Raw genomic sequence first — 243793 nt, 5'->3', positions numbered from 1 at the left:
GTGAAAAACACTGTAGAGACGACGCCTGTATAGCTCAATGGGTTAAGCAGGTGAACCGTGCATAATGGCTGGTCTCTGATGCAGTGGCCCGGGTTCGACTCCTGCTCATGGCACTTTGCTGCATGTCCGAACCCCACTCATTTCCTGTCTCTCCAATCATGAAGACACTGTAGAGCAGTTTTCTTTGACAAAACCAACATCACAAATTTTGTCCAATAAAAACATCATAGTATAGTATGTCGAAAAAAATGACATTTTTTTAAACATGTCGTAAAAACATGCCATATGATGAAATAATGTAAAGCAGTCCGTGAAAAACGCGATAGAGCAGTTTTCTTTGAAAAAATCAACATCACGAATTTTGTCCAAAAAAACGTCATAGTATACTATGTAGAAAAAAAATGACATTTTTTCAACATGTCATAAAAACATGCCATATGATGAAATGATGTAAAGTAGGCCGTGAAACACGCTATAGAGCAGTTTTCTTTGAAAATAAAAACATCATGAATTTTGTCAAAAAAAAAGTCATAGTATACTATGTCGAAAAAAATGACATTTTTTTAAACATGTCGTAAAAACATGCCATATAATGAAATAATGTAAAGCAGGCCGTGAAAAATGCTATAGAGCAGTTTTCTTTGAAAAATAACAACATCATGAATTTTGTCCAAAAAAAACTTCATAGTATACTATGTCGAAAAAAATGACATTTTTTCAACATGTTGTCAAAACATGCCATATGATGAAATAATGTAAAGCAAGCCGTGAAAAACACTGTAGAGCAGTTTTCTTTGGGAAAAAAAATCATCATGAATTTTGTCCAAAAAAAAGTCATAGTATACTATGTCGAAAAAAATGACATTTTTTCAACATATCGTATAAACATACCATATGATGAAATAATGTAAAGTAGGCCATGAAAAACACTGTAGAGCAGTTTTCTTTGAAAAAACCAACATCAGGAATTTTGTCCCAACAAACGTCATAGTATACTATGTCGAAAAAAAAAGACATTTTTTCAACATGTTGTAAAAACATGGCATATGATGAAATAATGTAAAGCAGGTCGTGAAAAACACTGTAGAGACGACGCCTGTATAGCTCAATGGGTTAGGCAGGTGAACCGTGCATAATGGCTGGTCTCTGATGCAGTGGCCCGGGTTCGACTCCTGCTCATGGCACTTTGCTGCATGTCCGAACCCCACTCATTTCCTGTCTCTCCTATCATGAAGACACTATAGAGCAGTTTTCTTTGACAAAACCAACATCACAAATTTTGTCCAATAAAAACATCATAGTATAGTATGTCGAAAAAAATGACATTTTTTTAAACATGTCGTAAAAACATGCCATATGATGAAATAATGTAAAGCAGTCCGTGAAAAACGCTATAGAGCAGTTTTCTTTGAAAAAATCAACATCACGAATTTTGTCCAAAAAAAACGTCATAGTATACTATGTAGAAAAAAAATGACATTTTTTCAACATGTCATAAAAACATGCCATATGATGAAATGATGTAAAGTAGGCCGTGAAACACGCTATAGAGCAGTTTTCTTTGAAAATAAAAACATCATGAATTTTGTCAAAAAAAAACGTCATAGTATACTATGTCGAAAAAAATGACATTTTTTTAAACATGTCGTAAAAACATGCCATATGATGAAATAATGTAAAGCAGTCCGTGAAAAACGCTATAGAGCAGTTTTCTTTGAAAAAACCAACATCACGAATTTTGTCCAAAAAAAACGTCATAGTATACTATGTAGAAAAAAAATGACATTTTTTCAATATGTCGTAAAAACATGCCATATGATGAAATAATGTAAAGCAGGTCGTGAAAAAAACTGTAGAGGCGACGCCTGTATAGCTCAATGGGTTAAGCAGGTGAACCGTGCATAATGGCTGGTCTCTGATGCAGTGGCCTGGGTTCGACTCCTGCTCATGGCACTTTGCTGCATGTCTTAACCCCACTAATTTCCTGTCTCTCCTATCATGAAGACACTATCGGGCAGATTTCTTTGACAAAACCAACATTACAAATTTTGTCCAAAAAAAACGTCACAGTATACTATGTCGAAAAAAATGACATTTTTTCAGCATGTCATAAAAACATGCCATATGATGAAATAATGTAAAGCAGGCCGTGAAAAACACGATAGAGCAGTTTTCTTTGGAAAAGAAATCATCATGAATTTTGTCCAAAAAAAAGTCATAGTATACTATGTTGAAAAAAATGACATTTTTTCAACATGTCGTATAAACATGCCATATGATGAAATAATGTAAAGTAGGCCATGAAAAACACTGTAGAGCAGTTTTCTTTGAAAAAACCAACATCATGAATTTTGTCCCAACAAACGTCATAGTATACTATGTCGAAAAAAATGACATTTTTTCAACATGTTGTAAAAACATGGCATATGATGAAATAATGTAAAGCAGGTCGTGAAAAACACTGTAGAGACGACGCCTGTATAGCTCAATGGGTTAAGCAGGTGAACCGTGCATAATGGCTGGTCTCTGATGCAGTGGCCCGGGTTCGACTCCTGCTCATGGCACTTTGCTGCATGTCCGAACCCCACTCATTTCCTGTCTCTCCTATCATGAAGACACTATAGAGCAGTTTTCTTTGACAAAACCAACATCACAAATTTTGTCCAATAAAAACATCATAGTATAGTTTGTCGAAAAAAATGACATTTTTTTAAACATGTCGTAAAAACATGCCATATAATGAAATAATGTAAAGCAGTCCGTGAAAAACGCTACAGAGCAGTTTTCTTTGAAAAAATCAACATCACGAATTTTGTCCAAAAAAAACGTCATAGTATACTATGTAGAAAAAAATGACATTTTTTCAACATGTCATAAAAACATGCCATATGATGAAATGATGTAAAGTAGGCCGTGAAACACGCTATAGAGCAGTTTTCTTTGAAAATAAAAACATCATGAATTTTGTCAAAAAAAAACATCATAGTATACTATGTCGAAAAAAATGACATTTTTTAAACATGTCGTAAAAACATGCCATATGATGAAATAATGTAAAGCAGTCCGTGAAAAACGCTATAGAGCAGTTTTCTTTGAAAAAACCAACATCACGAATTTTGTCCAAAAAAAACGTCATAGTATACTATGTCGAAAAAAATGACATTTTTTCAATGTCGTAAAAACATGCCATATGATGAAATAATGTAAAGCAGGTCGTGAAAAAAACTGTAGAGGCGACGCCTGTATAGCTCAATGGGTTAAGCAGGTGAACCGTGCATAATGGCTGGTCTCTGATGCAGTGGCCTGGGTTCGACTCCTGCTCGTGGCCCTTTCCTGCATGTCTTAACCCCACTCATTTCCTGTCTCTCCTATCATGAAGACACTATAGGGCAGATTTCTTTGACAAAACCAACATTACGAATTTTGTCCAAAAAAAACGTCACAGTATACTATGTCGAAAAAAATGACATTTTTTCAGCATGTCATAAAAACATGCCATATGATGAAATAATGTAAAGCAGGCCGTGAAAAACACGATAGAGCAGTTTTCTTTGGAAAAGAAATCATCATGAATTTTGTCCAAAAAAAAGTCATAGTATACTATGTCGAAAAAAATGACATTTTTTCAGCATGTCATAAAAACATGCCATATGATGAAATAATGTAAAGCAGGCCGTGAAAAACACGATAGAGCAGTTTTCTTTGGAAAAAAAATCATCATGAATTTTGTCCAAAAAAACGTCATAGTATACTATGTCGAAAAAAATGACATTTTTTCAACATGTCGTAAAAACATGCCATATGATGAAATAATGTAAAGCAAGCCGTGAAAAACACTGTAGAGCAGTTTTCTTTGGAAAAAAAAATCATCATGAATTTTGTCCAAAAAAAAGTCATAGTATACTATGTCGAAAAAAAATGACATTTTTTCAACATGTCGTAAAAACATGCCATATGATGAAATAATGTAAAGCAGGCCGTGAAAAACACTGTAGAGCAGTTTTCTTTGAAAGAAAAAAACATCATAGTTTTGTATGTCGTCCAAAAATGGACAAAAAAAGTCACATTTTAGTCTGTCGTCCGAAAATGGACAAAAAACGCTATAGTTCAGTATGTCGTCCGAAAAAGGACAAAAAAATCGTCATAGTTCGGTATGTCATCCGAAAATGGACAAAAAACGTTATTTTTTGTCTGAAAATGGACATAAAACACCATTGTTGTCCAAAAATGGACAAAAAGGAGGAACTATAACTGATTTAATGAGCTATTTGCATTTTCACTGTACCAGCCATGTGACTTAGACTTACATGGCATAAACTTTGAGGCAACCATATGCTCCTGGCAGGATCAACCAGGTAGCCCAGACGGGACGCCCGAGTGTAGAGCTGCGTGGCGGCACCCGGTCGGGAAAAAAATCATCATGAATTTTGTCCAAAAATATCCCCATAGTATAGTATTTCGGAAAAAAATGACATTTTTCAACATGTCGTAAAAATACGCCGTATGATGAAATAATGTAAAGTAGGATGTTTGAAACACTATAGAGCAGTTTTCTTTGAAAAAAAATCATAACGAATTTTGGAATGTCGCCCAACAACGGACAAAAAACATCATAGTTTGTTATGTCGTCCGAAAATGGACAAAAAAACGTAATTTGTTGTCCAAAACTGGACAAAAACAACATAGTTTAGTACGTCGTCCGACAATGGAAAAAAGATCTCATTTTTGTCTGAAAATAGACAAAAACATCATAGTTCAATATGGTGTCCACAAATGGATAAAAAACGTCATAGTTTCGTTTGTCGTCCAAACTGTTTTCTTAAAGGTTTTATTAAAGGTTCTTATTTTGGAAATCAACTCCTTTTACTTTATTTCAAACAGATGGTGTCTCCTGTGATTTTTATGTGTAATATTCCTGATATGTGTCCGTCTGAAAAGAATTTTGAGACTTACTCTCTCACATTGGGATCTCCAAAGATGAACTGGAAAGTCAGCGGGAAGAAGGACGTCTGGAAAACTATCCTTCAACCGTCATGAGGGATCAATCATATCAAGGTTCCTGGAATAAACCAATCACAGTCTCAGGAAAAAAAGTTTAATCAAACCACAGTGCAGATGAGAAACAGTCTCACCTCAGAGTGGAGCACCAGCAGTTCTGGAGCTTTTGATCCCAGCACATGATCTTCCTCATGTGGCAGGAACTTTAGTTTTCTGAGTACTTTGAGGGTCTCTCATCCACCTTGGTTCAAAGTCTGTTTAAACTGCAAGCAGCAAATTTCCAGAAACACAAACACATCTGTCCTCAAAAATAAAAAGTAGCGCAGAAAGTTCCTGTCAGTGCATATCTATGGATGGATCCAGGTCTACATGTTCGTGTTCATTGAGGTCTGGATGTTCATAGAGGTCCAGATGTTCATTGAGGTCTGGATGTTCATAGAGGTCTAGATGTTCATTGAGGTCTGGATGTTCATAGAGGTCTGGATGTTCATTGAGGTCTGGATGTTCATTGAGGTCTGGATGTTCATAGAGGTCTGGATGTTCATAGAGGTCTGGATGTTCATAGAGGTCTAGATGTTCATAGAGGTCTGGATGTTCATAGAGGTCTAGATGTTCATTGAGGTCTGGATGTTCATAGAGGTCTGGATGTTCATAGAGGTCCGGATGTTCATTGAGGTCCAGATGTTCATTGAGGTCCGGATGTTCATAGAGGTCTGGATGTTCATAGAGGTCTAGATGTTCATTGAGGTCTGGATGTTCATAGAGGTCTGGATGTTCATAGAGGTCCGGATGTTCATTGAGGTCCAGATGTTCATTGAGGTCCGGATGTTCATAGAGGTCTGGATGTTCATAGAGGTCTAGATGTTCATTGAGGTCTGGATGTTCATAGAGGTCTAGATGTTCATTGAGGTCTGGATGTTCATAGAGGTCTGGATGTTCATAGAGGTCTGGATGTTCATAGAGATCAAGCTGTGAAGGTGAAAATACAAAAATTTCCAGGTCTGAAAACGTAAGAGAATTTCAAAAATCTGATCAATTAGTTAACCCTGTAAAGCCTGCCCCATCAAAAAAGTAGCCAGAAAATTCTAATTTTTTGGAATTGACATGTTTATCACTCCTTTTAACAAAATAAAAAATATATGTTTATGTGGATGATATATTGTTTGCATCATATGTGATAATCAGGCTTTTGAGGTAACTTTTTGCTCATAACAATCTACAGTAAAACTCCTCTTGCTCCAGTCTATTATTAGCAGTGAGTGAGCTGGAACACTTCATAACAAAAAAATACTATAATAATAGATAAAATAAAAAGAAAGAACAAAACAACAAACTTCAGGAAGCTTTTTCTCCATCTCCCAGTAGATTCTCACATTGAACATATGTACTAATCCCCTATGTATTTCCATGCCTAGACCCTGCTCTATCCCCTCCTCATCCTCATTTTCCACTAACTGCTCCGTGACACTTGTGTTTCCATCCAGTAGCTCCTTGATGACATTTTCAGTGTACTTTATTTTTCTCTCTTCTTTGTCTAGTCATTTTGACATCTAAAAATTGGTCAATATAGTTTAGCAATTATGATTTCAGAGGAATTGTTATTGTACAAATACTCACAATGCATTTGAAGATGGCATTTTGTTCATTGATTAAGTGAATTAAGTAACCAAAGTAGTGTGTTGATTACATTTGCACTGTAATTTCTTTTTCTCTGTTCTTCCTCTAGTCTTTTTGACATACAAAAATAAGTCAATAAAATACAGCAATTATGATTTCACAGGAACTGTTATTGTAAAAATACTCACAAGGCATTTGAAGATGGCATTTCGTTCCTTCATTAAATTAATTCAATAATTAAAATAGTATGTGCTTGTAGTTTTACAGGTATAATGTAGATTACATTACAAAAATGGTATATGACAATTCAGGGAAACAAGTACGCTATAATCCTGTTGTATCATATATGATACAGACAATTTGACATGGTTTAACTGAAACATAAACAATGGATTACTTGGTAAATATGTATTATTTCAATGCAGAAACTACTTATTTTAAAAAAATTAGTAACAATTTAGATGTTATTGTTCCCTTTACTTTTTGAAAATTCGCAATGATTTTCCTGAAAAACGTGCATGGACGATTTCATGAAAGTAGCCATTTTGAAAAGGGGCAAAATACGACTTCAGCTGCCAATAATGGAATGATAATTCCCAAAGGGGCAGAAAACATGCATCAGGTTACATACAAAAGGTTTTTAAGGAAGCTACTTATGTTGATGAGATAGAGGTCTCAGAATCTCATGTATCATATGTGATACAAACGGCTTTACAGGTTACAAGTTTTGGGTCCCAAATAACCAATAAATCAACTCCATGAAATATTTATGGAAGCAGATCAGCAAAAACTAAGTCTGTCCAGAACGTCTCCATCAGGAGCATCTGTTCAAAGACGGTTTGAAAATGTTATTCAGTGTCACGCTCATTAATCGCAACTCAAATACGCATTAATGCTGCTGTTTATTGGATTACTGACAAATTTATTTTCATGTGAAGAGAACGCCGAGCTTTTCACACACAGAAACAATTTCTGTTGAGTTTTCAGCTGAATTAGAGGAAATAAAAACAAACCTCAGCGTGAACACGAACGAGCTGTGAAGTGAAGCGGATCTGTCGTCGGAGCAGCAGGTTAAATAAAGTTCACTCTGAATTTTTACAGCAAACACGGCGGACTAAGGGCTGAATTTCCCACAATTTCCTTGTGAAACTCAGAGATGGATTACCTCATTCCAAGTGTAACCCATCAGGTGAACACAGACGTTAAATTCAAGCAGAAAGAAATGTGTAATGATGGCAAAATGATTTTCTTGTAAAACTGATGTTAAATTCTAATTTCATGAAGCTGTGAATCACCGATAGATGGAAACACTGTCAAATAAATTCATTTCATCACAACATAAGAGAAGTTCTGCAGAAAATGACTCCTATCAGGTCAACAGCAGACGGAGTTTCTCACAGTGAAACTTTCCCACTTCTCTCCTCCAACGTGTTTCCAATTAAAAGTGAAAAAACAATACTCCTCAGCTTCGTGTCTAATTGGTTTTGAGAGTACGACCTCTCGTCTGCTTAATATTTTCCCCCTGACAGGAAATTCCACCAAAAGCAAACCATTACAACCATTACAGCCATTTAACCCAGCTTCAGTGATAGAGCGTCACTGCTTTCTAGTTTGTTTATCTTTTGTAGTCCAGTCAGTTCACAGGTGTTTGTTTTGTTGTTGAGAGTTTCTATTTTTATTGACCTTCATTTCAGAAGAAAAGTTGTGCATTTTAGGTTTTTTATTACCACTAAAATGGTAAAATTGTGGCTTTTGTTAGATAAGTCTTCAGATTTGATGCAGATGTTCAAGGTTTTTGAAATAAAGTCACCTTTTTGGTGGAAGTAGTGCTCTTTTCGTAAAATAAAAGATTAAAACCACACTGTAGAAATGTTCTGTTACAAGGTAAAGTCATGCAAAATATAAACTGTACGCATCAGAAATAGAAACCTGCACAGGAGAAGTTTCTTCAGAGGACAGATAATAGGAACGCATCATTGGCATGTCAGCTGTGTTTGTGTAATTACTCTCACTACCACAAGGGGGAGACAAAACTAGTAAACTTAACCCTTTAGGTGCCAGAGTTTTTTTCAATAAAATATTCAGTTTTGATATCATTTTTCAAAAGGTTGTAACTTGAAAATGGTTAGAGATAAAAGCAAACTGTAAATGAGAAAACTCATCAGTATGACCCAAAGTTTATGATAGGTGTAAATTCACTCATCTAATTTGCATATTATGACGTCACCAGGCGGCGGACATATGGATTACATAACTTTATTGATGTTTAACAATCAAAATGGCATTGTTTGGCCAACAGGCTTATCAAAATGTCTGATCCACTTGTGAAACTCTTCCTCATCTGTCAAGCAAACCCAGCCATCATCATCCTCATTTACGACGGGGCCGTGAACGCCACTGCAGCCTCCATCAGTGCATTTTCTCCTGCGTCTGTTGCTACTTCTGCGTTTTTTTCCAACCCCCGCTATCCCCCTCATCATTAGCGGTGTTTTGACCACTCCAGCTACACCCACCACGTCACCTCCTGCCACCCCGAAGCAAAGCATCGGCTCCACTATGTGCTGCTCGTGGACTGTCATGGCGCACCGACCCGCTGCCGTTACGCACAGACACAGCGGCACTTTCTGTCTCAGTGGACGACTGAACATCTTCATCAGAGGGTGAATATTCCTCTTCAGAATCAGAGTAAGCCATTACTTGACAAAGTACTTTGTCAGCGTTGAGCAGACCTCTCGGTACGGTGAGTTTTCTCACTCTAAAATGTGCCGTCGGTTTTCAAACTCTGTAAACTCCAAAACTTTGAATTGAAACACGCCCACAAATGATGCTCAGATTGAAGTTCCAGATGTCCGCCATCTCCTGGTGTAAAGTAGGAACTACATGAGGCAGTATATTTGAAGCTATGGCTTGTTATGTTCAGCAATGTTTCTTGTCGCAATATTATGACTTTGGCGCTTAAAGGGTTAACTGTAAATAAAACTTTTTTAAAAAAAGAAAAACAGGGAAAATCTGGCGCAAATAGAAACATGCCAAATTTCTTCTATTTTTGAAAGACAAGGTTCCAGTTTGCCAACATTTTTAACTCAAACTGCCAAAAATCAGTCCACCTGCCACTTTGACCAGATTTTCTGGGTCAGTTTGGACCATTTTGAACAAATTTTAAGTAATTTTAGACAAATTTTAAGTAATTTTGGACCAACTTCTTTGATTGATTTCTGAATAATTTGATTCATTTGATAATTTCTGGGTCACTTTGTGACAATTTTTAAGTTGTTTTGGACACAGACCAAAATGATTGTTTTAATTACTGGTCCTTGAAAATTAAAGAAAGTGGAATATTTTCAACTAAGGGCGGTGTTGCGACCTCAGAACGTTCCTGTAAGTGCATATGCATGGATGGACCCATGTTTGTACTAAAGTACAGTCCTGGTTGACATTTCACCAACTTTTATGAGACGTTTTGGACTTTTTTTTAGCTTCAGCAGAGGACGATTCAATTGTTGCCCTTTCAAAATGAAAAAAAAAATCTACATTTTTAAACCAGGCTGGTATTTCGGCCCTATAAAGTTCCCGTAAGTGTACATATATATGGATTAATCAAAATTTCCTACTAAAAATATCATCTTTGGTCAACATTTCACCAACTTTTGGACATTTTTTTTTTAGCTTCAGGAGAGGACAACTTAATTCTTGGACTTTCAAAACAGAAAAAAGTTCAAAATTTTCAAACAAAGATGGTAATGTGTCCCCAGAAAGCTCCTATAAGTGTATATATATGAGTTTTTCTATAACTCCTACTAAAAATGTAGTCTTTGGCCAACGTTTCACCTACTTTTATGAGAATTTCTGGACTTTTTTTTAGCTTCAGCAGAGGACCCTTTAATTATTGACCTTTAAAATGGAGAGAAGTCCAACATTTTTAAACTGGGCTGGTACGTATGCCTCTAAACTCGACAGAATGATCCTTTAATCTGAATTTATTTCTCAAGAGAATTAAAGTTGGACTTACAATCATCAGGCGGGACTCCAGTGTCACCATAATACCTAAACAGTAATAAAATATTAGCATTTGTCACTTAAAACAACATATAAGCACACCAAACACTATTTTCTGGGTAAACTTTCCTCCAAACTGCTTGTGTAATTCTAGAAACCATCTCAGGTTCAAACTTTAATTACTTCTACTTGTCTATCATCAGTTATTTCACTTTTTTCTGCTTCAACCCACTTTCTAAATGACCAATTACTCTAATTATTGTGTAATTTGTTATTCCTAATGCATCTGCCTTGCTGCTGTTTTTCTTTCTTACATAATCTGGACGTATCTTTCACATGTTTTATATTATTTAGGTAGAGGTCATAAATCAACCTTTCCTGTTTTTTTCTCCACTTTTCGCTCCTTTAATGTCTTTTCTTTTCTTTTTTCCCACCTTGTCCAAACAAACGGAGCTCAAACGGTTTTCCTCCTCAGTCAGCAGGTTTCTCTCCGTTTGTTTTTCTTCTTTCACACTAATTAAAACTATCGCTGCCGTAATCTCATTACACGTAATCTAATCTGGACTCGTTCGCATGTTTGTCGGACATTTGGAACGGCAGGAAAAAGGAAAAAAAGAGGAGAAAAAGTCATGAAAAACTCCTGTTTGTGAGCTCATTTGCTTGGCCTCGGGGTTCGGATCCGGTTCCCACGGTGAGAAAACAGCCATGATTGATGTGCGAGAGCTCCGGCCATGTTTGTTTTGGTGAATTTGTCGAATCCTCACGGGAATAATCTTCGAAATCAGACTGGAAAAGTGGAAAATCCAGTTAGCGGTCCGACGTAGCAGAGGTCAAGGCGGGGCTGCGAGTGCTACAGATTATTAGCGGTAAGTAGAGGCAGCTGGGACAAACCTCCTGTGTGGCAGCTGGTAAAAAAAAACACAACAAAACCCTCAGAGGACAAATTTCAGCCACAATTAGAGCAGAAAAATATGCAGAGGTCGAGTAGGACGCTAAATTTACCTCCTAAATATGTCCTGATATCCTAAATGCTCTAATCACAACGCTGAAATGAGGATGTTGAAGATAATTGACAAAAACGTTTCGACATTTTGAGGATTGTTTGTTTAGCTAAACTTAGCATAGCTTAGCTTAAGACTGGAAACAGCTAGCTGAGCTCAAACGTACGCTGTGTGTTGAATTGAAAAACTGATGTTGATGTTTAACCCTCTTGTTGTCTTCATTTACGGGCACCAAAAAATTTTTGCTTCCTTGTCTGAAAAAAATCTAAAAATACAGCCAAAAATTTCAAGAATTCTTTAAGAACATTCACCAAAAAAAAAAAAAAAAAATCAACCAAAATCCAGTGAAATTGGCTGGATTTTGGTTGATTTTTTTGTGTGAACGTTTTCAAAGAAACTATTAGAAGTTTTACTGATATGTATGTAGCCACTTCAGATTTTTTTTGAAAATATTTACAAGAATTTTCTTGCCAAATTTTTTGAAAAGATTTCAAAAATTCTGCCAAAAATTCACCAAATTTGTTAAGATTTGCAAAACCATCAGGGAGAAAATTCCAATATTTCCCTAAAAGTTTCCCTTAAAAGGTTTGAGGAAAAATTAAAAATTTGGCAAGAAAATTCTTGTAAAAATGTAAAAAAAAAAAAAATGAGTACAAATCTTTAAAAAAAAAATCCTAAAAATATCTAAAGTGACTACATACACAATAAAACTTCTAATATTTTCTTTAAGAGCATTCATACCAAAAAAATATACCAAAATCTAGTGAATTTAGCTGGATTTTGGTAGATTTTTTTGTGTGAATGCTCTAAAGAAACTTTTTTTTAACCTTTTTTTTGTTCAAAAATTCCCAAAAATGTTGACCATGTGGGGAAGTTTCACTGTGAAAATATTTTTTTTCCGACATTTTCAAACTTTAAAATGGGTCAGTTTGACCCACAGGACAACATGAGGGTTAAAGGAAACGTTTTGACATTTTGAGGACTGTTATGTAAAGCTTAGGCTAGCTTAGCACAAAGACTGGAAACAGCTAGCCTAGCTCAACCCAAACTAGGCTAGCTGTTCATTCAAAAACCGGCCCTCTTAAATTTATTATTAAACAAAATTATGTTTTTAAAATGTGGTAAAATAATTTATCTTTACATTAATTGCTTGTTTGGTGGTTCGTTGCTTGGTTCTGTGTGTTCGTTTGGTAAAAGCAACTACAACTGCCAATTATTACTCATCAACTATTTCTATTTAATATTTGCTGAATTATTTTAGATAAAGTTAAAAAAAATGGAAAAGAAACCACAAATCTTAAAATAATGTCCGAGAACAAGTAGGATGAAGTTTAATTTGACATTTTCTCTCGTTTGAAGGTGGAAATTTGACCATTTCTTGACTTGGTTACCTACAGAAACAACAAGTTGAAGTTTTCATCAAGAAATAATCCAACACAGAAGCCCACATGAAGCCGTTATTTGTAGTTTCAACTCTTTGGTTTTGGTACCGATTACACAAAAAGAGTTTAGAGGTAGATTTGTTTCATCATGAGGCCAGACTGGCTGTTCACCCCTTTTAAAACTCACTGTACAGACATGAAGCTGGTTTCAATCTGCTTAATAAAAAGCATTTTTACAGCTAAACACATGAAAAAAGACAAACATGTTGAATGTGTTTCGATGCGGGACAATAAAAATCAGAGAGCGTCAGTGGTAAGAATCAAAACTGGATTTCAGCTTTATTTCCTACGGAACAACGTCTTTTTGGTGTTTGATCTCACTTTGTCATTCGATAAAAAAAGAGGAAGGGGAGTCGGGGAAATCATGCAAACAAGGGTCGAGTCAGAACAGATTCTTTAGAGTCCTTCTGTTTGACACCAGATTCTGTCTCATCACAGAGGAAATGATTATCATCGACAGAAGAACCGAGTACGACTCACTTCCTGTTCAGATGATCCGTGAGGCAGGTTTAAAACGGGAAAAAAATGAATTTAGCTTCTTTACCTGCAGGAAACAGCTGATAAAATTCTAATTCAATGTTCATAAAACTACATATTTGGTTTGGAAACATTTGCTGCTGGTAATTTTAGGCGTGTTTTGCCTCCAAAATGTGTTAAAAGTCCGCCTGGATCCCGAACAGGAGGTGGATTTACTCAGAGCTCTGGTTCTAATTCACATTTGTGTTCTGTCCAGATTATTTCACCTCAGTCCTGCTGACCCTTCATATAAAAAACATCCCATAGTTTGCATTTTTCTATGTACAGCACCGGATCAATCTGCCTTAAAAGCAAAGAGATGTTTCACACTGGAAAAAAAAGATTCACTTTTAGAATGTTCTTGAACAAAACGCAGCCACACCGACGACTTCTTTGGCATCAGTTAGTCTGGAGTTAAGATAAATACGTTAATTCTGGTGTGCTGCTGATGTAGAACTTTTCTCCTCAACAACCAGCCAAGCAGTCGGTGGTTGGAGGGGAGGACATCGAATAATCAGTCGACCTGGACACTACTGCTCTGATAAACTTTGCAAAAAAATTCAACGAAATTAGCAGGGCTGGGCACGATAACAACCTAATTTCTAAAAATTCACTTTTCTGTCTCAAATCTGGTGCTTCTGAAGACATTTAGTCCTTCTCTTGGAGTTCTTGAGGAGTCAGAGAAAGTAAAAGCATTTGTTCTGAAAGGCTGCACAAACATCAATACAGGCGTCTTCAACTTACGTTGGAATTCCGCAACTACGGTGTGACACAAGCCGATTTTCACCATAAGTTGGAACTAACACTCTCATACCAAGGTGCCGTACAACCGGCAAATGAAAACAAAGCCGTCCTCCTCTTATAGCGCCAAGTGACGATGTATTCGTCTGCTCCTCTCACCAAATAGTTCCACGTAACCAGTTCTGATGTAACGACGAAATCCCGTAGGTTGAGGACGTCGTCAAACGAGGACCTGCTGTATTATCATTTTTACTCCCTGAAACTGATATCGGCCCCTCAGAAAATTCATTTTCAGCTGAGCTCTAGTACGTTAGCATAATTCCTAGGTGACAAAGTTATTAGGACTGATCCTTGGGTTCTAAATGAAATTTTACGTAATTCTATCCAATAGTTGACGTAGTTTCCCCGTTAATGTGGCCAGTTCTAGAAATAAGTCACACAAGAAAGAAACAAGACGACGGATAATTCAGACACGATGTAGGATAAAAACAAAGACAGAAGCTAAACATTCATCTAAATCTGGGCTAAAAGCAGCTAAAGCTCAGTCCAGCTGCTAGAAACACAACACTGAATTCTACGTTTAATTACGCCACAACTTGGACGTGTTTTGTTCGCTGTGACCGGCAGATCTGAAGCTTATAATCCTGGTAAAGTGTCTTTGACAGAGTGATAAAAGTAAAATAGTTTTTTTTTCTCTTGGTGAAACATCTCTTTAGAGTTTTGGTTTGTCTGCAGATTTAAATCCACGAAGGTTCAACACTAGGTCGGTCTTTGGAAAGAGAAGTTACACTTTTCAAATCATCATCATTATTATTAAAGCTTTTTTAACTCTCAGGCACAAAAACCTATTTGGTGTTCATGTAATAACTGTGCTTTTACCCTCACTCCTTTAATACAAAGTGTTTCGTAACGACACAGGACTATTTACACATCTGAGATTGCTTGTGAATGGATACAACTTGCATCGCGTAGCAAATATACTCTATGAGACGACGTTTATCGTGGGTTAAAAAGATGAGAAAGTATCTTTAAAATGTAAAACATTCACCCTCTGTGGACTTCATGGTGTTTGTGCCTCTTTATGCTCGTCTGAAATTCTTAAAAAATGAAGAAAAATTCACGGTAAACCAAGAACATTTTGAAACACATGCTGAGCCGCCTCCGTATTTCACACTGCAGGATTATTTCTATAAGAAATCAGTTTTTCCTTCTTCCTCAGACATCTTTACATTTGAGCTGCAAAAATTAAATTATTAACATTTTAAAACAAAAGTGCTCTAAGCATGATATGAGCTAGAAGATAAATATATTTTCTGTCTCTTTTTTAAAACACTCTCTCCTCATCGCTGTGTTTTGTTCGCGTCGTCCTCGTTGTGCATTCTCAGTCTGGTTGCTTTGGTCGCGCCCTCCTTTGGCATCGCTGCTGCAAAAATAAAAAAACTAAACGATAAAAAACAGAAACCGAGAAGTAAAGCTACAGACAGACAACCGGTCTGAATTTTTTTGGCATTTCATTGTTTTTGTCCCGGTTTCAGGAAAAGAGTTTTCTTTGGAGGGAAACCCATCGGGATTCCCAAAAGTCTCCAATAAATATCCTCGTCCAAAAGTCCGTTAGTCCGACTCGTCCTTCTGAAAGTTCGGCTTCTCTGCTGGGAAAAAAAGGATCTTTGGTTTTTGGTGAATGAGGGTTCTCTCCAGCAGGATGAATGCGGCTTTAACGGTCAGACTGCATCCACACCAGGCCGGATAGAAAGGTTTATTAAAGGTCTCCGTCCACACTGAAGCTTCACGTATTAGTAGATAACATAATCTAATACTGAGCTGCTGTGACGGTGAACTTTACCCACCGTTAATAAAGTTTATCTTATCTGATGACAACAGATGTGAAATCTCTCCTCCGTCTTCTTTGGCGTTCGTCATCACTTCACATAAAACCATGAAGGTGTTCTTATTTTTTGGTATCTAGAAATCAACTTTAATAAACAGTACCCTGCTGGTTCTGTTCTCCTTAAGATCTGTGTGAAAGTTAAAACTTGTATTTTATCCCTCCTTTATTAGCAATAATCAGAGTACAAAATACTGGAGAAGCAGCTTCTTGTTGTAGCAGCATCATCACTTCTTTCTGATCACTGACACCGTATATCACTGACTTTAATATTTGGTTATTTATTTGTTTCTGTTTTGTTCATAAATGCATACAGAAGCAGCTATGGGAGTGATGCTTTGTCCTGCTCCTTTTCAGACATGTTGGGCTGTTTTACGTTTGTTTTGTTGTGTTTTCTTTTGTTTTGAATATTTTGATTTGTTTTTGTGGCTTTCCCCCGTCATGTTGGAAAATAAAAAACATTTTAATTAACTGGATGACTTAAATAAACCCTCACTGTTATTATGAGTTAGAAAAAGAACCACATTCTGACACTAAATACACACAAATCTTTCAAGTTTTCAGGTTTAACAATCTAAAAACAGAAACCTGTGGACATTTTGAAATGATTGAGAAATGCAGTGAAATAGACTCGTTTCTATTTTCTGATTTTGCCGTTTAATTTGATGCCTGCAAATGCACATAAAACTACACATTTAACCAACATTTAGTTAAATCTTAGCATCGGATTGGACAAATCAGAATAAATACTTCCCATTTACCTTCCTATGGAACGATTAAAAGCAGTTTTCCTGATCATGAAATCACCTGACAGGGTTAGAATAAACGCTAATAAATTAAAATGAGTTATTAAAGACTCTATTCAGTGCCACACATCTGTAAACAGAACAAAAGCACTTTTAAATCACTTTCATACTCTGAATTAGTCGCTCTCATAGATTTAATACTCTGAAAGTTGCTTTTTTTCCTCTGTGGCAGCTTTAGTGAAGCTAATTTCCAAACCATCTGCTGTCTGTAAGCTGTGAACTCATTAACTAAAGCGATTGATCAGAGGCTCTGGTCTGCAGCCTTTTACGGAGGAAAGGGGAATAAAAGCAGCAAATTAACCCTCGTGTCGTCCTGCGGGTCAAACTGACCTTTTAAAGTTTGAAAATGTGGGGGAAAAAAAAACATATTTTCACTGTGAAATTTCTGATGTCCACATTTTCAAAATTTTTGGGAAATGTTTGAACATTTTTTGGTAACAAAAAAATAGAAATGTTAAAAATGTTTCTTTAAGAATATTCACATAAAAATCACTGGATTTTGGTTGTTTTTATGTGAATGTTCTTAAAGAAAACATTAGAAGTCTTATTGATATATATGTAATCACTTTAGATGTTTTTAGGATTTTTTTTTGAAGATTTTTACTAATTTTTCGAAAATATTTACAAGAATTTTCTTGCCAAATTTGGATTTTTTAAAATAAAACTTTTAAGGAAAACTTCTAAATTTGCAAAAGTTTTCCTGAAGGTTTTGCAAATTTTCAGAAATTTGTAAAAAAAAAAAAAAATTGCTGAATTTTGGGATTTTTTCAGACATGGAAACAATATTTTCACAGTGGGACTTCAGATCTTTGAAATTTTTTGGTGGAAAAAGAAATGTTAAAAATGTTTCTTTACAAATATTCACAAAAAAATGACTTTTAAGTGAATGTTCTTAAAGAACATATTAGAAGCTCTACTGATATATATGGAATCACTTTTTTAAAAAATTAGAATTTTTTGGAAAATTTTTTTTCTAATTTTTTGAAAGTATTTACAAGAATTTTGTTGAAATAAAACTTAAGGGAAATTTTTAATGAATTATTGCAAAATTTGGGAAATTTTTTTGCTGAATTTTTGGATTTACAATACTTTTTTGGGTTCCCACAAGTGAAGACAGCAGGAGGATTAATTTTTTAGCTTTACTTTGTTCTGCTCATCGTGGAGAACGGAGCGAAAGAAAAATGGACGTTTTGGGACGGAAATCTGTGTGGACGGAGAGGAAAAAAGACGTCCGGTCTGATGCGGACGCAGCGCCGGTCGTAAACAGCCGGTGGAGCGTTAATCCACCTCGATGGACTCGCTGCTCTCGTTCACCGGTTTGCACTCGTTGGGGAGTCGCTGGTGGCGGCTGAGCTGAGTGGCCTGTGTGAAGCTGCGGTCGCATCGCTCGCATCTGATGCACAAAGGACAGATAAAAGACAAGAGGTTTGGGTCTGAGCAGGCAGAGGAGCTCAGGAAAACACAAAGGACGACACACACACACACACATTCCTGTACTTGCTCCATAGTGAGGACCGCGTGAAAAGGCCCACAAAGTGAGAACCACCATTTATTTCTGTTAGATGTAGAAACATAAAACTACTACTTCTGGCCACTATGTGGTGCCCGTGTGGTGCTTAGGACTTCTCCAAAACCAAAGTCGACTTGTTTCCAGCAGGCCTACTAAGATTTTGGTAGAGCATGACGGGTTTGTAGTGGGTGCAGTAATCAATTTCAACAGTAGGTGAAGTAGTGAGCAGAAAGTGAGTGAAATTCTGGCGAAAAATTCTCAACATTGTCCCAAACTGAGGTCTTTTTGTGAAAATCCCAGGGTAGCTTCTATATGGTCTTAGGAGCTGATTTAAAGCATGACAAAGTGAGGACCGGCCAAAATGTCCTCACTTTCCAAACATGTTCTCACTGTGTTGGTTAAAAACTCATGGCAGTCCTCACAACGTAGCAAGTACAAGAACACACACACACACACACACACACACACACACACACACACACACACACACACACACACACACACACACACACACACACACACACACACACACACACACACACACACACACACACACACACACACACACACACACACACACACACACACACACACACACGGCTGCATGTTCAGGCTAACACCCAGTGACAGTATAAAGTGTGTGTGAGGCCCAGCGGAGCAGCAAAGCTTTAATTGTGGCCCCTGATCTTCGCAACCTGACCGACAAATTACACACACAGCCGGCCCGTCAATAATCTATCTGGCGGGCTGAGGAGGGCATTCCCGTCTCACACACTTTAACACACACGCTCAGATACATCCAGGCCTGATAAGGCAGCGTCACTGTCACTTCCAATAGCAGCAGAGGGGAGAGGGAGCTTTTAGTGCAGCCGGAGGGGGTTGGAGGGGCATTTAAATGTGTAGAAGTGTGTGTGTGTGGAGGGTGTTCAAAGAGAGCGCTGAGCTGAGGTATTGGACTTAGCAGCCCTGAAACAAGACTAACATGCTGTTAGACAGATAGGAGGAGGTGGACAGAGGAGGTGAGACGTTTCTGTGGTGAAGCTCAGCATGGAGGAGGACCATAAAGTTAAACTGGAGGCTAATTACACCTCACAGACGGCACAATATTTACAGTTTGGAAATAATCTTTGCTTTTTGCACGACGTTCTCACTTTAGCTGTGGTCGTTTGTGAATGTCTCTCTGTAGTTATTTTTATTATTTGACTTTTTATTCCTACAGTGACACCAACAGCTAAAACCAAACTCCTTGTATGTCAGTTTTATTTCATTCCTTGACAAAAGAAAAAAACAAATAAAATGACTATAAAGTCTCACTCTTATCAGCTGCTTTTGATTAAATCTTATTTTAAATCTTATTTTATGGCAGTTATTTTAAACAGCCCTTGTTTTCTGGCTTCTGTTTTTGATCTTTTTTACTTTTCTGACCTTTTTTTAATGATTTTATAAATGTTTTCTTTTGTTTTTCTTTTAATAATTGTTGTCATCTTCTGTCTTCATGTCTTTGTGAAGCACTTTGAATCGCCTCGTTGTTGAAATGTGCTATAGAAATAAATCTGCCTTGCCTTTTCCCTGAAACTCTGACTTCATTTCTTTGCATTTTAATAATATTCTGGATTTAATCATGTTTTTAAATCTTGTGTGTGATTTAATTCTTTTGATTCTGTTCCATAAATTGACCCCGTTTACAGAAACAACTTATTAATTTCATCCTAAATCTTGGTTTTCTGAAGACATCTGCTCCTTTTATGTTACTTTCTCTTTTTGTAAATCTGGACACTGAACAGTAAAGTTCCTTTATGAGCTTTATACATAATCTGTGTGGTTAATTTCCTCAGTTTTAACCAAAGGAATAATTGGTTTGTTGGATCTCTACGTTGCCATTCTTGTGGCTCTTTTCTGTAAAATGAAAACTGACTGATGTTTTAATTTAACTTGTCTTTATTAGTACAGTATTAACAGACACTTCTTTGTTATACCTCCATCCTATGCCAAATTACAGCTGATATATGTTTAAAAAAAATCCGTTTCTGACCCACCAGTAGTCTAAACGTTGGTGCTGTCAGGAAGGCTGCTGCTGTGAATTTCACATAAAGCACACATTAACACTGATCAGCCATTTTAACGGCATGACCGCTCTTTTAGAAACTGAGAAAGCAGCAGTACGGATATAAAAACACCACTTTACGGTAGGGCTGGCCCGAATAGTGGTTTCCTGTCTCTGGATATTCGGGCCCTGTTAAAGACGAACATCCGAATTCGTTCCGAACGAATATTCGGATATTCAGATACTCGGGTCCAGCCCTACTTTACGGTAATATTCTATTTGTTGAGCAGCTGAAAAAGGTAAGAATCTGTGATTTGGAGCTATTTCAAGATGATGGAAGTTAAGCAGGCAGCTAAACTGAAGATAAAAGCAGCTCATTTAACTCCAGAACAAAGCAGAGCTCCAGGAGTTCGCAGTAAAAGCAACCAAGTTTGGATAAAGAAGAAAAAGAGAGAATCTGCTCCGTTGTCGATGTGATCAGATTTCGTTCCCATCTCGCTGCTCTGGAGCCCAAACATGAGCTGTCCAGACGTCACCACATCACAGACGGCCGGTTTGTGAATAATCTACCGCTGCAGATTGTTTGAGCCTTCAGCTTCTCCGCTGACACCTGGACGGACAGTTTGCTCGAGTGTCTCTCATCAGTGTGACTCTGAATGATGTGGATTTTACTCCCCAGAAAGTGGAAGCAGCCGGACTGAAAACACTTTTACAGCAGCTGTGATGTTTGCGGTGGAAACTGTCCTGTTCTGAAGCAGCTCTACTGGTGTCAGCCAGCAGAAAAATGAGCTAGTTTTTACTGTAAAAATGTGAAGAAGAACACACAGGAGCTAGTTTTTACTGTAAAAATGTGAAGAAAAACACACAGGAGCTAGTTTTTACTGTAAAAATGTGAAGAAAAACACACAGGAGCTAGTTTTTACTGTAAAAATGTGAAGAAGAACACACAGGAGCTAGTTTTTACTGTAAAAATGTGAAGAAAAACACACAGGAGCTAGTTTTTACTGTAAAAATGTGCCATATGGAAGCAAATATATGCTGCACCATAACTTCTACTCTCACTTTAGAACAACTGTGTGTGTTCTCAAAGTTAAATACAGGAGAAAAGAAAAGTTCAGGACCACATTCAGCCCAATCTGACCAGTAAAATCACTGAATAATCACCTTTAAATAACCACAACTCCTAATGTCTCCTTTGTTTTAGTGCAAAAAAGTGCATTCTGAAAATGTTCACATTTAATGATTTGTCTTTTTTCTAAAACATTATGAACAAACTGACATTTGTTCAGAAAAATGAGTTTAATTTGAACAACATTCAGCCTCAGTTTATCATTTACACGCTAAAACCTACAGATCAGAGCGTCTACAGAGGAACAACATTTAGTCATCTGGAAATGAACCATGGAGGATTTTACTTTAACATCAAAACCACGTGAAGACGTAGAAATTATTTTAAATTTACAATCACTTCCAAATCTGACACCACATTTTATAAACTAAAGCTGAAATATTAAGGAGGAAGTTTCAGTGTAAAAGTTTATCATTTATACATAAAAACTCATAAAAGTTGAGGCAGTGCAGTGGAGAAATGTAAAATATCAGTTACTTTTATTAAAAAACTGCAGTTAAAGTCACCTGAAGTCACGCTGACACGTCTGCTTTAATTAAGGCTTTAAGAATACCTGAAGGAAGTAAATAATAATAATCAGGAAGTTATTCATAATGTGTGTTAAAGAATATCTTATGAAATGAAAAGAGAGCAGATCAAGTCAGCAAAGTTAGAGTCCAAATATGAACTTAAAAACAAATTTAATTGAACAAACACGCTGGTTGTTCTCCACTAAAATGAGATTTCCCCGTTTTTCAGTAATTTAAATAAATCCAGAGCACATTTAAGTGTGAGAGAAAAAAGAAAAGCGAGTCCTGAGTGGCTTCCTGCTGTTGTTTGTCTGTAAAGCATCAAAGCTCCTGTGAAGCCTCTCATCCAGCAGGACGGTTCTGCTGCAGAACAAAGAGCTGCAGCCGGCCGGCCATCGACCAGCGGGGGAAAATAACGCTGAGCGGTTTGTCCTGACAAAATGACAGAGGCAGCTTTAATCACGTTCCCCTCAAGGATCAGTGAAGTTTCAGCTCACCTCTTCTCTTAATCTCTGCCGTACGGCGGCTCGCAGTAAACGAGCAGAGACTGTGTTCAGACCGATGGACCCTGAAGGCAGCAGGACGAGGCAGAGGCAAGAAGTTCACGGTAAAATTTACCTCTGATCAGGTTTTACTGCAGAACTCCACCCAGAATCTATCAGACTGAAGCTCGACTTTAAACCAGATTTTTTACTGCTAAAGACATTTTTGGCAAATATCTGCATTTAAACCAGCATCAGAATGATAAGAAATGAGATTATGTTTTGTAATTTTCTTTTTTTTCTTTTTTAATTTAATAAAACGTAATAATATCCTAATAAAATATTATAAAACAGAACAATCCACATGAAACAAAGTAAAAAAAGCTTTGGATCTGGTGGCTACATGTTTATATTTTTGTAGAGTCAGAACTCTAAATTAGTCTGTTTTCTACATAATTAATAATACTTCATATTTATATTAGCTAGGTTAAGTTCAATCATTTATAACATCACAGGGTCATATAGTATAAATATTACTATATTAGTTAGGAGGATTTCAGTCCTAATATCAAAGTAAATCAGTGTTTTATAAAGTTCTAATCTGTAAATAACACTACAGGATCTTAACCTGAATATTTAGACGGTGGGTTAGTTTGTAATGCCAATGAATCGTTTTTGGGTTTAAATGTGCTGTAAAAATAACTATTATAATTACAGTGACTATTTTAACTCGATTATATTACATGTTTGGGTCTTATTTGTTTGGATTTGTTCTTTCCATTCTTTAACTTATTGTCATACTTTTTACTGCTTTAATTTCTATCACATCATAAATACCACTACAGGACCTTAGCCCCAATATTTAAATGTTTTCAGCCAGAATCACTTTTACTGGAAGGGTGTGGTTTTAAATGTGCTCTGAATGTCGCCTTTGTAATTTTTACACTTTGAAAAGTCACGTTTGATACTCCTGATTTAATGAAGGCCTGGAAAATACCCAATAAAAGAAAATATAATCAGAGTACAAGCTTTGTTCTGCGATCATTTCAGGGCAAATTATAAACTACTTTCATTTCTATCACTGTACATGTAGAGATGTTAAAGTTATCTTTGTTAAGTGTCTAAAAGACTGAAAAGATGCAGAATAATTACCATAAAATAAAGTAAAAATAAAATATTGATAGGTGATCAAAGGAATTTCTGATCTGTTGGATTAATCAACCAAAACCAAACCAACCAAAACCAAACCAACCAAAACCAAACCAAACCAAACCAACCAAAATCAAATCAAACCAAACCAACCAAAATCAAACCAAACCAACCAAAATCAAACCAACCAAAATCAAACCAACTAAAACCAAACCAAACCAACCAAAATCAAACCAAACCAACCAAAACCAAACCAACCAAAATCAAACCAAACCAAACCAACCAAAACCAAACCAAACCAACCAAAATCAAACCAAACCAACCAAAATCCAGTGATTTTCACTGTAGTTTGGTTGATTTTTATGTCAATGTTCTTAACACTTTTAACATTTTTTTTTCTACTAAAAATGTTCAAAAATGTTGAAAATGTGGACATCAGAAGTTTCACTGTGGAAATATATTTCTTTTTCCACATTTTCAAACTCTAAAACGGGTCAGTTTGACAACACCAGGGTTAAAGGAGCGTCTCTGAGCAGGAGAACAATAAAAACCCTCCACAGCGCTGAGGAGCTGCCGACCACACACAACCCGGCCTCCGTCTCCTCAGCAGGAAAATAAAGTTGAGCGTTTTCCTCTTGACAAAGTGACAGTGGCAGCTTTAATCTATCCGCCGCGCCGTCCGAAAGGAGATAACTCCCCGAGGCCATCGATCCGCTAAAGATTTCTGACGCCCGTCCATGATTGTCTTTGTCCCGCTCCGCCTCCACTGAGACTCTGAAGTGCTGATGAAAAGGTTCGGGGGTTTCCTCTGATTGCTTATTAAGAACGCTGATTTGCTTTAAGCGGATTTCTTGTTTCACTTTTTACACTGTGATCTCTTGTTCCTCCCCGCCTTTCATTTTCTCAGCGCTTCGCTCCGCACGTCGATGTCGACTTCGGATTTCTCTGATTGCTTATTAAGGGCGTTAATTTGCTTCCCCCTCCTCAGCTTTCCCCTGGTAAAACTCTTCCAACATTTCCTTCATCCTAAACCCCTTATTTTGCTTTCTTCATGGCTCTAACTATCCGCCCTTTCCCCTCGGCCTGGATGCTGACCTCTCCGTCCACTGGGGGAATCCTTTTGTCCTCCACTGCTGATGGGATGACAGCATGACAACGGCAGCATCCACACACCCTTAATTGCGTTGCGGCTCACCCTCTAATTATACCAGTCCTTAAAAAAAATGGAAATGAGTGTAGATTCATTACCGGGCTGCTAACAGCTGTGATCGAGCTGCTCCTGTATTTACACCGGCCGTTTGGCTGATGCTCCCTGATTTACGACGAGCCAAACGAGAGAACCCGACGAGATTCTCCTCAACGGTCGCCGTCACCTGGAGCTGACAGTAAGAAGCTGAAAGGTCAGAGGTCGCAGCGAGGCCGACAGGAGACGCAACAAAATATTCCATCGAGGGATCATGAATAATGGAAAAGCTCCAGAGAGAGAAATAAGGTCCGAAAAAAAGGCTGCAAAGGGTTGTTGTCACCAATGGACCAAGACTTTGGAGGCCATGAGCAGTAATCTGTTCCATTAAAGGACAAACAGAAAACCGAAGCCACGAATTAAAGTTCTCACAAGACTTTCAAAATTTGCTGCCGATAATTTTATTTCCTTTCTTACAAGCTAACCGTGTTTCTGTTTGTGTAATAAAATGAATAAACCTAACAGGAGGAGGTGATGAAGTCGATCGATCACCTCGACAATGTAGAACTTTTGAATTATTTAATGGTTCAACCTAAAGTCACAGTGAACCAAATAATAACTATATGGACTTAAATCATACAGGGAACAAAAATAAAACGTAAAAAATCCACAGTGCAGTGAGCGACTATCTGCAGACTTATTAAATCTGAATCTAGATAAAACTAGTATTCCAGCGCATTAAATCGTTTAAACTGCTGCACAAATTCACGATTTCTGAAAATATCTTTTCTAGTGTTTCAGCAAAGGAATACTGAGAAACTGTTGAGCTGTGATAAACAAACTGCTGTTTGTAGAGTGTAAAATCGACCTTTTTTTGGCTTTACTCAGCAGGTTAAGTTGAGACAGGAAAGTATGGAGAAGAATGGAGGAAGACCTGCAGGACAAAGCCGTGAGCTGGAATCGAACCCAGGCCGCTGTGTCGGGAAATACGGCAACCGTTTATGGGTCGGCTGCTGAAACAGCTGAGCTACCTGGGGGTCCCCAAACTCGACTAAGGCTACGTTCAGACGGCAGGGCTTAATGCTCAATTCCGATTTTTTTGAGACTTCGTTCACATTTCCAATTAAATGCGACTTGTATGTGATCTCCTGTGTGAACCTCACACGACCCAAAAGTGTCCCGCTAGCGTAGAAGAGGACACAACAACGACACGCAGAGAGCGTGTTCAGTGTTTACAGAAGTAAACATGGACGCTAACATCATATTTATAACTTAATCGTTTTAAGGAGAAGATCAAGAAGGAAGAGAGCCAGGATTTTGGCCCTGGTGTTTTGTGGGGCAGTGGCAGCAACATCTGTCCAGAGAACTGTGTGGGTGTGGAGTCACAGCCAGGAGTGGTGGATAGTGATGTGAGAGGCTTCACAGATGCAGACTTCATTCAGAATTTTAGAATGATAAGGGCGACCTTTACCTACATATGTGAGCGCCTCTTTTTAACACTCTCACGGCAGGAAACACGTCTTCAGCAGCCTGAAGACGTGTTTTGCTTGAACGCAGAATAGTGACGTTTGTCGTGTACCGATGACGTATAGGTCGGATAAATGTGACCTGGCCGTTCAGACTGAAGTCGCATGGCAAAAGATCCGATACGTATCGGAATTAGGACCACATATCCAAGTGGACTGGGTCACATTTGAAAAAAATGGATCTGTGTCGTTCAGACTGTCATGAAAACATCAGATACAGGTCGCACTGGGGCAAAAAAAATTGGATTTGGGTCACTTTAGCCTGCAGTCTGAACGTAGCCTAAAGCAAATTGCAGAGACACAGACGACTTCTTTCAGACGGTGTCGGTTAGTTTGCGGTTCAGAAAACACAAGAGTCCAAGTAGAGGTCTAAATATCCAGCTGTGAACACGTACACTACATTCTGACTTTATACGGTTGTCAAATATCTCAAAGCAGATTTTAGCTACAGCTCATACAAATCAATTAACACCAAACCAGAAATATTTACTACACCGCATTATGTTGAAGCTGAAACAAAAAGGACCACTGCTACCTACGCTTGTATAATTTTCTCCATAAAATACCAAATAAATACGACGTTCTCGTTCCCCTGAGTCTGCTTTAGAAATAAAACTGAGCTGAAACATGCAGTTTTCATTCTTGCGCTGCCTCGTCTATTTACTGTATCCATGGAAACGCATCCCTACAAAGAAAAGAAAGAGTCTGTTTGCTTTTCTGATATGAGATGTCAGAGTTCACATGTAGTCTGTTCCTGCTGTCACCAAAAATAACCCAAGGCTGTTCAGCTTTTCTCCCTCTGAAGGAAACTCTGGATTTTTTTGGGTTTCTCTGCATAATATTGTACAGTTTTAACCTCACTGTTTACGTATCTTGAGATGATGTGTGTTTTATAAGTAAAGCTGAACTGAACTGAATATAATTGATTGTCTGACCGATAAGATTTTGGTTGGATGAGACCTGGACATTATAGACGCAGTTTATCCTTTAAATAAATAAAGAGCTGAATGACAGCGACATGAAATCATTAAACTGATCTGTATCAGGATCATATGGGAGAAACTGTCCTGTTAATTAAAACATGACTTTTATCAGCTTATTTAACAATTTACAGGCCGATGTGTTTAAATATTTGTATGCAGTTTTAGTTTATGGTGCATTTTTCTCTGATAAAACTCAGATTTTCTTTTGTCTGGCTGCAGTGGTCTTATTGAACCGCCACTGAGCTCCGATCCTTATTGATAATTATCAGTATTTCTGAGTCATTTAAAGTCAATAAGGTCAGCTAAAGCCACTCACATTAAAAAGAATCCATGCTGGCTTTGACCCTCAGAGCCGATCAATACGTCACAGAGCTTCGTCTACAGTTGATGTGTTTTAGCGTCTCCCCTCCAATAAGCAGAGATGATGATGTTTGGTGTCTTTACTTTCAAACATGATAGTCAGGAAGCAGCAGAGCGGTGAGCAGAAGCCGTCAGCGGTGTGTTATGTGGTCTGCAGCAGGCGGGCTGATGGAGGGGGTACTCACTGTTACTTACTTGAACGGCTTCTCTCCGGTGTGCGTACGGATGTGGTTGTTGAGCGTGGTGGCGCCGGCGAACGCCCGGCCGCAGTATCCGCATTTGAAGGGCCGGTCGCTGGAGTGCGTCACCACGTGGTTCCTCAGCTCTGAGGGCTGGGAGAAGGACTGGGAGCAGTGGCCACACTGGTAGGGTCTGAGGGGGACAGAGGGGGGACACAGAGGGGGACAGAGGGGGGACACAGAGGGGGACAGAGGGGGGACACAGAGGGGGACGGAGGGGGGGACAGAGGGGGGACACAGAGGGGGACAGAGGGGGACAGAGGGGGACGGAGGAGGGGACAGAGGGGGGACACAGAGGGGGACAGAGGGGGGACACAGAGGGGGACAGAGGGGGACGGAGGGGGACGGAGGGGGGGACGGAGGAGGGGACAGAGGGGGACAGAGGGGGACAGAGGGGGGACACAGAGGGGGACAGAGGGGGGACACAGAGGGGGACAGAGGGGGGACACAGAGGGGGACAGAGGGGGGACACAGGGGGACGGAGGGGGGACGGAGGGGGACGGAGGGGGGACACAGAGGGGGACAGAGGGGGGACGGAGGGGGGACGGAGGGGGACGGAGGGGGGGACAGAGGGGGACGGAGGGGGGGACAGAGGGGGACGGAGGAGGGGACAGAGGGGGACAGAGGGGGACGGAGGAGGGGACAGAGGGGGACGGAGGAGGGGACAGAGGGGGACAGAGGGGGACGGAGGAGGGGACAGAGGGGGACAGAGGGGGGAGACAGAGGGGGACGGAGGAGGGGACAGAGGGGGGACACAGGGGGACGGAGGGGGGGACAGAGGGGGACGGAGGGGGGGACGGAGGGGGGGACAGAGGGGGACGGAGGAGGGGACAGAGGGGGACAGAGGGGGACGGAGGAGGGGACAGAGGGGGGACACAGGGGACGGAGGGGGGGACGGAGGGGGGGACAGAGGGGGACGGAGGAGGGGACAGAGGGGGACAGAGGGGGACAGAGGGGGACAGAGGGGGGAGACAGAGGGGGACGGAGGAGGGACACAGAGGGGGACAGAGGGGGGACACAGAGGGGGACAGAGGGGGATGGAGGGGGGCGGAGGGGGCGGAGGGGGATGGAGGGGGACGGAGGGGGGCGGAGGGGGACGGAGGGGGACAAAGGGAGACAGGGGGAGACAGGGGGGACGGAGGGGGACAGAGGGGGACGGAGGGGGACGGAGGGGGACGAAGGGAGACAGGGGGAGACAGGGGGGGACGGAGGGGGACGGAGGGGGACAGAGGGGGACGGAGGGGGACGGAGGGGGACGGAGGGGGACGGAGGAGGGGACAGAGGGGGACAGAGGGGGACAGAGGGGGACAGAGGGGGACGGAGGGGGGGACGGAGGGGGGGACAGAGGGGGACGGAGGAGGGGACAGAGGGGGACAGAGGGGGACAGAGGGGGGAGACAGAGGGGGACGGAGGAGGGGACAGAGGGGGACAGAGGGGGACAGAGGGGGGACACAGAGGGGGACGGAGGGGGGCGGAGGGGGGACAGAGGGGGGCGGAGGGGGACGGAGGGGGGACAGACAGATGGAGACAGGGGGGACAGAGAGGAACAAAGGGAGACGGAGGTGGGATAGAGGGGGATGGAGGGGGCGGAGGGGGGACAGAGGGGGGGAGGGGGGGTGGAGGGGGACGGAGGGGAGACAGAGGGGGACGGAGGAGGGGACAGAGGGGGACAGAGGGGGGGGAGGGGGGCGGAGGTGGGATGAGGGGGACGGAGGGGGGCGGAGGGGGGACAGGTAGAGGGGGACAGAGGGAGATGGAGGGAGAAACTGGTCACGACACGAGTTGAAATTTAATTAACCTTCCTGTTGTCTTTGTTTACGGGCACAAAAAAATACATTTTCTTACATTTTTACAAACTGTAGTGCAATTTCGTGGAGTGCTTCATATAAATATATTTACACATATATATATATATATATATATATATATATATAAATAACCCTTATATCCCACATTCTAACCCTCATGTCATCCTGAGGGTCAAAATTGACTTCTTTTAAAGTTTGAAAATGTGGGAAAAAATACAGATTTTCACAGTGAAACTTCTGATGTCCACATTTTCAACATTTCTGGAAAACAATGAACATTTTTGGTGGAAACAAGAAATATTAAAAATGTTTCTTAAGAATAATCACATAAAAATTGAACAAAATCCAGCGAAATTCACTGGATTTTGGTTGTTTTTTTTGTGAAAGTTTTTAAAGAAAATATTAGAGCTTTATTGATATATGTGTAATCACTTTAGATATTTTAGGATTTTTTTTGGAAGATTTTTACACATTTTTTTTAAATATTCTCAGGAATTTCCATGCCAAATTTGGGGGATTTTTTTGAAATAAAACTTTTAAGGGAAACTTAAGGAATTACTGGAATTTTCTTCCTGGAGGTTTTGCAAAATTTTCAGAAATTTGTGAAATTTGTTTGCGGAATTTTTTGATTATTTTTCAGACAAGGAAGCAATATTTTTTGGTGCTGTAAATGAAGGAAGGAAGGTTAATCATCTGTTTTGTGTCTTAACTATTAAAATAAATTGCTTAAAAGCGAAATAAAACAAAAAACAAAAGAAAATCGCTCATAAATTGCATAGCTGTATCCCTCAATTTTGAAAGAAGTTGCACAATATCCTGTGATCTCTCATTATAAAGATTTTTATGTGCACTTTATTGTGTATTTTTACAAACCCATCAGCGCAACTAAAAAGCACTGAGACCTGGTGAATGTGTGAAATGTTAGATTTTATATCCAAAAAGAAAGCTGGATCTGTCTCAGTTTCAAATCTAACGAACATGCAATCACAGCACCGGGCTCTATGGGGTTAAGACAAAAAAAGGTGAATATCCTAAAATTGAAAGACGAACTTGAGACTTCGGGGCAGTAAGACGAAGAACCGACACACAACAGACACACTGTACGCACACTAAAGCACACATTCCACCCCGGCAGAGGCAGATAGAGGGATGAGGCAGTGTAAGGTCTGCAAACACCGATAGCCTGTACGTACAGGGGGCAGCAGGAGTCGGACTCTGCTCCGGTAACCATGGCAGCGTGACCCTCATCAACAATGCAGGCCTGGATCATGACTGGACCATCTATCACTGAGTGTGTGTGTGTGTGTGTGTGTGTTACCGAGGCCGAGATAGAGACAGCAGCAGCGCCACGGAACAACACAGATATGAAGAGATTGTGTGTGTGTGTGTTTTGGGCCCAAATGGGAGTTGGATGAGACTGAAACAAACAACCAAACAATAGCTGCGTGTCCGCTAATGGAGTGTCCTGCTTCCACACAGCAGCAGATCTAATCTCGCGCTCTTTCCATTTGTTGAGAGCAGCACGGGCTCCTGCTAACATTATCGAGTTGTTTGGTTTGAACTTCCAGCCTCTGCTCGTATCTCGCATCTCCTCTCTGGTTTCTATTATTTTCCGGCTCTCACCTCGTTTGCAGATATTACAGATATTGTTTTAATTTCAGCAGAAATGAAAAGTAAAGTGCTGCTTTTAGGCGTGCTTCTTGAAGGTTTCTACGAAGCCCAGAGTGCTGCTGTTCAGCCGGTGAACAAAAGGACAGAATGTTATCGAAGGATTCATACCAAAATAAAACACGATGACATTATTTAATTGGTGACGAAGGCAGGACCGAGTGGTTCTCCTGAAAGCAATGAAACCTGATTTGTTTCTCAAAATTGACCTGCCAGAGAATCCAACCCAGCCCATGGGACGGCTTTATAAAGTTTAAAGAGATGAAAATGAATCCTTACTGTGAAAATGAATTCTTAAAGGGGAACTTCGGTTTTTTCAACCTGGGGTCTGTTTCCATGTCATTTCATACATGTGAGTGATGGAGAAATGAATTTTCAACATAGCTCCAGTATTTAGCCAGGCAGGCAGCTTAGCAGCTCAGCTAGCAGCTTAGCTAGCGAAAAGTATGGGGCAGCTGGCCCCCCCGCGTCAAAGTCCGCCCTAACGTGCTTTTTGCCCCACACTGACCGGCTCAGATAGTCTCAATGAGTGTCCCACAACATACTAGAGATGAGAAGTGAACAAAAACCTCCACATTACCTGGTGATCACTCTTTGTTGTGGTCTGTATCCAAATCTCAGGACGCTAGAACGCAAATCTCGTTCCGAAATCGCGCAAGAGCTCGAAAAACACCGGTTTTGGCGCAACATCTCGCGCGATTTCAGAACGAGATTTGCGTTCTAGCCAGCCTCTTGCCCCATACTTTTCACTAGCTGAGCAGCTAAGCTGCCTGCCTGGCTAAATACTGGAGCTATGTGGAAAATTCATTTCTCCATCACTCACATGTATGAAATTACATATGGAAAGTCAGTCAGCTGCTTCAGTGTGACACAGTTTGTTGTGGTTGAACCCTATTTTATACATCATGTCTAATTTTAACATTTATAAGGCAGGAGAACAACTGGACCTTCCTCCTTAATGCTTTAGTTTGTATAATGTATTTACCACACAGATGTGGAAATGAATGTTTGGAATTTAAAATCATTTATAGATGCTCACTACTATATTGTTTGTTTTTCAGTTCTTTTTTAAAAAAACATTATGAAGAACCTGAAAATTTAACAATGAATCAGTTCATCATTTGTTTCACAATTTACAGATCACAGTGTCCTTACAAAAGGCCCAAAATATATATTTTTTTATTTTATGTTGTGTTTTTTCATTTTGTTTTTCTAATTTTGTGCCCTTTTTAGTAGCTTTGTGATTTATTTTTTTCATCCTTTGTCTCACTTTTCTAATTGTGTCTTGTTTTTGTCGTTTTGTGTCTCATTTGTGTAATTTTGCACATATAAACTTTAGACCTTACTTACATGCATACATTTAGAAACACACACTTTCCCACATCTCATGCACACTTTTTCCCCTCACATGCTTCTTGCTTGTTGACCTGTTTACTTTTGTTTCATGTTGTGTTTACATGTCTTTTTGTGGTTTAAATGATCATTTGTTCCTGTTTCTTGACCAGCTCATGTTTGCAAATAAGAACTGTTTCTCAGACATTTTTATCTGGTATAATTTTGGTCAAATCAAATCAAATAAATTAACTAAATGTGACCATTTTCAGAACGGACATTTTTTGCACTAAAACGTCGTGGTTATTTATCGGTTATTACTACACCGTTATGATCAAACTGGGCTGTGTCCCCCCCCCCTGCTGTAGAGGGCAAATTATTCCACATAAATCTAATATATCTGCAGCAACCTGTTTATGAATAAACACTGGTTTCATGTTGAGATAATCAGCATCAGACACAGATGTAAAAGTGAACTTCACTGTTAAAATCTCTACAGGTGTAAACAGAAATGCTGCTTCTCAGAGTCCCACAGTGTACAGTAAAAGAAATACAAACACACATTAACAATACAGAACCTGTTTCAGCTTTGAGCTGCTTCCTGTAGTCAGACTCTAAAAGAAAACCCCCATCGGTCAACCACTCATTCACACGTTGTTTTTTCTTGTTCTTTGCTCCTCTTTATCTGATAATGTTAACTCTAAATAAAGACTTCAGGAACAGCGTGTTTGTGTCAGAAATGTGAACCTTTCAGGACTCATAAACGGTCAGACTAAACCGCTGATCTCCCTGCAGCTGCTTCAGTTCATTAAAACATTTTAACAGAGAGCAAAGACGACGTGTAGTCTAACCGTTCAGACGTCAGATGCAGCGTGGGGCTGCGTGCTGTGGTTGTGTTGTGTTGTGTAGCGCTCAGCAGTGTGTATCGATGAGCAGACGGCACTGAGGTGATTACCTGCCGTCTGTCTTCTGTCGGTCACATTAAGGAGCTGATGAAGAGGTGAGCTCCCGTTATTAAAGCACCCAGGGCTAGCGTTAGCACCGTCTGAGCTAACAGCTGATTCCATCACCGTAACGTCCAGCCTCATGTTTACCAGCTGTTTACCTCCACCGTCATCAGTGTTCTGCCTAATTCAGGCTTTCTCTGCTCACAGTGACAAAGAGTCTGTGTGACCTCATTAGACACAACTCTGATCTATTCCTGACCAATTCATAAACAAAAAGTCTGAGTAAATAAAGCCCCATTTTTTTAAAAGGGTCAAAAATAATGTTATTGTAATCATCGCTATTTATTTATTACAAAGCAATAATTACTAACAGCAGAAGTAAAAGCTGATCGTATTAACTGATCAAGTAATTAAAACTCCAATGTTAATAACCATCCCTGACTTATGTCTGATCATCTGCTTCCTTATGAGGCTTCTGTACAGATTTTAAAGCTTTATGTTTAATTTTTGACACAAAACTATATAAACAAAACTGACTTTACACTCTGGATGAATTTCAAAGAGCCCACATTCTGCATATTCATAATTGTTTTTGGGGGTTCACGAACACATTAGTCTTTGTAAGCAGCACATTGTTTCAGCAGCAGCCGATTAAAACGCTGGTTAGTTAGCCCAGATCTGGGAGTAAAGGATGCTACGACATTCAAATGTGAGGCAGATGCTCATTCCTCGTTTGACGGTCAAACTAGCTGCTCACTAGGCGGGTGGTAACAGGTATCATACAAGCTGATGTGGAAAAGTAACAGAAGAAAAGCCCGGACTTCAAACGAGAGTTCAGGCAGGTAAGCTGGAGCGTTTTCTGTGGCAGAGAGTAAAGGTATCGTCTACGTGAAACACATCATTACACGAGGGTTGGATTGCGGCGCTTTTCAAGTTGTGTTGCAATACGTTTCAAGATGCATTTCGAGCTGCGTTGTGATTTGTGTTATGAGCTGCCCTGTGGTGCAATCTGAGCTGTGTTGCGACACAGTTCATCTGCATAAAGTAGTTTGATTTCTACTTTATGCAGATGAGGCGCAGGGAGCGGAGGTCCAACGCATCAAGAGACTTTCATTAACCCTTACAAGGCCATGTTATTTTATATAAAGTTCTGTTACACTTGCAAAATGCAAGCAAAATGAACACAAAGATTTTTTGGTGCAATAAGATCATTTTTTATTTTCCAAATATTTCAATATATGTGTTAATGATAATTTTAATCAGAAATGTGGCCACCCAAAAGTTTTATCTTATTGCACCAAAAAATATTTGTGTTCATTTTCGTGAATGTCTCAACAAGTGTAACAGAACTTTTGCAAAGCCCGGTATTTGCATTTACCGCCATGTTTCTGGAGAAGTACATACACTAAAACACATACTAAAACCACCAAATCCATTAAAATATCGATCAAGTCTTGCGAGGTCGCATTGTCGTAGACGTTCGCCATATTGAATTTCGGCCCCGATAAAAGCTTGGTAATTGCGGCTTCATTATAACGGCTGATACGGCTTTATCGTTTGAAATAAGCAGATTTGGGGCCAATGTTTATATCTTACCAAACGTACGGGTGTGTGCAGATTTTATGTTAATTAGCAATCATAAACAAGTCACACGTGTTGAGCCCAGAATGTTCGGTTTCGGCTGTGTGTACGAGAAAGTGGAATGGGTATACTCGGCCCCGGCTTTTTAAGGGTAAAATGTCTAAACTAGCTGCTGTTGAACTGAAGCAAAGACAGATTCAGCAGCTTATTTCTTGCCTCAAACGCTTTCAAAATGCTTTCCGTGGAACTATTTTCGTAATAAAAAGAGAAAATTTGCGACCAAGCCGCCATGTTGGTCCGACAATCCAGACTGAAGCTAAAGCAGCTGTCATGTGACCACCTCTACCAAGCGGCCAAAATTTGTGGACACGTACCATAACTCAATTCAGCACAGATTTTGGAAGTTTGCACAAAAAGCAGCGATACAAACGGACCAAATAAGAGAACACGGTCTCCTTAACACTCCATTTCTACCTGCAGCTCTAATCAACAAGCTCTACGCGCTGCAGAAATGTGCCGCTGTGTTTGTAAATCCCTCTGAGACTCCCTCTGTCTTCACTGCACCTTCTTATCCCTGCCTTCTGTATTACCGAGTTAGTTGTTAAAATGTCTGAGCGGCGGTGCGATCGGGACAAATCCCCCCGTGCTGCCTGAAAATAAAGCGATTCTTATTCTGAAACCAATAAGACAAAACTCTGACATCAGTGCCTTACAAATAGGTAAACACCCCAGAACTAGAGCAAAACAAATAGACCGACATCTTCAGCGCTCTAATAAATCACAAACACCTACAGTACCCTGAGAGCACGAGACACACACACACACACACACACACACACACACAGGAAAGTAATAAGAGTAAAATAGTGTAATATAAAATCGAAAAATTCTCACTTGCAGTTTTCCACATAAAAGGCGTCTCGCCGTGGGGGTGGGTTCATTTATCAGCCGGCTGGTCTATAAGTTCACGCCTCAGTGGGCCGCACCACTATTTATTAGGTGGGTTTTCTATGAAGAGCTGCATTGATTGTGAATAGTTTAAGTTGATGAATGTGTGGATATTATTTATTAAGGCAGCAGGCCGGGAGATTAATGCCCGGTTATTGTTTATTACAGCGCAGGGAGGGGGAGGAGGAGGTGAAGCATAAACACCTCCATCAAACACACACACACACACACAGGTATGTGCATATGCAACCAGAATATCTGCACACACAAGCACATGCTAATATGTTGCTCTGTGCATGCATTAGCACACACATGGTCTCTGCGTGTTCAGACTGGGAATCTCAGACAACCTGCAGCTCAGTTTGACTGAAAAAAAAACAGCTCTGAAGTTAGAAAACCAGGAAAAAAACACCCCAACAACACGGGCTTTAAACTATACGATAACACAGAGACATCATTCAGAGACAAACACACTTAGATCATGTTTAGACCAACATCAGCAGCGCGAGGAAACAGAATGCTGCATCGGTAGAGCAGGAATGGTGACACAGAGCCCACTTAAAGGCTGTCAGAGCACGCTGTGGCTCAGATTAAAGCTAATCCACCGTCACGGCTGCTTTACAATGTGAACCGCACAATTTAACAGCTTACTTGGTGATCAACACACAATGAAAACACCGAGTTCTCCAGAGACGTAAAATTATGTCTCAAAGTAGTAAATAAAAATGTTTCTGCACTCTCAAACCCATGAATCATGAAACTCAAACTCCTGGATCGCATTTTATCGTCTCACAGGGACCCGAAGCAGCACATGCAGAGCAGCACGGCTTCCTGGCTTTTTAGGATGACTTTAGATCTCTGGGTTCAGAACAAAGCCGTCGTTTGCTTCGTATTCAAACCTGATGTTTTTAGAACTGAAAGAAAAGACAAACACGGGTGACGTCATGGAGAGTTCAAACGTCTTCATTTACAGTCAAAATATTCTACAGAAATTTACTTCAGAAGCTCACTCTGAATCAAATCTGAGATGGTGGAGCAGCACAGCTATCTGATATGAAACTAACCAACCAGACATCAGAACTGGGTCAGGCGATGCAGAAATGAAGGTACTATGCAAGGAGCTGGTGGTTCAGATGTGTTTTAAACTGTGATGTATAAATGAGCTCCTATGACAAAGGACTGCACTCTACCACTCATCCTACTGCTCCTGTGCACTATTATTATTTTTATTTTATTTGTATATAGTGTGCTGTTTTCTGTTTATATTTATAGCTGGGAGTCACCAATCAAAACATCGCTGTGTGGAAACACAACAACAATAAAGATTCTTGAAAGAACCAGGTGTGCTTTACAACAAAGATCCTGTTTTTGGTCCGTAACTAGTTCATATTTGAACCATGCCAGAGTAGGGCAGGACCCGAATATCCCGAATATCTGAATATTCGTTCACTACGGCGGTATCCGGATATTAATTTTGGTATCCGAATATTCGCCCTCCCCCGATCGGACGTTGCCGGGCGGAACGAATATTCAGCGTTACCGTCTTCCCTTCGCCTTCGGCTATATCAGCTCATCTCGTCATGTGATCACATAAACATATACACATATGTCTATGTGATCACCCCCTCCTCCCCCCAGACAAAAATATTCGGAGTTCGTCTCTTCCCTTCGGCCCACATCGGCTCATCCCGTCGTGTTCGGCTCATCTCTGCTCCTCCATTCGTGTTTCTTACCACCACCCTAATGTCCGGGTTGCTGCTGACTCTGACGTCACGCTTCACTTCGTTGAATAAACACAAGACAAGATGCTGAAGACCTCCGCTGTTTGGGAATTCTTCAGTTTAACTGAAGAGAAAACGAAGGCAAAATTTGGACCCGGGAGACCAGACAAACGGATCTGAATATTCGGGCCGTCTCCGCCACAAGCGCCACAAGCTTCCCCCCACCCCCGTTGGATGTTACGGGGTGGAACGAATATCCGGATATTCGTCTTTAATAGGGCCCGAATATTCGGAGGCCAGAAACCACTATTCAGGCCAGCCCTACACCAGAGAATTTGTTTGGTGCATATCAAGGTTTGAAACCCCACTAACAGAGAAACTGCACCAGAATCTCATTCAGAGCTATTTTTTGTAGCAGAGCAATAACTTTACTTTAAAAACACGCAATCGCAAGTCCTCCAATCCAAGTTTTTCTTCACTTTACTCCACGTTCTTCTAAATAATAACACGGGTGATGAGAACGATTTGATGTTTTTGGTCTTTTTCGAGTCTGAAAGTAGAAAGTTACTAAATCCCTATAAAACTGATGCACACTGCAGAAACTCTAAGGCCAAACCTTTTAAATATAGACAATAAAATGTGCAAACTGGGCTGTCAGGGCACCAAGTGAATTTTCTAACTAATATTAAGGGGTGTAAAATCTTGAAAAAAAAAAAAAAAAATCTCATTAAAGCAACCTAGTTAATGCAAAATAAGTCTACAGACAAACATGCGCTTGTATCCAGAGTAGAAATAACTTTAAAAAAGAAACAAAAAGTTGCTCATGACGTCCATGCTACCTGAAGTGTGAGCACTAAACTATACATTTCTCCTGTACTTGGGTAACTGAGGCTGCATCTAATGAACATTATTACATTAAATACTTGAAATAATATAAAATATTAATTATAATTTATCAGAGGACCTTCAAAAATTCAAATATTTACTTTCACAATTACACAAAACAGAAAAACACAAAACTGAAACAGCTGGAAGAAGAAGTATTTTTGCTTGAAAAACGACTAATTTTACAATCGAGCTGACTCATCAGTCGAATAATTGATTTATCAACCAACAGCTGATGCTACAGTTTAACACCGCTATCATGAAATATCTGGAAAAATCATTTTTGTGTTTCTAAAGGTGTGGCTGCATCAGACAGACACAACTACAAATTATATATATTTTTGTTTATTGTTTACAAGAAAAACTAACAAAACTAAATTCCACCAAAGTGACCCAAAACTCAAAATTTTTGACATCTATGGAACCAATCAATTTTAAGTATTTAAAGGTTGTTTTTTTTAAGATTTTGTTTAGTATTTTGGCTGTGATTGCACCATAATAAATTACACTTGAAGATCTAAGAGTGATTCTTAGTGCAATATTAGAGCAGGCCTGAATGGAGGTTTCTGGTCTCCGGATATTCCGAATATTCGGATACCAAAATTAATATCCGGATACCGCCATAGTGATCCAGGTCCAGCCCTATGCAATATACATGCAAATGTGTGTGAAAACTTATTTCCACCACTGTATTAAACCCTCTCCATCTTCTCCAGCTAACATCCACAGCAAACAAACGTCCTCGTAGCTCCGTGAAGCTAACGGAGCAGCATCTCTCCGTTAGCATCAGTCCGACCGCGTTACAGCCTGCTGACAGCACAGACAGTCAAATATGTTCAGTCAACACCACGACAGGCTAACAAAAACACTAAACACATGCTTTGATTTGGTTCACAGACAAACTGAAAATACTTAGTTTGGAGCTTCGCCTGCATGCGCTGATGTGTGTGAGATCTATAAAATCAGTCATTTTCACCACATCTGTGAAACGCGGTTCGGGACGATAAACCCCGCGTCGCCTTTCAACGCGACGTGAGGCAACAACAACAGAGCCGGTGTCAACGTGTCGCTGATCCACGCCTTCAACACGAGCCGACGAAAGAGGCGGGAGGAGCGTGAGAGCGTGTTAGGACTGCATGGGAATGAAACGCCTCGGCTCACACGCGTGTTTTCATTTCATCGGAGGGAGGTCAGAGGTCAGCGAGGCGGGGTGTAACGCGCTGCACGCAGACTGTAGGAAAATCCGTTAACGGGACGGGAAAATGGAAGCACAAAGATGAAAGTTTTTTAGGCGGTTTTCATTACTTTGATTCTAAATTTACTGTTATGTTGCAGATTTTCTCTGGTTTGATAGATTACGCATAAATAATCTAGCACAATAACAGCAGAAAAACTTCATTTAATTATGATTAACCATTAAAATGAGCCATAGCTGAGGCTCTGGTGTACGGATCAGACGGTCGGAGGTTCAAACCCGAGCGCTGCCATCGCTGCCCTGAACCTAAAACCTTAATCCAGACGCACATTGTCAAGACTAACTTTCACTCTGACCACAACAGCAAAATGTTAAAAGAGAATTTCACAGTGCTGTAATGTATTTGTGAGAAATTAATGAATAAAATTAAAAAATAAGAAAAACATCTATATCAAAAAACCTGAAGTTCTCTAAAAGGTAATTCCAAAAATGTATTTATGGTGTATTTAAAAAAAATGTATTTATAAATAAAACAAAAACAGAAAGGCTGAAATGTACATAATTCTATTAAAATCTATATTTCACAAATTAGGGCAGAAACTAACACACACATCAATGCTGACAATCATAGTTGTTTTCTAATTGTCTTGTACACTCTAGTTCTGGTTTTTTTTTCAATTATCCAAAGTTTTCTTCTTCTTTTGTCCACTTGAATCAAACAGCAATACTTGAGGAGAGATTAAATAAACAGAGACAAAGAGACAATAATTTTAAAGACAATTAATTACAGTTAACAACAAAACTGCAGCAGAAATCAACTTGTTAGATGAACTTAATTTTGGTTTAACCCTCGTGTCGTCCTGCAGGTCAAATTGACCCGTTTTAAAGTTTGAGAATGTGGAAAAAATATGTATATTTTCACAGTGAAACTTCCTAGAATTTTTGGGAAATCTTTGAATAAAAAGATTTGGAAAAAAAGAAATGTTAAAAAAAAATTTCTTAAGAACATTCACATAAAAATCAACCAAAATCCAGCGAAATTTGCTGGATTTTGGTTGATGTTTATGTGAATGTTCTGAAATAAAATATTAGAAGTTTTACTGATACAAACATAATAATTTTAGATATTTTTGGGATTTTTTTTTTTTTGGAAGATTTTTACTTATTTTTTGAAAATATTTACAAGAATTTTCTTAAAATTAAACTTTTAAGGGAAACTTTTTAGAAATTATTGGAATTTTCTTCCTGAAGGTTTTTGCACATTTTCAGAAATTTGGGGATTTTTTTTTTTTTTTTTGCAGAATTTTTGGATTTTTTTCAGAGAAGGAAACAATATTTTTTGGTGCATTTTTTTGAGGACAACAGGAGGGTTAAGTTTCAAGACACTATCACGAAATTCTGGGAAATCTACATCCCATTATAGCCTGTATTATTATTTCTAGAATTTTAGAAATAGCATTTCCTGGAAGTCCACAGTGTTGTTGCTATAATCTGGAGCTGTGTGTTTCTCTAACAGCTAGAAAATGTAGGTTATCTCTAAGTGAAGAAGAAATAGTGCCTCCTTGTAGGTTTATTAAACCAACACTGGATCATTAATGAACTGTGTGTCTGGAGAGCTGAAATGAATCCCTGAAGTGATGTTTTGTGAGCGTTGAAGCTGATTTTGGACTCGACCTTTGCGACTTGCTGAAGGCTTGTGTGTCTGCGGTGATGCAGTGATGCGGTGTGAAGTGTGTCGATTGACCCGTATGGACCGGCTCTAATCCATACGGACTTATATCTGCGCTGTGAGGACATCTCCTCGTATGAAGACATTATTCTCCAGAGACCAGCGGCTATAAATCACTGCTCCCGCCTCGTCAATACGCAATCGATGGCTCTGAACACACAGATATACTGCACGTATGTGAGCGGACATGCGCACACGCCAGCGCAGATAAAATCGGTGGCAGACGGCCCTACGAACACACGAGTATTTTCCTTAATCCACTGTGTTTTCCAGCGGCGTCCGTCTCCGTTTGTTTCTCCCTATCAGGCCGTATTGACGGAGCTATTAAAGCAGAAAGCCCACATAATGCCGCCTCATCAGCCAGCTGGACTCATCAGAAACCAGAAAATGGCCGATATCATCACAGATAGAGCCTGAGGAGGTCTGAGGGGGGGCAGTGCATTATGGGTAGGATAGTTTAAAAGCCAAACACACCAAGGAGATGTTTTTGTACGTTTCCGAAGAACGCTGGACATTTTATTCTTGTTTAATGTGGCGTTCACATTAAATATTCTCCCACTGAATCGATCAGTTAGCCTAGCCATGCTAGACCCATGTTTCTGACGGCACAAGGGTCTAGGGAAGCTCGACAGGGAGGGAGGCGGGGTAAAAGGTTGTCTATCAAATCCCTCTGCAGCAATTGGGTAGGTATACAACCAATCAGTGCAACGAATAGGCTGATGTAGTTCCTAGAGCGCCGGCGGATTGTGGCTAAGTCCCATTAGCTTCCCAACCAGCGGAGCCAACTGGTATATTAAGGATTTGCCATATCCCGTCGGCATAAGTCCAAATACGTCTTTCTTCTCAATGAAACACTTCAGTGCCGTCCTTTGTTTATCTTTCAAGTTGAATTTTAGCTTCAAATCTTTAAGGGCTGTGGCCAAAGCCGAGTCAAAAGAAAACTGTTTATTGTGCGCCGGTTGTTTCTGTCAGAATCGTCACGCCTCTGTCGTCACTTAGTTACGCCCGCCTTCTGACTCTACACTTCATGGTGATTGGTCCGGCCAGTTTTAGGAGAATCCAGCCTCGAGCCTTATGGAGGGTAACTAGACCCACCCTGGCAGAGAATTAAATTCGTTGCCGTGGGTTGTCTAGCGCGGCTAGACTATCGATCAGTTGTTTGGTCTGTAAAATGTCAGAAAATGCCGAGCAATGATGTCCTCACATGCCTTCGTTTGTCCACAACCCAAAGATATTTAGTTTAGTCACAGAATATGAAGGAAAGCAGGAAATATTCACATTTGAAAAGCTTCAATCAAAGACTTCAGCTGTTTAAACGTTATTAAATAGTTGGCGATTAGTTTGTCTTTTGTAGTTTGTCCTTTATGTGATTACTGAGGAGGTTCTTGCAGTCACACAGGAGGCTCTTTGGGTCCTGTAGATGGCCCTTTTAAAGGTTTAGTACATGGTTCTAGGAGTTCTACAGGAGGTTTAGGGTTCTTCTAGGTAGTTTTGGAACGCAGTCAACAAATGAAGAATGATTTTTATTCCTCAGTGGAGTTCACAGACTTACAGAATATACAACAATGATAAACTTTCTTAGATTCTGTTGGTTTAATTTGGTTGATTTTTCCTTTATTCCTGCTTTTGGGATTCTAAAAAAGGCAGAAATGATGGCTGCAAATGTCTCAGGCCTCGGAGAACCGAACTCTGCGGACACTACACCAAGAAAGTAAGAAATACAAGAGATTATGGACATACATGTGCTGACACCTGATATCCAAGAGTTACTTCACAGGCATGTCTGAGTATGTGGACTGGAAAGTAGAAGTTAACAACAACTGACACTCGAAAGTCTAATATTTACTCCACACAGAGGTTTACTGGCATTAAACATGTTAAAATCCACTCACATGTGGATGCAACACCAAGTAGGTGTTTATCAAAATGGCAAACATGACAGATAAAAATAGACTTTGAAGAAATTTCTACAAGCCCGTCCATCACGCTGATGGATGGGGATCCTGCGGCTACACACTGAAAAGAGAAAAAAGCCGTTTTTCAACACATCTGTGTGTCCAGCAGGGACAGCACACATCTGTGTTAGTGTTAAATGCAAATATGTCTTCACCGCTGGGTGATAAATCTCCTAAATGTCAACTGTTTAGCAATGCAGAGAAACAGTCTTGTTTTAGCCTGGCATGCAAACATTTTGAGCTAATTGTGTTTTGAGAATTTTCTCAGCTCACAGAGCAGCGAGTGAGGCTGAAGACATGAAAGGAGCTGCGATTTAACACCCATCAATCATCTGTTCTTCAAATCCTGCAGAACATTCATGAGCATCGCCCGATCATCAGATGCACTGAAAGCAGCAGCTCATTTTAAACGTGTTCTGTCGGTATTTGATTTAACTCTGAGGACAGTTCAGTCAGAATGCATCGATGCTGCTGGTTACCCACAATGCTCCTCTCACCTCCAAACTCCCAGAGAGCTCAGCGGTTAGCCCAGCCGAGTAAAGTCCAGCTATAATCACTTAGCAGACCCTGAGAAAGAGGAGGACATGATGTAGTTAACTAACTACTTTAATTAGATCCAGTCACTTTGTTTGCTAACATCTAGATTGATTTAGTCAGTTAATCCATTTAGCTTTAGCCAACAGGTGATCCAGAGCACCTGCTGTCTAAACCACGTCTTCATTCATGTTCTCTGTGTAACAGCGGTGTGTGTGTGTGTGGATAAAGTTAAAGGTACCAAACCCAGACATACAATTAGATAATTAGATTTAGCTCATCTGACGGCAACAAGCTCGTTTCAGTGAAAACTGGGAGAACGTTGGCAGAAGACCAACCATCTCACGGTCAAACTCAGGTCAGTCTGCTTCAGCAAACAGCATCCGATCACATAGATATGATTAGTGAATGTTTAGAGGCTGATTAACACTAATTAGTAGCTGAGAAGATCTACTGCAAACATCCAGAAAGGTCAGCACTGAATACTCTCGTACTAATGATGTCCTGGAGAAACCCATGACTTCACGTATTCGTATCTAGTTTTAATTTCTACGAGATCAGGAATGCCAAGGATGTACATGTGTTTATTATTAGAAACACAGCTGTTAATCACCTTTTTTCCCCTCCAACAAACTGAGTCACATTTGGTCAGATTTGCTTCTAAACGCCCCCAAGAAACGCCTCAAAGTTGCGAGAACAACCTCATTTAACAATTTATTCCCCAACAGGATCCCATCATCCTTCTCAAATACACCTTCACAACCTCTGCATGTCCTGCAGAAATCACCAAAGAACCCCCTCAGCTACAAGTAGAACCCCTGAGAGAACCACAAGACCCTTCCATAGTCTACTAAATGTTCTGTAGAACACTCTCAGTGACCCAAAAGAACCACTGAAACCTGAACCTCTTTAGATTCTCAACACAAACAGGTGGAAATCCAAACAGAATGAAGGCAAATGTTATCTACATTTTAAATAGGTGAATTGTATATTTGTTTCAGTAACTTACACTGCATTTGTTCCCAGTAGATACCATTATTTATACTTCATTGTCCTGCATTCTTTGTAATGCACATCATGTCCTGACATTCTCTAAGGATGTAACTGATGATTATTTTATTATAAATTGCTGTTCAGTCTATAAAATATCAGAAAATGCCCATTAATGTTTGAAAAAGGAGACAAAAGGAGATTGCTTTGTCCACAACCCAACGATATTCAGTTTAGTGTCACAAAGGAGGACAGAAACCAGAAGACAGACTTGGTTTTTCCAAACAAAACGACTTGAACCAATTAGCTGCAGCTCCAGTATTCACTAGAAATCTGTTAAATCTGAATCAACACACTGCTCCTTATCTGTGTCTTGTCTCATGAATAAAAGCAAAACTAGAAGAATAAATTAAAAAGTCAAACCCATCCAAACCTCAATCAAGTGAGAACTAGGGCTGTCCCGAATAGTGGTTTCTGGCCTCCGAATATTCGGGCCCTATTAAAGACGAATATCCAAATCCGAATCCTCGGATCTGTTCGTCTGGTCTCCCGGGTCCAAATTTTGCCTTCGTTTTGTCTTCAGTTAAACTAAAGAATTCCCAAACAGCGGAGGTCTTCAGATACTCGGATACCAAAATTAATATCCGGATACCGCCGTAGCGAACGAATATTCGGATATTCGGGTCCAGCCCTCGTGAGAACATAAACAAAGAAAAACAATCTGACATCATTAATGTCTGGGAGAATGTCTCTCTCTGTCAGTTATCTCAGCTCACGGTTCTTCAGTTTTTCCACAGTTTAAACACGGACCATTACTTATGGCGAGATTAGCGCAGCCCGACTCACATGAGTAATAGAGAGCATTAAATGTTTAACTGTATCACTGGAAAAATGGAAGAAATATGTGCCGAGGCCAAACCGTCCAAAAACAAATGACAGGAATTAAGATTTAAATCCTCTAGAAAGTCAGCTTTGTGATGATGCACACGTTCAATCAGCCGTAAACTTTCTGTCCTCCGATATACAAGCGTGATTATAACCATATACAAATACATGCTGTGCTCATAAACAACACCAGCCACCAGAAGGAGACCTGAGCTGTGAACGCCGCAGATCAAAGAGCGTCTCAAAACGCCCCATTTTCCCTAAAAGCACTAATGACTCTTTTAAACACCAGCGCAGTAAACACATCAATCATAAAAGCAGTGGTTATTAATTTAGCTCATTGCTGCGGTTTATACTGTGTTGCTTTTGTAATATGTCAAGCCTATAAGGAGAAACACGGCCCATTTATGTTCTGATTTTTTTCTGATTCATCATTCGTCACTATCGCAAAACTTAAACAGTATCCTGCGTCCCGACACCGGTTCAAAACTGAATCGAAAGCACTTCCAAGGCCTCATTGACATAAACAAACTGCCCCTCTGATGATGGATTCTGTTGAAATGACACACGGAGGGAAAAAACGACACAGAAGAAGAAAAAGTTCAGAAAAAGAAACAGTCAGCAGAAAAAAACAGACCTGAAAGAGATGGAGCTGAGTGGAGGTGTGCGACAATTTTTTTTTTGAGGCTGATATAAAGAGCCATCAGTCTTCAGCTCCAAATGTTCCCATCAAGAAAACATCAATAAATATGTATGAAGGCAGAGAGGTGACCGGTGGACAAACCACTCTTTTATTCACAGATACCACTAAAGGAGAACGTCTGAAGACAGAAACCTGTCAAAGACAAACAGAAGGACGACTAAACAGAGTAGAACACATCATGAAATATAACACAGAAGGCTTCTGTAGCTTCTCAACTGTACCGATGAAACAGTTTGGAAAACATTCTGTGCTGTGACAGAAATATCTAACAAAAAACCTCAGAGAACTCCAAAACCTCCTCAAGAACAGATAGAACCATCTACAAAACTAAACTGCTGGAAAAAAAAATCTATATGACCCTAAGATCCCCCTCTGTGAACATAAGAACCACCAAGAGGACCTCTAAAACCTCCACAATAACCATAGCACCCATGTAAAGGGTAACAACCTCCTCAATAACAACATAAGCCACCTGAATGACAGCTACAACCACTTATAAGACAATAAGAACCTCCTAGTGATCAAGAACCACCTAGAAGACAACTGCTATCTCCCAAAAAAAACACAATAATAAATAATAAATAAACCTCATTGGTGGACAAAACAACCTCCTAAACCACAGCTACAACCATCTACAGGACAATGAAAACCACCCCAATGACCCTAAGAACCACGTAGAAGATTCTTAGAACCTCCTCATCTGCAAAAACCACGGAAAGAACTTTTAAAACCTCCTCAATATCCACAACACCCATGTAAAGGGCAACAACCTCCTCAAAAACAACAGAAACCTCTTGAATGACAGCGAGAACCATTCATGAGACAATAAGAACCTCCTTAATGATCAAGAACCACCTAAATGACAACTATAGTCTTGTCCAAAAAGCACAGTAACTCTTCCAGACCATAACAATGACGTCTAAACCTCATTAGTGGACAAAACAACCCCCTAAATCGCAGCTACAACCATCTACAGGGCAATAAGAACGGCCACAATGGTCCTAAGAACCACCTAGAAGAATCTTAGAAGCTCCTTAAGGACAGCAGCAACGTTAAAGGTCTTCGAAAAACCTCTTCGACAACCACAACAACATCTTAAAAGGCAGCTAGAACTATTATAAGACAGTAAGAACCGCCTACAGGACAACTACAATCTCCCCAAAGACCACTAACAGATATGACATAAAACTCAGTTCAGATCTCTTGTGGGTTAGACCACTCTCTGTTTAACCCCCTCAAACACACCAGGACTGGCTTTGAGGAGTTTTCGGAGTGGATCTTACGATTATTATTTGGAATGTGCAGTTTCCCACCCTTTTCACTACTTCTGCGACGATTAATTTTGGCTTTACGGCGTTCTGAGACAACACCAGACTTGTAATACATTGTAGACTGTCATGCTGTTGTCCTGTGGGGTTCTGTGCACGACGACGCAGCAGAGAAATTAAATCTGATGCTCCCTGACTGATGGTTTGAATCGTCTATGGTCGGGGGGCAACAGTAAACAACAACAAAAAATGGTGGCAGAACTTTAGCTTTTTGCTGGTCAGACTGGTCCAAGTCCAGTCCACATGGCAGAGCGTGGCCTTGGAGCGGTTCTGTTTGGCTTGTTCAGCTGAATTTTATCTGCTCCTCCGTCCCATAAAACCTTCCTATTGACAGGCAGCTCCACATCGACCCTCCCTCCCCCCTCCACATCCAGCCCACATTTTTCTTCCCTATGAGTATTAGTTTATTGAATAAGTGGCATCTGTTTTCCTGGCCCCGTCACCGTAAGGCGAGGTATTTCTCACTGACGCACAGCGCTGATTTATACGCCGCTCTGACTCTCCCCACAAAAAATAAAGCTAAGCAAAAAATTTCCAATACATCCTCCATCCCCTCAACACACACACACACATCAGCGCTGTATATAATTAACTTGGCAGATGTTATACACACTCAAACACTTTTACGCTCTCATCCACAAACTCCCACTTTCTGTCACACACAAATGGTGCAATGATGAGACAGCCACGCTCACAAATTACAACTCAAGCGTCCGATTCGCCGGCCTCCTACGAAAAACTGCTGCAACAGTTTGACAAACTCTGCTTAATGTTTCTGCTACACAAAGCGTTCCAGACTACATTAGGAAAGATACGAATGTTGGAGAAGTGGCTTTTCTGCTTCCCTACGTACGGAGGAAAAATCTGAGTTTACTCTCTTTTTCTCCATTGAGGCATCTTAGGACTGTAACACGGACTACCAGTGCTGATTACACTAGGGCTGGACCCGAATATCCGAATATTCGTATCCGGATATTAATTTTGGTATCCGAATATTCGAATAAACGAAGGCAAAATTTGGACCCGGGAGACCAGATGAACGGATCCGAATATTTGGGCCGTCTCCGCCACAAGCCCCGCCCCCCGTCAGACGTTACGAGGCGGAACAAATATTCGGATATTAGTCTTTAATCGGGCCCGAATATCCGGAGACCAGAAACCACTATTCGGGCCAGCCCTAGATTACACGTGTTCCATTTCTACATTATACTTTCTCTACAGTCAAAATATATTAATTTAAAGCCTGAAAATAAATTAATTGTCCTACAAGTTTCTCCTGAGCAACAGAGGCCAGATGTTCTTGCTCTCTAAATCTAAATCTCTCACGGCAGTAGTACGAGGACAATATTATTATTAATCAGTTTATTTAAAAAGGGACCATGTTCGACATTAAACATAAATGTTGCCATTGGGTGTATAGCTTTAACCCTCCTGTTGTCTTCATTTAAAGGCACTGAAAAATATTGTTTCCTTGTCTGAAAAAAAAAAAAAAATCAGCAAAAAAAAAATCCACAAAATTTACAAAAACCTTCAGGAAGAAAATTCCAGTAATTCCTTGAAAGTTTTCCTTAAAAGTTTTATTTCTAAAAAAAAAAATCCCAGAAATTTGGCAAGAAAATTCTTGTAAATATTTTCAAAAATGAGTAAAAATCTTCCGAAAAAATCCTGAAAGTATCTAAAGCGATTCCATACATATCAGTAAAAAATTTTAATATTTTCTTTAAGAACATTCACAAAAAATCCAGCAAAATTTGCTGGTTGATATTTTTGTGAATGTGTTTAAGAAACATTTTTAACATTTTTTTTTTTCCCCACCAAAAATGTTCAAAGATTTCCCAAAATGTTGAAATGTGGACATCAGAAGTTTCATTGTGAAAATCTGGGTTTTTTTCTCCACATTTAAGCTAATTTAGGGTTAAGCTAATTTCCATCTGCAGTCCGTTGGCAGGTCACAACGAAAACATCACAATGCTGAAATGAAAACAAAAATACCCACACATGCACAGGAGAACACGCAAACTTCATGCACAAAGATCCCAGGAAGGCCGGGATGCAAAAGTGCAAACCACCGAGACACTGTGCAGCCCAGCACTGATTCCATCTTCATTTTAAAAACAAACAATAAACGAAATCCAACTTAGTTCTTTTTCCGAATTGCTGCATAAAGCATTAAAGATATTCCTGAGCTCTCTCTCCTTCTACTCATGGCGGTGGTGTCTTCACAGAGGACTTCATGTTGCAGTAAAACAGGAGCTCAAAACCCTGCTTGGGATCCAGAGATGAACATGAAGATGAAACCTCTTAATGTACGCCGTCTTACCTGTCGGGGTTCTGCGGACAGACGTGCATCTGCAGCAGGATCCTCTGGGTGAAGGTCTTGAAGCACTGCCCACACTTCCACAGGTGCCAGTCGCTGAACTCGCTGCTCAGCTGGCTGGTGGAGGTCGGGCTCGCCAGGATGCGCTGGTTCTTCGCCCCCAGCTGGCCAAAACCGGAGTCCGACTGGACGCCGACGCCGACCTTATCCAGCAGGGAGAAGCTCCGGGAGCAGGGCGAGTGAGGGAAGACCATGGAGCGCATGAGGGCGGCGGAGGGGGAGGAGGAGGAGGACGACGAAGAGGACGAGGGTTTGCCGTTTTTGCTGAAGGACTGGAGGGACTCCTGTCTGGACATGGCCTCCACCACGGTGGCTGGGACGTTCACTGGAGGCAGAAACACACGGACACGATCCGGTTTAGAAGGTGGAGTGATCTGAAGAGCTCACTGTTAGCTCGATAGTTAAACTGTTCTGTCTTCAGCTGGAACAAGCCTGTTTGGAGAGGATTGCAAATCTGAGTTCACACATTTCCTTTTACTCGTGGCGTTTCAGTTAACGGAAAAACAGAACATTTCTTCATTGACCAGAACATTCAGGACAGAGGTGTCAAACTCATCTCAGCTCAGGGGCCACATTCAGCCCTGTTTACACTGGAAAAAATGGCCCTCTGAAAACAAGAAAAAAAATTAGTTTAAGGAACTTTTACCTCGAAATAAGTGAAAAAAAATCTGCCAATAGAACAAGTGAAAAACGGCTTGGTAAGATATTTTGAAATAACATATGATATTTAAAATATTGAGATCTTAAAATTAGCTGGAAAAACTTATTTTAAGCTCTATTTTACCAGGAGTGTCAAGATTAGGTGTTTTAAACCTCCGGTTATCCTCATTAACGGCACCAAAAAATATTGTTCCCTTGTCAGAAAAAAAAAATAAAAAAATTCAGCAAAAAATTCCCCAAATTTATAAAAATTTGCAATATCTTCAGGAAGAAAATTGCTTCAAAGTTTTATTTTTAAAAAATCCCCACATTTGGCAAGAAATAAAACTTAAAAAATAAAAAAATGAAATTGTAAATATTTTCAAAAAATGAATAATCCTAAAAATATCTAAAGTGATTCCATATTTATCAGTAAAACTTCTAATATTTTCATTAAGACCATTCAGAAAAAAATCAACCAAAATCCAGCGAAATTCACTGGTGTTTGATTTTTTTCTGAATGGTCTTAAACTTTTTTTTAGCATTTCTTTTTTTCCCACCAAAAAATGTTCAAATATTTCCCAAAAAAATTTGAAAATGTGGACATTTTCACTGTGAATATATACCCACAGATATATATATATATACATTAAATCAGGTGGGATGAGACACTTTGACTAAAAATAAGACAAACAGACTTGGTAAGATTTAGAGTTTTTGCAGTGTAACCATCATGTTGTCCTGCGGGTCAAAATCGACCCGATTAAAGTTTAAAAATGTGGAGGGAAAAAATATCTTCACAGTGAAACTTCTGACGTCCACACTTTCAACATTTTTGGGAAATCTTTAAGCATTCTTTGGTGGGAAAAAAAAGAAACGTTAAAAATGTTGAAGATGAACTTAATTTAAATGAAAATGCTAAAAATGAGGACGCCATTTAAAACATTTACATCTTGAGGTATTTCTTTAGAACGTCGATAAAGGAGGAACGTTTTAGGGAAAAAGGACGGTTAGTTTAGAGCTCTGGAGCAGCTGCCACCTCACCAACCAGCCTCCATCCACAGCAGACCTCCACAATCCCCCGTTAAACATCTGACCTGGAGCTGGAGGACTGAACCTACGCTGACATGAGCTGCTCAAACGGTCACAAACAATCCATCAAAAAGATATCTGACCTGCTGAATGAGTGACGCCAAACGGACAGATGGATGGATGAATTCACCCTCCCTTTGTTCAGAGCAGCCATTTATAATCAATCAATCAATCAAACTTTATGTGTACAGCACTTTTCAAACAAATCAAAGCAGTCCAAATGTGTTTCCCCAGCGACTGCGTTAGGAACGTTAAAGATGTCAGAAATAGACAAATACACTGAAAACAACCCAAATTAAAAGAGGGAAAAAAAACAACAATGCAAATAAATGATCAAGTATTAGACAAAGCAGTGGTAGACAGTTAAATGCTTTGTAAAATGCTCGACTAAAACGCAATAAAATGAGGAATGTTGATCGAATACAAAACACGACACAAATGCCAGACTGAATAGATTTGCATTTAAACTATTTTCATCTCTTCTCATCCTTCTCATATTAGAATTTTAAACCCAAAACAGAAACTAACACTGTGCATGTGTCAGTTTTATTAAGTGCTGCACTTTAGAAATTAACCCTCGTGTCGTCCTGCGGGTCAAACTGACCCGTTTTAAGGTTTTAAAATGTGGTAAAAAATATATATATTCACAGCGAAACTTCTGATGTCCACATTTTCCACATTATCGGGAAATCTTTGGACGTTTTTTGGTTGAAAAAAAGAAATTTTAAAAATGTTTCTTTAAGAACATTCACATAAAAATCAACCAAAATCCAGCGAATTTCGCTGGATTTTGGTTGATTTTTATGTGAATGTTCTTAAGGAAAATATTAGAAGTTTTACTGATATTTATGGAATCACTTTAGATGTTTTTCGGATTTTCTTGGAAGATTGTAACTCATTTTGTAAATATTTGCAAGAATTTTCTTGCCACATTTCGGTGGATTTTTTTTAAATAAAACTTTTCAGGAAATCTTTTTGGTGGGAATTTTCTTAAGAACAGTCACAAAAAAAAAATCACCCAAAATCCAGCCAAATCCACTGGATTTTGGTTGATTTTTATGTGAATGTTCTTAAAGAAAATATTAGAAGTTTCACTGATATATATGTGATCGCTTTAGATATTTTTAGGATTTTTTTTGGAAGATTTTTTTTTTTTAAATATTTGCAAGAATTTTCTTGCCACATTCGGTGGATCTTTTTTAAATAAAACTTTTAAGGGAATTTTTTCAGAAATTATTGGAATTTTCTTCCTGAAGGTTTTGCGAATTTTCTGAAATTTGTGGATTTTTTTTTGCTAATGTTTGGATTTTTTTCAGACAAGGAAACAGTATTTTTTGATGCCTGTAAATGAGGACAACAGGAGGGTTAAAGTAAGGATGATGCTGCTGCTGTGATTAAAAAAGAAAGTCGGGATCATGTCGTCCTAACTGAGACCAAGTCCAGTAAAAGGAGCTGTGGGTCTAGTCCTGCTGTCTGGAATCTGCTCGTTAGTGCAGTTATAGTAACACTCTGTTCCTGGTACTCATGAGTTTTAATTTACTTTTTGCTGTGGTATCTTACCAACTCTACATTTCTATAATTGTGTAATTTCATTTAGCTTTTATCCAAAGCGTCTGAGTCGATACAACACCAGCAAGGATCTAGTCAGGAGAAAACAGCCTGGATAGGAGCCATAAAGCAAGCTCAAGTGTGATACCACTACTTCTTTGACAGGTGTTATTACTAGAACTGTAACTGTTATGAGTACTACATCCACTACTTCAGCTGCTATTCAGGAGACTGACTCGATCTGTGCTTCCGTTTACGTGTTGTTTTATCATCTGTAGATGTTTTTAGCGCTTTGATAAGTGCTTTATAGGACAACATGTGGACATGGAAGCTGGCTAAATAAATACATCTGTTAGAAAAGACGAACAGTTTGAAGACGCTGAATAAAAACATGATGCTGAAGTGCGTAAACTGGATTTTGGGTGAACCAGCTGATGTCCTCATCTGACCCGGCAGTCAGCTGTGTTCTGTTCCGTGGTCTGACAGAAATGGACTCCAAACCCTTCATTATGTTTGAAACGACATTCAGAGGGCTTGTTTTACTTTGACTTACTGCGGACCGTTTTGTTTTTCGTCCTGTAAAACTGGTTTGTTTGGGAAAACTCGGCATGTGGACTGGCAGGTGGTCAAAGCGTTGCACTTTGACGCCGCAGACGGAGAGTTTGTTTCCTCCGCTCCGCAAACAGGAACAATGACAACCGTTCTTCCCAAACCCTAATCGAGTTACTTTACTTGCCTAAACTTCACCAGATGTCATCTGTCAGAACTGAGGAAGACACGATACCAGGAGTTTGGCCGGTCAGTACCGATACCACGGAAACTGTACGATTCTCATTTAAACACCACAGCAACCAGCGGAATATGCACGGTTCAACATCAACTCTGATTTAGAACAAACTCTGGATGGAGCCTCGACCAATAAAAAGACTTTACTGGCATTCAAAACGGGGATCTTCTGCTCCAATCTCAACCAGGGCTGATCATTTGTATAACTGATTGGTATCGGCGACACTGAGGACAAACCAAGCCTGATCTTTGTTTACCTCCACTGTCACACAGCTGGGTCATTCCATATCATTTCAACCAGTGGTCCCCACCTGACCCTCAGATTTTCCTACGTTTTTACATACATTTAGTACATTATATATGATGAGAAAATCCAAAATGTGAATGCTTTATTGTCATTAGTTTCAAAGTTATGGCCATTTGAAGTAGGTAGGGGGTACCCTATTATTGCAGCCAAAATTTAGACTTGAAATTTTCGACCATTTTCAGACTTCTATAACTTCTGAACAACAAAAGATAGAGATCTGAAATTTTTAGAATCATTTCACGGTGACCTATGGTCCTCAGAAATGTGAAAATATTTACTTTATATTTATAATTGCATGTTACAGAGAATGACAAAGTTGCGATTTTATCCATCACAAACTTCTAAACTGCTACATTTGGCCACCCATTACACAAAAACTAATCATCATATCCATTAGAGATTTTATGTGGTATAATTTGGCTATCTAAGGATTGGATCTGTGTAAAATGAAAGCGCTATGGTATGTAATGCATGAAATATGAACAGCTAAAAATCAAAAATATCTGTCCGACCTTCGGATTCAAAGGTCAACATTAAATATAGAAGGGTTTATAGAAGCAAGTTGTGCTTGGTGTCAAAATTTAGGGAAATTCCTGTAATTTCACTTATGTCTTATTTTTTGATGCCACCTATCCCACATGCTGATATTGACCTTTGAATCTGAAGGTTGGACAGAACGGTTGCTTCACCAGGAACATACACGATGTGAAATGCCTCCTGTGGCTGTCGCTGGTGCATTAAATCGTTGGGTTTACTGTTGACCAAATGCAACTCAAACACTCAGAATCAAGAACCGAGATCAAACTGAATCAGTAAAATAAAACAGATAGCAGCTCTACTTATCAGAAGATGCTTGAAGTTTTTGGAAGTTATTTGGTCAAAACAACAGACGACTTGGATCAGCTGTGAGGATCCATTTTCCATCTCTTGCACCAAACCAGTAAGACCATGTTGTGGTTTTCCTAATCATTTCTTCTCCACGTCTCTGCGTTTCCACCGTTTCACATCCCATAAATTCCCAGCCTCTGCAGTCGGCCCGTCATAACCGCCCCCCATCCTTCATCAGCTCACCTCTGCCATCAGGCCACCAGGCTCCATTGATCCTCTAATAACCTTATGAGGAGATAATTACACCATTTGTAAGTTGCCCGACGGCGCTATCGACGTCCGCGTTATGCGCCGCTCGCCCACACTTAATTCATTTCGCTACAAACGTCGCGTATACAAAAAACGCAAGTCGATACGGGCTGGGGTTGCGTATGAAATGCATCATCAAAAGGGGAAGATTATGCAGATGCAGCTGGCAGCGTCTGTGTTTTCTGTCTGTCTAAGGGGTGGGACGGGAATACAAACTGCCATCTCCGCCAAGAGTTCAAAGTTTGAAAAGCAACTTTTCAAGGCCGAAGGAGGCGAGTGTTTGATGCTGAGAGAATGTGGGAGGAGCATCAGCCTCCGTATCTCTGCATCGTTCTGCTGCTTCACCTCCTCTTCATTATGAGAACCACATGACAAGGATCGTCCTCACGTCTTCTCTGTTTGCATCCTTTTCTCTTTGACAGCATGTACATTACATCCATCAACACGCAGAAAAACAGTCAAACAGGTTCACAGAAAACATGAAATAGATCCACAGATCATTTTCAGGAATGAAACCGTGAACTACGGCGTCCTCCAAACCACGGGATTCATTTAAAACTGGAGAATAATTGAAACAACTAAAGGATTACTCTGTGCAGTAATTAGACAGAAATACTCCATGATGTTTGTCAACAAATCCCATGAAAAAAAAACATTCACTTTATTTTTAAGACATTTTGACTTCCCTACTCTGTGACTGAGTATTGCAGTTAAATACAATTTTAAGTTACTTTTATTTTCCTTGAGTATTTCCACTTCCTGTTACAGTTAACGTTGGACTTTTTAGTTCACGTTTGATCACTTCAGCAGATTTAGTTTAATAATAAAAAATATAATCAGCAAATAAAGTTAGATGTAAGAATATAGATTAATATAAAATATTACTGATCCACCAGCAGCAAATTTATCGATAATTAAAATCGAATAATATACATTGGATAGATCAAACTATTAATTTTGGTTCTTCAAGTGTATTTTGATGATAAAACCTTTGCACTTTTACTTAAATATTGATTAAAATGCAGAACTTTCACTTGAAACATTTCCACACTGAGTAGTACTGCTACCACCGGCTCAGAACTGTAAAAACATCTCACTGCTATATTTGTAGTTTTTCAATAAATGTTACTCAAACAGTCGGAAATTGTTTTATCTGTTGGCAACAGAATGACACGTGTGAGTAAAATAAAGTACAGTGTGTGCAGCATGGCGAGCCATTTTAACATTTCTTAGCCAAGTTTGACTAACTGGGACTAAATGATCTATACTCCAGATATCTAAATCATTCAGACACGTCAAATCAGCAGTTATAGATCTCAGTAATTCAGTTTGAACCCGTAAGAATAACAACCTTAAGATTAGTTTAAATAGCTGAGATGATGCTGCTCATGTGAGGCTTCCTACTGGAACAATGTGAGCAGAAGTAACAGCTGCTTCTGTGGTGGAGGATAAGATGGTGAGAAACTAAAGTAGAAAGTTGGAATAGTTTGTAGAGAACCAGAGCTCCGTTCATCAAAGGCTTTAGGTTGAAATCTACTAGAACTTTGTCCTCGGGCTGCTCTGACGTGGAGGTAAACCAGCTGTTGTATGCGGTTGCAGTTTTAAAACAATCCACCTTCCGCTTCCTGTAACTTCTGACATAAGTACAGATATCTGAAACTCTAAGTCAGGATATCTGCGGCTGCATTTTGGCTGGTCGTGTTTCCAGTTGGTGATGTCTACAGCATCATTCAGACAAATTCAAACCTATTTTTTAGATCTGAAAAGCTCAATTTAGAAAGGCTGAACTGAGGGAAACTAAAGATGTCTTGAAGTTGAATTGTAGATATCTGCAGTTACACTGTAAATACAGCAGGTCCTCAGTTTACGGCTTCCTCGATCAACGGCGTTTCATGGTTGCATGCACCTCCCATAAATTTAGTTAAAAAGTCTTGTTCCATAATTTCAACGTACTGCGTTAAAACTAATTTTGTGCGGGAACTAGCTGATGAGCAGAGAGGAAAATACATCGTCACACAAGGAAGACGGCTTTGTTTACATTTTTTGGTTGTACACCACATCGGATTGTGCTGCGTTCACTTTCTTTCTTTTGTGTTGTTTTTTTGGCCTTCATTATAATAACTAAGAATGCATTTTGTTTGCACCTTTCATTTAGGCAAAATCTCAAAGTGCAACATTAAAGATACAAAAGGATAAAAACAAAACAAAAAAGGTAAAATAAAAATAAATAAACATTTCAGGGACACGTCAAAATTACAAGCTTTGTTAAAAAGAAAGATTATGGCTCCCAAGCATCAGCCAGACTCTTCTGCTGGCAGTACCATGGTGGTTAGCACTGTTAGCGTAGGTGAGTGATGTACGTACTTATGGACTTATGGTAGTTCAAACTTGTGGCAAAAATCGAGCTACATCGTGCTGTAGGAACGGAATTTCGACGCAAGTCAAAATCCACCTGTATCTGGAAAAAGTGATGTGGTTTGTCTTGGAAAAAAAAAAATCATAATGCAGACATCTGAAATGCTCTTTCTGACTAAAACTTGACTAATTAAATAACTAAAATACATCCAGTCTAGCTGTTAGATGTCAAAACAGTCACCCAACAAAATCAGTCACGTTATCAATAAACTGTGGAAGGAGGCTTAAATGCAAACTTTACTTGCTGATGCTTTATTGTTAGCTTGGACACACATGGGATTACTAAGAACAGCACAAGTTAGTAGGCCTCACCTATTAAACATAGTATAAAATAATAAATGTACTGTTATAAACTCCTGCTTGGCCTTCCTCTCATTACTGGGATGAAGTACAGTTCAGACTATGTTGCCAAAGCTTTGCTAGTAATCGATAATCATAACGTTAGCCGCGATTATAAAGTCTTAAAAAGTCAATAGAGGCAATTAAAATACTGGTAATAATAGTATGTCAAATACAAGTACGGACGAGTTTACTGCAGAGATGAGAAAATACAAAACATCCTCCTTTCTTCTTTGTCTTTTTTAAATCTTCTTCTGCCTATTGTTGCCTTTTCGCCTCTTTCATTATCGTCTTTACATCTAAATCTAATAAAAACAAACTTCATCTGCAGGTCACTTCTGCTGCTTCACGCCAGAGAAAAAGAAAACCGAGGAAGACAGAAATGAACAGAGGAAAGAAGAAGAAAAGAGAATGAAGAGGAGGAGGAAAAGAGAAGGAAGAGAAGACATGTTGCTGTTAGGCGGCGGCCGGGCTGCTCAGCGTCAAACCGACAGGCCGTGATTGGATGGAACGTGCACGAGTAAACAAGCACAGGGTGTGTGTGTGTGTGCTTTGATAGCGTGTGTGTGTTTGCTGTGTGTCGCCGTGTGGTTTGGCTCTCCGTTCATGTGAGGGTACGACTTCTGATGGATGTGAATGTAAGAACATGTCAGGGGAAATGTGTGTTTAGCGTTACATGTGTAGTTAAATTAAAGAACCGGTACGCCACGTCCACACAGAAAACACTTCAGCCACGGCTTTCACTCGTCAGTCTCTCTTTTCTTGAACATTTATTCTCGTTTTATCAACAGCACTACAGCCGAAACACGTCAAGTTTATGTTCCTGTGCAAAACAAATAAAAACACAACAGTGGCTGGGCTGTGAATGTTACCAAAACACAAATAACCCGCAGCAAAAAATGCCCCTGAACGCATCTTGTGCAGAGCAGAGTGTGTATTTGGAGATTTAAAAACCCATATTCAGTTTTTTTAAGTGCATATAAAAGGTCAAAAAACTTACAGCGCTTAAAGTTAACATCAAAAGGAATTATTCTCTCAATTATCTTCATTTTTCCTTAAAAAAAACAAAAGCTTTAAGTCTTACATTAAAGGCTGAGAGGCTGGAAGAGAAGCTGCAACAAGAAACAGTATGAGGAAAAAATGTTTTTGAACGATAAAGCTTATTCTAGTACATCACAAAAATAAAATTATAAACTTGGAACTGAGCAAAATATGGGATCAATAAAAAAAATGCAACATTTCTTTTTTTTTTCTGTTAATTTGCTTAATTTAGATTTCCTTAAATTCAATGTTATCCAAGCAGATTGTTCACTTTTTAGTTGATTTGTTTTCTATAAGACAGTGTAAAGATTGTTTATGTTCATTTGTGGTTTTCTTATATTAGAGGAGCAATTTTTTTTGCCGACAGAGTTAGTGGGGGTGAATCAGAGGATGCTGAGGAAGACTGCAGATGGAGGTAAAAATCTCGCCCTTACTATGTTGGCAGAAACAGAACTGCTAATCTCAGACAGTGTAAAGGTTTCCCCCTGATTTTTAAAATGAAGGTTTCCTATAAATGCCTCTGCTCTGTAACCTACGAGTCTAAATGTAGAATTTAATTCATCTGAATATTTCTGATAACATTTTGGAGCTTTTGAGGATTTAATTTAAGATTTATTTGTCCAATAAAAAAGCCCAAACCTCACCTTTAAAGTTAAGCCCACTGAGTAGCTTCTGTAGTTAAATCGGTGGATTTAATGACCTCATCTTTGTGACTCTCTGGGTTTACTCTGATTACAGTCAGTCTGCTGTTTGGCCGGAGCCTGAACTCAGACTGGACCGGCGGAACGACACGACGACTCACCAAAAATTCCAACCACAAGATACTTCATCTCTTTGTATTTCCACTTCTTTCACCTTTAATGTGTCGCTGCATTCCATATTTGTTTCATAAAGAAGCCTAAAAATGTCTCATTAGTTTTTATTTAACATCATGACTGTCCTCTATTATGTTTGTTTTTCCTCACTGACGACGTATTTAAGCTTTGCAGAAGTCGTCACAAAACGGTTTAACTTTTCATTTTGCTGAATTCTCTGACAGATGTTCTGTGTCGGATCGAACACTTTTAAATTCTTCCATCACAGCGTAGGACCCAGATACAGCAGATAGATGCAAAGCTACAGGACACAGTGGTTTTAAGGTTTTCTGAACTAGTAAAGGTCAGAACTTTAAACTGTTCGGTCTCAGTCCTGGTGCACAGTTTGTTTGTTTGTTTGTTTGTTTTATTTCATTCATTCGTAAAATTAAAAAAAATGTTTCATGTAAATACAAACAGTCACCAAACACGAATGAAAGGGAGCAGAAAGAAGACAAGTCTTTTTATGTCTGCCCCTTTATCCCCAGAAATCAATTACAAAAAAGTGAACTTAAAAACAACAAAGTTCATCTTTTGTGGTCACAATCAGATCGCGATGCCACGGAAAACCCAGCGCAGTTAGCAGCACAATGTCTTTAATTTGGAGCAGAGCTGCCGTCCCTCAGTTTCTACACAAGAAGCATAATTTAATTTCACCTAATTGGGATGTGAACTCACTTTTTTCACTGCAGGGTGGAACAAAAGCAAATCCTCCGGTATTTGTTGTCCGTCTGCCAGTGTGTGTGTGTGTGTGTGTGTGTGTGTGTGTGTGTGTGTGTGTGTGTGTGTGTGTGTGTGTGTGTGTGTGTGTGTGTGTGTGTGTGTGTGTCGTACATCTCTACTGTCGACGACCAAATGCCTTCACATGAACAGACTATTGAATTTAAAACTGAGGACATTTTGGTGACTTTTGTTCTTTGTGAACTGAAGCTAGCTGACGTTCAGTGTTGGCTAAAATCATCCGTGTGTTTCACTGAGCCTGAATATTATCCTTTTCCTGAATGATTAATCAATCAAACATCCCATAAATAGCAGCCAGGCAGGGATTAACTGATGCATGTTTTCAGGACCAATGCTGACTGTCAGTAATTATGATCATGATGGTTTTATGTTGCCTCTAGACCAGGTAAAATAAAGGCTAAATAAAATAAAAAATAAATAAAACTAAAACATTTACAGTGAAAATTAAAGTTTTCGTGTCAAAGATTGGAATAACCCAAACTCCAACACAAAACTTTATAGAAATATCTTATTTATGCATATTTGACAGAAAGCTTTCCATCATTTATCCATCAGTGTTGATTGGCTATTGCTCCTGACATACAACCAATCAGATAGCGCTGTGGGCGGGACATTGCTCCACACCGATAACAGCTGCTTTATCTGCTTGAACTTTTCCAGAGCTGCTCTCATCCAAAATCTGTAAGGAACTCAGCTAATGTATTTTAAACTTTCTAAGAAGGAACCATCACTTCAATAGAATCGTCTTTTTTAAATATTCATTTCCTTCCTTTCTTTATATTTAATATTTCTTCACAGAGCTCTGTAATAAATCATAAGTATCTTTTATCTGATTACTTGATGGAATAATCAGTAGAATACTAATAGCTCCAGGGGAATAATTAGTTTTCTCCCATAAATTTGAGCATTTATGAGCTAATGAGTCTCTTCAACACTGTGTGCATCATTTCTGACTTTAGATCCATCTATGCTGGAATTCAGGAAGCTAAACAGAACGTGTGCAACGTTGGTTTTTTTTGTCAAAATAAATGTTCTCAGTTATCCAGACGTTGGCACGTTAGCGGCCACAGAAAACCCAACTACAGTATTTAAGTTTCTGCACTCAAACAGGAGGAAACGCGATGAGGAACTGTTGTACTAAAAGTTAACCTGAACATTTTTTTGCCACATCAGTACACCTGAGACCGACAGAAATCTGCAGCGTCTAAAGGATTCCTCCTCTGAGATGAATCCACTACATATTCTACCGGAAGCTAAATGTCGTCCTGATGGGTAGACGTGCAGCAGTAACGTATTAAAACCAGACTCAGAGTTCAGTTTTTGTGAGGACGACAGCTCTTTATAAATGTACAGATGTCCCGTCATCTCATGTAAAAGAGTCGTTCCATCTGTAAAACAAACCGCTCTGTGGCCAAACGTCTCTAATTTGCAATCAGCACGATCTCATCTCTGTGAAAGACAAGCTCCTAATTCAATTCATTTCAATTTAGATCCCGCAGATTAAGGCTCCTTCTTCGTGTTTTGTTTTTGCTTTTTTGCTTCATAATTGAGTAAGAAAAAAAAACGTCAAAGTTTGTTTTTCCCCTGCAGGGAGTTAGTTTGTCTGTCAAATCCACAGAAGAAGAAACGTTTGAACGGAAAAGATTGAAACAGGCTGACTGAGCAGAAAACTGGAGGAGACGTAAACAGAAACGAATTAGTGACAGAGAAAAAGAGAGGATGGATGGAGGAGAGGAAAGGAAGAGAAGGAAATAAAAAACGGTGGGCTGGAAAGTACGACGAGCCATTTTAACACTGAATATGTAGGGCAGATACTGAAGTTTTATTTTATTTGTCAAAAATAACATTTAAAATATGTGCATTACAGAGCCAAGTGACGAGCAGAGAAGTTTATCGTGACAAAATGTTTTGTTTCAGGCGATAGATAATCATTCAGAATTTTAAATGACCAGGAGAAAAACACTGGCATTGAATGACAGATATCTTTAACTGTGGTTTTGGGGAATCAGAAAGAAGTCACAAATACGTAGAATAAAAATACTGACTGTTAGCGTCCATAACTGTAATTCTGGGTAGTCAGACTGAGCTTAAAAGTGTTTCTAAAGGCTTGACAAGAAGAGAGAAAGGACAAATGAAAAAGACAGGGTGTTCTGGCTCCACTTATATTTCTTTTTTTGTGTTAAAATTTGTTCATAGGGACTTTATTTGTTGTGTTGTGATGGTTTGACACTGTCCGGTTTATTTTGGTGTGACACCGGAAGTGATGCTGCCGACCACTTCCTGTCTAACGGCAACAGACCACGGCTAAGCTTCTTTTGTACCTGCCACTCTGTTTTAAGCCAGCACAGTCTGTAAGTTACTGGAATGATGTGTTCTGCAAGCGTAAGCTTAGTACTAACTGCTAGGAGTTGTAGAAGATGTTTCATCCCAGTTATTTATCCAAATAATATGTTTTACGAGACGTTAGCATAGACGCTAATTAGCCGTTCGCTAGCGCTAGCATTAGCCTGTTAGCCTTTTTTAGATGTACTCTGCTGTGTATAGTAGTCAGGAGGCATTATGATTTATTCTTTACATATCAGCTTATTCACAATATTCTGTTTCTTGTTTACAGTTTTACCACATTCACTCGTTCATCAAAAATCCATGCCATGCATCCAGCAAATAAATAGGCGACAAAAGGAAGAACGGTGTGTTTTTTTTCTGAGGTGATGCTTATCTGCCTGCCTAGCAAAGTGTGAGGGCAGGACACAGGGTTAGAGAGAGAAACAAGAACAAAATAAAGTACTACACAGAAAAACTATTTTTTTAAAAATCAGAGTTGTGTGTTGAAGCCAAGAACATTACATCCGTGTTTGTCAAAAACATTTCAACCAGCTGAAGTCACGAAAATGTCAAATTTGAGGAATACTCATCCAAACACACTGACTGAAGGGTTCTGTAACAACTTACACCGATTATAATAATGTTTTAAGAGCATTTTATCAACAAAAACATAACAAAATGTACTGAATACAGTGAGAGACAAGCAGAGGAAGCATTATGACAGCACGGACTTCACTGAACAGAAAAACTCCATCTTATTATATGTTGATTGAAAATGAAGCTGAAGTCCTAAACAAAAAGCTTACGTGATTAATCAATTAGCTCTAAATGTAATATGTTTACTAAAAGATCAGCTGCACAGGCTAAATGTTTAAGGTTGCATCTACATTCTTCACTGTTTTCTGACATTTTCTAGATTAGTAATGTAAATAATATTTAGTTGTAGCTCTAGATATCAATATATTAAACATATACAGACAAAGAGGATTATTTAAGTCTAAAAATGTGCCATATTTTCATGAAAACCTGGAAATAATCCGACACATTTAAGACGTCTTGAAATATGACATGAAGAAATATTTCAGATTCTGTTCTGTTTGTGTCATTAAATAAAACTGATTAATTCCTTTGTAAAAAAACATCAGATTTAAGACCATTTCTAGATTCTTTGAGACAAATCTAAGACATAGGAATACTTTTACAGAGCTACACACATGCTGTGGTGTTTCTCTATTAAAAAAGATCAGACAACTTTTACAGAAACTACACAACCAGAAAGCCTCAATAAAGTTTAGGTATTCCTCCTTTCAGCCGTTGTTTAAACCATTTTGACAGGAGACTTTTTCAACCCTCTGCCAGGATATAATGCTCTTATTTAAAATGAGTCACTTCGTTTTGCAACATAACCTGAAAATTGTCGACCCAAACTGGAACCATGTGGAGCGAAGACACGAACGAGAAGATCAGAGCAGCGAAGGCTTCATTCTCTCCCTATCCCTCTTAAAGACGTATTTCTATGAACGGTTGACGTCTGCTTGTCTGCTAAGTCTCTTCAATAAATCTTTTTGATATAATTTTTGATCCCTGCTTATTATACTCCTCATTTGCAGCTTTTTTTGCTCAGTATTTTTTATTTTTCTCTGATAAAACTATATTTTGTAAGGGCTGTACAAACAAATCCTGTTTTTATGGAGCGCTGGCATATCCAAAAGAAACGTGGATATTTTCAGGTCCAGAAAAACAAGATGAGGATAAGTCTCGATGGATAGTTTGATTTCGCTGAAGGACAGAAGGATATAAAAAGGGAGAGGGGGGCATTGTGTCGACACTAAGCCACAACCACATTTTAGCAAATAAAAGACTTCTCTCTCGGCGGTGTTTTGGCTGGCTCGGCCGGTCAGACAAATAAATCAGATAGCACCGAGTTTGTAAAAAGAACCTGCGTTTGCATCGTTGTTTTTGTGGCGGGCCGATGGTTTCTTCCAGTCTAACGGTTTAAACGCTGTCGGTAAAACAATTTGAGCGACGTCCAAAGAAAAACTGCTGGCTTTGACGGAGGAGCGCAGAGGTCTGGCCAACACTGGGATGTTTCACCATTTAGATATTACAGTATCGCTTCAACACTCCATGACATTTCTGTCACTTTGAAAATATTTTCATAACTCTTCACTTAGCTGCTCAGATGCACTACAGCAGCCATCAGAGCTTTGGGAATAAGCCAGTAGAGGAGAAAATCAGTAAATGTGCCGCTAAGAGAAAGGCTGGCAGGGACAAAGGAAGACAGTAAGGACATATCAGCAATGATTTCTTACGGTTTTCGTCCTGAGCGACGCACTGCAGCGGGATGCCGAAGAAGGAGGTGTAGGAGTCGTTGTACCAGACGAGCAGCTCGGTTCCTCTGGGATGTCCATACACGCTCTGTAGAAGATACAGGACCTGCAGCACACAGAGGCATGCTTCATTTCAACACAGTTCAATCAGTTATCTCATAGAAGTCATGATGTCAACCAAGCACAGGATCCTGAGAACAGCTGAAGAGAAACTACATTATCCTGAAGATGTTTCAGGACTTATTAGGATCCAGTTGGGAGTCTGGATGTGATCTTTGGGTCATGTTAAGACAGAAAGCAACACTATTTTCATGGCTAGCAGGAATGTCATTCTACTTTCCATCATTAGAGCTGCTATGATTGCTCAAAATAGTTGTCAACTATTACGTAAATCAGCAGCTACACTCTTGAAACTAATTCAAAGGACCTGTCCCAACACTGAATTAAATGAAGGGTTTGGAAGCGGAGTGGTCTGACCCGCTTTCTGTAGTTTTGAGAAAAATTAGCTCAAAGTTTGTGTTTTGCAGAATGGTCTTATGGTGAGGTGGATCTCGGAGTGAAAGTGAAAGATCACATTAGCATGGACACACTGTATGAAAGGCTTGGCATCCCACGCATTGACTCTGTTACGCGTCAAAACCGTCTGTGCTGGGCAGGGCATGTTCATAGAAGTACATCTTGTATAAATAAATGTCAGCTGCTTCAAGTAGAGGGGAGCAAACCTAGAGGAAGGCCTAGGAAGTCATGGAAAGGGACCATCATGGAGGATCTGCGTGCCTAGAATCTCTCTCTGGACATGGCAGATAACAGGATGATTGGAGGAAGAGACTGCGAGATGCCAGAAGACCGTCCAACACCCTGGAAGGGGTCCAATGGACGTAAAATGCATGACGATGATGGTCCTAACATTCAAAGCAGCACTACAGCGCTATATTGGGTTGTGGATCGACCACTTCGCTACTAAAATGTAGACCATAAAATATTACAGTTGTGATTTTTTGTGGGTTTCAAACACTCTGCTTCTAACCCCTCAAACACAACTTCAAAGAGTTCCAACTTGCTGATTTAGATGAACCTTTTAAGTTTAGCTGATTTAAAGCAAAAGCTTCTATTTATGCTACCAGTCAGTAATTAAAATACATTTGACTGTGAAGAAAAACCAAACTCCCTTAACTCAATGCAGCTTATTGGTTCAACATAATCTCATTAAAACTTGAGTCAAATCAGAAAGACTGATGCAAACTGTCATTCCTTTTTAAGACAATCAACGGAGTTTGATAACTGATTTTAGGTAGATTTATAAGAAAAAATCTGATTTCAATTTCCTAAATGTGAACATTTCTCTCCTCCTGTATAACAGTAAACTGATTATCTTTGGGTTGTGGACAAAAGAAGAGATTTTTTGAGAGACCAAACAATAAACCATCAAAATAATTAGATAACCAGCCGTAGCCCTTCTACTCGTGTGAAGATTAGGAGATATAAAGACGTAGCAGCACTACGGCTTCATCTTGAAAATTCAGTTTTCTTGTCTAGAAAATGACCCAACAATGGAGGAAAAGAATCAGGAGTCAGTGAAATGATGAACACAATCAGACCTGAAGGTGTTTGGTGAACAAAAATGAGCAAAAATACAGAACAAACAAACAAAGCTTGACTCACTTTTACTCCTTTTTCATCTTATTTTACTTTCAGTCGTTTCGTTGATTCGTCTTGACTTAAAATTAACTACTACTTTTATTTTTGAAGGTTTTATTATTGTCTAAATATATTGATTTGTGCGTTTGCTCGGCTGTACTGTAAATGAGGCCTCTACCTATGAATACAGGTCATTAAGTCCCACCTCGACACGAGACGACGTGAGGGGGTTCACGACTCTGTCCAGGTCCGATTCTGATCTGATAACGGCTCGATTCCACATGCGACCGAGCCCAAATGATTTATGGGAAATATCTGGTGTCTCTCACTCTCTTCAGACCGACTAATGACCGCGCTGTTGTTCGAACATGCAGCCAGCGAGCCGACGGTTACCGGGTCACACCACCGCTAAAACAACACCTCGTCTGCCCAAAAACATCATTCTAACAACATGAGCGAAAACCACATTTTCATATCCAGCCCAGACTATTTTAGAACACTTTCCCACATGTTTTTCTCCCACCGGGGCGGCGGGGTGTCAGACGGAGCAGATCGTAACAGAGAGGTCACCGGTTCAACTCCCACACGACTCCCTTGTTTTTCTGCCAATGAGCCCTTGAGCCAGAAAACTAATTAGTCTTGAGACAACCACTCAAAGTAGAAAGAAATGATACTCAACCCAAGCCATAACTTCTTTTTTATGCTCAGATAATTCAAACCACATTGAGTTTCCTCGTGTGAGAAATATTCAGCTAATGAAGTTTGACTGAACGTCGCTAAAAATGCTTCTCGAGGCGATCAGAAGGCCGATTTAGCCATCAGACCGGTAAAAAATGCACGAAACTTTCAGGAGCCTGAAGAGTTTGAACGCAAAGCTGCTCAAACAGGAAAGCACAAATTAACCAAAACTCACCGATTAATTGTAAAAGTTAAGCAGGTTGACAGTGTTTGCGTTAATAAAGACTTGCTGCAGATATATAATCCATCACAGTCACAATTAGACAACTTTGTTTTTCTGCCAGAGAGACTCTCGAGGGAAGAGGGGAGAGCAAAACGACGAGACCGGGAGAACTCGAGGAGGATAAATATAAAGCAGAAAAAAGACAAATAGACAGAAAAATTAAAGACGACAAAAAGAAAAGCCAAAGAGGGCAGAGAGGGAGAGCGGGATGGTCGGCCGCGAGTGACACGATGCTTATTTAATTAAGTCAAGACACACCAAACTAAAACACAGAGTGGGAGGAAATGAGAGGAAAGGAAGGCAGAAAGAGTGAGACTAAGTGGAAAGCAGAATCACAGAAACTCTATAGGCACTACTGCAGCTAAATATTTAAAGCAGGAGGTGGACAAACTAACAGGGACACCTTACGGTCCATTTTTCCCGTCCCCGTTCTCACAGAAGCTGATTTTTCTGTAGGAGTGCTGGACTCATGCTGGACTCTGGGTGTGCCGCGTACCAATTTTACTATATATGGTTTTTAAACATTCTGATGGTAACGGCTGCTGTTATTGTCACTCATTACCACAAAGCTTGCATCACCCGACCACAACAATACGCCCACGACAATACTGCATTTTTGCACAGTAGTAACTCATAAAAGCGTGACCTTTCAACCCTCTGAACCCCGACACCAACCGATGAGTTTGTGAAAATCATTGAATTTTTTACTCTACAAATCTCCTTGAACATGTGTGATACGCAGCTATAAGAGGAGAAAATACCCTAATCTGAGTGTCTTATTATGAAATCACTTTATCCTACATGTCCTATAAAAAATGCCAAAAGAAAACTGTAAAAAGCTACGTCTTGTACGAAGATGTTTTACGTTCTTCATTACAATAAATTCTCCATGACGGACTGAACTGTGACAGAAATTCAGAGATATTTCTGATACAAGAGCTTGGAAACGAGATAGTAAGAGAAAAATAAAACATACTGGATAAAAAAATGAATGCAGCATGGTTAAAAAATGGTACGGAGGAGCAAGTTTTTGGGAGACACATTCAGCATGGTGTTGATGTTTTCCTCCACCAATGAACGCAGTTTAGATGAATCTGTGCAACATTACTTCAAAAATGGACTAACGGATTTGGATGAAATATTCAGGGAAGGTCAGACTTATCGGACTTATTTGTCGGAAATGATACAAGAAACAACTGATTAAGTTGTGGGGGTGTTTCTGAGTCCCATCAATTCCCGCCGTCTGCTACATATTTAGGTCAGAGGAATTCAGTATCCGTGCATAACACAAGCCTGAATATTTATTTATTGAGTATTTATTAATTATCTGTTTTTTTCCCCCAGTATTGGTAAGTTGGTAAGATTTGGATTGTGTTAGAAAGCGGGTCTGCTGGGTTCTTGCTAATTTAAAAATCTGTATATAAAAAAAATCACGAGAGATATTTAGCAAAAGTTTCCCCCGACATTATCTGCAGGGGACCCATCACTGCACAGTGGGCTCAGAGAAGCACAGAGCAGTCAAGCAAACCCAAGTGGTCATTTCCTTCCCAATTCATGTGTCGGTTCATTCTTTGGTTTTAACCGTTTCAAAATAAAATGAGAAAAAACAATCGTCTTTTTCCCCATTTAAAAATTAAAATTTGAGAAACAAAAAGTAGAGACAGAAAAAAGACTGCGTTTTACCTATTTTAAGGTTTAAGCTTCCAGGTGTCCTTAGACTGGACACCTGGAAGCCACCGGCGGTACCGGAAATCTAATCTTTCTAATTAAATTATTCTGCATGCAGAGCCTCCTGATGCTCGTTGTAGAGCAGTGAGGAGCTCCACGGTGACGCTAAGTGTCGCTGATTTCTGCGTGGGTTCTGCCACTCTCAAAGAGCTCGCGAATGAAATTGGAAGAGGGTTCAAGTACAACCATTCCTGATGTGTTCGCGGTCCAGATCACCTCAAAGCTGTTCTTCCTCACTGACTTTCGGCACTTCTGGTGTTGCAACAAATAAAAACAGAATCCGTATTTTGCATTTCAGGTTTACAAAGCTGGAGCAAAAATCCAACACCGTGGTCTTTTCGTTAGTTAAATGCATTTCTACATTTAGGTTTTAGAAACTGAAAAATAGGGCTGGACCCGAATATTCGTTTGCTACGGCGGTATCCGGATATTAATTTTGGTATCCGAATATTGTGACAGAGCGCTGAACAGAATGGTCTGACTTTGAAAACAGTGGATCTGAACTAATGCTTACCTCAAATAAAGTGCAAATAATCCAAAGCAAAAGCCTTGTGAAGAAATTTTACATTTCAGCGGGAAAAGAAACACTGCATGAGGGTTTATTAAAACTGATAAAACCAGCTAGACATGGACAGCGTTGGACACAATGACTGCAGTGTGAAATCTGGACTCCTCAGTCGGCTGGAATGATGCATTTTACAGTTATTAAGCGTACGATAAAGCACAGAGAGCCGTTGGTTCAGCTGGACAAGCCGAACTGAGCCTGCTGAAGGGCTGTGTGTGAATGTGTTTGTGTTTTATTAATTCTTTCCACACCGGGGGAGGGGTGAGGTGCTGTAGGACCATGTGAAACACAGCCAGGAGCGACCGGGCAATAAATCAAACGCAGCCAATGACCTCCCAGGATAAAAAGAGAGCGAGGGGCGCACAAACACGCTGCGGCTTGTATGTACTCGAGACAAACGTATGTGTTTAATACATGCACGCTGCTCCGTTCAGGCGGGGCTGCCTTATAAATCAAACACATCCAACAGGCTCTCAGGTATGAAAAATAAAGACCCCTGCTGCCGTACAGAGCGCCGCCGCCGGGTTCAAAACCGGCTGTCTGGGCCATCAGCGGGACGCCATCGTCAGCTGTCCGATCCTCCTTCTGTTCTCCGTTTTCACACAAAGCAAAAACAGCTTTATTATCAGCTTTTAAATAATATCTCACACGCTGGCTCATAGGAGCAGCGCGGGGTTATAAATCAGACAACATAAACACCATGCGAGGTGTAATAATGTGTCTCTGCTCGTATAAACACGATGATCTAAACCATTCAAGCATCTCAGAGGTTTGGTCGCCTGAGCTGCAGGGGCCAGTGGTTTTAACTTTTCACAAAGCCAGTCAGGATTTAGAGCTGGAAAAAAAAAGGCCCAAAGTAAGTCAGCAGAGGAGGAAATAAACCTTAAAGTGATGGTGCTACAGGAGAGGCTGCATTTTAAACTTGTTTACCTCGATGTTATAGTTTGTAACCTGAGAGACTAAAGATTCATCGGTGTGCAATTCAGCTCAAAGTCCATAAACAGGAAAGTCAACTAGTTTCCTGACACTGCTGGAGATTAAATTCTCTGTTCAGGGAACAAGACGCTTCAGTAACTAGTCTGCAGCTGTTTCTTTCCTGGTTTGGACGAGTTTAACCAGTTCTTCTGAGCAGCGATAAATCTGTCAGGAAACTCCAAGGTTACTGAGTGTTTTAGGTTTTTTTCCAACAGGAGTCACTGAAGTTTCAGCTCCGTCTTTACAGGAATCAAAGAGACTGACAGAAATACAGGACAATCCACCCAGCTGTTTAAATGATAACACAGCCAGACACCTGGTAAATGAAGATACTGCTCTGTATATCACTATCATCATCAAATCAAATCAACCTTTATTGTCATTTAGCTGTTCATTTAGCAACTACAGTGCTGGGAAGATCAGAGGGCGTTTCACTAGGCATCCAGTAAAAAAACGGACATAATTTAAAACACATCTCTGAGGTGTATTGAAGCTAAAATGAAATAGTAAAAGTGTAAAGTGGTGGTTCAAATCCCACAGCATAAGGTTTTAGTCATGATTATTCTGTTTCAACATCTAAACTCCCCTCAGCTGATCCCAGTCCGGTCCCTGTTGTTTATATGGTGAATTCAAATTAACAGTCCCTTAACCAAAGTGCTTGCCGATTAAAAATAAACAAATCTAATGTTAAAAAATTTACCCAATGCATATGAAGATCCTATGCTTTTAATGTTAATACAAACTTACTTGATGAACTTAAACTGAGGGGAAAACCCTACAATCAAATAAATCACACATAAGAAAAATATAATAAAAATGACCACATTAATATTTATACAAATGTATTTGACAAATTTAAATATTAAGATGTGACAATACTGTTAAATTTACAAGATTAATTCAAATATTAAAGTAAGAATCTACAGTATTCTTAATGAAACAAATGTTCCTGACTAATTCAAGGTTTAGACAAACATTAATATTGATTAAACTAATCTACCTGGCTAACCTAAATACAAAGGACAAGTCTTGGCAATATTATTTATGATCAAAGCTAACCTGACACTTAAGCGTTATGGCTAACATCCTAAACTATCATAAATAATGCAAATTTGTCTCAGTATTTTAAATATTAAGGCTTTGAATCTATAGTATGATTTCAACATTAGGATTAAAACACTGCATTGTTATATATTATATAAATCTACATGTCAAAGCTAAAACCCTTTGATATTATTCATTGTACTAATTTACCAGACTAACTAAAACATTAAGGTTAAGGCTCTGTGATGTTTTCAACACAGAAAACAGAGTGAATCCAAAGATTCCCTGTGAGCAGCAGATGATAGGACAAAGGAGAAGAAAAACTCTCTAAACAGAAAAACATCTCTGGTAGAACCAGGCTCAGGGAGGGTGAACATCTGCTTTGACCAGTTGGGTTGAGGGTGGGGGGTGGGGGTGGGAGGACGGTGAGGAGAAACAGACTGAAAACAAACCAGAAGACATACTATTGTGTAACAGCAACAGTCATAATGACGCATCAAACTTTAAAACGTCAAGTGATGAGCCGCCAAACGCTGGCAGGGAAGTTCCATAGCTGTCATACTTCTATTCCATTGTTCATCAGTCCACAGACTCCACCCATTCATAGCTCTTATAGCAGCAGCGACCAGAAAAGACCTGGACCTGCATTTTGAAGCCGCAACTTGATTTGTGACACGCTAAGGTTTATTTGGTGGGTAGAACTATCTTACAACAAAGGCAACACGTAAACAGAGATTAGATAAAACAGAATGTCTTTACATAGTCTGTAGTCGTAATTTGATTGGTTAAAGCAGCTCATATGTAATTTACAGGTGTGCACAGATTAGACCTGGTGACGGACGGAGCAGAGTATTTCACAGCTGGCTTTAAGAGGATGACAGACCAGGGATAAAAGACACAACAGCCCCAGGTAAGAGCAAATTTGATCATGTAAAGACAAAGCTGTGAAAACAAATGAAGGTTAGCAACCAGAAAGAAAGCAGTAATGTACATATATAATATAGTAGAGGGGTAATGTACATATATAGTATAGTAGAGGGGTAATGTACATATATAGTAGAGGGGTAATTTAAATATAGAGCATAGTAGAGGGGTAATGTACATATATAGTATAGCAGAGGGGTAATGTAAATATAGAGTATAGTAGAGAGGTAATGTACATATATAGTATAGTAGAGGGATAATGTACATATATAGTATAGTAGAGGGGTAATGTACATATATAGTATAGTAGAGGGGTAATGTACATATATAGTATAGTAGAGAGGTAATGTACATATATAGTATAGTAGAGGGATAATGTACATATATAGTATAGTAGAGGGGTAATGTACATATATAGTATAGTAGAGAGGTAATGTACATATATAGTAGAGGGGTAATGTACATATATAGTATAGCAGAGGGGTAATGTAAATATAGAGTATAGTAGAGGGGTAATGTACATATATAGTGTACTATAGGGAATTTTAACAAACTAAAAGCCATAGAAACTCAACATGTATTTTTTTGGTGATTAGAAATCACATAAATGTTTTTGTTTTTGCAGTTGAAACACAATTAAGAAAACGGATCATTTTATTAGTATTGATTATAGAGAATATTCGATCATTCACTTTAGTTTGACTTTGATTTGGTTCAAATTAAAGTTATTTCCTTCATTATGAGACAGTGTAGGACCTACATGCACTTCAGCACAATATCATGTTTGAATATATGAAGTGTGACAGTTTCATTGTTCAGCTGTCTGTTATCAATAATCAGCTGCATTGATCAGTAAAATATTTACGCTGATTTAAGTTTCCTACCAGAATTCCTGTGTGGCATAATTAAAATAACAACTACATAAATTCCAGTAGCAGCTTTTTAAATGAAGCCTCCATTCAGAGAATCTTGCCCTGAGGAAATCTGGTAATCTTATTACTGGAATAACTTGAGGAATCGTTTCTGCCTGAGTATGATCATGGAAAGCTTTTCTTTCATTTAGGGTTAGTAGTCAGACAAAGTTATTTATTATCACACAGTTATTTTTGCTTTGATCATTCATGTTTTCTTTAAAAAAATGGTACAAATTTTACATATTCTGGCAAGTTATGTAAACTAATGAGCACACCTGTATGTAACTTTTATTACCCGTACTTCACTTTAAAGTGCCGTAAACATACTAAATGTAAACAATATACACACTAAATAGAAGATACGTGCACTCAGGTAAATTTGTAACGTTTATCTTACTAATCTATTGTAAAACCCTTCAGGTAAACATTTATTTAAACGTGGTGTATAATAACAGTGACTGGATTAGTAGAATTCTTTTAACAACCCAATGCCAACAGGTTGTGGTTGCTGCTGTAAAAATTGTTACACAACAAGTTTGGCTGGTTGCCTCAAACATATTAATAAAGGGGTAAACCACACTGAGTATTTTAAAAAACAAGCTGTAATTAAAGACCTACTGAGCCAATATTTTGGATAATTTTACCCCTTACGTAACTCAAATGGTTGATCATCCAGTTAGTCGTAAACAGACTACTGACATGTTTGTGAATTATCCAGAAAACCAGGACACTGTTTCTGCAAAATAACGTCATTTAACAATAGTATGTTTATGGCTTTCTTTGTTTTAATGATAATTTTTCCTTATTTCTTTACATCGGCAGGCACCGACCTCAGCGGGTGGGATTTATTTCGTACAAGATGGCGACGGCAGCATCTGGTAAGGCTAGTACTAAGATTTTATGCCGCATAGCAAAGAGAATGTGAATACAACTAGAATATGACGGTCTTGTCGTTCACATTAAAAATACTAATAAAAATGGCTTGCTTTGGTTAGTGCATAAGTTAGAAAGAAACAAAGGAATCCCGCTAACAGCCTTGATGATTAGGAGAGCAGTTTCCAAACAAACAAACTGGTTTACTTGGATAATTGAGAAAGAGACTGCTGGTGCTTAAAGGAAACACCGGTATTCAAAACAACAAAAAACAGAGAAGTGACTAATGAGGAAATCATTCTGTGGAGCAACATTCCAACAGAAATACTCCTACATACACCCCCTGTCAAAAGTTCTAGGACACTTTCTAATTTATTTGAATGAGAAAGTGTCCTAAAACTTTTGACAAAGGGTGTACATGTCAAACTCAGCAGTGAGATGACATATGATGAATGCAAGCAACAGTTCTCTGAAACTGGAGACCTCTGTTACAACGCTAAAATGTGCATTGATCCATTAACAAATATTATACCACTAAATTAAAAGGCCTTTTAATTGTGCTACAATGAAAGTGGTATTGTAGTCATCAACTGTGACGCCGAGCAGAGCCAAACCTTTGAAGGAACAAACAACAGACAAACTTAGTGACAGCTAACATACAAGTAAAAAGACAAAACTTCTGATTCGGTGACTTAAATGTTCTATAATCTCATTAAAAGGCACAACATTAAAGCTTACATTTTCTAGTCGGTTCAGAATGGGCCTCTGGGGGGCGACGATGCACCAACAGTAAGTACGATCATTCTGTGTACAGTCAAGATAATCACTCTATGCTACCTCAATCTTCCTGGTTTTATTGGCACTTGATAAGCAAAAATGTCTCATGAATGGGTGACGAAGAAATGCAAGCGAGGAAGAAAAGATCTGCTGAGCTAAAACGTACATATGAACAAGAATCCTCGCTTTAGTGTTCTTAACACTGGTCACTTGTGTGGTCTCTGAGAGCATAAAAAACATCCTCCATGCAGGAAAAACCCTGTAAAAAAATGTTGGAGCTAAGTCTTCCTCTAACACTGTTCATGTTTACATGAAGTCAATCTATGAATGTCACCAACAGAAAGACAAGGACAATTCTTTCATAGAATTCTTGAAATTTCTAATGTTTTTGTTTTGTCTTATTGTTTGGCAGCATCTGATCTCAGGATTTTAATGCTTGGAAAACGCGACGAGGAAAAGACAACACTAGCCGACTTCATCACAGAAAGAAAAGGTGGTTCTTTTCAAAGAACAAACAAGCAATTTGATCTTATTCATGCAGAGTGGAGGAGAAACTCGTTCACACTAGTGAAAACGGCAGACGTCTTAGGTTTGCCTGCAGACAAAGTGAAACATGAGATTGAGATGTGTGTTTCTTGTTGTCCTCCTGGGCCGAATGTTCTGCTGCTCGTGGTAAACCCGTCCGACTTTACTGAACAGGACAGACAAAAACTGGAGCTGATCCTCAGCTGTTTCAGACAGGATGCCTTTGAATACTCGATGGTCATAACAGCACACAATGACCAGGGACGGAACTCCTCAGTGAACCAGCTCACCAGAGGCTGTGGACAGCGACTACACAGAATCAACTTTGAGGGAAGAGATTTTTCTCACTATGATCTTACAGAATTAATGACTCAAATGGAGAATATAGTGAGTGACAACAGGGGGGGATATTTAGTGTTTAAGGAAGAGCCTCGGTACATGATGGTGCCGGAACCTGCAGAACCAGAACCCCCTCTAAACCTGGTGCTGTGCGGCAGACATAGAGCCTGGAAGACTTCGGTAGCCGATGCCATTCTGGGACAAAGAAAGTCTGGTCCGCCAGCTGACTCAGACTGTGGTAAACAACAGGGAGAGGTTTGTGGACGTCGGGTTTCCGTGGTGAAGCTACCTGACTTACACGGAAAACCCAAATGGAGAGCAAAGCAGGAATCCAGGAAGTGTGTCTCTCTTTGTGAACCTGAGGGCGTCCATGCCTTCATGCTGGTCCTACCTTTGGATTCTCTTACAGATGAAGACAAGACAGAGCTGGAGACAATCCAGAACACTTTCACGCCTAGAGTCAATGATTTCACCATCATTCTTTTGACTGTGGAGGTAAATCCTGACTTTCCAGCGTTTTTGAATTCTGTAAAGGAAGACCGAGACATTCAAGGGTTCTTACAGAGCCTTTGTGAACGGCACGTTGTCTTCAATGTCAAGGACAAGCGACAGGTCTCTGAGGTGCTGAATGCTGTGGAAGCAATGAGTGCTGAGGGATCCAGAGGCTTCACAGGAGACACGTCTTCCAAACTTCCAGCCAAGCGACTTACAAAACACGCATCAATTGCGCCGTTTGACATTCGTCAACGTCAGAGCGTACTGTATAAGACGAGGGTGTCGAACAAAGAGCCTCTCAGGGTGGTGCTGATCGGGAAGACTGGCAGTGGGAAGAGCGCCACGGCAAACACGATTTTGGGCGAGGAATGTTTTATATCTAAAGTATGTGCAAAGTCAGTGACTACAGAGTGCCAGAAAAAAACAGCAGAGATCGACGGGCATCTCGTCACTGTGGTCGACACGCCCGGTTTGTTCGACACCACTCTGTCCAACTATAAGATTAAAGAGGAGCTGGTGAAATGCGTCAGCATGCTGGCTCCTGGACCTCATGCTTTCTTACTGGTGCTGCAGATCGGTCGCTTCACAAAGGAGGAAGAAGCTACCGTGGAGCTCATCAAGGAGTTTTTTGGTGAGCAGTCGAAAGACTTCATCATGCTAATATTCACCAGAGGAGATGAACTCAGAAATCAAACAATCGAGAGTTACCTAAAAGACGGCAGGGGTGAGCTCATGGAGAAACTGATGGCAGAATGCAGAGGACGATATCATGTCTTCAATAACAACGATAGAAGCAATCGCACTCAAGTCACTGAGCTGCTAAAGAAGGTGGAGTCAATGGTGAAGCAGAACAGCGGTGCCTACTACACCTCAGAGATGTTCCAGGAGGCCGAGGCTGCCATAGAAAAGGAAATGCAGAGGAGGATGACGGAAACGGAAAGACAGATCCAGACAGAGCAAAACTACCTTCAAAGAAAACATGACAAAGAAATGCAACTGAGGGAGAAAAGAGTGACTGACCTAAAAGCCAAGTATGAAAATGAAATTGCACAGAGAGCCCAGCAAGTGACAGAAAAGGAGGAGAACATTAAAAAGACGCAGGAGAGGATCCAGAGGGAAAGAGAAGAGAGAGAAGAAGAAGAAAAGAAAAAGAAAATTCAGGAGGACGTCCAACTACGGCAGTGGAATCAAAAAGAGGATTCTTTGAAGAAACAAATAGCGTTGGCTTCAGAGAAAAGAGCAGACAGGACGCTCTTAATGAAGAGCAGAGAAAAGATGAGGAAAGAACGAGAGGACAGGGAGCGGGAACAACGGGAATGGTGGGAGAGACGCTACTACGAGGACGAACGGAGACGAGAGGAGGCGGAGAGACAACTCGCCAAGCTCCGAGAAGAATACGAGAGGGAGATCAACGAAATCAGAAGAAGAGAAGAGGATCGAATGAGAAGAGAAGAAGAGGAAAGAGAGTTGAAACAATTACAAGAAAAACATAGGAGGGAAATGGAGGAAATAAGGTGGAAAAACGAAGAAAACGCCAGAAAGCACGCTGAGGAGTGCAGTGAATTCAAACACAGATACACTCTGGATGTTTCAGCCGAGAGGGAAAAGCATCTGCGGGAAATAGACGAGATGAAGCAGAAGCAGCAGCTACAGAATGACTTCTTACTACTGCAGCTGAGAAAAAAGAAAATGTACCGGAGAGACTTTGACAATCTGCAGAAGAAGCAGGAAGAGCACATGTACGCGCTGAAGCAGGCGCTCTTCTTCCACAGCAAAGAGGATCAGGAACAGCAAATCAAAGAGCTGAAGAAAATCCATCAGCAGGAGAGAAACGACTGGATCCAGGAGCAAGTAGAGAAAGCCGCACAGGACAAGAAGTGCAGCATTTCATGAGAGGTTCAGTTTTTATAGCAGCAGCACAGTTTCAGCTGTGAGGAGCTGGGTCATTTTGTGTTGATCTCAGTGAATTTATGTCAAGTTAATGTGTTTAACCGAGGTGTGACATGCAAATAAAGAACGTAAAAATTGTTGAAAAAGACAAGAAAAACAGAGAAATTTAAAAACTGAAATGTACGGTCACACATTGTTAGAGGAAATTACTATTTGTAAAAATACAGACTGGAGATGTGGGCAATACATTTACAGTTTTATCCTGAGTTTTTACAGTAAATAATGATATTTTTGTGTGTTTAAACAGAGAAAACTATAGCTTTATGCTCAAATGTTGTAAAAACAAAAAATTACTATTCTACACACACATTTTAGAGATGTTGGACATTGTTTACAGTTTTATCCTGAGTTTTTACAGTAAGAATGATATTTTTGTGTGTATAATATACAAAAACTATAATTTTATGCTCAAATGTAAAAACAAAAACAAATTACTATTGTACACACATTTTAGAGATGTTGGACATTGTTTACAGTTTTATCCTGAGTTTTTACAGTAAATAATATTTTTGTGTGTTTAAACAATGAAAACTGTAATTTTATGCTCAAATATTGTGAAAGAAAAAATGTAGATATAGAATGTGGACATTATTGACAGTCATGTTTGGCCTGGGTTTTTTTTTTTTTTTACAATTTTACATATAAATGAATAATTTTTTTCTGTGAATTCATGAGACACTTATTCAACAAAACTGGAAAAATGTGTAAAATAAAAGCTGTTGTTCACTTCATGCAGTGTAATTGTGTTATTCTTACCAGTTGTTGTTTTTAATGTCGTTTAAATTTTGTCATATTCTCATGTTGTACCGATCAAAATGTTTACTTGATATTTACTTTTTTTAAAACTTTTAATTGATATACACCACCTATCAAAAGTTTTAGGACGCTTTCTTATTCATTTGAATGAGAAAGCGTCCGAAAACTTTTGACAGGGGGTGTACAACAGCAAATATTAACTGTACTGGTAAAAATCTCATGAAGAAACAAATTATTCATACTTCAATGTTTCTTTAGCAAGAAATGTATTTCTTATATGAAGAGTTCATTTGCAAAAACATAACTGTTTTCAGAAAACTAATTTTTTTATTGTTTACTTGAGATAATAACACTGATAATTTCTTTTTTTCTCTATTTTGTCATGTATTTTTATACTGAGTCAAATCCACTCAACTTCAGTTTGATTGATATTATCTCAAGTAAACATTAAAAAAAGACGTTTTTTTGAAAATGTATCAAAACGGAGTTATCTGTTTTTGCAAATAAACTCTTCATGTGTTACTAACCTGTGAGAAAATGTGACTACACCTGACCAGGCACACGCTAATCATCTTACAGATCAGTTGTATTCATAAATAAACATTCTCCTTCTCTACTCTGCACAACCTGCTAATACATTCTGCTGTTTCTTGCAAACACATGCAGTACTTTAGAAAAGCATACAGGTGAATAAAGCTGTTCGATTGTGCTGTTTTTCACTGTGACATCACTGAACACCTGTGTGCTAAAACACCACAAACCAGTGGTTATATCAGTGGACATGTTGAAGAAAAAAACCTGTTTTCTACTGCAGGCCTCAACAATAAGCTCTCCTAGTTTGACCAGCAGCAGTTTTAGTCTTATCGTGTATTTAGGTCAGTGGGGGGGGGGGGTATTGAAAAACCTTTTATTTTAACGCCACCATGAAGTCAGACGTGACTACAGGGTTAAAATAAAAGCACTGTCACGCAGCATCCACAAAAATGTCAAGGCTGTAGCACTTATTCAAGATGTGTAGAAGCAGATAACAGCTTCAAGAAGTCTGATTTATTCTCTGTGTAAAATCAACTTTAATTTGACGACCGATGCTTTCAGACACGTTTAACCTGAGCGGCTTGCATATGTGTTCATAAATATGACAGATTCTGCAGCTTAGTGCCAAACTACTGAGCTTATAGACCATTAGCGGCTTGATTTGTCTGAGGAAGGTGAGTTTCCTGGAGTGAAGTCGACATTAACGACACAAGCGCTGCCACTGCTGACGAGCAAGTGTCAGATTCTATCACTACACATGGAATAAGTGAGTGAAAAGTCACTCTCCTGGGGGACGAGTATAACCGGTTTAGTTTTTTTAATAGGAGCGTAGAACACGTAGCTGGGTTAGAACACCCACACAGTAGTTCATTTTTGTATTAAAATTCTGTTTGAAACAAGAGGCTGGATCTTTTATGTTTTTAAGGACGTGTCTGTGCTTGTACATCTGTATATAAAGTGTGCAGAAAGACTGAAACAAACTCAGTGTTTGTGTGTGTGCATGACTAACGACACAGAAGATGACAGCTTTGATAAAACCGGTAAATGACAAACTGCTGAGAGATCGAGAGAGAGACGGAAGAGAAAAGATGAATGCAGGGAAAGTGTTTTTAACTCATTTTGTCTCTCTACAAAGCTTCTGGCTGCTGTAATCAGCTTTCTACGACTCTCTCTTATCTCAGCCTGTAGAGGTCATGTGACGTCTCATTGCTGTCATACCAGCACAAAGCCCCGCCTCCTACACACTCATCATAGTTTCATGTAACTCAGCGCTCTCGTTAATGCGTCCTGAGGAAGAGTGACACCACAAGGATCTCACCTGGTGAGTACTCGCTACACATTAAAGTACATCTATATGTAGAGTGCTTAAAGGACGGCATATTTCAATATTTTGTAGCTGCTAACTGTTAGTTTTAAGTTGCACTGAAGGTGTTATTATATGCCAGGACAATTCAACCAAATCCAAACATTAAATAAAAGTCAAACTACAAGTTCAGTGCAGCATATTAAAGGTATGTAAAGCTGAAATAGAGGATTGTGTTTTTTGTTGGCCTGAGTCTAAGCATTTAGTCTAAATGTTTGTTCACGTTGAAGCCATTTGCCTTTGTGTGTTATCAGATTACACCCTATCAAAAGTTTTGAGACACTTTCTCATTCAAATAAATGAGAACCCGTCTCAAAACTTTTGACAGGGGGTGAATACTTAAGATGTGCTAACATGTATGCACAACCACAAACACACACAGCTTTCATTTTATATAATGAACATAAAATATATTCGAGTATACTTCTTAGATGATTATCACACCTGTGCTTCTGCGACGCGTCACAGTAAGAACCGCCCTGACAGGTGGGGCAACAGACGAAGTTCTTCAGCTAAACGTCTGTGCATGCCATCGGGCTGACATTACGTGTTTTACTGGAACGGCAGAAAGCTACACGACGGTATCTGCATACCTTGTGTGTAAATAGCATTTTATGTATGACATCTTGTCAAATGTAATTTATGTGGAGTTTTTCCAGCACAGAGGAACTCTGAAACAGGTTTCAGGCATCACCTAAAAAATTAGAATAAAAATGTTTTAAAAAGATTTCTTTAGGCCAGTTCCATTTACCCAAGTTTAAAAGAAATTTCTGTTTATCAAATGGTCAGAAAAAAATGGAGAAACAGGAGATTTCCATCAACTAAAGGACCCCAGACTCTTACCGTACATGGACTAATCATGCTCAGTAGGGCTGCACGATTACGGCCAAAATGATAATCATGATTATTTTGATCAATATTGTAATCACGATTATTAATCACGGTTGTTCATCATGTTACAGAAAATATCTGTATTTTTATTGCACTACTTTAAACAAACAATACATGATGCGTTTTCAGTACAAAGAATTAGACAGTTGTGATTTCCCTCTATTTTCCCCCCACATTTTCCATACAGTGTAGATAACGCCACTTTGGAGAAATAATTGCGTGAGGGCATCACATATTTATTGTCCAGTGTTCTGACCATTTTTCTGAAGCCCTCGTTGCTCACTGTGTTTATTGGACACGTCTTTGGACAAATAAAACGATATTGCGTCCGTTATCTCTGTGTGTCTTTGGGAGGTAGCTGGATACGGTGTTATCCAGTTTGTGTTAGCTTTAGCCTTCATGCATTCCTCGTATTTGTGTTTGTGATGTTTTTTCAGATGGTTAAACAGACTAGTTGTGTTACTGTGTGTGGCAGACACAACTCTGCTACACTCTTTATGTATGATTTGTTCTTGTTTAACGTCACTTGCCCTGAATCTGAAACAAGTCCAGACGATGGATGTTGATCCGTTTGGAGGCACCAGCTCCTCACCATGATGCTCCTCATCTCCAAATGCTGCTGTACTTTCTTCTCTAGACATGACTCGCTCTCATCAGCCCAGTCCACTGACTGATTTGAGGCTGCCACTGCGGGGTGCGCTCGCTTGTTATTTAGGCAGCTTAATGAAGCCTTAACCATGTGTTCGCCCCCTGGTGGTTGGCTGACTACTGGTTGACAAGGCGCTTCATAAGATATGCACCAGAGCCCACATTTTAAATGTAAATATCGCCAACGATCAGGTTAATTTAATTGTGGCAGCCAAAATCGTGATCGCGATCAAAATTCGATTAATTGTGCAGCCCTAATGCTCAGGGTTGAACGTAATCACCCCCACAGCTGCTAAAAGTAAAAGCTAACCAGCAGTACTGAGCAGAACTGTAATAAAGCAACATTAAAGTGGCTAAAATAAATCCAACATGCCATTTGGACTTCTGATGGTTTTACAGGAACAAACTGACCCTGTACACTGACAGGGCTGGTGCTACAAACTCCATTTTTCAGACAACAAAAGAAACTAAACAGGGCTCCAGACTGCGACCAAAATTGTCACACTTGCGACCTTTGTTTGAGAATGTGCCAGTTAGCATTTCATTGTGCTCGTGCCTGATGATTGTTGAGCTGTACTTGTGTCGCTCTAACCGGCACAGACAGCGGTGGAAAGCAGTACTTTAGTAACATTGGTGTACTGTGGTGTTTATGCTTTAAAATCTACATGCACTGCTCACAGTGAAGAGCGCACGTAGAAATAAATCATTCGCTTTCATCTTAGACAAATCTGGCATTAGAACGCCCCATTTTATTTAAAATCATTTTTGGTCACACATCTGAGAACCGCCGTCACCAAGCAGCAGCTGCCACGGCCTGCAATGTGAGGCGTTCAGGCAACATCTGGAAATTTTAGCGTCTATCGATAAGAAAATGTTCAGCAAGTGATGTGTTTAAAACGTGACAAGGTGGAAGTGTGACCCCATGAGAAAGCTGGGCCCTGCTTAATTTACAAATGTTAAAGTACTCAAAGCGGGTCTTCATAGTTGTATTATCACATAATCTGAATTAGCTAGAGCAAATGGCATTGTTCATAGAAAACAGTTAGTTCACACTGGTGTTTCAGTGTTTTTATTCTGTCTTGTTTTTCTTTCAGCTTAGCCGACACCAACAGTTTCTCCAACTGGAGTTTCCATTCTGGTGAAGATATGGCGGCATCTGCAGCACGAGGTCAGTCCAAGTATTGTTCACCATAGAACCTACTGTTTAAAATACACCTTTGGTTTTGAAATAAACTATTCTCAGACTTTGGAAGCTCTGAGTGTTTGGAAACTAGGGCTGGCCTGAATAGTGGTTTCTGGTCTCTGGATATTCAGGCCCTATTAAAGACGAATATCCGAATATTCGTTCCGCCCCGTAACGTCCAACGGGGGGGGGGGGGGGGGGGGGGGGGACACGGAGACAGCCCGCATATTCGGATCCATTCGCCTGGTCTCCCGGGTGGTGGTAACAAACACGAATGGATGAGCCGAGATGAGGGAAGAGACGAGCTCCGAATATTCCTATTTTCGTCTGGGGGGAGGAGGGGGTGATCACATAGACATATGTGTATATTTTTATGTGATCACACGACGGGATAAGCTGATATGAGCCGATGTGGGCGGAAGGCGGAGGGAAGACAGTAACGCTGAATATTCGTTCCGCCTGGTAACGTCCGACCGGCGCAGGGGCGAAGGGGGCGAATATTCGGATACGAAAATTAATATCTGGATACCGCCATCGAACGAATATTCGGATATTCAGGATATTCGGGTCCAGCCCTATTGGAAACTTCTACAAAAACTGTAGCGCTGATTTGTAGCCATTACATAGTGACACTGAAGAAAGACATTTGTTATGATTTGATGCATTTTTGAGGAAAAAAAGGAAAAAAAAACATGCAAACATGCACTGCAGTATTTAACCAGTGGAACAAGTAGTCAGCCAGGTGGTGCCAATGCAACCAGGTAAAAAAAGACACTGCACTCATTCATGTATTCATTAAGCCTATAAATGTCCTTGTGGCGTATCTAGAAAATGGAATCTGTTCATGCTTACTGTATCAGACACGCTGCTGCCAACAGTGTTTTCTGCTGTCATCAGTTTCTACATTTTGCTACCATGCTTGCTTTGTTTTGAAGTGGAGGCTAGGTGAAAATGTACAGAAAAAACAAGGCACTACTTGTTAAAACTAAATTCTAAATTTAAAAAAAAAATCACCACGACTGAACAAAAGACTACTTTTATTACTAATTAAAACTGTCAATCAGTGGTTTCTTAAGCTCAAAATGACAAATGTCTTACTTTGTCAACAAACATTCTGTTTACTGCACAGAGGAAAAAGATCACCAAGAAATATACACATTTAAGAGGAGAATGGGACTTTTTTTGCTCAAAAAATTACTCAAAGTGACGATGACTAAAATTGTTAATGATTATTTCAGAAATAGACAAGAATTGATTTACAGCTATGGCTCCATCTTTTTCAGTTACAAACCTATAATATAACAAAACACTAGTTGGGCTGAAAGTGAGCTCTGGACAGACATTATTAAATGAATGAGAGGGCTTTTGTGAAAGACATTCTGTTTATTCTTCGGTATAAAAACTAGACCTGTCCTTATGTAACTTCAATAGATAACACAACCCTAACTGAGGTGATAGCGATAATAAATAATCCTGCTCTTTGTGTTTTTCTGCAGCATCTGAACTCAGAATTGTGGCTTTTGGAAAGAGTCAAAATGAGAAGATAACACTCAGCAACTTCATCGCTGGGAAAAAGGATTCTACGCTTCTGAAAGTATCCAAGAAATGCATCGTCCACGGAGAGTGGAGGAAAATATCCGTAACCGTGGTGAAAACGGCCGACGTCTTCAGTCTGCCTGAGGATAAAATCAGACATGAGATGAAGATGTGCGTCGCTCGTTGTCCTCCTGGACCAAATGTTCTGCTGCTGTTAGTGAAGCCTTCAGATTTCACAGAACAGGACAGGCTGAAGTTAAAATCTGCCCTCAGTTTCTTTGGTGCAGAAGCTTTTAAACACGCAATGGTCATCGTAACGCACGACGACAAGGAAGAGAATTTGGCGGCAGATCAAATCATCCAAGAATGCAGACACAGGCAGCACAAGATTGACTTTGACAAAAAAGACTTTCATGAAAGTGATCTCGAAGCACTGATGGAAAAGATGGATAAAATCGTGAGTGACAACAGGGGAGGACATTTGAATTTTACTGAAGGTTTGGATCACACAGAAGCACCGGAAAGCACAATAACAAAACCTCCTCTGAACCTGGTGTTGTGCGGGAGGTTTGGAGTTGGGAAAACCTCGGCAGCTAAGGCCATCCTTGGGGAAACCAAGTCTGGTGCGACTGCCAACGCTTCAGAGTGTGCTAAAACCCAGGGGGAGGTGTGTGGACGTTTGGTTTCTCTGCTAGAGCTGCCTACTCTGTATGGAAAACCTAAAAACACAGTAAGGAGGGAAGCATTCAGCTGCATCTCCCTCTGTGGGCCTGAGGGCGTCCACGCCTTCGTCCTGGTCCTACCTCTGGATCCTCCAACTGAAGAAGACAAAGCAGAGCTGGAGACCATCAGAAACACACTCAGCTCTCGGGTCAATGACTTCACCATGGTTCTTTTTACGGTGGAGTCAGATCCTACAGCTCCAGCTGTTGTTGAGTTTGTAAAAACTTGCAGAGAAATTCAGGAGCTCTGTGACAGCTGCAGTGGCCGATACATCGTCCTCAACGTCAATGACCGACAGCAGATCTCTGAGGTACTGGACGCTGTAGAAAAGATACAAGCTGTGACATCCAAAGGCTTCACAAAGGAAATGATGCCAAAGCCTCGGATAAGTAGGGCTGTAAAATGTAAATCTGACTCGGACATTGTAGCTTACCAAAAACCGAGCCCTGACCGCCTCAGGATGGTGCTGATCGGAAAGACCGGCAGCGGAAAGAGCGCCACGGCAAACACGATTTTGGGGAAGAAAGACCGTTTTCGGTCCAAAGTCAGCATGAAATCAGTGACCAAGATTTGCGAGAAAGAAGAAGCAGAGATCGACGGGCATCTCGTCACCGTGGTCGACACGCCCGGTTTGTTTGACACCACTCTGTCCAACGATAAGGTTAAAGAGGAGCTGGTGAAATGCGTCAGCATGCTGGCTCCTGGACCTCATGCTTTCTTACTGGTGCTGCAGATCGGTCGCTTCACAACGGAGGAAAAAGCTACTGTGGAGCTCATCAAGGAGTTTTTTGGCGAGCAGTCGAAAGACTTCATCATGCTAATATTCACCAGAGGAGATGAACTCAGAAATCAAACAATCGAGAGTTACATAGAAGAAGACAGCGATGACTTTGTCAAAAAATTGACCAACGAATGCGGACAGAGATACCATGTTTTAAACAACATTGATCAGAAGAATCGCTCTCAAGTCAGCCAGCTGCTGAACAAGGTGGAGTCAATGATGAGGAAGAACGGCGGTCGCTACTACACCTCGGAGATGTTCCAGGAGGCCGAGGCCGCCATCCAAAAGGAAATGCAGAGGATCCTGAAGGCCAAAGAGGAAGAGATACAGAAAGAGAAGAAGGACCTCAAAAGACAACATGAAGAAAAAATGCTGGAGAAGAAGCAAGCAATAGAGCAAGAAAGAGCGAAAGCAGAGAAAGTGCTCAAAGAAAAGGAGGAACGCCTTAACAAAGAGGAGGAGAACAAGAAAAGGTCGGAGGAAAAAGTAGCACAAGAGCAGAGGAAGAGGAAGCAAGAGGAGGAAATTCAGCGGCAGCAGTGGGAACAGAAAGAGCAGAACGTTAAAGACAGAAAGCTGACGCAGAGCGGGGAAGATGTACAAAAACAACGAGAGGACTGGGAGAGAAAACGAAAAGAATCATGGGAAAGACGACTTCAAGAGGACAAACAGAGACAAGAGGAGGAGAAAGCTCGACTGAAAAAGCTCAGAGAGGAATACGAAGAGGAGAGAAACAAATATGAACAGAAAAGACGAGAAGAAGATCGAATCAGAAAGGAACAGGAAGAAAAGGAATGGAGGGAACTACAAGAAAACTTCCACAGGAAAGTGCAGATTATGAAGATAAAAAACGAAGAGGAGGCCAGAAAGCAAGCAGAGCAGTTCAACGACTTCAGACACAGATACACTGAAGACTTTGCAGCTCTGGTGGTGAGGCACGAGAAGGAGGTGGACCACATGAAGCAAAGGCAGCAACAGAACACCGACTTCATGATAAAACAGCTCAGCACCAACAAGGCGTTCCAGAAAGACTTTGATCAGCTGAAGAAGAGGCAGGAGGAAGAAATGAAAGGGCTTAAAGACACCGATCCAGCACTGGATCAAATCGATGCACTGCAGGAAGCGCACGAAGCGGAAATAAACAACTGGATACAGCAGCATGTGAAGAAGGCCACAGCAGGAAAAGCCTGTTGCATTTTATGAGACGTTTTCTAACAACAGCAGCCGAGTTTCAGCCGGAGGACAGCGGCACACTTTGGATTCATGTTCACAACTCGCACTGTAAACAAAAGTGACACAAAAACAGTGAAAATCTGGCAGCAAAGGTGCCAGAAAAAGATATAAGAACAATTTTTCACGTTCAAAAGCTGCAAAAACGGTGAAAATCTGACAGCAAAGGTGCAAAAAAAATATATAAGAACATTTTTTCACGTTCAAAAACTGCAAAAACTGTGAAAATCTGACAGCAAAGGTGCCAGAAAAAGATACAAGAAAAATGTTTGAAGATTGTAATGTTCAAAAATGGTGAATTAATGGCAAATATCTGTAAAATAATGATATTTTAGCTGATTTAAATACAGTAAAGCTGTGTAATTTTATGTTGCTGTTGCTTGTTTTAAATTGACTAAATTGCTCATGTTAAAATACAGATTTTTGATTATTATTATTATTATTATTATAGTTTGTGCTTCTAAAAACAGGAAACATGTAAAATTAAAGCTTTTTTCCGTGATGTTATCAATAACTTAACAAAACAGAGATACTCTATAAACCTTTTGCTGAATTAAATACGGTGTGTTTTTACAGCTCTATTTTTACAGTGTGACCTATGTTTTAACGGGTAATATTTTGTTATCCTCTTAATTTACATCATTTTATTAATATTTGACAAACTGACAGTGGATAAAATGGCAGGTCGTTTCTGTGTGTACATTTCTATAAAACTGATCATGTCTTTACCGTTTTCTTTAACTTGCAAATAAAATAAACTGATTTTAATTTGATTTCATCCAGAGCTGGTCATTGAAGCATCTTCAATACGTCCAATCATTGTCATCTAATAAATTCTAGCCATAATCCATAGACGGAATGTCTTTGTAGAATTATGTATAAATTAACAAGTAAATAAATAAACTACATCCCCACATACAAACACAAACCTGGCTTTGTGAGTGGAGCAACTCAAAAAATAAATGATAGCATCAGTTGTTTTCTGTTCTAGATAAAGAGCTTCACGATCACAAACTGAAGTTTTTTGACATGACAGGTAGCCACAGTTGATTCATTATTGTTAGCATGCATGCACAAATATATTAAAAACTAAAAAATAGAATGTTATTCTACGTGGCTATAGCGCCATGCTGTCTCTTTGATCTGACATAAGCCAGGCTCTAGCTGGCACTTGATTTTCTGGACTCATCTCTACAATTTTTGAAAATCATTTCAGCTTTACGCCTTCGGATTTTTCAAGAAACAACAAATATTTGTGATAGATAACTGTATTTTAAGCCTCCTTAGAAGAATCCTTTTGAGTCTAATTCAGTCACTTAGAATGTGTCGTACAGTTGATTCAAACTGCCCACATCAGCCTCCAGATGTGATCAGGACACAGAGGGAAGACTTACTGCTCCAGGGTGAATCTGTAGCCTGCACTGGGATCAGCATGCATCATTATGTTCATCAGATAAACAGCAGCAGCAGGTATTGTGACAGATTCCAGCTCACATTCTACCCTCAGTGTTAATACTAGGGCTGGACCCGAATGTCCGAATATCCGAATAGTCGTTCGCTATGGTGGTATCCCGATATTAATCTTGGTATCCGAATATTCGCACATCGGCTCATCTCGGCTCCTCCACTCGTGTTTCTTACCACCACCTGAATGTCCGGGTTGCTGCCGACTCTGACGTCACGCTTCACTTTGTTGCATAAACACAAGACAAGATGCTGAAGACTTCCGCTGTTTGGGAATTCTTCAGTTTAACTGAAGACAAAACGAAGGCAAAATTTGGACCCGGGAGACCAGACGAACGGATCCGAATATTAGGGCCGTCTCCGCCACAAGCCCCGCCCCCCGTTGGACGTTACGTGGCGGAACAAATATTCGGATATTAGTCTTTATTAGGGCCTGAATATCCAGAGGCAGAAACCACTGTTCAGGCCAGCCCTAGTTACTACTAACTAACCCAACTGCACTCCAGCATCAGGCGTAACCACACCGTGTCCCACTGAACACTTTGGAAATAACATTTACATTTAACTTTCTTCAGTCATTTCTTAGCTGCATCTCTCCAGTGTCTGGGTTGTTTTGTGCATCCAGACTAGCCTGGGCATGTACAGTAAATACGCCACGGAAAACCCCATTTAGAGTTAAACAGTTACTGTAACATGTTTGTGTCGTCACATTGTTTTGTTGTCACACATAAGTACAGCTGCATCCTGCTGCTGACCAGCTCAGCTTGTTTTAATTAACCTTGATGGAAACCATTGTGTTCGTCCACACCTACACCAGCTCTCAGGGAAATTCCAAACATCTTATGCTAATGTCCCTAAACAAGACCACGTTCTCTGACAAAAACACACCGAAGCCCAGGTTCTTTTTCTGTGATTGTTGTTAAAATTCCTGCGTGTTGTAAAGATGCTGCTCCTGATGTCACTCAGCTTCATGTCCGTCACTTATCACCTCTGTGGTTTTATTAACGCTTACGAGCAGCTCTACCTGTTCCAGTTTCTTTGTTTCTGTGCCTGTACAGGGTGTTACCGTGTCAACGATGAAAAATTACGCCATAAAAATTTAATCTGAAACTAGAAAAACTGAAAATAAAACATGAACGTATAGAAAATATATCCAAATATATCATTTTAAAATGACGATGAAAGAAGCTCATTAAATATCCTCAGGTGTTGCCTGGTCCGGGAAAAAAAATTAAAAAAATCGACCAGAAACTAATTTTGCAGTGATCAGAGTACATGAATTAATTTTAGAACCTCAACTATGAATTTAGTAAGAATTAAATGACAATGATTTTAAAAAAATACAGCAAGAACCGTGGAGAAGTGCAGCGGACTCAGGGGAAACAGAAAGCTTTGAATTAAATTCTGAAAATGAATAACAAACATTAACTTGTTTATCTAGCGTTTCATATTCTCTTATTGCACAGTTTTATTACAGATGTTGCACAACAGGTGGATTAAACTGAATTATTTGTGTTTACTGGATGTTGTTAACCATTTATTTGGGAGAAAAATAAAACTGTGAGAACATTAAGCAGTAAAATGAATTAACTATCATTGCTACTTATTTAAAGTATGCTTGAAGCTTCCTGAGAGACGTTAGAGGAAAACAACCCTACATGAAAGAGAAGGAATATACGTGAGACAAAAAAAAAAAAAAACACACAAGAAAGCTGCAAATCAGACCAGAACACTTTTCCTCATGCTCTCCAAGTTCAACCAAGGACCAGCTTAGCTAACGAAGCCGCCACCAAAGCCCAGCAGCACTGCTCTTCACACGTACTTTAGGCACAACTTTCAAAACCTAGAAATATACCGTATTTTCCGCACTACGAGGGGCATTCAATAAGTAATGCCCCTGACCCACTTCCAGTTGTCTGATCTCGCTGAAATTTTGCATGTGCAATGATTTATATCTCTACGGGTTATGTGACAAATTACAGCTGTGAACTAGTTGTGGTTTCTGATTTATACATCTTTGAACTGAGTCAGGTGTGAAATTGAGCCTGTCGAGTGTCGCGCGGTTATCCAGTTTTTGTATTTGAAAGGACGCACACCACAGAAGACTTTTGATGAAATGAAAGAAACTTATGGTGATGATGCCCCATCTTATGACCTTGTAAAACACTGGCATCGTAAATTCAAACATGGCTGGATCTCTGTGGAAACAGCTCCCAGCCCTGGTCGCCCCAGAAGGAGGACGACCTGACTCAGTTCAAAGATGTATAAATCAGAAACCACAATTAGTTCACAGCTGTAATTTGTCACATAACCCATAGAGATATAAATCATTGCACATGCAAAATTTCAGCTAGATCGGACAACTGGAAGTGGGTCAGGGGCATTACTTATTGAACGCCCCTCGTATAAGGCGCACTTAAAAGCCTTTAATTTTCTCAAAAATCGATGATGCGCCTTTTAACCCGGTGCGTCTTCTGTGTGCACTGAGTTCCAAAATCTGACTGTCGGACCGTTTCCTGCCGACATAGGGACGTAATACGTACACTACACACGCCGGCAGCGATACACCTATTGGAGAACATTACATAAAGCTACGTACAGTACTGACTATTGTCTGAGCTTTAGCAAAAGCCGGGATCATTGCTGAACAGCCGCCCGGCAACGAGACTGACTCCGACAATGACGAGACTGAACCCGGCGTGTTTGATGTGGAAACTGCCCAGCTGTTCAGTTCAGAAACAGAATTTATTTATTTATTTAAAATGATCCCCATTAGCTGATGCCAGTGTATATTTAATTGAATTTATTTACTTATTTATCTATTTATTTTATTGATCTACTTATGGATATATTTTATTTTATTCATTTATTTTTATTTATTTATTTTACACTTTAAACTAACCTCCAGTGTTTTCCTATTTTAAACCTTTAAGATGGTGTTTCCTCAGTACATACTGGGTATAAAAATGCCCCTGACTTATTATTGTCTTTTATTTATGTTGCTTTTTAACAATACAGTGAATGGATTGCCGGGGGGGTGGGTTCGGGGCTGGGTGGGGGTGGATTTGGGTCATTATTTCTTTCATCTATTTTAATTATTTGTCTGTTTGTAAAGCACTTTGTTCTACAACTGCTGTATGAAAAGTGCTATATAAATAAAGATCATTATTATTATTATTATTATCAGCTAGTCCTCCTGGGGTCCGAAAGAAGATGAGGTCTGAAAGAAGTACAGAAGATGAGGACTTTGATGGATGTGTGACAAAAGATTGATCAAAAATAATGAGTGTATTTTAAAATGCGTAGTAGAATAAAGTTCAACCAAACTCACTGTTTTGCTTCCGTTTCCTTGTTTTAGCATGCGCCCAATAATACAGTGAGTCTTATGTATGGCTTAAGCACAGAAATAAACCCCGTAATCGAGGCTGCGCCTTATGGTGCGGAAAATACGTTGAGTTCAAAGGTTGCTATTTTCACATTTCTCTACTATTTCATCTTAAAAAAACTGTGACTTTCATAGTTTTCCAGCCAGTTTAATGCTCTGAATCCCCAAAATACACAAGCAAGTGTGAAAAGCATGTTTTCTTAAAATAAAAGTCAACACGATCACACCACTCCTCAGAGCAAGAGACTGTAAAAACCAAAAGAAAGGGGAGATTTTATTCTTCGGATGCTTTATGGATGCTTGATGTCTCTTATAGTAGCCAAGAAAATTCACCAAAAACAAACCATTTGCAAAAAAGGAACACATTTACATCCACAGCAGGCAGAGCCACTATGGGAACACCTGGACACGATCACAGGTTTGTTTGTTTTATTTTTGTAAAATACGCAGTCAAACAAATTCTATTTTTCTTCTTCATGGTTTTCTAAGTGTCTACTGTCATACTACATGGTATTGGTGTGAATCGCATGGATTAGGGCCCCTTGTGGACCACACACACTGAATGTTCTTACCGGTACTGTACAACCATCATGTTCTGCTCTCCACAGTGTCTGGCACAGCGGATGTACCTCATCCAGCTGGACTTACTGGGATCGTTACCGTCGATAAAGTGCTGTAACGTCCCCTCTGCGTCGTAGATCTGAAACACATAAACAGAGTCCGGGTTTAAAGCGGCACATGTACGGCTCTGCTTATTCTGATTCCTGTATCATCACCTCTTTGCTGTGCATATCTGCAGGACACAGAGGTAAGACCTCACACACAGATTAAGAGTCATTTATCTTCATTTCCCAGTGAAAATGGCTGCATCTTTAGAATCTCCTTTCATTCTGTGACTTACACTCTGAACCTAGCATCAAACCTTTACACGTGAGGCTGGAAGCATCACATGTTTGGGATTTTAATTTTAAAATGAGGGAAACTACTGACAGATTAACTCTCTGAATCCCAAGCAATCTGAGCATTTTCTTTTGTTTCCCTCATTCTCCTCAATATCACTGCAAAATAAAGTCACTTCGATATCAGTTTTTTAAGAAGTACCCTCCTCACCTGTAGTGTCTTTTTTTAACCGATTATTAGCATTAGCAAGATGCTACGTAACTAAATTAAATGCAGCAAACTGCATCACATTCGTTTTAATGAGATTTCAGGGCTTCACAGTTACTAAGACAATAGAGACAGACCTCGAGCTGATTAAAATTATTTTTCTCCCTCTATTGGGTCTTTAGGATGTTACTAACCTTCTAAAAACCGATGGAAATTAGACGCTAAACAGAGAATTAGCTCTTCCCCGGTTCGACGGATGCCACTACACGCACGGCCACTTCTTACATGGAGGTGTCGCCATCTGGTGGTCCAAACGGTCATATTTTAAAAAGACATCCAAAACAGGCTAGCGGTACGTAATTTAATATTAAAGTAAATTTAGTTCGATTATTACCGCTAACGTCGAGCTATAGATAAAATAAAGGAAAGTCTACCGTTCAAAACGTACGCCGTAAAACTTCAACCACAAACCAGCACAAACCGGTTCTTCCTGCTGTATCACTCCGCCAGGCCGAATCACCGCAATACAGTGAGGAGCCACAGAGTTAAATAGTTCCTCCTTTAAGAAGTCGAATATGTTCACTGTTGTCAGATGAAATGTTTATAAATGCATCCAAAATACACTTTATTCAACTAGAATTTCAGTGCATTTGTTTTTAATGTAATTTCATCAATTTCCTTTGTTAATGTAGTGTTTTGTCATTTTGTGTCTCTTTCATCGTTTTGTCCTGTTTGTCATTTTGCGTCTCGTTTTCGTCAGTTTATTTCTAGTTTTTGTCAGTTTGTGTCTTGTTTTTGTAACTTGCTGTCTTATTTTAGTCATTTTGTCTAATTTTTGGTATTTTGTGCCTTGTTTTTGTCATTTTATGTCTATTATTGTCATTTTGTGTCTCATTTTGTGTCCTGTTTGTCATTTTGTGTCTCATTTTCATCAGTTTATCGCTCAATTTTGTCAGTTTCTGTCTTGTTTTTGTCATTTGTCGTCTTATTTTAGTCATTTTGTATCTCATGTGTCATTTTTGTTGTTTTGTCTAATTTTTGTCATTTTGTGTCTCATATTATGTCTCATTTTTGTTATTTTGTCTCATTTTTGTCATTTTGTGTCTCATATTATGTCTCATTTTTGTTATTTTGTCTCATTTTTGTCATTTTGTGTCTCATATGTCATTTTTGTTATTTTGTCTAATTTTTGTCATTTTGTGTCTCATGTCTCATTTTTGTTATTTTGTCTCATTTTTTCATTTTGTGTCTCATTTTTGTAACTTTGTGTCTCATATGTCTCATTTTTGTTATTTTGTCTCATTTTTGTAACTTTGTGTCTCATATGTCTCATTTGTTATTTTGTCTCATTTTTTCATTTTGTGTCTCATTTTTGTAACTTTGTGTCTCATATGTCTCATTTTTGTTATTTTGTCTCATTTTTGTAACTTTGTGTCTCATATGTCTCATTTGTTATTTTGTCTAATTTTTGTCATTTTGTGTCTCATGTCTCATTTTTGTTATTTTGTCTCATTTTTTCATTTTGTGTCTCATTTTTGTAACTTTGTGTCTCATATGTCTCATTTTTGTTATTTTGTCTCATTTTTGTAACTTTGTGTCTCATATGTCTCATTTGTTATTTTGTCTCATTTTTTCATTTTGTGTCTCATTTTTGTAACTTTGTGTCTCATATGTCTCATTTTTGTTATTTTGTCTCATTTTTGTAACTTTGTGTCTCATATGTCTCATTTGTTATTTTGTCTCATTTTTGTAACTGTGTCTCATATGTCTCATTTGTTATTTTGTCTCATTTTTGTAACTTTGTGTCTTGTTTTTTGTTCTTGTTTGTCATTGTGTCTCATTTTTCATCCATTTCTTTCTTCATATCTTGTGTTTTGTGTATATAACTCTACTATTATAACAGATATCTGAATATAACAGCATGAGGATTCCTCATAGAGGTGAAATAAAATAAATAAGGAGAAGAAAGATGTTTGAATTAGATGTACGTTCTCTTCAAAGTAACATACAAACTAGTGCACACAGATCTATGAATGATTAAAAAGTCTTACCTGATATCCTGAAATATTTACTTGTATGTTATATTTTATGACACCTGCAGCCTCAGCGGAGCAGAAAATACACAAACTTTCAGTTAAATAATATTCTGTTGTGCAGTATTTATACGCAGAGTTCAGGTTAAGTGATGAACTGTAAATCTGCAGGTTGTATAAGGATATTTATGATACGGCAAAACAAAGAGAAATATGTTTATTATTTAAGATTAATGGCACGGGCTGCTGAAAACGATCCCTGTCCTCGCAGCTCGGACTGAAAGAAATAAGTGGGGTTGATTTGAAAAGTTTTAAACAAGTGTGTGCCACTAATCATTAAGGCTCTTATCCGCCGGCAGGCCGAGCTGTGATTATTACAGGCGCTAAACGTTATACAAACCTGATTTAAACCGGCCTAAAAGCCTCGCCGCTCCGTGTGCCAGCGACACAAACCACTTCTGAGGACTAAAAATAAGTTTTCAGGGCGTGGAATATAAACCAAACCAGTTTCCTTTTAGAGGAAGGAGGAAGAGGGAGAAGGAGGTCCTGATTTCCTCTTTTATACACATTATAATAAAATTAAAGAGTTTTGTGTCTCATTTACATCGCCTTATGTTTAATTTTTGTTATTTTCTGTCTCGTTTTTGTTACTTTGCGTCTCCTTTTTGTCATTTTCTGTCTTGTTTTTGTCATTTCAACTAAATTTGTTGACTTCCTGATTCAGACTTGAGTCCCCTAAATTGATAGTATGATGCTGCCACCTCCATGCTTGACGGTAGGTTTAGTGTCCACAAGAGTCAGAGATAAACCAGAAGATTGAGACCAGAAGAACCAGACTTTTGTGTCTCGTTTTTGTTATTTTGTCAGTTTTGGGTCTCGATTTTGTCATTTAGTGTCTTGTTTTGGCGTCTCGTTTTTTTGTTGTTTTGTGTCTCATTTTTGTCAGTGTCTTGTTTTTGTCATTTTATGTCTCGTTTTTGGCGTTTTGTTTCTCGTTTTTGTTGTTTTGTATCTTGTTTTTGTTTATGTGTTTTTGTCATCTTGTGTCTTGTCTGTGTCATTTTGTCTCCTTTTTGCCATTATGTGTCTTGTTTTTGTTGTTATGCGTTTCGTTTTTGTAGTTTTGTGTCTCGTTTTGGTTGTTTTGTTTACTGTATTTTGTTGAAAATAGAAACTCTGCTGTGAGAACTTATTTTTACAGGTAATTAATAGAACGTCTGATGTGAATAATTTAATAAAGTAAAGCCTCAGTTGCTGTTTAGAATCGACTGCAGCTGTAGTTCTTTGCATTTTGTAGACAAAAAAATTAAGTATTTCTCTTCTGCGTGCGAATAAATAAACACAAACATCTTCAGCAGTGCGGACAGTTCAGAGTTATAATTAACCTTAATTGTTTTTTTAATTTGCTGCTCATCTAACGTCAGCTGTAAAGTTTCTAAACGATCAGAACGTCTGCTAACGGACGGACCAAATAAATGCAGATAAAACTTTGGATGTCTGCGGCTCAGTGTTCATCATTAATCCATCCGTCCATCCGTGGAGACGACTGCAGTTCAGTGTTTATAAGGTGACGACCCGAGCCAATAGTCGGCCTCCGTTCTGTCCATACAGCAGCAAACAATCGATGCTGTAAACGACTGAAGGATCGTTTGTTATTCTCTGGATGTAAGCACTTTAGCGTCCGTCACCGTCTGTCCGTCTGCTGCTCCGTCTGACCCACAGGAAACACTTTAAACTGACTGAGGATTGTTGCTGAGATTATTTAAATCTAAAGACTGGATGATCAACTTTCAGCAGCATCAGACCTCCAGATGATTCACCTCTACATCCCATTAACTGGAAATTAATTCTGCACCGCCAAACTACGATGGTTCCTCCGTTTTATGTCTCATAGAGAGAATTTTAGTTTATTTAGTCGTGTTTCATGTAAATAATGTAAAGAAACCTCAGGAAAGCCTCAATATTTTATTATAAATTAGTCTTTTCTATAAGTTTGACAATTATCTCCTTTTTGTTGTTTTGTATCATTTTGTTGGTTTTTGTTATTTGTGTCTCATTTTTGTCATCTTGCGTCTATTTTTTGTCATTTGGGGTCTTACTTTTGTTTTTGTCATTTTGTGTCTCCTTTGTGTTGTTTTTTTTCTTGTTTTGTGTCTCGTTTTGTTATTCAGTGTCTTGTCTGTCTTTTCATGTTTTGTCATTATGTGTCTCATTTTTGTCGTTTTGTGCCTTCTTTTTGACATCTGGGGTCTTGTTTTTGTTGTTTATTGCTTGTTTTTGTTTTTTTCCAATTGTTTTTGTTGTTTTGTGTCTCGTTTTGTTATTTAGTGTCTTGTCTGTCGTTTCGTGTCTTGTTTTGTCATTATGTGTCTCATTTTTTGTTGTTTTGCGTCTCATTTTTGTCGCTTTGTGCCTTCTTTTTGACATTTGGGGTCTTGTTTTTGTTGTTTTTTTCACTTGTTTTTGTCGTTTTGTGTCTTGTTTTGTCATTATGTGTCTCGTTTTTGTTGTTTTGTGTCTCACTTTTGTCGTTTTGAGTCATCGTTGCAGTCTTGTGTCTAGTTTTTGTCATCTTGTGTCATACTTGTTCTTCTTTTTGACATTTGGGGTCTTGTTTTTGTCGTTTTGTGTCTTGTTTTGTCATTATGTGTCTCGTTTTGTTGTTTCGTGTCTCACTTTTGTCGTTTTGAGTCATCGTTGCAGTCTTGTGTCTAGTTTTTGTCATCTTGTGTCACACTTGTCGTTCTTCTTTTTGACATTTGGGGTCTTGTTTTTGTTGTTTTTTTCACTTGTTTTTGTTGTTTTGCGTCTCATTTCTGTCATTTTGCATGTTGTTTTTGTCGTTTAGTGTCCTGTTTTTGCTGTACAGTAAATCATTGCGGTGTCTGACATGACGTTAAATCAGACTTCCACCAACAGAACCACCTGTCAAACTCTGCAGACCGTTCCGAACAGGAAACCGAGAGCAGCAGCTGTTTCTATCGAAGCGTTTTTGTGTTTATCGAGTCCATCGCTGTGAAATTCCATCTGAAGACAAACGTCCAAATACAACAAGATGTTTAGTCCAACAGACAGAAAACGCTGCAAACACTCCGCCCGTCATTTTTGTACATCTGAGCACAACAATCGTGACAAAAGTTGATTTTGTCGCAGCTTCAGTTTTTTTCAGACGCAGTAAATTATCCTTGTTTGGCCTTCGCTTTGTTCAGCATCCTTTCAGCCGCTTCATATTCTGACTTTCAGACCAAACACTGCTGCTGCTGGGGGATGTTTATTCAGCACCGACTCTTTAAAGTTAAGCTCGACATCTTTTTCTCCATCTTTGATTAATTTTCAGAATATTTTCTCCATTTTTGGGAAAAGGAAACACCACATCTTTAATTGTCTTGTTTTTTTTTCCACCCAACAATCCAAAAACCAAAGATTTCCAGGTATAAAAAAAAAAATAGTTCTAGTGGAAATCTGTAACATGTTGACTCATTTTTGTTTTTTAATAAATATGTTTCCTGTCTTTTAGAAATATAACAACATCTACTGGATCAAAAATATACAAGCAGGAACTTCAAATATTGGTTTTGGTCATTTTCAAAGTTCTCTCAGTCAAATTTCGTTAGTTTCTTGGCATCTTATCTTTCTCTGAGTGATTCCAGTCGACTACAGCTGCTGACTCCTCTGATCCAGTTTAAATAGAACCATTAGATCCACTCATTGGACTTAAACTCTACAGGGGGAAAGTCTGAGGAGCTCAGCAAAGACCTGAAGAAGAAAATCACTGACTTGAATCAATCAGAGAGTTACTTGGTTCTCCTGGTTCTGGTTTATGTTTGGTTTCAGTCTCGGTTCTCCTGGTTCTGGACTTTCTTAGGACTGGTTTATGGTTGGTTCTAGTCTTGGTTCTCCTGGTTCTGGTTTAAGTTTTGGTTTCAGTCTCGGTTCTCCTGGTTCTGGATGTGATTTAAAGTTGGTTTAGGATTTATTTTTTTCTGGATCTGGTCCTGGATGAGGACTGGTTTCAGACGGTCTTGGATGGGTCTTAGATTTTTTTTTTAAACCCCAAGAACATCAAACCTACCATCAAGCATGGTGGTGGCAGTATCATGCTCTGTGGAACTGGAATAAAGGTTCTAGACTGGTCTCCCCAAAGTACTGACGTAGAGCCATCAAGAAGCTGAAGAAACAAACCTCAGAAAGACGACAAGTTTAGTTGAACTGAACCAGTTCTCTTGTGTTTCCCGTTTGTCCTTTTGGGTCTTGTTTTTGGTAATTTACGTCTTGTTTTTGTCATTTTGTGTTTTATTTTTGGTGTTTTATGCCTGGTTGTTATTTTGTGTCTGTTTTTTGTCATTTTGTGTCTTGTTTTTGTTGTGTTGTCTTGTTTTTGGTGTTTTATGTCTTGTTTTTGTCATTTTGTGTCTTGCTTTTGTTGTGTTTTGTTTTTGGTGTCTTGTCTCATTTTTGTTGTGTTCTGTCTTGTCATTTTGTATCTTGTTTTTGGTGTTTTAAGTCTTATTTTTGTCATTTTGTGTCTTGTTTTTGTCATTTTGTGTCTTGTTTTTGTCATTTTAGGCCTTGTTTTTGGTGTCTTGTGTCTCGTTTTTATCATGTTCTGTCTTGCTTTTTTCGTTTTGTGTCTCATTTCTTTTCATTTTGTGTCTTGTTTTTGTCGTTTTAGGTCTTGTTTCTGTCATTTTAGGTCTTGTCATTTTGTGTCTTTTTGTCATTTTGTATCTTCTTTTTGGTGTCTTGTGTTTCATTTTGCTGTGTTCTGTCTTGTTTTTTCATTTTGTGTCTTGTTTTGTCGCTTTGTCTTGTTTTTTTTCGTTTTCTGTCTCGTTTTTTTTCATTCTGTGTCTTGTTTTTGTTGTTTTGTGTCTCATTTTTGTCATTTCAATCAGTCAGTTCAATTGACCGTGTAATGATACTGCCAGCTCCATGCTTGACGGCAGGTTGAGTGTCCAGAGGAGTTGCAGATAAACCAGAAGAACCAAACTGAGGAGGAAACGGACTACATCTGATCCAGTGCAGCACCAACAACAGTCCCTTCAGCTCCAGTGTGAAGCTGTGAAGCTTCTCTGTGGTTTCTCTGTTTACTCCTGAGCGACGTCCGCTGATGAACGATCTGCTCAGCTTCAACCAACAGCTGACTGAGTGAGTCTGACCTTCTGACCTAATGACACGGCGGCAGACAGGAATGCTCTCCAGCTATCGGCTCAAACACTCAGCCGCAGCTTTGGCATGTAAATGGCCGCTCGACGGACGTGTGCGAGACGAGTGCGTGTCTGTTTATCAGAGCGTGTGTCGAGTCTGAAGGCGTCCACACACTTCCTCCGTCTCAGTCTGAAGTTCATCTTAACGCCAAACCGCATCAACGTCACGACTTTCTTTAACTTTACGCACAAAACGGCAACAACGTCAAGATGCCCACGTTATTCTGTCTGTTTGTCGTAACTTTGCGTCTGCTTTTGTCCATTTGTGTCTCTTTGGGGTCATTTTTTGTCTTGTTGCAGTTATTCTGTGTATTTGTAGTCGCTGTGCATCACCTTTTAGTCATTTTATGCCTAGCTTCAGTCATTTTCAGTGTCTTGTGAGGTATTCTGTGGGTATTTTGCATCTCTTTGTGGCCATTTTGTGTGTGTTTGCAGTCGTTTTGTGTTATTTATAGTCTTTCATCTTCCGTGGTTATTTTATGTTTGGAGTTATTTTGTGTAACTGCAGTCATTTTGGATCACTTTGGTCATTTTGCATCTTTTTCATTTTTTGTGTCTGTTTGCATCTTTCTGGTTATTTTGTGCAATTGCAGTCGTTTTTTTGTATTGCTTTTTGATCAATTTTGTGTCTTTTTGTGGTTATTTTCTGTGTCTTTGCATCATTTTTTTAGTCATTTTGTGTTTCATTGTGGACATTTATGACGTTGTGGTCGTTGTGTGTTTCTTTGTAATCTTGTGGTCATTTAGTGTTTAGAGTTATTTTGTGTCATTGCAGTGGTTCTGCATTGATATTTTGGTAATTTTGTATAATTTTTGAATCTTTTTGTGGTTGTTTTGCATCTTTTGTTGTAATTTTGTGCATTTTGGAGTTAATTTGTGTAATTGTGGTCACTTTGCATCACCTTTTTTGTTAATTTTGTGTTTCTTGTTAGTCTTTTTGCATCTTTTGTGGTTATTTTGTATTTGGAGTTGTGTATTTTCATTTTACATTGTTTTTTGGTCATTTTATGTGCCTTTGCGGTTATTTTGTGGAACTTCAGTCACTTTGCATCACTTCTTGGTCATTTTGTGTGTCTTTGTCATCATTTTGCAAGTTTTTGTAGTTATTTTGCGTCTCTGTAGTTTAGTTTTTCTGGTCATTTTGTGTGTTTCTTTTCAGTGTTTTTGCATCATTTTGAGTTTTTAGAGATATTTTTTGCAATTGGAGCCATTTTGCATGATTTTGGGTCATTTTGTGCCGTTTTATGGTTATTTTTACGTCTTTTTCTGGTGCTTTTGCATCTTTTTGTGGTTATTTTGTGCTCTCACTTCCTGGCTGTTTTGTGCGTCCTTGCAGTTATTAACTGGAGGATTTCATTGTCTTTTCCCGTTTGCTGCCAATGTTTGCAGTTTTCCAGTGATGCTGAAACTTGTCCAGAGGTAAATAAGTGAAGCTGGACTCTGATTGGCTGCTGAACCAGACGTCACCACTTTAGACCTCAAATGGACCAATCAGCTGCTTTCCTCTCAGTAACGTCTGATTAAACGTGCAGACAGGACGTCAGCGTCAGAAAAAGTCCGACTGTCAGCCTCCTTCTTCTTCATGTTCTCCTTTTCAGTCTAAATCCTGTAAAACTGTTCCTGAGAGCCGATCAATGATCACAGCTTCTGTTCTACAGCTAATCAATGAAACTCCACTAATTCTACCGTTATCTGCTCTCTTCATCTCCTCCTGCTTATCTCACCGTGTCTCCTCCTCCTCCTCCTCCTCCTAATCTCACAGGTTCTCAGGAGATAATAATAAACACAAACTCTGAATTTATGGGAAGTTTTACTTTGAATTAATCTTCAACAAAAATGTGACAACCAGCATCTGTCAGCTGGAAAACATCTCTGTGGTCATTTTGTTAAGTTGTGGTTGTTTTGTGTCTCCTTGTGGTCATTTTATGTTTTTATGGTCATTGTGCATCTTTTGGGACCATTTTGTGTCTCTGTGGGGGGTTTTTTTTGAGTCTTTTTGTGGTTGTGTTGTATCTTGTTGTGGTTGTTTTGTGTCTTTTTGCAGTTTTGTGTTTCTTTGTGGTCACTTGGTCTTCTTTGGTCATTCTGTGTCTATTGGTTGTTTTGCATCTTTTTGGGACCATTTTGTGTCTTTTTATGATTGTTCTGTGCTTTTTGTGGGTGTTTTGTGTCTTTTTGTGGTTGTTTTGTGTATTTTTGTGGTCGTTTTGTGTATTTTTGTGGTTGTTTTGTGTATTTTTGTGGTCACTTTGTGTATTTTTGTGGTTGTTTTATGTCTTTGAGGTTGTTTTATGTCTTTGTGGTTGTTTTGTGTCTTTTTGTGGTCACTTTGTGTATTTTTGTGGTTATTTTATGTCTTTGTGGTTGTTTTGTGTCTCCTTGTGGTCATTTTATGTCTTTTATGGTTATGGTGCATCCTCTTAGGACCATTTTGTGTCTCTTTGTGGTTATTTTATGTCTTTTTGTGGTTGTTTTGTGTCTCTTTGGTCATTTATGTTTTTGTAGTTGCTTTGTGTCTTTCTGCAGTTGTTTTGCGTTTCTTTGTGGTCACTTAGTCTTTTTGTGGTCGCTTTATGTCTTCTTTGGTCATTTTGTGTCCTTTTATGGTCATTTTGCATCTTTTTGGGACCATTTTGTGTCTCTTTGTGGTCATTTCGCGTCTCTAGGGTAAATTTTTTGTCGCCCATTTGAGGTCATTTGCACCATTTCAATGTATTTTGTGTCACTTTGTGCCAATTCTGTGGTTATTTGTTGTCTTCTGGTTGACATGTTTTGTGTGTGACTGCAGTAATTTATTTTTGTGTGCTCATTTAATATTTTATTACAGTTGGTTTCACAGCACCGATATTTTTCTGCAACTTAAACCAACTTTTAGGAAGCTATGATCTCTGATGTGTGAATCTACCAGTAAGGAAACTCTGATTCTCCTCACTGCTGGTAAATCTTCCAGAATCTGTTTGTTCTGCTGGGTTCTGCTGGGTGAAACAGACCCAGAATGAAGCCACAGTTCTGCTCCGTCATCCGTCCTCCTGCTGCTCTTCACTCCACCAGATCCTTCACTTTTCTTCAACACGTCGCTGTGGGTCCATTTCATCAACAGCGGTCCAACAGCAACAGTCCAGAACCATCAGAGCCGCTCCATAAATCACACGCTAATCACGGTTCTGAGATAATATTTATAGAACCGACCCCGATTCACCTCCACAGCAGAGGTTCTGTCTGCACAGCAACAGGAGCAACATACCGAGGTAATACTACCTTAAAATACTGAGGTAATACTACCGTAAAGAACCGAGGTAATACTACCCTAAAGTACTGAGAAAATACTATTCAAAAGTAATGAGGTAATACTACCTTAAAGAACCGAGGTAATACTACCTTAAAAACCGAGGTAATACTACCGTAAAGAACCAAGGTAATACTACCTTAAAGAACCGAGGTAATACTACCTTAAAGTACTGAGAAAATACTATTCAAAAGTAACGAGGTAATACTAAAGAACCGAGGTAATACTACCTTAAAGAACCGAGGCAATACTACCGTAAAGAACCGAGGCAATACTACCTTAAAGAACCGAGGCAATACTACCGTAAAGAACCGAGGCAATACTACCTTAAAGAACCGAGGCAATACTACCTTAAAGAACCGAGGTAATACTACCCTAAAGTACTGAGAAAATACTATTCAAAAGTAACGAGGTAATACTACCTTAAAGAACCGAGGTAATACTACCTTAAAAAACCGAGGTAATACTACCGTAAAGAACCAAGGTAATACTACCTTAAAGAACCGAGGTAATACTACCTTAAAGTACTGAGAAAATACTATTCAAAAGTAACGAGGTAATACTAAAGAACCGAGGTAATACTACCTTAAAGAACCGAGGCAATACTACCGTAAAGAACCGAGGCAATACTACCTTAAAGAACCGAGGTAATACTACCTTAAAGAACCGAGGTAATACTACCTTAAAGAACCAAGGTAATTCTACAATAAAGTACTGAGGTAATACCATCCACTCTACTAGTAATGTCGCCCTAGAGTACCAGAAATAACAGCACCGAGGTAATACTACCTTAAAGTACTGAGAAAATACTATTCTAAAGTACCGAGGTAATACTACCTTAAAGAACCAGAACCAACAGTACTGAGGCAATACTAACCTAAAGTACCAGAAAATTATTGAAACCATTATTCTGCAAATTTTGTTGTTTTAACCCTTTTGGATGTTACAGTGTTAAGTACTTTTTCTGTCACCTTTGCTGCCAGAGTTTTTTAACCGTTTTCTTTTTACAGTGTAAATATTTGCTGATAGGTTGAATAAACGACTGCAAGGATCATGAAGGACCTCTGAAGTCGCTTTAAAACATGAAGAGAACTTTTACTGCAGCTCCTCCCAGCAGGTGAAGCTCCACACAAACAACCGGCGGCTCTGAAAACACTCGGATCAAACACGCTACATACGTGTTCCCACACACAAACACACACGGTGTTATTCCAACATGTGATGGAAAACCCCGGCTTTGTTCTCGGACCCCCGCCGTTACCATGCCGACGGGCTGATGTCACACAGAGAGGGAAATGGACCGAGCTAACCCGAACCACCGAGTGGGTTTAACCAAACAGAACCAGAGAGTTTTAACGCTCGTTTTAACGATCACAGAAGACGAGGAGGAAAGTCAAACCTGAACCACTAAACATGAACCGAACCGGGTCTGGGTCCAGATCTGAGCTCTGATTGGATGTAGAAGGACAAAGGAGAACCAAAGGAAGAACTCTGCAGTCATGACAGCAGCTCTATGAGGCTACACTTTTAGCTTAATGCTAACATTGCATATGTTGCAATGGGTTCTGTTAACTTGCTACCATTTGCTAATTAGCACATAAATAAGGAAGGAAGGAAGGAAGGAAGGAAGAAGGGAAGGAAGGAAGGATCAAAGGATAGCAGAAAAAGTGAGAAGGAAGGAAGAAAAAAGGAAGGATAGTAGAAGGAAGGAAGGAACTAAGGAAGGATAGTAGAAAGAAGGAAGGAACTAAGGAAGGATAGTAGAAAGAAGGAAGGAATGAACGAAGGAAGGAAAAAGGAAGGGTAGTAGAAGGACGAAAGGAACTAAGGAAGGATAGTAGAAAGGAAGGAAGGAAGGAAGGAAGGAAGGAAGGAAGGAAAAAGGAAGGTTAGTAGAAGGAAGGAAGAAGGGAAGGAAGGAAGGATCAAAGGATAGTAGAAAAGTGAGAAGGAAGAAAAAAGGAAGGATAGTAGAAGGAAGGAAAGAAGGAAGGAAGGATGGATAGTAGGAACTTCCTGGAACTTTCTGGGTCAAGAACACCACAATTGTTTGCAGATTCTACATTTTTGTTTTCATTTAGAAGGACCAATATTTAAAAACTGGTCCACTTCTGGATCCATTAGACATCTGGATCTACTGGAAACTATTCTGTCTGTTTTCACCAAGTTTTATGGCTGTGGGAGTTTTATTTCTGGAGACATCGAACCTTTATTTTGATAGAATTTAGTTCTGACTTCCAAAAACCACAAATAAATAAACTCTGAATAAAACAGGAGACGGTGAAGCGATACTAATATCTGAAAAAACACAAACCAACAACAGTTATAAAGATTTGGAGCTAAAAGCTACAAAAAAAAAAAAAGACTTTAAGGGTCTCTATTATTACTGTGGCTGTAATAAAGTCCTCCAACATCAAACTTGTAATTTGACATAAACCATTTATGATTCTGTAATCAAAGTGATGATGTCAAAAAACACAAACAGACGTCAGTAAGGAAAACAGACAACGAACCACTAAAACACAGTCGGTCAGTAGGGAACACAGCGATGGACAAACACAAACCAACTCTGGAATCGGTTTTATGACGCCGACAGGAAGTGAGGAATTTACTGAACCCTCAGGAGTCTACTGGACGACCAACAGCTAAATATTTAACCTCAGACTGAGATGATCGAGGTTCTGATGGTCACTGCTGGTTTCTGTTCTAGCCTTTGATCTGGTCGAAAGAAAACTTCAGGAAAAAAATGGAAAGAAAACCAAACAAAACAGAGGATGAAGACTAGAAGAAACAGAATCAGAACCTGGACTGTTTATGTTAACTTTCTTCTCTGGAAGGAAGGAAGGAACTAAAGAAGAAAGGAAGGCACTAAACAAGGAAGGAAGGAAGGAAGGAACTAAAGAAGAAAGGAAGGCACTAAGCAAGGAAGGAAGGAAGGAAGGAAGGAAAGAACTACGGAAGGAAAGAGGAAAGGAAGGAAAGAACTAAGAAAGAAAGTGAGGATGGATGGAAGGAAGGAAGGAAAGACCTAAGGACAGAAGGAAAGAACTAAGGAAGGAAGGAGGGAAGGAAAGAATCAGAGAAAGAAGGTAGGAAAGAACTAAGAAAGGAAGGAAGGCGCTAAAGAAGGAAGGAAGAATAGTCGGAAGGAAGGTAGGAAAGAAGTAAGGATAGTCGAAGGAAGAAAAGAAGGAAGGAAAGAACTACGGAAGGAAGGAGGAAAGGAAGGAAGGAAGGAAGGAACTAAGAAAGAAAGTGAGGATGGAAGGAAGAAAAGACCTAAGGAAGGAAGGAAGGAAAGAACTAAGAAAGAAAGGAAAGAATTAAGGAAGGAAGGAAAGAAGGAAAGAATCAGGGAAGGAAGGAACTAAAGATAGCAGAAATTAAGGAAAAAATAGATTTTCATGAACTTTCTTGAGTCTTGACTGAATCAATCAGCTGATCAGTGAATCTTCAAATGTTTATTTTTCTATCTTTTCGATGGACAGACAGCAGGAAAACTAAATCATAAACTAAAATAAAGTTTTTGTGTCTAATTAAAGGATCCTTCTAAACGGAGGACTCTCAGCAGATCGATGTCTCCACCAGTAGAATCCTGCAGCACCGCTATCAGCCAGCGTCTTAATTAAAAGTGGCCCTTCCTGGTCGCCATGGACAACCTGACACAGCTCCCTGATTGGCTATAAGACACACATCACTTCCTGTTTTGGGAGGCGTCAATAAGGAGTTTAACAGCGGCTGAGTGCTAGCGGATCTCCATCGATGGGCCTAATGAGACCTTCAGCCGATAATCTGCTGCAGGTTACAGCCAGTTATCGTATCAGCGCCTCGGCAGGAGGTCAAAGGCTGGCTGGAGGCCCTGAGGAGGGTCGCAGGTGGACACAGCAGGGTCCCAATAAAGGACAGCTACAGCAGGAAGTACTAGAACTACAAGGTTTACTGGTTTTACTGGTCGGGAGGTGTTTATGACCTGATCACATTCTGAGTTTCTGGGGAAAACAAGTTTCGTCCCTCCGTCCATCCTTCTTTCCTACCATCTATCCTTCCTTCCTTCCTTTCATCCTTCTTTCCTTCATTCCTACTATCCTTGGTTCCTTCCTTCTTCTATCCTCTGACCTCTGAAGCACCTCCATCCATTCTTCATCCTACCTCCTCCTCCTCCTCCTCCAGAGACTGATGTCCGGTCAGCAGACTGACCTTTAGCAGCTCGTCCACCGGGGACTCATCCATCTCCCAGCATGCTTCACTCTGGCTCTAATGCTAATGCAGCTGTTTATAACGGCCACATTGACGTTCTCCTGCCACCGTATGTAAATACGATGTGCTGTGATCAATGGACCAAGAGGCGACGACGTGAAAACGCTCCGACAGAGCGGCAGGACAGCAGCTCTGAGGCTCAGCGGATGAACACCAGCAGCTCCCACCGCTAAATATTTATTTAGATCAGAACGGACGGATGATAAACTGTGGTTTAATGCAACGTTTTAACGAGCAGCAGCCTCAGGACTTTATCTAAATTTTTATAAAGATTCTAAAGCTGAAACAAGCTGCAAAAATTCTGCGTTTTTAACTAATTTCTTTAAAAATTCACTGTTTATTTAAGATTTGTTAAAATATAGATGTAACTGGTAAAATTACAGACAGAAATTTTGAATTTAAATGTTAATTTAAAAGTTTTTTGCAGTGCAGATACCAAATGATGCTAAATAAAAAGAAAAAAAATGAGCAAAATATCCACAAAATCTGGAAAATACCCAGATTTTAACGTGACACAGAACTTTTACAGTATATTAGCTGCGAAACACGACTACAAGTCTGTTTAAAAAAGATTTTAGCCATTTTTATAGAAGTTTGGGACACAATAAAAGCCTAATCACGGTTTTAATCATCAACTCGTAAAAAATGTACCACTTTCAGTCTGAAAATTGGTGCTATTACAGATAAGATGTGAAATATAAAGAGTTTTATTAGTCGTGTTTGATCAGGATTTTCTGATTTGTCAGTGTTTAGAATGGACTCTATCGTACATTCAGTCAACAATGACTCACAAACGCCTCAAAATTAACAAAAGTTAGATCAATGTGGCTCAAAATCTGTCAAAAATTACTCAGAAATGTCTCCAAAATGAACCAATTCTTTCAAGAAAACATCCAAAATTTGTTCTCAAATCTCATGACTGCAAAAACTTACTTGTAAATTGTCCAAAATATCTAAAGCCTTTTCAAAATTTACCCCAAAAAAGTCAAAATTGAGTCAAAACAGACTTGAGAATTTACTAAAATGGCATAAAACTGTCATAAATGAGTTTAAATTTGTCCTAAAGGAGTTAAAATGAAGCAAAACTACCAAGAAGTTTCCAAAATCTCAAAAAAAGTTCAGATTATCAATTTATAAAATTCAAGAATAGCTGAAAAACTACCCAGTCAGTTTCATAACCAGATGTGGCCATCAGTATTATGGGATGTATCCGAGTGTGAACACTTTAGAGTCCTACAAACAGTCACTGGTCCCCTGGATGTGTTTCTGTTTCTGATATTTCACCAGAGAAAACTTCAGAAAGCTCATTCTGGGTATAAAAAACAAACAAACTAAAAACTAATTCTGGGCAAATTTTCTTTAATTTTTGGCAGATTTTCATCTGATTTTGAACAAATGTTGAGTCTAATTTGACAGTGACTCATTTTGGATGATTTATGCGTTTGCTTTTTACAATATGGAGTAATTTTGGTAGTTTTTATGTGATTTTGGACGAATTTCATGTCATTTGGAACAAGTTTTTAAGTAACTGTCAACAATTTTTAAATAATTATATCTAAAGACCTTAAAATAGTGCATTGTGGGTAAACTTTCATATCAACATGTGGTCAGTGGTTGGTCAGAACGGTTCCAGACGATGAAAGGATGATTTTATCTCCATTTAACACCAGGATCAGCTGACAGAGACACTAATTTAAAGTGCTAAATAATGAGCTTACCTCCCACAGGTGTCTGGTGTTCCTCACGGCTCCAGACTGCAGCTTGTCCAGCAGCAGAGGAACTCCCTGGAACGGTCCGATCCAGGTTCCCTGAGGAATCCTCTGGGCGGCACAGATCCCATAACCCAGACCAGGAACGGTGCTGGTGCAGAGACACACCTGCAGACGACACAGAGGGTCAGAGTTTATTCAAAACAACAAGAAGAACGGTTTTGTTTTAAACTGCTAGATCTCCATGGTAACTGATGCTGTGGAGCTAGATCTCCATGGTAACTGATGCTGTGGAGCTAGATCTCCATGGTAACTGATGCTGTGGGGCTACATCTCCATGGTAACTGATGCTGTGGGGCTAGATCTCCATGGTAACTGATGCTGTGGAGCTAGATCTCCATGGTAACTGATGCTGTGGGGCTATATCTCCATGCCATGGTAACTGATGCTGTGGGGCTACATCTCCATGGTAACTGATGCTGTGGAGCTAGATCTCCATGGTAACTGATGCTGTGGGGCTACATCTCCATGGTAACTGATGCTGTGGGGCTACATCTCCATGGTAACTGATGCTGTGGGGCTACATCTCCATGGTAACTGATGCTGTGGGGCTACATCTCCATGGTAACTGATGCTGTGGGGCTACATCTCCATGGTAACTGATGCTGTGGAGCTAGATCTCCATGGTAACTGATGCTGTGGGGCTACATCTCCATGGTAACTGATGCTGTGGAGCTAGATCTCCATGGTAACTGATGCTGTGGGGCTACATCTCCATGGTAACTGATGCTGTGGAGCTAGATCTTCATGGTAACTGATGCTGTGGAGCTAGATCTCCATGGTAACTGATGCTGTGGAGCTAGATCTCCATGGTAACTGATGCTGTGGGGCTACATCTCCATGGTAACTGATGCTGTGGAGCTAGATCTCCATGGTAACTGATGCTGTGGGGCTACATCTCCATGGTAACTCATGCTGTGGAGCTAGATCTTCATGGTAACTGATGCTGTGGAGCTAGATCTCCATGGTAACTGATGCTGCAACAAACAGGAAAATCTGCAAAAAAGAACAGTTTAATAATTTATTATTTCTCAGTCCTGAATAAACATAATCTTTCTTTATAATACTGGAAAATATCAATGACAGAATTTTGTTTTTTTCAGAATTAAATACAACAAAAATCAGTAAAATTTTACAGTCAAACAACCTTTACCTTTATTTATAAAATAGCATTGTTGTTTTATAGATATTTACGGTTATTTGAAAGAAAGATTATGCTGATTAAGAATGAAAAATGGAAAATCATTTATTAAATTAATAATTTACAGATTTTTCTAGCCATATGTTATATCTAGTAAAATCACAGAATTCCACCATTTTTTATGTATTATTTAAAACACCTTTGCATTTTTCAGTTTTTCCTGTTGTTGTTTTTTTAACAGTACAGTCTGTATTCAGCTTATTTTGCATTTGATATTTCTGATGTTTTATTTTTTCCTCATTTTCCTGAATAACCGTCCATACTTCACGGACATCAGTCTAAACGGAGCGTCTGCGTTGGTCTCCTCTGTAAATAAAAGCTGTGATATAAAACCCATAAAGACGGCGTCAGTCACCTCTCTGGGCAGATCTCTCAGCCAATCAGGGACGTCCGGCAGCGTCACGGGAGCCGCCGAGCCGCTGGTTCCAACGAGGCGACGGAGGGAGTGGAGCGGTCCGTGCATCGGACACTCGCCGTTCCTGTTGTCGGCACACATGTCGCATCCTGCTGACGACAAACATACATTCATAAGAAACAGGAGAAAACAAACACTGATGGGAAAATGCTGCGATTTTAAAGCTGTTTTCAGGTAACTGTTGTGTTAACGCCTTATGTGTAATAATTTATATAGAATGTCCTGTTTTTGGTCAAAAAACACCCAAAGACAAACAGAATTAGTGCAAATAGACAAAAATATACCACAAAGAGACACTAAACAACCACAAAGAGACAAAACCACAAAAAAAAACACAAAACTGCAAAAAAAAAAACACAAAACAATCGCAAAAAACCCCACAAAAATACTAAAAAAAACCCACAAAACCACCGCAAAAAAAACACAAAACCACCACACAAAAAAAAAACACAAAACTGCAAAAAACACAAAACCACGGCAAAAAAACACCACAAAACAACCGCAAAAAACCCCACAAAACTGCAAAAAAACACAAAACCACGGCAAAAAAAACACCACAAAACAACCGCAAAAAACCCCACAAAACTGCAAAAAAACACAAAACAACCGCAAAAAAAACACACAAAACAACCGCAAAAAAAACACAAAACAATCGCAAAAAAAACACAAAACCTCAAAAGAAACACACCATTAAAAAAGACAAAATGACCACAAAGACATACAAAAAAAACACAAAGACAAATTACTGCAATGAGACAAAAAAAACAACCACAAAGAGACACAAAATGATCATAGACATGAAACAACTACAAATAGACACAAAACAACAACAGCTGGCAAATAAAAATACATTTTAAAAGCAAACTTTGTGAAGTCGTATTGTGTGTACGAGTGATTGAACAACAAATATTCTTATTTTCATTTAATCTGCTGATTATTTTGTTAATTAATTTATGATAATTTAGATTTAAAACATGAGAAATGAGTGGGTAAAAGCACTAAATATCTTGTTTTGTGCAAAAAAAAAACACTCTTACAGTCATGTAAAAGCAGAAAAACGGTTAATATTTCCATCTGAACTCTGATTTTTAGTATTGTTGCTCCAAAAAAAAGTAATTTTTCTTTCAGGAAACGATCAAACTGATGATTGTGAATCCAAACTGGTGCTTTTAAAACCGTAAAAACGACTCTTCCATTGCTTCCTGCAGTTAAAATGAGGGTCAGAATGGTTTTTAAAGGGACTGATGGGTTCAAACTGAGGGTCCTGGAGCTGTGAAGCGATGCTCTGCATGTTTTCTCAGCAGCGTAGAGCTGGAGCTAGCGAGTGTCAACATTTACCCAGAGATGCAGTCTGACAGTAATGGATGTTAATTGAGTGGAGCGACATAATGAGAGATGATTATCTGCAGAGAAAACTCCCACAGAGCAGCTCTGAGCCTCCTTCTGCTGCTTTCTGACCCAAACCTGAATATCCATCCATTAAACTGGATTACAGTCTTCAACAAGCCGCTTCACGCTCCAGGAAAGGGGGAAAATTCTTCATTAAACCCACATTTTAAAAGAGACTCCGGTTTAAACGTCACATGAGCAAAGACACAAAGAGAAGCCATCAGTAAAAAACTAAATACAGAAAAACTAAAACCACTGAAGTAACGTTAGAAAGCACAGCGATGGACAGAAACAACTAAACGATCCGGAATAAGGAACCAACAGAGGAAGGAAGAAAGTCCACTGGTCCTTAAATTTAAAACCAGACACAAAACAACCACAAAGAGACACAAAACGACTACAAAGAGACACAAAACGACTACAAAAACACATAAAATGACCACAAATGATAAAAAAAAGCCACAAAAAGACACAAAATTACCACAAAAAGATACAAAACGACTACAGAAACAAATAAAATGACCACAAATGATACAAAAGAGCCACAACACACAAAACTACCACAAAGAGACACAAAACTGCTACAAAAAAAAATAAAATGACCACAAATGATACAAAAGAGCCACAACACACAAAACAACCACAAAGAGACACAAAATGACTACAGAAACACATAAATGACCACAAATGATACAAAAGAGCCACAACAACACACAAAACAACCACAAAGAGACACAAAACGACTACAGAAACACATAAAATGACCACAAATGATAAGAGCCACAAAAAGACAAAAAACCACAACAAAAACACACAAAATTACCACAAAAAGATACAAAACGACTACAGAAACAAATAAAATGACCACAAATGATACAAAAGAGCCACAACAACACACAAAACTACCACAAAAAGATACAAAACTACTACTACAAAAAATAAAATGACCACAAATGATACAAAAGAGCCATAACACACAAAACAACCACAAAGAGACACAAAATGACTACAGAAACACAAAATGACCACAAATGATACAAAAGAGCCACAAAAATACACAAAACTACCACAAAAACACACTTAACAGCCTGAAAAGACATAAAATGACCACAAAACAATGACAGAGAGACACAAAACAACCACAAAAATACACAAAACCACAACAAAAAAACACAAAATGACCACAAATAGACATTATACAGTCATAAAAACACACAAAAATCATCACAAAAGGACATAAAATGACCAGAAATGATACAAAACCACCACAAAGAGACACCAAACATCCAAAGTTAACAAAAGCAGCCATCTTCCAACACCAGTTCCTCCCAGCAGGAAATGACATCATCCTGTTGCATCATGGGAAACGTAGGATTCTGGGGTTTGATCCCTGATGGAGAGTAAAACTCTGGATTTCTGATCCGCTGCTGCTCAGATAAAGACTGAAGAGCTGCGATTAATGATTAATATTTGCTCTATTGCTTCTTATTGATCAGTTTTTATCATTATCGATCAATAAAACAACAGAAAACAGAGGAAAAGTCAAACAGAAGAGTCCAAAAAACATCTTTAAACGTCTCATCTATCCAACCGATGCTCCACAACATTAAATCTGCAGAAAGTTTTATCTGTAACTTGTGGGGTTTTTGGAGTTTATTTGAAGATTTGTAATAAAAACACATTTTTTTGTCACTTAATGTGTTGTTTAGTCAGAAACGTTCCATTTTTAAACGGTTTATCAAAAGTCCACATAACTGGAACTTCCTTAAATTAATTAAAATTCAGAAATTTAACATTTAATTATTCAGTTTAACTCTTTTATTAAACTCTAAATCCATTTAAATTTATTGCATTTGTGTATTAATTTCCCAAAAAGCAACAAAGTTTAGAAATGTATCCAAAAAGATCAGTGTGTTTGTCAGAATAAATCAGTAAAAAATAAAAATAAAAATGCACATATTTCACATAAGCAGCCGTCTTTCAAAAGCTCCTATAATTAATGGAGATAAAATCAAAACATTTATCATTTTATGAATTTTAATTAAGTTATTAATAGATTTTACATTTAGTGCATTTAGACAAACATTAAATATTGTTTAATAATTTAATATATTATAGATTTATTGTTCATATAAAAGTCGCCAAAGTTTAAAATATTTGCTTAAAAATGTCAAAAACACAAATGAGCTCTTATGACAAAAAGATGATTTAAAACACATAAAAGGCCTTTTTATTTGATATTTATATTTGATATGTATATTTGATATTTAAAATCAGACAAATTATTCTAACCATCAGTCTGGTTTTGAATTAAAATAATTATTAATTAATAAATGATATTAATTTAATTACATTTTTCTGGACCTAAAAACGGGCTGCACAGTGGTACAGTGGTTAGCACTGTCGCCTTGCAGCAAGAAGATCCCCGGTTCAAATCCCGGCCTGTTCCTGGGATCTTTCTGCATGGAGTTTGCATGTTCTCCCTGTGCATGCGTGGGTTTTCTCCGGGTACTCCGGCTTCCTCCCACAGTCCAAAAACATGCTGAGGTTAATTGGTTACTCTAAATAGTCTGTAGGTGTGAATGTGAGTGTGATTGTGTGTCTGTATATGTAGCCCTGTGACAGACTGGTGACCTGTCCAGGGTGTCCCCTGCCTTCACCAGAGTCAGCTGGGATAGACTCCAGCACCCCCCATGACCCTAGTGAGGATAAAACGGTGTATAGAGGATGGATGGATGGATGGATGGATGGATGGATGGATGGATGGACCTAAAAACTCTGAAATTCTCTTTAATGACAGAAAAACTGATTTTAACACATTATTTTTTCTAAGGACTTTAAAACTAATTTATTAATTGAACTAAAAACATTACTAACAATAATAATTATTATAAATAAAAAACGTTATAATTATTATTAATAATAATAATAATAACTCATAAAACCCACAAAAAATGAAACACTAATGCACATTATATGAACATAAATGTGATTTTTTTGTGCAGAAATAATGAGATGAAAGTCTCAGTTTGCAAATAAAAAATGTTTGCTTACATTATTTCTGGGATATTTCTGCGTATATACACATTAAGCTTCACTTTTGAGATGATTTCACACAAATATGCTCCTATAATTCTGGAAAATGTGACAGAAATACATCTTATGTTAAAATGTTGCTGCCTATAAATCTGAAGGTTAAAGTCTCAATGTGAGAATAAAAATGTTGATGTACGGTTCACTTTTCAGACACATACTCTCCTCTAATCCTAAACAAACGCAACATGAATACACCTCATGATAACATAAATGTCATTTTGGCTCATTAATAATCAGGTTAATGTCTCAATCTGATAATAAAAATGTTTATTTATGTTATTTCTCAGATATTTATTTGTTATGTTTCACTTCTGAGGCGATTTCCCACAAATACACCATAATTCTGGATAAAAGCAACATAAATACACTATATTAGTATTAAAGGCATTGCTGCACATGAAGTTAATTTTTAAAATGACATCTGGGACATTTTTACACATTTACTCATTAAGGTTCATTGTTGATATAAAAACACTTAATATTAAACTGGAATATTAGAATAAAGATACAAAAACTATTATTATCATTGTTGGTGTAATTAATAATCGAGGTCAGACACGAGGGAGTGAGAGTGTGTAACACACACACACACACACACACACACACACACACACACACACACACACACACACACACACACACACACACACACACACACACACACACACACACACACACACACACACACACACCCTCCAGAGACCCCCATCCAGCTCTGTTGGGATGATAAATAGGAGGCCGGTCGGCCGCTGGATCGATCCCCTCCTCCTCCTGTCCGTCCCCCTCCTCCCCCTCCCTCCTGTCTCCCCCCCTGCCCCTCCCTCCAGCCCCCTCCTCCCCCCTCCACAAACACAAAACTATATACGGCAATTAATTCCTGCTTGTCCCTCCATCCCTCATCGGTGCTGCCGGCGCGTATCGACTCAGATTACTGCTGATGGTCCGTTTTATCACCGCGGAATACACACACACACGCACGGAAGTCACAGCAGCAGCAACAACCTCCGACCTTCCATCTGAGGATTATTATAAACTTATAAACTCAGAAGAACCGAAGCGGCGCCAAAACGCGCATTTTACGCATTAAAACGGCACCAATAAGAGGAGGAACGGAGCTAAAAGCCTCATAAATACATCACAGCAGTGTTTAAGTCGACATGAATGAAGTGTTATTACTTCAGGACTAATATAAATATACAAATAAATCAAATATCATGAAGAAATTACTCAAAAAGGAAACAAAAATCGCAGCCGTTGAGCTTTTACGCACATTTAATGCGCAGCAATCCGGTTTTATATCGTTATAATATAAATAAAATGCTCCAATAACCGCCGTGAATTCTGGTTTTCACGTGTTAAATTAGAATTATTACGACTTAACACTGACGGTAAATTAAATAATATAATAGGAGAAATAAAAACTGCCAGATGAATTAAAGCGGGCTCAGAAATCCTCTCCGCGGCTCCAAACCTGCGGGTTTTCGGCTCCTCGGTGTGTTTTACGCTCAGAAACGAGCCGCTGCGGTGTGTTTTCAGACTCCGTGTGCTTTAAAAGATCCAGCGGGACGCCCCGGCTCCGTGAAGAAACGCACCTCGGGGTCCCGGAGAGCTGCTGCTCAGGCGGCGCGTCTTTTACGCATGACGGCACGATGTCGATAGAAATCTGTCCGCGCGCACACTTAGAGCGCACATCCGAGAGAAAAACACTGTTTCAGAGACACGTCTTAGATTTAGCGCGCATTTAGTTTATTTTCCTTTTAAAACAATGACTTTAAGTCTGATTTCCATCCATAGAAAAACTCATTTATCTTCCTCTAAATCTTTCCGGTGGCGCCGTTTGGATTTTTTTTTTTTCATTTTCAAAAGAATTTAATTAATATTTGTGTGAGATGAGATGCTTAAATGTTTAAAGGTTCGGAGGCTTACAGGTGCAGAAATGAAGAGGCCGTTGGTGTTCTAACGGGAATCTAAACGCACTCCGGTTCAGATGAACTCTGACCTCATCCTGGAGCTCCAGCAGAACCTCTGGAGAACCTCTGGAGAACCTCTGGAGAACCTCTGCAGCTCCAGCCTTCAACAAACCACCGACACTGAACCAGATACTACAGAAAATATCTGCTCCATGAAATAAAACAAAGAAAAACGCTTTGAATGGTTCAGAAACCTCAAACCATCCTGGATTTATTTCCAACTTCATTTATAATTTATGATGAAAATTTCACCTGATTGGATTTAAATTATAGATTTATTTTAAAAAGCAGCTGAAAAAATGCACAGAATTAAGATTCAAATGAAAAAAAAACTCACAAATCTTACAGGAAGAATTTATTTTAAAGATTTTAAAATATTAAAACTGAACGAACTTTAATTTATTTTAATTTTAATGACTTCTAATCATTTAGATTTAACATATTTGCTCGTCTTTGTCCTTAAATGTTTTTCCTGTGTGAAAACAGACTTGGCAATAAAACAGATTCAGCTGTAAATAAAAGATAATAAATATGTATTAAAATATGCTTCATTTTCTCACGTTTCCTTGTCGAGTTTCACTTATGAGACGATTTTTACACAAATCCTCAATCAGAGCAGAATAAATCCACTTTATGATTAAACAGAATAAAACCCAATAAAATCTTCCACATGAGCAGAACTTAAATAAAATGATCATATTTGCTGTTTTCATCCAAAAACTATATTTATTCTGAGCCTAATTCTGCTAATAAAAGATGTTTAATTTATATTTTTGCAGATGTACTCACTGTTGAGAGGTTTTTACATAAAAACTCTCCTATAATTTTAGATTTAATGCGACATAAATACATTTTATAATAACGTTCTCCGGCGTGAAGAGAGAAAAATCCTCCAGCATGAGCAGAAATATGAGCCCAGTTAAATAAAACAGCTGATTTGATGTTTTTTCTCATCATTTCCACAGAAACCGAGCCTCTGTCTGCTAATAAAACATCTTTAAATGATCTTTGCATGTTTCAGATTCACCGTTTGGACGATTCTTCACCAAAACACTCCCGTAAATCTGGATGAATGCCACATAAATGCACTTTATCAGGTCAGAAATGTCATTTTTGCACATTAAAAATCAGGTTAACATCTCAATCTGCACATAAAAACTGCTTATTTACGTCATTTCTGAGATATTTTTTGCGTATTTACTCATTAAGGTTCACTTTTGAGGTGATTTTGCACGAATACACTCCTATAATTCCGGATTAATGCGACATAACTCTGCTTTATAATAATATTTGTGCCACTTTTGTATATAAATAATCAGATTAATGTCTAAATCTGCTAATAAAAACGCTTATCTACATCATTTCTGAGATATTTTTTTGCGTATTCTCTCGTTAAGGTTCACTTTTCAGATGATTTTGCACAATTTCTCTCCTATAATTTTGAACAAACGCGACATAAATAGGATTTACATTAATACTGGTGCCGTTTCTTGCACATTAATTTGTTATTATTCACCGTTTAGATGATTTTACATGAACACACTCGTATAGTTTTGAATATGTGCGACATAAACACGATTTATTTTAACATTTGTGCCATTTTTGCACACAAATAATAAGCTTAAGGCCTCAATCTGGGAATAAAAAGTGCTTATTTACATGGATTCTGAAATGTGTTTGCACATTAACTGTTAAATGATTCACTGTTCAGATGATTCTGCACAAACACACTCGTAGAATTTTGAATAAATGTATTTTATTTGAATATTTCTGCTGTTTTTTGGCGTATAAATCTGAAGGTTGAAGCTCCTGAGCTGCAGGAAAATAAAAGAAGTGAGATTTTGATGGAGGTCTGGGGTCAAAAGGTCACGGCTGAGGACGTGTGTGTTACCGTGTCAGTGTGTGTGTGTGTGTGCACGTACGGTTGTTGACCTCTCCCGTGTGGTTGCTCAGAGGGATGATCTCCATCCTCTGCTGTCCGTACAGGTAGTAGTCCAGCTCCTCAGACGTCAGCTTCAACCTGGACTTCCCTCCGTCGTCGCCGCTCTTCACGCTGGACGAAACCACCCCCACCCCCCCACAGCTCTGCTCCTTGGCCGGGTGGAGGAGGTTCAGGCCGGGCTGCTGCTGCTGCTGCTGGGGCTCTGGAGGAACCACCACCACCACGTCTCCTCCTCCTGGAGCTCCTGGAGGACCGGAGCACACCGGGGCCAGAGCCTGGCTGAAGAGGGCGATCTGCTGGGGGACGGGCAGCTGGGAGGTGGAGATGGAGGAGGACGGGGTGAGAGCCGAGGAGGAGGAGGAGGAGGAGGCTGCTGCTGCTGAGGAGGACGTGGAGGAGGAAGAGGAGGAGGTGCAGTGAGAGGAGGCCAGGAGGTGGCTGTGCAGGCGGGACGGGCGCAGGGCGTCCACGGGGATGGAGAGGCGGTCGGCCGGAGGAACCAGAGGAGCTTTGAGCTGAGCCTGAGGGAAGAGCTGCTGCCAGTGCTGCAGGTAGGACGGGTCCACCTTCAGGAAGGCCGAGCCGCTCGGGTCGCCCGGCTTCAGCATGGTGCTGCTGGAGAGGACGAGGAGATCCGGTCAGAAACGTGCAGGAGATAGACAGGAAACAAACAGATATCAGCCAGAAATCACCCACAAATTAAGCACAAAATAAAACAGGAAATAAAGAGAAATCATCCAGAAAAATGAGCCAGAAACGTACAGGAAATACAACAGATACCATCCACAAAATAAACCAGAAATCATCCACAAAATCAGACAGAAAATAAACAGAAATCACCCAGAAAAATAAATCAGAATCGTGCAGGAAATATAACAGAGATCACCCACAAAATAAACCAGAAATCATCCACAAAATCAAACAGAAAATAAACAGAAATCATCCATAAAATAAACTAGGAACATCCAGGAAATCAGATATCATCCAGAAACATCCACAAATTAATCAGGTCAACCAAAAAAAATAAATCAAATCATCCGCAGAAACATCCAGACAGTAAACCAGAAAATCATCCAGAAATCAATCAAACATCCTGAAAATCATCCACAAATTACCCAGATATTATCCAGAAAACTACCCACAAAAACATCCAGATCTTCCACAGAAACATCCAGAAATAAACAGAAAACCATCCAGAGAAACGTGCACATCCCCTTCAGAAATCACAAACAAATGAAGCAGAAAATCAAATCAAATATCATCCAGAAGACACCACAAGTGGTCCAGTCATCCTCACACACACTCAGGTCTCATTTTATCACCGTTTGCTTCACGTTAAAAATCACTTTTCAGGAATTTAAGAGACGCCAAAACCCCCAAACTCTGCTGACATTTATGTGTGTTTGAGTTAAATTCACTCCAAAAAGATGCAGAAACAGAATTAATCTTCTATTTCTCACATTAAAGCTTCAGCCGGCAGCCGGAGTTCACAGATGTCGCTGCTTTTCATTCAGAGTTCTTCTGTTTTTTAATATTAAACACACTTTAAAACCTATGAAAGTGTAAATTCTCTGCTCTGAATCACATTAAAATGAAGCTTTAAGTGTCAAACAGAGCAAAGTTTCATCCTTTTCTGTCATAAATTGACCCTAAAACACATTATTTGTGAACAGATCTGTTTCTGTCCTGTGAGTTTCAAACATTTTTACACTTGAAGCTTCAAACTGAGCAGATAAAGATTCATTTAAAGCCAGCATTCCCTCTTTAGATTTAGAAGTTCTTGTAATAATTACAGAAAACAGAAGGAGCTGGAGTTTCAGGTGTTTTAGCTGAAGCTGCTCAGTTTGTTCGGTCTGTTAAGGAGACGCTCGCTGCTGTTTAAAGAGGAAAAACTGATTTAAAATACAAATTTCAGGTGTTTTTATCTGAAATAAAGAATCAGATCGTGTGGAAATTACTTCTTTAGATGTAAAATGAATAAAAACCCACACATTCTGTGATTTAAATATTATGAGGAGGCAATAGAAATGTGAATATTAAAGAAAATAAGCTATTAAAGCCTCCAACATGAGCAGAATTATAGGTTCAGTTTAATAAATTATCTGTTTTTTTAATCTGATCTGCTTTAATCCGAAATAAAACTGCACATTTGAGTATTTTTCTTTTTTTCTTTCCACAGGAACTGAGCTTGGATCTGCAGATCAAACGGTTTGAATGTTATTTCTGAGCTCTAAGCCAATAAAACTGTCAGGACTCCAGGTCTCCAGCTCCGCGGCTCTCCGATGGTTTGTTTCGGGATTTTACGCACGAAAAAAACGCACCGAATAAAAGAGGGGAAAAACGCGCGCACACAATCACACGCACGGTCTGGGTTAGTTTGAGACGCAGAAAAAGTTTAATGTGAATAAAACAAGGCAGCAGATCCGGGTAAGTCCAGGAGAAGTCGGCGGTTCCGCGTGCTGCTCGTGTCCGGCCGGAGGCTGCGCTCTGCGGGCGGAGACCGGACGAGGCTCCGCTGCTTTCCTCACAGTTCCCTTCACGTGTTGTTGGTTTTATTTTTGTGTTTAAATGTGAAAGTTGTCGGAGCGCAGGAGAGGCTTACTGCTGTCTGAGGCTCTGCGGCTCCTGGAAGCTCGTCCCTCCTCCGGGCTGCGGTGAACCATCGAGGGGAGCCGGGACACTTCGCTGCGTCCTGCGCGTCTCCGGAGCCAAAACTACCGGAGCGGCCGCTGCGAGGCTCTCCCTCCCCTCCCTCCCTCCCTCTCTCTCTCTCTCCTCCGCTCTCTCACCCTCTGCCCTCCCCTCTCTCTCCCCCATCACCATCCATAGTCTCTCTACCGCCTCTCTGCTTCATTCACCTCCACACTTTTCTCCATTTTCACTCCTCTCTTCCCTAAAACGTCTTTATTGACACCTAAAACTGTCTACAAGCTCAAATCTGCCTTAACTCTAGTCTAAACTTATCTGCACATCTGAATCTGTTCAAGATCTTTCATGAACGTCAAAAACAGCCTGAACATGTTTTTCCAGAATGTCTTTTGGAGCCACCAAAGACTTTGGACAGAAGTTTGTCTGATGTTCATGAACTGAAGACAAACAGAATGAAGAAGAGGTGAAACGTCTTCAAGGAACTTTCTTAGAGTCCAGTGGATTGATTTAAACTACTTTGGATAACCATGACCTGGATGAAGGAGAACCTACACAGACATCTTCATAAAAGGTTGTAACAGGAAGTCACCTAAACCGTCTTTCTGGAGACGTTTAGTCCTACAGCGTCACGTCAGAGAACCAAGACCTTACAGCCGTGTTTTTGTAGACAAAAACTAATGAACCGATTCAAAGACGAACTTCAAGCGAGTGTTTGGCGTTTCGAACGTCTAAAACGGATGTTCCAAACTGGAATCCCTCCAGACTCGTCACATATAAACCATTCAAATCAAACCACGGCAGAGCGATCGACTTCAATAGAACTCCATAGACATCAGAAAAAGAACTAAATTAAATTGTAGCCAAACGTTCCTGCAGCTAAACTTCCTCACTGGTTCTCAGGTTAAAAAAAAAAAACATCTGTTGGATGTGTCAACATCTGGTCAGGATGCTTCCTGGGTGCCTTGATTTGGAAACTTTCTGGGCAGATTGGAGAAGACCATGAAGTCTGCAGAGAGATGATGTATCTCATCTGACCTGGGAACACCTCAGGCTTCACTAGGAGGAACTGGAATGTTTCCTTTGCCCCTATCTGAACCGAGTTGTCAAATATTTAGCGTCTGCCAATCCAATCTGAGTAAAATAGATCAGTTGTAGTACCTAGTTGCTCCAGCAGGTGGAGCCTCTTCCAGTTAAATCCAGTAGAGACCAGAGGAGGCGTCAGACTACAGGAAGTTCATACAGGGAAGCAGAGAGCATTGTGGGAGTTTAGCTATTAAAGGGGCACCATGACAAAGACTTCTGAGGCGTTTAATGACCTCCAACCAGAACGGATGTATTTAAAATAAACTGGGATTAGTTGCTTCCTGATAAGTTTGCTTCCTGATTATGATTATTTTCAGATTTTGCCTGTGGTCATTTTATTTTTTATTTTAACAGTCAACATGTTGTGACTTTATTTGAAATTTTAAGTCATTTAACAAAACAGGAAAAATCTATAAAATACTAATTTTTTGAAAATTTAGAATTCTTAAAATATTTTTTCATTCAAATAGAAAATTTCAGTAAAACGACAGATTTTTTCCCAATTTAATACAATAAAAAATAAGTTAAAATATTGCAAACGGAAACATTTCTGTAAAATACACGTTATTCAGTTTTAGACTGTTTTTTAAATTTTAACAGTCAAAATGTTAATTTTTTTTCTGTGACTGACATTCTAAGTAATTTAATCAAAAAATTAATTTGTAAAATTCAAAATGATGCATTTTTCAATTGATCTTTATAGTATATTTTATTTTTTCCTAAGTTATTTTATTTTACTAAATAACAAGAAATATTTATTTTTTGTTACTTAATTTTTTCTAAATCATCATTTTTATTTCAAGAACAAATTTTTTTATTGTTTAGTAAAATAAAATAATTTAGAAAATACAAAAATAATTTATTTTGTAAAATATTATTTTCTGCTGATTCAAATATGAGAAAATTATGGAAATTATTGATCAAAAGTTGTGAAATATTTAAAATAAACTGGGATTGATGAGGTCAGAATTTCTATAAACTTTTAGGCTGATGTGTGTCCGTTAGCTAAAATAATAATTTAATAAGTTTGTTTGTAGAGAACAGTTTGAAAACCGAGTTATGAAGTCCTTTACAGCTAAACAAATCAGGAAATAAACTCAATAAATGGCTAACACTGCTCACAAGCAACAACAATGGACATAAGGTAGGAATACGAGTTATGAACACGCAAAAAAGGATTAGGATTGGTGCTAATAAACGCCGGCTAACAGGACTAACCAGCAGCTGTGATCACTGTGTGTTATGGACTGAACAATTACTGGTTGATATGCTCCGTTTATTAATAAAAGTGCTCCAGATTTGCTTCCTTTGCTCCTCATTGACGACATAAAGGATTGAGTCCGGTTTGTTCAGGCAGCCACACCAGTCCTCAGTTTATCGCACATAAATCGTGAAGTCGTCTACAACCTGGATCCACCTACAGAACACGGTAAAACCTCACCGGTCAAAAAAAGGTTGTTTTACAGCTTTTAAGCAAACATCTGGACTTCAGTGTTTTCTTTTGCACAGATAAGTCCCGTTGTTCTCCTCCAGCCCGTTCTCCGATTATCACGTTTCTGCTGCCGTAGGTGGTCGTCCCAGCGTCACACCGTGTAAAGTGTGTGTTTGTGTGCAGATAAGGCCGATTAGAGCCCGGCTCATTGTGTTTGGGGTCCGTCTTGTTATCCCCGAGCTGGACTTTTCCCACCCGCAGCCGTGGAGCTGAGAGCCGGGCTTGTTATGACTGGCGTCGCCCTGACAGGCCTCATTTGTCATCCAGGGCCCTCTGCTGGAGTGATAACCAACCAAAACACAAACATCAGCGTCTGAAAATGAGCCCGAGCCACTTTTTCAGGACGGAGGAATGCGGAGCAGCAACGGGCCGCCTGATTGGACGAAGCTCAGGAGGGTTGGTGGTTCAAATCTGTGCGGCTCAAACATGATTTAAAGCGTTTGTTTCGCCTAAAACACACCAAGCTGGGATGTTTGGAGCTTTTCTAACCTGCTCTAACGGGGAATGCTGACTTACAGTTTCACTAGTTTTTAAAATTAGTCAGAGAAGAAACAGTTTTATGACTTTAAAGGACGTCAAATGGCTTCGTTTTTCAGTAATTTTTGGGTTTTTTTTACTGACAAATCAGCTGTTAGACGACGTTAAAAACAGTCTGAAGAGTCTCATCACTACAACTACACTGGAGAAAATGTAAACAAAACTGGAAAAGAAAAAAATTGTTAAAAAGTAGAAATCACTCAGTAAAGCTGTCAGAATTATTTTTAAATGGTAAAAACACAATTTATCATTTTTTAGCTCCTAATGTTGCTTTTTTCTTTCAAATAACAGTAAATATCTGTAAAACCGTAGCATGTTTTTCTTATTTAAACACAGTAAAAAAAAAAGATTTGCTATTTGTAAAATACAGATTCGTCTCTTTTTTAAAAATATTATGTATTTAAATTTGCATTTTTTATAAAACAGTAAATCTCAGTAAAATCGCTGTACTTGTTGTCATTTAAATACATGAAAAAAGTGTAATTTTATAGTCAAACATTGTAAAAGAAGAAATTATTTGAAAAAATACAGATTTCTGATGATTGTTTTATTTTATCTATTTTTATTTTAACAGTCAACATGTTAATTTTTTCTGTGACTATTTGAAATTTTAAGTCATTTAACAAAACAGAAAAAAATGGCAAAATACTGCTGAATTCAAAAAATTATTTTAGAATTCTTAAAATATTTTTGTCATCCAAATAATAAATTTCAGTAAAACGACAGATTTTTCCTAATTAAATACAGTAAAAATAAGTTAAAATACTGCATTTTTATAAATTACACGTTATTATTCAGTTTGTCTATTTTTTAAAATTTATTTTAACAGTCAAAATGTAAATTTTTTTTCTGTGACTTTATTTGACATTCTAAGTAATTTAACCAAAAATTAATTTGTAAAATAACAATTCAAAACGATGTAGCATTTTTCAATTGATCTTTATAGTATATTATATTTTCCTAAGTTATTTTATTTTACTAAAGAAATATTTGCTATTTAATTTTTTCTCAATCATTATTTTTATTTCATGAATAAACAAAATATTTTTATTGTTTAGTAAAATAAAAATAATTTAGAAAATATAAAAATAATTTAGTTTCTAAAATATTTTCTGCTGATTCAAATATGAGAAAACAATGGAAATTAATGATCAGAAGTTTTTATTTCTATTTAAGAAAAAAATAAGAGATTGTGAACATCATTTACATTTTCTGTCTGTTTTAATAGTAAACATGTAAATTAATCATTTGTTTGTCGTTTTATTCGATATGATCTGAAATTTTACCAAAGAAGAGAAAAATAATTGAGTTTTTAAGAAAATAAAATCATTTTTTCAGGTAAACAAAGCTGACAAATGTACAGAGATTCTTGTTTACAGTCTGTTTTATTAAATTACATCTTATTTCTAAAATCTAAACAGATTCAGTGACACGATAAAACCGAAAAAGCAGCAACGAGGCATAAAATAATTATTCTGTCAACAGCAGAAAATAATCTGACCTTTAACTGTGAATTAAGTTTTTAATTGTGTAAACATTGGAGCCATCACAAGTTAAAAAAAACTGATTTTTATACATTTATTGCGAATTATGCGACATTATTTAGAAAATCTGAGCTAATTCTGAGTCAGAAAACATTAAATATTGGTTCAGCAAAGCCAGAAATTCAATTAAACGAGACAAATTCACTGAACTTCAGTTTGAAAGTGAACTTGAATGATATTGATCTGATTTTAGCCATTTTAAAGGTGACCGTTTTTATTTAACATCACTAGAAATCCCACTAATTTGCACATTTAAAGGTGTAATCTGTGTTTTTTATTTATTATAACAGTTATATTTGGGATATTTTGTGCATTTTCTCAGATAAAATTAAAGAATGTGTGGCTGTGTTGATTTTAAATGAACGTAAACTAACATTTTTCTACCTCTTGCTCATTATTTTCAGGCTGTAATCGCGGCTCGTCGCTGGGGATCTTCTGTTGTGGACGGGAAAAAAAAGGAAAAACCCGGCGAGCAGGAGCAGAATTAGGTGTTTTCATCCATTGATTAATGGCTCCCTAAAGCGAAGCACATCGAGAGGAGCCCAGCGATCGATAAATTAACTGCCCAAATTCATCATTTTCTACAACAAAAGCTAATTATTTAGACGGCTGCAGGAACAGAAAAAACACGATATTAACAAGAGTTCATTTAGCGGAGCGGTTATTCCTGCATGTGAGAACAAAGCTTCAGATTACAGTTCATTATTAGCCGCAGATTAGAGGACGTTAAAAAGGACAAATATCTGAATAAAAGGTGGGAACCAGAAGATTATTAATAGATGCTGTTTTATCTGGACGGATAATTAAACCGTGATAGCAAACTGTTCTAAGTCAGCAGGTTTTAGTTTTAGTTACGCTAGCAGAGGCTAAAAGCAGCAACGTTACGTATACGAAACTTTACCTCAAAGTTAAGTTTAAGCATTCACAGAGCGATAAAAAAACAAAGCCAAGATCTTATTTACACAAAAATCTGTGATCTTTTCCTAAATCTAACCAACTAACTTAAACATGAACAGAAGTAAAACGCTGCTGACAAAAACACGATTCCACACAGGACTCAAAGAACGACGTAAAACAAAAAACTGGTAAATATGAATTTTAGCATTACCGTGAATTTAAAAATTAAGCCAAAAAATGATTTATGACAAAACTACAGAAAAAAAAACACTAAGAATCACCAATTTACCATCAAACAGCAGCTCTGAGGCTCAAAAACAAACACGCTCGTTAGCCATTAGCAGCTAGCCGCTAACTGAACCACAATGCTGCTCATTACTGCCGTGTTTGGAGTCGTTATCTTGTTGAAACACCCAGATCAAAGTCATAAAGGAACAGAGCCTCTTCTATTGTGACGCATTCAAACATCCCCGTACCATGATGCTTCCACCACCGTGCAGCTTGAATTCAGTGTTTGGACGTCTTCTGACAAACTGTTCAGACCCAGAAAGAACAATCAAGCTTCCATCAGTCCACAGATCGCTGCATCATGTCCCGTTGGGCCACTCAACGTGTTCTTTGGTCGGTTGGAACTAGGGCTGCAACTAATGACGCGTCGACTAATCCTCTGAGCACGATACGTCATCAAAAGCGGAAGTGAGCGCGCAATGCAACAGAAACCACCGTCCGACCGGAGCGCGGAACACGGACATCGGCGCTGCATCGTGCATGTATTATGTATGCGTATGTCCGTCCGTGTTCCGCGCTCCGGTCGGAAGGTGGTTTCTGTTGCATTGCGCGCTCACTTCCGCTTTTGATGACGTATCGCGCTCAGACGACTAGTCGACGCATCGTTAGTTGCAGCCCTAGTTGGAACATCTTCAGGATGTCGTTTTTTTTCCAGCACTGGGACTTCACGGAGGCTTCTTGCCTTCAGTTTGGCTTCACATCACTCAAAGGTAACTTCAGACCTCTGATCTCCTTGGAGCTGATCGTTGACTTAGTCGTTGCCATTTCGGTCTTCTTAAATCCATCTGAATGGTAGTTTTCCGTTTTCTTCCAGGTCTTTCTGGTGTTGGCTGTCATTTTAAAGCAGATCATTTTAGCTGCACTTCTTCATACGGTTTCTCCTCTCCAATCAAAGCACGCTCTTCTTCTGAACAATGATCCCTTTTACTTTGAGTTTCAGACAGAAATGTACGTTAACCAGCAGGTACGACGTTTGTTACCTTCGTCCTTGAATGTTTTCTCACAGAATGAATGAGCTCACTAACTGAACTCCACACTGCCGTTTATTTGCAAAACCCATTTTTTGCACTATATATATTATATATTAACAGTTTTAAAGTAAAGTTTCAACAGAAGGACTCTTATTTGAGCTGTTCTTCACCCATAAATAGACTTTTTCTACTACAAAATTAGTCAAATTCTATCTGATATGAGCTAAATATATCATAGAACCTGCAGGAACTGACTGACTGTGTGCATTTTACAGAAAACTGCCTTTATATGGGAAAAACACATAATATTTAGGAGTCTAGTGTGATTGTAGGTTTGCAAAATCTGTAAGAAGTTTTTAAGAACTCCACAAAACCCATTTTTGTCCACGTTTGTTGTATTAACTGTTGTCAAAGGTGCTGCAGAAATGAAGCTCAACACGAGTTTTAGCAGAAGGACTCTTATTTGAGGTGTTTTTCATCCATAAATGCTTTTTTTAAACTAGAAAAACAGTAGAAATCCATCTGATATGAACTAATTATGTCATAGAACCTGCCTGAACCTAGAAAAAGTCGAATCTTTAAGCGAGCCTGCCGCTCTGTGAGGCTAACACGTTTGTAAATCTGCACATAAATCCTGCTTTATGATTTAAAATCTTTAATTCTGTCCGTTTGTGTTCGTTTCCCAGTAATCCAGGAGCTCATAAATCACCGATGAGGAGCTCCAAAGGGTTTATTTCCACGCCGGGTTAATTGAGGTTTTAAATCCACGAGGGTTCGTTAGCCGGAGCTGCAGCGATTCAATTAAGAGCCTCTGTGCATAAATATACATAGAGATGCACACGCGTGGCCGTGTAACCTTGGCGTGTAGAAACATCCGGTCGCTTCCATTTTACACGCAGCGCTCAGTTTGACATCCAATTAAAACGTTTACATTTCTGCCTAATTAATTCAGAGGAGAAAAGACGAATGGACGGGAGGCTGTGACAGGAGGCCGATAGCACAGACGCTGTGTGTTAGCGTGTGTGTTTTATAGTGTGTGTGTTTTACCGTGTGTGTGCGCCGAGGTCACGGCAGGCTGACTATTATAATTCATCTCTGCAGACGTCTATCCAGCAGGGACCAGAGTCTCTTTTTCCAGCTTTATTTCCTGCAGCTGTGTGTTTTTAATGCAGCGTTTTAATGTTTGCTGATAAAAAAGAAACAACTTTATTGATCTCAGCGTGTCAGAAAATACTTTTGTTTGTCAATCAGGAAGGAAAAAATTAAAAACCCACCGAACTGCAGCCTCATTTTTATGATTATCGGATAAAACTGAGTGTTTACAGTTTGTCTTCTGGATATTAGACACATTTAATAAATATATGATGGGTTTCTGGTTTAGTTCCACTTCTACACTCTATAAAATGATGCTTGTGGTAAAAGAAAGTTCTTAGCCGATAGTCATGAAAAATATGAGTATTTCCGCGTTATTTAGGAGTATTTAAGTGGTTTCTATTGGAATACTCTATTCAGTTCTTACATTGTACTCATAAAATTAAGCTGTTCCAACTTGTATTTCCACGCTATTAAAATGGATTTAAGTGATTTCTACTTAATTACTGTTTACATGAAGAAAAGTGTTTATGCTCACATATTTTTACGTCAGAGACAATTTCATCCAAAAGACTCAACCTGAATTTAGTTTTAAATAAACTAAACGCAGAAATATGAGCTTAAATTGCACAGAATATTAAGCTGATGCAGCATTAGCAGTTCTAGTAAAATTAAGTTCAACAAACCATTAAGCTGGATAAATCAGGTTTTCCTCTACAATTAAAATGTCATTAATGAAACAAGTTTTTAAGTCAATTATTTATAAAAAATTAAGTTGTTCCAAATATTTCCCCTTTATTTTAAAGTATTTTAGTGTAAAGTATATAACTACCATATTTATGTTTAAGTTGTCATTTTTTAAAGTTCAGACAGCTTCTAGTAAAATTATGTTCAACCAACAAACTCTATTAAGTTGAGTGAATTATATTTTTCTATAATCAAAGTTACTTTAATTGCATTTAATCAGTAAAACACGAGTTTAAGTTGAAAAAAATAGTTGTTCCAACGAGTATTTCAAGTGATTTTTATGTTCACTGTAAAAGAAAATTACTTAAAACTGTATGGATTTTCTCCTCTCTTCCTCCTCTTCTCCTTGGTGGGCGTGTCTCCGGTCCGGTCCCTCCTCCAGGGGGCGTGGTCTGATGATGTATCCGGCTGAGGAGCGCTGTTTCCCGGCCAGGCTGCCAGCTGCGGTCCTCTCCGTGATCTCTCCCCCGTCTCCGTCATCTCCAGCCGGGGCCTGCCGCCGCCGTCACCGGGAGACACGCATGGAGCTCCGGTCGATCCTCGCCGCCGCCCTGCTGCTGTCCGCCGCCTCGCTGCAGCCGGTGTCCGGTGCGGCGTCACGGACGGGACCGAGAGTCACCGAGAAGGTGGGTGAAGCCGTTTGCCGCATTTATTTGCATTAATCCGGACCGGAACTGAGCTCCGGAGGGCAGCAGGTCAGTGCGGGGACGGTAGCCGGGATAGGGGCTGCAAGCGGCGGGGAAAGTGAAAGTAAGAGTCCGGTGAGAGCAGCGGGAGGCCGGAGGATGAAAACATCTGCAAACATCTGTACACGTGTCAGTGAACACACACTGAAGGCGCAGTGCGTTAACGTGTAGTAGGACACAGACACACACAGACACACAGACACACACACACACCGGTCTCACTGTGATTTGTTTTGACTGTTATTTTGCAGATATTTAACATTATTTAAAAGAAATATATGAATTAAGATTTTAAAAATGGCCAGTAATTTTTTAAACTATTATTTTACATCTTTCACAGTTTTGTTGAAATACAGACATTATGTAGTAATTTTTTAAATATATTTTTTATTTTATTTGACCTTTATTTAACCACTTAAAAAATGTTTAAGAACCAGTTCTCATTTACAAACATGAAAATTACAAACAAAAAAGTAGATTAAGTTAAAAACAAAGATCATTAATGTAAAACTCTGTATCATAAATGCTAATGAATCCTTTTACCTATATTTTTTACTGTGTTTAAAGTAGGAAAAACTGATAAAGTCACAGATATTTGAAATTATTTTTATTTCACATTGTAAAAGGAAACCATTGATTTAAATCCAGTGTTAAAAATATATTTTGCATTTTACATTCTATTGTATTTTGCCATCTTTCCTGCCAAATTTAATTTTTTACATTTTTTTTAATGGATTGTTAATTTTATTTTTTGCATTTTCTTGGCCAAAGTACTCACAGTTTTAGTAATGTATTATATCTGTAAACTTCTAATGTCATTTACACATTCCATCACTCTACAGATTTTACATTTTTATTTTATTTTGTATTTTTGCCTTCACTTTATACCCTAATATTGTGGGATGTCCTATTGTCCACCTCTGTCCAGAATTAACATTAATCCAAAATGACTCGACATCTGCTTAAAATGACCTAAAATCTGCTCAGAATTACTCCAGTTTTGTCCAGATTGACCTAAAATCTTTCCAGAATTACTCAGAATCTGCTGCTGAAGTGCAGTACTTGAGTAAAAGTACTTAGTTACTTTCCTGTCAGTTGCTAACGTCTCTCTCTGTGTCCAGGTGTTTTTCGACATCACAGTAGCGGGTCATGAGGTCGGACGAATCGTCATCGGTCTGTTCGGTGAGGTCGTCCCGCTCACTGTCAATAACTTCGTCGCCCTGGCAACCGGAGAGGTGGGATGTACACACACACACACACACACTACACGGAACAGAAATAATCAGCCGAGTAACTCAGGTGTTGCCTGTAGATATTTACAAAAATTCTCTAAACAACTAAAAATTTGTCTAACATGACTTGAAACTTGTCTAACAATAAAAAATCTTGTCCGTATTGACTCAAAATATGTTAAATGTTTAAAAAAAAGTTTCCAAAATATCTAAAAATGTGTCCAAAAATGATTAAATATTTGTCATAAATGGCTTTAAAGTTGTCCACAATGAGAAAATCTGTCCAAAAATGACTCAAAACTAACATAAAAACCTGAACATAATGACTGAACCTGTCCACACGGAAAAATACATGTCCAATATACCTCAAAATTAGTCCAAAATGAATTAAAATTTGTCTAAAATGATTCAAGATTTGTCTAAAATGTCTCAATTTGTCCAGTGTGGGAAAAGCCTGGCCTTAGTGACTCAGCTGTTGTCCAGCATGAACTAAAACTGGTCCACAGTAACTCAAATTTAATCCAAAATGTCTGAAAATTTGTCCGGTGTGATAATAATTACTCCACAATCAGTGACAATTAGTATAAAATGACTAAAATATGTCAAAAATGACTTAAAATCTGTCCAATGTGACATAAACATCTCCAGAATCCGTCAAAATATGTCCAAAATGGAGAAAAAAAAATCAAAAATGACTGAAATTTAATCCAAAATGCCAAAAAATTGGTTAAAAAACTATTCCAAAACAAATTAAAATTGTTTGGTCCAATACGACAATAATGTCTCCAGCATTAAAACGTGACTAAAATGACTGAGAACTTGTCCAAAATTGATCAAAAAATATTTAGAACAGTGTAACATGGCAAAAACCCGCCTATAGTGAAAAATACCTCTGTTAAAAATTAAAATAACTTATTTAAAATAAACCAAAATTAGCCCAATACGACTTAAAAATTGTCCATTATGACAACAATGTCTCCAGAATCAGTCAAAATTTGTCCAAAATGACAGAAGCTTGTTGAAAATTACTCACATAATTCACTCCGTCTGTTTTCTTTCTCTACAAGAGTCCAAGAGTGTGAAGTTAGTGTTTTACTTAAACTCAGAAAAGCCACGTTAAAAGGGAAATAAGACTCTGAGCTCCACGTTTTTCTCCACAGAAAGGTTACGGATACAAAGGAACCAAGTTCCACCGAGTCATCAAGGACTTCATGATCCAGGGAGGAGACTTCACGGCCGGAGACGGAACCGGAGGTGGGAACGAAGCTTTAAAAGCAGAGTCCACTCGTCTCATGCCAGTTTTTATCCTCAATACGCTCCAAACACTTCCTGTTTTCATCAGAATCCAGCATCATGTTCATCTAGCTCATTAACAGATGTTGAAGGGTCCATTTGTTCCATGAAAATCAATGCAGCACCTTGTTGGTTTCATTTTTAGCTCCACACACACACAAATGACATTCTATACAAAAAAGTGAATATTTTACATGACAAAGACTCAAAATGAGCACAGAGTGACTCAAAATGTCTCCAATATGATAATAACGTCTCCAGAATCAGTCACAATTTGTCTAGAATAACTCAAAATTAGTCTAAAACTAGTCTAAAAAGGTCTCCAAAATTGCTCAAATTAGTCCAAAATGTCTTAACATTTGTTTACTATGACAAAAACATCTCCAAAATCTGTCCACAGTAACTCAAAGTTTGTCTATAATGACTACAAATGCGTCCAAAATAACTCAAACTTGTCAAAAATTTGTCCAGTGTGACAATAACGTCTCCAGAATTAGCCAAAATTTGTCTGGAATAACTCAAAATTAGTCTAAAATGACTAAAAATGTCTCCAAAATAGCTAAAAATTCATCCATGATATCTCAAAATTTGTCAATATTGACAAAAAGGTGACCGTAGTGACTCAACATTTGTCCAGCATGCCTTAAAACTTGTCCACAATAACAAATACAAGTCCATAGTAACTCAAAATTTCTCCAAAATGTCTTAAAAGTTATCCAATGGGACAATAATGTCTACAGAATCAATCAAAATCTGTCCAAATTAACTCAAATTTGTCTAAAATGACTCAGCATTTGTCCAGCATGACTTGAAACTTGTCCGCAATCACAATGACATGTCCAGAATAACTCAAAATTTGTTCAAAATGATTGAAGAATTAGTCAAAAATGGCTAAAAATTTGTGAAAATACTTTGTTCAAAGTACCTCAAAATTAGTTCAAATGGATGAAAATGTGCTTAAAATTAGTCGACATAAAGCGCGCCCCTTCTCCCCCCGCTACACACCGTTTTCTTGATCGTCCACAAAGGAACATCTAGTTTATAGATATTTTAGTATTTCAGTGACCACGTGTTATTTTCTGTGCAGGTCACAGCATCTATGGAACAACTTTTGCAGATGAAAACTTCCGACTGAAGCACCTCGGAGCCAGCTGGGTGAGAACACTAACCGTTATATTTCTGTTTCTGACGTTCCTTATGAGCCTGAGTTCATTATTTAGAGCTAAAATATAAAAAAATACCTGCATTGTTCTACTTCCTGTCCACCAGGTGAGCATGGCCAACGCCGGTCCGGACACCAACGGATCCCAGTTCTTCATCCTGGCTGCTAAAGCGCCGTGGCTCGACGGAAAACACGTGGTTTTTGGAAAAGTCCTGGACGGGATGGTGGGTGGATCTGTAGATGTTCTCCATGAAGCTGTCTGAAGAAAGCGTGTTCTGGTCAACATGTGTTGTTACCATGAAAGGATGTATGTTTCAGAGCTCAGTTAGAAGACACAAAACAACAAGAAAGAGACGCAAAACAACCTCAAAGACAGACAAAATGACGCCAAAAATAATAGAAAATGACTACAAAAGACACAACAAAACCAAAGACAGACAAATGAGACCAAAAATATTCCCAAACTAGATATGAAACATCAAAAAGACATAAAATAACACCGATATCATATAAATCGACCACAATGACACAAAATGACTCCAAAGAGACACACAATGACACCAAGAAGACTAATATAACACCAAAAATTGCACACAAAATGACTCCAAAGTAATAGATTTTATGTCTTTAAAGTGTCCCCCTGCAATGACACCTTAAAGACATAAAACCACCCTAAATACACACAACTTTACACCAAAGAGATACAAAAACACCATAAAGAGAAACGGAACCAAAACAAAAATTACAAAAACCACCACAAACACACACAAAATGTCACCAAAGAGAGACAATGCAACATCAGAGATACAAAATGATCCCATAGATACCAACGAAATGAACACAAAGACCCAAAATCACCTCCAGACGAACACAACAAAGACACACAAAGTGACACCCAATATGATATAACAGACACATTTCTACGCCAAATACTCACACTGAATGACATCAAGAAGACGCACAACAACCAATAGACACACACTGGACAGTCGAGTGTTTACTGACCTGTTTCTGTTTCCTCAGTCGGTGGTCCACACCATCGAGCTCCAGGACACCAACGACAGGAACCTTCCCTACACCGAGTGTGTGATCGTCAACAGCGGCCGGATCCCCGTCAAGGAGCCCTTCGTGGTGGAGGTGGAGGGCTGGTAGACGATACAAGACGAGTAGCAGTTAGCTAGTAGTTAGCATACACTGGAGGTCCATCAGAAGTCACACTAGCAGCGTGCCAAACTCACATTTACAATACTTCAGCATGTTAACACTCCAATGCTAGCATGATAGCATGGAGGACTGAGTAGTTCCCTCTAGATTAAGTTCTGACATCAAATTAGTACTTTTTTTGTTTTAAATAAAGTTTACAAGCAAGCTAATAAGATGAATCTGCTAACTGGGAGCACAGTGCCTCAATAGCTAATGTTAGCGAATGCATGCTAACATTGGCCAATTTGGGAGTGTGCTAGCATGCTCTATGACTATGATCAGAAGTCCCATATGCAGAGTGCCAAATTCACATTTCCAGTTCATTACAATACTAATGCTAGCATGTTAGCATATAAAACTGATGCTAAATTATCACATTTCTCTTATTGTTGTTTATCAAACAAATAAAAGTAAACAGGCAAGCTAGCATGATAAACATGCACTAACTGATAGCATGGTCCCTCAGTAGCTAATCTTAGTTAGTACATGCTTACACTGGCTACATTTGGACCTAGTTAGCATGCTTCAAAGGCTGATGTTAAGGGTTAAGAGTTGGCACGTTAACACAAATAGTTAAAATTAATTGTAGCATCCAAATTAGAGTCAAAAGTCGTATCGCACTGAAACCAAATTATTACATTTAAAAACTCAACTTGAGGAATATAAATGTATTTTTTTACCAATTAAAGTTGTCAGTGTCATGATTTGAATTTGATCTTAGCACATAATGATACAAGAACTGTGTCTCAGTAAAGTGGTAAACAACATGCTGAGTGTGACCATGGTATCTCACTAGCTAACACTGGCATGCTAACGTTCTCCGAAGACTAATGTTATCACCTAAAAATTAGCATGTTAACCCCAAAACATTGTCAATACGCATGCTAACATGCTAACTATGGGCTCTCTAATGCTATCATGCTAACACAGCAGCGGGTTGACTTGCTAAAGCTAAATGTGACTTCTGATGGATTTTTACTGTATTCAGATGATAATATAAGTCACAGAGGTTTTTATTAGAAGTCATTAGCCAGATAGTAGCAACTAACGAGGAAATACAGGTTAAATCTGTGGTAAATCTAAAAAAGTGGCGGTGTTAGACCTGCAATGCTAAATGAAGATCACAAAGAAACTCAGGCAGTTCTTTTGTTATTCTTCCTCAGTGCTCTGGGTACTGCAGTATAACCCATTTCTCCAACAAGAAAAAATAAAGAGAAAAATGTTGATTTAATTTCAGATTAAATAAAAATGGCCAAAAAAAAAGAGGCCAATTTCCAAATTTTTAGTAAAAGAAAAATAAGGAATTGGGCCATTTTCACGTTTCAAAATGGAAAACCAAGAGTTATTATGGGATTTGACAGGAAATGGTTGATACTTTAGCATTCCAAAATGGCCACTTTTTTAGAATTGTAGCAAAAAATAACAATGAAAATGCAACGGTTTGTTTTTCATAACTTTTTATTACATTAAAACATGTAGCATCAAAACAAACAGTATCTAGCAGAAATAAAGCATAGATGCATATCAAAACCTGGAATTAGAAGTTTCTGAATCTGTATGTTTAGCATTAACTAGCTTTACTGTGGTTCATGCTAAAGATCTGTTAGCATACATGCATGTTCGGTGGACAGATATGAAAACTTGCCCTTCCAGAATAACTGTGTAGCTCTCATTGCCAAATCCTTCTTTAATTGCCAAATTTTCTTGCACTTCTTATGCACATAATGGCTAAATATCAGAATTTAAAAGTGCGTTAACGTGAATATGCAAAAAAAACAACTGTAGCAAGTGTCAAATGACGCGTTAGCATTTTGTTATTTGTGTTGATTGTTGTTCATCCTTGAAAATGAAGAGTTTGTACATATGTTATGCACCATGTTTGCAAAAAACTACAGCACAAATTGCACAGGATGACAAAGTGTGGAAATCAGTATTAATAATGTTTAAATCTCATTCTGACTTTTAATGTTTTACCCATTCTTTGTAATGTTTTTGCAATAACCCTAAAGTGTCAAAGTAGCATAATAATGTAGGAAACCTGTGACTTTCCTCGTCCCTGTGAAGTTAATGCAGAATTTAAAACCTCCTAATGAACATATCAGGCTTTCTTTTTTCATTATGTTCAGCAGCAGCGGAAGAAAGTGCCAACGGGAGTGTTTTCTACAATAAATATGCTGTTGCTAAACTATCAGAGTCTGCGTTTGTGTTGTTTAATCCACAGCTGGTGTCAGCTTTATTTACTAGATGTTCAGGCAGTTGTACTGGAGAAATGAAAGAAAAACACTATGGGATATACAAGTAAGTTAGGAGTGTAACAATGACAGAAGATATACCAAAAAGACACCATTTAAAACCTCTGTAGGAGGTTTAGAACTCTTTACTGATGTAGTTATGCTGCAGTCAAAGTTTAAATACGTTTAGTCATAGAAACAAACAGGTTTTGTTTGGAGAAAAATCCTGATTTGGGTTTAAAAATGTGTTTAGATCAGGTTAGAGGACCTTCAAGATGTGTTTCCTTCATTACAGTCTAATATTTTGACCCCTTCATCCACCCCAACCTCCTCCCTGCTCCATTATTAAAGTTCTAGACCATCAATTCACCAGCTGCTTAACTGTTGTCCAAAATGTCTTAGAATTTGTCCACCATAACAGAAATATCCCATAAAATGTCTATAATGTGAAATTAAATTGTCAGAAATGTCTTGATCTTTGTCTAACTCAACAAAAGAATTGGCCCAAACTGGTTCAACAAAAGTGACTCAAAATTTGTCCAGTGTGATTAAAAAAAATTAGTACAAAAAGGCTCAAAAGTTTTCAATACTATCTTGAAATGTTTACAAAATGGCTCAACGCTATCTAATGTGACATGCTACCTTGCTGTGTTATTTTGGATTAAATAAGAATGGACAATGCACGGTTAAATACTTCCCAAGACTGGAAATTTGTTCAGAATGACTCAAACTAGGATAACATGACAAACACCTGTCCAAATTGGCTCTAAAACGGTCTAATATGACCTGAAACTTGCCCAAAATCACCGAAAGTGGACTATAAATGACTTGAAACATGTCCAAAATGACAGACACGTGTACATTGCTGTAAAAATGACAGAAACTTGTCCAAATTGGCTCTAATAATGAAAAAAGCTTGTTCAAAATCCCTTAAAGTGTTCTAAAATGACAAATTTGTTCAAAATGGTTCTGAAATGATGTGAAACGTTTCTGATGTCACAGAACCCTGTAACAGAGCGGTGACAGAGCCCCATCACAGCGGTATTCTCAGTCACAGCCTCCACTCTCTTTACATTCGCCCTCGGTCCGACGCCTTGGCTCTGCGTCTCATTTGAGGCGGCCGTTAAACGGTGTAATTATCGCCGGTAAAAGGTGAAGCTGCAGAAGAAGGCCGAGCTGACAGCCCGTCTCCCAGCGCTGACACAAAACTGCTGCTAATGAGAAGTACAGCGGGTGATTTGTTTTCCCTGTTCGACAACGGCAGCAGATAACCGCACCGGGGAGGAAAACATCTCCAACACAAAGGTCAGAGCGCCGCAGAAACCTCAGGAGGAGGACGAGGCGCCGACAGAAAACAGCCGAATGCATCACGGCCCAACGCTCGGAAAAGTCAGAGCTTCACAAATTAACAGAGCGAGAAAATTATTTCAACCGCTGACACCTGCTAAAGGTGAGGAAACTCAGCAGAGAGGGCTAGGGTTGGCTTGGATGACCAGGTTTACCTTCAGCAGAGCTGTTCCTGAAGTTTTAAATATCTAGAAATCTCTCAATGGTCATCTTTCAGATTACCTCCAACACGGATATGGAAAAATCTGCTGAAGCAAGCACAAAAAATTACTTCAAATGTGTCCAATATGACAAAAACCTGTCCTAATCAGCTCGAAAATGGGTTCAAATTTGTCCAACATTATTCTAAACCGTCCAACATAACTTGAAATTTGTCCACATGAACACGCTTATCCAAACTGGCTCTAAAACGACTTCAAATTTGTCCAAAACTACAAAACAAAACCCTCTCCAAAATGGTTCTAAATGACTCAAATATGTCCAACAAGTTGTGAAACTGGTCCAACATGACTTCAAATTTGTCCAAATGAACAAATACTTGTCCAAATTGGCTTTCGTCCATCACATAGACAATTGAAAAATAAGCTATAAACAGTCAGAAATATCTTTGTCATTCTACACTGCCTGTCCAAAAAAAAGGCACCACCTGGATTTAGCTAATCAAATAGTTCAGATCCTTCCATTGGATAATAACTGCAGTGATGAAACAACTTCTTTAACCCGAGCTGATCCAGTGAGGAGCTTCTCATTTCTTAAATGTTGGAAGACATTTCCTGTGGTCATGGAAAGGATGTTAATCTGTCTCAGAAGGGTCAAATTATTGGCCTGCATCAAACAGAAAATAACTAAGGAGATGAAACGACTAAAATCAGGTTAAGAACCGTCTAATGCATCATTAAAACCTGAAGGATAGCGGAGAACCTTCATCTTCAGGAACAAACTCTTAGATGATGGTAGGAAACCAACAGTAGAACCCACAGCTGTTTAATAGTGAAAGGAAGAACATTTCCACATGAAGGAAACTCAAAGGATTGAGACTAAACAGCTGGAGCTCTGAGAAAACCACTGATCAGTTTGCTGAGGAGCATAAAGATTGGACTCTGGATCAATGGAAGAAGGTCATGTGGTCTGATGAGTCCAGATTTACCCTGTTCCAGAGGGATGGGGGCAGAAGATTAGGTTTGGTCCCAACTTTGTGCTGGTTTTTGACTTTTTAAGGACTGCTTTCCGACTGTCTTAGGCAGGTCTTTAACTCCAAGAACACCAAACCTACCATCAAGCATGGAGGTGGCAGTATCATGCTCTGTGGAACTGGAGCTTTACACAAAGTAAATGGAATAATGAAGAAGGAGAATTACCTCCATGTTCTTCAGGAAAATCTAAAACCATCAGCAGAAGGTTGATCTTGGACAAAGTTGGATGTTTCAACCAGACAATGAGTCCAAACACACATCAGACGTGGTAAAGAAATGGTTCCATCAGGATGGAATGAAGGTTCTAGACTGGTCTCCACAAAGTCCTGACTGAAACCCATCAAGAACCTGAAGAAACAAGTCAGAAAGACGATAAGTTTTCCTCGTCATCTTTCTGTCTCAGACTTGAGTCAGTTAAATTAATAGTATAATGATACTGCCACCTCCATGCCTGACAGTAGGCTTAGTGTCCAGAGGAGTCAAAGATAAACCAGCAGATGGGGGCATCAGGGTAAGAAGAGAGGAGGATGAAGTGATGAACTCATCATGGCTGGGGGGGGTTAGGCTTATGATCTGGGGTTGGTCAGGTTCACCAACGTTATGTTGGGATTTGTCTGACTCTCCCATCCTCAATATAAGATCTTGGTAGAAGATTATCGCATCTATTGACAGAAATAAATGCTGTGACGTTGCCCAAGATTACCGAAACAATGCCACATTTAATGAGTGTTGTTCTCAGAGCTAAAGGCGGCCGGATGAAATATTGGAGTGTGTGACTTTTTTTGGACGTGCAGTGTATTTGGTGCTGATTTGCTTGATCTTATATGTTGTTAACAAAAATACAACCAGGAAGTGTTCCAGATGCTGCAGGAGCACTGGGAGCAGAGTGTCGCTGCACAACCGATGCACCAGTTTGACAAAATATGAAGAAACGTAGGCTAAAAACAGCATAGAATATGTCTGATGCTGCGTTGCTTCCAAACGAGCCCTACTTTATATGTTTTTGATAACAAGTGTTAAACGCTGCACAATGGATGCACCAATTTGGCAAAATGTGAATAATTTTAGGCTAAAAACAACCCAAAATATATTTGTCATCTTTGTTTCATATTAGCTCTACTTTATGTTGTTGATTGCAAAAATGTATTCAGAGTGTTCCAAATGCTGCAGGAGCACTGGGAGCAGCTGCACAACGAGCCACTTTGAAGGGATCACTGGGCAAATTTAAAACATTTTTCCTTTTCTTAGGCTCACACTGTGAACTTCTTGGATTCTGTAACCTGTCCAGGATAACGAACTTGCTCAACACACCGTTAGGACTGTGTTTAGTGTCAACTTCATGAGTAATTTCTCTCAGATGAACAGTTTCAATGCCGTCATCACTTCCTGGGAGCCTCAGAGGGACCGTTTCTCTGCTTTTACATGAGTAAAATGTAAAATGAACTCCCTCAGAAGTGTCATCCTGTGAAGCTTTCCTCTCCCTGAAGCATCTCAGCTGAGTCCATGTTTTCTGGCTGCTGCTGTTTTTATTTTTCCTCAGGACCAGCAGGTGAGACGGACGGACAGACGGACAAACTAGCGGCTCAAACGTCCGGCGCTCGCTTTGTCAGCCGCTATAACAAGACGGAGGGGAGGAAGAGACAGAGAGAGAGAAAGTGGTGGAGGGTTTTTAAATGGTCCGGAGGGATGCTGTCGAGGAGGAAGAGGAGGAGGCTCCCACTGCGACTGCTAGTTGTTATATTGGGGATCTGTTAGCAGATCAATGAAAGAAGAAAGAGAGGAGGAAGGAGGGAGAGGAGGCGGTGGAGGGATGACAGGCCTCATTACCACCAAACCTCAGACAGTGATGCCTCCTCGGCTGGATCAGGGCTGGTGTGCTCAGTTTTACATGAACGCCGTTTCTCCAGCCGGCTGCAGCACATTTACATGCATGAGTGTGTTTGCAAGACGCTGCAGCCTCTAAGCCTGTTCAGCTGTGTGTGTGTGTGTGTGTGTGCGCATTCCCTCAGGGCCTTGGTAAGAGGAGCAGAGGATGATGGGACAGAGTTGTTTAAAGGTCAACAGCAAACACATCAGACTGAGAGAGTTGCCCTGAGAACTAACAGCTAAACCTGCAACACAACGCCAGCGAACACACAACGGCTGCTTTAAAGGATCGTTTGTGCGTCGTTTCTATCAGTAAAAGCAGCATCGAGCTGCTGTAAGTGTGCAGGATGTGCAAGAATAATGCATGATTTAACCGAAAAAAACCACAATATATTCACCAGAAACTGCAAAAACTGAAACAATTGTAGGATTTTCAACTTTCCAGCAGTAATTAAACTAATTATGTGCCATGTGATTCCATTAGAAAAAAAAAAACTTCAGATTTTTCAAACTATTTAATGTACACGTTTAATTTAAAAAATTTGCTAAAACATTCAAAAAAAAAAATCAGTAAAACCCTGCTCCTCCACAGAATCGACAAAATTCAGTCAACTGAAGTGCAGTCAGTGTTTCACAAAACATGCTCCATTTTTTTTTTTTTAGAAAATCAAACTGCCACATTTAATTTGCCAGAAACTAAAATGAGAACTGCTGGATTTTCAATTTTCCGACGGTCCTTAAACTACTCATGTGAAACATGCAATTCTATTGGAAAAAAACTTCCAGCAAAATCAATTTATTTTAACATGTTTTGTTTAAAAATGTGCCAAAATATTAGAAAAAAAAGAACATTTAAAAACCTGCTCCTCCACAGAATCAAGACGCCAAACAGTCACATGATAAAACCTTATATTTGGCTGAACTGCAGGCAGAGTTTTCTAAAATGCATGTAAAAGAAATCCAATTCCGGTGGTATTTTCTATCACATTTACCTGTCAGATATCGTAGTGATGCCGTTTTCTGCAACACAACTGGCCTGAAAACTGGACTACAACCAAAACAACACCAGCGAACGCACAACGGCTGCATTAAAGGATCATTTTTACGCTTTTGTGCAGCGTTTCTATCAGTAATAGCGGCATCTGCTGCACTTAGTGTGTAGAATGTGAAAGAATAATGCAGGATTTAAGCATTTGTTCCTGATTAGTTATACTTTATATGCTGTTGATGACAAAAACACAACCAGGAAGTGTCTGAAATGCTGCAGGAGCACTGGGAGCAGAGCATCGCTGCACAACCGATGCACCAAACTGACAAAATGTGACAGCCTAAAATATCTTTGTCACCATATTTGTTACCGACTAGCCCTACTTTACTCATTGTTAATAAAATACAACTGGGAAATGTTTCAGGAGCACTGGGAGCAGAGTGTCGCTGCACAACAAGGCTCCTCTGAAGGATTGAAATCCAGCATTGTTCATGGACTTCCTGTTTGCACCTGGTATGTTGTTGGGGTTTTTTTTGTCCATAATTTCATCCAGAATGCTTGTCCAGCGCCCCGTTAGGACTCTGTTCTGAGTGAACTCAGTGAGTAAAGTCATTTTCACATTTTCGTATCGACTCGGTTTCTTCCATCTGCACACGGACGGCTGAAAAATCAATCCGAAAACTTTGGAAAATGCTCCGCAGTAAAACGATGAACTGCAGATTGAACTTGCAGCCTTTGGAAGTCAAAATGTTCTCTTTTCTAAAAAGTGCAGCTCTGTAACTTTACAAAGTCCATAATGAGATTCTTCAGAGCCGCTCCAGCTCAGTGCTGACGGACAACTTTCAACCGCTTCAGGATCTATTTTCTGCCGTAACCAGGTGGTTTTACTGCAGGAAGCTCATAATTAAACAGTCAAAGCTGAGATTCGTACGGTCTTACTTCAAAATGTCAGAAAGAGTTATCAAAATCTATATTTAACCATTTTAATCTGTTTCTGACTGCATCCTTTAGGAACAGACAGAATGATAAACTATGGAGAGGCCGTTTTTTTCTGCATAATTCATTTATTTTGAACCTACAAAGGAGAAAATGGCAAAATGGACCGATAAATTTGAATTTACTCACCTGAGATTAATTAAGTCTGTATTTATTCCTTTTAAACAAATTATTGCTAAACTTTGAGGTAATCTTGTTGGTGCAGTCCAACAGAGCAATATTGTAAGATAATTAATATAAAGCTGCATTTACTGTGTGGGCTGTAAACTTAGGAATGACGTGGAAGCTTAGAAACTTTACCAAACAGGAAACGTGACTTCTGGTTCTGTGTTCTTTAGTATCGCCCTGTTAGATATTATAGTGATGTCGTTTTCTGTAACTTTACTTGAGCTACCAAACAGAAAATTGGGTTTCTGTTGGCGTTCTTTGGTTTTTCCTGCCTAGGTATTTAAAATTAGAAGTTCCCACAACACATTTCAAACTTGTGAAGCCAGACGATCTCGTGGAAAAGCCGATGGAGGCTCTAAAGTCCTGCGTTTCATCATTAGATTAGGTCTGGTGGCCCCTTTAATGAGTTGGTCAAGACGGACTAATCGGCTGTGACTGACTAGAACCCACCTTTTTGGATTACTTTATTCAGGACTCGTTCCATACGTCTCAGGAACTCAGAGTTTCTCAGCAGGGTGTTGACAGCATTCTGAAAGCAAAGTAGAGTTCTTCACCGCTTTCTGGTGTGCCAAAGGTGTTCTCGTAGAATGTCAAGGTAGCCCATAGACGTGGCATTGGGGTTGCAGGATCTCTAGAGCAGAACCTTTACACTTTACATGATTGTCATCCTCTTCTCTCTTTCAGATCCATCACAGTCTTCAATCATTAGTCTGGCTTGTTTGACACAGTTTTCCAACTGTTCTTCTCCAAGGGCTGTGGGTGTGACCCCTGAGAAAGCCCGCAGCCTTCTGTATTGACGACTGTCACTGGTTGTGGTCCTGCTTGTCTTTTGCAGAATATCCCCAACTGCTCTGATGATAGCTTCAGGAGAAGAAGCTTGTAATGGAGACTGAAAACTGGCATCAGACTGTGACACATCTTGACCATCACCTGGAACCGGTGGCTTTTCTTCCTGCTCCTCTTCAGAGGGTCCAAGGTTTCTCCATGACACAGCAGACCCCTCAGGCAGAACATCCAGAGGAACAGCGCTTGTATTCACATTTTCCCTGCACTCACATAACGCAGTTAGACTTTGGGACTTCAGTTCATACATCCTTCCTCCGACTCGGACTTTCCCGAGTGCTTTGATATTCTGCAGTGTTTCTTCAATAAAACAGCGTCTGGAGGTACATCTTTCAGCAGCAAGGCCTTCGCTGGATCTATGCCTTCTCCAACACTCCAGTTCTTCAGTTGAGCCGTCCCAAGGTGTTGTGTAGTTCACTTGTTCAGAGTAAATTTGGACAGTTTCAGTTATTTCAACTTGATTTATGTTTAGCTTATTTTTCTTGATTTAGATTACCTAATAGAACTCTTTAAGTTTAGTTTACAGTGGGAGAGCTTTTAGTTTATACTTAAGGTACCCTTCAATGTAACTGTTCAGGTTCACAGCTAAGGAATGTATGTTTTAAACGAAGTTCTTAAATCTCTGGGTCAGTATTACTTTTACAGTTAGTATAGTGATACCTACAAGCTACTTTTACACTAAATTTAAATCCCAGCAGTGCCTCTGATTTTTATGTGATCACCCCGAGAATAGTGGGTGCTCGGGTTCCTAAAGCTAAATGAAACTACTAAATAAATAATAGATATCAAAATAAAATGAGACCCAGAGAAGGTTTTTCTTTTTGGCCAAATTAACTAAAGAGAGGCCGGATTTAATACAAAACAAATGTATATACACAACCAATAAGTGAAGAAAACAAAAGAAATACCATAAACTTTCCCAGAACTGGTTATTGTCTGTTCAGATGGTGACCCCGGATGGTGCTAATGACCAGTTCTGATGTTAAACTAAATCCCTCTGTCACACAAACAGCAATATTTCCCTTTCAGTTTATCCCACCGTTTCAAAACCCAAAGTCAATACAATAGAACAATAGAATTATGCTCTATGATCACTCACTCAGGCACGCATGTCCCCACACACACACATGGCCAAGTTTACTCACTTTCCCGTGTTCAGTCTGAAACGACAACACGTTGCAACGCTGTTTGGTCCACAAAACATCGAGTGCGGTGAAACAGCGCTCAGAAAAACACTGAGTGCGGTGAAACGTTCCAATCTGAAGGACGCTAGCCGCCGGGCTAGCGTGGCTAATGCTAGCCTCCTATCCAGCTGCTCCCACAGTCGGTCCTCCGTCCTCCCGCTCACCGTCTGACAGCGGGGCTTATGGGTCCTCAGCCCGTTCTCCAAACCTCCTGCTTTGGGGCTGCTGAGTCTGAAGAAGAATCCACGCCGCCACACTCTGCCTCTTGTTCCGCTGAGAGACCAAAAGAACCCACCTGATGAACCCAGTAATGCCACCTGGTCTGAGTCTGAAAGGACCTGATGAGCCCAGTGATGCCACCTGCTTGGTGCTGCTGCCCAGCCGGGTCAAAAATACCCATCCAGACACACTCACAACCAATCAAACCAATCAAACAACAGCATGCAGCCAGAGTAAAACAAGGCAGGATTACCTATAATAATAATCCCATACCACCTGGCTGCACCAATTTTGTATGTCTGAAGCCAGAAGATCTTTAAAAGTAATTTTCTTGGACAAATTTCAAACTTGTGAAGCCTGAAGATCTTTCAAACTGCCCCAGATGCAACTTTATTCAAGTTACCAGGTAGGGAATCAGTGTTCTGTTGACATTTTACTAGATATTTCCTACTCAGATATCATAAATCATCAACCCACAAGTAGTTTTACAGGACTAATTTAAAACTTGTGATGCTAGAAGATCTTTCAAACTGCCCTAGATGCAAATTTTCTCTATTACCAGGTAGGGACTCAAAATTCTGTTGGTGTTTTATTAGATATTTGCTGCTTAGATATCGTAAATCATCAAACCACAAGTAGTTTTCCGGGACTAATTTCAAACTTGTGAAGCCAGAAGATCCTTCAAACCACCCCAGCAACTTTACTCTAGTTACCGGGTCAAGAATCAAAGTTCTGTTAGTGTTTTACTAGATTTTTACTGTCCAGGTATCAAAAATCATCAACACAGAAGTAGTCTTCCAGGACAAATTTTGTACGTGTGAAGCCAAAAGATCCCTCAAACTCTCCAAGTTGTGGTCCTAGTCAGATTCTTAAATTCCAGGTTCCCAGCTGTCATTAAACGCATCATAAACCTCCAGTAACATGGCAGTATCTGGACGTCCTCCTCCTCTACGATGACAACCACCATCTCCTCCTGCTTCCTCCCTGACTTCAATTAGAGGCAGGAATAATCATATCGACAGGGCTGACAGGTCGGGGCAGCCAGGCGGGAACATGAATAGTCACATGTGTCAGAGATATCAGCGTGTCTTATTGTAGCTTTGATATTACGACGATGACACTCAGTCAATTCACATTCAGAATGGCTGGGGCCCCGGAATTAGTCTGCTGACATTTCTACAGCGACGTATTGACGTCTAACACTGAGGAACTGAGCAGACTGTCACACCGCCACCGTATCGACAGACGTTTAAACTGGATCCACCAGAGTTTGAGCCCACCAGATACTCAGAGTGAGCGGCTGGCAGGTGACTGTGGGTGTTAGCCTAGCTTAGCATGAAGCCGACTTGGCCTAGCTGGCAGTCACACAGAAAAACCAAACTTTTCATCAACAAAAGCTCAGATTAAAGTAAAGGTTCCAGAAGCTCAAAGATATCTGGGCCTGTTGCTGAGAACATCATGATGCCGCCACCACCTTGCTTCACATCATGATGCCGCCACCACCTTGCTTCACATCATGATGCCACCACCACCGTGCTTCACATCATGATGCCACCACCACCGTGCTTCACATCATGATGCCGCCACCACCGTGCTTCATCATGATGCCGCCACCACCGTGCTTCACATCATGATGCCGCCACCACCGTGCTTCACATCATGATGCCACCACCACCGTGCTTCACATCATGATGCCGCCACCACCGTGCTTCATCATGATGCCGCCACCACCGTGCTTCATCATGATGCCGCCACCACCGTGCTTCACATCATGATGCCGCCACCACCGTGCTTCACATCATGATGCCGCCACCACCGTGCTTCACATCATGATGCCGCCACCACCGTGCTTCACATCATGATGTCGTCACCACCGTGCTTCACATCATAATGCTGTCTCCACCTTGCTTCACGTCATGATGCTGCCTCCACCGTGCTTCACATCATAATGCTGTCTCCACCTTGCTTCACATCATAATGCTGTCTCCACCGTGCTTCACGTCATGATGCTGCCACCACCGTGCTTCACGTCATGATGCTGCCACCACCGTACTTCATCATGATGCTGCCACCACCATGCTGCCACTGTAAAGTTTTTCTTTAATGTAAAAAGTGATGAAAATGACCACAAAATTGAATGAAATAATAATCTTTTGCTGTTTTAAATACAACAAAACAGTCATTTGCTAGAACTACTAATACTGCAGATTTCTTTTCCACCACCACCTTCCTCCACCGTGAATTATTGTTTTTTGAACACAGATGTGATTTTTCACCACCAGAAAACCAATTTATTGCCTGAATTTCATCTTTTTCTTGCTTATTAATTGTATTTTTAGCTAATTTCCATCCTGTTTTTAAGAGAAGCACAGTCAAAGGTTATTTTCTAGACCTTTTTGTTTGTATGTTCGTTCTTGCATTATTTTTTAACACAGATTTGGGTTTTATCACCGGAAAATTAAACATATCCAGTCTAATACTAAATTATGATTACATGTAACTTTAATTTAAGAAAAAAAAATAAAGAATTACATCTTTTCTTGCTTGATTAATTGACTTTTTTTGTAATTTCCTTCCTGTTTTTATGAGACGCACAGTTAAAGGTTATATTCCAGCTCTATTTTCTTACATATGCATTCAAGCATAACTTAATTTTGGGGGTTTATCACCAGAAAACTAATTATATTCAGTCCTAATAATAAAATTATGATTGAATGAACGTTGATTTTTTTTTGTTCTAAATGCATGAATTCCCTTTTTTCTTCCTGAATTAATTGCATTATTTGCTAATTTCCTTCCTGTTTTTATGAAATGTACTTTTAAATCTTCCTTTCTTGCTTCTTTGTTTGCATATTCATTCATGCATGACTTTTGTAAAGCTTTAATTTGGTTTTATCACCAGAAAACTGATTTCTTTTTGTTTAACTACATGCATTAGTCCTCCAGCGGTGTTTGAATTTATTTATATTCGGTTTTAAACTCCTGCATTGAACCCATTTTCTCTCTCCCTCCGTGTGTTTTAACACCTAATTGTAATTTTTCTCCATCTGTGCTTCATTAAAAGCCATTTTCCGTCTTAACTTCCAGCGTTTGGAGCTAATTTTTCTCCCATCTATATGCATTGCTGCGCCCAAACCTAATTTTTCTACTTTTGTTTTTTTTTCCTTTCCCGGCTGAAGGGAGAGGAGGCGGTCGGGGGAAATCGTTAGAGCTCCTTCTCTTTAAATTGGGGAGGTGGACGGCAGGTGAACATCGCATTGATCGCCCTCTCAAGGCCTCTTTCTCCCCCCTCTCTGGTGCATCCCTCACCGCCAATTGTCTGGCCTTTACTCCCCCCCTTTTTTCCCCTCACATCACCGCCAATTGCCGGCCATTTTTCCGCCTCTATCTCTTCCTTCTTCTTCTTCTGGATGCCGGCGGAGGTCACAAATTTACAAGAGCGAGTGGAGGAGGGAGGCGGAGGGGGGAGGACGTGATGCTGCTGTCTATCTGTCTAACAACCACCATCATGGGGCGGAAAACAGAGATATGGGAGGCGGAGGAGGCAGCAGGGGGTTATGGGACGGCGTGGGAGGAGGAGGGTCGGAGTAAACATGGTGATGATTTCCCCTGAGCTTCCTTCATCCGGACCGACGAAGAGGAGGAGGAGGAGGGCGAGAGACGACGGGAGGAGAAAGGGGAGGAAGAGAGAGAGAGCAGCTGCCGTCCTGTCACCGCCGGCAACTGTAGCCACGGTGACACCTCCTCCTCCTCCTCCTCCTCTTCATCCTTACAACAAGAGAGAAAAGAGAAAATCGAAACGCCGACACACTCACCGAACACCCTCATCGTCCAATTAGAGTCCGGACCAGAGCCGAGCAGCTTCCCCTGTCACACATTATTCTATTTAAGCTGCTTTTCTGGACGTTTTTTTTTTCTTTTTCAAACTTTTGCTGTTTCCAGTTAATGGTTTCGGTTCCGTAAAAACCTTCTTTCATTTATTAAACTGCTCAGTGAGAAGAAAACAAAACTTTAGATTCACCAAAGTTCTGGAATGGACTCAAAGAGGAAATCAAAATGATTAAAAGCACAGATTTTTCTGTCCAGATCGTTAGGATAGAAGGAAGACTGTAAATAACATGAAAAATCCTGTTAAAGGACAACAAAGATGCCAGAAAAAAGGTGTTAAAAACACTAGAATATTGTGATGCTCAAAAACAGTTTAAAAATGGTGAAAATCACTTAAAGTATCGTTAAGATGCTGATCTTTTAAGTTGATTTAAAAACACAGACGTCTCATGAAACTCCTGAAATGTGTTCATATTTGTAAGTCTAAAATGAAGACGCATTCTTTCTGTATTTTTATAAACTTTGGTTGTTACCAGTTAATGGTTGTGACTCTGAAATAAAACCTTCTTTCATTTATTAAACTGCTCATTGTGAAGAAAACAAAACTTCAGATTCACCAAAAGTTTAAGATTGGAAGGAAAACTGGTGAAAATTGGTCAACATCAGTGCTGGAATCTAATCTACATTGTAAATAACATTTTAAAAAAACACGTTAAAAAATGGCAAAATCTGCCAGCAAAGATGCCAGAAAAAAAACTTAGAATCCTTTGATTAAACTTGTAGCCTCATAAATATTTTAATCTACATGTAAATGTTTTCAGTCATACACTGAAACAAATCAAGTTCCTGTACATAAAACTTTCCTGGCAATAAAACTGTTTCTGATTCTTGATAAATGTTTTGTATAAAGTTCAGGTTTCAGTTACTTTTTACAAATCAGGAGTGTCCAGAATCCTTTAAACATCTCTTGAATTTACTTAAAAACTTTCAAATTTGTCAATCTAAACTCAAGACAGATTCAGCAACTGCATGGCTCATCTGTCACCTCAAATGTTGTGGCTGTGAAAAACTTTCTTACATTTATTCAATCCACAAAAAAGCTCAGTGTAAAGAAAATAAAAGAAGTGAATCACTGTAGTCCCACTGTAGAGTGACTCGCCTCAACACAGCTGCAGTCAGCTGCTGCTAGAAGTCCCACAGTTAGTAAATGGATCATCTGGCGAAAGGACACTCCAAGAAACTCTGAGAAAAGGTGGTTGAAAAACACCAATCAGGACGATAGAAGAACATTTAAAGTTCCTGAAAATCTCCAGGAGTCCAGTTAAATCCATCAATAAGAAATGGAAGGAAGACGGACATGAATAAATGTGACTAGAGCAGGACGTCCTCAAGACCTGAGAGACTAGAGAGGGAGGCCACCAAGACTCTATGAGTCCTCTGAAGGAGTTCCAGCTTCAGCAGCTGAGATGTTAGAGACTGTTCATCCAACAACTGTTGTCTGTTCTTCATCAGTTAAAGCTTCATGGAGACAAAGAGAAAGACTCTGATGGAAAAAGCTCCAATTAAATCTGGACTAGAGTTCACCAGAAGACATGTGGAGACTCTGAAGACACCTGGAAGAAGGTTCTTTGGTCTGAGGAGACCAGGATGGAGCTTTGTGTCCATCAGACTAGATGATATGTTTGATGGACACCAAACACTGAACATCATCACAATAACTTCACTGTGAAGCACGGTGGAGGCAGCATCATGATGTTTATCTACTAAATACCAACTTGAAGGGGGTAAATATGAATGCAATCCCTTATTTTACTTGTTTATGTTTACTACTTTTAATTAGCTACAATTGCTTTGAAGAAATCTCTTGACATCTGACACGAAAGAGTCTATTTTCTTGCCAAAAAGGTCAAATCAAATATTTGAGGATTGTTGAAAAATAGTGAATAACTTTCAAGCAGGGTAAATACTTTGTATGTGAGCTGCACGGTAACATATTTACTGAAATCTGCCTGAATTCAGACCCAGTTACAACTGATTCATCAGTAATACCAACAGTAGTACTAGTAGTAATAGTATTAGTAGTAGTAGTACTAGTAGTAGTAGTAGTAGTAGTAGTAGTAATACTAGTAAGTACTGTGCAGTAGAACTTATTAAAGCCAGTGGTGGAAATACAAGGCCACAGAAACGGGTCAGAGCAGCAGCGGTGGTCACAGTAAGACTCATTTTTACTTAACTTTCCATTTTCTCTCCTCCTCATCTGTCCTTTTTCTCCTCCTCTCCTCCTCCTCCTCCTCCCCCTCGTCTCCCTCTGAAACTAATTATCGGTGAAGGCCGGAGCAGAGGGAGGAGACATGAAGAACGAGAGGAGGCTGAGAAACCAGAGGACGAGGAGGGAAGGGGAAAAAAAGAAAAACGAAAAGATACTAAAAGTGGAGAAAAGATCCATATTAGATGGTTTGAGCCCTGGTTAACCCTGAGAGCCGTAAACAGCCACAAACACTTTTACTGGTTTGTTCCTGACGTCTCCAGAGGTAAACTCAGCACCGACGCTCTAGCCTTTTTAAGTGTTTGTGATCGTTTCCCCGTCTTTTGCCTTAAATTTAACTTCCACCAATACCAAATGTGACTCTTTGAAGTTTGTGAGTCATTGATGGAGTGTCACTATTCTTCTTTTAGCAGGAAAAAAAACAAACAGGAAGTGTAATCTGTGTTAGCATAGTGGCTAATGTAAACATGACAGGAGGAGGTTGGGGTGGATGGATGGGTCAACAAAACATTACGTTAGCTTGTCTGTCATCTACAGTGGCTAATACATCTTTAATCACGATGTGCTGCTCGCTGTTTTCCCAGCCATGTTTCTGTTTACGAGTCGAGTGAATCTGAGGCCAAATTTTGAAACATCCGATGTTTAAGAAACAAAAACCCAGCTATGCTACGTGGCAACTTTTTCGTATTTATTTTGCAACACTGAAGCATTGAGAGTGTTAAATTTTGCAGTTTCCATGAAGTTTTCTGAAATGTTACTTCAAAATGCTCTTAAAAATACGGTACGGTAAGACAGACAGCGATCCCATCATATTGTCGCTGCCCTCTAGTGGCAGAAATAATATGACGGGAGGAGGTCGGGGTGGATGGACGGGTCAACAAAACTTTTCCGTTTTCTGCTAGCATGTAAGGCCTCAGCAGAAATCAGTAACAAACAGAAGGGTAATTTGAAGTGCCATATATATGTTTTATTATAAAAGTGCCCTCTAGTGGCTGAAGTGAACATGACAGGAACAATGGAAAAAGTCTAATGATGGAGTTACAGAGCTACAAAGTAAATATGGAGGAGGTCAGGGTGGATGGACGGGTCAACAAAACATTATGCTAGCTATTAATCTGTTCAGACGCTGCTCTTACTGTGTCACAAGCAGCGTTTTCATATATTTGGCAACAAATTTGACAGGAACTTTGAAAAAAAATCGCCAAAAAGGACAAAGAAAATGCAAAGTCTTGTTTCCCTGAACAGCTCTGATGCAGGGAAACATCTATTTTTTAGATGCTATTAAAGCTAAATTCAATTTCAAATTTCATCTGCCGTGCCGTAGCATCATGATGTGCAGGGAAACCCACCTGAACTTTATTTTTAAGCCGCTGAATTAATACTAACGCTAAACCAAACTGTGCTGTATGTGTTTAGGTAAAACCGTTTAAACATTGGGAGCAAAATTGTTCTTTGATTACTTAATGCAGCTGAAGAGAGAAAGGTTCTTCAAAGTAAAAGTCACAGAAAGAAATTTAAAAAAAATTAAGGTGATTTAAGTGATGATCTCACATATTAAAGTCAACTAGAAATAGTTGGGAAGTGGTATTTTAATGAGGCAGAAAGAAGAAAAGACAAGACAAGAGCAAGAAAATGGAGAAGGAAGCAGAATGAGCAGAAAAATAAAAATGACATAAAAGCTCAAAGATGTAACAAGAAGGAAGATGGATGGAATCAGGGATTTAAAGAAAAAGAAAGGACTAGAAAAGACAAGGAGCAGGACATGAGGCAGAGAAAAAAGGAAAGAAAAGCAAAAAGAGAAGCAGTGAGATGATTGTAAAGAAAGTGAAAACCCTTTGAAGCTCCATCACGCTGGTTTCACCTCGGAGGGCGGACAGAGTCATCAAAGCAGAAAATAAACAGAGAAGAAGAAGAGGAGGAGGAGGAAAAGCATTTAAAAATGAGATGAAAGAAAGATTAGAGGCGACAAAGAGACGGATGTTTGAAGAAAAAGCAACAGACAGAAGGTTGAGAAAGAGGCAGGAAAAGAGAAAAAATAGAGAAACCAGCTCCCCAGTTTCTGCTGGTTTAAGGATTTAAAATTTAATACGTTAAGACCGAAAAGATTTTTATTTTTTAGATGCTATTAAAGCTAAATTTCCTCTGCCGTACCGTAGCATCATGATATGAAGCACGGTGGTGGCAGCATCATGATGAAGCATGGTGGAGGCAGCATCATGATATGAAGCATGGTGGAGGCAGCATCATGATGAAGCACGGTGGAGGCAGCATCATGATATGAAGCACGGTGGTGACAGCATCATGATATGAAGCACGGTGGTGGCAGCATCATGATGAAGCATGGTGGTGGCAGCATCATGATATGAAGCATGGTGGTGGCAGCATCATGATATGAAGCATGGTGGTGGCAGCATCATGATATGAAGCATGGTGGAGGCAGCATCATGATATGAAGCATGGTGGAGGCAGCATCATGATATGAAGCACGGTGGAGGCAGCATCATGATATGAAGCATGGTGGAGGCAGCATCATGATATGAAGCACGGTGGAGGCAGCATCATGATATGAAGCACGGTGGAGGCAGCATCATGATATGAAGCATGGTGGAGGCAGCATCATGATATGAAGCACGGTGGAGGCAGCATCATGATATGAAGCACGGTGGAGGCAGCATCATGATGAAGCATGGTGGTGGCAGCATCATGATATGAAGCACGGTGGAGGCAGCATCATGATATGAAGCATGGTGGAGGCAGCATCATGATATGAAGCACGATGGAGGCAGCATCCAACTTTTAAGGATCTGAGTTTTGCATAAACAAACTTCATTTTGACATCTTAAAATTACTTTTTCACCATTTGTCAGAGAAAATGATCTGAATCTCAGCATATAATTGTTCGGATATTTAATTAAATTGAAAAAAATCTAAAAACAAACAGTTTGCAGGAAAAATATTAATTAAAACACAAAAAAATCTGCAGTTTTTGATTCAAAAGCTGTGACCAAAATTCATGACGTAAAAGTTAAAAACTTTTAGTCAATATCCATTTTTAAGGACCTTAATTTTGTATGAAATTATTTTAAACGAACCATGCAGAGAGCAAAACAAAAAACAGAAGTAGAATGATGAGTTGATAGTGAAATGAAAGAAATAAACGTGAATGAATTTAGAGGATTAAAAACAAGGAAGAGTGGAAAAGTGTAAGCAGAAAAAGAGAGATGGAGTGATTCACAGACAAAGCCAGCCTCCTTATGGATCGCTGTTTGCTCAACCAAAGTTTGGCGTCATTGATCTGCTGCCAGGGCTGCATTTATCACCGGCTGTGTGTTTGTGTTTAACAATCAAACCAATAAAGTGCATTAGAACCAGTGTGCGTTTGATCTCCTGACCTCCAGCTGTGAGGAAACACTTCTAGTGCTGTTTCTGTTACTGCACATCATTTAAACTGAACCTTACACCAAACCTGAACGCTTAAATTAAACCAACGCGATGATTTATCTCATGGCGGTTGTTTTTTTTCCACCTAAAGGAAGTTCCATGCTCAGATCATGAGAGTGTGGACAGGTCGACGTCCTCACAGCACCAGTAAAAGCAGCGTTTCCTCTGTGGTGTCCGCGGGGTGTTGAGGCCATTCAGTGGAGCATCTCGTCCTACTGGTGTGTGAAAACAATAAGAAAGATGGAGGAGGACGAAAAATCCATCCATCCCACTGAGAGGGAGGGAGGGGGGGCGAGAGAGCTCCATCATCTCAGAAAAAACCTTCTCTCTCTCCGTAGGTGGTTTCACTTTTAACAAGCGCTGAGGCATCATGAAGAGCTCATTAAAAACAGCAACAAAAAACCTTAAAACCGTCCGTCCGTCCGACAGCTCTGGTCCACTTACACACAGAGACATCGAAGGGAGACTCTTATTGGTGCTTCAGTCCATCGTTTCAATCAACAATCACATCTTTACACTCACCGGGTTCATATCTGAGAGTCTGCTGCTTCGTCATGTCGGATCACGGCCGTCATTTGTTCGCCTTGTTTACAACCTGGTGCGTCCAGTACGGCAGCCCCTAAGGACAAAAGACACCCAGGAGATGATGGAATTAAATTGAAAATGTATGGAGAAAAAGATACAACACATGCAAAACAGAAAATTCAATTATTTTGTCATTTTAGAAGTCCTCCCGGCCACTAGAGGCAGTGATGAGGTAGATTTGATCGGATGGTTAACATAGACTGCATATACAGCACTCCAAAAAAAAAAAGAATAAATGGGAAAATCTTCCCTTTTTATTGCTTTTCAACATTGAATCATGATCAATTGAATTAGCCTGTTTGGACAAGAATTTATCAATAGAATATATATATATATAATATATAAAAATGTAAAATATTTAAAAAATATAAAAGGCAAAACATATTTCAACACATAAAGCATGGTGGTGGCAACATCATAATTTTGCAGCATGGTAGTGGCAGCATCATGATGTGAAGCATGGTGGCAGCATCATGATGTGAAGCATGGTGGCAGCATCATGATGTGAAGCACGGTGGCAACAGCATCATGATGTGAAGCATGGTGGCGGCAGCATCATGACGTGAAGCATGGTGGTGGCAGCATCATGATGTGAAGCATGGTGGTGGCAGCATCATGATGTGAAGCATGGTGGCGGCAGCATCATGATGTGAAGCATGGTGGCGGCAGCATCATGATGTGAAGCATGGTGGCGGCAGCATCATGATGTGAAGCATGGTGGCGGCAGCATCATGACGTGAAGCATGGTGGCAGCATCATGATGTGAAGCATGGTGGCATCATCATGATGTGAAGCATGGTGGTGGCAGCATCATGATGTGAAGCATGGTGGTGGCAGCATCATGATGTGAAGCATGGTGGTGGCATCATCATGATGTGAAGCATGGTGGCAGCAGCATCATGATGTGAAGCATGGTGGCAGCAGCATCATGATGTGAAGCATGGTGGTGGCATCATCATGATGTGAAGCATGGTGGTGGCAGCATCATGATGTGAAGCATGGTGGTGGCATCATCATGATGTGAAGCATGGTGGTGGCAGCATCATGATGTGAGGCACGGTGGTGGCAGCATCATGATTATGCATGGTGGTGGCAGCATCATGACGTGAAGCACGGTGGTGGCAGCATCCTGATGTGAAGCATGGTGATGAGTCATGTTTTGTATCTCGTCCATCTCTGCCATCAGAAAAATGTTTGTTGTTTGATGAATCTGCACTCTGAGGTTTTCTATCAAATCTACCAAACTGTGAGTTTCTCAGCCTCTCTGTTGGTAGAAACATGGAGATAAAGCCAGACGTGGTCCAGAAGGGAACCAGAGGTCTGATGGTTATTTGCATGTTGGTTGACTCCCAAACTCCATGAAGTAAATTAACTCCACACATGTGAGCAGAGTTTCAGCATCCATCATTGATTTCCTCTCACTTCCTCCTGCTCGCCAGCGCTCCTCTTTAGATATTTTTTTGGTTTTGCATAATGCCATCGATCGGCTGCAGCATCTCACCGCGGCCCATCAGCTGTTTACTGACAGAAAAATAAGCTTTCAGCCGGCAGAGACAACACCTCCTCCCTCCGGTTCATTCACTTTTATTCTCCTCTGCTCAGGAGGGAAACTCTCAAACTTTCAGGAAAGGTTTCTCTCATATTCCAGGTTCCTTTAATACGAACAGCTGCAGATCACAGAAAGAAATTACTGTTTTTAGAAACTCAACCTCAGAACTGGAAAAATTCGTCTGCTTCACATCATGATGCTGCCTCCACCATGCTTCACATCATGATGCTGCCACCACCATGCTTCATCATGATGCTGCCACCACCATGCTTCACATCATGATGCTGCCACCACCATGCTTCACATCATGATGCTGCCACCACCATGCTTCATCATGATGATGCCTCCACCATGCTTCACATCATGATGCTGCCACCACCATGCTTCATCATGATGATGCCACCACCGTGCTTCACATCATGATGCTGCCACCACCATGCTTCATCATGATGCTGCCACCACCGTGCTTCACATCATGATGCTGCCACCACCATGCTTCATCATGATGATGCCTCCACCATGCTTCACATCATGATGCTGCCACCACCATGCTTCATCATGATGATGCCACCACCATGCTTCACATCATGATGCTGCCACCACCATGCTTCATCATGATGATGCCTCCACCATGCTTCACATCATGATGCTGCCACCACCATGCTTCATCATGATGCTGCCACCACCATGCTTCACATCATGATGCTGCCACCACCATGCTTCATCATGATGATGCCTCCACCATGCTTCACATCATGATGCTGCCACCACCATGCTTCATCATGATGATGCCACCACCATGCTTCACATCATGATGCTGCCACCACCATGCTTCATCATGATGATGCCTCCACCATGCTTCACATCATGATGCCTCCACCGTGCTTCACATCATGATGATGCCTCCACCATGCTTCATCATGATGATGCCTCCACCGTGCTTCACATCATGATGATGCCTCCACCATGCTTCATCATGATGATGCCTCCACCGTGCTTCACATCATGATGCTGCCACCACCATACTTTACATCATGATGCTGCCACCACCGTGCTTGACATCATGATGCTGCCACCACCGTGCTTGACATCATGATGCTGCCTCCACCATGCTTCATCATGATGATGCCACCACCGTGCTTCATCACGATACTGCAGTTTTACCTCATTCTTATTCAAACAGTTTTTTTGTATATCCACACACAATTGCAAAATTATGTTGAACCCTTTCAAGTAATTTTTTCTTAGAAACTGTGCTATGTCATTGTTTTTTTGGTTTTTATCCACATCCAGAGGAATCTGTGCAACATCTGAATTTCCAGATAAGAATCAGTACTTCTGTGTATTTATTTTCATCTTCCCGAACGTTTCCCCTACAATTTTCTTCTCCTCCTCCTCCTCTTCCATCTTCCCTCCTCCTCCTCCTCCTCCTCCTCCTCCTCCTCCTCCTCCTCCTCCTCCTCCCGGTCCGTCCGTCAGATATTGTTTAAAAAGCCAAGCTGCAGTTTGATGGTTAAAACGCTGGCAAATCGATACCTTCACACATGACAGAACGCCGGCGGCCGGCCGATCCAAGCAGCCGAGAGCAGGGAGGAGGAGGAGGAGGGAAAAATAACAAGCTGACAGCCAGGAGGCCCTTATTTCAGCCGCTCGGATGGATGGACGGATGGACGGAGGACGAGTGGGTTTCCATCTCCTCTGTTTGTTTCTTCCTCCTTTCTTTATCCGTCTCTCCTCTCCCTCCTCCTCTTCATCATCTCTTCATCCTCTTTTTATTTCCGTCCTGCTCGTCATTCCTCTCCGTGTCTTTTTCTGCTGCTCCTCATCTCATTTTGTCTTCTTCCCAACCTGTGTTTGTTTCTCGTGCAGATTATATTTCACTAAATTTAAATTTAGCAGAAACAAATAAATGAAAGAAAGTCTCATTTCGGTGCGTTTTAATGGGTTGTATTAATGCAAATATTGTTTTTTGCATTTAGAAAAACTTGTTAACTTTCATCTAATAGTAACATATGTAGCAACATTATAAAAGTGTCTATTATGGGATTATTGCAGGCTCTGAATATTATTATTAGCATAAAATCAATAAATACCACTATAAAAATGAGTCTCAATTAAAAACTAATTATTATGCACCATCTATAATTTGTGTAAAATGTGTCAAAAAATCTTTTTTTTCAACTCTCAAATGACAAATCCCTGTGATTTAGTCCAACAATGTCATTATTGAGCTCACTTTCTTTAATAATCTTTTAAATATTAATTATAGGAAACAAAAAAGGCAAATTATCTTCACAGAATCACCAAATTTATGCCGTTAATCAGAGCTAGAACCTGGAACAATAGAAATAATCCCTGAATTTTGAATTTTTCAGTCTATTAAATATCAGAAAATATAAATATACTCAGTTTTACTGCAAAGTCCTGGAATAGAAAAGCTGGAACCAGAGAATGATTTGACTAATTTACTGGATAAATGATTGTTTAAGAGAAAAATATCTTTGTTTTCCTTTTTAAATAGAAAAATACCGTCGTCGTCTGTTCAGAAAACCAGTGTTTAAGAAAAAGATGGGACGTATTTTAAAATAATAATAACTGGATGATAACTTCACAGAATCAGATACAATATTTCATTATCATGTGTAACAGTACGCATTAATTGTAAGTACTTTATGGTGTTCTTCTTATTGCTTTTCTGCTGTTTGTGTATGTTGTTTATTATGTCAGGTCAGTTTCATTTGGAATTAGTAAAGTTTTATCTTGTTTATCTTGATTTATAATGCAGCTTTAAAAACCACAGTTACAGAGGGATTAATAATTGAAAAATAAATCAAATTAGACCAATAAAACTGATTCAAACAAAGAAATAAACAAGATAAACCTTGCTGCTGTTTTTTAAGCAGAATATTTCGCCTCCTATTAAAAATGATTCAGTTAACATGTAAATATTGGTGTTTAGACCATACAGTGTTATTAATGTTGAGATTAATTAACATATTAGGGATGAAACCCAACAAAAATGATGTAAAATACAACTTTATTGCCTGTTTTTAAACAGAATACCAGTTAAAATAATTAAGTCTGGTGTTATAAACATTTAAATATTGGGGCTAAAAACATTTATTGTTATTTATGTCGAGGTTTTACCTGATTAATTTAGATATTAGGGATTGAAACCCTACAAATATGACATAAAATACAATGACTGGTGTTATGAAAGCAACCCAACATGTAAGTATTGGTGTTACGGCCATGTAGTGTTATTTATGTTAAGATTAATTTAGATATTACAGATTAAAACCTCACAAACACTACATAAAATACCACATTATGGAGTGTTTTTAAACAGAATTCCAGTTACAATTATTAAGACTGGTGTTAAGACCACATATTGTTATTTATATTGAAATTAATTTGCATATTAGGAAATAAAATCCAAGAAAAATGGTGTAAAACACAACTTTACCGCCTGTTTTTGATACAGAACATCAGTTAAAATTATTAAGACTGGTGTTATGAACATAAATATTGGTGTGATTGGTTTGTTGAGAGTTTACCTGATTAACTGACATATTAGGGATTAAAAAATACTCCATAAAATACCACTCTACCCGACTGTAATACACAGTGAGGCTGAGAAATAGCAGAGCTTAAGGTAGCCAACAGAAATATAAAAACCAGGGTCACACGAGGGAGAAAGATGAAAAGAGACGGACGCCCGGAATGAAAACGAGGAAACAAATTGAGAGAGAAAAGACGATAAAAGGGCTGGAAAGAGATGAAAACTAGAAGAAGGGAGGCGGAGGGAGGGAGGGAGGGAGAGCTGATTAACCCTTTCTCCGGCCGTTTGACAAATGAACAAAATCAACAGGAGCCCCGCTGCATCTATCACCACGGCGACGCACACACCGACACACTCAGGGGGGCCCAGAAATAACTAGTTTCTGCTAATAAACCCAACTAGCATGCCAGGACGCATTACTCTGTCATAGGCCACACACACACACATCCATCTTGTGCCGACGGAGGCCGGGGAGGGAGGCGGCCGGCTGATCGAGCTCCGCTACACCGGCAGCCGTGATGGGGACATTTGTTAAGGATGCGCTCCGTTCAATAGCAGTCATAGACCACCGCCGTCACGTTAAGGCCTCATCCATCTCCGCCGCTCCGCCTTCATTTTTCAAAGAATAAAGCCTTTGTGAGGAAATATGACTCCCTTTTTTTATCGTTTCATCATTTGTAAAAAGGCTGGGATGTTTCCCTTCGTATAAATCACAACAACAACAACAACCGGCGGGCGTCGATAACCGGATCAGCGCCGAGGCCGATCACAGGTCAAGATCCGACAAATCCATCCTGCTCGTTAGCTGAAGGCGACTCCACCGCTGCTCTCATCCGAAATATTAAATACAGGTTCAGGTTTATTCATCTGGATTACTGTCAGACATCAGGAGTGTGAACTTTACCGCTGTTCTACTCAACTACTACAGCTCCTATAAAAACTAAAAACCCAGATTTATAGAAAGTAATGTCACTTAATTAGAAATATGTATTTCTTTGGTCTGATGAGATCAAAATTGATCTTTTGAAGATTCTGTGTTTGGCAACACCAAATGATGTGAAGCATGGTGGTGGTAGCATCATGATGAAGCATGGTGGAGGCAGCATCATGATGAAGCATGGTGGTGGCAGCATCATGATGAAGCATGGTGGAGGCAGCATCATGATGTGAAGCACGGTGGTGGCAGCATCATGATGTGAAGCACGGTGGAGGCAGCATCATGATGTGAAGCACGGTGGAGGCAGCATCATGATGTGAAGCACGGTGGAGGCAGCATCATGATGTGAAGCACGGTGGTGGCAGCATCATGATGTGAAGCACGGTGGAGGCAGCATCATGATGTGAAGCACGGTGGAGGCAGCATCATGATGTGAAGCACGGTGGTGGCAGCATCATGATGTGAAGCACGGTGGAGGCAGCATCATGATGTGAAGCATGGTGGAGGCAGCATCATGATGAAGCATGGTGGTGGCAGCATCATGATGTGAAGCACGGTGGAGGCAGCATCATGATGAAGCATGGTGGTGGCAGCATCATGATGTGAAGCACGGTGGAGGCAGCATCATGATGAAGCACGGTGGAGGCAGCATCATGATGTGAAGCACGGTGGAGGCAGCATCATGATGAAGCATGGTGGTGGCAGCATCATGATGTGAAGCACGGTGGAGGCAGCATCATGATGTGAAGCACGGTGGTGGCAGCATCATGATGTGAAGCACGGTGGAGGCAGCATCATGATGAAGCATGGTGGTGGCAGCATCATACTATAAATTGTCATTCCATCATCATGACCAATGCGCTTCGATTGTATCATAATTCGACACCAAGTTTCTATTTTAATCTTTAATTAGCTTCATTAACATGATTACTGATGCCAAAACAATAGAATATCACATTTCCTATTCTCCAACAGAAAAATACTTTTACATGTTTTGTTGTTTATATAATGCTTTTCTTAGAAAAATGTGGCTAACTGATCTTCAGAGTGGTCAGACTTGTTTAGTGACGGAGCTGTTTGCTGGTTTGTTGGTGGTCTGATCCGACGATCCCTGACAAATAAAAACCAGTGAAGTCCTGCAGGTTGGCTGCGGTTCAGGGGGTTTTGTTGGTTTTTCTGCTGGTTTGTGTAACGAGCTCTCAGACACATCCATCACTGCTCAGTCACAGCGTCGTGGCTAACGTTAGCAATCTGCGGCTAACACGCCCTCACGCCACAAGGTCAATTAGCCTGACCCGGCTAATTACACAGCCGCTCACCCGACACACACACTTCAACATGCTGCGACAAATACGATGACACACGCATGTATGTTGTCACACACACACACACACACACTCTCCATTTGCAGTGTGTGTGTTGGCCCAAATGAAGACCAATGACCAGGCAGCTTTAATCTGCTGCCTCTAATGAGGAAACAGAGGAAATAAAACGAGGCTAAATGATGATACAAGTCTCCTTCAACTTGACTGAGTGTGTGTGTGTGTGTGTGTGTGTGTGTGTGTGTGTGTGTGTGTGTGTGTGTGTGTGTGTGTGTGTGTTGCGTCCTCAGAAAAACACTCAGCAAATCTGGCTGGTGATATTCTGGTTTGTGTGAAGCTGCTTTCAGACGGCGAGAAAACACAAAAACAGCAGCAAGGAAAACAATGCAGGAAACTGAATGTAGCCGACTTAGGAGGATTTTTCAGTTGAATGTTTGATATTTAGAACATGTGCACTCGTCCTGCTCAATAAAAACATAAAACAGAAGATTCATCTCAAAGAAAAGCGACAAAATCTGACGAATTACACATAAAAAATAAAAATGCATAAAAAACTTCATAAAAACCAAAGTGGAGGAAAACAGTTCATTCATTTAGTCACTGACTATAAACTGTCGTGTTTTTGGCTTCTGATTCTGATATTATGATAAATTTATTCGCTACAGCATCATGATTCATTTTTACTGGAGGCGACGAAATTGGAGCTAAAACGCAGCATAGTTTTGTAAATGTTCAGCTTTAAATCAGAACTCTTTCAAATGAAGCATGGTGGTGGCAGCATCATGATGAGAAACACGGTGGTGGGAGCATCATGATGTGAAGCACGGTGGTGGCAGCATCATGATGAAGCATGGTGGTGGCAGCATCATGATGAAGCATGGTGGTGGCAGCATCATGATGAAGCATGGTGGTGGCAGCATCATGATGTGAAGCACGGTGGTGGCAGCATCATGATGTGAAGCACGGTGGTGGCAGCATCATGATGTGAAGCACGGTGGTGGCAGCATCATGATGTGAAGCACGGTGGTGGAAGCATCATGATGGTTTTGCATCCGTTAGTGTTTATTTTATTGTTCTCTACAGTTGTGTTGTGAAAATATAGAGATTCTCGTGTTTCTTTTCATCTACATCTATAATAACAAAACAATAATAATAATAATAATAACTGAACAAATGAAACCAGACGTCTGGTAAAACATCCCACAGAATGTAAAACATGTTGATCACAAAGCAAACAAACCAACACTCACACAGGAACAAACACACAGTTTCCAGGAAGTGAAGGAGAACGGGGAGAAAGCAGTAGGAATTATTTTTCTTTATTAAGTGAGCTGCTTTCCTCCGGGACGACAAACACAACGACACATTAATCTAAGCTGCTGCTGCTGCTGCTCTGACGGAGAGTCTCAGGAGTTTATAGAAGAAACAACCGAGCACTGAGACCTGAGACTAATTACTGAGAGGACACACTACTAATACACAACTACTGCTACACTACTAATACACAACTAGTACTACACAACAACAACACAACAACCACACAGCAACAAAAATACAAACACAACAACTACACAACAACAGGACAACAACAAGACAACAACACAACAATATCAACAACACAACAGCAACACAATAACACAACAACAACACAACAACAACAACACAACAACACAGGGCTCCAACTCTCACGCTTTGGCCGTGAGACACACGCAACTCAGTCCCTTCACACGCTCTCACGTCTCACTCCAAATATCACACGAGTTAAAATTAATTTAAAAAAAACCTTCCATTTTGCTGTTATGGGAATATGCAACCTTTGAGGGAAATCCAGTTTGCGCTTTTACTCCAGAGAACTCCAGGTTTTCCATCCTACTCGCTCCCCAGTTCATTGTGCAGCTGTCAGGCTGGCTGTCTCTGGGTGACCACCTGTGTTTAAAAGCCTGTGGAGCTGCCCAGGCAGTGGCAGATCTTCCATGGGGCCACTCCTACCCCGTGATCTGAAAAATTTTATATCAGTAATTTCCAAAATTTTCGTTGGAAATTTTCATTAGTGATAGTCCGATTTCCGGCGATCCTGAACGCAACTTCGTTGTCCGACTGCACCTGAATGCACCAATGACGTTAGTTTGATCTGTTGATTGTATTTCATTTCGATTTGAAGAAGCTTTGAAGACATTTCCTGATGCCGGAGGAGAAGACGAGTAGCTTTGTGCCTTTGAGGTAAGAAGACTGCTCAAACTGCTGATAAATGTTTCTGCTGCTCTAAAGTCTGGTCTCCAGAACTTCCTAAAAACTCTCAAAGTCTCTTCTGCTGCAGGTTGCTTTGTAGAACTGTTCCAGAAAACCTCACTAAACCACATGGAGGGGCCTCAAGATAGTCGTCCAAATGAAACCGTACAAAAACCAAACTAGCACAACCCAAACGCTAAAGTCTCCTGCAGCCTACCAGAGAAGCTCTTTAAACAGAGAATCAGGACAGGAACTCTTACCTTCTGGACAACCAACGTTGGTTCACAAACAACCAAAAACCGCTAAAGACTCACTACAGCCAAGATAAAGACACAACTCAGCTGCACCAAATCCACTAATCACTGCACACATTAGCACCATGTGCTAACTGTGGCTAAAGAACCACATTTACCAAGACAACTATCCAGTACAAAGCCCTAAAACACACCAAGAAACACATTAAAGAGGATTTTACTGCTGGAAGCTGCAAGCCAACGCCTAAAGAACAAACTAATGCAACGGAGCCAAACCCAGTTCAGTGAAGAGAAGCAGAGGAAATGTTTGACTGCAGACATAAAGCAGGAAGACACTGAGCTGCTCAGGTGTTCCTGATGACACCAAGCAGCCACCTGGACAGCCAATAGGAACACAGCTTACTGGAAGTCCAGAGGGCTGGCTTAGTGAAGGAAATTTAGTTTAAAGTTGAAGCAGAAAGTTAAGAAAGAAAGTTGAAAACCACCTTCTGATCCCTGAAATCTCTGAGTTTTCACACAAAGAACACCTGAACATGTCAAACTGGTTCCATAGTAGAACCTTCACTGTAAAAACATCATAGTAAGGTGTGTTGATCAGAAAACATTACAACCGGATGTCTAGCGACACAAAAACAGGACAAACGCTGGTTTCCAGGGGGTTGAAAGAGTAAGTTTACAACAACACAACATGTGAGCAGAAAAATCACAAAGTCTGTCTTTAGTTCAGCTGAAAATATGAGTTTTTGTCTTTTTCATTGACCAAACCTTTCAGGAAGTAGATGAAGAATAATTAAAGCTCTCATGTAGAAGTCCAACTTCTTTTGGATCCTTGTGGAGAGTTTAGTCTTAGAGTCTGTAAAGCTGTTGAGTTTTTAGAGTCACATGGCTTGTTTTGACATTTAATAGTTTAGTGTCTGATTGTAATTCTGTTCAGTGAATGGATCATTTAAGTTCTGAAGATATGTTTTGTTTTTGCTTCAGCACTTTTTATTGTTTAGTTGCTGATGTGGTCAACTTGAAGCTGTTGAGTGCATTAAAATCCTCCAAGACAAATGTTACAAAGTGGTCGCTGGAGTTATTTCAATTATGCAGATATTTATGGAAAATACTGAAATGTGTTGTGCTCATCCAGCCACAGAACTTTCATCCATATTTTACATGAAGAACCATTTTCAATACTGCCCGTCCTTGTTCTGTTTTTTATCTGCTTTTTTTTTTAAGCTCAATGTTTTTTTTTATCCCTTAATGTTATCTCTATAATAGGATTTTAACAGGCAAAATGCTCTTAAATTACACCAGAATGCAGGAAATAGGATCAATAATTTTCTAAATTAGACCCCCTGTCAGCATCCCGCACAAACCAAATCTCACTCTAAGATCTGGTCACAATTTGGCAGCCCTGACAACAACAATGCAAACATGATGCACTAACAACACAACGATGCCCAAACGTGACAATACAACACCAACAACAACACAATAACACAACAACACAATACTGGAGGAAATGTAGATAAACCAGTACTTAGATTTGTCTAAGTACTGGTTTAATCTTTGGCCTCCAAATTTCCGTCCACAGATTTCACAACATAGTGAATGCTAGCATGGCTGAGATCAGGAGGACACATTACTAGTTTACTTTTACAACTTTTGTCCAGTTAAAAGGATGCAGACCCTGGATTAAAACACAGCTAGCATCTATAGCTTTAAAGGCTAACCTTGCTAGCATGCTATAGATAATAGACAACATCTATAGCTGCGAAGGCTAACCCTGCTAGCATGCTATAGCTAATAGACAACATCTATAGCTGTGAAGGCTAACCCTGCTAGCATGCTATAGATAATAGGCAGCATCTATAGCTGTGAAGGCTAACCCTGCTAGCATGCTATAGATAATAGGCAGCATCTATAGCTGTGAAGGCTAACCCTGCTAGAATGCTATATATAATAGACAGCATCTATTGCTTTAAAGGCTAATCCTGTTAGCATGCTATTTAAAAAAAAAAAAAAATTACATCCCTTATTAATCCCATGAGGGGAAATTCAGATTTTCGCAGAGCACAGGGTCAGCCATGGTACAGCGCCCCTGGAGCACACACATTCACCCATTTACACAAACTGATGGCGGGAGCTGCCATGCAAGGCGCTAACCACACCCCATCAGGGACACCTCGACATGAGCACGACGGGCCGGGGGATCGAACCGCAACCCTCCGGTTGCGAGACAGCCACTCTACCCACTGAGCTATGCCCCTAAGAATTAAATAAATTTAGGGGCGGCATGCTACCGGAGGGTTGCCGGTTCGATCCTCGGCCGTTGAGCTCATGTCGAGGTGTCCCTGATGGGTCGTGGTTAGCGCCTTGCATGGCAGCTTCTGCTGTGAATGTGATGTATCATGTAAAGTGCCTCGTAAAGAGCTATATAAATACAGACTATTTACCAAGTAAATTGTCCTAAAGATTTTTTAAGTTGTGCTGAAAGCTGGACATTTCATTTTTCTGTCTTTTAAGTTACATCGTGTTGATTTTTCTGTGTCAAAAACTGCTTTTCTCTGCTCGGTGAAGAGGCGTTCTAATAATGGGAGCCAGAATAGTCATTTAAATGCATTTATCAGCTTTTAATTGTGTGTTTGAACAAAGAGCTGCTGCTTCAGTGACCCTGGATATCAATACAGGCCGAACATGTGGCCGCCGATCAATACAACTCTCTGCTGCTGCTTTCAACCTTTTCCTGTCTTTCTCCGGACGATCAGAGGGAATTAAAAAGTTCGTGTCACACTTTGTTTAACCGTTTGTTTCAGTAAATGAACCAAAGAGTCCAGTCTGCTGGATTTTGATGTGCTTTTTCGCGTTTTTTAGCGTTTTCCTTCCTTCTTTGGCTGCGAACTGGATTAAAGTTAATTGAAGTCGCCCTAAAATAACCAAAAAATCTGTGTTTGTTCAGGTTTAATGAGGAAAAAGTGGAGAGAACACTTCTAAAAGCAGAAACGGGAGGACAACGAAGACGGACAGAGGGAAGTGGAAAGGCGAAATGAGCCGCAGTGGAGGAACGAAAGGAAAAGAGAAGAAGAAGAAAACGAAGCCGAGCAGATAAAGTGGAGGGAATAACACACACTGAAACACACACACAGTCACACACACAGCAAACAGTGATGGATTTCAGTTATTAGCCAATCAGAAAGATGGATGGCGCCGCGCTCCGTCCAATCAACATCATCATCTAGATCCAGTTAGCAGATAGCGCCTCGCTGCTAATCAACTTATTAAAGCTCCAGATAATATCGCAGCGGAATAATCTGCCCAAACGCACAAACGCCACGGCCGGAGTCGATAAAATCGGTGCAGGCGAGGCCGAGGCGGAGGTAAGTAACGACGCTGGAGGTCATTAATATTATTTAACACCTGCAGCACAAACACTAATGAAGAAGAAAAACTGGAGCGCTGGAGGTTCTACACGGATCTACAGCTGCAGATGAAGGAAAACGTACGGAAACTGAATTATTTATAGACCAACTGGAAATACTTTAATTTGAATCATGTCGTTTGTGTAGCTGAACTGAAATATTTGTGTTTGAACACTGAATGTGAATCCCAACATTTGAATTTGTGTGATTTAGTTGAAATATTGCCTCCAAAAAATAGCTGAACTTGAACATTTGTGTTAGAAACTTGAATCTGAATCACATATTTGAATTTGTTTTGACTGAAGTTGAATTCACGTTTAAATCATGCTTGATCGTGACGAAGAATTCAACTTAATAGAATTGATATCATTTAAACTGATCTTTTTTAATTCCATGTCAGTACGGACAGAAGCATGCGGCACTACGAGCTGAAACTGAATCACTTAGAGATGAATTTAAAAACTGTTTTAAAAATGTGTGTGGAAAGTTTAATTTCAATCTTATAATTTGAATTTGTGTTGTTGAGCTTGAATATTTGTGTTAGAAACTTGAATTTAAATCATATATTTGATGTTGTGCTGTTAAACTTAACACACCTTGGTCAAAAAAATGAATTTGAATCCCAAAAAAACAAATTTTGTGTCACTTAATTTCATTTTTTTGTGGAAAACAAATGTATTTGGATGACGTAAATTTGCATTTGTACTGCTGAGCTTGGATTTGTGCGATGAAAACTGAGCTTGAATCACATAATTTGAAACTGAATTTAGTGAATTCAGTCACATTAAAACCGTGCTTGAAGTTCAACTCTTTCTTTAAACACGGACTTCCAGAATTGGTTTTATTTACAGATTTTACAGTGTATTTCCGTGTTAAACCTCGGCTCCATCACTGCATCTGTAGTTATACGGAGCTGCAGAAACATTTACCGTTAAATTAGTGGAATTTTGCAACCAAAACACTCTGAAAGATCCACAGAAGCCTAATATCTGTCTTTAAAGCTTTTTAAATCTATTTTCCCTCCAAAAAACGAGGAGAAGAATTGTTTCAGCAAAACACTTGAAAGATGATGAACCCAACCTTTAGTATTTTATTTAACTTTCGTGTTATTTGAACATTTTAGTGAATCCTTTGCATCCCGTTGACTGATTAGTTCCAGAACAACGACTTTAGAGGAGTTTGAGTGTCTCTGGTTTCAGTTTAGAAAAACTAACAGTACCTCGGTTCATGAGTTCAGCCTGGAGGTCGGAGGTCGGCCTGGAGGCTCGTTTTAATCCGACAGCGACGGGCAGAAGATGGACCTGGACGACGCGTGGAAACACCTGAAGCTCCTGCAGACGGCGGTGGAGCTCCAGGCTGTCGGCGGTGTTTAATCGGGACAGATGAGGCGCTGCTGGAGGTAAACGGGGAAAAGAAAAAGCAGCTTTTCTGCTCATTAAAGAAGCTCCTAATGGAGTATCAATCCCAGTTCGATGAGCTCCAGTCGGCTGTTTCTCCTGATGTCTCCTCAGTCAGGATCGACTCTCTGGACGAGGACACATGGACGAGTTTCATCCTGAAGTCAGAGGAGACGGAGTTTTATCACCACATGACGAGATGGAAACTAAAATAAAATGAAAAAACACAAACATGAGGATTAAATCAGATAAAATTAAATGAAGAATCAAAAAAATGTTCATTAGTCTCGTCAGAGTTTTGTTTATAACAAAATATAACGACTAAGAAGGACTGAAAGTTAGAGGAGGACCAGAAGAAAGATGAGTTCAAGATGGACGACAACAGGAACGACAAAGACGAGGAGAAGAAGAAGAACATGATGAAGAAGATGGACATGAAGAAGAACATGAAGGACAATAAGAAGAAGAACATGATGAAGAAGATGGACATGAAGAAGAACATGAAGGACAATAAGAAGAAGAACATGATGAAGAACATGGACTCGAAGAAGAACTTGAAGGACAATAAGAAGAACATGATGGACAAGAAGAAGAAGAAGAAGAAGAAGGACAATAAGAAGAAGAACATGATGAAGAAGATGGACACGAAGAAGAACATGAAGGACAATAAGAAGAAGAACACGATGAAGAACATGAACTCGAAGAAGAACTTGAAGGACAATAAGAAGAACATGACGGACAAGAAGAAGAAAACGATGAAGAAGATGGACACAAAGAAGAACATGAAGGACAATAAGAAGAACGTGAAGAACAAGAAGAAGAACGTGAACAATAAAAATAGCAATATGGCCAATACGAAGGACAAAAAAGAACATGAGGAACAAGAAGAAGAACGTGATGGACAAGAAGAAGGACATGAAGGAGAAAATTTGGATAAGAAGCACAACAAGAACATGAAGGATGACAAAAAGAACAAGAAGAACAAGAACAACATGAAAGATGAGATAAAGAAAGATAAAAAACAGAGTAGAAGAACGTGAAGAAGGAGATCATGAAACGTGAGAACATGAAGAGAATGAAGAAGAAGTTGCACAAAAACAAGACTAAGAACAAGAAAAAGAATATAAAGAACAAGAAGGACAAGAAGATCAAGAACATGAGGGACGGGAACAAGAAGAACAAACAAATGGAATCCAAAGAGCAAGAAGATAAACAACAGACAATAAAGACCATGAAGCACGAGAAAAAAACAAGACAGAACAGAGGAACATGAACAAGTGGAACTCAATGGTGGTGAAGTAGGAGAACGTGAAGGACAAGAAGAACAAAAAACAGAAAGAGAAAGAGCAAGAAGGTCAAGAAAAGGTAGAACAGAAAGGACAGGAAGAAGAAAACAGGAAAGACAAAAACAACAAGAACAAAAAAGACAAGAAAGCCAAGAACAAGAAGAAGAAGAAGAACAGGAAAAAGGCCTAGAATGAGCAGATGGACAACATGAAGAAATGTTAGAAGCACATTTGAGCTTTTGAAGACCCAACTACTGGAAAACCCAGAAGTGAAAAGTGTTTGTGGCCTTCAGACGCTGAAGATCCACCAGAACCAAACCAACATCTGCTAACATCACTGCAGGAAGCTGACCAGGACTGAGCAGGAGGAAAAGTTAGAAGCACAAACCTGCAGGAACGTCGTCTCCTGGAGGAACCGGAGCTCCAAGAAACAGATCCAGCATCAGATCTGTCCTGAACTTTACTTTTTGTTCCTTCTGACACTGAAGAAGTTGTTTGTTCATCATAAATCCAACAGAAGAAGATCGACCTGCTGCTGCTGCTTCAACACACACTGGAATCAGGAAACAGGAAACACCACAGTCTACCTGGAAGTGCTTGCACTGGCCACGCCCACAGCAACAAGCCACGCCCACCGAGGAACCATGAAGCAGCATCTTCAGGTGTTTTATCACTAATTCTGAAGGAAAATGCAACAAAAAGCACCAAAACTACACAAGAAGAAAGCATCTGATGTTCATTCAGAGACACAAGAAGTGATTAATTATCATGAAAAGATTAACTTTAAGGTCTCCAGTGTTTCTGTCCACATAGTTTGCATTTAATGCTTTATATAAAAAAACATTTTTCATTTAAAATTGGAATAAAATTTTATTTAGTGTATTTTAAATTAAAGAGAAAATAGTTTTAACTTAGTGAAAGAATAATTTTGACCAACTCCGTTCATATTTTAGACTGTTTTAAACATATATAAGTATCACTGAGTCTGGTTTATCTTTTTTTTCACCATTTTGCCAGTTATCAGTCCCACGTTTTTCTATATCTGGAGAAGTAAAGTTTTATTTTTATTGTATGCATTTTTGTTGCTGTTGATTTAAATACAAGTAAAATGGAGCCACTTTACCTCCAAACATTGAAAAAAAGAACAAATTCCTTATTTCTAAAAAAAAAATACAGATTTCTGTTGTAGACATTATTTACAGTTTTGTCCTGTTTTTAATTTAATTAGATATGATTTAATTCTATTTTTGTTTTATTTTAAACTTTTAATGCTATTTCAGTAGTAATTGTGTGTAATTTAACAAAACAAGGAAAAATAGGAAATAAAAATAACATTAATATCAATAAACTTTATTTCTTGGGCATTTTTTAACAACTGGAGTCAGAAAGTATTAAAACACACAAAACATGAAATAAAACAGTAAAATAAATAAAACATCAGTTAAAAATAAAAGTAAATTCAGCAGAAATGACAGTTAAAAATGTGTCAAATATATATTCTTTTTTTTTCTTTTTACAGTGCAATAAAAAACTGAACCTTTAACTGAACTTAAATACAGTGAAAATGTTCATTATTTACAGTGGACTGAGTTTAATGTGGAACTTTTCATATTTAGGATTTCAACAATAAGAAGAATAATTCAGAGCGAGTCTTTGTTGTTCGACCTTTTTATTTTTGGTAATTAAATTATTCATTTTACATGATTAGATTCACTTTTTACAGTGTGTGTGTGTGTGTGTGTGTGTGTGTGTGTGTGTGTGTGTGTGTGTGTGTGTGTGTGTGTGTGTGTGTCGTGGCTCCGCTGTGACCTCTACGTCGGGTCGATATCCGGCTGACAGATGGTGAACCTGAATCTGAGAATTTCTACCAGCTCTGACTGACAGCGAACGCACCGTGAAGCCCCGCCCCCTTCATCAATGAGATGTTTCCATTGGAGGAAAATGTTGTAAATAAAATGTTAAAACTGATTAAAGCTGAACGTTTCTGTGATGATTTCACATTAATGTTGTTTAGCCGCATGTTGTTGTTTATTCTGTTCTGGTTTTGTGTGTCTTTAGGATTATTTTACATCTTTTTACTGTTCTTTTGTGTGTTTTTGTGCTTATTTTCCATATATTTCTCTTTGCTTTCTGTGTCTTTATGGTTATTTTACCTCTTTATTGCTGTTTTTTCTTTCTTTGTGGTTAATTTGCATCTTTTTATTCTTCATTCTTGTGTTTAGTTTGTATATTTTTTCCATTTTTTGTGTAGCTTTATGATTATTTTCCATATTTTTATATTTGTTTAGTATATCTTGATGGTTATTTTGCAGCTTTCCCCCCTGTTCTTTGCATATCTTTGTGCTTCTTTTCCATCTATTTCTCTTAGTTTTGTGTGTCTCTGGTTTATTTTGCATCTTTTTTTTCATTTTTTGTGCTTGTTTGCGATCTTTTAACAGTTTTTTTGTGATTATTTTGCATATTTTCTATTTGTTTTGTGCCTTTTTATGGTCATTCTGCCTCTTTTTCTACTTTTTTCTTTCGCTGTGGCTCTTTCTCATCTTTTTTTCCTTTTGTTGTGCATTTTTGTGCTTATTTGTCATCTGTTTCTGCTTGTTTTATGATTGTACATGTATTTATGGTGGTTTTTAGTCTTTTTACGCTGGTTTTGTGTGAGTCTGTGGGTTTTTCATGTCTTTCTCTGATGGTTTTTGTGTTTAAGTGGTGATTTTCTCTCCGTTTGTGATCGTTTAATGCCTGTTTGTGCTGGTTTTTGCATCTCTTATTAGTGATTTCATGTCATTTTATGATCAGTTTTTATGTCTCTGATGTATTTTCTTCTTTCTTCTTATTGTATAAATATATGTTTAGTTGATTTTGTGTCCTCTCTGAATCCAGATCCACACCTTTAGCGTGCTAACGGGCCTGATGCTAAGCTAGCAGCCGTCAGTCTGCCGTCTAAACGACTGAGCATCAGTTTTTCAGTCGGACCTGGAGACGAATCGCGGCTAAAGGAGAGGAGGAGGAGGAGGAGGCTGATGTGTGAGGCTCATTAACAGCATTGTCTGTGGAAGGAATGGTCAACACAACAACAGCAGCAGCGCAGCGACAGCTCCATCCATCCTGCTGCACCGTTTAGCTCGCCTTATTTTTAACTTCCACCAGCTGCAGTCTGCAGACGACCATCCTGAAGCTGTTTGTTGTTCCTGTCACTTCACCACAAACACTTTTACACACTTTATGTCCACATCTGATCAGCAGCACTCTGGATCTGTGACCAGTCTGCTGTCAGTGAGGAAATAACGTCAGTTTAACGTCTTTATTTGCATTAAACGGAGAATAAAAGCAGCTTTCTCTGCCCTGTCTCATGCTTTTTGTTTGTTTTGTCATTTTCCTTAAACTTGTCCAGTTTCGTGGTTTTAAATTCCAATAATAAATGTTGGTTCTTTGTTGTAAACACCTGGAAGGATGAAATAAAACATCTGGATTTCCATTTAACTGGTAGACTGAAGAGCAAACATTTGACATTTTACCAAAAACAAGTCAAATTAACTGTATAATATTATGTTATGTTCACCTGCTTATAGTAATAAATAAATAAAATCAATCAATAATGATTTGAAAGATGCGTAAAAAGAAATGAAACGGTTCTGAAATAAAGATATATTTATTTGTTTTCGGTGCATCAGCACAACTTTTAATTTATTGTGCGTTTTTCTTGATTTATATGATCAAGAAACTTTTTAGTCAGAGTTTTAAAGAGTTATTACACCAAAATACTGTTTCCTCTCCAGTCTTAAAAGCTTTATAAAAGACTCTAGCTCCTATTTTCTGTGTATATACTGATGGATTCAAGGATTTTAAACCTAAATACGACTATCTACCCAACAAGTTATGGTCTAAAAGACTCTTTCCACCCAAAATAATACTTTCTGACCAAACTCTTGACGTTTAAAAGTTGGTTTTTTTTACCCAAGTTTTTATTTTTTTACACATATTTAAAGTTTTCAAGCTTTCTTCCACCTAAATAGTCTTTTCTGATCGACCACTTCAGGTTTTAAAGGTTTGTTCCACCCAAAATACTGTTTTCTGATCACATCATCAAAGTTTTATGACCATACGTACTATTTCCTGTCAACACACCAACAGATTTAAGGGATTCTTTAACTCAAATACCAATATTTACCCAACAAGTTCTGAATTCAAACATTTACTCCACCCACAATAACACTTTCTGTCCAAATACTTATAGTTTAGAATTTTTATTTTACCCAAATTATTCTTTTCTTCCACATGTAAAAAGTTTTCAAGATTTCTTTCATCTAAAGAGTCTTTTCTAATCAATGAGTTCCAGTTTTAAAGGTTTGTTCCACCAACAAAATGCCAAAAATGTCCACACCTTTCCAGTTTTACGACCATACCAACTATTATCTGTGTATATACTGATGGATTTAAAGCATTTTTAAACTCAAATATTACTTTCTTGCCAGCAGGTTATGGGTTTAAAGGCTTATTTCACTCTAAATGTTCCTTTCTGTCCAACTAGATGTTGTTTTAAAGGGTTATTCCACCCAAATCCTACTTTATAACCAACAAGTTATGGCTTAAAGATTTATTTCAATCTAAAGGTTCCTTTCTTTCTAGGATTATATTGTTTTAAAGGGTTATTCCACCTAAATCCTACTACCTACCCAGCAACGTCTTTCAAGTCTTTCGACTTTAGGTACTATTTTTTTCTCCACATCTTTCAATTTTTACAACTATTCCTAGTATTTTCTGTGTATATACTGATGGGTTTAAAGGTTTTTAAACCCTAATACTATAAGTTATGGGATTAAAGGCTTATTTCACTCTAAATGTTCCTTTCTGTCCAACTTGATGTCGTTTTAAAGGGTTATTCCACCCAAATCCTACTTTCTACCCAACAACTTATGGTTTTAAAGGTTTGTTTTCTTTCATTTTTCCTTAATTTTAAATGTATTATGAGGTTTTTCTTGATTTATAGGATCATAAACCTGTCCGTCACCATCTGAGGGTTAATTAAAATAACTGGACCAGACGTGTGGCTCAGGTGTAAATAAAGTCTTTTTTCTACAATCTGAACCTCCTTCTTCCTCCTCAGAACACTCTGAGCGTCTGCTGGTCTCCCAGCTTTCATAAAAAGCCTCCCAGACGGAGCTGCTTCTAAAAATAAGGCCCTCCAGCCTCCATCCTTAACCCCGTCCTGGTCTGCAGCTGATCTTCTCGGCCGGACCCTCAGGTACCAGCCGACGGACTCCGAGGCCGAGGCATGCATCACTGTCAGGCTAAATGTGGAATCAGCGTTTGTGAGGCCGGAGCCTTACCTGGCCGGCCGTCAGCGCCGCCCCGCTATCGATTTCCTCCTTCAGGGCAGAAACAAAGAGACTTTCTCTGTTCCATGATACATCATAATCACATCATTTGTAGCTTTGAGGCCCAGATGTTCAGCAGCAGACCTACATAAGAAGCACTGATGCTGCTGCTTCACTTTGCTGCTTCAGGATGAAAATACGGACGTTTATGAAGAGCAGAGGAACATGAAAATAATAATAATGACTGAGGAGCAGTCAGTGAAACATTTACTGCATGAAACAGGAATTATCTGCAGGAAAACCTGAACAAATGATGAAGGTCAGACAGTCTGCACCGTTATTTTCTAGATTCATTCTCATTTTTTGCCGTTTTAAAGGTTTTTACCAACAAAATATTATTTTTGTCCACCCACTTATAAATCAAAAGGTTTATTTTAGTGAAATTATTATTATTATTATATTTAATATAATAATAATCTTATATGAATTTTGAATTATATTTGGTACTTTTAAAAATAATTGATAATAATAATACCCATTAATAGAAGGGATTATAACATCAACATTACTTGCAGTTTTAAAAACATTTTTACAAGAAAAACTATTTTTTGGTCATCCACTTCTATATTAAAAGATTCTAGTGAAATGATTATGGTTATTACTGGTATTATTGTTGTTGATGTACTACTGCTGTTATCATTAATAATAATAATAATAAACATAAAAATAAATTACATTAATAATAACAAGAATAAGATTAATTAGAATTATTATTTTAAAACTTAGAAGACAGAAGAAAAAAGTAATTCAATATTCATGAAAGCAAAAAAATAAAATAACATCAGAATAGTTAATTATAGATTAAATGGATCAGAATCTTCATTAGTAAGAACCAGGTCTGATCCGATCTGATGTGAAATCATCTGGTTTGGTCTCCAGGAGGATCTGTAGAACATCACAGGACAACCTCCTCATTCTGACCACTGATAAACTGAAACAAGGGATGGATGATTTACAAATTTAAAGTTTAAATGATTATGAACGGCTGCACAGTGGAACAGTGGTTAGCACTGTCGCCTTACAGCAAGAAGATCCCCGGTTCAAATCCCGGCCTGGGATCTTTCTGCATGGAGTTTGCATGTTCTCCCTGTGCATGCGTGGGTTTTCTCCGGGTACTCCGGCTTCCTCCCACAGTCCAAAAACATGCTGAGGTTAATTGGTTACTCTAAATTGTCCGTAGGTGTGATTGTGAGTGTGATTGTGTGTCTGTATATGTAGCCCTGTGACAGACTGGTGACCTGTCCAGGGTGTCCCCTGCCTTCACCAGAGTCAGCTGGGATGGACTCCAGCACCCCCCATGACCCTAGTGAGGATAAAGCGGTGTATAGAGGATGGATGGATGGATGGACGATTGTTCAGTTTCAAGCGATGCAAATCCAAATATAACGGGTTAGAATTCTGTTTAAAGCGACTCATGTTTCTGTTAAAACATAATCGCTGCTTCTCCTGCTGTTAAAGAAGTTTAGTTCATTTTATCAGCAGGTTAGACTGAAAGGAAACAGGAAATATCCTCATTGTTTCTCACATCGATGCTCAGACTTCATTCTCTCCAGGAATCTGCTCCTCTCTGTTTGGAAACCGTAAAGATAAAACTTTTAGCTTCACCCCGATGGATCCAGAAACACCCCGAGAACGGCTTTACGGCTGTTTTTAAAGATATTTGAACGTCCGGCAGCTCAGGAACATGATGGATGGTCTCCAAACAAAAACCCGGTTTGAGGAGGACGACGATGATGGATGGATCGGTCGTCTGCAGCGACTCCACGCCCCAAAGACCAGGAAAAACCCAGAGTTCCTGTCAGGAACCTGGACTCTGTGTTTACCGCACGACAGAAAGCGTGAAAGTTTAATTTCCGGAAAGCAGAAGTCCCCCGGAAAGCGGAGAAGTTGAGCTTTAAGGTGGATGTTTACGGTGAAGTATGAGGACTCTGGAGGAGGCCGGAGCTCCTGCTGCTCTGATGGAGGCTGAAGGCTTTCAGCAGCACAGACGCTTTCTGTCCTTAGAAAAACATTCATTCACACCCGAGGACAGTCGGTCTGCAGCGCTGAAGCTCACCTTCTGCTGAATGATCCCAACTCAGAGTCCATAACCCAGCAAAGGGATGAGGTTAAAGTCTGTGGACAAAGTTAAGGCTGGAATAAAAACAGAAATAAAAATAAAAACCTTTAAACTCCAACAGAACAACCAGAACTAGAAGGAGAGATGGAAACCATTTAAAAAACCTAAAACTAAAGTTGGACTTCTTGGATTATTATTTTTACAAAAACTGATGAAACCTGAATCAACATTTTTCCACAAGTGGACCAACACTAAGATAAAAAGCTGCAGGTATTTAAATATTTCGGTTGTTTCTGTTCTTACACGGCCTGCAGTTCAGTCTAGTTCTGAGTTTTAGTCACAGGACTTCTGAGTCACTGACGGCATCACAGTTGTCCTCATAAGTGCTGAATTTGTCGTTCTTCTTACAGAATTTGGTGCAAAAACTTAACTTTTTTTGTCAAAATATAACTGAATAAAGTAGCAAAATGACAGCTGGAGGCTCTTGGAAAATTTTTGGAGCTTTTATGGAGCCACTTTGAGCTGTAATGCTGCATTTCTACTCATCTGTTACGTGTACACAGCCTGCAGTTCAACTTCAAAGTCCGTACATTTTTGCCAGAAGACTTAAGTCCCTAATGACATCACAGCTGTGTGGACAAGTGCAGAATTTCGTTTCAGTTGAAATATAATTAAATGAACCCTTTAACTCTTTGAATCCTAAGCAGCAGTTTTTTGTGCGTTAATCGGACAGTTTAAACCTTCTCTAAAGAGTTTAGGATGACTTTACCAACTAATTTGATCTAAGTTAGTGGAATTTGTGTTCCAAAGAATCCCTAAAGTGCTTTTCTACACTTCTGCACCACAAAATTTGAACTTGGAGTCGGTGAGACCAAACTTTTTCTGCTTCTGTTTGTTTAAATGACACAAATCCAAGAACCAACCAGCCTGATGAGGCCTTCTGGGTTCTAAGGCCACACTTCTACTCATTTATTTCTCCGCTGAAACATTCAAAAGGCGTCCGACCTCCTTTTTGTTCACCAGCGACTCTCCAGAAAAACGCCTCATTCTGAAACCCATTAAATTCGTGAACGTGAAGCCGGAGTCGGTGTGAAATCAGAAATGTCATTAGCAGCCGGACTCGGAGCGTCGAGGGAAACTTGGCCTCGTTGACCGGAGCCACCGAGTCGCTCTAATCGATGGCAGCGGGTCCCACAGCTCCAACATTTACATTTTGATTCGAGCAGTGGATGAGCAGAGGAACCAGGACGGTGAGCGCCTCCTCCGGTCCGGACGCCAGCCGGCATCACGGCCGCCTCGTCTCCGTCCTCCTCCTCCAGTCCGAAGCACTGAGGCTGATCCCAGGACGCCGACGGCTCGTCAATATATGGATCCACAGCCTCTAATTCAGTGAAAAATCTAGTTTTCCATTAGCCGCCGACGGCCTCCAGATCCTCCAGCTGTAATTATTAAAGGCAGATTCCCTGAAAGCAATCGCAGCAACACATTTGTATCTTTGAAATCTTAATAAGCCGAAGGGAGAGAAAAAGAAAGGAGAGGAGAGGAGATAGAGGAGGAAGAAAAGGAGGAGAAACGAGATGAAGAACGAGCAAAGGATGATCTGAGGAGGAGTTAAAGGAGGCGAAGAGTTAAACAAGAAAAACGTCTCCAAGAAGCTCCATGTTTTTGGAGAAACTTTTGGTTCTTTTTAGAGCAACTTTGGATGGTTTTGGAGCATCTACTGAACCCGTTTTGAAGCACCTTTTGGAACTCTGAGGAGCAACTTTTAGAGCATCTTTTGGGCTTTTCTGCAGCAAGTTTGGAGATTTTTAGGAGAAACTTTTTGGGGATTTTTTTGGATAAGCTCTGGGCCTTTTTGCCACAATTTGGGGCATTTTTGGAACATCCTTTTTTTTGAGCAACTTTTGATGTTTTTTGTGCACTTTTTGTAGAATCTTTGAAACATTTTTGGAGAAACATCTGGAACCTTTTTAGAGCACTTTTGTACATTTCTGGAGGACCTTTTGGACGTTTTTAAGAACAACTTTTGAAGCTTTTTAGAGCAACGTTTGTTTTTTGTGCATCTGTTGAACCATTTTGGAGTTTATGGGACACATTTTTAGGCATTTCAGGAGCTCTTTTTTTGTTTTGTTTTTTGGAGAAACATTTGAGCTTTCTGCTGCAAGTTTGGACCTTTTGAAGAGCAACTTTGGGAAATTTTTTGAGCCCAATTTGGAGACTTTTTGAGCACAATTGGAGGTTTTTGGAACACTTTTTTTGTAGATTTTTTGCTGACCATTTCAAAAAACTTTCAAAGTGTATTTGAAGCACTTTTTGAAACGTGTGTTGACTTTTTTGAAGAACCTTTTGGACCATTTTTAGAGCACCCTTTGGAGAACTTTTGGTGCCATTTTGGAGCTTTTCTAGAGTATCATTTCAAACTTTTTTGCATCTGTTTTGTAATTTAACTCTAAATAAAACCACATCAATCTGAGGAGCTGCACATTCACCTGATATTTCTGTTATTTCTTTTAAAAAGCATCAACTCTTAAACCTCTGGCTGCCTGATTTGAGGCTGTTTAGTCTTGAACAAAGAGCTCTTCTTTCCTATTTCCTGCCTGTTTGCACTAATTTGCTGTTTTCTGGCTTTTATCCTCCTGCAGACGGAGCTGAACTTTACCTCGAGCTGCTTCACGTTCTGTCAAGACCGACCACTGAACTTCCTAAAAAGGTCTTTCTCTTTCATTTTCTCTTCTGTCTGAGGTTCTCTCTCTTTCTTTTCTCCGCAGAAATATCTGACAGAAACAGTCGGTCGGCAGCAAATCACCAACAGGAAGCTGGAAATCCTCAAATACACGTTAAATGTTCTTAAATCTGCTGAATATGAGCGACTGCTCTGCAAAACACATTCGACTTTCCACAACATCTGCCAATGATAAGAGCTGTTTGGTAAAAGGAGAATAACTCCAGTTCAAGATTTTCCAACTGTTGTGTGTTTTTGGACCATGAAGGATTCTGATTTACTCCTTTACCAATAACTTTGGACTGATGGATTTATCTTCCATTTTTGACATAATATAATCAAAATCACAAAAAAGACAAATGCAAGTTGCAGGATTTTGAGTTCTAAATGTCTTTAAACTTGATTTTTCTCTAAAATCCTGGCTTACATTTCAAGTATTTTTGCATTTCTGGAGACGGAAAGACGTTGTGATGAAAAAAAAGTGGAATATTTGCTGCTTTTAGCTTCTGAGGCGCTGAGATTTCATGTTTTTTTCTTTTACAGATGATGATAAAAAAACATCAACCTGGAATAATTATTAATATTTAAATAACTGCAGGTTGGAACTTTAAAATAATTAGTTTTAATGAGCTCTGTTTGAATGTTTTTATTCTTATTTTTCTGCACATTTCTCTTTTTCTACCTCTATCCTCTGACTTATTCCACCTATTTGATTAATTTCCTCCCTTTCCGTACGTGCACACCTGCTCCCCGGTTACCTGGCAGCCTCCCGTCGCCATGGGAACCGCTGCCGTGACAACCCGGCGCTTTGGTATGCAGGAGAGCGGCGGCGGCGTCCTGATCCAAACGCCGAGTGGCACAATTTAATGAAGTTCTGTTCTTTGTGCAGCTCATCTGCTTCTCTGAATAGTTTCCAGCGGCCGATCGATGCTCCGCTGGCCTTTCACATCTGTCAGCCGTCATCCCCGCCATGCAAATTCCCCTCACAAACCGGCCTGACACTTTTCCCGTAGCCGGAAAAACGCCGCGGCTCAGCAATAAACGGGGTGAAGGCCTCATTTCTCAGAGAGACGGAGACCTTTTCCATCAAAGTTTTCTCTCCGAGCCCCGACAGGACGGCGATGTGAAAGGACAGCCGCTAAAGTTCAGCTCTGAGCCGACGAGGAGCCGCGAAAAAGGAAGAAGTTGTGAGCTAGTCGACTGTTGGGGGGGACGAAAACTCAAAATGTCTGTGAAAGTTCAGCTAGTACACATTTTCCCCAACAAAACACCATTTTCCATTGGTTTTGTTGGGATTTTCCAAATTAAATTAGTGCATTAGAGAAGCTAAAAGCAGCAAATATTCCACTTTTTTTTTTTAACCACAACGTCTTTACATCTTCAACACTGACTCCAGAAATACAAATACTAACTCAAATTTAAGCCATGACAACTTGTATTTGTCTTTCTTGGTATATATTATGTCAAAAATGGAGGAAAAGTCCAGGTTTCATGTGCAAATGTCCAAAATTCAACAGAAAAACATGAAATATTTGCCTTAAAGAAGCTGAAAACATCAAGCTATTCTGGGTTTTTTTTAAATTTTCATTTGAAAAAACCCTCATTTTCCATTGGTTTTGTTGGGATTTTCCAAATTAAACTATTGGATTAGAGAAGCTAAAAGCAGAAAACACTCAACATTTTTGACCACAACCTCTTGACATCTTCAACACTGACTCCAGAAAGACAATAATGTGTGATGGTAGACTGTTGGGGAAAAGAAAACTCAAAATGTTGGTGAAAGTTGAATTGTTATGCATTTTTCCCAACAAAACACCATTTTCCATTAGTTTTGTTGGGATTTTCCATTTTAACCGGTGCATTAAAGAAGCTGAAAGCAGCAAATATTCCACCTTTTTCACCACGACATCTTTCCATCTTCAGCTCTGACTCCAGAAATATAAATAAGTTGTGTGATGGTCGAATGTTTAAATTGATTCTCTAAATGGTTCTCGATGAACGTATGAGTTGATACGTGATGGATTGATGGCTGCAGATCCAATAAAGTGCTGCAGAGCTGCACTTTATCGCTAACAGCTCTGTTGGTTGTTCTGACTTTTCAATTAATTCTCTGCTGCTGCTTCGACCTTTCAAAGCCACAAACACAGAAACTGGATTCTGCTGCTTCACACAACAGAGAGAGAATCAGAAACACACACAGAGGCAGAAAAAGATGCATCATTTGATCAAAGAATCTCTTTTTAAAAAGCATGAAAGCCATGACAGGTGGCAGCAAAACTAAAACTAAAAAAACTGAAAACGTGTCTAATTTTAAGATTCTTAGATTCAACATTCTGTTGTTTTTGTTTACAGTGCAGAACTCAGAAAACCTGCAACTACTTTAAAAATCTACAAAAATATGAAGAAAACCCAACAGATTTAACATTAAAGAGTCACATAGTTGTTTTTGCAGTGCAGATCTTCATTCAGTCCAATAATAGATAAAAAATAATAAAACTCAACAATTCTTAAAGATTATTTATTTAATAATATTTATTTATTATTCTTTATTCTTAAAGAGCCCCTTACTGTTAATTTTCTCAACTTGAAGCTAACGGCACAGCTACAGAGACCCAGAGGAAGAAGCTAATTATATAGCTAAAGTTATAGAAAGAAGCTAAGTACACAGATAATGCCACAGAAGGATACAGCTAAAGTTATGGAAAGAAGCTAACTGTAGAGCAAAAGCCATGGAAAGACGCTAACTGTAGAGCCAAAGCCATAGAAAGAAGCTAACAACACAACCATAGCCATAGAAAGAAGCTAATTACAGAGCCAAAGCCATAGAAAGAAGCTAACTACACAACCAAAGCCATAGAAAGAAGCTAATTACACAGCTAAAGTTATGGAAAGAAGCTAACTGTAGAGCCAAAGCCATAGAAAGAAGCTAACTACACAGCCAAAGCCATAGAAAGAAGCTAACTACACAACCAAAGCCATAGAAAGAAGCTAATTACACAGCTAAAGTTATGGAAAGAAGCTAACTGTAGAGCGAAAGCCACAGAAAGAAGCTAACTACACAACCAAAGCCATAGAAAGAAGCTAATTACACAGCTAAAGTTATGGAAAGAAGCTAACTGTAGAGCGAAAGCCACAGAAAGAAGCTAATTACACAACCAAAGCCATAGAAAGAAGCTAATTACACAGCCAAAGCCATAGAAAGAAGCTAATTACACAGCTAAAGTTATGGAAAGAAGCTAACTGTAGAGCCAAAGCCATAGAAAGAAGCTAACTACACAACCAAAGCCATAGAAAGAAGCTAATTACACAGCCAAAGCCATAGAAAGAAGCTAACTACACAACCAAAGCCATAGAAAGAAGCTAATTACACAGCTAAAGTTATGGAAAGAAGCTAACTGTAGAGCAAAAGCCATAGAAAGAAGCTAACTACACAGCCAAAGCCATAGAAAGAAGCTAACTACACAACCAAAGCCATAGAAAAAAGCTAATTACACAGCTAAAGTTATGGAAAGAAGCTAACTGTAGAGCGAAAGCCATAGAAAGAAGCTAACTACACAGCCAAAGCCATAGAAAGAAGCTAACTACACAACCAAAGCCATAGAAAGAAGCTAATTACACAGCTAAAGTTATGGAAAGAAGCTAACTGTAGAGCCAAAGCCATAGAAAGAAGCTAACTACACAGCCAAAGCCATAGAAAGAAGCTAACTACACAACCAAAGCCATAGAAAGAAGCTAATTACACAGCTAAAGTTATGGAAAGAAGCTAACTGTAGAGCCAAAGCCATAGAAAGAAGCTAACTACACAACCAAAGCCATAGAAAGAAGCTAACTGTAGAGCCAAAGCCATAGAAAGAAGCTAACTACACAGCCAAAGCCATAAAAAGAAGCTAACAATGCAGAAAAAGTTTTTTTTTTTAAAGAAAAAAAAGCTAAATACACAGCTATGGCCATAAAAAAAGATGCTAACTACATAGCAAAAGTCATAGAAAACGGCTAACTACACAGATAATTAAAAAAAAAAAGCTAACTACACTCTTAAAAGCCATAGAGGCAGAAGCTAAGAACAGCTAAAATCATAGACGCAGCTAAAGTTATAGAAAGAAATTAACTACACAGCTAACATTACAGAAAAAAATCTACATTCATATTAAAATAACCCAACAGATTTACTATAAGAGTTTCATATTTTTTTTTTTTTTTTTTTTTTTACAGTGTGGAGCTTCATCTGGTCCAGTTGTAAATATGAATGAAATCCAACAGATTTACCATTAAAGATCCCTGTAATGTTTATTTTTTTTACAGTGCAGACTCGGTCTGGTGTCACACTTCATCAGAGCTGGTCTCCGTGGAAACCGTGAGCCGACTCAGCTCCTCTGTTATTGGCAGGACGTGTCAGCCGGCCGATAGATTTATGTTTGCAGATGAGGCGGTCGATGGGGAGAGCTGGAGACTGGAGGAGGAGAAAACTGGATATGAGAGGAAAAATGATGCGAGGAGGACCGCAGGAAAAGTCCAGATATGATGAAGAAGGCCCGCTGTCAAGGAGACGGCAGACGGCCAATCATAGCAGAGAATAAATCAGAGGAGGGCTGTCATTGGAGGAGACGGAACGGCAGGAAGTTTTATTTAAAAATCTGGATTTCTGATAAAACAAATCAGCCACAGAGACTTCAAAATAAGAAATAAAACATTCCATTTTTACAAGTAATTCATAAATGTCCTGAATTTCCAAAACATGTAACCACTGGTACATCTGTAACCTTACCTTTTTTCCATTTGTTTTGATATTGATAGATTTTTAAAATTATTATTATTATTAAATAAATTATTATATATCAGAGAAAATCTTAAATCAAAACTTTTAATTTATTATTTATTTATTAAACGTAACACTTTATTATTTTATATAATATTTAAATTAAAATATATATCAAATTTAGAAATGCTATATTTTTATACAGATATATGTAATTAATAATATAACATATTTTACAAATAATTCATAAAATGCAACTGCCTAAAGGACAACAATAGATATATATATATATACACACTATTATTATTATCATTATCATTATTGTTACTACTATCATTATTATTACTAATTTATCCTCCTTCTCCCAGTAAAAGTCCAGACTAAGCACTGAGAGGGTCTCTGGGTGAGGAGGGGTGATGGAGGGGGGAGGACGTCCTGTCGGCGTGGCAACAGCTGCCGTGTCACCGCCTCCCCGTGGGAGCCGCCGTCAAACGGAAAGGTTGTGCCACATCTGCATAATCGTTACCGCGGCGACAGAAAGTCGTTGTGGGAAACAATCAATGTTGTTTTAAGGGACCTTTAAAAAAAACCACGAGTGTCTTAAAGAAGATCTAGTGTCTGCAGACGTTTCACCGGAACGTTTTCACACAAACACCACGAGGAGGTTCTAGGAAAACACAGCGTAGATATTTAACCGATGCTAAAGACAGGAAACACACAATTACTGTTTACTGTACGCAGAACAAAACACTGAAGCTAACATGTCAACAGTGGTTTAAAACAACTAAAACTATCACTAAACTGATGCTAATAAACAACATGTCAATACAAACTAATTTACTGTACGTAGTGTCTACGGATACGGCACTTTCCATTTGCCACCGTCTGTGTTCATTCTGAACCCGAAGCCCAACTCCCACAGATATCAGAACGCAGAACAGACTCTGTGCAGTCATTGGTGGTATGTGTAGTTCCCTAAACAAAAATATTTCTCCCACAACAACTAAACAGTGACAGAGTGTTACAACCCAGGAATCAAACGTGGGCTGCTAGATCAGCAGTCCAGCACTCTACCAATGTTGCCACAGAGAAAGAGCTCCGTTTGCCATAGTGAATACTGGTAGAAATACAGAGTGGTCCGTACCTCTAGTACAGATGCTACGGGTACGGGTCCGTACCTCTAGCATCAACCTTTACTGTATAAAACACTGAAGCTAACAGGTCAGCAGTGGTTAGAAACAAGCATGAATCTATAAACTGATGCTAATAAACACCATCTCAATAATAACTTATTTACTGCATAAAACACTGAAGCTAACATGTCAACATTTAAAGTTATAGAAAGCAGCTAACTGTATAGCCAAAGCCAAAGAAATAAGCTAACAATGCAGCTGAAGCCACAGAAAGAAATTATCTACACTGCTAAAGTTATAGAAAGAAGCTAACTACACAGCTAAAGCTGTAGAAAGAAGCTAGCAATGCAGCTAAAGATATAGAAAGAAGCTAGCAATGCTGCTAAAGCTATAGAAAAAAAGCTAACTACACAGCTAAAATTATGGAAAGAAGCTAACAATGTTGCTAAAGTTATAGAAAAAAAGCTAACTACAAAGCTAAAATTATGGAAAGAAGCTAACAATGCTGCTAAAGCTATAGAAAAAAGCTAACTACACAGCTAAAGCTATAGAAAGAAGCTAACTACACAGTTAAATTCATAGAAAGAAGCTATCAATGTAGCTAAAGCTATAAAAAGAAACCAATAATGCAGATAAAATTATAGAAAGAAGCTAACTACGTAGCCAAAGCCATAGAAAAAAGCTAAAAATGCAGTTACAGCTGTAGAAAGAAGCCAATTAGATTTCTAACGACATACAAAGAAGCTAACAATGCAGCTAAAGTTATAGAAAGAAGCTAACTACACCGCTAAAGTTATAGAAAGAAGCTAACTACACAGTTAAATTCATAGAAAGAAGCTATCAATGTAGCTAAAGCTATAAAAAGAAACCAATAATGCAGATAAAATTATAGAAAGAAGCTAACTACGTAGCCAAAGCCATAGAAAAAAGCTAAAAATGCAGTTACAGCTGTAGAAAGAAGCCAATTAGATTTCTAACGACATACAAAGAAGCTAACAATGCAGCTAAAGTTATAGAAAGAAGCTAACTACACAGCTAAAGTTATAGAAAGAAGCTAAAATCACAGAAAGAATCTAACTACACAGCTAAAGTAATAGAAAACAGCTAACTAAACAGCTATGGCCATAAAAACAGGCTAACTACATAGCTAAAGTCATAGACAGAAGCTAACAATAATAGTATTTTTAAAAAGTATCTGAATGTATTGTTTATATTATTTACTAATTACCATATTTTCTTTGATTACTTGTTAATTTTTATTACTTTATTATACATATTACACTCAGAGCGATTTTATTCCATCTCCAGTGTTAATTTAAGCTCAAATCATTCAACCTCAGTTCTGTCCCTTTTAAATGTAATATTTTTTACATTATTTTAATTTATCATTCATATTATTTACTTATTACATATACTTTTAAAATCATTTTTATTTTATTTTTAGTAATTAATTTTTAAAAAATCAGTTTGTCTGTGTTCAGTTTTTTCCATTTAATTATTACATTTGTGTTTTTACTGCTTTTGTCTTTATTAATTCCTGCATAATTATAGATTTTTAAAAAATTATATTATATAATTTACATGATTTTAAATTTTTTTTTTTACAATTATTATTACTTTAACTGCAGCCACAGCTTTTGTGATCATCATCATCACTATTATTATTATTTATTATTATTATTATTATCATCTCCAGTTTAAAGTGGGAAAAAAATCAACCTTAATTCTGTCCTTTTTAGTAGCAGTATATTTTTTATATCAAATTACATTTATTTATTAGTTATATAATTTACTATTTACCAATTTTTTAAAAATATTATTTTAAAAAAATCATATATTAATTTAGCACAGTCAGAGTTTTTTTTGTTCTATCAGCTTTAGATCTATTTTTGCTAAAAGTATGATTTCATTTTGTGTCTTTCCTGCTTTTATCTTCACTAATTGCTGCAAAATTATAGAAAAATGAGATAAAAGAAGCCAAAAAGAAAAAGAAAACAGGTGACGGAAGGAAAAAGAAATAAAGAAACAGGAGAAAAACAGCAGATCTGTGACAAAACAGCAGAGATGGAGAGAATGAGACAAAAAGAGGAAGACGAAGGAGAGAGGAAGTGATGAAGAAGCAAAAGAGGAGGAAGAGGAGGAGGTCTTCTTCTTCTATCAGCAGATAAGAGGCAGAAATGGATGAATCCGATTGGCCGGAGCCTCTCAGCCTCTTATCTCTTCGCCTTCATGAACTCGGGACACATTTCATAGAAATTTGCGAAATCGGGAAAGCCGTGTTTGGAGTCATCGATCACGGAGACGCCGCCTCGTTCATCTCCTCCTTCACAGTAAAACTAACATCCACACTTTATTTACTTTTCTCAACAATTATCCTCCACTTTGGTGCTTCTGAAGGTCAAACTAAGTTGGTGGAATTTCAGAGTTTCAGGCTTGAAGTCGTTGATGAATCACAGACGGAGTGGAGCTGCAGGGTTCAAGTTTTTGTTTCAGATGACATTAGAAATGAAGGATCCTGATTAACAACAACATGATAATAAAAGTCTGAGTTAGTCCAAAGATGTTCAGTTTGGTGTGACAGAGGAGGAAAGAAACCAGAAAAAACATACATCGAAGAAGATAGAATAAGAAAATTTAGAGTTTTTATCTTAAAAAATGACCCAAACCGATTAACTGACTATCTAAACAGTCGACAACTAAGGGATGAATCGTTGCATCGCTAAATAATTAGAGATCTGTAGCAGTCTGGAGATCTTTGGAGCCTTTACAGGTTTTGGACATTTTCACTGCACCTTTTATGAGCTCTCTGGAACTTTTCAAGAGCACTTTTTGGAGATATTGGTTAGAGATTTTTGAAGGATCTTTTGGAGCTTTTCAGACCTCTTTTTGAAGCTTTTTTGAGCACTTTTGAAGATAAGAAGACTGCTAATAAACTAGCTACTCTTTTGTAATTTAAAGCACGTATGAACTGGAAACCTGCTATTTTCTGCTGTTTTTCCTGCTGGAACTACAGATAACACATCTTTAGTTTATACAATTACCAGAAAGTTCAATAATCTGAGGATTATTTCTGTTTTTACAGTTTCTGGCTCTGATAAAAGGTCATTTTGGAACAATTTAAAGCAACAACATCTTTAAATATCATTCTAATGAGTGAAATAAAGCAAAACAAGGACATTTTGTTGTATTTCTGTCATTATAAAGATGATAAAGCTTGTAATCTGTTGTCTGGGATTACAAACGTTCATTTATTTCAGTTTTTCTGTCATTTAAAGCTCGTATGAACTGGAAACCTCCTGGTTTTGCTCTGAGCTGAGAGGATTTTGTGGTAAACTTTGAATTAAGCCTCTCGATGACAAACTAGTCCAATTCCAGGCGTGTCGCCGCCGCCGCCTGATATTTGTCTCACTGTTGTTCCTCCTCCTCCTTTTCTTTTCCCTCAGATTTGAATCGGCCGGAGGTCTGCTCTGACAGCGCAGGAATAATTAGAGTACAGCCTGGGCCTCGCCTGGCCGCTATATGAGCTCTTATCAGGAGGAGAGGAGCTCGTCCATCAGCAGGGTCACTGTATCCACTACATGGAGATATGATAAATAAACAGCAGCTATCTGCTGCTGCTACATCCTCTGGACCTCCATAACAACAGTAAAGGCCGTGCACGCCGCTCCATCCGCCGTGCACGGCCTTTTATCCACCCAGATAAACGCTGCAGAGACTTTATTCTAAGAGCAGACAGCAGATAATAGATGCAGAGACTTTATCCTGAAGCTGCTGGAGGCCGAGGTGAGGAGGTGAGCACCAATAAATACATCTACATTATTCTGGAGCCTTCATTATTCCACATGTTCTCACAGGCCGGGGTGGAGCCGCAAAACTGGAGGCTCCATTAGTCTGCAGTTAAAGTGATGGTCCAGGTTAAAGATGCAGCTCCAGCTTCATTATTCAGGAGAGCAGAGCAGCCGGAAGGAAACACCGGAAGGAAACACCGGATGGAAGGAAACACCGGATGGAAGGAAACACCGGAAGGAAACACCGGAAGGAAACACTGGAAGGAAACACTGGAAGGAAACACTGGAAGGAAACACCGGAAGGAAACACCGGATGGAAGGAAACACCGGATGGAAAGACCAGAAGGAAACACCGGATGGAAGGAAACACCGGATGGAAACACCAGAAGGAAACACCGGATGGAAAGACCGGATGGAAGGAAAGACCGGATGGAAGGAAAGACCGGATGGAAGGAAAGACCGGATGGAAGGAAACACCGGATGGAAGGAAACACCGGATGGAAGGAAACACCGGAAGGAAGGAAACACCGGAAGGAAACACCGGATGGAAGGAAACACCGGATGGAAACACCAGAAGGAAACACCGGATGGAAAGACCGGATGGAAGGAAAGACCGGATGGAAGGAAAGACCGGATGGAAGGAAACACCGGATGGAAGGAAACACCGGAAGGAAGGAAACACCGGATGGAAGGAAACACCGGATGGAAGGAAACACCGGATAGAAACACCGAATGGAAGGAAACACCGGAAGAAAACACCGGATGGAAGGAAACACCGGATGGAAGGAAACACCGGAAGGAAGGAAACACCGGATGGAAACACCGGATGGAAGGAAACACCGGATGGAAACACCGGATGGAAGGAAACACCGGATGGAAGGAAACACCGGATGGAAACACCGGATGGAAACACCGGAAGGAAACACCGGATGGAAACACCGGATGGAAGGAAACACCGGATGGAAGGAAACACCGGATGGAAACACCGGATGGAAACACCGGATGGAAACACCGGATGGAAACACCGGATGGAGGGAAACACCGGATGGAAACACCAGATGGATGGAAACACCGGATGGAAGGAAACACCGGAAGGAAGGAAACACCGGATGGAAACACCGGATGGAAACACCGGAAGGAAGGAAACACCGGATGGAAACACCGGATGGAAACACCGGATGGAAGGAAACACCGGAAGGAAGGAAACACCGGATGGAAGGAAACACCGGATGGAAGGAAACACCGGATGGAAGGAAACACCGGATGGAAGGAAACACCGGAAGGAAACACCGGATGGAAGGAAACACCGGAAGGAAAGAAACACCGGATGGAAACACCGGATGGATGGAAACACCGGATGGAAGGAAACACCGGAAGGAAGGAAACACCGGATGGAAGGAAACACCGGAAGGAAACACCGGATGGATGGAAACACCGGATGGAAGGAAACACCGGATGGAAGGAAACACCGGAAGGAAACACCGGATGGAAGGAAACACCGGATGGAAGGGAACACCGGATGGAAGGAAACACCGGATGGAAGGAAACACCGGATGGAAACACCGGATGGAAGGAAACACCGGATGGAAGGAAACACCGGATGGAAGGAAACACCGTATGGAAACACCGGAAGGAAGGAAACACCGGATGGAAACACCGGAAGGAAACACCGGAAGGAAACACCGGAAGGAAACACCGGATGGAAACACCGGATGGAAGGAAACACCGGATGGAAGGAAACACCGGATGGAAACACCGGATGGAAGGAAACACCGGATGGAAACACCGGATGGAAACACCGGATGGAAGGAAACACCGGAAGGAAGGAAACATCGGATGGAAACACCAGATGGAAGGAAACACCGGATGGATGGAAACACTGGATGGAAGGAAACACCGGATGGAAGGAAACACCGGATGGAAGGAAACACCGGATGGAAGGAAACACCGGATGGATGGAAACACCGGAAGGAAACACCGGAAGGAAACACCGGATGGAAACACCGGAGAAAAATGAGGCTGAGAGGAGCAACATCTGGAAGTTTATGGAGCTTCATAGAGCATCTTTTGGAGCCTTCTTTGAGCACCTTCTGGAGTTTTCTCTTTTTTTTAGACTTCTGGAGCTTCTTTTTAATCGTCTTGGAGCTGAAGTTCTTTAGAGCCTGTTGAGCACCATTTTTTGGAGCCAATTTTGCAGATTTTTAAATATTGTAACCCTTTAAAGCCATTTGGAGCACCTCTTAGGGTCCTTTCTAGAGCTTTCATAGGGCCCTTTTGAAGAGCTTTTGAGCACCCTTTAGAGATTTTTAGAGCAGCTTCTGGAGTCTTTTTGGAGCAACTTTTGGCAATTATGTGAAACTTTTATGGAGTATCTTTTGGAACTTTCTTAGAGATACTTTTGAAAGTTTTATGAAGCATCATTTGGAGCTTTTAATTTAGATTTTTTTTAGAGCTTCTTGGAGCACTTTTTGGAGCTTTTTTTACAGCATTTTTGGCAACTTTTTGGAGCATTTATAGATCAAGTTTTGGAGTTTGAGATTTTTGGAGCTTCTTTTAGGGCCTTTTTGGAGCTTTTTGGAGCACCTTCTGGTGTTTTTTTTGGAACTCTGAGCACCTTTTCGAGATATTTCAGAGGACTATTTTGAGGTTTTATTGGAGCACCTTTAGAGCCTTTCTGGAAAACATTTTGGATCCTTTTTGGAATATGTCTAGGAGCTTTTTAAACCAGATTTTAGAGTTTGTTTTAGACCCCACTTTGGAGCTTTCTGGAGATTTTTTGGAGCCTTTTTGATAAAGATAAGATAATCCCAAGGAAATTCTTGTGCCAGATTTTAGACAAAATAAAGAAACATCAAAAGTACTGTGTCTAAAGAAGTAGAAAAGCAAATTTAGAGTACGATGCATTACTGAGATAAAATAAGCATCCTTTAGCCTGATCTTAAACTAAAATAAAGCTAGAATAGAAAAGTCATGAGGTCAAATGAACCTGAGGGTCTGTTCTGACGACGATACTTTGAATGCAGAACTTTTATTTGGAACAAACATTTTTATGCCTCTGACTGGGAGGAAAACTGTAAACGCAATAAAATATTGACTCTACTGTGAATCTACTCACATTTATCCGTACGGTTTGACTGAGCGTTTCTCTGGAGCCTCGAAATAAAGTCACGTGTGAATTTATCGTACGTCAGCAGGAACCTGAACGTAACGGCCGGTCGATGCTGCAACGGCCTCGAGTCGTGGTGCGTTCAGGGCCGAGTCGTGGTGCGTTCAGGGCCGACATGGAGCCTCCTCTCAGGAATCCCCTCCATCCCATAATCACTTTTAGGTCCAGGATCAGCTGCCTGCAGGTAAAACTGGGACCTGAAGACAACAAGGACTGATCCTGGAACAGCTGGAATCAATGCAAAGTTCAAGAAACACTAAATATCACTGATTAACAGTAATAAAGAACTTAAAATAAACTTTGATTCATGGTTTAAACACGGTTCTACCCTCCTAACTTATGCTGCACAACAAATTGTGTTTTTGTTTCAGTTTTTCTGTTTTCAGTTTTTCTATTTGTCAGAAAGAAATTCCATGAAACTAAGTGAATGTAAAACATGTTAGTTAGTTTTAATCTCAAACCACCATAAAATATCATTAAAACAGATCTTATTTGTATGAATACTGCTGGTGTTTATGTAAATAAACTCACAGAATCTTACTGTTCTAAAAATGAAATTACATTTTTACATTCTTTACAGTGAAGCTAAAGATGCTGATGAGCTCAACCTTAATAAAGGATCTTATAAAGAATGAAAAGCCTGAACTGTTCCACCAGAAACTGAATATGAATAAATGTTTGATGTTGAACTTGAATATTTGTGAGAAAAGATTGAATCTGAACGTCAGAATTAGAATTAACACGACTTTTATGAGTTAAATTCACTTCAAGAACTGAAATTCAATCGTAAAAAAATAAAGAAGTGAACTTTAAATCAGAACCAAAAACTATTTATGCTGGATTAAATTTGAAACTACATCCAGTTTCAGTTTTATCTGAATTCAGTTTCAACCAAATACATCAAATCCAAATGAGATTCAAAATGAATTCATTAAAATTACTTGAGATCTTAAAGTTCAATTCATGACATTTAAATACAATTTTACTCAAATTCCTCGAGAAAAGAAATTAAAATTAAATTTGTGAGTTAAATTACATTTTTATTCAAATGAGTTGTGAAATTCAAGCTCAATTCATGAGATCTAAATTAAAATTTTATTTAAATTACTTGAGATCTCAAAGTTCAATTTTTGAGATTTTTACTAAATTTTTATTTAAATTACTTCAATTTTGAAATTCAAGTTCAATATTTTATTAGTTATTCCACATAAAACCAGGTTCATCTGCTGGCAGCTCACATTTCTCTCCACACAGCTTTATTATTATTATTTTTTAATCTCCAAGCCATGGAACATTAAACCAGAGTTAAATAAGTGAAGCTGAGTCCAGCTGTGGATGAGATACATTCCTTTATTAAACGACTGAAACTTCTGCTGCCGCTGCAGGAATGCCACATCAAAGTGAAAAAAAATCGTCAGATAAAGCTTTTCATCATCTGCAAAAAATAAAAATCAAACCAACCATTGCACTTCATTCAGCGGCAAAACACAAACAGGAATAAGAGAGATAACAAAGGAAGCGATCGACACGGATTTATGATTCAAGACTCTGGATGAGGAAAAAAGGAACAAAAAAATGTAAAATAGTTCCAGTTTCAATCAAATACGTCCGATTCGTAGCTTCTGTGATGGACTCAGGGATTTTATTATGATAAACAAAGGACTTTTAAATTCAACAAAATTAAATCAACAAGAAGAGAAACAGCCGGAAAAATATTCATCACAGTCAGAGGCTGATCTCTGGACGGACGGACGGACGGACGCTGTCACCTGACGAACCCTCACTTCCACCACATCCGGAGCTAAGCCTGGAGCTAAGCCTGGAGCTAAGCCTGGAGCTAAGCCTGGAGCATCATGAGCTAAAGATGCTAATGAGCTAAAGATGGCAACTAGCTAAAGAAGGAAATGAGCTCAAGTCACCAATGAGCTCAAGGTGGCAGCGATGTAAAGGTGCTAACAAGCTAAAGATGCTAACGAACAGCTTCGTTTCTTTGGCTCCTGGTAAATGTAAAAATTCTAAACATCACGGTTTCCTCTGCAGTTGGGTTTTACAGATTGTTTTTGGACTTTTTTGGAAATTTAAGACAGAAAAAATGAAACCGGATCAAATGTTTTCCTCATTTGACCGATTCTGGGGGAAGAACCAACGATGGTACAGATTAAAAGCTAAACTGAATACAGCTCCATTGTTGGATTGATCGGTTAAATTGTTAACAGAAACAGAAAACGTTGCCTTCACTTGCGATCATACAGCAACAAAAACACGATGGGGCGTGACAGGAAGTGAGGTCACAAGGTGAGCAGGTGACAGGAAGAAGAAGACACAAAGCAAAGGAAGCGGTCGGTCGTCCTTCATCGCCGACTCCAGATCGGTTTCTCGTCTCAGATGTTCTGGTTTAATGGTTTCATTTTCGGGTTTTTAGTGGATAAACTCCCGTTTTTAACGACCTGCTGAGTAGAAGTGGATAAAAACCAGCGGCTAATGAAGCAGGAAGTCTCATTTGTTTCACATTCCTGGTTTCAAGAAACAAAATCCCTGGGAAAAGTAAAACGTTAGGAGAGAACTACAACTCCCACAAGACACTGCAGCACAAAGCATCCAATCAGCGAGCATTATCATCCTGTTGCCGGGCGGAATTACAGGCATGTCAGGTTCATTGGATAATTTAAATTTTCTACAGTTCTGTCTCCGTCTGCCGCCGAAGCTCATGGGAACTGTAGTGTTTAGGGACATGTATGGAAACTCATTCACGGCAGGAAAAGAAGATGGAAAAGTCAGAAAAGACCATTTTTTTTCATCTTTTTTAAGTGTAGCGACAAAATCATTTCACAAACCATTTAAGACACTGTAACGGCAGTGCTTTATATGGTAACTTTCATGATCAGTTATTTATTTGCTCTATTGTTGCTTTTTTATCACTCGCGGCTTATTTACTACTTGTAAAAATTTGTGCTGAAAAGGCCCATAAATCATGCATTTGTCTGAATTCAGCACTTTTTCCACAACTTACAAATTAAAATACTTGATTTTATCATAATTCTTTTCCTTAAAGTTCCTTACAACATGATTTTTAGCATCTCTACCTTTTCATCTTTTCTGTTTCTGATTTAAATTTCATGGGTGAAATGAGCCTCCATACAACCAAGCTTTTAATGTTTTCACAACTTACAAATTGAAATTTTTGATTTTACTCTAATTCTTTTCTTTACAACTCCCTGAAACATATTTTTATCATCTCTAACTTTTCATCTTTATCGCTTTTTCTAGTCGTAGTCGAAATGTTGTCGAAATGAGCCTCCACACTTCCAAATTTTGAACGTTTTCACAATTTAAAAATTGAAATTTTTAAATTTGTGGTAATTTTTTTACTTTTTCTTGCAACTCCTTAAAGCATTTTTTTTCCATCTCAAACTTTTCATCTTTTCTGTTTTTATTTTATTCATGGTCAAAATGAACTTCCGTACATCCAAACAGCAAACTAATGAGGGAGAAAAACTCAATTTTCTGGACCTCAAAGTGTTGATTTCAATCTTTTTCTGAGCAACTTTGAGATTGTTTTGTTAAAAAATAACCTCAGATAAGAACGTGCAGACACCCGTTACCCGTCGCGTCCGGTGATGGAGCAGATCAATAAATTCGTGACCGTAGAGACCGACACCACGTTAGAAGCCGCCACCAGAGCCGTAGAACTCGTGCTGCGTTCACAGTAGGGAAAATAAAAGTCACTGCAGGTTTCAGATTTAAAAGAAAACAGAAAAAAAATCCAAATAAGAATTCAGATTCTGTTGATTTTTTTTTTTTTTTACATGAACGCAGCAGAGTTCAGCAAAAAAAGAAAAGAAAGACGATGAATTATGTTGTTTTTTACTGCAGAAAAGTCACTTGATTCGCCGCCTCACTTCTTTTCTTGACTCTGTGATTAAACAGGAGCAGGAGGGAGAGCTGGGAGAGCAGGTGCATCGTGGGTAGTGTAGCTTTAACCGGAGCCGGTTGGACTGTGGAGTCTAAGAGATGGCCTTGGCCTCGGGCAGGAAGGCCTCCCAGTATTTAATCAGCTGCAGGAGACAAAGAAAACAACATTATTCACCTTTTATTGAGCTGCTATGAATGTATTTTAGTTCAATTTGCATATAAAATGTGGATTTTGTTTTAAATTTGAAGAAATTCTGTTAATTTCATCTGATTTTATGGAAGTTGTTTGTGCCAGAATTAAAATCAAACCATTAAACATTCAATTACATGTCCTTTAAAGCCAGTTTTCATGTTTATAAAAGCAGTCATGGAAGCCCGTGAGTGCCAGGATTAAAATCTAATTGTTAAAAATAAAATTTTCTAATTTCTTAAAGACAATTTTTGTATTTGAAAATGTACAATTGCTCCCAAAAGTGACATTTCTTTTTAAAAAGAATCACAACGCCAATTAAAATTAACTTTCCATTTCCATTTGAATTCAGAAAGTCAGAAAAACGTTAATTCCAAGTATAAGGAAATCGAAAATTTCACTTTGATGCTAAACAAACAAACACTAAAATGTGTGTATTATATAAGAATTACTTCCAAATTTCATGCCATTATTAAACTGACACAGAACATTATTTATTACTTGCAAGATGGTACTAATGCATTTTGGTTCAATTTACAAGTAAAATGTGTATTTTTTATGTATTTTGAAGAAATCCTGTAATTTAGATTTGATCGAAACTGTAAATGTGTTGCAATTTGCATTTTTAAATGTTTTCAAAAGAGATTAGCCATAGATTTTTAACTTATTTAGCTTTAACTGAATTATTTTCACATAGAAACATTATTTTGGAAGTAAAATTTTTGATAAAAAGGCCCATAAACCACAGATCTCTCTGAATTAAGAACTTTTTTCACAGATTGAAAATTGAAATGTTTGATTTTACTGCAATTTTTTAACTTTTCATATTTTACATTTTTATTTTTTATCATGGCCAAAATGAGCTTCCGTACATCCAAACTGCACACTGAATTTCTTTACCTCAGAGTAATAATTTCAGTAAACTCAGACTGTAAATGTGTTGTAATTTCTGTTTTAGAAGTTTTTAAAACAGATTTTTAACTTAATTAGCTTTAACTTAATTATTTTAGGGTAGAAAACCATTAATAAAAAAAAAAGCGTTTGTCTGAATTTAGGCGCAATCCAATTAAGGTAAAAATCGGCGCTCAAACACAAAGTCAACTTAATTTCAGTGGAATAAATTGTAGCTGCAAAAAATGGTTTAAAATTGGCTGTTTTTCAAGAATAATTTTGTACGTTTTCTGTTAATATTTGACCAACAGTCTAATCTGCTGTATTTGTCACATTTATCCACATAAACTGTTATTATTGAGAATAAAAGTGTTGTTTTACCTGCTGTTGTGTCAGAACCAGCGACTCCAGGTATTTGACGATGATCATTTTAAAGTCTCTCACTCGCTCCTTCTGTTGGGAAAAAAAAAGAGAGACTTTCAAAATAAAAGCTCACACATTACCATTAATTAGTTGATTGAACAGTTTATTCGTTCTGACCTCGAAGCGGCTGACTTCTTTGCGGATGGTTTTGGAGATTTGCTCAAAGTCTCTTTCACCTTGCTGGACTTTTCCCTCCAACTGAAAAACACACAAAAGGGAGAAAATATTTAATTGGATTTATGATTAATTCTGCCTTATTATATTATTTTGTGACTCGATGAAACTCGTTGGATATTTTTAAGAATAAGTTCTGAAATGAAGGTGTTAAACTGGACTTTTAAGTGTCAGTTGCACACAATTCAAACTAAACTTAGATATATAATGCTGGACTTCAAGGGCTGATGTTGATAATTAGGAGTTTAGTTTTCTACTGTTTAGATGAAGGTTATTTATTATTATTAAAGTTATTAACATTTACTGGACTAACAACAAACAGCTGGTTAAATAATGATGAGATTTAATAATATGAAGCTGTAATGGATAAAAACAAATTGCTCTTTAATAGCATGGATGCAAATAAATACTTTGATCAAACGATTCCCAACATTTTTTTTTCTTCTGTACCTCACAGGCCTGTAAATATTATAATTAATATAATCTGATTTTAATCAGAAAATTAAACATATTAATTATATAAAAGCTCATATTTTTACAGACATTTTTTAAAAACAACTATTTATTAGCTTTAGCTAGCTTTTTAATGAATCATTTTTGTGATTTATTACTTTTATTTTGACTGTTTCGTACTTTTAGCTAACAATTTAGCCCATTACATCACGCAAACTACGGCTAACATTTATCTGTGAATGCAGTTTTTATTACTTCTAGCTAAACATTTCATCTTTTTTTCAACTATGAAATTTTGTCAACTTTAAATCAATATTTTAGCTGTGACTTGTAGTTAACCTTTTAATAATTTACTCTATGTACATCATATAAATTTATTGTTTACCTTTTGCTAACTATTTCTGACTTTTAGCTATAATTTTCAATCTTATGTCATTTAGTTTTTGCTAAGTTTTTATTGCCTCTAGCTAACAAATGAATCTACTATTAAACTACTTACATCTTTTTACTACTTTTTAATTACTTTAGTCATTAATTTTAGCTAATCCTTCTATTGTTATTCTGCAGTTTATTGTTTTTACCTGACATTTTAGTCAGTATTTTAGTTGTTTATTACTTTTAGCTAATCTTTAGTCAGTAATTTGGCAGTTAATTTAATTTAGCTAAATTTTAAGTCAGTGCTTTAGCTGTCTATTGTTTTTAGCTAACCTTTTAGTCAGTGCTTTAGCTGTTTATTGTTTTTAGCTAACATTTAGTCAGTGCTTTAGCTGTCTATTGTTTTTAGCTAACCTTTTAGTCTGTGCTTTAGCTGTTTGTTTTTAGCTAACCTTTTAGTCAGTGCTTTAGCTGTTTATTGTTATTAGCTAACCTTTTAGTCAGTGTTTTAGCTGTTTATTGTCATTAGCTAACATTTAGTCAGTGCTTTAGCTGTCTATTGTTTTTAGCTAACCTTTAGTCAGTGTTTTAGTTGTTTGTCATTAGCTAACATTTAGTCAGTGCTTTAGCTGTCTATTGTTTTTAGCTAACATTTTAGTCAGTATTTTAGGTGTTTGTTTTTAGCTAACCTTTAGTCAGTGCTTTAGCTGTTTATTGTTTTTAGCTAACATTTAGTCAGTGCTTTAACTGTTTATTGTTTTTAGCTAACATTTTAGTCATTATTTTAGCTGTTTGTTATTAGCTAACATTTAGTCAGTGCTTTAGCTGTTTATTGTTATTAGCTAACATTTTAATCAGTATTTTAGCTGTTTGTTTTTAGCTAACCTTTTAGTCAGTACTTTAGCTGTTTATTGTTATTAGCTAACATTTTAGTCAGTATTTTAGCTGTTTATTGTTTTGAGCTAACCTTTTAGTCAGTACTTTAGCTGTTTTTTAGTTGTTTATTACTTCTAGCTAATCTTTAAGTCAGAATCTTAGCTGTTTAATACTTTTTGCTCATTATTTTAACTACTTTAATTACGGTTGGCTAATCATTGCCTTATTATTTTAGATATTTATTAATTTTAGCTAAACCTGTATTTACTATTTCAGCTGTTCATTACTATTAGCTAACTTTCTAATCAATTATTTTAGCTTTTCATTGCTTTAAGGTCATTTTACAATCCTTATTTTTGTTCTTTATTGTTTTTCGTTGACCTTTTAATGAATTTCTTTGGCTGCGTATTACTTTTAGCGAACCATTTAAAGTACTTGTTGCTAACTTCATTAATAATGATTATTAATGATTGTTTTCAACCATTTATCTGAGTATTTTTACTGTTAATTTATGATCTTTTTAATATATTTTGGTCCATTACTTTTTGCTAACCACTACTGTAGCCAACTCTTTAGCCTCAGTGGGTTGTTTTTTTGTTTTTATGTACTTAGACATTGATACTCAGTACAGACTTGCTTTCTCTATTTTAATCTAGTTGTAATTTAAACTGCCTCCTGAGGTAGAAATCATTTGGTTGGGAATTTTTGAACTACATGATACAAGTTGCCACATGAAAGAGTTTGTCTCTTATTAGATTTTCAAATTTGGTCCTTATAATAAGAATTTATCCCCAAACGTAAAAAGATTTCAGCTCCATGGACAAACTAATTCATGTGGCAGTTTGGCTTCTGCACTGCAACTAAAAAAAAAAAACCAAAATCAAACCAATAAAATAAACAAATAAGTAAACAAAAACATGAGGAACTGTGACGCTAAACATGAGAGCTGAAGGAGTGAAGCAGGCAGACGGACAGACGGACAGGTCCTACCTCCTCAATCTCCTGGTTCAAGGAAGGCATGGCGGGAAAAAAACGCAACAAAAGTTAAGAGGCTGGAAAAAAAAACAAGAAACGCTCAGAGCTTCCAGAAACCAAAGAGGAAGATCCAGAAACACCAAAGAGCAAAGAAAGGAAAGAAAACCTCCCTGGAAACCTAAATATCCGAGAATAAACCAGCAGCTCAAGATGTTCTGACAGTAGAAGGAAGCTTTAGCAAAGACTTAAATGCCAGAAAAGACTATTTGGGATGAAATATTTACTGATAAATGTCAAAATTTGACTTTTATTTACCATTATTTACAGGTAAAAACAACAGATGCTGGACTTTCTAATAGAAAAATAAGAAAAACATGACAAATTTACCTCAAAATATTAAATATTAGAGATAGAAACCTACAATACCATTTATTATTATTTCACCAAACATAAATGTTAAAGCTCTAAAAAAATCTAATTTAATACAAATTTAGACATTTTATTTTTAAAATTATGATGAAAATCCTATAAAATTACAGAGAAACCCAACAAATGTGAATCTTTGTGTGAATCCAATGACTTAAAATGTAGATAAAACCTAAAAGTTCCCTTAAAATGTCAAATTTATTATCTATTTACATAACAAAATAACAACAATAATAGTAAGTGTGTGGACTAACTAAAATTTAAGCTGTTTAGGAAAGAATTAAAAGTCTGAAAATATTATTTGGTTATTTCGGGATGAGACATTTACTGATATATGTATAAATCCATATTTTATTTACTGTTATTTACAGTAAATTTACATTAAAGAAATTACATATTCACCTCACAACTTAAAATACTGAGGTTAAGAATCCAAAATACTCTGTTACATACATTTACATCAATAAAATATTAACTTTAAAGCTCCAAAACATCTTATAGAATACAAATTTAACCTTTGTATTTTAAAAATTAAGGTTAAAATAATCTAATATTTTATATTTTTCACTAAACATTAAAGCTCTGAAAATCACACATAACACAAATTTAGCCATTTTATTTGAAAAATTAAGGTAAAAATCCAATTAAACAAAGAAACCCAACAAATGTGAATATTTGTCTGAAACTAATGCAGTAATTTTCAAATGTATTATTTATTTTCGTAGTAAAATAACAACTGTGTGTTTGAACAGTTTTCCTCTCAAGGCCGTTTTCTGTTTCACAAAAATGATAAATTATTATATTTATTCATGTATTTCTGTATGTTTAAGTGTTAAAAAAATCTCACAATCCACCTTAAAAAAACTTTACAGAATTCAAAGTGAACTTGAGGTTCGATTTTAAGGTTTGAGTCAAAAAAATAAATAAAAATTCATTTTGACGCAGATTCATGTAGATTTGATTCTAAAAACTAATTCAAAAATAACATTTAAAGCTAAATAAATGGATTTATTGACAAGTTTTGTGTGATTTTTGTGCCATTTTGATTCCAGCAGCAGACTTTCTGCGGTAATTTCAGCTTGTGGCCCACAGGGGGCAGTATGGACTCATGATCTGACATTAATGCATCACTGTGACCAAAGAAGCTTCATCTGAGAGGATTTTTACAGAAAGAAAAGCAGAACTACAGCCTTAAATAAACATAATTATTCATATTCTTCATGTTTAGTTTCTCAGTGACGTTACAAAACAGTTTCAATCTTTTATAACAACTAATGTGGACAAAAATGTACAAAAAATATAATATTTAATGGAAAATTAAAGTGATGAGGTTCAAGTTTGGAGTAAATTTAACATTTCAAAGATAAAATAACGCCCAAAAATTTAAAATAACTTTACATGACAGAGTCAAAAGTCAAATTTAAACCAATAAAAACATGTTTTAGTCATTTATGCTTCATTATATTTAACTATTACTGAGATAAACAGCAGAAATCAGGACTGAAGCCTTTTAAACCTCCTGATCTCTGCTTTTTTTTTTTTTTTAATTTTATTTCCTGTATTTCTCTGTAAGGAAATCACTGTCATTCACTCTTTTATTCCTTTTTTTGGTAATTAGACTCGATATGAAAAAAAACAGATGAATGTAAAAAATGAGTGAAGGTTGGAATAAAACTAAATTATAAATGTGTTTTTTGTCATATAAAGGTGCATTTTCTAAAAAGTCTAAGACATTTATACAATAATAATCTCACTAATTCACAAATACCTCATATCCCATTAACCTGTACAGCCTCAATGTTATAGCTAAGATCACTCAGACGAATAAACTGCAGAACTTAACCTAATTAATGTAAATATAAGGCTCAGCTAAGGCCCTGCAGTAATATTAAATATAGAAATTAGCCTGACAAATTTAGCCCTAAGTTCTGACCCCTCCAAAATACACTTTATTCCCTGGATCCATTTCTATAAAAGAAATATTTTTTAGGTTTGTGTTTTTAAAATGCGTCTCCTCTGCAGCAGCAGCGTGAAGTAAAACTGGTTTTCTGAAAAAAAGTGTGTTTTCTGTTTTCTGTTGTCAAGGCGAGAACCAAAAACCCGACTCCTGACAGGCGGCAAAAACTCTCGTCGGCTCCAAATAAATGCTGGTTGTAACTCTACTGCTCTGTCCTCGTCTGCAGCTTCTGACAGCTGCCTCCCCCAGATCTCCCCCTTAACTCCTCCAAACCTCCCCCAGATCTCCCCCAAACATCCCCGCCTGGCGGCCGCTGGGCCTGACCAAACGCCTCAACCAGGCGGATCCTGACAGGAGAATTTGAGGGTGACAGCTTCAACAGACGCTCTAATAAAGTACTTTTCTGTTGGTCCTGCTGAGTTCGAGTGAAGTGGGGAAAAAAGAAAGTTTTCACTTGAGTGAACTGTGAAGGGAGCGTTTGTTTTACCTGAGCAGACACGCTGACAGAAAACACAGACGGGAGGAGATAAACGTGGATTATTACCCAGAGTGGATTTAACCTGAGGACGAATTACTAATTTATACAGATTCAGGGCTGGAAAAAATCTGGAGCTTAACCTAACAGATGTAAATATTAAGGTGAAGATCATAGAGTATTATAAATATCTGGAACTTAGCCTGACTAATATAAATATTAAGGTGAAGACTATAGAGTATTATAAATATATGGAGCTTAGCCTGACTAATATAAATATTAAGGTTTAAACTATAGAGTATTATAAATATACTGAGCTTAGCCTGACTAATATACATATTAAGGTTTAAATTATAGAGTATTATAAATATCTGGAGCTTAGTCTGACTAATATAAATATCAAAGTGAAGACTATAGAGTATTATAAATACATGGAGCTTAGCCTGACTCATATAAATATTAAGATTAAGACCCTACAGTAATAGAAATGACAGAACTTAACCAAACTACTAAAAATATTAAAGTTAACATTATTGAATATTATAAATTATGGAGCTTAACCTGACTAACAGAAAAATTAAGACTAAGACCCTGCAGTATTATAGATTATGGAACACAGTCTGACAAATATAAATATTAAAGTTAACAATATTAAATATTACAAATATCTGGAGCTTAACATGACTAGTGTAAATATTAAGACTAAGACTATATATATATTCAGGCTAAGAGAACAGAGTGATGTAAATTATGGAAGTTAATCTAACTAATATAATAATGAAGTCTAACACCCCACAGTACTCTAGATTATGGAACTAAGTTTACTCATATAAATGTTAAGGCTAAGACCCAACAGTATTACTTTAAAAAGGTCACGACAAAACAAGACTCCAGAAAATAACTTCATGATTAAAGGTGCAAAAAACATGATTGCAAAAAATAAAAATGAAGCAACATCACAGCTTCCTACAACAATAAATAGAATATAAATAAAGTGAAACTGGCTAATCAGGGAGTTCTATTCTTATATATTCTTTAATTTTTTTATTTTTCACATCTAATACATATATTTTTTTATGTGTGTTTTGCGATGTGTGAACTTCTGCAACTTTCCTTTGGATCTCAAAGTATTTGATAAATGAAGTTGAAATTTCCTAAATAACACTTTACTAAGGCTTAATTTTTTAGATTTGACCTGAAATAACGCTTTTATGTTCGACTTAAAGCTGACGTTAACAGCTGACCATCGTAGGAAAACACGATATTATAGAGAAGATACTGGACCTATAACTGAGATTAAATCTTCTGTTGCTGCTGATGAAAGAGCTCTGGTTCTGGTCCAGTTCTACCTGGTTCTGATTGGGTTCTATCTGGTTCTGGTCCAGTTTTATCTGGTCCAGTTCTACCTGGTTCTGGTTGGGTTCTGTCCAGCGTTCCTCACCTCCTTGATCTCGTCTTTGGCCTGCTGCAGTTTGTCCGGTTTGTTGGTGAACTGAAGTTTGGCTTCAGCTTCTCGTTTCTTCTGCAGCAGCATCTGGCTGTCCTGCCACTTCTGCCACGTCTTCATCCGGTGCTCAAACACTCCCTGAACACACAGACAGCATTTAAAAAACACACAACGTTTAAAAAAACACATAAACAACGTTTAAATTACATAAATGATGATTGTGTGTTTAGATAACACTGAAACAACATTTAAACAACAGAGACACGTGGACATTAAAGAACAAACATCAATCATCCAACAATGAATAACATCTTTTATCATCAAGATAAAGAGCTGCAATATCTGAATATATTTAAAGTCAGCATCTTACAGGCAGTGATTTTTTTCTGTTTTGATATTTTTGCCTGTCTTTTATGTGCATTTTATAAACAGTCATTAAAAAAGTCATTTTATTATGCAAGTATGTCATAAAAGGTTGTTTAAAAAGTCAAAGTTTAGTATGTCCCAAAAACGTTGTAATTTACCATGTCATAAAAAAGTCATGTATCAAATGTCACGAAAAACTTGTTAAAAAAGTTGCAGTACGTCAAAAAAAGTCGTCAAAAAAGTTGCAGTACACTGTCGTAAAAAGTTGCTTAAAAAGTCATAATTTGGTAAGTTATTAAAAGGTCGTAGTATAGCAGCATATGTCATGAAGCAGTCGTAGTATGGTGCGTCACAAAAAGACATTAAAAAGTCAGAAACAGACACTTTCCTGCCTCAGATTAACCTCCCAGGACTCGTTTTTCCGCCTCCAAACCCTGCTATCTTCCCTCCTTCCTACCTTGACGGCGGTCAGCAGTCGTACGTAATCCCCCAGCAGCTCTGAGAACAGGTAGAAGTCTCCGTTGGCCTGGTCCTGGTGCAGCTGGTCGATCTTCTCCTCCACCTCGGCCAGCTGAGACAAAGCTCTGGACAGAGCCGTGTGGTCCTCGCTGTTCCCCAACATGGCCGCCGACTTGGCGAACTGAGCGGTGTTCACCGACAGCTCTGGAGAGGAAACAGGAGGATGGTTTACTGACGCAGAACAACCAGGAAAAGATGTACGGCAACCAAAAAAAGAAGTACAACAACTTATGAAAGACGGAAAACAATCACAGAAGATGGAAAATGGCCAATAAAAGATGGAAAACAATCGATAAAAGATGGGAAACGACCAACAAAAGGTGTAAAACAATTGATAAAAGATGGAAAACAACCAATAACAGATGTCAAACGACCAAAAAACATATAAAACAACCAGAAAAAAAGATGTAAAACAACCAAGAAAATGTCAAACAACCAATAAAAGATATAAAATAACCAATGAAAGATGTAAAATAACCAAATAACCAGATCTAATTCTGTGCGTTAAATAAATGAATCGTTTCTCTACCTTTCCTGTGACAGACCAGAGACTCAACGCTGGCGTGAAGTTTCCTCAGCTGGACGTCCAGATTCTCAAAATGCTGCTGCTTCTCCTCAAACCACTGATGAACAACACAAACAAACGACAACATAAAAACAGTTTGGGAAACTTCTGTAAAATCATTTTAAGTATAATAATCTTCATATCTTTCCTTTATTCCGTCTCTCCGTCCTTCCTCCCTTTCTTCCTTCCTCCTATCTGTCCTATCTTTCTTTCCTTCCATCCTATCTATTGATCTATCATTCCTTCCTCCTATCCTTTTATGTCCTATCTTTCTTTCTTCCTCCTATCTGTCCTGTCTTTCTTTCCTTCCATCCTATCTATTGATCTATCATTCCTTCCTCCTATCCTTTTATGTCCTATCTTTCTTTCCTTCCTTCCATCACTCACAGCGTCTGATTCGTTCATCTTGATCGTCATCTTGTTGACGGCGTCAGCAGCTTTGTTCACCATTCGCAGGAGTCCAGCGCTGCTCAGAGCCTGAGTGCTGACGGCCCGCGGCAACTACAAACAAACAAACAAACAGCAGGTTATTATGATGCTTTGGGTTGGTTGTACATTCATCCCGTAGCTTTGAGGAAACTACATAAGTGATCTATCAAAGCATGCAGTTCAATCAGGAATGATCTGCTGTGACTTTTCGTGGCGATTCTTCGTACGGTTTTTACGAAATTCGTGGACAAACACATTAAAAATGTCCACTGAGATCAATGGGAAGTCGGCCAGACAGCCACTTAAACTAACCCATGTATGTTTAACACTAGAAACTTCATTCAGCATTTAAACACATCACCTGGATGTACACGTTCTTCGTGGAAATCTGTGTTTTGATATCGTCTAAGGTTTTCACGCAGTTGTAGTTTTGGTTGTATGTGTCGATTAAAACTCTCATCGACTCCCATTATATCCGAGTTGTAAAACTTTCAAAGTAAAAGCTCAGATGTCAAAATATTTTAATGCTTAATATACAATAAGAATAAATTATATCTTATGTATAATGATAGTAGGACATATTAACCGACAGAAGCTTCCTTCCTTCTTTCCTTCCCTCCTTCCTTCCTCTTATCACTGCTCTAGGTTTCCTCTCTCTTCTTCTTCCATCACGTTTAATGAACTCGTTTTATTCGCTGAACAACTTCAACGTCTAGGAAACGTCGTCGATGTCCGTCTGAAAATAGCCTCATTTTTCTTCATTTTGGAAAAGTTTACTTTTCTCCTGGACATGCGAGGTTTTCCTCCCCCGCCTCCCCTCCTCTCCAATCTCATTTAGCGTTAGCGGCGTTAGCGTCCGGGGGCCGGTGGGTCCCGGGGGCCTCGGGGCTGTAGGCCGGAGGGTAAATGAACGGAGGTGCAGAGCTGGTTGTGTTTCATTAAGCTAACCGCTCAGCCGTCCGACAGGTTCGCCTGTTAAATCGGTGACACGAAGCCATTTGTTCTGTTCCAGGACCGCCGGGAAAAGACAGCCCGAGACGTTCTAAAGATTTACAACAAAGCAGGAAACAGGAAACGCTGGCGGCCCTTAGAGCCAGAGGCAGTTTTTAGAGTCGCTCCGCTTCGACCTTGTTGGGAAAGAAACTCAGAAAACTGAGACAGAAACTCTGATCTGAACATCGATCCTCCGACTGTCCTCCACTAGAACCAGGAGAACACTAAGGAACCTACAGTGACGATAAGGAAGAACCCTACAAGGTTCCTCGAGGTTCTTCAACTCCTAAGTAGTTGTTTAGTTCACTGTGTCTTTAGAACATGGAAATATTTCTGTATAATAACAATCAGCTTGGTTTATTTTACGATAAAGTAACAAAACAGCTGACAGGATATCCAGAATTCATAGAACTATGGAGCTCTCTTAGAATCAGAAGAACCTTTAGGAACCCTGTTTCAGCTCACATCAGAGAACAGTTTTTGCAGGAACATCTAAAAATTGTTTCTGGAGGATTTTTTGTGTTTTATGCGTCGGCCTTCAGAATTTGTTTTGTTTAATTGGTCTTTAAACCTCAGTAGTGTTGTAGCTGTGCCGTTAAAGTCGTAGTATGTCGTGAAAAGTCATAGTAGCATGTCATGAAAAAGTCGTTAAAAAGTCATAGCATCGTATGTCATGAAAATCATCAAAAAAGTCGGAATATAAAAAGTGGTTAAAAAAAGTTGTAGCATAAAAAATTCATAAAAATGATATGTCACAAAAAAGTCAGAAAAGTTGTACTATAGTATGTTGAGAAAAAGTCATAAAAAGTGAGTATTTTATGTCATAAAAAAACGTTTAAAAAGTTGAAACAAAGTTGTTGACAGTTGTAGCATAGTATGTCGAAAAAATCTTGTGAAATCATAGCATAGTATGTCATAAAAAGTCATAGCATGGTAAGTCATAAACAGTTGAAAAGTCATAGTATGTCATTAAACTTTGATGCCATTTTGAACCTTTGAGTAATTTCAATAATTTGAGTGTTTTTTGACAGTTTTGAGAAACGTGTATTTGTAATATCTGAAGTTCATATTGGTGTGAATGTTAACTCATTTTAAACAAGTCTTCTTGTTTTTCAGACACTTTAGTCCAACCCCACAGTACGAGCACATCAAGTTCTTAAAGTAGGTGAAAAATATTAAAAACAAAAGTCACAATTTCGGGATCAGATTCAGTCAAAAAAATTACGTCGTCTTTTCCTTTTTCTGCAGGACGTGTCGACGCAAAGAACAAGTCCGTTGTAGGTTATAGACCGTCTTGGTTGATTTCAAGTAAATCTCAGCTGTTAAACTTCGTCAGTGTTGGACGTTTTAACTCCCTAAACATCAGATCTCCATTCTGTAGGACTCTGATGGACAGAAATTCATCTCTCAGTTCACCTGATCTAAACAAACTGGACTTTTTGAGCTCCTCTTTTAGCATCAAGGACAAAATTAGCCTCCAGAAATAGAACGGCCAGCAGCTCTGAGTTGGGTTTTGCTGATTTTCTCCAGCCGTGTGATGCTAATGAAGGATCCGGATTGACGAGCTGAAAGCTTCACGTTTACCTCAGAGCTCTCCAGGAACTGCAGGACGTCGGGATCCTTCAGCAGGATAGGATGCTTCACCGTCCTCATCAGATACCTGGAAAACACAACGTCTGCTCGTTAGAAGGTCCGGCTTCGGTCCAACGACAGGAAACGGGCTGTTGCTGCTGCTTTTTCCACATTATCGGCTGATGTTGGAGTTTAACTGCAATGTTTGGGGTCTGACAATGTGCTGCTGGTTGACCTCTATAACCAAGACTAAATTCTGCCTGATAGTAAAACACTTATTGGGATTATTTGCAAATTAGAGGCAACAAAACCACAAAATTTGGCACACTGGTTAGTAAAAGTCTTCCGATTCTCTACACCAAGTTTCATGTCTGTACATTAAATGCTCTAGCGCCACCATTGGGTGGAAGATGAAGGTGAATTTTCCAGAATGAGTCAAGTCGAGTTCAAACAGTGAAGTCAATTATTTGGATTTTGCTATAAAGACTTTTTAAAAAATGGTCAAAATGTTCACAAGACAAAGCCTGAGAGAAGATATCAGGAGGAGTTTTGATTTTCGAGAGGATTCGTGCAGCAAAGACAACCAGAACAAAGCAGTGAAACAGAAACCAAGGTCCGATTTCAGCAGCTTTTAAAAGTCAGTTTAACCGTGAACAGACGAGGTGTTTCACGTTGATCTACCATCAATCCAAAGAAAAAAAATCTAAATGTAAAATAAAATTTTATAAAAATCAATGTCAAGTAAAACTGTTGTATTTTAAATGTAGGTCTTTCCAATGTAGATTAGAAAACATTTTAATATGCGTATTTTATGAAAAATTAGTGAATTATACCCATTGAACCATTATCTGTGAGACGTAAAGAACATTACTGAATATTACTAAATATTAACAGAAATGATTAATTATGGAGGCAATAATGAGATATAAACTATGTTTGCTGGGATTTTTTGGTTTCTGACATTTTTGGATAACCAAACATGACCCAGTACCATCATTACTTTTACTGAGAAACAAACCAACCTGAGGGCAGGAAAGACTGAATGTTTTCCTGCATTGACCACTAGGGGGAGCTTCAATAATGCAAAAAGCTCATCTCATCGTTCAAAAACACAGATTTGTATGTTTTTTCCCATAAAGATGACCCTGTGCTGCTGATAATGATGTGTATTTATGGTAAGTGGGTCATTTTTGAGTCATTCTTGAATATTTTTCCAGTAATTGTGACAAATGTAGCTTCATTTAGGAGAGATTCTGAATCATTTTGGACAGTTTTATGTCATTTGAGTCCATTTTCAAGTCATTTTCGAGTCATTTTCGGCTCCATTTTGACTTTTTTTTGTTAAATTTCAAAAGGTTTTGGGTGTTTCGGACAATTCTATAGACATTTTGGCATTTCTTTTGTCATTGTTCAAAGCTTTTCCAAAAGTTTGAAAGTATTTTGGTAAATTTTTGACACGTTGTGAACAAACAACAAAACACATCCAGGGTACCAATGATTGCTTTGGAAAAGTGTAGTTTTGATATTTTTCATGATTGTAGTTTATATTTTCATTTATTTAAGACACATTTAATTAATTTTGGACACAATTTGAGCATTTTTTTTGAAAAGCTAAAGGTTTTTGCTGCATTTGACCACTAGGGGGCACTGCAACAATGTAAAAGAAAAACTCATCTTGTTGTTCAAAAGCACACATTTGTAGGTGTTTTTTCACAAAGAGAACCCCTTGCTGTTGTGTATTCTTGGTATCATTAAAAACACGCAGCTTCTAGAAATATATTTTTTCTGTCCAACTTTTCAGGTTTTTTCAGGACACCTTTGCTTTTTCTACGTTAACACTTAGACTGATTCTCTTAAAATCCAACCTTAATAAACCATATTCATGTTGAAAAGAACATAATTATAATTTAACTCAGTTTTTATAACTTTTAAAGAGCAACTACAAGCTTTTAATGTACAGTTTTCCGCACTGAGTAACCTATAATAATTCTGATACAATTATTAATCATCTTATATTTTTACCAGTGAAAGATGTACGTAGTGTTTAATATTTTTCTGCTACTTTTCTGTTTCTAGTCCTGTTTACCAGGGGATTAGGGAGCAATAAAGTTTATCCTGTACGTCTATCGGTGCTGTTGAGGTGAATTCTGCTCTGCCATTTTAACCTTTTAACAGCTAAAAAAAATCCTTTAGAGACACGTCACTCTTCATACTCATTCTAAATACTGATTTGGATCAATTTGTTGTTTTTGTCTTTTTCACGTGACTTTGACGGGAAAAAATATACAAAATCAATTTTAACTTTCATAATGTTGACGAATGTAAATATCTGTCCTCATTAACCTCACTCATTAGCGTGTTTCAGTGTGTGTGTGTGTTTTAGTGTGTGTGCTTCCATCAGCTGCAGTTCTGCGGCTCTGAGCTCCGTCAGCTGTCATTGGCTGACCTTCCTGTCAATCAAACAGCATCAGGAAAGGGCAGCAGAATGTCAGCCCCGCCCCCTTCGCTCCCCCCTCCCCTCCCTGCTGCTCAGCATTTAGCACACACACGTGCACCAACGTGTCCAGTGATGATGATGTATCTAATATTTGTGGTTTAACCTTTCGGCCTGTAAACTCCTGACCAGGTTGATCTTTAATACGACACAAAAACACACACTGAGAACACACACACACACATCTGTCAGCGTTTGATTTAGTCGCCTTAATTTCCTGTTTTTAATGTGAATCGATGTTTTTCTTGTCATGTAGCGTCAGATTTACCGTTAAATTTAACTCCTATGATGTAACTGTGTGAATGTCGGAATGTGGTGTGTCCTGAAAGAGATGTAAAATAAAATCATAGCACAGTACGCTGTGAAAAATCCTAAAAGTCTGAGTGTAGTATTGATAGTACGTGAAAATCAGAATTAGTTGATGAGTTATAATTAACGGTCATTCAAAGAGTAGCATGTTGAGACAAAAGTCATAAAAAGTCATAGTTTAGTGCGTGTTGAAAAAGTCCTAAAAATGTGAGGGTAGTATGGCATAAAATTATAAAAAGTCATAGTGTAACATGATGTAAGAAAGTCATTAAAAAGTCATCGAAATAGGCATGTGGTTAAAAAGAAAGTCGTTTAAAAAGCCGTAGCATGGTATGTCATAAAAACGTAATTAAAAAGTCATATATGTCTTAAAAGAGTTGTGTAAAAGTTATAGTACAGCTTGCCATGAAAAAGTCATTAAAAACGTCATATAGTGTGTCAAAAAGTCACTAAAAATGTTGTGAAAAATATCACAAAAAAGTCGCAAAAATGTCATAATACAGTACATCATAAAAAGTAAGTCGTAGCACAGCATGTCATAAAAAAGTCAGTAAAAGTCATATAGTATGTCAAAAAGTCATTAAAAAGTCGTAATTTGGTATGTCATAAAAAGTCATTAAAAGTCATATAGTATGTCTAAAAAGTCGTAATTTGGTATGTCATAAAAAAGTCATTAAAAGTCGCAGTATTGTACATCATAAAGACATCAATAAAACTCATGTCTTGTTAAAAAGTTGTAGTATAGCAAGTCATGAAAAAGTCATTTAAAAAGTCATATAGTGTGTCAAAAAAGTCGTTAAAATGTTGTAAAAATGTCACAAAAAGTCATATAGTATGTCAAAAAAGTCATTAAAAAAGTCGTAATATGGTATGTCATAAAAAAGTCATAGTATTGTATGTCATAAGACATCAATAAAAACTCATATGTCTTGTTAAAAAGTTGTAGTATAGCATGTCATGAAAAAGTCATTAAAAAGTCATATAGTGTGTCAAAAAAGTCGCTAAAAATGTTGGAAAAATGTCACAAAAAGTCGCAAAAATGTCACCGTTCAGTACATCATAAAAAGTCTAAGTCGTAGCACAGCATGTCATAAAAAGTCAGTCATTAAAAGTCGTAGTATTGTACGTCATAAAGACATCAATAAAAACTCGTATGTCTTGTTAAAGCGTTGTAGTATAGCATGTCATGAAAAAGTCATTAAAAAAGTCATAGTGTGTCAAAAAGTCGCTAAAAATGTAAAAATGTCATAGTAAAACATGTTATGAAAAGTCATAGCATATCATATAAAAGTCGTAGTATAACATGTCTTAAAGAATTAAAGTCACAGTATGTCATAAAAAGTCATAGTATGATATGCCACGACAAAGCTGTTAAAAAGTGGTAGTATCGTGTCATAAAAAATGAAACCTTGTATGTCGTGAAAAATTCGCAAAAATGTGTTTAGTATGCTGTCAAATGTAGCACAGTATGTCATAAAAGTCACGAAAATGTTATAGTATCGTACAAAATGTCATGAAAAAGTCGTCAAAAAGTTACAGTGCAGTATTTGCGAAAAAGTCGTAAAAGTGTAATAGTATAATACGTTGTGAAAAAAATGTTTTAGCATGTCGTGAAAAAGCCCTAAAAATCTTAGTATATTAATCATGAGGTAATATTTAAGTAAAATTGTAGTTGGTTGGGGAAAAAACGTACATGAGTCATACTATAGCATGGTGTAAAATATAACAAACTACGTCGTGAGAAAGTCGTAGAAAAGTCATTTGTAGGGGTTTAGCTAGCGACCATGACAGAGTCTTCTGTAGTGGTTAACGACCTCCGACTCCGAAAATAGTCTGAAATTCATATCTGTGATAATGATGAAGTAAATGAATGAAGTTTAAAGCTTTAAATACCACAGATATCTTAATGTAAAACTTCATTCAGTAGCAAAGAACAACAGAAAGCCGACACCAAGGTAATAAACAGTAAATCTAAGGCCTTCGTACCTCTCCAGAGCCGACCTTCTCTTCTCCACGAACTCATTGGACGACTGGTCCTCCTTCCCAACCTTCACCTTCGTCATCCCTGCAGACGTTAATTAACACGACTGATCAACAAGCAGCACCAGGACACTAATTAACTAATCAATCACTGAGGAATCAATCAGTGAGGAATCGATCAGACATCCTCCAACAGGAAGTCTGTTCAGAGACCATCCTGGTGTCTTCTGGAGGTAAAATCATACTCTCTTTGTCTAGAACTGTTTTTTTAATGTTCTGGTGAAGTTTCAAGATATTTTTGACAAATTTTACAACATTTTGGAGAAGTTTTGAGTCACCTTTGGAGAAATTTTACAAAACATTTTTAAAACTGATATTACATCATAAAATAACAAAAAATGTCCTCCTAAAGTTAGAATGGGAACGAAATTTATTTTAAATGTATTAACAAAAAAAATCTACTATTAAATAAAGACAGAAAGGTGAAGAGCAAAATTGAAGTCAAAATTTATGAAAATAGAATAAGAAAATTTTAATACATCCATATTTTTGTGTCATAGATTTGCTGCTACAAATTAAAATATATCACATTTTTAAATAACAGAAAATGTCCTGCTCAAAGTTATACTGCAGCACCAAAATAAGATTAATAAAATTAAATATTATAGATAGAGAAGTTTTTAAAACAGAATAACACAATAAAAATAAACATCACACTGAATAGATTAAAATATGTAAATACATGAATAATAAATGAATAAATGTACTTCTATTTCATCGTCATCAGATATTAGCTGCATGAATCAGTTCTTTTTCTTACCCACGATGCTTTTCTCCGGAGCAGGAGGGACGATGTAGCCGACGTGGAGATACTTGGAGGCTAGTTTACTGTGGAGCCCCAGAAAATCACTGAAACGCCGTTTTACCGAGAAATCCTTCTGCTTGAACAGCAACATGGAGGTCTGAGGAGAAGAAAGAACAAAGAAAAAAACATAAAACTGACAGAAAATCAACACCTGAGACACTAAATCCTGCTCATCAGAGGATAAAAATACGTTTCTGGAAGGTTTTCTAGACGTTTAGGTCAAACAGCTCCTGATTGGTGTAGCATTAACTAGCATCAGCATGCTAACAGTTAGCGTTAGCATAACAACAGTGTGAGCTCCAAAGGTCAGCGGGTTCCTTTATGATTCAGGTGTGTGTCAGGTGACTGCACACCTTTGTTTACTTACCCACAATGGTTTGCTGCTGTCAATAAACCAAGCTGCAGCTTTAGGGACGCTTTTTTCTCAGACTGTCTGAACGTTAGCTGGAGTTTTTAAATAGTTTTAGTCATTTAATATGTAGTATCTGCTTCAAGTCTATCTGCTGCACTGATGAAGTTCTCAGGCTCAGAAATGAGGAAAATATCCAAAAGCATCAGACAAAAAAAAAAATCACAAAATTGTTCCAAATAGCTGCAAAAAAATTTCAAAATGGCACCAGAGCTGCACAATATTACTCAATTACGGTTTAAAATCATTCAGAAATGTTCAAAATGACACTAAAGCTGTGCAATATTAAATTCAAAAGGTCCAAATGACTCAAAAACTGTTTGTATTTATTAAAAAAATGTTCAAAATGTCACCAAAGCTGCACAGTATTACTCAAAATTTCTCAAAAATGGTGAAAATTATGCTAAAATTGTGTAATATTACATAAAAATGATCAAAACTTAAATCAAAAATGTTCAAAATAACCCAATGTTACTCAATAATGGTTGTAAATCACTCAAAAATGTTAAAGATTACACTAAAGTCGTCAAATATTACATAAAATGATCCAGAATGGCTCTAAAATTGTCCAACTGACAACTGTACAGCTGTCAGTAGGTCTGTTCTCCTCTATGGACTTCAAGGACCTAGAAATATTCACAGGATGAAGGCAGAACTCTCACCTTAGTGCTGACTTTATAGGCCATGTAGGCATTCATCCCGTCACCTGAGCACAAACGGATTCATAAAATTAAAATACTATATGTATATGACGATACGTTCCTCGTTGTTCCATGATTTTCCAGGACTACCGGGACAATCTCATACTCACCAACTTTCTCCGGGTCGGACACTGATATGTGGATGTCGAAAGAATCGCCGCCTTCTTCCTCCTCAATCTGCACAAACAAACAGACCTTTAGATTCATTTTAAAACAGCAAAAAATTGTCATCAGTTTTCTCTCTGCTGGAATCAGACCTCTTATTAAAACGTTTTTACAGAGAAATCTTAGTGAATGTTTAACTTGTGGTTGCATTTTTTGATTCCTTTACGTTTCCTTTCTATCTCATGATGTAAAGATTTGTATGATTTCTGTTTATTTATAACATCTCTGGCTGCTTTTAAGAACCGCTTTTCTTACTTGTTTTTAATTCTTATTGACATTTCAAGTCTTTTAAAGCCTGTTTTCTTTCTGAGCTGTATAAATACAGATTATTATTATTATTATTTTATTTTGCTCATAGTCTCTTTTTAAAAGCAGTCCAAAAGGAATTAAAAGCTGCTAAATGAAGCAGTGTCTGTTTAAAATGACCTCGTCGAAGGAGGAGTGTGTGAACATGTCGTCGTGGGCGTGGCCGATTCTGGGCGTGATGACGGAGGTGGGCGGAGTTATTGGGGTGATGGCGGGCGACGGGCCGTCCGACAGCAGGACGTCTCTCTCCGGACTGTCCAACGAAACCTCCTCGGTCGCCTCTGAGACGACAACAGAAACATTTAATAGAGAATGACGGTGGTTAATGAGTCCATCAAGACGAAAACAACCAAACAGTGGATCAGTGGAACTGAAAAACCGACATATTTAAAAGATGACAAGCTCCAGCAGCAAAACAAACCCTGAAACAAACAACATTCAAATTAAACCTAAAGCATGATGCAAAATTACTCCAAAAATGTTCATAAAGACACCAACAATACCTCAAAAAGCTAAACTTTATCTCACCAAAACAGTTAATCTGATCCCGGACGAGCCCCCAATCGTCAAAGAGGAAATCCCACAAAACCAGAACTAAAAACACGTTTATGTTCAAGAACTTTTAAGGAACCCAAACTTTAACTATATATGCCAGAACAAGGTGAAATCCAGAAGACGGAGGAGGATTTTCTAATCGACATCATCTTTTATAGTGAAGCCAAACCAGAAGATTCCACCCAGTGAACTGAACAAACAACCAGAGGGTCTCTACTGCTAATCCTGTTTGTTTAGTCTTTCTACCTTCAGGGTTTTTACCCAGAACGTCACAGAACATTAAATATTTGCAGCCTGGTCTGTAAAAATATGTCTTATACCATTTTAATGAAATCTCTTTGGTCTTTAATGCACTTTGAAGTTTCTTGTCGTCAAATGTATCAAAATATGACGTAGAAACATCCTGACACGTTCTGAGGCAGAAAAATGGTGGATTTTTCCATTAAATGTTGAAGTTTCTTCTCATCTGTTAAGTTCTTCTAACCAATTCTACAATTCTACAATTTAATTTAGCAGACGCTTTTGTCCAAAGTGACGTACAACACAAGCAAGAATTCAGACATAAGGAAAAACCTGTAGTAAGTTCAAAAAGTGCTTCAAGTGCGATTGGTCAAAGGTGTTGCCATCAAGTTGCAATTCTGATCCTCAACAGCAGCTGAAAGGTGACAAACGACCCACATAAAGTGTTCTTATGGTTTGATTTAATTCTTACCGGCGAACAGATCTTCTGGATCGTCGTCGAACAGTAAATCCTGTTTGGGTCCGTTAGAGTTGGTGCTGATGTCCTCGGCAGGCAAACTGGCTGGTTGTGACTGAAAAAAAAAAACAACACAAAAACCAGACAAATATGTGACTTCTGGTGAAGCAGCTGAAACAAACCAAACAGGTTCTAGAGAAAAACTTCTGTTAGATGATATTTACCGAAACGAACCATTAGAATATCCACCTGTAAAGACCACGGATGGGATGTCAGTCTGTAGCTTACAAAAAACAATCAAGTATTTTGGTTCTTTCATAGACTTATACATACAAAAATACACAGACAGCAACATTAGTCATCAGTTTTGTTGATGTAGAAAGTTGTGTTAATCAGATTGTCATAGTTTCATGGCCTCTTAGCTTGTTCGTGCTTACAGTCAACTACAGCTGCTGACTCCTCTGATCCAGTTTAAAAAGAACCCATTAGATCCACTCTTTAGTGACTTGAACCAGTCAGAAAGTCACTTAGTTCTCTTAGTTCTGGACTTTCTTGGGACTGGTTTATGTTTGGTTCCAGTCTTGGTTCTCCTGGGGTCGGATGTGATTTATAGTTGTTTCAGGATATATTTTACTCTGGATTTGGTCCTGAATGAGGACTGGTTTAAATGGTCTTGGACTTTTTTAGCAGTAGTTTAGGTTTGGTTTTGATCCTGATATTGTACTGGTTTTTGACTTTTGTTAGGACTGGTTTCAGACTGTATTATGACTGGTTCTGAACATTTATGGACTGGTTTAGGGTTGGTCCTGGTTTTAGCCTTTTTAAGGACTGGTTTCAGGCCTTCTTAGGCGGATCTTTTTTAACCCCAAGAACACCAAACCTACCATCAAGCATGGAGGTGGCAGCATCATGTTCTGGGGCTTTCAAGAAGTGCTTCTGGACTGGTTTCAGACTGTATGTTGGACTGGTTCTGGACTTTCTTGGGACTGGTTTATATTAGGTTTCAGTCTTGGATTTGGGACTTGGTTTATGATTGTTTTGATTGTAATTTTGGTTTTGATCCCGATCTTGGACTGGTTTTTGACTTTTTAGGACAGGTTTTGGACTGTTTCTAAAACTGGTTTTAGTTTTGGTTTAGGACTGGTTCCAGACTGTATTCTGACTGGTTCTGAACATATTTTTGGACTGGTTTAGTTTTGATTTTGGTCCTGGTTTCAGACCATTTTAGGACTGGTTTCAGATCGTCTTGGTCTTTCTTCAACTCCAAGAACACCAAACCGACCATGAAGCATGGAGGTGGCAGTATCATGCTCTGTGGAACTGGAGTTTTACACAAAGTAAATGGAATAATGAAGAAGGAGGATCACCTCCACGTTCTTCAGGAAAACCTAAAACCATCAGCAGAAGGTTGATCTTGGACACAGTTGGATGTTTCAATCAGACAATGAGTCCAAACACACATCAGACGTGGTGAAGAAATGGTTCCATCAGGCTGGAATGAAGGTTCTAGAATGAAGGTTCTAGACTGGTCTCCACAAAGTCCTGACTTAGACCCATCAAGAACCTGAAGAACCAAGTCTGAGACAGAAAGACGACACATTTAATTTGTCATCTTTGTGTATTAGATTTGAGTCAGTTAAGTTGATAGTACAATGATACTGCCACCTCCATGCTTGACAGTAGATACAGCGTTTAGAGGAGTGGAAGACAAACCAGAAGATCCTGATTTAAACCATCAAGAACCTGAAGAAACAAGTCAGAGTCAGTTAAACTGATGGTAATAATGAACAGTAAAGACTCCACAGATTCCACAGAAGAAGCAGAAAGAAGCGTTTGTCATCCTGGAGTTAAACTGGTTGATCAGCAGCTTCCAGAGAAAACACAGTAAAGACCAACTCATCCGACTCCAGATTCGCCTCGACTTCACTAGAAAACAACAGAAATAATTCAGGTTTCAGCAGTTTTACAGCAACAACAGTCACCGGGTTTCTGTTCTGACTCAACAACACGACATCCTGCATTCCTACAGATGTTAACCAGCTCCACTTAAAGTCACATCTGGAAATGTTTTGGTCGGACTCTGAAAAGAAAACTGGACTTTTTGTTTCTGGACAGTTTTGTAATTTAAACCACCAGAAGACAGAAAGAAAACTTTCAGGAGAGTTTTAGTTAAAAAAAAACCCTCATAAATCCAACGTTAAAGTCAAACTGCAGTTAAAGTTAAAGAGTTTCTGAATCACAAGGACAGAAACTGGTTATTATCGCTTCAGTTTACAGCCTGAGGTTCAACTTTTCTCTACGTTTCTTTGCGTTTCCATTAATGTCGTTCATTCTTTAAACAGGAATTAAAGCTGCAGGAATCGGTTCAACTTTGCCTTTCTTTAACTTTAATCCTCATTTCTGACATTTCTTTCTGCTGGACGAGTTTCTTTTAGCCTCAGCCGCTAAACTTTCCTCTCTGGCTGCAATAAAAACATCATGAGGTCGTTTTATTTCACTGTAAAAAAGGTTTGAGAGCTGCACTTAAAGTAAAACATCAAACGGATCGCAGTTATCTTCCTGCTTTGCTTTGTTCTTTTGTGGATTCTCAACATTTTTAATAGATTTAGATTCTGAGTGATTCTGGATTTTGTTTTGAGTCATTTAAAAAAAAAAAATTGGTAATTTTGGATAAATTTCATATAATATTGAACAGCTTTAGTGTCATTTTAAACATTTTTGAGTGATTTCAGATAATTTTTTCATAATATTGGAATTATTTTTGGTTACTTTGGAATGTTTATTAATGAAGTTAAACAGTTTTTGAGTGATTCTGGACATCTTATTTACTGGAGCAGACACCTGAACGGGGAATGTCGGAGCTGCTTGGGTTCAGGAAGAAGATTTTAGCTGAAGCAGCAGGAAACAGGAAGTGATGACAAACTGTTTCCTGTGTTCTGAGTCAGCAGGAAGTTAAAGGAAACTCTGGAAACAGAACCTCGGCCGCTTCCAGTAAAGTTCAGACTCAGAGTTCAACACGACCGGAGAATCACAGAAAACTGGAATTAGAATTTAAATTAAAAAAACAAAATTTGAATCTGATTCATATAAAATCTGATTGAAGCAGCTTATATTCTGAAATAAATTATAACTAATGTGAAATAGGAGAAAGAAAAAATATCACTGAGGGTAGACTGGAAAAATAAAATTAAAAAGCCTGTTATAAAAAAAAAAGAAAAAGGTGAAAATCTGACAGAATTAAAAAATGCAGTAAAATATATAAAATGCAAAGATATAAATAAATATAAATAAATCGAATAATAATAAATAACAAATATAAAAACATTAAAATAAAATAAAAAAATGTAAAATACAGATTTCTCATGTAAACATTATTTGCTGTTAATATGTAAATTAATAGATTTTATTCTACATTTTTACTCAATTTTATGTGAACAAAACGGGGCTCAGTAAAAGAAAATCTAAAATTTTTCAATCCTTAATGTTCATAATTAGAATTCTTCTAATTCTAACAGCAAAAACTTGTAAAATAAAAATATTTAATTTGCCATAAATAAACAAATAATGCATTTGCTGATTTAAATGTAGTTTAAAAATTCAATAATACATTTTTTGCAATTATTTTACAGTCAAATGTAAGAAAACACATTAGCATTATCATATTTTAAGCTGATTTAAACGGCGTAAAATGGTGTCATTTTATGGCCAAACATAAAAAACACATTTCTATTTGCCGTTTTATTTTTTAGTCAATATGTAAATTTAACAAATATTTTTCTATACTTTGACTCAATTTTATCTGAACAAAACAGGGAAATGTGTAAAGTAACAGATAAAAAAGATATTTTTAAAATTCAGTCCACAACGTGTAAAATCAGAATTCTTTCAAATTACATCAAATAATGATTTTATTTGCTGATTCAAATGAGTTCAAAATGTAAATTAATACTTTTCTGCGAGTTCACACATTAAATTCTGTTATTTTAAAAGCAGGGAGAATCTGTAAAACAACAGTAAACTGTTAAAGAAATTCCAGCTGAAAACTGCATTAAAAAGTTTATTTTTATCAATTTTATCTGTTTGTTTTCAGTAAAAAGTAAAGAAACGTCTTCATGACGGTGAAAAAAGGAAGAAAAATCTGCAGTTAAACGCTGACAGCAGCAGGAAACGAGTTGAAGCCAGAAAAAAAGGAAAAGTTTGTAAAAAGTTGAAAAAAAATAAATACAGGGGTGGACAAAATACTAGAAACAGCTGCAGAACTGGAGGAGGAACAAAAAAACGGATTATTATCACCTGAAGCCTCCTTTAGAGAGCAGCAGGTTTATTGGTGGCGATGAGTGGAGTAAAAACACACACACTAAAAAACACACACTAAAACAAACCCATAATAAAAAACACACACTGGAGTTGTGACACTCCGGGAAACTGTCATCATCACCAGGAATGAATCCAGAACGCTGACGAGACGAAAACGGAGAGTGAATGTGGGTTTATAGTGTGTGTGTGTGTGTGTGTGTGTGTGTGTGTGTGTGTGTGTGTGTGTGTGTGTGTGTGTGTGTGTGTGTGAAGTTGCGACACGCTTCAGGAAGAAACTTTTTCTAATAAACGGTTTGAACCTGAGGACCAGAGATATGTCAAGCACACACAGAGGTCTCACTCCTCTTGGTTTTCTCAAAATGTATGACTGCAGTAAAAGTCGCACCTGAAAGTGAACAAATGCACGACTAGAAATAGCTTTCTTTGCACTAAACTGGTGACTTTTCAAATTCATTTTCTGCGTATTTCTGCTCATGGAAGTCAAAAATGAATAACTGGCTCTAGAGTCAGTTTAATAAACTGAATAAACTTGAAATGTGAAGCAGCTCAAGTTCACAGGATGAAGAAGAAGCAAAAAGAGGCTCGAAACGGCAAAAACGACACAAAAACACTACTTAAGCTTGAAGTCCTGTTAAGTTCCAAAAAAGAGATGCAAAACGATCACAAAGAGTCACAAAAAGTTTGAAAAATACGGGAAACAGCAACAAAGACACAGTAAAGAAGTACAAAGAGGCAGAAAATCACTAAAGTCAAACAGCAACAAAGGGACACTAAAGCACAATGAAGATGCATAAAACAACTATCTAAAGAAGGAAAACAGCATGTAAAAGGAACACAAAGACACAAGAAAGAACCACAGGTAGATGCAAAACATCAGAAAACAAGCCTCACCCACTGACTTAAACTAGGAAAACAGCAACAAGGAGACACTAAATGACTACTTTAAACAAGAAAAAGGAACAGAGATGCAAAATATCGACCAGAAAACCCCAAAGAGCAACAAAGACACACAAAACACCAATCCAAAGTAGGAAAACAACGACAGAGATGCAAAACAACTGAGAAAACAAGCAAAATGACCACAAACAGGCCTAAAAAGTCCCCCAAAAGTAGGAAAATATGAACTTAGAGACTCTAACCGATGACAGGAGACACAAAACGCCTCTTCATGTAGGAAACCAAAGACTAAGATGTAAAACCACCACAAACAGACACTAAACCACCAATAAAATACATGAAATAATAAATATTTGACATTTTTGTCAAAACTGTTGCCAGAAAATAATTTTCTAAATGATGAATGAACTAATAGTTGCAGCTTTAATGAGGACCTCAAGTGTGATTTAAACTGATTCTAGAACAGCAGACGCTAATAGTGGTTGAACTTAATAATAAATCCACATTTCTTTACTGTATTTGACACTGGTCATTTTCACTTGCGTTGAAACCTACCACTGATTATTTTTGACCTTTTACCAATAAAAATATCTTATTATTGATCATAATATCAGTTAAACTAAATAAACCCATGTTTCTTTATTATATTTGACCTTTTAAGATTTAATTTTTGGTTGTTTTTAGTTGCTTTGAGTGTTTTTCCTCGTGTTAAAACCTACTAACTGGATTGTTTTTGTCTTTTTAACCCTTAAAACGTGTTATTATTGATCCTAATAATATTTAAACTTGCCTTAGTTTAAATACACGTGAAATAAATAAACTTTAACCTGTTTTTTCCTGTTAAAAAGCTCTTTCTACTGTTTGTTTTCCGGCCGGCCCTGAACGCACCAGCCTCACCTGTGTGACTGTCACCTGATCGACCGGAAGCGCACCTTTCCTGCGTCGCTGCTTCGCGCTAACTGTCCCTGCCCGGCTCCGGTAGTGTCGCCCTAAAGGCCACATTCGGTGTTTTTTATATTTTTATATATTTTTAAAACGCTTTATTTCTGATCACGGAGGACCCGAGCACCGAGCCCCGGCCAGAAAACCCCCGGCTCCGGTGCCCCTCCAGCCCCGCTAACCGCCCCTCTGTTGTCGACTGGAGCATCACACCCCTCCGGCCTGCCTGCCGCCGCCTCCCCCCGGCTCACCTCCTCCGGTGCGGCCGCTGGCTCCGGGAACAGCTCCTCGCCGTCCTCCAGCTCGTGGAAGTCGGTTCCGTCCGGCGGAGGGTCCCTGACGGTGTCCGCCATGTTCCGGTGCTTCGGAGGCCGATGGAGGCTAACAGCGAGCTAACGGAGCCGCCGACCGAGAGGCGGGGAGCGGAGAGGAGGAGGAGGCCGGTCAGGAGGTCCGTCCGGCTCCGTCATGTGACCCACCGGGACCGGAGGAGGAGGAGGAGGAGGTCTCACTCTGATGAGGATTCCTGCTACCGTTACCCACAATCCTCTGCTCCCACATAATAACAATGGACTTTAATACGATCTGTGAAAAATATACGAGAAATGGAGGATTTCTGTGTATTTATAGCATCAAGAGAAGTATTATAATCAATGTACAGTATTTTAATTCATATGCAATATTAAAATTAATGTAAAATATTCAAGTTTTATGTGTAATATTTCATTTTCATCTCGTTTTTTTATGTGCAACATTTCATTTCCATGTACAAAGTTGTCAACATAATGTGCAACATTTCATTTTTAAGTATTTTTATGTGCAATATTTTAATTATACATGTGTACTATTTCATTTTCATATTTTTGCATGCAATATTTCTCTTTAATGTACAACATAGTCAATGTAATTTATAATATTTCGTTTTAATGTAAATTTTTGTTTGCAATGTTTAATTTTCATGTGAAATATTTCCCTTTAATGTGCAAAATTCTGCAGGAGAGTTCAGTTTTATCATTTCAGTTGTATCTATTTGTTCCTGGTGCAGCAATTTAACTGCATGTGTAATGTTGGACTTTCTCATACATGGTCCATCTAATGTTTGATAATTTGTTTTCATCTTATTTTTATGTGCAATATTTCCTTTTCAGATGCAATGTTTTAATTACATGCATTATATTTAGTTTGATGGACAGCATATCTGATGTAATGTGAATCACTTTTTCATCTAATTTTTATGTACAATAATTCATTTTTATTTGCAATATTTTAATTCCATGTGTAATAGTTAGTATTTATCTCATTGTTTAGATGTAATATCAACATTTATTGTGCAGTATTTTAATTCCATGCACAATATTTCACTTTCTCATAAAACATCTTTAGTACAATGAGCCCTGTTTTGTTTTCATATAATTTTTCAGGTGCAGTATTTTAATTACGTGTCATATTTCACTTCCATGTACGAAGCTCTCAATGTAATGTTCATTTTTTATGTTCACTATTTAATTTTTATGTGAAATATTTTAATTCCATGCACAATATTCCACTTTCTCTTTAAACGTTTTCAATATAATAAGTGGTATTTTGTTTTCCAGCACTGTCTTATCGTATTTCCTCTCTTGTTTATGTCATTTCCGGCCAAAACAAACCTATCTAACCAATAAAAAAATATATATAAATCAAATCTTTGGCTTGTTTTATGAATAATTGTGGACTTGACTGTGTATCATTGTTCAAAATTGTTCAATATAGTTATTTTGAAAAATGACTTACCTGTGATAAATGCGTCCCGGAAACTCTGAACAGCTGCAGCGTTTCAACCGGACCGTGTTCAGCGAGACACCGTTTGCTCTTTGTTGTTACCGGACGGTAGCCGTCAGTTTAACGGCAGCTAACGGAAGATAAATTATATTTTAAAGGCATTTTTTTAGGATCTGAGGGACTCACTCGGTGTTTAGCTAACCGGTTAGCCGCTAAGCTATCTAGCTAGCCGCTAAGCTAACAGCCCGAGTTTAAAATCAGACAAAGAATAGTTTTTGTAGTTTCGGTTTTGTAGTCCTATTAGCATGGATGCTAGCGGGGAAACAGCTTCTGTAGCGTCAGAGGAAGAAGAGGGAGAACATCAAGTCCAGGTTCTGACCCAGGAGGATACCCTGGACCAGAAAGTGGATCAGAACCTGGACCAGAGTCTAGACCAGAACCTGGACCTGGAAGAGAGCCTAGAGCAGAATCCAGACCTACACCAAGACCTGGAGCAGAGAATGGACCAGGTCCTGAAGCAGAACCTGGACCTAGACCAGGACCTGGATCAGAGAATGGACCTGGTCCTGAAGCAGAACCTGGACCTAGACCAGGACCTGGAGCAGAGCCTGGAACAGAACCTGGACCAAGACCAGGACCTAGATCAGAGAGTGGACAGGGTCCTGAAGCAGAACCTGGACCAGAACCTGGACCTGGAGCAGAACCTGGACCTAAAACAGGACCTAGACCAGGTCCTGGAGCAGAGCCTGAACAATAACATGGACCAGGACCTGGACCAGAGCCTGAACGATAACATGGACCAGGACCTGGACCAGAACCAAGACCAGGACCTGAAAAAGAGCCTGAACGATAACATGGACCAGGACCTGGACCTATACCAGGACATGGAGCAGAACAGGGACCAGGACATGGACCAGAACCATGACCAGGACTTGGAGCAGAGCCTGGACCAGGACCTACACCAGGACCTTGAGCAGAGCCTGGACCAGAACCTGGACCTGGACTTTGATCTGGACCTGGATCTGGACAATTTGACCCTGGAAGGTAAAGTAATCCTGAACAGGTGCAGCAGCTGCTAGAAAACCACATTTCTGCTTTTTCACAAAGAAAATAAAGATTCTAAACATTTAAGCAGCTTTTTAAACCTTTTCTGCTAATCTGGTCCAGATTTAACTGATCTGAACCGGCTTTGATGTTAATGAATCACATATTTCTGTATTTTTACAGATGAAATAAAGTTGTTTTTTAATTCGACTTAAACAGCTAATTAAGACTCTCCCTGTTAATAAAATGGAGAGATCACTCTAAGTCTTGTTCTGAATGGTTTTGATGGAGGAAAAACTGAAATTAACAGTTTCTTGCATTTCCAGTGATAAAATAAACTCTTCAAACAGTTTTAAACTCTCTAGAGCTTCTCTGGAAGGACCCACACCAGATCTGACAGGTTTCTAATTTAAACTCGAGTTAATACGGACTTGACATGTAAAAAGTATGTTTTACAGATAAAATAAAGCTTTTACAAATCTGAAAGTATGCTTTAAACACTCCAAGTGTGAACTAGATGGACTTGAGAAGTTTAAGTCTAGTGGTTTTTGATCTATCCGTAATTTTACTTATCGTTGATGTGGAGAAAAAGCAGGAAAGTCGTCATACGTTTTGTTTTTTTTAATATAAAGAAGATTCACACATTTAAGACCATTTCTAAATGTTCTGTATGTTCCAGATGAGTTTAGTCCACATTTGACCAGTTAAGTCAACTTGTTCTTGATGTAATCCTGGTGTTGATGTCAAAAAACGCAGGAAAACAATGATATTTTTGATTCTAAAAAGGTTTTACAAATCTGACACAGCATCTAAAAAGCTCTTTTAATCTAGTTTCACTGGTTTTGAACAAGACCCGGTCTTGTGCCACTTAGAAAGCAAATAAAAATTTTACCCATCAACAGCGCATCTGAAACAGTCTTTAGACGCCGTCTGTTAACATAGTCCAGATCAGACGAGTCCCACTTCCAAGAAAGTCCAGAACCAGTCCAACATACAATCTGAAAACAGTCCAGAAGTACTTCTAGAAAGCTCCAGAGCATGATACTGCCACCTCCATGCTTGATGGTAGATTTGGCGTTGAGGTTGGAAAAAAGTCAAAAGACCTGCCTACGACAGTCTGAAACCAGTCGTCAAAAAGTCTAAAACCAGGACCAAAATCAAACCTAAACAAGACTAAAACAATGATGACAACCAGTCAGACTACGGAACCAGATCCAGAGTAAAATAAATCCTAAACCAACTTTAAATCACATCCAAAACCAGGAGAACCAAGACTGGAACCAAACATAAACCAGTCCCAAGAAAATCCAGAACCAGTCTGAAACCAGTCCAGAAGCTCTTCTAGAAAGAACCAGAGCATAATACTGCCACCTCAATGCTCGATGGTAGGTTTGGTGTTCTGACGAGTCTAAGTGTTTTTGATCTAGACCTGGTCTCATGTGGACTGAATTTTGACCAATATTATTCCACCCACTGCTGTTTCCAGAGCTGCTCCATAGGGTCCAGGAGGTCCAGACCGACTGCACCACGACGGAGTCCGGCGTCTCCACGGATCGTGACTGGGAGAGTCGGCTGGAGGCCACGTTGGAGTACAGCTCGCTCCTGAAGGAGGAGTTTGACCAGCTGAAGAAGATGCAGGACAAGGAGGAGATGGAGCATGAAAAACACAAACAGGGGCTGCAGAAGAGGAAGGAGGAGGCGACCAGACAGCACCAGGTGAGACGAGAGGACATTTGGAGCCGGGAACTGAAGTCCACGTCCACCAGTAGAGACCATGTTTACGTTGGGAGTCTTAAATTTCGAATGACTCCTAGAACTCCTTCATAGATTTATTAAAGATCTGCTGGGACAAAAATACTCAAACAGAAATGTTAATATTTGGTTCAATGTCCATTTCAGTCTTCTGGTTTGTCGTCTGGACACTATATCTACTGTCAAGCATGGAGGTGGCTGTATCATTGTACTATCAACTGAACTGACTCAAATCTAATAGAGACTGTCTCAGACTTGGTTCTTCAGGTTCTTGATGGGTCTAAGTCAGGGTTTTGTGGAGACCAGTCTAGAACCTTCATTCCATCCTGATGGAACCATTTCTTTACCACGTCTGATGTGTGTTTGGACTCATTGTCTGGTTGAAACATCCAACTGTGTCCAAGATCAACCTTCTGCTGATGGTTTTAGGTTTTCCTGAAGAATGTGGAGGTGATCCTCCTTCTTCATTATTCCATTTACTTTGTGGAAAGCTCCAGTTCCACAGAGCATGGTACTGCCACCTGCTTGATGGTAGGTTTGGTGTTCTTGGAGTTAAAAAAAAAAAAAAAAAAAAGATCTGCCCAAGACAGTCTGAAACCAGTCCTAAAAAGTTCTGAAACCATCACCAAAATCAAACATGAACCAATCAGAATACAGTCTGGAGTCAGTCCAAAAAGTCAAAAACCAGTTCAAAATTGGAACCAAAACCAAACCTAAACTACTCCTAAAAAAGTCCAAGACGGTCTAAAACCAGGTCCCAAATGACCCAGAACCAAGACTGAAGCCCAACATAAACCAGCCCCAAGAAAGTCCTAAACCAGTCCAGAAACTCTTCTAGAAAGCCCCAGAGCATGATACTGCCACCACCATGCTTGGTGGTAGGTTTGGTGTTCTTGGGATTAAAGGCCTCACCTTCTCTGCTCCAAACATATTTCTGTTCACTTTTTGTTCCATCTGACCACAGAACTTTCCTCCAGAAGACATTTTCTTTGTCCATGTGATCAGCAGCAGACATTGGTGTAACCTTGGGGCAACATTTCTAGAGAAAGAACTTCCTTCTTCGCTGCGGCCTCTGATTATAACCGCATGTACAGATTATAACAGACTGAGTGTGTTTTCAGGCTCTGCTGGAAAAACTGGACTCTCTGAGGGTGAAACTGCAGCTCAACAACTCGAAGGCCACCAGGAAGAACTTCTTATCCAAGAAGCAGGAGATGATGACGGAGAAGAACCGAGCCGAGCAGGAGAAGGACAAGTAAGATGTGAATTAAAGACAGAAAAATCAAGGTTTAGGACTGTTTCATCACCTAAACAAAGACACATTTATAGAAGCATGCCGGTCCAGTATCTGTTCTGGAGGTCTAGTCACTGTTTTATATCTTCCATCAGTGTTAAAAGTCCAGAAATGCTCCTTGAAAAGAGTGTTTTATTACTGCGACATGTGGAGTAGACGGTTCAAAACATTTAAGAAACAACAAACTTTAAAAACAGAAAGACAGTAACAGAAATGCGATGAACTCACCGGCTCTCCATCCTCTGATGGGTTGATCAGGTTGGCCAAGGAGCTGGAGGAGAGCGACAGGAAGCTGGCGGCGCTGACAGAGGAGCAGAGCGAGGAGCAGCGACGGTGGCAGCAGGAGCTGGAGGAGCTGAGGAAGGAGATGGAGCGAACCAGGAAGGAGGCGCAGGAGGCTCAGCTGCAGGCGCTGCAGGACGAGATCACAGCCGTGGAGACGCAGCGCGACGTGGCCATGACTCGCATCGAGGCCTGGACCAGGGAGGTAGAGCAACAGATGTTTGATATCCTCATTTATCGAGCAATATGAGGCATGAGGAACGATTAGAGGAGTCAGAAGAGGGTTCAGTTTAACCCTCTAAACTCTCAGCAGTGTCTGGGTTTATGTTTTTCCTTTGTTTCTCTTAAGATGCTAAAATGACAAGAATTATCCCAAACTGACACAAAAGATGTTTAAATGACAAGAAAAATACCCCCAAAAGACACAAAATGGCCCTAAAAGATTCAAGAGTTATACAAAACTGATCAAAAAATGCTAAAATGAAACAAAAATAGCACAATGATACAAGAAAATACCTATTAATTACTATTCATTTATTATTTCCAATAAATGTAACCTAGCACTTTCTCTTCTTTTTTTTGTTTGTCTTTTGTTAAATGATGCTAAAACGATACAAGAATTATACAAAACTGAGTCTAAAGATGCTAAACAATGCTCTCTGCTTGCCAGCATGAACTACTACAGCTAACGTACTACAGCTAATGTGTACTACAGCTAACGTACTGCAGCTAACGTGTACTGCAGCTAACGTGTACTGCAGCTAACGTGCTGCAGCTAACGTACTGCAGCTAACGTGTACTGCAGCTAACGTGCTGCAGCTAACGTGCTGCAGCTAACGTACTGCAGCTAACGTGTACTGCAGCTAACGTGCTGCAGCTAACGTGTACTGCAGCTAACGTGTACTGCAGCTAACGTGTACTGCAGCTAACGTGTACTGCAACTAACGTGTACTGCAGCTAACGTACTGCAGCTAACGTACTGCAGCCTACAATATATTTCCTGTCTAGCATGGCTTTTGTCTTATCGGTTTCTACTTTTTGAATCGGTAACATTGTCAGGGTTTTTTGTGATTAACGGATAATCAGAATTTTTTTTACCATCTTTCTGGTGTCGTTTTGGTGATTTTCTTTTCTAAACACAACACACATTTCAAACCCACCGGCAGGTTTTGGTTGCTAAAAACAAACCTATTACCCTGTGAACCCGTCCTCTCCTGTCCTAGGTGGCTCAGTACCTGAACACTCTCAGGGTGGAGTTTCCTCAGCAGTACTCCCATGAGCGGCCCAAGTGGGAGAAGAAGGAGGGTTTGGTCCGGAGGAACCAGGCCGAGCTGCAGAGTCGCTTCCAGGAGGTCCTGCAGCAGCTGCAGCAGGGCCGAGAGCTGGAGTCCCTCCCCAGGATCAACGTACCGACGCTGCCTCAGGTCCCCACGGTGAGAAAACACCAGCCGGCCTGTTAGCATGACCGGTTTATTTACAGAAGCTGCTGGTCCTGATGCAGAAAAAAGTTTATTAATACTGCACTGCTAACACCTGCTAGCTTATATTTGATGCGTAATAAACCAACACTACACCTACAGATAGAAACTTTCTTGCTGTGCAGCAATCACACTCACAGTTTTTCCCAGAATTCCCAGTTCTAGTTGCACTAACTTCCTATCTTTGCCCCACAGGCCGACCTGAGGTTCAACCAGGTGATGCAGGCTGTGGTTCGTCCACAGTTCATGGTTCCGCCTCCTCCGATCCAGATGAACCCGGCCTTCCCACCACAGAGACACCCCCACTTCTACCTGCAGCGCCACCGTCTCCCCCACCACCCACACTTCCGTCCCCCCTTCCGCTACGACCTCCCGCCGCCCCATCACTTCCCCCATCCGTCCCCGCCTCCACAGCACCAGCCTCCACTTCAGTTCCAGCCTCACATCCGAGGCCCGGTGAGGGTGACTCCGCCTCCCAGTCTGTCCCCGTCCCCCCCAGTTCAACCGGTCCACCCTGTCACCCCTTCCCCACCTCCCCCGGCTGTACCTGCCGCTGCCCCGTCGGCCTCCGCTGGCAAACTCGACAAGGTCTTGGAGAAGCTGGGCGCCCGGTACCCACAATGCAACAGGGCCCAGCTGACGTCGCTACTCCAGCAGGTGAAGACCTCTCGCGGTACTTTGGCCGGCATGTCCATGGACGAGGTGATCGAGCAGGTCGGCCACAAGCTGGCCCAGAATGAGAGGTCGGCGCCGGGCCCCATCAGCCGGCCGATGCCCCCGGGGCCCATCCAGAGACCGACTGTTCCTCAGCAGAGACCCGGACCGGCAGTACCACCAGGAGTTCAAGCCCCCGGGCCCCGTAAACTCTGCCTGATGTGCCAGAACCACGTGGACCCGGAGAACCGCCACCCGCTGAGCTGCTCCCACACCATCCACAGGGACTGCATCCAGATGTGGCTCAGGTCCAGCAAGAACAACTCCTGTCCGTTTTGTCCAGCCAAGTGACGGAGGAACCAGGAAGTTAAACCTCGGGCTCAAATCAGTGCCATTCCAAAACATTTATTAGAGTTCTATTCTAAGATATCCAATGCTGGATGTGTTTAAGCTTGATTTTTGGATGTAGAAGGGATTGTCACACTTAGTGCCTGCTGCTGTCTTTCTTTACGTTTACACTGAATCTGAGTAACTGTAATCAGCAAGCCTACAATAAAGTTCTTTAAAAGTAAACATAAAAGGAAGTGTGAAGGTGTACTTATTGTATGATTCATTATGTTTCACCATTACAGTGACGGTTAGCAGCACGCTAACTTGTGCTAAGTATCTTGAACTGTTTTGTAACAACGTTTTGAGAATGTTATCAGTGGAAAAATGCTATAGAATCTATAAAAATGTTCCCACAATGTTTCATGAAAATGAGGAAAGAGCATTCTTAGTGTTGTGGAAACGTTGGCACATAAAGGTTCCAACAACGTTATCACCAAACATTTTGATACACCTTTAGCTATTCTACCTTTAAGAAGAGCATTCTGGGAACTAAAAGGCATCAGTGGATTGTTTTTGTAAAATCTGGATAGAACTAGGCTAGCAGTTTCCCCCCAATCCCAGTCTTTATGCTAAGCTAGGCTAACTGTATCACAGTGTGACATCAATGTCTCTCTGGAAAGAAAGGAAATATTTGTTTACTAATCAGTAAAAAACATGAAAACTGAACTGAGCCATCCTAATTATAGCTTGTATAAATAAAATTCTAGTATGCAGGCTATGGTAGATGCTAGCTAGGCGGCTACGCACAGTGAAGCCTCGAGTCTCCACTCAGTTACTGCAGCCGTACGTCCAAAAATTTGTATTAAAAAAAGTCAAGTAACATGTTCTGAAGTGACAATGTAAATATTTGTAAAGTAATCACTACAAATATTGTAATTATTGCTTATTTAAATAAAATTCTACTCAAACGCCTCATATGCAGGCTATAGTAGATGCTAGCTAGGTGGTTGTGTACAGAGAAGCTTCTAGTCTCCTCTCAGTTACTGCAGCTTTCAGTCCAAAAAAATAGCGGGAAAAACAGTAAAATAGGTGTTCTGATGTCAGATTTAACTAATATTTGCTAAATATTCTTTAAAAACATTCAAATTTTTACTTAAATAATAAAATTCTACCCAAATGCCTCATCTGCAGGCTATAGTAGATGCTAGCTAGGCAGTTGTGTGCAGAAAAGCCTCTAGCCTCCACTCAGTTACTGTGGTTTTAAGTCTGAAAATTGGTATAAAAACAGTCAGATAAGGCATTCTGATGTGATATCAATGTAAATATTAGTTAAGTAATAGTTAGAAATATTCAGATTATCTCTTACATGGATACAATTCTACCCAAATGCCTCATATGGAGGTAATAATAGGTGCTAGCTCGGTGGTTGTGTACAGAGAAGCCTCTAGTCTCCACTCAGTTACTGCAGCTATGAACCCAAACTTTGTATAAAACGAGTCAAATAAGGCATTCTGATGTGATATCAATGTAAATATTTGTTAAGTAATCATTAAAAACTGGACTTTCTGGCTAAACTGTGCTAATTCCACCTAGAGACAGGCGGTTGGAGGCTGGGTTAAATGAGTCCCTGGTTGTTCACCGTTACAGTTTCCCTTCACTCAGACCAGATATGAGCCCATAAACCCTCCCAGAAACAACAACACATCGCCTCTTAAAGACAAACACATCCTCCGTCCCAGTGGACCTCCCAGCCGACCTTAATGGGAGCTCTGGGCGGTCGATGGGCGAGGTTAAAGGAGCCGTCCCGTCCCAATAAATATCACAGCACAACGGATGTGTGGAATAATGACAGTGTTTGTGTTTACAGCCCCAACGTCCATCTTTCCTCTAACAAACGCTTTGCTTTTAAAGGTTAGTCTCCGAGTGATTCAACCGGCAGCGGCGCCAATAAAAGCCGCTAAAGCTGCTGTAATGAATGAAGAGAATAAAGACCAAGTGCTGCCGGAGGAGGATTCAGAGGCAGAGAGGAAACACAAATTCAACCACAAAGACTGAAGAAAACACAAGATTAACAGAAAGGACAGAACAACAAGGGAAGAAATGCGACAAAACATCAGGTTTATGGCCGATTAAAGCATCAGATTTGGTTCTTTTCTAAAATAAATCATTAACATATGGACACCAGGTTTGAAAACCAGATTACACAAATAAAACAAAAAATGCAATTTATCAGCTAGAAACTGTAAAAACAGGGAAAAATGGTTGATTTTTTTCTTTTCCAACAGTTCTTGAACTAATCGTCTGATGTGCTTTAACCAATCAACCAAATGTGAAGTTCAATGAGCTGTTTGGTAAAAACAGGAAGTAAAAAATACCTTTAAACGGGGAGAAACGTTCAGCAGAACCAGGTTCAGGCAGAGCAGACGTCTGCCTCGATGGGAACATCAGAGAGCAAATACAGTTAAAAAGTACAGTAAGACACTTTAAAAGACTTTTTCCTGAACAATATTATTTTACAGAATTTTCCTGTTTTGTTAAATTACAAATAATATGTTGTAAAATAGAAGAATTATTTAAAATTAATTTACTGCAAAACACAGATTTTTGTGTTTGAATGAATAAAGTTTGAAGAGACAGTTATATATATTTAAGTATTTTAGTAAATTACAGAATTTTTAAAACAGAATTTAAATTTATACGATAATTGTAAAAAAATGTTTTACACAGATTTTTAAAAGAAAAGTATGTTTATTAAGGATAAAATAATGGTTTAAAAATATTTTTAAATGAAACTGACATTTTACAATTTTTTCACATTTTGTTAAATCACAGAAAAAATGTATGTTGAAAAAAATATCTTTATTAATATTAACTTTTTCTTTTGTGCATTACAATGAAATTACATCATTTTACTGAATTTAATTTTGATGAAAATTACATTATTATATCAGTATTTATTATTTTCACAGTTTTCGAAGTCTTCATCTTTTTTACGGTTTTATTTACAGATTTTTTACAGTGTCGTATTATTAATAGCAGGAGTACTTTATTGGAAGCAAAACATTAAAATCTTTATTTCAGTGCAGATATTTAACACCAGTAGAATCCATTTTCATTCATTTAAAATGTGATTTAAGTATTAATTTCTCTTTTTATGTCTTTTATTGTGTAGATGTAGTTGTACTTCCTGTTCCTGTTGAAGCTGTTCTCCAGATTAAAACTCCTGTCCCGCTGCAGATACAGACCTGCTGAGGACATTAATGACGCTCTGGAGGCTCTAACGTTGATTTACTCTCCGACAGCATGGTTACTGTAAACGAGGGTCTCAAACTGAGGTCTGGGGACCCTGAGGGGCCCCGAGGACGCTCTGTGGGGGCCCCTGGTCCAATCAGAGGGTTTTATTTCTCTGTTAGTTCACTGAGGAGCCGATGACGGAGCAGCAGGTAGAATCCAGATTTTACGACGTGAGGATCCTCCACATCAAACCAGAAACATCAGAGACTCCAGAGCAGCAAAACTCCACGTTTATAACCGATAAATAAGATTTACAGACGAAATTAAATGTTTTTATTTCAGGAAAATGATCAGCTCTTAATTTAAACGCCTCATAAAGGAACTTTTTGAAAAATAAAACCTGTCAAAATGACAGAACAAGGCTTGAAAACTTTTTTCTGCTGCATGTTTTTTTTATTTAAATATAGTTTTATTTATTTAAATATAGTTTTAATTAGTTTTAAGAATGTTTTAATTTTTATTAATGTTTTTGTAAAGTTAATAAACATTTGAACATCAACGTTCAGAAAACATCAGGAACACTGAAGATTTTCTACGAGGAGGAACGTTCTTACATTAACAGAATGATGATAAATTGTTTTTATGGTAATCTACATCTTTTTAAATTCACTTTTTGTCACATTTTAATTGTTTTACATCATTTTTTGGTTACTTTGCATAAAGCTGACTTCATTTTGAATGTTTTTACATCATTTTGTTCCCTTTTGTGGGTGTTTTGTGTCACATTTTAGTCATTTTATGCATCATTGTCTTGATTTTTCATTACTTTTTATACATTTTATGCTTGGCGCAGGAGATTTGTAGGAAGTTTTTGGCTATTTTTATTCATGTTTTGTCACATTTCAGTTGTTTTACATTGTTTATGGTCACTTTTTAAAAGTTTAGGTCATTTTACATCCATGTGTGTTCATGTTTCAGTCCTTTTCAATCTTTTTATGACTCTTTTTTCCTTTTTGTGGGTGTTTTGTGTCACATTTTAGTCATTTTATGTATCATTGTCTTGGTTTTTCACTACATTTTGGACATTTTATGCTTTTTGTTGGAGTTTTGTGGTAAGTTTTTCTGGTCATTTGCATCATATTTAGGTGGTTTTAGATATTTTCTTGTTCACTTTTGCCATATTTTGGTAGTTTTACATCTTTAACTTGTCATTTT

The 243793-nt window shown here is 38.8% G+C and overlaps 6 protein-coding genes and 1 long non-coding RNA gene across 8 annotated transcripts; 5 read left to right on the top strand and 2 right to left on the bottom strand.

Annotated features, from left to right (window-relative positions):
- Window positions 1-17797: 17797 nt before the first annotated feature.
- On the bottom strand, window positions 17798-124828 carry prdm6 (PR domain containing 6). Its single transcript, XM_022205454.2, is given in 10 exon segments — window positions 17798-18395; window positions 28073-28249; window positions 50646-51027; window positions 66239-66331; window positions 66334-66362; window positions 95031-95158; window positions 112067-112225; window positions 113674-113822; window positions 122111-122745; window positions 124733-124828. Coding segments are annotated over 9 exon segments (1860 nt in total). The 5' UTR covers window positions 122739-122745; window positions 124733-124828; the 3' UTR covers window positions 17798-18280.
- LOC127534893 (uncharacterized) lies at window positions 63878-64289 on the top strand. Its single transcript, XR_007943442.1, has 2 exons — window positions 63878-63952; window positions 64216-64289. It is a non-coding gene; the product is annotated as an uncharacterized LOC127534893 (long non-coding RNA).
- On the top strand, window positions 77564-80673 carry LOC127534892 (GTPase IMAP family member 8-like). The gene has a single exon (XM_051951256.1). It carries the CDS (start codon window positions 77619-77621, stop codon window positions 79905-79907), a length of 2289 nt encoding a protein of 762 aa, XP_051807216.1. The 5' UTR covers window positions 77564-77618; the 3' UTR covers window positions 79908-80673.
- An 8985-nt stretch (window positions 124829-133813) lies between the features above and the next one.
- ppic (peptidylprolyl isomerase C) lies at window positions 133814-141194 on the top strand. Its single transcript, XM_022205455.2, has 6 exons — window positions 133814-134056; window positions 135238-135351; window positions 136509-136602; window positions 137729-137796; window positions 137911-138027; window positions 138827-141194. The coding sequence occupies exons 1-6, from the start codon at window positions 133826-133828 to the stop codon at window positions 138953-138955; spliced, it is 753 nt and encodes a 250-aa protein (XP_022061147.1). The 5' UTR covers window positions 133814-133825; the 3' UTR covers window positions 138956-141194.
- Window positions 141195-196064: 54870 nt separating this feature from the next.
- On the top strand, window positions 196065-197948 carry LOC127534838 (foot protein 1 variant 1-like). The gene has a single exon (XM_051951101.1). It carries the CDS (start codon window positions 196065-196067, stop codon window positions 197946-197948), a length of 1884 nt encoding a protein of 627 aa, XP_051807061.1.
- Window positions 197949-200427: 2479 nt separating this feature from the next.
- On the bottom strand, window positions 200428-231236 carry snx2 (sorting nexin 2). 2 transcript variants are annotated; one of them, XM_022205456.2, is made up of 16 exons: window positions 231001-231236; window positions 224612-224711; window positions 223465-223625; window positions 222984-223050; window positions 222835-222878; window positions 221719-221860; window positions 220905-220983; window positions 216128-216203; window positions 213509-213622; window positions 213086-213179; window positions 212495-212700; window positions 211666-211809; window positions 207382-207393; window positions 204631-204711; window positions 204472-204543; window positions 200428-203152 (listed from the first exon to the last, which is right to left on the bottom strand). In XM_022205456.2, the coding sequence occupies exons 1-16, from the start codon at window positions 231100-231102 to the stop codon at window positions 203102-203104; spliced, it is 1545 nt and encodes a 514-aa protein (XP_022061148.1). In that variant the 5' UTR covers window positions 231103-231236; the 3' UTR covers window positions 200428-203101. The 2 variants fall into 2 exon arrangements, with proteins under 2 accessions (XP_022061148.1, XP_022061149.1); XM_022205457.2 differs by lacking the exon at window positions 207382-207393.
- A 1328-nt stretch (window positions 231237-232564) lies between these two features.
- Window positions 232565-239594, top strand: rnf214 (ring finger protein 214). The gene is made up of 6 exons (XM_051950618.1): window positions 232565-233554; window positions 235041-235270; window positions 236428-236561; window positions 236859-237087; window positions 238106-238315; window positions 238556-239594. Exons 1-6 carry the CDS (start codon window positions 232816-232818, stop codon window positions 239363-239365), a joined length of 2352 nt encoding a protein of 783 aa, XP_051806578.1. The 5' UTR covers window positions 232565-232815; the 3' UTR covers window positions 239366-239594.
- The last annotated feature ends 4199 nt before the right edge of the window (window positions 239595-243793 follow it).

The sequence above is a fragment of the Acanthochromis polyacanthus genome, chromosome 7, assembly GCF_021347895.1.
Source record: "Acanthochromis polyacanthus isolate Apoly-LR-REF ecotype Palm Island chromosome 7, KAUST_Apoly_ChrSc, whole genome shotgun sequence".
NCBI lineage: Eukaryota > Metazoa > Chordata > Actinopteri > Pomacentridae > Acanthochromis > Acanthochromis polyacanthus.
The sequence above is the reverse complement of the archived record's forward strand: the minus strand, read 5'-3'. Positions and strand labels throughout refer to the sequence as shown.

Coding starts and splice junctions, on each gene's coding strand:
- LOC127534892 (XM_051951256.1), top strand. CDS start 77,619: ATGATGGTGCCGGAACCTGCAGAACCAGAACCCCCTCTAAACCTGGTG.
- ppic (XM_022205455.2), top strand. CDS start 133,826: ATGATGTATCCGGCTGAGGAGCGCTGTTTCCCGGCCAGGCTGCCAGCT. Junction 135,352..136,508: donor TCGCCCTGGCAACCGGAGAG/GTGGGATGTACA, acceptor TTTTCTCCACAG/AAAGGTTACGGATACAAAGG. Junction 138,028..138,826: donor GAAAAGTCCTGGACGGGATG/GTGGGTGGATCT, acceptor CTGTTTCCTCAG/TCGGTGGTCCACACCATCGA.
- LOC127534838 (XM_051951101.1), top strand. CDS start 196,065: ATGCAGCTCCAGCTTCATTATTCAGGAGAGCAGAGCAGCCGGAAGGAA.
- snx2 (XM_022205456.2), bottom strand. CDS start 231,102: ATGGCGGACACCGTCAGGGACCCTCCGCCGGACGGAACCGACTTCCAC. Junction 222,879..222,983: donor GTCCGACCCGGAGAAAGTTG/GTGAGTATGAGA, acceptor GTTTGTGCTCAG/GTGACGGGATGAATGCCTAC. Junction 211,810..212,494: donor GACTGCTGACCGCCGTCAAG/GTAGGAAGGAGG, acceptor CTGTGTGTTCAG/GGAGTGTTTGAGCACCGGAT.
- rnf214 (XM_051950618.1), top strand. CDS start 232,816: ATGGATGCTAGCGGGGAAACAGCTTCTGTAGCGTCAGAGGAAGAAGAG. Junction 233,555..235,040: donor GGACAATTTGACCCTGGAAG/GTAAAGTAATCC, acceptor TGCTGTTTCCAG/AGCTGCTCCATAGGGTCCAG. Junction 236,562..236,858: donor GCCGAGCAGGAGAAGGACAA/GTAAGATGTGAA, acceptor TGGGTTGATCAG/GTTGGCCAAGGAGCTGGAGG.